The following is a 209,965-nucleotide window of genomic DNA, read 5'->3' on the forward strand; positions in this document are numbered from 1 at the left end:
CACGTTATCTTGCTAGTGATTGTTTACACGTTGTCTTGCTAGTGATTGTTTACGTTGTCTTGCTAGTGACTTTACGTCGTCTTGCTAGTGATTGTTTACGTTGTCTTGCTAGTGACTTTACACGTTGTCTTGCTAGTGATTGTTTACACGTTGTCTTGCTAGTGACTTTACGTTGTCTTGCTAGTGATTGTTTAACGTTGTCTTGCTAGTGACTTTACACGTTGTCTTGCTAGTGATTGCTTACACGTTGTCTTGCTAGTGACTTTACGTTGTCTTGTGTGATTGTTTACGTTGTCTTGCTAGTGATTGTTTACACGTTGTCTTGCTAGTGACTTTACGTCGTCTTGCTGGTGATTGTTTACGTTGTCTTTGTGACTTTACACGTTGTCTTGCTAGTGATTGTTTACATTGTCTTGCTAGTGATTGTTACGTTGTCTTGCTAGTGACTTTACACGTTGTCTTGCTAGTGATTGTTTACACGTTGTCTTGCTAGTGATTGTTTTACGTTGTCTTGCTAGTGATTGTTTACACGTTGCCTTACTGGTGAACTTGTATATCTTATTGTGATCTTTGTTTGTCTACAGAGTGTGAGAGGATCAGCAGCAGCAACACGAGGTAAGAGTCAGGAAGGGAACAGCTGTGTGAGTGTTAGTCCAGCGTCTGATTACCGGAGGAAAAAATAGATCGTATGAACATTAAACACGTAAACCTAACCTAACCTAGTGAAAATCTAGACTAACCTACCCTAACGTAACCTAACCTAACCTGACATAACCTAACGTAACCTAACCTAACCTAACCTAATCATTATATAGTACAGACGTCATAAATCACCTGTATTCTGCCTGTAATCAATTTTGGGGGCTCACTGGTCCCTCACCGCACGACCCTCACTGACCTCCACCCCACCCCTCTCACCCAACCCACCAACTCCTCTCACCCTACCCACCACCCCTCTCACCCTACCACCAACTCCTCTCGCCCCTACCCCACCCCTCTCACCTACCCCCACCCCCCCTCGACCCTTTGCAAGCTATAATCCTTTTGCTACTGCTCACAGGATGAGTGTGGGGTGCACAATAAGTAACCGCTGTAAGCGCAAAATTAAAAATCAATCACCCTACCCCCACCCCACTCCTCTCACCCTACCTCCATCCCTCTCACCCCCACCTCCACCTACCCCCACTCCTCTCACCTACCCCCCACCCCTCTCCCTACCCCACCCTCTCACTACCCCACCTCTCAACCTACCCCCACCCCTCTCAACCTACCCCCACCCCTCTCAACCTCCCCCACCCCTCTCACCTTAACCCCCACCTCTCACCCCTACCCCCACCCCTTCACCCTACCCCCACCCCTCTCACTTTACCCCCACCCCTCTCACCCCTACCCCACCACCCTCTCCCCTACCCACCTCTCCTCCCCACCCCTCCACCCCTCTCACCTTACCCCCCACTCCTCACTCTACCCCCACCCCTTCCCTACCCCCACCCCTTCACTCTCCCCCACCTCTCCCCTACCCACCACCCCTCTCACCTACCCACCACCTCTCACCCTACCCACCACCCCTCTCACCTACCACCCTCACTACACCACCACCCTCTCCACCCTACCCCACCCCTCTCACCTACTCCCCACCCCTCTCAACTTCCCCCACCCCTCTCACCTTAACCCCTCACCTACCCCCCTTCACCTACCCCCCACCTCTCACTTTACCCCACCCCTCTCACCCTACCCACCACCCCTCCTTCCCACCACCCCTCTCCCTCCCCTCTCACCTTACCCCCACTCTCCTCTACACCCCTTCACTCACACCCCATCTCCTACCCCCACCCCTCTCACCTACCACCACCCCTCTCACCCCTACCCACCACCTCTCACCCTACCCACCACCCCTCTCACCCTACCCACCACCCCCTCTCACCCTACCCACCACCCCTCTCAACCTACCCCCACCCCTCTCGCCCCTACCCCTCCCTTACCCTCCTCACCCTACCCCCACCCCTCTCTACCCCCACCCCTCTCCACCTTTACTCCTCTCACTACACTCCTCTCACCTACCCCCACCCCTCTCACTTACCCCACCCCTCACCCCACCCTCTCACCCTACCCCCACCTCTCGCCTACCCCTCCACCTACCCTCCTCCTCTCCCCCACCCCTCTCCCCTACCCCCACCCCTCTCACCCTACCCCCACCCTCTTCACCCCTACCCCCACCCCTCTCACCCTACCCCACCCCTCTCACCTACCCCACCTCTCACCCCAATCCCACCCCTCTCCAACCCCAATCCCCACCCCTCTCACCCCTACCCCTTTCACCTACCCCACCCCTCTCACCTTAACCTCCACCCTCTCACCCTACCCATCACCCCTCTCATTCTACCCCACACCACTCTCACCCTACCTCCTCACCCACCTCCTCACTCTACCCCACTCCTCTCTCTACCCCCACCCCTCTCACCTACTCCCACCCCCTTCATTCTACTCCCACTCCTTCATTTTACCCCCACTCCCTCCTACCCCACCTCACTCCTCCACCCTTCAATTCTACTACACTCTTCACTCCACCTCACCTACCCCAACTCTCTCACCTCACCCCCCTGACCTGTATCATTTCTCACCCCCACCCCTTCCTTTCATTCTCCTACCCCCACCTCTTCCACTTACCCCCACCCCTCTCACCTCTACCCCCACCTCTCACTCCCAATCCCCACCTCCACCCCAATCCCCACCTCACCCCATTTCATTTTACCCCACCCTCTCACCTAACCTCCACCCTCCTCACCTACCCATCACCCTCTCAACTCCACCCCACACCACCTCACCCCTACCTCCCACCTCCCACCTCCTCTCTACCCCCACCTCTCTCCTACCCCACCCTCCACCTCTACTCCCACCTCCACTCTACCCCCACCTCCCACCCTACCCTCTCATCTACCCCCACCCCCTCTCACCTTACTCCCCACCCCTCTCACCTCTTACCCCCACCCTCTTCTTCCCCCACCCCTTCACCTCCCCTGACCCTATCATTCCCCACCCCTCTCATCTCTACCCACCACCCTCTCTCTACCCACCACCCCTCTCACCCTACCCCCTTCACCCCTACCCTTCAGCCCGACCATTGACCAAGCATCCTAGGGAGGTAACGAGAGGTGACCTGATCAACTAGCTTGTTACTGTGTCCTGACCTGCATAGGGGCCTGTGGTTGATGGAGTCCAGTCGTCTCTTGAAGGTCTCTAATGCCGGGTAGTAGTAAAGTCTCTCTCCTCTCTTCCTTCTCTCCATCTTCTCTCTTTCTTCCCCTTTCTCCCTTCCCTCCTCCTCTCCTTCCTCCTTCTTTCCTCCATCTTTCCTCCTTTTTTCCTTTCTTCCTTTCTCCTTCTTCCTTCCTCCCTCCTTCCTTTTTCTTCTTCCTGTCTCTTCCTTCTCTCCCTCCTTCTCCTTCTCCTTCTCTCCTCCTTCTCTTCCTCTCTCCTTCTTCCCCCCTCTCTTCTTCTTCCCTCTCTTTCTCCTCCTCCTTCTCTCCCTCTGCCTTAAGTCATTAACTTGTTTGGGGGTGAAGGAGAGGGAGAGGGAGTGGAGGGGAGTGAGAGGAAGGAGAGATGAGAGGGAGGGGCGGAGTGAAGGAGAGATGAGAGGAAGGGGTGGGAGGGAGAGGTGAGAGGGAGGGGTGGGGTGGAAGGAGAGGATGAGAGGGTAGGGTGGAGTGAAGGAGATGAGAGGAGGAAGAGGTAGGAGAGGTGGAGAGGGAGGGGTGGGAGAGAAGGAGGGGAGAAAGTGATGAAGAAGGAGAGGGAGGAGAGGAAGAAGAGGATAGGGAGGGGAGGAGAGTGAAGGAGAGAGGGAGAGGAGAGTGAGGAAGAGAGGGAGGGAGGAGAGTGAAGGAGAGGGGAGGGAGGAGGGAGGGGAGAGGGAGGGGGAGGGATGAAGGGACCCGGTGCATACAAGGCCGTGCCAATGAGGTCACCAGTGGAGGAAACAATAGACCCTCCGGCTGTAAAGGTGGCCTCCTCAGGGTCCTCACCTAGCCAGGGTCCCTCACCTAGTGCCAGGGCCCCTGCCCAGTGCCAGGGGCCCCCTCACCTAGTGCCAGGGGCCCTCACACCAGGTGCCAGGGCCCCCACCTAGTGCCAGGGGGCCCCCACTTAGTGCCAGGGGCCTCCACCTAGGTGCCAGGGCCCCCACCTATGCCAGGGGCCCCTCACATAGTGCCAGGGGCCCTCACCCATGCCAGGACCCCATCCAGTGCCAGGGACCCTCATCCAGTGCCAGGGACCCTATCCAGTGCCAGGGACCCTCACCTAGAGCCAGGCCCCTCACCTATGCCAGGGACCTCATCCAGTGCCAGGGACCCTAATCCAGTGCCAGGGGCCCCCACCCAGTGCCAGGGCCCCATCCAGCAGCCAGGGACCCCATCCAGTGCCAGGAATATCACCCAGAGCCAGGCCCCACCCAGTGCCAGGACCCTCATCCAGTGGGACCCTAATCCAGTGCCAGGGGCCCTCACCCAGTGCGGGGCCCCATCCAGTGCCAGGACCCTCATCCAGTGCCAGGAACATCACCCAGAGCCAGGGGCCCCATCCAGTGCCAGGACCTCACCCAGTGCCAGGACCCTCATCCAGTGCCAGGGGCCCTCACCCAGTGCCAGGGGCCCCATCCAGTGCCAGGGCCCTCACCCAGTGCCAGCGGCCGTCACCCAGTGCCAGGAGCCCTCATCCAGTGCCAGGGAACCTCACCCAGTGCCACATTAAGAAAAGAGCTGAGGGTGAAGGGAGAATTGGGAGGTGAAGGAAATGAGGGAAGGTGAGGGAGAGTTATCCGGGAAGAAGGAGCAAGAGAGAGAGAGAGAGAGAGTGTAGGCCTAGAGAGAGAGTGTAGGCCTAGTGAGAGACAGAGAGAGAAAATGTATGTGTGTGCCAAAGCAGCTTACATGATGCAAGTGTAAGCCTACTGAGAGAGAGAGAGAGAGAGAGTAGGGGCTAATAAGATATAGAGAGCATGTGTAGGCTTATTGAGAGAGAGAGAGAGAGAGGAGAGAGAGATAGAGAGAGAGAGATAGAGAGAGAGAGGGTTAGTGAGCCAGGTCATGTAGAGAGTGAGTGAGGGAGCATATTGGGCAAAGTTGAGGGTTAGAGGTGGTGGCTGCCAGACCTGACCCTTGTCGTTAATTACTGACCAGAGAGGGGGAGAGGAGAGGGGTGGAGGGAGGGGGAGGGGGTGAAAAGGAGGACGACAGGAGGGAGGGAAGGTAGGTGGAAGGCAGTAATGAGGTAGGGAGGAAAATGGTACTGGTGGTGGTACAGTGGTAGTGGTGGTGGGTACAGTGGTGGTGGTGTGTAGTGGTGATGGTACAGGGGTGGTGGTACAGTGGTGGGCAGTGGTGTGGTGGTGGTTCAGGGTAGTGGTGGTGCTACAGTGGTAGTGGTGGTGGTACAGGGGTAGTGGTACAGTGGTAGGGCAGTGGTAGTGGTAGCAGTGGTGTGATGGTGGTACAGTGGTAGTGGTGGTGGTACAGTGGTAGTGGTGGTGGTACAGTGGTAGTGGTGGTGGTGCCAGGGGTAGTGGTGGTGGTACAGGGGTAGTGGTGGTGGTACAGGTAGTGGTGGTGGTACAGGTAGTGGTGGTGGGCAATAGGGCAGTGGGTGGTGTACAGTGGTAGTGGTGGTGGTACAGGGTAGTGGTGGTGGTACAGGGGTAGTGGTGGTGGTACAGGGTGTGTGGTGGTGGTACAGGGGTAGTGGTGGTGGTACAGGGGTAGTGGTGGTGGTACAGGTGTGTGGGCAGGGGTAGTGGTGGTGATACAGGGGAGGGTGGTAGTGTGGTACAGGGGTAGTGGTGGTACAGGGGTAGTGGTGGTGGTGACAGGGTAGTGGTGGTGGGTACAGTGGTAGTGGTGGTGGGTACAGGGGTAGTGGTGGTGGTACAGTGGTAGTGGTGGTGGTATGTGGTAGTGGTGGTGGTACAGTGGTGGTGGTGGGCAGTGGTAGTGGGTGGTGGTACAGTGGTAGTGGTGGTACAGGGGTAGTGGTGGTGGTACAGTGGTAGTGGTGGTGGTACAGGGGTAGTGGTGGTGGTACAGGGGTAGTGGTGGTGGTACAGTGGTAGTGGTGGTGGTACAGTGGTAGTGGTGGTGGTACAGGGGTAGTGGTGGTATTACAGGTAGTGGTGGTGGCATGTGTGGTGGTACAGTGGTGGTACAGGGGCAAGGTAGTGGTGGTGGTACAGGGGTGTGGTGGTGGTACAGGGGTGGTGGTGTGGGGCAGGGGGTGGGTGTGATGGGGGTAGTGGTGGGTGGGCAGTGTGGTGGTACAGTGGTGTGTGGTGGTGGCACAGGGCAGGGTGTGGTGGTACAGTGGTGTGTGGTGGGTACAGGGGTAGTGGTGGTGTGGTACAGTGTGGTAGTGGTGGTACAGGGTGGTGGTACAGGGGTAGTGGTGGTGGTACAGAGTGGTGGTGGCAGGGGTAGTGGTGGTGGTACAGGGTAGTGGTGGTGGTACAGGGTAGTGGTGGTGGTGGGTATAGGGGTAGTGGTGGGTGGGTACAGGGGTAGTGGTGGTGGTGGCATGGGGTGGTGGGTACAGGGGTAGGGCGGGTACAGGGTAGTGGTGGTGGGTACAGGGGTAGGTAGGTACAGGGGTAGTGGTGGTGGTCAGGTAGTGGTGGTGGTACAGGGGTAGTGGTGGTGGTACAGTGGGTAGTGGTACAGTGGTAGTGGTGGTGTACAGTGGTAGTGGTGGTGGGGCAGTGGTAGTGGTGGTACTGGGTGTAGTGGGTGGTGATACAGGGGTAGGGTGATACAGGTAGTGGGTGGTGGTACAGTAGTGGTGGTGGTACCAGGGGTAGTGGTGGTGGCACAGGGGTAGTGGTGGTAGGTACAGGGGTAGTGGTGTGGCAGGTACAGGGGTGTGGTGGGTGGTTACAGGGGTAGTGGTGGTGGTACAGGTAGTGGTGTGGTGTACAGGGGTAGTGGTGGTGGTGGTACAGGGTAGTGGTGGTGGTACAGGGGTAGTGGTGGTGGTACAGGGGTAGTGGTGGTGGTTCAGGGTAGTGGTGTGTACAGGGGTAGTGGTGGTGGTGGTGGGTACAGTGGTGGTGGTGGTACAGTGTGGTGGGTGGTGGTGGGTACAGTGGTAGTGGTGGTGGCACAGGGGTAGTGGTGGTGGTACAGTGGTAGTGGTGGTGGCACAGGGGTAGTGTGGTGGCACAGGGGTAGGGTGGTACAGGGGTAGGTGGTACAGGGGTAGTGGTGGTGGTACGTGGGTAGTGGTGGTGGTGTGGTGGTGGTGGTGGTACAGGGGTAGTGGTGGTGGTGGTACAGTGAGTGGTGGTGGTGGTGGTACAGTGGTAGTGGTGGTGGTGGTGCAGGTGGTGGTGGTGGTACAGGGTAGTGTGGTACAGGGGTAGTGGTGGGTGGTGGGTACAGGGGTGTGGTGGTGGGTGGGTACAGGGGTAGTGGTGGTGGTACAGGGGTAGTGGTGGTGGGTGGCTAGGGGTAGTGGTGGCAGTGGTAGTGGTGGTGGTACAGTGTGGTGGTGGTGTGGTAGTGGTGGTGTACAGTGGTGGGTGGGGTAGTGGTGGTGGGTGTGGTACAGTGTGGTAGTGGTGGTGGTACAGGGGTGTAGTGGTGGTGGTACAGTGGTAGGTGGGTGGTACAGGGTAGTGGTGGTGGTACAGTGGGTGTGGTGGTGGCACAGTAGTGGTGGTCTAGGGGTAGTGGTGGTGGTACAGTGGTAGTGGTCGGCAGGGTGTGGTACAGGGGTAGTGGTGGTGGCACAGGGTAGTGGTGGTGGCACAGGGAGTGGTGGTGGTACAGTGGTGAGTGGGTGGTGGCGGCACAGGGGCAGTGGTGGTGGCACAGGGCAGTAGTGGTGGCACAGGGCAGTGGTGGTGGCGGTGGGTGCGGGGTAGTGGTGGTGGTACAGGGCAGTGGTGGCGGCACAGGGCAGTGGTGGTGGCACAGGGGTAGTGGTGGTGGCACAGGGTAGTGGGTGGTGGTGGCACAGGGTAGTGGTGGTGGCACAGGGCAGTGGTGGTGGTGGCACAGGGGCAGTGGTGGTGGTGGCAACAGGGTAGTGGTGGTGGCAATATGGCAGTGGTGGTGGTGGCACAGGGCAGTGGTGGTGGCACAGGGCAGTGGTGGTGGTGGCACAGGGCAGTGGTGGCGGCACAGCGGCTGTGGCGGTGGCAGGGGCATTGGGGGCAGTGGTGGTGGTGGTGGCGACAGGGGTGGTGGGTGGCACAGTGGTAGTGGTGGTGGCACAGGGGTAGTGGTGGTGCCACAGTGGTAGCAGTGGTGGTGGCACAGGGCAGTGGTGGTGGTGGTCATCAGGGCAGTGGTGGTGGCACAGGGGTAGTGGTGGTGGTCCAGGGCAGTGGTGGTGGCAATGGCAGTGGTGGTGGTGCAGGGCAGTGGTGAACGTAGTGGTGGTGGTACAGGGCAGTGGTGGCGGCACAGGGGTAGTGGTGGTGGCACAGGGCAGTGGTGGTGGCACAGGGCAGTGGTGGTGGCAACAGGGCAGTGGTGGTGGCACAGGGCAGTGGTGGTGGCACAGGTAAGTGGTGGTGGCACAGGGCAGTGGTGGCGGCAGCGGCAGTGGTGGTGGTGCAACAGGGGCAGTGGTGGTGGCACAGGGCAGTGGTGGTGGCAGGGCAGTGGTGGCAGGCACAGGGCAGTGGTGGTGGCACATGGCGGTGGCACAGGGTAGTGGTGTTGGCACAGGGGTAGTGGTGGTGGCACAGCGGCAGTGGTGGTGGTGGTCCAGGGCAGTGGTGGGTGGTCCAGGGGCAGTGGTGGTGGTACAGGCAGTGGTGGTGGCACAGGGCAGTGGTGGTGGCACAGGGCAGTGGTGGTGGCACAGTGGTAGTGGTGGTACAGGGCAGTGGTGGTGGCAATGGTGGGCAGTGGCGGCACAGGGGCAGTGGTGGTGGCACAGGGTAGTGGTGGTGGCGGTAACAGTGGTAGTGGTGGTGGCAATATGGCAGTGGTGGTGGCACAGGGGCAGTGGTGGTGGCAACAGGGAGTGGTGGCGGCACAGGGGAGGTGGTGGTGGCACAGGTCAGGTGGCGGTACAGTGGCAGTGGTGGTGGTGGCAATAAGTGGGCAGTGGTGGTGGCACAGCGGCAGTGGTGGTGGTGGCACAGGGGTAGTGGTGGTGGTACAGGGTAGTGGTGGTGGCACAGTGGTAGTGGTGGTGGCACAGCGGTAGTGGTGGCGGCACAGTGGTAGTGGTGGTGGCAACAGGGTAGTGGTGGTGGACAGGGCATGGTGGTAAGTAAATATGGGCAGTGGCGGTGGGCACAGGGCAGTGGTGGTGGCACAGGGGTAGTGGTGGTGGTGGCACAGGGCAGTGGTGGTGGTGGCACAGGGCAGTGGTGGTGGCGGACAGGGGCAGTGGTGGTGGCATAGGGCAGTGGTGGCGGTCGTTTGGCAGGGTGGCGGTACAGCGGCAGTGGTGGTGGCAACAGGGGCAGTGGTGGTGGCAACAGTGGCAGTGGCGGTGGCGGCACAGGGCAGTGGTGGCGGCGCGGGCAGTGGGTGGTGGTGGCACAGGGCAGTGGTGGTGGCATAGGGGCGGGTGGCAACATGGCAGTGGTGGCGGCAACAGCAGTGGTGGCGGCACAGTGAGCGGTGGTGGCATTGCGGGGAGTGGTGGCGGCACAGGGGCAGTGGTGGTGGTACATGGGCAGTGGTGGCGGCACAGGGCAGTGGTGGTGGTGGCAGGGGCAGTGGCGGTGGCACAGGGCAGTGGTGGTGGTGGCACAGGGCAGTGGTGGTGGCACAGGGCAGTGGTGGTGGTGGCAATATGGGCAGTGCTGGTGGCACAGGGTAGTGGTGGTGGCAACAGGTAGTGGTGGTGGCGGCACATGGTAGTGGTGGTGGCACAGCGGTATGGTGGCGGCAACAGTGGTTGTGGTGGCGTACGAGCGGCAGTGGTGGCGGCAACAGGGCAGTGGTGGTGGCACAGCGGCAGTGGTGGTGGTGGCACAGGGCAGTGGTGGTGGCACAGAGGTACAGTGGCGGCACAGGGTAGTGGTGGCGCTACAGTGGCAGTGGTGTGGTGGCACAGGGTGGTGGCGGCACATGGGCAGTGGTGGTGGCACAGCGGTGGTGGTGGCACAGTGGCAGTGGTGGTATAACATGGCAGTGGTGGCGGCAAATAAGTGGCAGTGGTGGTAACAGAGTGGTAGTGGTGGCGGTACAGGCAGTGGTGGTGGCACAGGGGCAGTGGTGGTGGCGGCACAGGGCAGTGGTGGTGGCATAGGGGCAGTGGTGGTGGCACATGGCAGTGGTGGTGGCAATAAGTGGCAGTGGTGGTGGCACAGGGCAGTGGTGGTGGCACAGGGCAGTGGTGGTGGTGGCACAGGGCAGTGGTGGTGGCACAGGGGTAGTGGTGGCGGTGGCACAGGCAGTGGTGGTGGTGGCAACAGGGCAGTGGCGGGCACAGGGCAGTGGTGGTGGCGGTACAGGGGTAGTGGTGGTGGCACAGGCAGTGGTGGTGGCACAGGGCAGGTGGTGGTGGCACAGTGGTGAAGTGGGTGGTGGCAATATGGTGCAGTGGTGGTGGCAGGCAGGGCAGTGGTGGTGGCACAGGGGCAGTGGTGGTGGCACAGGGCAGTGGTGGTGGTAACAGGGCAGTGGTGGTGGCACAGGGCAGTGGTGGTGGCAATGGTTAGTGAAATAATACCGAGAGAGGTAGTGGATTGCCTGGAAACCGATGTGTGGTTGGTTCTGTCAGCAATAAATGGCGGAGTGGTGCCAGTGATAACCTGTTAGGGGTGTGCTGGGGATTCTGGGATCTGGGTTGTTTTGGAGACTGTTAGAAATTCCTGGGATCTGCTGGGTTGTTTTGGAGACTTTAGAACTTCTGGGATCTTTTGCGATGTACTGAATCTGTAGGATCTCTTGGGATGTGTTGATGGCTCTGTGACTTCTGGGACAGCTGAAGGCTTGTACTCTCTAGAATATGCTGGGATGTTGTAGAGTCATATTCCTTGAATCTGTTGAGGTGCAGGAAGCTGTAGGACCTTATGATCTGCTGGGATGTGCTAAACGTATTTATTCTGGGATCTGTTGGGATGACTGGTAACCTGACCTGTTACTTGATTCCACAAACCTGACACAAAACAGCTGGACATACAACTGACACACACCTGACACATCAATTGGATAATGCTAAATTGGACACACGTACTGACACACACACCTGGACACACCAATACCTGATACCACACACACCAGGTATAAGTAAAAGTCAGTCTACCCAACACGGGGACAATCTTTGGCAATGTAGGTAGACAGGTGGTCTTAGTTCAGGTGTGTTCTTAGATAATACAGGTGTCAGACAGGTGTGTTAAAACTTGTTCAGTACCTGTTGTACTAAGTCAAACAGAAGGATGGAACAAAATATTGTTTTTGAACTATGTAATATAGATGGATGGAAATAAATATAGCCTTGTACCAATGCAATATAGATGGATGGAACAAATAGTCCTTGTACCACGTAATATAGATGGATGGAACAAAAAATGTGCTCTTGTACCACGTAATATTGATGGATGGAACAAAATATAGCTTTGTACCACGATGCAGGTGGATGGGACAAGGTTGTAAATTAATGATACAGGCGTGTAGGGTGAGTGGTATGTGTTTGCGGTCAGTAGCGATCTCAGCCTCTATAAATCTTTTAAACTGAAATATTCCATGTTATAGTGAGTATGAACGATGGTAGGGTGCCTGGTGCCTGGCTGTGAGGGTGCCTGGCTGTGAGGGTGCCTGGTGCCTGGCTGTGAGGGTGCCTGGTGCCTGGCTGTGAGGGTGCCTGGTGCCTGGCTGTGAGGGGTGCCTGGCTGTGAGGGTGCCTGGTGCCTGGCTGTGAGGGTGCCTGGCTGTGAGGGTGCCTGGTGCCTGGCTGTGAGGGTGCCTGGCTGTGGGAGGGTGCCTAGTGCCTGGCTGTGAGTGGTGCCTAGTGCCTGGCTGTGAGGGTGCCTGGGCCTGGCTGTGAGGGTGCCTGGTGCCTGGCTGTGAGGGTGCCTGGCTGTGAGGGTGCCTGGCTGTGAGGGTGCCTGGCTGTGAGGTGCCTGGTGCCTGGCTGTGAGGGTGCCTAGTGCCTGGCTGTGAGGGTGCCTGGTGCCTGGCTGTGAGGGTGCCTGGTGCCTGGCTGTGAGGGTGCCTGGCTGTGGGGTGCCTCGTGCCTGGCTGTGAGGGTGCCTGGTGCCTGGCTGTGAGGGTGCTCTGGCTGTGAGGGTGCCTGTGCCTGGCTGTGAGGGTGCCTGGTGCCTGGCTGTGAGGGTGCCTGGCTGTGAGGGTGCCTGGCTGGAGGGTGTTTGGCTGTGAGGGTGCCTGGCTGTGAGGGTGCCTGGTGCCTGGCTGTGAGGGTGCCTGGCTGGTGAGGGTGCTCCTGGTGCCTGGCCGTGAGGGGCACCTGGTTGTGGGGAGGAGGATGCCTGGTCTGAGGAGGGGTGCCTGGCTGTGAGGTGCCACTAGTGATAGGTGGGAGTACCATGGCACTGGTGTGGGGAGTCACGGCACTACGGTGTGGGGAGTCACCATGGCACTAGGGTGTGGGGAGTCACCATGGCACTAGGGTGTGGGAGTCACCATGGCACTAGGGTGTGGAGGTCGTTACGGTATTAAGCAGCCAGCAAGTGTCGGTATTTTCCAGTAACAAGGAGAAAGTACCTGGTGCCTTCAGTGGCTCAGCGGTGATACTGGGGAGAGCGCGGGTAATGTTTCTGAGGATTGTCTGAGTTATTATTATTATATATATATTGTTGTTATATATTTATATATATATATATGTATATGGCATATATATACATGTATATGTATGATGTGTGTGTGTGTGTGTAGGTATCAGATCAAAATAAATATAATTATTTTGTACTGTCATTTTAGCTGGGTCTGATCTGGCCAATATGCACCATTTTAACCTGCCAGGTACACACACACACACACACACACACACACACACACACACACACACACAAAACTTACTGCAACAAACAAAAATTTGATAGAATGAGAAACTTGTCTAGAAAAAATCTGTTCTTTCCAAATGGCTGTTGCCGGGTCAGAGTCTCAACTCGCCAAAACACTAAAAGCATGAAACCACTATAGCCTCGTAACCCTAGGCTATGTCTCTGACTATGCACTACCAGAGGGAGGAAGGGGACGGGAGAGATGGGAGGGGAGAGAGGAAGGGGAGAGAGTGGGAGGGGAGGTAGTGGAAGACTGAGAGAGGAGAAGGGGACGGTGGGGAGGGAGGGAGGTAAAGACTGAGAGAGAGGGACGTGAGAGGGGAGGGATAAAAAGACTGAGAGAGGAGTGAAGGGGACGGGAGAGAGATGAGGAGGTAGTGGAAGACTGAGAGAGGAGGAAGGGGGATGGGAGAAGAGGGAGTTTGAAGGGTAGTTGGAGAGGAGGGCAGAGTTATGGGGGAGGATGGGATAGGAGGACAAAGGGGAGGACTTCTTTTTGGAAGGGGGTGTGGGAGGAATATGGTTGAGAGAGTGATGAGGTGGGGCTGGGAAGGGGGGAGTATGAGGGTTGGTGTTTACCTACCCCTCACCCCTCACTGCATCTCCATGGTTGTAGAAGCCAATACCCGGCCATTTCAGTGAATTTGTACCAGCCTGTGTGTGTGTGTGTGTGTGTGTGAAAGGCATGACAATATACGGTATGTATGAATGTCATAATACTAATAGTTATTTATTTTATATGCTAAAGGTCACTAACAATACCTAGGTTGGCAAAATTATGGGGTCATACCTGGACTTTACCCTGGCAGAATTCAGGTGTGTTTTGATAACTATAGATGACTAAATGTGTAGGCATAGGCAAGCGTGAGGAAGTTAGGTCTTTCTGTCAGGGGTGTAGTGTTGTCACGGTTACTGTAAGGATGTGGCATGTAGTATTGGATGTGGTAAGCAGGTATATTTGTTCAGGTTCTGCCATCTCCCATCTCACCATCTCTCCCCCTCATCTCTCTATCTCATCTCTCCCCATCTCTCACCCCATTTCATAAAGATAAGACATGCTGAACGTCTGATGGTACTGATCAGGTCTTTGTGATAACCTGATGGTGATAGTGGTGGGTGATGGTGGTAGGTGGATGGTGGTAGGTGATGATGGTGGTGGTGGGATGGTGGTGGTGTGGTGGTGGGGTGGTGGTGTGGTGGTGGTGGTGGTAGGTGGTGTGGGTGGGTGATGGTGGTAGGTGATGATGGTGGTGGTGGTGATGGTGGTGATGGTGGTGGTAGGTGGTGATGGTGGTGGGTGATGGTGGTAGGTGATGATAGGTAGGTAGGGTGGTGATGGTGGTGAGGGGTGATGGGTGAGATGGTGGTAGGTGGATTGTGGTGTGTGGTGAGATGGTGGTGGTGGTAGGTGGTGGTGGTAGGTAGTGATGGTTGTTATGTTATGGTCATGGCACAGCAGGTAGGTAGGTAGTGGTTATATGGATGGTGGTGATTAGTAGTAATAGTAGTAGTACAGTAGTTGAAGTAGTGGGGATAGTGGTAGTAATATTCCACCGTACCAAACCTAATAATATAAACCACTATGATCCATTATTTAACTTTTATAGTAAACATTAACCCAGTCCTATAAACCTTAACCTAACCTAACCTTAACCTAACCTAACCCAACCTAACCTAAACTAACTTAACCTAACCTATAAACCTTAACCTAACCTAACTTAAATATTTACTATAAACACACGCACACGCACACACGCACGCACACACACACACACACACACACACACACACACACACACACACACACACACACACACACACACACACACACACGCACACACACACACACACAACCACGCACGTATAATCCTATAACACACACTTTTTATTTCTAATTGATACCTGCTTTCCAAATTACTAAATGTTGCTATTTCATAGTAGACCGTATAAAACACACACACACACACGCTGGTCAATGCACACAGGGGGAGGCATTTTTCACCACCTGAGGCAAAACTGAACTAATTGGCGGGAACTGAAAGAGGAGACTGGGTCGCTGTGAGGATGATGGTGGCAGGTGAAGCGATACTGCCCATCCGCTCACCTGAAGTTGTGTGTGTGTGTGTGTTGAGGTGTTATGATGCTTAATGATCTCTCTCTCTTTCCCCTACACACAAACACCTCATAAAAGCAACTTCCCACACACACTCTTCCCTTCGTAAGAATTATACACCTAAAAGTCCCCCCCACGTCTTCTGCAACACATCAAGCAGAAACACATTATAGAAACACATTTATCTCCTCAGCTATACATCACACACACAGTCTCTTAGCTTGTGTTGATCTTGCAATACTTTAGGGTCGACATTTTTGCTCTCTCTTCTGGCTAATGTTGATCTTCCAAGATAAAACAAAATAATATATCATATGAAACGTTTTTTGCACGTGTTGCCGACGAGGGAGGCTCTTGTGCCCCTCGTGAGGTTCTTAGACCTCGTGAGTGTCTTGTGACCTCGTGAGTGTCTTGTGCCCTCGTGAGTGTCTTGGACCTCGTGAGTGTCTTGTGCCCTCGTGTGACTGTGAGTGTCTTGTGACCTGAGTGTCTTGTGACCGTGAGGGTCTTGACCCGTGAGTGTCTTGGATCCGTGAGTGTCTTGTGCTCCTCGTGAGTGTCTTGTGACCTCGTGAGTGTCTTTGACCTCGTGAGTGTCTTGGACCTCGTGAGTGTCTTGTGAGTGTCTTGGACCTCGTGAGTGTCTTGGACCTCGTGAGTGTCTTGTGACCTCGTGAGTGTCTTGTGCCCTCGTGAGTGTCTTGTGCCCTCGTGAGTGTGTCCAACAAAGGAATGAGAGAGTGACAAGTGGTGGTTGGGTGATGGTAATGACGGCATGAAGAGGAGTGATGACTGTCTGGGGACACGTGCGATTGCACACACACACACACACACACACACACACACACTCTCTCTCACATATACAAATACACACACTGCATACACACACATACACTCAAAGACATATACTCACAGACGTCCAGACACACATATATTCTCTCTTTTACTAATTCTTACTCACACACACACACTCACGCCTAACATGCACTCAAACACTCACTCACGCCACACACGCACTCAAACACTACTCACTCACACACACTTCATTAGCCAGTCGTCGCTCACTGTCTCAAGATGCCCCCAACCCCCGCCCCCCACCCAGCCCCCCCGCCCTCCGCCTCCCCCCCGGTCTCCTTCATTAGTCAACACCAATTTTATACCTGTTTTTGCTTGATAGAAACAACTCCACAGCTGGTCGTGGTGACAGCTGGTGGTGTAGTGTGGTGACAGGTGGTATGTGACACACACACCGCACCACACTACACCACACCCAGAGCACCACAACACTACACCACTGCACACCACCACACCACTAACTACACCACAACACCACTACACCACACCACCACTCCCACACCACACCACATACTACACCACAACACCACTACACCACACCACCACTCCCACACTACACCACACCACCAACTACACCATAACACCACTACACCACACCACTAACTACAACTACAACACCACTACACCACACCACCACCCCACACTACACCACACCATACTACACCACACACCCACACCACCACACCACCACACCCCACTCCCACACTACACCACACCACCACTACACCATAACACCACTACACCACACCACCACTCCCACACTACACCACACCACATACTACACACAACACCACATCACACCACCACCACACACCACATCACACCACTACCACCACACATACAGTAGCTGGGATCTTGGGTGTCCGGGTCGACTCTATCTGCATACCCACAACCTGAATCCCTATGTAAACACACCCTGCTCACCCCTCTCCCGCTTAACCAACAATATACCACCACCAAGACCTCTGTCTCTCACTCACTCGCTCACTCACTGCATTCCTTCCTTCCTTCCTCCCTCACTGACTCCACTCACTTAACCACTGCATTCCTTCCTTCCTCATTCCCTTCCTTCCTCCCTCCCTCACTGACTCGCTCACTCACTCACTCACTCCATTCCTTCCTCCCTCACTCCTTCGCTGGCGTCAGGGGGTGTAGTACCAGGGAGAGGAGAAAGAGGAAGAGATGAAAGAGAGAGAGAAGAGATGGGACAAGAGGAGGATAAAGAGGAAGAGGAGTAGGGGGTGAAAGAGAAAGGGGGGATAGGAATGAAGATACGAAAGAGAGAAAAGAAAAGTCGAAAGAGTAAGTAGATAGAAAGAAAGGGAAGAGAAAGAGAGTTAAGAAAGATGGATAAAGGAAGCAAAAGAGCGGAAAAGAAAGCAACGTGTACAGAAAGTTATCAAGGAGAGAGAGAGAGGAGAGAGAGGGGAGAGAGAGAGAGGAGAGAGAGAGAGAGAGAGAGACCTACTAATGAACGGTGTAATGTATTCCAGATATCATGTGATTATATCCACATCCACCACACCTTTTTTTTTTTCAACACTCATAGAAGGTTGGCCACTGTTTAAATCTGGTGGTCACTGTGTCCATGTCTCGGTGGCCACTGTGTCCATGTCTGGTGGCCACTGTGTCCATGTCCGGTATCCGAGGGCCAGGGACCAGATCTAATGAGCACAGTGCCTAACACAGGTGCCATGTGATGTATGGTAACCAGAAGGAGGGAGGGGGAGGTCGTGAAGGAGGGGAGGGGGAGGTCGTGAAGGAAGGGAGGGAGGTCGTGAAGGAGGGAGGGAGGTCGTGAAGGAAGGGGAGGGAGGTCGTGAGGAGGAGGGAGGGAGGTCGTGAAGGAAGGGAGGGAGGTCGAGGGAGGGGAGGGGGAGATCGTGAAGGAGGGAGGGAGGTCGTGAAGGAGGGAGGGAGGTCGTGAAGGAGGGAGGGAGGTCGTGAAGGAGGGAGGAGGTCGTGAAGGAGGGAGGGAGGTCGTGAAGGAGGGGAGGGAGGTCGTGAAGGAGGGAGGGAGGTCGTGAAGGAGGGAGGGAGGTCGTGAAGGAGGGAGGGGGAGGTCGTGAAGGAGGGAGCGGGGAGGTCGTGAAGGAGGGGGAGGGAGGTCGTGAAGGAGGAGGGAGGGAGGTCGTGAAGGGAGGGAGGGAGGTCGTGAAGGAAGGGAGGGAGGTCGTGAAGGAGGGAGGGAGGTCGTGAGAGGAGGGAGGGAGGTCGTGAAGGAGGGAGGGGGAGGTCGTGAAAGGGGAGGGAGGTCGTGGAAGGAAGGATGGAGGGAGGGAAGTGAGGAAGGATGGAGGGAGAGGGAAGTGAGGAAGGATGGAGGGAGAGGGAAGGATGGAGGAGAAGGAAGCGGATCACATCCTCCCGCCGTGGTTGGTTCATCAAAGACCCCGAGATAAATACTGTGAGCTTGTGAGGCCAGAGGGTTGACCGACCATATCTGTTCATGTTTAGTTACTCTCCCTCTTTTCTCCCTTCCTTCTCTCCTTCTCCCCCTTCCTTCCTTCCTGTCTCCTCTTCCCTTTCCCCTTCTCCTTTTTCCCTTTTATTTTTTCACTCTTTCTCTCTTCCTCTCCTCTCCTCTCCTCCCCCTCTTCCTTCTTCTCTCCGCTATCTCTCCTTGACCTCTCTATCCTCTTTTTCCCTCTCTTTTAGTTTCCTCCCTTCCTCTTATCACCCGTTCCCCACCCCTCCTCCTTCCCTCTCGTCTTTCTTTCTCTTCCTCTCCTTTATACCTCCTTGTCCCTTCTCCCCTCCTCTTGCCTTCTATTCTTTCTCCTCTCCTCCCTCTTCCTTCTCCTCTCCCTCCCTCTTCCCTCCTCTCTTCCTCACATCATTCTACCCTTCCTCCCTCCCCTACCAGTAGCCCCACCTCCCTACCCTTGCAGCATACCTCACCAGTAGCCACACACCTCCCTACCCTTGCAGCCATACCTCACCAGTAGCCACCTGCCTCCCTACCCTTGCAGCCATACCACTGAGTAGCCACACCAGCCCTGGTTCATGGCCGGTAGGAGGAAGGCTGGTTCATGGCCAGTAGGGAGGGAAGGTTGGTTCATGGCAGTAGGAGAAAGGTTGGTTCATGGCCGTAGGAGGAAGGCTGGTTCATAGCCCGGTAGGTGGGAAGGTTGGTTCATGGCCCGGTAGGAAGGAAGGCTGGTTCATGGCGGATAGGAGGAAGAGTTGATTCATGGCCAGTAGAGAAGGTTGGTTCATGGCGGTAGGAGAGAAGGTTGGTTCATGGCCGGTAGGGGGAAGTTTAGTTCATGGCCCGGTAGGAGAAGGTTGGTTCATGGCGGTAGGAGAGAAGGTTGGTTCTTGGCCTGTAGGAGAGAAAGGTTGGTTCATGGCCCGGTAGGAGAGAAGGTTGGTTCATGGCCAGTAGGAGAAGGTTGGTTCATGGCCGGTAGGAGAAAGGTTGGTTCATGGCCCGGTAGGAGAGAAGGTTGGTTCATGGCTCGGTAGGAGGGAAGGTTGGTTCGCGGTAGGAGAAAGGTTGGTTCATGGCCGGTAGGAGGAAGGCTGGTTCATGGCCCGGTAGGAGAGAAGGTTGGTTCATGGCCCGGTAGGAGAGAAAGGTTGGTTCATGGCGGTTGGAGGAAGGGTGGTTCATGGCCCGGTAGGAGGGAAGGGTGATGGAACCTTCTTTGTCATTGGCTCTGACGTTCAGCATGATGGACCACTCTGGCCTTGAGAAGAACTCGTCTTGAGATTTTTACCTCAGGTTCTCTCACTTGTCTCTCACTCTCTATCTCAAAGTCAACCTCTATCTCTTTATCCATCACTGAGACATGTTTTGTAGCATTATCTTCCCTCTACCTCAGCTTACCTCTGGGAATTATGTGGTGTTAGGTTAGGTCAGGTCAGGTCAGGTCAGGTCATGTGTTACTCTCAGGTTTTAGGAATTGTCTTACCTGTGGTTGGTTTTGATTGGTTCTCTTAATATGTCACCTCCAGTTCCATCCATATCTTGTCTGGTTGGGTTAGGTTAGGTTAAGTAAGGTTTCGTTGGGTTAGCTTGGGTTGGGTTAGCTTGGGTTGGGTTAGCTTGGGTTGGGTTAGCTTGGGTTGGGTTAGCTTGGGTTGGGTTAGCTTGGGTTGGGTTGGTTTGGGTTGGATTTGGATTGTAATGGCCCCTGTTTCATAAACAGAAGGATTATGTAAATGGGTTAATTACATTTGATTTATATACTGATTCATCCCCTGTAACTTTCCACTAGCTATGAGGTGACACGTTCAGTGCACGTGATAAGGTGTGCCCATGGGAAGTTGCGTCATATTATGCTGAGTTAAGGCATAAAGTAGCCGGCTCCCTGGCCACCTAAAGCGGGCAGTAGTTTGATATCCTTGACTAGAGGAAGACGTTATTTGAGAGCCATCGTGGATGGTTCCGTCTTCCCTCGAGGGAGGACGACGTACCTATTCCGTTCTCCCTCGATGGGTCACTACTCATAGATTGTTACTTACCCTCACTCAATTATCGTATCGTCAGGACGTACTTAGCAGAGCTATTTACATAGCCTCCGTCCTTCTTTTAACACTCATTTATATTGAAAGTTACGGTTGATTTACACTCTGGAATTGTATCAACAGCAGTTCCTCAATAAAGGAAAACAGACAATTGGGTTTCGCTACTAAAACCCAATATAATATAAATGTACCAGCCTAATTAACTTCTACAGAATTCTACAGTTATCCGGCTATTACAGTATTGGTTAGGTTGGGTTGGGTTAGATTACGACACGTTACGTTAGGTTGTGGTTGTGGTAACTACACCAACACAGGTACTACACCAGCACAGGTACCTACACCAACACAGGTACCTACACCAACACAGGTACCTACACCAACACAGGTACCTACACCAACACAGGTACCTACACCAACACAGGTACCTACACCAACACAGGTACCTACACCAACACAGGTACCTACACCAACACAGGTACCTACACCAGCACAGTACCTACATCACTGAGTACCTACACCAGCACAGGTGCCTACACCAGCACAGGTACCTACACCAACCTGAGTGCCTACACCAACACAGGTGCCTACACCAACACAGGTACCTACACCAACACAGGTACCTACACCAACACAGGGTACTACGCAACACAGGTGCTACACCAACACAGGTGCCTACACCAACACAGGTACCTGCACCAACACAGGTGCCCTGCACCAACACAGGTACCTACACCCATACAGGCTACACCAACACAGGTACCTACACCAACACAGGTACCTACACCAACACAGGTACCTACACCCATACAGGTACTACACCAACACAGGTACCTACACCAACACAGGTACCTACACCAACACAAGTACCTACCAACACAGGTACCTACACCAACACAGTACCTACACCAACACAGGTACCTACACCAACACAGTGCCTGCACCAACACAGGTACCTACACCAACGGTACTGCACCCAGCACGGTCTACACCAGCACAGGTGCCTACACCAGCACAAGTGCCTACACCAACACAGGTACCTACACCAGCACAGGTGCCTACACCAACACAGGTACCTACACCAACACAGGTACCTACACCGTTGATGAAGACAGTGGGAAGACAGTCCAGGTGGTGTACATCTCCTCAAACTCTCATCTCGGTGAAAGTTTTGAATTTGCAATCTCAAAGTTTATTCCCTGTTCAGGTATAAAGAACATTGGTGCAGATTATAAACTTTGAAATAGATGCAAAAGTTGAGTCTTATTATTTGCATTTCGTATTTTTCTTTAACTATAACAGGCGAAGTGAGGCAGCAGTAGAGAGCTTGTTAGTGTTGTATGAAGCCAAAGCTGCCTGGATTGGGTGTCCTTTTAGTTCTCTATTCTGTTAGTTACTCGAAACCGATTTTAACTTTTTTTTCATAACCACGCGCCACCATTCCGTCTGTGGGCGTGGGAGGATCAATGGGCGTTGGCGTAGAGATGGGCGTGGGAAGATAGACGCCCCTCTCTTAAGATGCTCCCCTCTCTCTGGGCCCATTTATGGATCATTCTATTCACGAGCTCCACAAATTGGGCGGCCTCGATAGCTGACTCCGTGTGGGGAACATAACGCGCCCCGACACCTGCTGGGGCTCAGTTCACTGTGCAGCGTCTCTCTCTCTCTCTCTCTCTCTCTCTCTCTCTCTCTCTCTCTTGCACGAGGTAATGAACTGGCTTTACCTATTAACTACCGCCTATTTTTACCCAGTAATATATTCAGTAAAGAAATAGGTCAAAATATTGTGTTATGTAAAGCTTCCATTTATCGAGGTTGAGATGGCGTGTGTAATGAAGACATATTAAGTCTGGTAATGAATATAGCACACACACACACACACACACACACACACACCTGGCAACACTACTAACGCAAGATGGTGTCGTGTTTGTTATAGTAGTCACGTAGGTTATTCTAAGCCAGACCACAGATTACCCGACCCGACCCGACCTGTCGACCCGACTCATTCGACCCGACCGACCCGAGCCGGCCCGACCTAATCCTTAATTAGTGTTAGGGTGGTTAACCTTAAGATAAAATAAGCTGGGGTGGATATTCTTCACGTGATCCTAAAATTAGTTTAAGAAAAGACTGACAGATAAACACTTAATCCTGTATCCCCAGCAGCTGTTAGATGAACGTGACGGGGATAATGACAAGAGGCTTTGATGTAGTATATGTTGTTACAGATCACATAAGCTCCTCGGTATGTCTGTCAAGCTTATTATTTTGGCAGCTGATTCACCAACCATCAAGCTTGAGGTGTAAATGCTGGACCTCAGGGTTAAGCAAGGAGGCTGACACCAATGAGTATGGTACGGTGCAGTAATAGTTGCTTAGAAGACACACATCCTACGCCCGCCAACCATCAACAGAAGTACAGACCCTTCACTAGTGCGTTTACAGGGGCTCGTCAGGTCTTGTGCAGCGTGGCAGCCTGTGTTTGTTTACATTCGACAAAAGGAAACTTGCAATAGTAAGGTATTATGGATCCAAGTAAACAATATTAAAACAAATACCTCATTATAATGATTTGTGGAATGTAAATATGACGAGTTCCTGTAAACGCACTAGTGAAGGGGACTGTTCACCGGAGAACTGCCAGTCGTCCTGTACTAAACTATCATACAGCTTTAAATGCCGGGTAAATAGTGACAATATAACAGTGAGTTAATGTAAATGAAGTTTAACTAACAACACTCCTGTTAATACGGACTATAGCAATATGGTATGTTATATATAGAGTGTCTATAACGCCCTCTGACGGTAAGAATTATATCAGCCAACATTTGAGGATATTATATGTTGTTACTTATGTTTATCCTCGGTGTTTATGATCTATTAAGTCACAACAACACCGCCTCTTATACTTTATACTATACTTGTTAATTCACTATATTATTCACTATATACATTTAGGAGTGGGTGGGCGTTTGGAGGTGGTGGGTGTTTGGGGTGGGTGGGTGTTTGGAGGTGGGTGGGTGTTTGGGAGTGGGTGGGTGTTTGGAGGTGGGTGGGCGTTTGGAGGTGGGTGGGTGTTTGGAGGTGGGTGGGTGTTTGGAGGTGGGTGGGCGTTTGGAGTGGGTGGGTGTTTGGAGGTGGGTGGGTGTTTGGAGGTGGGTGGGTGTTTGGAGGTGGGTGGGTGTTTGGAAGTGGGTGGGTGTTTGGAAGTGGGTGGGTGTTTGGAGGTGGGTGGGTGTTTGGAAGTGGGTGGGTGTTTGGAAGTGGGTGGGTGTTTGGAGGTGGGTGGGTGTTTGGAGGTGGGTGGGTGTTTGGAGGTGGGTGGGTGTTTGGAAGTGGGTGGGTGTTTGGAGGTGGGTGAGGTTTTAGGTGGTGCGGCAGACAGGGGGAGGTGAGTGGGCGGCGGAGGGGTGGAGTGGAAAGAATACATTATGAAAAAGAGACAGGTTGGAGAGTAAGTGAAAGGAAGAGAGGGAAATAAGAGAATGGGTGAGAGAGAGGTCACTGGAGTGGGGAGAGGGAAGAGCAGGGAGGGCCAGTGGGCGGGATCAGAGAGAAGGGGAGGCGGAGGTGGGAGAGGGCTAGGAAGGAGAGTCAGTGGAGCAGCTTCAGTAAAAACAAAGGGTGGAGTGTGGTGAGAGGGGCTTGGAGGAGACAGGTGGGGAGAGAGGCTGGTGGAGCAGGCTCAGTAAGAGGTGGAGTGCAGAGGAGGTGGGTCGGAGGGCAGGTGGGGAGAGAGAGGGCCGGGAGGAGAGAGAGGAATACCGGAAGGAATGGTTGATGGTCCCTGCGTCACTGCTGGCCGGGAATGTGTGTGTCGTCACGCCCGCCAGCTCACGCCTCGCCGTTGCCCCGCATGGTTGGCCTCTCAGGAGTCACTTTTACGAATATTGTTTTCTTGGTCGCTGGAATTTTATCAAAGTTTATTGTCGTCAGTGACCAGAAGGGTGTTTGGGGGTACACACTAGGTGGGGGCAACACTGTGTGTGTGGTGTGTGATGGTGCTGAGTGGTGTGTGATGGTGTGTGGTGGTGGTGTGGAGTGGTGTGTGATGGTGTACTGATGTGTGGTGGTGGTGGTGGTGTTGAGTGGTGTGTGATGGTGTGTGGTGGTGTGTGGTGATGGTGGTGTTGAATGGTGTGTGATGCTGTGCTGGTGTGTGGTGATGGTGGTGGTGATGTAGAGTGGTGTGTGGTGGTGATGATATTGAGTGATGTATGGTGGTGGTGTGGAGCGGTATGGTGGTGGTGTGGAGAGTAGTGTTTCATCATGACACTCACTGACCACTGACCCAGCTCATTCTCCTGGCTCACATAATCCTCCTCCAGGTCCAGACGCCCCGGAGAGAAAATACTTACCTGTGACTACAACGGACAATAAAAATAAATAAACCTTCTGTTATACCTCAAGTTTTCTTTCAATCAAACACTTTCTACAACATGTCTATTGTATTATTGTAGGATTTATTGTTGTATTTCAATTTTGGCTTTGACCTCAAGGCTGGATGAATCTTGGTTCGGTAGATATTAAGGGATAGTGTGCTAACTAGTCTTCCTGAATGGTGGCATATGTTGACATGGTGAGGCAGGAGGTGGGTGGGAGCAAAAGGCGACCTCCTTAACTCCCTCCCGTATGTTTCCATCAGCTGCTCCTGGACGACAGCTGGTCCCTGCAGCTGATGGAGCCAACGACACATATTGGACTTCTTTTGTTTTCATTCTTGACGGAAGTTTCGGTGACGTCATATGCTTCCACTTAGTGTGTATGACCGTACTTAAACAGTTACCCTCCCTGTGTTAGTTGATAGTTACTCTCCCTGTGTTAGGTGATACAGTTACCCTCCCTGTGTTAGTTGATAGTTACCCTCCCTGTGTTAGGTGATACAGTTACCCTCCCTGTGTTAGTTGATAGTTACCCTCCCTGTGTTAGGTGATACAGTTACCCTCCCTGTGTTAGGTGATACAGTTACCCTCCCTGTGTGTTGGGTGATAGTTACCCTCCTGTGTTGGGTGATACAGTTACTCTCCTGTATTAGGTAATAGTTACTCCCTGTGTTAGGTATTACAGTTACCCTCCCTGTGTGGTGTTCGTTACTCTCCTGTGTTAGGTAATAGTTACCATCTCTGTTTTGGGTGATAAATTACCTCCCATTGTTAGGTGTTAGTTACTCTCCCTGTGTTGGGTTTTACAGTTACCCTCCTGTGTTATCTGACAGTTACCCCTCTGTGTAGCTGATGCAGTTACCCTCCTGTGTAAGCTGATACAGTTACCCTCCCTGTGTTAGCTGATACAGTTATCCTCCCTCTGTTAGCTGATACAGTTACCCTCCCTGTGTTAGCTGAATACAGTTACCCTCCTGTGTTAGCTGATACAGTTATCTCCTCCTGTGTTAGCTGATACAGTTACCCCTCTGTGTTAGCTGATACAGTTACCCCTTCCTGTGTTAGCTGATACAGTTATCCTCCTGTGTTAGCTGATACAGTTACTCCTCTGTGTTAGCTGATACAGTTACCCTCCTGTGTTGGCGATGCAGTTACCCTTCCTGTGTTAGCTGATACAGTTACCCCTCTGTGTTGGCTGATACAGTTACCCTTCCTGTGTTAGCTGATACAGTTACTCCCTCTGTGTTAGCTGATACAGTTACCCTTCCTGTGTTAGCGTGATCAGTTACCCTTCCTGTGTTAGCTGATACAGTTATCCTCCTGTGTTAGCTGATACAGTTACCCTTCCTGTGTTAGCTGATACAGTTACCCTTCCTGTGTTAGCTGATACAGTTACCCTCCCTTGTTGGCTGATACAGTTATCCTCCTGTGTTAGCTGATGCAGTTACCCTTCCTGTGTTAGCTGATGCAGTTACCCTCCTGTGTGTTAGCTGATACAGTTACCCTTCCTGTGTTAGCTGATACAGTTACCCTTCCTGTGTTAGCTGATACAGTTACCCTCCCTGTGTTAGCTGATACAGTTACCCTCCCTGTGTAGCTGATACAGTTACCCTTCCTGTGTTAGCTGATACAGTTATCCTCCCTCTGTTAGCTGATACAGTTACCTTCCTGTGTTAGCTGATACAGTTACCCTTCCTGTGTTAGCTGATGCAGTTACCCTCCTGTGTTAGCTGATACAGTTACCCCTCCTGTGTAGCTGATGCAGTTACCCTCCTGTGTTAGCTGATACAGTTATCTCTCCTGTGTTAGCTGATACAGTTACCCTTCCTGTGTTAGCTGATACAGTTACCCTCCTGTGTTAGCTGATGCAGTTACCCTTCCTGTGTTGGCTGATACAGTTACCTTCCTGTGTTAGCTGATGCAGTTACCTCCCTGTGTTAGCTGATACAGTTACCCTTCTGTGTTAGCTGGATACAGTTACCCTTCCTGTGTTAGCTGATGCAGTTGCCTTCCTGTGTTAGCTGATACAGTTACCCTCCTGTGTTAGCTGATACAGTTATCCTCCCTGTGTTGGCTGATGCAGTTGACCTCCTGTGTGCTGATACAGTTACCCTTCTGTTGGCTGATACAGTTATCCTCCTTGTTGCTGATACAGTTGCCTTCTGTGTTGGCTGATACAGTTACCCTTCCTGTGTTGGCTGATGCGTTGCCCTCCTGTGTTGCTGGATGTTACCTCCTGTGTGCTGATACAGTTACCCTCCTGTGTTAGCTGATACAGTTATCCTCCTGTGTTAGCTAGTACAGTTACCCTTCCTGTGTTAGCTGATACAGTTACCCTCCTGTGTTAGCTGATACAGTCCCTTCCTGTGTTAGCTGATACAGTTACCCCTTCCTGGTAGCTGATACAGTTACCCTCCCTGTGTTAGCGCTGATACAGTTACCCCTTCCTGTGTTAGCTGATACAGTTACCCTTCCTGTGTTAGCTGATACAGTTACCCCTCTGTGTTAGCTGTACAGTTACCTCCCTGTGTTAGCTGATACAGTTACCCTCTCCTGTGTTGGCTGATACAGTTACCCTTCCTGTGTTAGCTGATACAGTTACCCTTCCTGTGTTAGCTGATACAGTTACCCTTCCTGTGTTGGCTGTACAGTTATCCTCCTGTGTTGGCTGATACAGTTACCCTCCCTGTGTTAGCTGATACAGTTATCCTCCTGTGTTAGCTGAGTACAGTTGCCCCTCCTGTGTTAGCTGATACAGTTACCCTCCTATGTTGCTGATACAGTTACCCTCCTGTGTTAGCTGATACAGTTATCCTCCCTGTGTTAGCTGATACAGTTGCCTCCTGTGTTGGCACAGTTACCCTCCCTGTGTTAGCTGATACAGTTGACCCTCTCCTGTGTTGGCTGATGCAGTTATCCTCCTGTGTTAGCTGATACAGTTACCCCTCTGTGTTGGCTGATACAGTTACCCTCCTGTGTTAGCTGATACAGTTACCCCTCTGTGTTGGCTGATGCGGTTACCCTCCTGTGTTAGCTGATACAGTTACCCTCCTGTGTTAGCTGATCAGTTATCCTCCTGTGTTGGCTTGTCGGTTACCCCTCTGTGTTAGCTGATACAGTTACCCCTCTGTGTTGGCTGATACAGTTATCCTCCTGTGTTGCTGATACAGTTACCCTTCCTGTGTTGCTGATACAGTTATCCTCCCTGTGTTAGCTGATACAGTTATCCTCCTCTGTGTTAGCTGATAGTTACCCCTCTGTGTTAGCTGATGCAGTTATCCTCCTGTGTTAGCTGATACAGTTCCCCTCTGTGTTGCTGATACATTTACCCTTCCTGTGTTAGCTGATACAGTTACCTTCCTGTGTTAGCTGATGCATTACCCTCCCTGTGTTAGCTGATGCAGTTACCTCCCTGTGTTGGCTGATGCAGTTACCCCCTTCCTGTGTTAGCTGATACAGTTATCCTCCTGTGTTAGCTGATACAGTTACTGTGTTAGCTGTGCAGTTACCCTCCTGTGTTGGCTGATGCAGTTACTCCTCCCTGTGTTGGCTGATACAGTTACCCTCCCTGTGTTGGCTGATGCAGTTACCCTCCTGTGTTAGCTGATACAGTTACCCCTCTGTGTTAGCTGATACAGTTATCCTCCCTGTGTTAGCTGATACAGTTACCCTCCTGTGTTAGCTGATGCAGTTCCTCCTGTGTTAGCTGATACAGTTGCCTCTGTGTTAGCTGATACAGTTATCCTCCCTGTGTTAGCTGATACAGTTACCCTTCCTGTGTTAGCTGATACAGTTACCCTTCCTGTGTTAGCTGATACAGTTATCCTCCTGTGTTAGCTGATACAGTTATCCTCCTGTGTTAGCTGATACAGTCCCTTCCTGTGTTGGCTGATCAGTTACCCTTCCTGTGTTAGCTGATACAGTTATCCTCCTGTGTTAGCTGATACAGTTACCTCCTGTGTTGCTGATACAGTTACCCTCTGTGTTAGCTGATACGTTACCCTTCCTGTGTTAGCTGATACAGTTATCCTCTGTGTTGGCTGATGCAGTTATCCTCCTGTGTTAGCTGATACAGTTACCCCTCTGTGTTAGCTGATACAGTTACCCTTCCTGTGTTAGCTGATGCAGTTATCCTCCTGTGTTAGCTGATACAGTTACCTCTCTAATGTTAGCTGATACAGTTACCCTTCCTGTGTTGGCTGATACAGTTATCCCTCCTGTGTTAGCTGATGCAGTTACCCTCTGTGTTAGCTGATACAGTTACCCTCCTGTGTTAGCTGATACAGTTCCTTCCTGTGTTAGCTGATGCAGTTACCCTTCCTGTGTTAGCTATACAGTTACCTTCCTGTGTTGGCTGATGCAGTTACCCTTCCTGTGTTAGCTGATACAGTTACCCCCTCTGTGTTGCTGATGCAGTTACCCTTCCTGTGTTAGCTGATGCAGTTACCCTTCCTGTGTTAGCTGATGCAGTTACCCTCCTGTGTTAGCTGATACAGTTACCCTCCTGTGTTGGCTGATACAGTTACCCTTCCTGTGTTAGCTGATACAGTTACCCCCTCTGTGTTGGCTGATACAGTTATCCCTCCCTGTGTTAGCTGATACAGTTACCCTCCCTGTGTTATCTGATGGTTATCCTCCTGTGTTGGCTGATACAGTTACCCTTCCTGTGTTAGCTGATACAGTTATCCTCTGTGTTAGCTGATACAGTTACCTCTGTGTTAGCTGATACAGTTACCCCCTCTGTGTTAGCTGATACAGTTACCCCTCCTGTGTTGGCTGATACAGTTATCCTCCTGTGTTGCTGATACAGTTATCCTCCTGTGTTGCTGATCAGTTCCCTCTGTGTTAGCTGATACAGTTATCCTCCTGTGTTATCTGATGCAGTTACCCTCCCTGTGTTATCTGATACAGTTATCCCTCCTGTGTTAGCTGATACAGTTACCCTTCCTGTGTTAGCTGATACAGTTATCCTCCTGTGTTGATGTACAGTTACCCCTCTGTGTTAGCTGATACAGTTACCCCTCTGTGTTAGCTGATACAGTTACCCTCCCTGTGTTGGCGATACGTTATCCTCCTGTGTTGTGATACAGTTACCCTTCCTGTGTTAGCTGATACAGTTGCCCTCCTGTGTTGGCTGATACAGTTACCTCCTGTGTTCTGATTTTCCTTCCTGTGTTAGCTGATACAGTTATCCTTCCTGTGTTAGCTGATACAGTTACCCCTCTGTGTTAGCTGATACAGTTACCCTCCTGTGTTAGCTGATACAGTTATCCTTCTGTGTTGCTGATGCAGTTATCTCCTGTGTTAGTGATCGTTCCTGTGTTGCTGACAGTTTCCTCTGTGTTAGCTGATACAGTTACCCCTCTGTGTTAGCTGATACAGTTACCCTCCCTGTGTTAGCTGATACAGTTATCCTCCCTGGGGTGAAGGTAATGATGGAGGTGGAGTTGATAATGATGATGATGATGATGATTATGATGATGATGATGGTGGTGGTGTCGTTAGAGACTAGAAGGATATATTTCTTGATAATTAAGTGTTGGGTAAGGGAGGCAGCAGAGACGGGGCTTATAATGCTGGCCCTCCTCCCCTCTGATCCACCCGCATCAAGAATTACACCCGACTATTTATCTACATAATTCCCTTCCATTAATGACGGTGGGTGGTGGTTCCTCGTGCTGGGGGATTTTGTTGATATTGTCTAATCTACCGTAACGTTCTGGCAATTAGTGCAGAGACCAGGTGGGGAGAAAGTCACCTGAGTCACTCTTAATAACACTCATTTATATCATTACTTAAGGTGATTCTGAACTCATGATGATGGTTGCTTGGGATCTGTGTTTTTGTCTCTATTCAGGGTTGTGGGGAGATGGTTGTTGGTGGTGACTTGGGGAGTTTGGTCAGGGGTTGTGGGAGGTGGTTGTTGGTGGTGACTTGGGGGGTTTGATCAGGGTTGTGGGGAGGTGGTTGTTGGTGGTGACTTGGGGAGTTTGATCAGGGTTGTGGGGAGGTGGTTGTTGGTGGTGACTTGGGGGGTTTGATCAGGGGTTGTGGGGGTGGTTGTTGGTGGTCACTTGGGGGTTTGGTCAGGGTTGTGGGGAGGTGGTTGTTGGTGGTCACTTGGGGAGTTTGGTCAGGGTTGTGTGGGAGGTGGTTGTTGGTGGTGACTTGGGGGTTTGGTCAGGGTTGTGGGGAGTGGTTGTTGGTGGTGACTTGGGAGTTTGGTCAGGGTTGTGGGGGAGGTGGTTGTTGTGGTGGTGACTTGGGAGTTTGGTCAGGGTTGTGGGGAGGTGGTTGTTGGTGGTGACTTGGGGAGTTTGGTCAGGGTTGTGGGGGAGGTGGTTGTTGGTGTGACTTGGGGGTTTGGTCAGGGTTGTGGGGAGGTGGTTGTTGGTGGTGACTTGGGGAGTTTGGTCAGGGTTGTGGGGAGGTGGTTGTTGGTGGTCACTTGGGGAGTTTGGTCAGGGTTGTGGGGAGGTGGTTGTTGGTGGTGACTTGGGGAGTTTGGTCAGGGTTGTGGGAGGTGGTTGAGGTGGTGGCTTGGGGAGTTTGGTCGGGGTTGTGGGGAGGTGGTTGAGTGGTGGTTACTTGAGTTTGGGAGAAGAGAGAGAGAGAGAGGGTGAACAGTTTCTACTTCTGTTTGTTAAGATAAAGGAAGAAAATATCCTCTTGTGGAATTCGTCATAGTTTGTCTAAAAAGAAGAATCAGAGGATGTAAATCTCTCACGCACTCACCTACCTATCGCACTCACCTTTTTTTTTAATCTGTCCTCTCACCCCTGTTCATTCACCTTCCACTCAACTGTCTACACTCCAGCCCACTCACTTGTTCATTAATCTGCACCCATTCACGTGTTCACTCACCTGCCCACTCATTTCTTGCTGAGGGTTAGGGGAAAGTGGGGACGATTTTGGTTGGGTGGTGGAAATCTCGGAGTTGGAAAATTTGGTATACAGAAAATCAAAATATGTGACAAAATCTGGGAGATGTTTGTAGGGAAAAATCTGTGACATTAAGAAGGGGAAATCAAGAAATTGGGAGGCAAAATCTGGGACATAGGTAAAATCTAGGAGACTAATTGAGAAACCCTGGGCAGCTGAGAGAGAAAATCTGAAATCCTCCCTCCACACATTCTGTACACAGCGGAAAAAAATCTGGAACAGAGAAAAGGGGGAGAAAATCTGCCATAGAAATAACTGTGAGAAAAATCTGGCTTAATTCTTAGCTCATCCTTCACACATGAGGGATTTTGTTGTGAGGAAGAGAATAGAACGTAGGGGAGAAAGAGGGAGGTGAGGGGAGAGAGATAGAGAGAGAGACTAAAGGGGAGACGTGAGAGAGATGGAGGAACAGATAAAGAGAGAGAGAGAGAGAGAGAGAGAGAGAGTTCACCTGCCAAATGATCTGGCACACCTCAGTAGCCATTGTAGGAGGTGGTGGATGAGCTTAACTAAAAAATAAAGTCTCTTAAATGAGTATTTTTTGAAATATGAGGCACCACTAGTTCCTATGTACGCTTAATGTGAGTGATGTACAGTCACTCAAAAAATATCTATACAAAATTGTGTTGAAAAAATATGACACAGTGGACGAAGGCTATTGACGACCCTACCGAGACAACAGGAGTCACAGTGTTCATTCTGAAATTCATCGATCACCCCGGGTAGAGATAGTTTTTTGTACACGTGTCTCTCTCTCTCTCACTGTACACAAGATAATGGGATTTGAGAGCATAGTGTACAGTGGTTATGAGGCAGGTGTGTGTGTGTGTGTGTGTGTGTGTGTGTGTGTGTGTGTGTGTGTGTGTGTGTGTGCTGTTGTTTAGTACAGTAAGTTGTGTTTGATGGTGAATGGTAGTACTTTTGTGAGTTTAATGGTGATTGGTGGTACTTTTGTGAGTTTAATGGTGATTGGTGGTACTTTTGTGAGTTTAATGGTGATTGGTGGTACTTTTGTGAGTTTAATGGTGATTGGTGGTACTTTTGTGAGTTTAATGGTGATTGGTGGTACTTTTGTGAGTTTAATGGTGAATGGTGGTACTTTTGTGAGTTTAATGGTGATTGGTGGTACTTTTGTGAGTTTAATGGTGAATGGTGGTACTTTTGTGAGTTTAATGGTGATTGGTGGTACTTTTGTGAGTTTAATGGTGAATGGTGGTACTTTTGTGAGTTTAATGGTGATTGGTGGTACTTTTGTGAGTTTAATTGTGATTGGTGGTACTTTTGTGAGTTTAATGCTGGTACTATTGTGAGTCGTGAGGTGGTGAAGAGTGAGATGAGAACCTTGAGTAATTAGTGAAGAGGAATGACTGTCTTTGATGATGAGGAATTAATCTTTGTGAGAGAGAGAGAGAGAGAGAGAGCATACCGGACGTTGTATTTTGTGAATAATAATAAGGAATGTTTTTGTGTGTGTGTGTGTGTGTGTGTGTGTGTGTGTGTGTGTGTGTGTGTGTGTGTGTGTGTGTGTGTGTGTGTGTGTGTGTGTGTGTGTGTGTGTGTGTGTGTGTGTGTGTGTGTGTGTGTGTGTGTGTGTGTGTCACGCTGGGGGTGATGAAGACACCAGCAGCAGTAGGTGAAGAAGGCGTCTACTACAACATCCTCCCCCGGAAACTCGTGTGTGTGTTTTGTGTGCCTCGCGTCTCGACCCCGGCACGAACAATGGACAAACAAAACGAATGAGGTTCTTTTATTTCTTGTTCCAACCAGGTATGAGTCTCCTCTTTTTCCTCTCTTTGTTTTATGGAGAAATGGCGGGTGAGAGTGAAGGCTCCTGGCGTTGATATTGTGGCAGGACCGTCGTGTGCTGACTCCAACACTCACATCACCGCCCTCCTCCAGACAACAGACCTCGCTGATGTGCTCCACTTTTGTCTCTGTGTTAGTTTACAAGAGAAAAAATATATCCGGTTTTTAGATCTACTGTACGTGTTGGAGGACCCAGAGAGGGTTATGTGTGGCGTCTCATACGTCGACCTGCGTCAGTCCGATGTTTACGCTGTAGCTACACGTTATATCAGATTTGGGTGAAGCCGTACACATATGATCCCCCGAAGGTGTGTTATACCTGCCTCCTTACTGTTAATCTGTTATTTAGTACAAGACTACCAGAGCCTCAGTCACCACACAGCCTGAGTCGAGCTGTTGTTAAGGTTCAGTGTGTTGCTGAATGGTGGTGATGGTTCGTGTTCACGAGGTCGGGCAAGGTGTGTGTTCGAGAGAGTGATGTTTCGTCTGGCTCACTGATTCACTTATGGTCACCTGAAACATCTTTGGGGTTCATTTGGCTCGCTGGTCTGGTGGTTCACTTCCGTACTTCTCTGAGACGGTGTTGTGAGTCACTGAAGCATTGGTCTGGCGGTCATGAGAGATATATGTTTATGAGACACTACAATGAGACACTATTTTATGAGAATAGAAGTACTTTAATAACTTAAGAGAGACAGCTATCCAGACAGGTCAACAAAACCATCTCGTACTTTACTGAGACATTTACCTCATACCAGAGACTCACCAGGTGGGAGCACAAATTGTTCTCCGAGTCTTGCTATACGTTTTTAAGTTTTCCTCACATTTAAAAAAATATTCCACACATTTTAAAAAATTTCCTCACAAATTTTAAAGTTTTCCTCACATTTCAAAATATCCTCACTTTTTACAAAATTTCCTCACAAATTTAAAAGTTTTTCTCACAGTTTCGGGAAATCTAAGCGTGTTCATTTTCCCCTTAAGAGGTAATTATCCCCACTGAGTTTTCCTCCTCAAATCAACCTTCATTGTTGCCAGAACGCGCCAGTACCTCACTATAATCTTCATTGTTGCCAGAACGTGTTAATACCTCACTATCCTCACCATGTATATCATCCTCACTATTAGTTTCCTCAGGTCTAAGGTGCAGTACAGGTGTTCACTGAAGGGTAAATTACCTGTGTTAATGACCTTTGAGTGAGGTGATGAAGTGTGTGGTGTTGGGGTGTGTCGTTAGTCATATTAGTGGGGTTTCGTGTGTGTGTGTGTGTGTGTGTGTGTGTGTGTGTGGTGTGTGTTTGTAACTGTGATTGTGGTGATGTTACGAGTGTTATAGCCTGGTTGTAGATGTGTGTATGTGGTAGTTGGAGAGAGGCAACCCTCAGTTACGCCTCCTGCTGAGTAACAAAGATGTACTGCAGCCGCTTGATGAGTGACGGAGGGAGGAGGCGTCGTGGTGTTGTGGGAGCGTGTAAGATGAGGGGCAGAGTGTGTGGGGGGTTGGGTGTGTGGGGGGTGTTGATGAGGGGAGAGTGTTAGATGAGGGCAAGAGTGTGTAGATGAGGGGTGGTGGGGGTGTTGGGGGGTGTTGGGGGGTGTTGGGGGCAAGAGTGTGTAGATGAGGGAGGGAATGATGGCGGGAGAGGAAGGGAGGGTAGTGTGTGTGGGAAGGAGGGTGTCTGGTCATTCCTCGAGGGTGGGGAGGAGAGGGAAATGTCGTCATCATAATCTACGGTCATTATAAACCAGATTTCACTGTCATTGTAATTTTGTCTTCATCATTCTTCCTCAGTTAATTAATCAAGTTCCTCCACCTCTCTCTCCTATTTCTTCTCCTCTTCTTCCCGTTCCTACTCTTCCTGCCTCCTCTCTTACCCCTCCTCCAATTCTTCCTCCCCTCCCCCCTCCCTCCCCACCTTCTCCCTCCTTCCCTCCCTCCCCCCCTCCCCCCCACCTTCTCTCCCCCTTCCCTCCCTCCCTCCCTCCCCTCCCCATCCCTCCCTCTCCCCCCCCTTCCCCCCTCCTCCCTCCCTCCCCCTCCCCCACCCCCCTCAACATGTATCTATCAACACAATATATTACAGTTATATCATTCCTGAGCAATATTCGGGTCCGTCAGCGTCCAGTTAGCGAGGTCGAGAAAGTGACAGTCTGCTGGCCTGTTTACCTGCTAATTGGTCTCCTGTCACATTACCTGTTGATTAGTGCTCAGGTGTGTCTTGTTGAGATTATGTTCATCTGATTTTGTACAGGTGTTCACATATGTTCACTTTATACCAATAAATTGTGTTAAGTGGGGTCTTTCAAGCGTCAGGTGTGTCAAGGCAGGTGTTTCAAACATCGGTGTGTCACGTGGCAGGTGTGTGTCAAGCATGAGGTGTGTGTCAAGCATGAGGTGTGTGTGTCAAGCATGAGGTGTGTCAAGCATCAGGTGTGTCAAGCGGCGGTGTGTGTCAAGTATCAGGCATGTCAAGCATCAGGTGTGTCAAGCGTCAGGTGTGTGCCAGAGCATCAGGTGTGTAAGCGTCAGGTGTGTCAAGCGTCTGATGGGTGTCAAGCATCAGGTGTGTAAGCATCAGGTATGTCAAGTGGCAGGGGTGTCAAGCATCAGGTGTGTCAAGTATCAGGTGTCAAGCAGCAGGTGTGTTTCAGCGGCAATGTGTCTTAAGCATCAGGTGTGTCAAGCGTCAGTTGTGTTAAGTGACAGGTGTGTCAAGCGTCAGGTGTGTCATGCATCAGGTATGTCAAGCATCAGGTGTCAAGCGTCAGGTGTGTAAAGCATCAGGTGTGTCAAGCGTCAGGTGTGTCAAGCATCAGGTGTGTCAAGCATCAGGTGTGTCAAGCATCAGGTGTGTCAAGCATGATGAAGTGTCATGCAGGTGTGTCAAGCATCAGGTGTGTCAAGCATCAGGTGTGTCAAGCATGATGAAGTGTCATTACAGCAGGTGTTGCTTTAATTAAAATACAGTGGACATGAGAGGCGCTGTGAGGGAACAGAAGAGATATTTTTACTGTGGTATCTACATAACATTATTTGTGTTCAGTAAAGTCTGAGGCATTTTACAGGTGAGGAAATTGATATATGTTGTTTTTACATGTACTGAGTGTGGTGGTGGTGGTGGTGTGGTAGTGATAGTGGTGGTGGTGATAATGGTGGTGGTGTGGTGGTGATAGTGGTGGTGATGGTATGGTGGTGTTGGTGTGGTGATAATGGTGGTGGTGTGGTAGTGATGGTGTTGGTGGTGATAATGGTTGGTGGTGTGGTGGTGATAATGGTGGTGGTGTGGTGTGGTGATGGTGTTGGGTGGTGATGTGGTTGGTGTGGTGGTGATGGTGTTGGTGTGGTGATAATGGTGGGGTGGTGTGGTGTGTGTGGTGATGTGGTGGTGGTGTGGTGGTGATGTTGGTGGTGATAATTGGTGGTGATGGTGTTGGTGGTGATAATTGGTGGTGTGGTGAGTGATGGTGTGGTGTGATAATGTGTGTGTGTGGTGTGGTGGTGATAATGGTGGTTGGGTGGTGATAGTGTTGGTGGTGATATGGTGGTGGTGTTGTGGTGTTGATGGTGGTGGTGTTGATGGTGGTGATGGTGGTGATGGTGTTGGTGGTGTGGTGGTGATGGTGTTGGTGTGATGGTGGTGGTGGTGGTTTGGTGGTGGTGATAATGGGTGGTGGTGTGTGTGATAGTGGTGGTGTGGTTGATAATGTGGGTGGTGGTGTTGTAGTGATAGTGGTGGTGGTGATGTTAGTGGCTTTGGTTGTGGTGATAATGGTGGTGGTGTGGTAGTGATGGTGGTGGTGATAGTGGCTTTGGTGGTGATAATGGTGGTGGTGTGGTGGTGATGGTGGTGGTGATGTTGAGTGGCTTTGGTGGTGATAATGGTGGTGGTGTGGTGGTTGGTGTGGTTGTGGAGGTGGTGGTGGTAGTGGTGTTGGTTGTGTGGTGTTGGTGTGGTAGTTATGGTGGTTGTTGATGATAGTATTGGTGATGGTGGTGGTTGAATTCGCTCTATTACGTCACAACGATATGGTTGGTAGTGTGTGTGTGTGTGTGTGTGTGTGTGTGTGTGTGAAATCAACCCTCACACCTCTAGTTCGTAACAGGAGGGGGGTTTATTCCATGTCTGTCAATTTGTCTGTATGCTTTTTCAATCCCTGTCTGTTTTTGGTTTAACTGTTCTTTTATGGTTGTGTTTCAGTGTCTATGTCTGTTTTCTGTTTGTGTCTGTTTTTATGTCTGTCTGTGTCTCTGTTTTTATGTCTGTTATTTATCAATCTTCCATTCTGTCCGTTTGTTTGTCCGTCTGTTTTACTATATATTTGCTTCCACGAGTTTCCTCCACCACGACTACTGTGTCAGGACCGCGCTAAAAGTTGGAGCATAAGTTAGAGAGCGGTTTGGTGACGAAGTCCAGGTAACACGATAAAACATCTAATTAAATATTTTTCACCTGTTGTGGACAATATATTTTAAATGGTTTCTTTCACCTGTTAGAATATATTGTAATTGGTTTCTTCTCACCTGTTATGGACGAAATATATTTTAAATGGTTTCTTCTCACCTGTTGTGGACGAAATATATTGTAAATGGTTTCTTCTCACTTGTTATGGACGAAATATATTGCTATGTTTGGTTGATTTGGTGAATTGTGGATCACCTGAAAGATTAGACACTAATTTTATTTCATTTGATGATTCAACATTCTTAACCTAACCTAACCTAACCTAACCTAACCTATCCTATCATAATTTAACCTAATATAATCTAGTCTAGCATAACCTATCAAAATCAACCCAACCCAGGAAGCATTAGATTGTTTCATTATCAGGTGAAACAAGTCGGATTGTGTCACCATCTGTTAATCCACAAGCTATCTATCGTGTTATAATAAACACCGTATGTGAATTATGGGAATATATTTACTTGTTTTATTTTATTTATTTTTTTGCGTAAGGTTAATTATACCACCGATAAAGATGTTTAGAGACAGATTAGCTTAAACCACAGATAAAGTGGTTTAGAGGCCGATTAGTGAGCTAAACCACCGATAAAGTGGGTTTAGAGGCCGATTAATAAGCTTAAACCATCGGTAAATATTTGAAGACCGATTAATAAGCAAAGCACCGATAAAATGGCTGAGAGACCGATTAATAAGGATAAGCTGGACTTCTGACGTGTTTAAATAAGGTATAGCTTAAATATTTCCTGGCAGAGTTTCAATAATATACATTAAACTTTTAAAAATAAGGTAATAAAAAATAATAAACCTCAAAACTGCATAAAAATTGTTCACTTTTCTAACAAAAGTCAGTCGCCATTAGGGACTATGACCTGGCAGGTGATGGTAACGTGGACATAATGTGTAACGCTGATTCTCTCTCTTGTGTCTCATAAGTGGCGCCATTAATTCCCTAAGTTAAAATTCTTCGGCCGCTGAAAAAACATGTGGACTTTTATTTTCAACAATAAACTGGAAGTACAGTAACTAGATAGAGATTGAGCAGAAAAGCAAGAGGATTCTAAAAAATTAACTAATAATAATAAACTATCAAATTTGGGTGGAGTTTTTGTGATGTAAATTTGACAAAATGTTCGGCAAAGTTATTCTTGATATTATACAATTATTGTGAGACTGTGTGCATGATAACGAGATATATATTGAATATGATCAATAATTAATGTATTTATGTAACAGGTGTGTATGTATAGTATGGTATTAATTAGGCCTTTAGCATAAAAAAAATTAGGCCTTTAGCATAAAAAAAATTAGGCCTTTACCGTTTACAGTATCATAAACCTCGCCGCTGGGCTAATATTAAAATACCATCTTATTTGACCCTCTCGGCATCTTTGGTACGGTAGTGTACGTAAAATACACAGTACTGACACCAAACACTATACGAAATGTATAAACGTGTAGTGTAACCCTTCCCACCATGGCTGGCTGGGTGTAAGTGAGGCAGAGAACCATTGATACCGACACGATAAGATGCCAGATGTGGTGAGATTAATAGTGTACGGGAACAGCCCTCGGGTAGCACGTGGTGATGTAAACAATGCCACCACTACCACTTTCTTTTTCTATTTATTTATTTTATTCAGTAAAAAAAATCGCCAAATGACGCCGTAACTTCTCTGAGGTGTTGCCAACAGTTAGCTCTATTTTTTTCTCTATTATTTATTTATTTATTATTTTGAGTGTATTTTTTTTCGACCTGGACCCGTGGAGGTCTTTTATTATTACTGTTTGTTTAACTTGAGGAATTAATTAACATCTTATATCTTGTCTGAGTTGTAAATAGTGATAGTGAATTACTGGTTGTCAGTTTATTGTGGTTGTCAGCATTTTGGTGCTGCATTTGTTTTAATATGTGTAAACAAGTCCTAATATAGATGGTCTCTCTCTCTCTCTCTCTCTCTCTTCTCTCTCTCTCTCTCAATATTTTAGTGTGTGTCCGTCCGTCCGTCCGTCCGCCCTTTTAAACATTTTTGTTGAAAATTAATTTGAATTCCTTTGTCAAGGTTTTTAGTTGTGTCGTAAAATGTGGAAGTGAGAGATAGCGGCCATGTTGTCTCTCACCCCTCCCACCTTCCTCACGCTGGAGGTGAGAGATAGCGGCCATGGTTCTCACCCTCACCTTCCTCACGCTGGAGGTGAGATGGCGCCATGTTGTCTCTCACACCTTTCCTCACGCTGGGTGAGAGATAGCAGCCATGTTGTCTCTCACCCCACCTTCCCACGCTGGAGGTGAGAGATAGCGGCCATGTTGTCTCTCACCCCACCTTCCTCCTGAGGTGGGAGTGGCGGCCATGTTGTCTCTCACCCTCCCACCTTCCTCACGCTGGAGGTGAGAGATGGCGGCCATGTTGTCTCTCACCCCACCTTCACGCTGGAGGTGAGATGGCGGCCTGCTCACCCCTTCCCACCTTTCACGCTGGAGATGAGAGATGGCGGCCATGTTGTCTCTCACCCTCCCACCTTCCTCAAGCTGGAGGTGAGAGATGGCGGCCATGTTGTCTCCACCTTTGGGTGGTGGGGCGTTCTCACCCTCCCACCTTCACGCTGGAGGTGAGAGATGGCGGCCATGTTGTCTCACCCCTCCCACCTTTCACGCTGGAGGTGAGATGTGGCCATGTTGTCTCACCCCTCCCACCTTCCTCACGCTGGAAGGTGAGATGAGGGCCATGTTGTCTCTCACCCCTCCTTCCTCAGGCTGGAGGTGAGAGATAGCGGCCATGTGTGTTCTCACCCCTCCCACCTTCCTCATGCTGAGGTGAGAGACAGGCCATGTTGTCTCTCACCCTCCCACCTTCCTCACGCTGGAGGTGAGAGATGGCGGCCATGTTGTCTCTCACCCTCCCACCTTCCTCACGCTGGAGGTGAGAGATGGCGGCCATGAGTACTTCACCCTCCCACCTTCCTCACGCTGGAATTATCTAATGTCACCTGGGGTTGTGGGTGTCACCTGGGGTTGTGGGTGTCACCTGGGGTTGAGACAAGTATCTCCTTTGTGGTGGACAGCGGAAATGCGGCGGATGTGGGCAGAAATTTTGCTCAGTGTGGTGATGGCGGTTGTGTTGTGGTGATGGTGGTTGTGTTGTGGTGATGGTGGTTGTGTTGTGGTGTGTTGTGGTGGCGGTTGTGCTGTGTTATGGTGATGGTGGTTGTGTTGTGGTGATGGCGGTTGTGGTGTGTTGTGGTGATGGTGGTTGTGTTGTGGTGATGGTGGTTGTGGTGTGTTGTGGTGATGGAGGTTGTGGTTTGTTGTGGTGATGGTGGTTGTGGTGTGGTGTGGGGATGGTTGTGGTGTGTTGTGGTGATGGCGGTAGTGATGTGTTGTGGTGATGGTGATGCGTTGTGGTGATGGAGGTTGTGGTTTGTTGTGGTGATGGTGGTTGTGGTGTGGTGTGGTGATGGAGGTTGTGGTTTGTTGTGGTGATGGTGGTTGTGGTGTGGTGTGGTGATGGTGGTTGTGGTGTGTTGTGGTGATGGCGTGTAGGATGTGTTGTGGTGATGGTGGTGTGTTGTGGTGATGGTGATGTTGTGGTGATGGTGGTTGTGGTGTGTTGTGGTGGTTGTGTTGTGTTGTGGTGATGGAGGTTGTGGTTTGTTGTGGTGATGGTGGTTGTGGTGTGGTGTGGTGATGGAGGTTGTGGTTTGTTGTGGTGATGGTGGTTGTGGTGTGGTGTGGTGATGGTGGTTGTGGTGTGTTGTGGTGATGGCGGTAGTGATGTGTTGTGGTGATGGTGATGCGTTGTGGTGATGGTGGTTGTGTTGTGGTGATGGTGGTTGTGGTGTGTTGGGTGATGGAGGTTGTGGTTTGTTGTGGTGATGGTGGTTGTGGTGTGGTGTGGTGATGGTGTTGTGGTGTGTTGTGGTGATGGCGGTAGTGATGTGTTTGTGGTGATGGTGATGCGTTGTGGTGATTGTGGTTGTGGTGTGTTGGGGTGATGCGTTGTGGTGATGGTGGTTGTGGTGATGGAGGTTGTGGTGATGGAGGTTGTGGTGTGGTGTGGTGATGGTGGTTGTGGTGTGTTGTGGTGGATGGCGGTAGTGATGTGTTGTGGTGATGGTGGTTGTGGTGATGGAGGCTTGTGGTGTGGTGTGTGGTGATGGTGGTTGTGGTGATGGAGGTTGTGGTGTGGTGTGGTGATGGTGGTTGTGGTGTGTTGTGGTGATGGCGGTAGTGATGTGTTGTGGTGATGGAGGTTGTGGTGATGGAGGTTGTGGTTTGTTGTGGTGATGGTGGTTGTGGTGATGGAGGTTGTGGTGTGGTGTGGTGATGGTGGTTGTGGTGTGTTGTGGTGATGGCGGTAGTGATGTGTTGTGGTGATGGTGATGCGTTGTGGTGATTGTGGTTGTGGTGTGTGTTGTGGTGATGGTGATGCGTTGTGGTGATGGTGGTTGTGGTGTGTTGTGGTGGTTGTGGTGTGTTTTAGTGATGGTGGTTGTAGTGTGTTGTGGTGATGTAGGCTGTGTTGTGGTGATGCAGGTCGTGTTGTGGTGATGTAGGCTGTGTTGTGGTGATGTAGGTTGTGTTGTGGTGATGTAGGCTGTGTTGTGGGTGATGTAGGGCTGTGTTGTGGTGATGTAGGCGTGTTGTGGTGATGTAGGCTGTGTTGTGGTGATGTAGGCTGTGTTGTGTGATGTAGGCTGTGTTGTGTGATGAGGCTGTGCTGTGGTGATGTAGGCTGTGTTGTGGTGATGTAGGCTGTGTTGTGGTGATGTAGGCTGTGTTGTGGTGATGTAGGCTGTGTTGTGGTGATGTAGGCTGTGTTGTGGTGATGTAGGCTGTGTTGTGGTGATGTAGGCTGTGTTGTGGTGATGTAGGCTGTGTTGTGGTGATGTAGGCTGTGTTGTGGTGATGTAGGCTGTGTTGTGGTGATGTAGGCTGTGTGGTGATGTAGGTTGTGGTGTTGTGATGGAGATAAATTGTTTTGCCACATGGTCAGGTCAGTTGATCGTAATTGCTTATTTGGCGGTAATAAATATTTTCCCTGAACCTTCCACATTTAGTGACACTATCTTAATGGCTGGCCAGGTTAAGAATACAACCTTTGATCTGATGAGAGCGTTCGGGGATATAGCGGGTGCTCGATCAATTAGCGGACACATATACGTAGTTTGTAGGTTAGTTACAAGCCTAAAGGTGTTGTTTTAATTAATTTATGAATATAACTCCATGAGGAAGCCATAGCTAACGTGATGCTTTAAGATAATAAGGGCATCTGTGCCTTGCTCACACGCGATACAGGTCACTAAGGTCACTCACCAGCACACTAACACTTCCTGGAGTACACACGAGGTATACACGTCATGTGGTAGTGGAAGTGGTGATCACCGTGTGGTGGAGTTGGTTGTGGTGGTGGATAGACCAGCGTGTGGTAGTAGTGAACACGTCTGGCCGTCACAGTATGAGGATAGTCCCAGCCACCTGGTCAGTGTTGGCCCAGCCATCACCACACACGTCAACCACGGTCCCGTCCCGGCCACACACCACTTGCCCACGCGCTCATACACAAACACGCACACACAGCACGTGACCGTCAAGGCAGGACCAATTCGTCAGCTGGTGTTGTTCGGCTGTACGACTGACCTCAACAAGGTGATGTGACACAAACGGTGATTATAAATTTATTGTGTAACTTTAAACATTGTTAACTATAAATGATCCGTTGATAGAAGCAGGTTGTAAATAACATATAATATACCTGTAATTATGTTAAAGGTTTACTAGTGTGTGGCCTTATACGCCGTCAACCACCGTGATAGTGCTTCATAAAACTCAGGACTGACTCACACCACCAGCTCCAAACATTAACCAGAAGTAAACATTGTGATTATAGGTAATGTGTGTTTATGTTGTGTTATGTGTGTTACGGGATGTGTGTGGTGTGTTACGGGATGTGTGTGGTGTGTGTTATGGGATGTGTGCGGTGTGTGTTACGGGATGTGTGTGAGTGGTGTGTGTGTTACGGGATGTGTGTGGTGTGTGTTACGGGATGTGTGTGTGGTGTGTACAGGATGTGTGTGGTGTGTGTTACGGGGGTGTGTTGTGTGTGTTGTGTGTGTGTTACGGGTGTGTGTGTGGTGTGTGTTATGGGATGTGTGCGGTGTGTGTTTACGGATGTGTGTGAGTGGTGTGTGTGTTACGGATGTGTGTTGTGTGTGTTATGGGATGTGCGGTGTGTGTTACGGATGTGTTGTGTGTGTTACGGGGTGTGTTGTGTGTGTTACGGGGTGTGTGTGTGGTGTGTGTTACGGGATGTGTTGTGTGTGTTACGGGGGTGTGTTGTGTGTGTTACGGGGTGTGTGTGTGTGGTGTGTGTTACGGGATGTGTTGTGTGTGTTACGAGGTGTGTTGCGTGTGTTACGGGGTGTGTGTGTGGTGTGTGTTACGGATGTGTTTGTTGTGTGTGTTACGGAGTGTGTGGTGTGTGTTACGGGTGTGTGTTACGGGGTGTGTGTGTGGTGTGTTACGGGTGTGTGTGGTGTCTTATGGATGTGTGGTGTGTGTTACGGATATGTGTTGTGTGTGTTATGTGGTCTGTGTGGTGTGTGTTACGGGATGTGTGTTACGGGGTGTGTGTGGTGTGTTACGAGGTGTATGCTGTGTGTGTGTTATGGGTAGTGTGCTGTGTGTGTGTTACAGGGTATGTGTAGTGTGTGTTACAGGGTGTATGCTCTATGTGTTACGTGGTGTGTGTTGTGTGTGTGTTACGGGGTGTGTGCTATGTGTGTTACGGGTATTGTGTCTGCGTGTGTTACGGGGTGTGTGCTATGTGTGTTACGGTATTGTGCTGCGCAGGGTATGCTGTTTGTGTTACGGGGTGTATGCTGTTTGTGTTACGGGGTGTGTGTTGTGTGTTACGCGGCATGTGTTGTGTGTGTTACGGGTAGTGTGTGGTGTGTGTTACGCGGCATGTGTTGTGTGTGTTACGGGCAATAATAATAATAATAATAATAATAATAATAATAATAATAATAATAATAATAATAATAATTAACGGTTTATTGAAAGAGCACAGCAGCCAGAAGGCTGAAAATATACAGTTACATAATTGGGGAATGGGTTTCGATTTACAATTAATATACAAGTAACATGAGTGATACAAATAAGATATATAATAACTAGATGGGGAAAAGCTCAAACTACAGGGCATTTCAACATAGTGACAGTGCAAGAAATGGGATTTACTGGGAGTGAACACACTGGTTTATTACAAGTTATTGATAATTTGTACAATGGTTGGGACTGGGCTGTTCTTATAGCGGTCAGTACGTGCCCGTATGGGCTGGATGCGGTTGTGGTGTCGAACAGCAATTCTCGGGCTAGGGATCTCAGGTGGTAGTAGGAGCCGGTGTCGAGGACGGTGCAGAAGCTTCTTAACAAATTTGCAGATGAGGTCGTGGTGATGGTCAGTGAGAGTTGAAAGGGTCAGTGTCTTGAGCGCTTCTTAATATGTGGAGTAGGAAGGGGAATCTTGCATGCCCTCTTTTGCACTTTTTCTAGGTGTTTACGTTGTGAATTTAGGGAGGAAGACCTGGTATGGGAGGCATAGGTGAGCTTGGGAAGTATGAATGTTGAGTAAACACTGAGGAGCTCGGGTGCAGGAACTCCGAGGAACTTGAGTCGGCGGAGGAGGTGGCGACGGAAACTGGAGGATTTGACAACTTCACTGACGTGTGGTTTCCAATTTAGTTTGTTGTCTATGGTGACGCCGAGGAGCTTAGTGGAATCTACAACCTGGAGTGTGTTGGGACCTAAAGTAATGGAAAGGGGTGGGGCAATGTCGGAGAGGCTGATGTGCATAACCATGGTCTTGGTATGGCAGATGGTGACGTGGTTGTTGGTGGCCCAGTTTTGGAGACTTCAATAAATCCTGAAGGGCGGTATAGTCGGGAGCAGAATTGTTGACGCTGATCTCAATGGTGGAGTCGTCGACATATTTCCAGCTAGCAGGGGTTTCTCTTAGGGCATTATTGATAAGCATAAGGAAGCAGAGTGGTCCCATCTTGGTGCCTTGGGGGACGCCACAGGTGAGTGACTGATAGGTGGAGACAGCCCCTCGCAAGCGTACAGCTTGGCGTCGGTCACTGAGGAAGTCTGTAAGCCATGGTATAAGACTTCTCCGAAGCCCGAGGTCAATAGCTTTGTTGATGATTAAATTGTGGTCGACTAGGTCGAATGTTTTAGTGAAATCAATGAAGGCGGCAGGTACAGACGTTTTTCGTTTCTCGAGATGGCGGTATATGTAATCGAGAAAGCTGACAAATTAGTGAGTGGTGGAGGAAGTTTTCATATTGCCAAATTGCTGAGGGTCTACGACTCCTGCAATATCAGCATAGGCCCAGTCGAACACGAAACTTTCACAGAGTAGCCTGGGTATTGGGGTGATTGCAATAGGTCGTAGCTGATTTAAGGATTGTGGGCTGGTTGACTTGGGCACTAGTGATACGTAAGAGGTCTTTCAGTCAGCTGGGCATCTGGCTTGACTGAGAGAAGCATTGATGATGGAGCATAGGGGTTTAGCAAGCTCCGGGGAGAACTCCTTGAAGAGTTTCATTGGTAAGTCAATGGGGGTGGTAGAGCGTTTTAACTTTAGTTTGTCCAGACGTTTTGCTACTTCAAATTCTTCTGCTAAGTCAGTGGGAAAGGTGGCTGGTAGGTAAGCAGGGAGAGTGGTTGTGTCAAGCCGGGGGAGCGTCTGGCATATAGTAGCGAAATGGTTATTTGATTGCTCAGCTGCGTCAACAGTAGTGAGATGGCTAAGGAAGGGGAGGGGGGTGTGTCTTATTGTTTAGTCCACAGAGTTGTTTAAGCTTACCATACCACTGACTGATGTTGGTCTGCTTCAGTTCTTGTGTGTGTTATGGGGTGTGTGTTACGGAGTGTACTGGTCCAGTTAGGTAAGTTTTTGTCCACCTGAGATATACTTTATATACTTAGCGCCGGAGTGGTTGTTCAGTGTATGTTGTGTGTGTTTCGGGGTATATGCTGTGTAATAATAATAAATAATAATAATAATACTTAACGGTTTATTGAAAGAGCATGGCAGCCGGAAGGCTGAAAATTTACAGTTACATAATTTGGGAATGGGTCTCTTGATTTACAAATAATATACAAGTAACATAAGTGATACAAATATGATATATAATAACTAGGTGGGGAGAAGCTCAAACTACAGGGCATTTCAACAGAGTGACAGTGCAAAAAGTAAGATTAAGTGGGAGTGAATACACTGGTTGATTACAAGTTATTGATAATTTTTACAGTGGTTGGGACTGGGCTATTCTTATAGCGATCAGTTCGTGCCCGTATGGGCAGGATGCGGTTGTGGTGTCGAACAGCAATTCTCGGGCGAAGGATCTTGGGTGGTAGTAGGAGCCGGTGTCGAGGATGGTGCAGAAGCTTCTAACCAAATTTGAAGATGAGGTCGTGATGATGGTCAGTGAGAGCCGAGAGGGTCAGTGTGTTGAGCGCTTCTTGATATGTGGAGTAGGAAGGGGAGAGAATAATCTTGCATGGCCCCCTTTTGCACTTTTTCTAGGTGTTTACGTTGTGTGGCATTGAGGGAGGAAGACCAGGGAGGGGAGGCTTAGGTGAGCTTGGGAAGTGTGAATGTTGAGTAAACACTGAGGAGCTCGGGGGCAGGAACTCCGAGGGACTTGAGTCGGCGGAGGAGGTGGAGACGGAAACTGGAGGATTTGACAACTTCACTGACGTGTGGTTTCCAATTTAGTTTGTTGTCTATGGTGACGCCGAGGAGCTTAGTGGAATCTACAACCTGGAGTGTGTTGGGACTTAAAGTAATGGAAGGGGGTGGGACAACGTCGGAGGAGAGGTTGATGTGCATAACCATGGTCTTGGTATGGTTGATGGTGTCGTGGTTGTTGGTGGCCTAGTTTTGGAGACTGTTCAATAAATCCTAAAGGGCGGTATAGTCGGGAGCAGAATTGTTGACGCTGATCCCAATGGTGGAGTCGTCGACATATTTCCAGCGAGCAGGGGTATCTCTTAGGGCTGTCATGGGTTGCGTTAGGTTTACCTATGCAACCAACTTCAAAGTTAGTTTTACTAGAGATAAGGCACCCAGTGAGCCATGACTGCGACATATATTTTCCATTAGTGGTATGTTAGCCAGCCTATAGGGGGAGGACAGTGTTGTACTGTTCATCGCCTCACGCCTCAAAACCACATTTTAACTAGTATCCTCTAGGCCATGGGTTAGTTAAGACATCGTCCCTATCCTCTCCCTCTTGAAGGGAACGGGACACCACACAGAGTCCTCCACTGCCACCCTGTCCTGTGACCGTCAGTGACACGAGACTATGTGTGGTAACCCAAGAGTACCTTTTTGTTGTTATTCCCCGTGGAAAGAAGTTCTTGTGCGGAAGCGTGGTTGCAACAAGAGCAATCCAGGCTGGCAGTAAATGTATCCCTTGAAGAATTAAGGCTCTGTTAAGTCATACCCATAGTAGAGTAATAAAGTTGAAAATTCCCTTTTTTAGAAGATTAATTTTATTACAGTTTGAATGTGAGTGACTCATATATCCATGCAAATTGTAAATCATTGTATGGAAGCTTGACAAATGAATGTAAGCGCAATTATCTGCCCGTATCTGTGATCCTCTCTCATTATTACTGAAGGTAATGACTGATTGGTTATGACAAAGTATAACCAATAACTTAGATGGATGTTGGAAATTAATGGAATTCATTAAATCATCATTTATCCAGTATAAATCATGGAATGTCGGGTGGTGGAGTGAATTTCTACGTAGATACACCATAATCTGTAAGTAACCAGTGTGAAGGTATCGAACTCTACGGTAAGAAACATAAGAAACACAATATAATATAACTTTATATAATATAATCCACACTTCGACCGTTACGACGAAAAACCATGACAAGGGCATCATTGATAAGCATAAGGAAGCAGAGTGGTCCCATCTTGGTGCCTTGGGGGACGCCACAGGTGAGTGACTGAAGGTGGAGACAGCCCCTCGCAAGCGTACAGCTTGGCGTCGGTTACTGAGGAAGTCTGTCAGCCATGGTATAAGACTTCTTCGAAACCCGAGGTCGATATCTTTGTTGATGATTAAATTGTGGTCGACTAGGTCGAATGCCTTAGTGAAGTCAATGAAGGCGACAGCTGCAGACGTTTTTCGTTTCTTCAGATGGCGGTATATGTAGTCGAGAAAGCTGACAAGACAGTGAGTGGAGGAGAAAGTTTTCATATTACCAAATTGCTGAGGATCTACGGCTCCCGCAATATCAGCATAAGCCCAGTCAAACACAAAACTTTCACAAATTAATCTGGGTATTGGGGTGATTGCAATGGGTCGTAGCTGATTTAAGGATTGTGGGTTGGTTGACTTGGGCACTGGTGATACATATGAAGTCTTCCAGTCAGCTGGGCATCTGGCATGACTGAGGGAAGCATTGATGATGGAGCAGAGGGGTTTTGCTAGTTCCGGGGAGAACTCCTTGTAGAGTTTCATTGGTAAGTCAATGGGGGTGGTGGAGCGTTTTAACTTCAGTATGTCCAGACGTTTTGCTACTTAAAATTTTTCTACCAAGTCAGTGGGAAAGGGGGCTGGTAGGTATGCAGGGAGATTGGTTGTGTCAAGCCTCGGTAGCGTCTGGCTTATAGTAGCGAAATGATTATTTGATTGCTCAGCTGCGTCAACAGTAGTGAGATGGCTAAGGAAGGGGAGGGGGGTGTGTCTTATTGTTTAGTCCACAGAGTTGTTTAAGCTTACCATACCATTGACTGATGTTGGTCTGCTTCAGGTGTTGCAATTTGTTTGGGTAGTGAGACTTCTTTGCAGTGCGTATTTTGCGGATGACTCGGTTGCGAAGGGACCTGTAGCGGTTGTGGTCATTGAGATAAAAGGCGCTGTCTCTCTGTTGCTTAAGTCTTTCGATCCGATGTGTGATCCAGGGCAAATCAGCTGGGTGAGATCTGATGGACTTCTCGGGGAAGAAGTGGCGGTGAGCTTCCGTGGTGTTGTTGGTATAATTTATCCATTTGGTGTCCACGAGGTGTGTTGTGCGTTACGGGGTGTGTGTGGTGTGTGTTACGGGGTGTGTGTGTGGTGTGTGTTACTGGGTGTGTTTTGTGTGTTACGAGGAGTATGTTGACTACGTGTACTGGTCTTGTTAGGTAAGTTTTTGTCCACCTGAGATATACTTTATATACTTAACGCCGGGCCTACCTATCCTTTACCACCTCCTCCTCCTCCTCTTTCGCGTTTTCACACCATTACCAAAGTCGTCAAACTTATAATGGCGTTGTTAAATTCCAAGTGTTGAATAATGTACTTACAGTAAGTAGTTAGGTGAGGAAGACGCTGACGACACCTGCCACAAGTGTCATAACCTGCCACAAGTGTCATAACCTGCCACAAGTGTCATAACCTGCCACAAGTGTCATGACCTGCCACAAGTGTCATGACCTGCCACAAGTGTCATGACCTGCCACAAGTGTCATAACCTGCCACAAGTGTCATAACCTGCCACAAGTGTCATAACCTGCCACAAGTATCATAACCTGCCACAAGTGTCATAACCTGCCACAAGTGTCATAACCTGCCAAAAGTGTCATAACCTGCTACAAGTGTCATAGTCTGCCACAAGTGTCATAACCTTCCACTAGTGTCATAACCTTCCACAAGTGTCTTAACCTTCCACTAGTGTCATAACCTGCCACAAGTATTATAACGTGCCATGAGTGTCATAACCTGACACTACACACACCTGTCACTACACACACCTGTCACTACACTCACCTAACACTACACACACCTGACACTACACGTAGGCTTCTGAGAAAAATTAAGGCTCATGGTATCGAGGGGAAAGTTTTAAATTGGATAAAATCATGGCTCACCGATAGAACGCAGAGGGTCAGCGTAGATGGTGTTAAATCTGAGTGGGGTCGTGTAACCAGTGGGGTTCCCCAGGGGTCAGTACTAGGCCCACTCTTGTTCATAATCTACATAAACGATCTAGATACTGGGATCAGCAGTGACATAAGCAAGTTTGCGGATGACACCAAAATAGGGCGGCAGATTAATTCAGGGCAGGATGCAAATGTATTACAGGAGGATCTAAATAAACTACTGGGATGGTCTGAAAAATGGCAAATGAAATTCAACACCAGCAACTGCAGCGTACTTAGTATTGGAAGAACAAATACTGTCAATGTATACAGCCTTTACAACATCAACCTAGAGAAGTCGACTTGTGAAAGAGACCTAGGGGTACTTGTAAGCCCGGACCTACGGCCTAAAAAACAGTGCGTTAATGTTCGAAATAAGGCAAACAGAGTATTGGGTTTTATATCTAGAAGTGTAAGTAAAAAGAGTGCAGAGGTCTTTTTGCAACTATATCTTGCGCTAGTCAGGCCGCACCTCGATTATGCGGTTCAGTTCTGGTGCCCTTATTATAGAATGGATATCAATTCACTAGAGTCGGTGCAGCGATGAATGACGAAAATGATTCCGGGACTTAGAAACCTTCCATATCAGGATAGGTAAAGAAACTAAACTTGCATTCCCTAGAAAGACGAAGAGTGCGGGGAGATATGATAGAAGTATTCAAGTGGGTGAAAGGAATCAATAAAGGTGATATAGATAAAGTTCTTATAATATCCGAGCAGGATAGGACTCGGAACAACGGATTCAAGTTGGATAAGTTTAGGTTTAGGAGGGAGATAGGAAGGAACTGGTTTACAAATAGGGTGGTGGACGAGTGGAACAAGCTTAGCAACTTTGTAGTAAGTGCTGGAACGCTGGAAAGTTTCAAAGGGAGGCTGGATAGATTCATGAATGATAGAGAGTGGTAGTAACTCTCGACAGGAGCTGCCATGCACAGGCCAACCGGCCTATTGCAGACTCCTTATTTTCTTATGTTCTTATGTTCACACCTGACACTACACACTACTGACACTACACACACTTGACACTACACACACCTGATACTACACACACCTGACACTACACACACCTGTCGCTACACACACACACACACCTGTCGCTACACACACACACACCTGTCGCTACACACACCTGACACTACACACACCTGACACTACACACACCTGACACTACACACACACCTGACATTACACACGCATACCTGACACTACACACCTGTCACTACACACACCTGACACTACACACACCTGACCACTACACACACACACCTGTCACTACACACACACACACACACCTGACACTACACACACACACACACACCTGTCACTACACACACACACACACACACCTGACACACACACTCCTGACACTACACACCTGACACACCACGCCTATCACTACACACACACCTGACACTACACACGCCTATCACTACACACACCTGACATTACACACACATACCTGACGCATACACACACCTGTCACTACACACATCTGATACACCACACACACCTGACACTACACACACCTGTCGCTACACACACACCTGTCGCTACACACACACACACATACACACCTGACACTACACCTCTGACACTGCACACACCTGTCACTACACACACCTGACAATACACACACACCCCTGTCACTACACACACCTGACACTACACACACACCTGACACTATACACACTTGTCGCTACACACATCTGACACTACACACAGCTGTCGCTACACACACCTGACACTACACACACCTGACACTACACACACCTGACTTTTCACCTGTCACTACACATACCTGACACTACACACACCTGTCCACTACACACACCTGTCTCATACACACACACCTGACACTACACACTCCTGACACTACACACACCTGACACTACACACCTGACACTACACACCTGACACTACACACTCCTGACACGACCCCACACCTGTTGCACCACACACACCTGACACTACACACACCTGTCGCTACACACACACCTGACTTCACACACTCCCTGACACTACACACACACCCGACACTACACACACACCTGACACACTACACACACCTGTTGCTACACACACCTGACACTACACACACCTGTCCTTTACACACACCTGTCGCTACACACACCCTGGACACTACACACTCCTGACACTACACACACCCGACACTACACACACCTGACACTACACACACATGACACGACACACATCAGTCGCTACACACACCTGACACAGCATACACTTGAATCCCCTGTTGGTTAATTAATTAAGCCTTCAACACCTGGATAACCTTCCGGCTAATTAATTAAGCCTTCAACACCTGGATAACCTTCCGGCTAATTAATTAAGCCTTCAACACCTGGATAACCTTCCGGCTAATTAATTAAACCGTCAACACCTGGATCACCTTCTGGCTAATTAAAGATCACCTGTTGGCTAATTAATTACACCTTCAACACCTGGATAACCTTCCGGCCAATTAATTAAACCGTCAACACCTGGATCACCTTCTGGCTAATTAAAGATCACCTGTTGGCTAATTAATTACACCTTCAACACCTGGATCACCTGTTGGCTAATTAATTAAGCCTTCAACACCTGGATAACCTTCTGGCTAATTAATTAAACCTCAACACCTGGATCACCTTCTGCCTAATTAAAGATCACCTGTTGGCTAATTAATTACACCTTCAACACCTGGATCACCTTCTTGCTAATTAATTAAACCGTCAACGCCTGGATCACCTGTTGGCTAATTAATTACACCTTTGCACATTATTAAACCCTAAGACACAATTCCCAATAATTCTTACGATAAACCTTGAGACAAAACAAGTGAACGTATCTAGTAGAATCTCCGTAGACTTTTGACGCCATCTTTTTTTACCTAGATTGTAATGAGTGTGGAGTGAGTCGCCTAAGAGTGTTTGTGGAATTTTTCTTAATAGGGAAAATGAGACTTATGAGTTTTTTAAAATTCATGTTTTGGGGCTCTAGATTGCGTATGGTACACATCTCTAGCGGGTTTTGTCTTAGTGGTACACATCTCTAGCGGGTTTTGTCTTAGTGGTACACATTTCTAGCGGGTTTTGTCTTAGTGGTACACATTTCTAGTGGGTTTTGTCTTAGTGGTACACATCTCTAGCGGGTTTTGTCTTAGTGGTACACATTTCTAGCGGGTTTTGTCTTAGTGGTACACATCTCTAGCGGGTTTTGTCTTAGTGGTACACATCTCTAGCGGGTTTTGTCTTAGTGGTACACATCTCTAGCGGGTTTTGTCTTAGTGGTACACATCTCTAGCGGGTTTTGTCTTAGTGGTACACATTTCTAGCGGGTTTTGTCTTAGTGGTACACATTTCTAGCGGGTTTTGTCTTAGTGGTACACATCTCTAGCGGGTTTTGTCTTAGTGGTACACATTTCTAGCGGGTTTTGTCTTAGTGGTACACATTTCTAGCAGGTTTTGTCTTAGTGGTACACATTTCTAGCGGGTTTTGTCTTAGTGGTACACATTTCTAGCGGGTTTTGTCTTAGTGGTACACATCTCTAGCTGGTTTTGTCTTAGTGGTACACATCTCTAGCGGGTTTTGTCTTAGTGGTACACATTTCTAGCGGGTTTTGTCTTAGTGGTACACATCTCTAGCTGGTTTTGTCTTAGAGGTACACATTTCTAGCGGGTTTTTTTTGTCTCGTTGGATTCTTTTCGCGGTTGGTCAGGTATGCTGTTGGATTGACTGTGTGATTAAGTAGTTGAGAGGCTGAGTAACCAGCTATCTAACTAACTTTCTGAAGGGACTAACTGTCTGGCTAACAGGTTAACTAACTGACTGAGGGGTTAAAACTGCCTGAGAGGTTAACTAACTGCTTCGGGTTAACTAACTGGCTGAGGGAACTAACTGACTGGCAAATTGGGCTAATTGACTAGGTTATAGAATAGCTGACTGAGGGCTAACCAGTTGGCTGAGGGAGCTAACTGACTGGATAACTAACTGGCTAAGGGAGCTAACTAACTGGATAACTAACTGACTGAGAGAGCTAACTGACTGGATAACTAACTGGCTAAGGGAGCTAACTAACTGTGTGTGTCCTTGGTGGAGTCTTGCCTGGACACACGGCACCGCCCCTCCTCCGGCAGTCTGCTTTTGTTGCCAGTCTTTGTTTTGTTGTCTCTGTGGCGGCGCTGTGCTTTTGTTGCCGCTGGTGTCTGGTTGCTGCTGCCGCCCCTCGCTCTCCTACACAAGCAAAAACCATCTTGAGGACGACTCTTGGAAGAAAAGAAGAACAGAGAAGATCCTCGACAACTTTCTTCTGTGATAAATTCCCGCCATTGTGTCTACCACTGTGAGAAAGGTCTTTATGTACGAAAAACTTTTACGCTTTTACAAAATTTTAGTAACGGGGATTTTTTTTATAAGATGTGAATTTTGGGGTTAAAAGAAGCAGCGTAATTTGATTACATTTGAAAAATAAAAAGAATTAATAGTAGAGTTTTAGAGAGAGTGTGTGTGTGTGTGTGTGTGTGTGTGTGTGTGTGTGTTTTAGCAGGTTTAATATGCAGTATAAATGAAAAATGGCTTTGGTAAGATTAAGTCAGTTTGGGGTAGCTTAGGTTAGGTTAATGTTAAGTTAGATTAGATTAGGTTTGGTTAGATTAAGTTAGGTTTGGTTAGATTAGATTAGGTTATATCAGGTTAGATTAGGTCGCCCCGACCCCCCGACCCCTGACCTGACCCGACCTGACCTGACCTGACCGACCTGACCCTGGACCTGACCTGACCTGACCGACCCCGACCTGACCTGACCTGACCTGACCGCCCTGACCTGCCCCCTGACCTGACCCCGACTGACCTGACCGCCCACCTCAATGTACAGTTCATCACCACCTTTGTCAACTAAGCCACTGCCGTCACACCTGCCTCACACACTAACAACTAGTGGTAGTAGTTATAGAAGTGATAGTAGTACTAGTATTAGAAGTAGGGGTGGGGGAAGTGCTGAGGCGGATCATCGGAAAATGCACAATGGAGGTGGTAAAGGATGATGTCAGGGCAGCAGCAGGGAACCTGCAAGTTTGTGCTGGCCACCAGGCTGGTGGGGAGGCCGCCATTCACGCCATGAGATTGATATTTGAGCAGCGTGATTGTGAGGCCGTTCTCCTGGTGGATGCTTCAAACGTATTCAACATACTTAACCGCAAGGCCGCACTGCACAACATCAAGATCAAGTGTCCAAGCTTTGCGATGTATGTTGAAAATTCGTATAGGAATCCATCAGACCTCTACATAGTAAACAACAAGGCTCTAAGAGGTGATACCATCATACAGTCAACCGAGGGAACAACACAGGGGGACCCTGTTGCAATGGCAATGTATGCAATTGGCCTATCCGTGCTCCAACAAGAAATAAAATTTGAAACAACTGGGGGCATATGCTGATAAACTTACAGGAGCAGGAAAAGTGGAGGGCATCAAAAAGTGGTGGGGACTTGGTAACATCGCGAGGTCCACAAATAGGGTACCACCCAAACGCCAGCAAGTCCTTCCTCATCGTGAAGCCAGAACATTATGAACGGGCAAAGGAGGTTTTTGGCGGAAGTGAGGTCAAAATAACTAAGGACGGCCAAAGACATCTAGGCGCAGTAATTGGCACTACGGACTTCAAGACCGAGTACGTAGCGGGAAAGGTGAATGAGTGGGTTAGTGAAATCCAAGCTCTGTCTGAGATTGCTAACACAGAGCCACATGCGGCCTTTGCTGCATTCACCCATGAAGTCAAGCATCGTTGGAACTACCTGATGCGTACTATCCCTGATATCGGACCCCTCCTCCACCCTCTGGAAGAAGCTATCAGTGTCAAGTTCATTCCCAAATTAGTGAAACACCCTGACTTAACCCCAGCAGAAAGAGCACTTCTTGCACTTCCACCAAGACTGGGAGGGATGAGACTAACAAATCCAGAGGAGATTGCTGCCACTGAACATCAAAATTCACTTAAGCTCACAGCAGCCCTCACGGACCACATAATAGCCCAGAATGCAACAGGGGAAGTGGATACCAGTGAAGTAAATAAGATTCGTAGGTCCATTACAACAGATCGACAGCACTGCCAAAATGATAAGTTGCAGCAACTATTGCTGCAGGTACCAGAAAATTTGAAAAAATAAGTAGCTATAGCGCAGGAGGTGGGCGCCTCGAACTGCTTAACTACGTTACCGATAAAGGCAAATGGTTTCAGTCTTAATAAACAAGAATTTACAGATGCCATTGCTCTAAGGTACGGTCGGCCAGTAGAAGGTTTGCCCTCCCAATGCGTGTGTGGCTCTTCCTATGATGGCAATCACGCCATGGTGTGCAAGAAGGGGGGCTTCATATGCATGACGCATGGCGAGGTAAGGGATCTCACAGCAAATATGTTGAAGGAAATCTGCCGGGATGTCATGGTAGAACCGACCCTCCTTCCATTGGATGGTGAGATCTTCCAACACAGGATTTCAAACACATCTAACGAAGCCCGTGTGGACGTCAGTGCTCGAGGATTCTGGATGCGGGGACAGCGAGCTTTCTTCGACATCAGGATTTTTGATCCCATGGCCGCATGTCACCGTAACCTAGCTCTCGATGCTGCACACAGGAGGAACGAGAACGACAAGCGAAGGGCATATGGGGAGAGAATTCAGAACGTTGATCAAGGCAGCTTCACTCCTCTAGTGTTCACAACCTCTGGTGGGATGGGACCAAGTGCAAGATGTTTCTACGCCAGACTCGCGGAGTTGATCTCCGAACAGAAGCAGCAGCCTAGAAGTTATGTTACAGCCTGGATGAGATGTCGACTGTCTTTCTCTCTCCTTCGGTCGGCTTTGCTTTGCCTCAGGGGAACGAGAGTTTCTGCCCCTACTCCGACAACTGCTGCAGATATTGACTATGAGGCTACAGTCACTGAATGCCGCATAGATCTGCGGCTCAACTAATTTAACACAGACAGGATAGCTTCTTATGTATTAGGATATTTAATATTAAGGTAAATAAATGGTGGCGAAGGTGTGGCTATTGGGGGAGGCTGGAGGCCACGTAAAAAAAAAAAAAAAAGTAGTAGTAGTAGTAGTAGTGGGGGTGGTGATGGTGGTAGTAGTAGTAGTAGTAATGGTAGTAGTAGTGGTGATGGTAGTAGTAGTGGTAGCAGGTGAAGAGAGCCAGCCTCCCCCCCTCCCTCCCAGTGTGTGTGGCAGGAGTGTTGACACAGACTGTTGACAGTGTGTGCATATTAGTCTTGTGTGTGTACATGTGAGTGGCGAGGCCTCACCCCTTGTCTTATTAACCTGCCTCTATTGTGTAGTCGCCGGGGGGAGGTGCTGTGATTATAATACTTACAGTATTTACCAGGGGAGGGGGGGAGGTGCTGTGATTATTATACTTATTTACCAGGGGAGGGGGGGAGGTGCTGTGATTATTATACTTATTTACCAGGGGAGGGGTAGGTGCTGTGATTATAATACTTATTTGCCAGGGGAGGGGGAGGTGCTGTGAATATTATACTCAGTCACCAGGAGGGGAAGGCACTGTGATTATAATACTTATAATTAATCAATATATTTCCAAATTTAAATGTAAGAGAGATGTTTAATATACTGTACATGACTTCTAGGTAGACTAATGAACGCCTCGTATAACAACTCTTGTCTATTTCTTAAAACAATATCGTTAAAAATATTCCGGGGAGCAGTTTTGTCGGGTGAGCGTGTGGCCTCGGGGCGTGGCCATGTATATGTGAATCTTTACGGCCGCTGGACTGTCTCTCACCGTGTTGGCTCACAGGCCTCGCTAGGGCTTGGCTCTAGCTCTACCGTGTACTGTGTGGCGGGAAAGGGGGAAGAGATAGGGGGAAGGACGGAATGTGACGTGTGGCCCTGGAATGACCTGTCACATCTCCACCACAACCATTCATACATCACCACTATCACATCACCACCACCACCATTCTCACATCATCACCACCACCACTCTCACATCACCATCACCACCACTCTCACATCACCATCACCACCATTATCACATCACCATCACCACCATTATCACATCACCACCACCACTCTCACAGCACCACCATCACCACACTCACATCACTACCACCCCTCTCACACCAACACCACTCTCACATCACTACCACCACTCTCACATCATCACCACCACTCTCACATCATCACCACCACTCTCACATCACTACCACCACTCTCACATCACTACCACCCTTCTCACATCACTACCACCACTCTCATCCCACCACCACCTCCATCACCACCACCACTCTCCCATCCTACCACCACTCTCACATCACTACCACCCTTCTCCATCCTACCACCACTCTCACATCACTACCACCACTCTCACATCACTACCACCACTCACATCACTACCACCACTCTCACATCACTACCACCCTTTCACATCACTACCACCCTTTTCACATCACTACCCCTTCCACCACCCTCACTACCACTCTCCATCACTACCACCACCTCCACATCACTACCACCACTCTCACATCACTACCACCTTCTCCACATCACTACCACCCTTCTCCATCACCACCCTTCTCCACATCACCACCCTTCTCACATCACCTACCACCCTTCTCACATCACTACCACCCTTCTCACATCACTACCACCTTCTCACATCACTACCACCCTTCTCCACATCACCACCACTCTCACATCACTACCACCACCTCTCACTACCACCACTCTGATCACTACCACCACTCTCATCCACTACCACCACTCTCCACACCACCTCACCATCACTACCACCACCACTCACCTTCTCACATCACTGCCACCCCTCTCATATCATCACCACCACTCTCACATCATCACCACCACTCTCACATCACCCCTCTCACATCACTACCACCACTCTCACATCACTACCACCCTTCTCACATCATTACCACCCCTCTCACATCACTACCACCCCTCTCACATCATTACCACCCCTCTCACATCACGCCACCACCAGTCTCACATCACCACTCTCACATCACCTCATCAGCTGTCGACGTACATAGTGTCCTTGTGGGCGTGTACGTACGGTAAGGAGTTCGGGTCGGCTTGGTGTCCATGTTGACGTCCACGTACAGGTGAGTAACAGTGTCCGTGTGCGAGGTAATGGTAGGCGGTGTGGGCTGATGTCTCATGTGTGTGAGACTTATCATCATAGTTTTATCTGCTTCAACTGTTCCTCTCCCCTCCTCTCCCTCCCCTTCCTGCAGTGCCTTCTCATTCTCTTCTTCCTCCTCCTCCCCCCTTTCCCCTTCTTTTGCTCCTCTTCCCCATTCTTCCTTCCCCTCTTCATCCTCCTCCCCCTCACACTCCACTTCCTCCTCATCCTCCTCCTCGTTTTCTTCCTGCAGTTCCTCCTCGTCTTCTTCCTTCTCCTATACTCCCTTTGTTTTCCTCATCCTCTACCCCTTTGTCTTCCTCCTCTTCTTCCTCTCCACTTCCACCAACCCCTCCTCTTCTTCCTAGACGTGTGTGAATCAATGACTCACACTTTTGGCTCCACTCAGAAAAAAATTTACATAGGTCTTCGTCGATACAAGGAAAGCGAATTAAACTTGAGTGATATTTCAACCAGTGAGAAATACAGCAAAGTTTCCCCCCCCCACCTTTTTTTTTTTTCTTTGTCGAGGATACGAATTTATTTTACTCTTGATGGCATTAGTTTGTCGAAGAGTTGAGTATTTGCATTTAGTTAGTGAAGTGATTTAGTTAGTTGATCGTGGTTAGAGTTATCAAGAGAGGAATTTGTTGACGATTGGCTTTGTAACGTTTCTTATATGTATGCAACAGTCATGTACAGTCACTCAAAAAATTATATCTACTTGGGGTGATCGATGAATTTCAAAATGAACACTACGACTCCTGCTGTCTCGGTAGGGTTGTCAAAATCCTTCATCTGCTGTGTCATATTTTTTCAACACAATTTGGTATGTATATTTTTTTACGTGACTGTACATACCTTCATCTTGTAGCATTGATGTATATTTATGTATATTTAGCGCTGTAGTTTACATAATACTTAGATACTCTGTTTAGAATTTAGAATTGTTGATGTAACTAGTACAAGTGACCAAGATGCAGCCACACCCACTTTTAACTAATGGACCAATGAAATCTGTCCTGCGCTGGCATCTTGTTTACTTTTGAACCTGACTCAGACAAATCAACTTCTGAAGGCGAATCTTAAACCTCTCCTGTGGCAAGTGCTTTTTATTATTATTAGTGTGTGTATTAGGTTTCAGGTGAATTTCAGTGCATTGTACAGGGTCTTTTTTACGAATAGGCTACATTACCGGTCACGGCAAAATAGCATGATAGGCTGTTTTGGGCTATTTTACCGGCCCATTGTTTCTGTAGTAATTTCGGTTATATATATGCAATTTCTTCACCTTTTTACTGTTACATGCACACAATCGTTCATACAAAATTTGCCAAAAAAATAAAAGCAAAAATAATAATAATAATAATAATAATAATAATAATAATATATATATATATATATATATATATATTGTAAAGTAAGAAAACATAAAAGGAATAAACATGCATGGGAGTGAAAATTGCCAAATGGCGACGCAGTATTTTCTTTTATTATTATTATTATTATTATTATTATTATTATTATTATTATTATTATTATTATTATTATTATCATTGTCATTATCATTATTATTATTATTACGAAGTGAGTATTTGCACACTTTAGAAAAAAATAATGCACGCGGTAATTGCACACTTTAAGAACACAAGAATGTAGGAAACTGCAGCGGACCTATTGACCCCTCGAGGCAGCCCCGTTTACACCCAACCCCTGTCGCTCATACTGTATATCCGTCCAATTTATATTTGAAACTACCCTCCCCTGCCTGATCCACGTACTAACGAAATTAAGGAGTAATTGATATTGAACTACAAACATCCACATACTGTCCTGCTGAGGATTTTGGAGACGAGGATAAATAAAGTCAAATGCAAGGGTCTCAATACTCGCCTATGATTCTCTCCATCAGTACCAGGGGGTATTTTTCAGGTTACAGTGGGCCTTAGGAGTCACATAAGGATTGCCCCCCCCCCCCCGTATACCACCTGAACTTTAACCATCTCGACGCTACCCGGTGATATTCTTCAGTGGCCTGTGTACCGCCTGGTGGTTGTTGTACATTTTTAACTAAAGTGTGCAAATACCGCATGCATTAGTTACACCAAAGTGTGCAAATGCCAAGAACATTATTTTAGACCATAGGTGAGCATATTCTCATAAGTCTTGTTTCTATTTACATACTACAATATATACTAATATATTAATACTTTTATTAAAAAAATGGACAGGCAAAATAGCCCAAAATAACCTTTCAGACTAGTTCGCTGTGACAGGTACTTTATCCACTGCCTTTTATGTGTTAGAGAAACCCTAAATGATTACAATATTTTAAGACGTGCAATAAACAGGAACCTAATAATCAATAGGAATAAAGTGTGATCATTGTGAAGAACAGTGATGGTCGTGTATATAGACTTGTTACTAGTGATAAACTTTATTTGGCTGTGATGTTAACTTTAGTGTAAGATATAGTCTTATAACATCCACAATGACGCTTCAGTGTTTTTATTTCAGTTTCACCTTCCTCTTTTATTATTAACTGTAATGATCATCTCTAAGCCAAATGTGCACCTAAAAGAATATAATATATAGTCACTGGAAAGAAAATGTGGTTTAATATGACAATCGGCCAACATGGCTGATGGTCGCTGAGGACAGAAGAAAGTGACAGCTTTATCGACAGGTCAGCTGGCCAATACAGACAGAAATAAACAACATATCTCACTCGCTCGCTCCAAAAAGTACCTTTACGATTTGAGACAATACGACACAACAGACGGAGGATTCTGACAACTCTACCGAGACATCAAGAGTCGTGGTGTTCAATTTGAAATTCATCGACCACCTCCATAAAGATACTCTTTGGAGAGCGTATACAGAAGTCTCCCTAGTGTATATATCATCATGTATAAGGTGATAGAGCCACATACTGTAGTAACATATACAGCGACCTTCCCTTTGAGTATAGGGGAGATAAGTATCGGCTGATTATGTTACTTACGTGATGGTGAGGTGTGTAATAATAATAATAATAATAATAATGATAATAATAATAATAATAATAATAATAATAATAATAAACGGTTTATTAATAGAGTTGCAGCCGGTGGCTGAAAATATACAGACTTACATTTGATTTAGACATAATGATATAATATGCATTGAATACATTTACAGGGCTGTACAGTACATAAATCAGGAGTTGTTTATTATTTTAACAATAGATGGGATGGTGCTGTTCTTATATCTATCAGTGCGGGCTCTTATGGGCTGAATTTTGTTGTAGTGGCGGACTGCGCGAGGTGGGTGGGGGGCTGCCGGTGGCAGGAGGTGGCGATGATGAGGGTGGTGCATTAGTTGGCTGCCAAACCTTTCCAGTGCTTGGTGGTGGAGGTCACTGAGGGATGGCATTTCCAGGGTGGAGAGAGCGTTGGTGTAGCCGGAGTATTCTGCGCCGAGCATGATTCTGCAGGCCCTTTTCTGTACCTTCTCTAGCCGATGTTGTTGGGTGGAGTTGAGAGAAGACGACCAGGCTGGTGACGCATACGTTAGTTTGGGGAGAATAAAGGCGTTGTAGATGGTCCTCAGCTCTGGCGTGGGTGTCCCAAGTGACCTAAGTCGTCGTAGCATGTAGAGACGGTACGAGGCTGCCTTGACTGTGTTATTTACATGGGCCTTCCAGTCCAGTTTGTTGTCTATAGTTACACCCAGGAGTTTGGCAGACTGCACCAGCTGGAGAGGATGGGCACCCACTGTGACTGCTGGGGCTTGCACTGGAGTGGTGGCGGTATTGATGTGCATGATATGTGTGTGTGTGTGTGTATCTATATATATATATATATATATATATATATATATATATATATATATATATATATATATATATATATATATATATATATATATATATATATATATATATATATATATATATATATATATATATATATATATATATATATATATATATATATATATATATATATATATATATATATATATATATATATATATATATATATATATATGTATAATTGATCAGGTGATGGCGACCTGTGGTGTAATGGTCAGCATTCTCGCCTCGCAAATGAGCTCACCCGTGTTCGATCCCCGGACAGGGTGAAACGACGTGCAAGTTTATTTACGCCATTTGCCTCTGTCTACCCAGCAGTAATTGGGGACCTGGACGTTAATCGATTTGCTGATCTTTTTCTGGGGTAATGGTTAGCCAGTGCAGTTGGCGAGTTGTCCGGTCTTCTCAGACTATTCCTTGACACTGGGTCATGCAGCTCATTAACTTGGGGTGTGGTTGTTGTGTTGGGGACAGCTTCTACACCTTAAACAAATTCTCGCCTAGGTGGCCCTTGGGTCGGCCATCCTCGTTACACGAGGGGCAACAATTCATTATATTAAGTGATCAGAATCAGAGAAAGAACAGTTATGTGTGAGCGGCATCTCGTGGTGTACAGGCAGTCTGACACTGGTTGAGGTGCTGTCGGGCGTACGATTATTTGTTCAACATTTTTAATTTAAAGAAGAGATTTAAACCGCCATATTAAAGAATAATTAAATTCCATAATATCACCAAGTAAATTTATCATATTTATATAGCTGTTGGTAATAACAACCATCAACTGACCAGTACGATATCTTCTGCACAAGTTCCCCGGCTTGATGCAGATAAAGGGGGTCAGTGTCGTCGGGACAGTGAGGAGGGGAGTACGTGCTCGCTTTGACGCTTCTTATAAATGGTTCTTGGTCTTCCTTGTTTACTGTCCAGGAGCAGGAGAGCTAGAAGGGTGAACCTGATACCGAGCCAAGTTAAGGATTACCTGGTTCTTACAGTTAACAGGTACAGCAATGTCTTGTTGTAACAGGTACAGTAGAACCTTGGTGTTACAGGTCTCGGGTACAGGCCACAGGTAGGGCCTCTTTATACACAAACACTGTATACAGATGTCAACATAACTTGCTCAGACGATCTAAAAACCTGGTAGTGTGTGGGGAAGTTCCTCGGCCCCAGAATATTCTCTAATACTTCATTATATGGTGGTGGTGTTGGTGATGGTGCTAATTGTGGTGGTGATGGTGCTAATGGTGTTGATAGTGGTGGTGGTGGTAGTAGTGCTGGTGATGGTGCTAATTGTGGTGGTGATGGTGTTGATACTGGTGGTGACGATGGTGATGGTGCTAATTGTGGTGGTGATGGTGGTGTTGATAGTGGTGACGGTGGTGTTGATAATGGTGATGGTGTTGATAGTGGTGGTGGTGATGGTGCTAATGGTGATGGTGTTGATAGTGGTGGTGATGATGCTAATGGTGATGGTGTTGATAGTGGTGGTGATGGTGCTAATAGTGGTGATTTTGAGTGGTGATGGTGGTAATAGTGGTGATGGTGGTATTGATAATAGTGGTGATCCTGGTGGTGGTGGTGCTAATGGTGTTGATAGTGATGGTGATGGTGATGATATTGATGGTTATGGTGGTGGTTAAGGTGCTTGTTGCTGTTATTCGCTTGCTTTAAAAGATATTCTGATACAAGTTGTTCGTGGTAGAGAGAGAGAGAGAGAGAGAGAGAGAGAGATTTTGTACTGTTATATGTCAAAGAGAGAGAGAAAAAGTGAGAAAGAAAAGCAGATTAAGAAAAAGAGAGTGAGAGAGATATAAACCTCACCTCAGGCAGGTCACATTACCTACCTCAGACACTCCTCCTCCCTCCTCCTCTCCTCCCTCCCTCCCCTCCCTCCCCTACCCCACTGAGGTGATAAGTTTAACCCAAATTAAACTGGATTGCCATAATAATGTTGAAAATTAAATTAGATTGCCGTAACGTCGGAAAATTAAGAGCATAGCCTTATCTTGCCCCGTTATGACTCCACTCAGCCAGTCTTGGGATATACACCCCTCTTCCACGGGCCAGGAGGCAGTATTTTACACCTTAAGTACACAGATAGAAAGGTCGAGTTTGATGTATCATGTCCCTAGTGTTTGGGGAGAAGAAAGTGCTATCGATTCATTGTAAATTATGGGTTTTTGGTGTTTGGTTAATGTTAATATCTGGTGTTAATGTTAGTGTGTTGGTTAATGTTAATATCTGGTGTTAATGTTAGTGTGTTGGTTAATGTTAATATGTGGTGTTAATGTTAGTGTGTTGGTTAATGTTAGTATCTGGTGTTAATGTTAGTGTGTTGGTTAATGTTATTATCTGGTGTTAATGTTAGTGTGTTGGTTAATGTTATTATCTGGTGTTAATGTTAGGGTGTTGGTTAATGTTAATATCTGGTGTTAATGTTAGTGTGTTGGTTAATGTTAATATCTGGTGTTAATGTTAGTGTGTTGGTTAATGTTAATATCTGGTGTTAATGTTAGTGTGTTGGTTAATGTTATTATCTGGTGTTAATGTTGGTGTGTTGGTTAATGTTATTATCTGGTGTTAATGTTAGGGTGTTGGTTAATGTTAATATCTGGTGTTAATGTTAGTGTGTTGGTTAATGTTAATATCTTAGTGTGTTGGTTAATGTTAATATCTGGTGTTAATGTTAGTGTGTTGGTTAATGTTAATATCTGGTGTTAATGTTAGTGTGTTGGTTAATGTTAATATCTGGTGTTAATGTTAGTGTGTTGGTTAATGTTAATATCTGGTGTTAATGTTAGTGTGTTGGTTAATGTTATTATCTGGTGTTAATGTTAGTGTGTTGGTTAATGTTATTATCTGGTGTTAATGTTAGTGTGTTGGTTAATGTTAATATCTGGTGTTAATGTTAGGGTGTTGGTTAATGTTAATATCTAGTGTTGATGTGAGGGTGTTGGTTAATGTTAATATCTGGTGTTAATGTTAGTGTGTTGGTTAACGTTAATATCTGATGTTAATTTTAGTGTGTTGGTTAATGTTAATATCTGGTGTTAATGTTAGTGTGTTGGTTAATGTTAATATCTGGTGTTAATGTTAGTGTGTTGGTTAACGTTAATATCTGATGTTAATTTTAGTGTGTTGGTTAATGTTAATATCTGGTGTTAATGTTAGTGTGTTGGTTAATGTTAATATCTGATGTTAATTTTAGTGTGTTGGTTAACGTTAATATCTGATGTTAATTTTAGTGTGTTGGTTAATGTTAATATCTGGTGTTAATGTTAGTGTGTTGGTTAATGTTAATATCTGGTGTTAATGTTAGTGTGTTGGTTAATGTTAATATCTGGTGTTAATGTTAGTGTGTTGGTTAATGTTAATATCTGGTGTTAATGTTAGTGTGTTGGTTAATGTTATTATCTGGTGTTAATGTTAGTGTGTTGGTTAATGTTATTATCTGGTGTTAATGTTAGGGTGTTGGTTAATGTTAATATCTGGTGTTAATGTTAGGGTGTTGGTTAATGTTAATATCTAGTGTTGATGTGAGGGTGTTGGTTAATGTTAATATCTGGTGTTAATGTTAGTGTGTTGGTTAACGTTAATATCTGATGTTAATTTTAGTGTGTTGGTTAATGTTAGTGTGTTGGTTAATGTTAATATCTGGTGTTAATGTTAGTGTGTTGGTTAATGTTAATATCTGGTGTTAATGTTAGTGTGTTGGTTGATGTTAGGGTGTTGGTTAATGTTAATATCTGGTGTTAATGTTAGTGTGTTGGATTAATGTTAATATCTGGTGTTAATGTTTTAGTGTGTTGGTTAATGTTATTATCTGGTGTTAATGTTAGTGTGTTGGTTAATGTTATTATCTGGTGTTAATGTTAGGGTGTTGGTTAATGTTAATATCTAGTGTTGATGTGAGGGTGTTGGTTAACGTTAATATCTGATGTTATTGTTAGGGTGTTGGTTAATATTAATATCTGGTGTTAATTTTAGTGTGTTGTTAATGTTAATATCTGGTGTGAAAGTTAATATCTGGTGTTAATGTTAGTGTGTTGGTTAATGTTAATATCTGGTGTTAATGTTAGTGTGTTGGTTGATGTTAGGGTGTTGGTTAATGTTAATATCTGGTGTTAATGTTAGTGTGTTGGATTAATGTTAATATCTGGTGTTAATGTTTTAGTGTGTTGGTTAATGTTAATATCTGGTGTTAATGTTAGGGTGTTGGTTAATGTTAATATCTGGTGTTAATGTTAGTGTGTTGGTTAAATGTTAATATCTGGTGTTAATGTTAGTGTGTTGGTAATGTTAATATCTCGTGTTAATGTGAGGGTGTTGGTTAATGTTAGGGTGTTGGTTAATGTTAATATCTGGTGTTAATATCTGGTGTTAATGTTTGTGTGTTGGTTAACGTTAATATCTGATGTTATTGTTAGGTTGTTGGTTGATGTTAATATCTGGTGTTAATGTTAGTGTGTTGGTTAATGTTAATATCTGGTGTTAATGTTAGTGTGTTGGTTAATGTTAATATCTGGTGTTAATGTTAAAATCTGGTGTTAATGTTAGTGTGTTGGTTAACGTTAATATCTGATGGTATTGTTAGGGTGTTGGTTAACTTTAATATCTGGTGTTAATGTTAGTGTGTTGGTTAATGTTAATATCTGGTGTTAATGTTAGTATGTTAGTTAATGTTAATATCTGGTGTTAATGTTAGTGTGTTGATTCATGTTAATATCTGGTGTTAATGTTAGGGTGTTGGTTAATGTTAGGGTGTTGGTTAATGTTAATATCTGGTGTTAAAACTTATACCTGGTGTTAACATAATTATTTGGTATTAATGGTATTTGGTTAATATTAACTATATCGCGTTAATTATTTTCTCAGATGTTAATACCAATGAATTGTGTTAAAGTTTGTATATTATGTTATACTAACATCTGGTAGCAGTGTATTAATATCTGTCACAGGATGATGGTGATGTTGGTTATAATGGATGATAATAATGATGATAATGGTGATAATGACAATAATGATGACAATGGTGATAATGAACGATAATGACATTGATAATAACGATGACGATAGTGATAATGATAAAAAAATGACAATGGTGGTAATGATGACGGTGATAATGAACGAGGATAATGATAATGATGGTGATGGTGATAATGAACGATAATGACGGATAACTGCAATGATAATGACAGTGATGATGGTGATAATGAACGAGGACAATGATAATGATGATGATGGTGATGGTGATAATTAACGATAATGACGGATAACTGCAATGATAATGACAATGATGATGATGATGATGGTGATAATGAACGATAATGATAATGATGATGGTGATAATGAACGATAATGATAGTGATGATGGTGATAATGAACGATAATGACGGAAAACGACAATGATAATGACAGTGATGATGATGACGATTTAATTAGATATAAATAAGCCTACCTGGTGGTAATGTTAACTTCAGGTGAAAATACATATACAATATTTAACTGTTAATCGATCTACCTGGTTGTTAATTAGTTGGTAATAATTTATATAATATAGATGGAAACAATTTATACAGATGGAAAAAAATTTATATAGGCTGAAAAATCTATGAAGATGGAAACAATTTATATAGATGGACAAAAAGTTTATATTGAAGGAAAATGTTATTATCCCGGACTGAGGAAAAGACTCTCATTAACACCGTCTCGTCTCGTCTTGGTTACTTCCTCGGCAATAACACCTGGCGTGACGTCATTAGGCACACAGGGGGGGGGGAGGAGGACTGTCTGCTGCTTGATTCCTCTCCTCTTTCTCCATACCCGCCCCCTCCATACCTCTTCCTCCGCACCTCCTCCTCCTCCGTACCTCCTCCTCCTTCACCCTCCGTCCATACCTCCTCCTCCACACCTCCCTCCTCCACACCTCCCCTCCTCCACTCCTCCCTCCTCCACACCTCCCCCTCCACACCTCCCCTCCTCCACACCCTCCCCCTCCTCCACACCTCCTCCACACCCCCTCCTCCACACCCCCTCCTCCACACCTCCCTCCATACCTCCTCCACACCTCCTCCACACCCTCCCTCCTCCACACCCTCCCCCTCCTCCACACCTCCCCCCTCCACACCTCCTCCACACCTCCCCCTCCTCCACACCTCCCCCCCTCCACACCTCCTCCCTCCATACCTCCCTCCCTCCACACCTCCTCCCTCCTCCACCCCCTCCTCCTCCACACCTCCACACCTCCCCTCCACACCTCCCCACACCTCTCCTCCATACCTCCTCCACACCTCCTCCCTCCTCACCTCCCTCCTCACCTCCACACCTCCTCCTCCACACCCCCCCCTCCTCCCACCCTCCCCCCCTCCTCCACACCTCCCTCCACACCCTCCCTCCACACCTCCCTCCCTCCACACCTCCCCTCCTCCACACCCTCCCTCCCTCCCCACACCTCCCCCTCCTCCACACCTCCCCCTCCCTCCACACCTCCCCCTCCCCTCCACACCTCCCCCTCCTCCACACCTCCTCTCTCCACACCTCCTCCCTCCTCCACACCTCCCCTCCTCCACACCTCCCCCCTCCTCCACACCTCCCCCCTCCCTCCACACCTCCCTCCTCCACACACCTCCTCCCTCCACACCTCCTCCTCCGCTCCATATATTGAGGCAAACAACTCAGTCTCCCGGCTCTGTAACTAAAATTACAATGTTTTTGCTGTCAGGTGGCGGTCCATTACTCTGGCCTTGCTTGCATCTGTGGTTTAACATACCATCTGACTGAGAGTGGTGGTCAGCCGGGTCCCACCTGTAGAGTGGTGGTCAGGGCGGCCTCACCTAGAGTGGTGGTCATGGTCCCACCTGTAGAGCAGGTCATGGGTCCTTACCCAGAGGTGGTGGTCAGTGGTCCCTACCAGAAGTGGTGGCTGTGGGCCCCATCTGGTGAGTGGACAGTGACTCACCTGCAGAGTGGTAGCAGTGGGGTCCCTACCTGTAGAAAGGTGTGGTCATGGGGTCCCCACCTGTAGAGGGGGGGTCAGTGGGGCCCTACCCAGAGTGCAGGGCTGGGTCCCTACTGCAGAAAGTGGTGGCCATGGGTCCCCACCTGTAGAGAGTGGTGTCCCTGGCCTGCAGGAAAGTGGTAGTCAGGGAGTCCTACCTGTTGAGTGGTGGTCAGTGGAGTCCCTACCAGAGTGGTGCAGGGGTCCCTACCTGAGGGGGGCTGGGCGGGGTCCTACCTGTAGAGTGGTGTCCAGTGGGGTCCCTACCTAGAGTGGTGGTCAGCGGGGTCCCTACCTGTAGAGGGTATGGCAACCCTACCAGAGCAGGGTCAGCTGGAGTCCCCACCAGAGTGGTGGTTCACAGTCCCTACCTAGAGGCGGTGTGGGGTCCCTACCATGGTTTAGTCCCACCAGAGTGGTGGTAAGGGTCCCCACCTGTAGGAGGTCATCCCACCAGAGGGGCTGGGTCCCCACCAGAGTGGTGGTCATGTCCCCACCTGTAGAGTGGTCAGGCGGGGTCCCTACCTGTAGAGGGGTCAGTGGGTCCCCACCAGAGTGGCATTGCGTCCCTCTGTAGAGTGGGGAAAGGGTCCCACCTGTAGAGTGGTGGTCATGTCCCCACCCAGAGTGGTGGTCAGGTCCCACCTGTAGAGTGGTGGTCAGTGGGTCCCCACCTGTAGAGTGGTAGTCAGTGGAGTCCCCACCAGAGTGGGTCAGTGGGGTCCCTACCTGTAAAGGGTGGTCAGTGTGGGGTCCCTACCAGAGTGGTAGTCAGGGGGTCCCTACCTGTAGAAAGGTGGTCAGCGGGGTCCCTTACCTGGTGAGGCAGGGGTCAGTGGGTCCCCACCTGTAGAGGTGGTGGTCTGGGGTCCCTACCTGTAAGTGGTGGTCAGTGGGTCTCCCACCTGTAGAGTGGTGGTCGGTGGGTCACCACCAGAGTGCAGGGTCCCTACCCAGAGTGGTGGTGGTCATTGGGGTCCCTACCTGTAGGTGGTGTCAGTGGGTCCTCTGTAGGTTGGTGGTCATGGGTCCCTACCCAGAGTGGTGGTCATGGGTCCCTACCTGTAGAGTGGTGGGTCCCTACCTGTAGAGGGGGGGGGTCATACCCACCAGAGTGGGGCCCATGGGTCCCCACCTGTAGAGTGGGGCCGCGTCCCTACCTGTAGAGTGGGGTCCACTGGGAGGTGGGTCCCTACCCTGAGTGGGGGTCAGTGTCCCAGAGTGGTGGTCAGCGGGGTCCCTACCTGTAGAGTGGTGGTCAGCAGGGCCTACCTAGAGTGGTCATGGGGTCCTACCTGTAGGGGTCAGGTCCTACCTGTAGAGTGAGGGTCAGTGGGTTCCTACCTGAGTGAGGGGTCAGGGGTCCCCACCTGTAGAGTGATGGTCAGTGTCCCTACCTGGAGTGGTGGTCAGTGGGTCCCTACCAGAGGGTAGTCAGTGGGTCCCACTTTGAGTGGTGGCTGGGGTCCACCTGTAGAATGGTGGTCAGGGGTCCCACCGAGGTGGTGGTCATGTCCCTACCAGAGTGGGCTGTGTCCCCAACTCTAGAAGTGGTGGCTGTGTGGGTCCCACCTGTAGAGGGTGGTCATGATCCCCACCTGTGTAGAGTGGTCAGTCCCTATCTGTAGAGTGGTGGTCAGGTGGGTCCCACCTGTAGAGTGGGGGTCAGTGGGTCTCACCAGAAGGTGCGGCGGGGTCCCTACCTGTAAGAGGGCCCCACCCAGAGGTGCCAATGGGTCCCTACCTGTAGAGTGGTGGTCATGGGTTCCTACCAGAGTGGTGGTCATGGGTCCCTACACAGAGTGGTAGTCAGCGGGGTCCTCACCTGTAGAGGTGGGTCAGCGGAGTCCCTACCCAGAGTGTAAAGCCAGGGGCCCTACCTGTAGAGTGGTGGTCAGGTCCCTACCTGTAGAGGGGGGTGTGGGTCCCACCCGAAGTGGGGTCAGCGTCCCTACCTGTAGAGTGGTGGTCAGCGGGTCCCCACCTGTAGAGTGGCTCAGTGGGGTCCCCTCACCTGTAGAGTGGTGGTCAGCGGGGTCCCCATCTGTAGAGAGAGTGGTGGTCAGTGGGTCCCACCTGTAGCAGCAGGGGTCCCTACCTGTAGAGTGGTAGCAGTGGGTCCCTACCTGTAGAAAGGTGGTCAGGGTCCCTACCCAGAGTGGGGTCAGGTCCCCACCTGTAGAGTGGTGGTCATGGGTCCCTACTGAGAGTGCGGTGGTCATGGGGTCCCCAACTGTAGGAGTGGTGGTCAGCGGGTCCCTACCTGTAGAGTGGTGGTCAGTCCTGGCCTGTAGAGTGGGGTCAGCGGGGTCCCTACCCAGAGGCAGCGGGGTCCCTACCTGTAGAGTGTGGTGGTCAGTGGGGTCCCACCTGCAGAGGGTGGTCTATGGGTCCCTACCTGTGAGTGGTAGTCAGTGGGGTCCCTACCTGTAGAGTGGTGGTCAGTGGGTCCCTACCCGTAGAGTGGTGTGTGACAGTGGGGTCCCTACCAGAGTGGTGGTCAGTGGGTCCCTACCTGAGAGTGGTCATGGGTCCCTACCTGTAGAGTGGTGGTCCGGTCCCTACCTGTAGAGGTGGGGTCATGGGTCCCTGCTCAGGAGTGGTGGTCAGTGGGGTCCCTACCTGTAGAGTGGTGGTCAGTGGGCCCCCACCTAGAGTGGTAGTGTGTGGTCCCTACCTGTAGAGTGGTGGTCAGCGGGGTCCCTACCTGTAGAGTGGTGGTAGTGGGTCCCTACCCAGTAAGGTGGTCAGCGGGGTCCCTATGAAGAGTGGTGGTCATGGGGTCCCTACCTGTAGAGTGGGGTCATGTCCTCACCAGAGTAGTCAGTGGGGTCCCTACCTGTAAGTGGTGGTCAGCAGGGTCTACCTGTAGAGAGTGGTGGTCAGTGGGGTTCTGGAGTGGTGGTCAGCAGGGGTCCCTACCTGTAGAGTGGTGGTCATGGGAGTCCCTACCTGAAGGTGGTGGTCAGCAGGTCCCTACCTGAAGAGTGTGGTGTGAGATTCCTGTAGAGTGGTGGTCAGTGGGGTCCTACCTGTAGAGTGGTGGGTCGTGGGGTCCCTGTAAGTGGTGGTCATGTAGGTCCCTACCTGTAGAGTGGTGGTCAGCAGGTCCCTACCTGTAGAGTGGTGGTCGCTTGGGTCCTACCTGTAGAGTGGTGGTCGCGGGGTCTTGTAGAGTGGTCATGGGGTCCTACCTGTAAGTGGGGTGTGGGGTCCCTGCAAGTGGTCGTTGATTTTACCTGTAGAGTGGTGGTCAGCGGGGTCCTGCAGCAGGTGGGGGTCGTGGGGTCCCTACCATGAGAGTGGTGGTGTGGGGTCCCTACCTGTGAAAGGTGGTCAGAGGGTCTACTGTGAAAGGTGGTCAGCAGGGGTCCCTACCTGTAGTGGTAGTCAGTGGGGTCCCTACCTGCTTGGAGTTAGGGTCATGAGGGTCCCCTACAGAGTGGTCAGCAGGGGTCCCTACCTGTGAGAGTGAGGGTCAGTGGGGTCCTACCTTTAGAGTGAGGGTCAGTGGGTTCCCTACCTGTAGAGTGGCTCAGTGGGGTCTACCTGAGAGTGAGGTCAGTGGGTTTCCTACCTGTAGAGTGAGGTCAGTGGGTTCCCTACCTGTTGAGTGAGGTCAGTGGGGTCCCTACTGTAGAGTGGTGGTCAGTGGGGTCCCTACCTGTAGAGTGGTGGTCATGGGGTCCCTACTGTAGGTGGTCAGCAGGGTCCCTACCTGTGGAGTGGGGTCATGGGGTCCCTGTAGGTGAGGTCAGTGGGGTCCCTACATGTAGAGTGGTCAGTGGGGTCCCCTACACTGTGGTGAGGGTCGTGGGTTCCTACCTGTAGAGTGAGGGGTCAGTGGGTTTACTACCTGTAGAGTGGGTCAGTGGGGTCCTACATGTAGGAGTGGTGTTGGGATGTGTTGCAGAGGTGGTGGTGTGTTGGGGTGTTGGTTGTGTGTTGGGGTGTGTAGTGATGTGGTTTGGGGTGTGTTACAGAGGTGTGTGGTGGTGTGTTCAGGTGTGTGGTGGTGTCAGATCTAAAACATCACATGGTTGTTAAAGCTTATGTGTTTATTTAAGCTTATCGTGTGTATATTTAAGGTTATCATGTGTTTTAGTTAAGCTTACAATGTCGTTGTTTGGACTTACCGTGTGTTTGTTTATCGTGTGGTTGATTAAGCTGATCGTCTGGCTGTTTAAGATACAAGGTGTGATATATATTTTAAGTTTATAATGGCGTTGTTTGTAGCATCTGGTCGCAGCTTTCCTTCGTATTTAGATGAAGTTCTTGAGACGCCACAAATATGTAATGGTGTTGTGAGGCGAGAGGCTGTGTGTTATGTGTGGTCGGCTGTCAGATTAACGAGGCGTGATGGAGCGGCCTGGCTGGAGTGTATTCTTGTGAGGTTTGGGTTCATGTCATCTTAGTCTGGTGTGCGTTAATGGTTGTCTGGTATCTGGACAGGAGGCGACGGGCAGACGTTTTATCCTTGTTATTTGCTATTCCTATCCTTGTATTTGTCGTTTCCATGCCTGTCCTTGCTATTCGGCCGTCTGCCACTTTCTACTCTTTATTCGTTCGTCTGCCGCTTCCTACTCTCATTATTCGACAGTCTGCTTCCTTCTCTCACTATTTCGGCCGTCTGCCTCCTACTCTCTCACTTTTCGGTGTCTGCCACCTACTACTCGGCTATTCGGCCGTATGCCCATTCTACACTCACTATTCTGCCGTCTGCACCTCCTACTCTACTATTTGGCCGTCTACCTCCTGTTCTCACAATTCTGCTGTCTGCCCGTCTACCTGACTATTCGGCTGTCTGCCTCGTACCTGACTATTCGGCGTCTGCCCTCTATTCTCACTATTCGGCTGTCTGCCGTCCTACCCTGACTGTTGGGGCGTCTACCAGCTCGTACCTGACTGTTCGGCCGTCTGCCATCTCCCTGCTCTGACTGTTCGGCTGTCTGTCTACTGACTGTTGGCCGTCTACCTACTACTTTCTATTCGGCCGTCTGTAACCTACTCTCTCTGTTCGGCCGTCTGCCCCTCCTGCTCTGACTGTTGGCTGTCTGCTTCATCCTACTCCTATTCGGCCGTCTGCCTACTACTTTCCTATTCGGGTATCCACCTACTTCTCTTGTTCGGCTGTCTGCACCTGTGCCCTGACTATTCGGCTGTCTGCCACCTCTTACCTGACTATTCGGCCGTCTGCCTTCGTACTCTCCTATTGGCCGTCTGCACCTCCTACTCTTACTATTCGGCCGTCTGCCACCTACTACTCTCTGTTCGTGTCTGCCACCTCCTGCTCTGACTATTCGGCTGTCTGTACCTCTACTCTTACTATTCGTGCGTCTGCCTCCTACTCTACTATTCGGCAGTCTACCATCTCCTACTCTGTTTCTTCGGCCGTCTTTTACCTACTACTCTCTGTTCGTTTGTCTACCTCTTACTCTCTCCATTCGGCCGTCTGCCTACTACTCTCTCTGTTCGGCTGTCTTCCTCTACTCTCTCCATTCGGCCGTCTCACCTACTACTCTCATATGAGGATTTAGGGTAAACGTTGGATACTATATTATATGTGGAGTGTAGGGAAGAGAGTTTGTTAACTGGCCGGTTATTCATGCTTTATAATAAGTTTCTTGGGGAAATCTTTCTCTATTACCTAACTCTAATGGTGCAGCTATTTATATTCTCAATGATACGAATACATTAATAACTTACGTATATTTACGTTACTGGATACTGTTTCTCGGACTGTATGAAATGGATCGCTTCCCTACATAAGTGGCTGACCTATGGATGGCTCTGACAAGACTCACATGTGAGCCACAGGGAGGGCCAGCGGGTGCTGGACTATGTCTCCTATGGGAGACTCTGCTAGCCGGAGATGCGGTGCTGGGGGAGAGTCTCCACCGACCTCTCGACTAGTGACAGGCTCCATCTTCTGTCTTCGTGATGTGAAAGTGAATCGCGTGGGCTGCAGGAGCTATATATTGGAAGTCTCAACCGGCAGATGTTACTATACAATTAATACTAAACTGAGTGTGCCTTGACCGGGTAACTGGCTTAGAAGTAGTGGCTGGTTAGCAGTTCCTTGAATGTCATGACGTCGAGGTTAGAGCGCTGATCTAAGGGGCGTGAGTGCGGTTCCACTTGTGAACTAGACCTCCCTGGGTCAGGTCTGGACATCTGTGTTTTAGGTGCATGGGGTGCACTGTCATGTCGCAAGTCGTAATGCTTCTAATGTTACCACCCGGGTGTGTCTTTAACAGGTATGGTTTTCTTTGCTACAGGCTCCTTATATGGTCATATCGCAGGGTTAACTTAAGTACCATGCCTGTGACCTCTCCTGCGTCAGGTCTTACTGTCCCTGTAGGATGTCAACTTATGTGGGTTACCACGAGGGCATCTACTTACTGTTACATGTGTTGTTCTTCTCCGAGGGCTGTGGCTGTGGTCTGCGATAACCATCTCTCCACGATTCTTCTGCACCTCCCCCATCACTACACTTTTCATAGGCTACCAGCAATTGCGGCATTGGTAAATATGATGATTTTGGCGTAAGAGGTACCGGTATGGCCAGCACAAAGGGCAAGAACCGGACAATAATGAAATAGTCGTGACCAGAATTAGACTAGGATACCGAACACATTTGTGGCAAGTTAATTAGCGCTGTACTTCCATACTGAACACTCAGCATGTAAACTTAGTGGTAAACCTTTAAATATACATGACACTATATTGTAGATGTGAGCTCTGTCAAAGACTTCAGGCCACTTCGATTATTTAGTATCATGAACTATGTAAATACTACAGTACATTGAATCAGGAGTGCTTGAGGACATTCTTGCTGTCTATACAAAATTTGCTAGTCCACGACTCCACACTGATGAGTCCTCAAAAATATTTATGACGCCCAATGAATATGACTTATATTGTATATGAACCTCTTTCCTGCGTGGCAGTGAGCAGTGACAGCACTCTCAGTATCAAGGCCTGAATGAACTACTCAGAGAAGACAAGTTGTACCTCAAGTTTTTGCATAAAGGTGTTAAATCTTCTCTCTGGTGATACAATAGACACCAAAGGTGTTTTCAGTGTTACTGTTGGAACATTATGAAATGACAAAATTTTTGAAGAAAAGTATTTGTTGACGAGGCAAAATGCGTAAAGAAATCTCAATATCCTAAAATAAGAGTAAATTTTTAACACTTTCTCGTTATGTATGAATATTAATTAACAACAAGTTTTTAGTTTTGATCTTCCTTCACCTTTCCTCTTGGGACGTCAAGGAGGTGAGAAATATGAGTGCTGCATAATGATCCATCAGTGTTGCCAGATAAGACAAGAGGCCAGTCACAGCATAGATAACTTGTGTAGTATGTGACACAAGAGGTAAAAATTATGAAAAAAATAAATATATGAATCGATTTGTATTAATATAGTGAATAAGTGTGTATGGGACTGTCTTTGTTAACTTGTGGAGTGTATCTGTGTGGAGGGAGGGAAGGGAGGAGGAAGGAGGAAAGTGGGAGGGTCAAATTGGATAGCGTGGAGGGATATAAGGTGAGCGGGTCTAAGGGCAGGAGAGGAGAGTTTAATAGGGAGGAGGAACACGACCACTTCCTCGATATTCTCCGCTTTCCGTCATTACTCCCCCTTCCTACCTCGTCTCTGCCTGCCTGACCCACTGTCCTGCTGTGATATCCTGCTGTGGTGTGTTGCTGGTACTGATGGTGTTGCTAGTACTAGTTCTCCTGTTTTGCTGTGGTGTTGCTTGTACTGACGGTGTTGTTGCTCGTCCTAGTACACTTGTTGGTGTTAGTGCTATTGTTTGGGGCGGGGTTGATATAATTGTGGTTGTAGTGCTAGTATTGTTGTTGTTGGTGGTGCTGCTGCTAGTAGTGGCAGAGGCGAAGTTATTGTTGGGCCTGTTATTGTTTTTATTATTATTGATGTTATTGTTGTTACGTCACCACACTGGGTAGTACTTGTTACAGCTGTTGTCTCCTTCCCCTGGTACGTCTGTCTGTCCATCCATCCGTCCAGTCAATCTCCATTTGTTTACCTCCCATTGCCCAGTGTACTCTAGCTGTAATAATAATAATAATAATAATAATAATTAACGGTTTATTGAAAGAGCTTGGCAGCCAGAAGGCTGAAAATATACAGTTACATATTTGGGGAATGGGTTACGAGTTACAAATAATATACAAGTAACATAAGTGATACAAATAAGATATATAATAACTAGATGGGAAAAAGCTCAAACTACAGTGCATTTCAACATAGTGACAGTGCAAGAAGTAGTATTTACTGGGAGTGAATACACTGGTTTATTACAAGTTATTGTTAATTTTTACAATGGTTGGGACTGGGCTGTTCTTATAGCGGTCAGTTAGTGCACGTATGGGCTGGATGCCGTTGTGTTGTCGAACAGCAATTCTCGGGCTGGGGATCTCAGGTGGTAGTAGGAGCCGGTGTCGAGGATGGTGTAGAAGCTTCTTACCAAATTTGCAAATGAGGTCGTGGTGATGGTCAGTGAGAGTCGAAAGGGTTAGTGTGTTGAGCGCTTCTTGATATGTGGAGTAGGAAGGGGAGAGAATAATCTTGCATGCCCTCTTTTGCACTTTTTCTAGGTGTTTACATTGTGTGGCATTTAGGGAGGAAGACCAGGTGGGGGAGGCATAGGTGAGCTTGGGAAGTATGAATGTTGTGTAAACGCTGAGGAGCTCGGGTGCAGGAACTCCGAGGGACTTGAGTCGGCGGAGGAGGTGGAGACGGAAACTGGAGGATTTGACAACTTCACTGACTTGTGGTTTCCAATTTAGTTTGTTGTCTATGGTGACGCCGAGGAGCTTTGTGGAATCTACAACCTGGAGTGTGTTCGGACCTAAAGTAATGGAAGGAGGTGGGACAATGTCGGAGGAGAGGTTGATGTGCATAACCATGGTCTTGGTATGGTTGATGGTGACATGGTTGTTGGTGGCCCAGGTTTGGAGACTGTTCAATAAATCCTGAAGGGCGGCATAGTTGGGAGCAGAATTGTTGACGCTGATCCCAATGGTGGAGTCGTCGACATATTTCCAGCGAGCAGGGGTTTCTCTTAGGGCATCATTGATGAGCATAAGGAAGCAGAGTGGCCCCATCTTGGTGCCTTGGGGGACGCCACAGGTGAGTGACTGAAAGGTGGAGACAGCCCCTCGGAAGCGTACAGCTTATGTCGGTCACTGAGGAAGTCTGTAAGCCGGTGTAAGATTCTCCGGAAGCCCGGAGGTCAATAGCGCTTTTAGTTGATGATTATATTGTGGTCGACCAGGTCGAATGCTTTAGTGAAATCAATGAAGGCGACAGCTACAGACGTTTTTCGTTTCTCGAGATGGCGGTATATGTAATCGAGAAAGCTGACAAGACAGTGAGTGGTGGAGGAAGTTTTCATGTTGCCAAATTGCTGAGGTGTCTACGACTCCTGCAATATCAGCATAAGCCCTGTCGAACACAAAACTTTCACAGATTAGGCTGGGTATTGGGGTGATTGCAATAGGTCGTAGCTGATTTTAGGATTGTGGGCTGGTTGACTTGGGCACTGGTGATACATAAGAGGTCTTTCAGTCAGCTGGGCATCTGGCTTGACTGAGAGAAGCATTGATGATGGAGCAGAGTGGGTTTAGCAAGCCCGGGGAGAACTCTTTGAATAGTTTCATTGGTAAGTCAATGGGGGTGGAAGAGTTTTAATTTTAGTTTGTCCAGGCGTTTTGACGTCAAACTTCTACTAAGTCAGTGGGGGGGGCTGGTAGGTAAGCAGGTGAGTGTTGTACTGCCGGGAGCGTCTGGGTATAGTAGCGAAATGGTTATTTGATTGCTCAGCTGCGTCAACATTAGTGAGATGGCTAAGGAAGGAGGGGTGTGTCATATTGTTTAGTCCACAGAGTTCTTGCTACCATACCATTGACTGATGTTGGTCTGCTTCAGGTGTCTGTCTGTTTGTCCAGTTCTCCTTCAGTCGCTTGTGTGTTCGTGTCAGCTAATGGGGGAGGAATGGAGGAACATGTCAGCATCAGTAAGGTTGTCAGGCGTCAGCATACGGTAGTTCGTGTCAGTCGTCAGCAGAAGAGAGAGAAAGAGAGGTTATGAAGGGGAGGTAATATGGACTCCCTCACCAACCCACCTGACCTTACGACCCACATGACCTCACGACTCACATGACCCACATGACTTAATGACTCCATACGACTCATACGTTCCCACGACCCACACGACCTCATGACCCACACGACCCACATATGACCCCACGACCCCTACGACCCACACGACCTTACCAACCCACACACGACCCACACGACCCACACGACCCTTCGACCCACATGACCCCACTCCACATGACCCCACCCCACACGACTCCACGACCCACACGACCCACATGACCCCACGACCCAGATGACTTTCGACCCCTACGATCCCACGACCCACACGACCAATCAGCATGAAGCTACCTCAACTCATACCCTCAAACGCGTGTTGTTGTCACCATGATAGACCCGAGGGAGGGAGGGGAGGGGAGGTCCGTAAAATGTCTCTCACGGCCGTATTTATCTGACTCGGAGTTTCAGCAACAATAAAGCGAATAGGTTTCCATTAATTGCTCTGAATATTGTGTTAACTGTTGTTGCATATATTGACCTGTGACCTGTGTCTATTGTTTTACTGTTATGACCATCCGACACACACACACTCCTTCATTACATTGCCACCGACCAGTTGCTTGTATCGTTTACTCTGGGTGTGTGTGGAGGTTTTACATGTGTACTGGCAGGTGTAGAGGTTTTTATGTGTACTGCAGGTGTGTGGAGGTTTTATATGTGTACTGCAGGTGTGTAGAGGTTTTATATGTGTACTGGCAGGTGTGGAGGTTTTATATGTGTACTGGCAGGTGTGGTGTGTTTTACATGTGTACTGGCAGGTGTGTGGAGGTTTTACATGTGTACTGGCAGGTGTGGGAGGTTTTACATGTGTACTGGCAGGTGTGTGGAGGTTTTATATGTGTACTGGCAGGTGTGTGGAGGTTTTATATGTACTGGCAGGTGTGTAGAGTGTTTTATATGTGTACTGGCAGGTGTGTGGAGGTTTTACATGTGTACTGGCAGGTGTGTAGAGGTTTTATATGTGTACTGGCAGGTGTGTGTGGAGTGTTTTACATGTTTACGTTAGGTGTGTGTAGAGTGTTTTATATGTGCACTGGCAGGTGTGTGGAGTGTTTTACATGTGTACTGGCAGGTGTGTGGAGGTTTTATATGTGTACTGGCAGGTGTGTGGAGGTTTAACATGTGTACTGGCAGGTGAGTGGTTTTATATGTGTACTGGCAGGTGTGTGTGAGTGTTTTACATGTGTACCAAGTGTGTAGAGGTTTTATATGTGTACTGGCAGGTGTGTAGAGTGTTTTATATGTGTACTGGCAGGTGTGTGGAGGTTTTACATGTGTACTGGCAGGTGTGTGAGTGTTTTATATGTACTGGCAGGTGTGAGGTTTTACATGTACTGGCAGGTGTGTAGAGTGTTTTACATGCATATGGCAGGTGTGTGGAGGTTTTACATGTGTACTGCAGGTGTGTAGAGTGTTTTGCATGGTACTGGCAGGTGTGTAGAGTGTTTTGCATGTGTACTGACAGATGGGTAGAGGTTTACATGTGCACTAGCAGGTGTGTGGAGGTTTTTCATGTGCAATGACAGGTGTGTGTAGAGGTAGAGTGCTGGGTGTAGAGTGTTTACATGTGTACTGGCAGGTGTGTAGAGTGTTTATATGTGTGTACAGTGTGTAGAGAGTTTACATGTGTACTGGGTGTGTAGAGGTTTACATGTGTACTGCAGGTGTGTAGAGTTTTTCATTGTAGGTAGAGTGTTTTACATGTGTACTGGCAGGTGTAGAGGTTTTACATGTACTGGCAGGTGTGTAGAGTGTTTTACAGGTAGAGGGTTTTACATGTGTACTGACAGGTGTAGAGAGTTTTACATGTGTACTGGCAGGTGTGTAGAGTGTTTTATATGTGTACTGGCAGGTGTGTGATGCGTTTACATGTGTACAGACAGGTGTGTAGAGAGTTCTTACATGTACGGGATAGGTGTGGAGTGTTTTGTATGTGTACTGGGATGTGTGTAGAGTGTTTTACATGTGAATGGGGTGTGTGGAGGTTTTACATGTGTACTGGCAGGTGTGTAGAGGTTTCATGTGTACTGATAGGTGTGTAGAGTGTTTTATGTGTACTGGCAGGTGTGTAGAGGTGGTTTTATGTGTACTGGCAGGTGTGTAGAGGTTTACATGTGTACTGGCAGGTGTGTAGAGTGTTTTACATGTGTACTGGCAGGTGTGTAGACTGTTTTACATGTGTACTGGCAGGTGTGTAGAGTGTTTTACATGTGTACTGGCAGGTGTGTAGAGTGTTTTACATGTGTACTGACAGGTGTGTAGAGTGTTTTACATGTGTACTAGCAGGTGTGTGGAGTGTTTTACATGTGTACTGACAGGTGTGTCTCTCTCTCCAGGTGATGGTGACCAGGTGGGCGTGACAACACTGTAGGAGGAGGAGGAGGAGGAGGGATGATGGCCTCCTGGCGACCTGACCCAAGGGCGCCGCCATTCGTGCCTCGGCGGTCCTGTGAGGGACGCCGGAGCGGCCCTAGCAGCAGCACCTACCACCACCACCTACCGCAGCTGCTGCCTCGAGGGAGACGCCTGGCAAAGCTCCTTCAGGTAAGTCCTCATAATTACCAACTAAGGTAATAAATAATGTTGCCAGAAAAAATTTACATAATTATTATGATTACGTAACGTGGTGGCAGAGAGACACGAGGTCGTGGTGGCAGAGAGACACGAGGTCGTGGTGGCAGAGAGACACGAGGGCAGTGGTGGCAGACAGACACGAGGTCGTGGTGGCAGAGAGAGACACGAGGTCGTGGTGGGCAGAGAGACACGAGGTCGGGGTGGGCTGAGAGACGAGGCAGTGGTGGGCTGAAAGACAGGTCGTGGTGGCTGAGAGACACAAGGCAGTGGTGGCAGAGAGACACGAGGCAGTGGTGATTGAGAGACACGGAGGCAGTGGTGGCTTAGGTGATAACAGAGGCAGTGGTGGCAGAGAGAGACACGGAGGCAGTGGTGGCAGAGAGAGACACGAGGCAGTGGTGGCTGAGAGACACGAGGCAGTGGTAAGAGAGACACGAGGCAGTGGTGGCAGAGAGACACGAGGCAGTGGTGGGCTGAGACACGAGGTCGTGGTGGCTTGGAGAGACACGAGGTCGTGGTGGCAGAGAGACACGAGGTCGTGGTGGCAGAGTGACACGACAGTGGTGGTAGAGAGACACGAGGTCGTGGCAAAGAGACACGAGGTGTGGTGGCAGAGAGACACGAGGCCGGTGGCAGAGAGACACGAGGCAGTGGTGGCAGAGAGACACGAGGCAGTGGTGGCAGAGAGACACGAGGCAGTGGTGGTGAGAGACAAGGGCAGTGGTGGCTGGAGAGACACGAGGTCGTGGTGGTTGAGAGACAATGAGGTCGTGGTGGCTGAGAGACACGAGGCAGTGGTGGCAGAGAGACACGACGCAGTGGTGGTTGAGAGACACGAGGTCGTGGGTGGCTGGGAGAGACACGAGGCAGTGGTGGCAGAGAGGACACGAGGCAGGGTGGCTGAGAGACACACGGGTGGTGGCTGAGAGACACGACGCAGTGGTGGTTGAGAGACACGAGGTCGTGGTGGCTGAGAGACACGAGGCAGTGTGGTGGCAGAGAGACACGGATGCAGTGGTGGCAGAGAGACACGCCGACGCAGTGGTGGTTGAGAGACACGAGGCAGTGGTGGCAGAGAGACACGAGGCAGTGGTGGCAGAGAGACACGAGGCAGTGGTGGCAGAGAGACACGGGGCAGTGGTGGTTGAGAGACACGAGGTCGTGGTGGCTGAGAGACACGAGGCTCGGGTGGCTGAGAGACACGAGGCAGTGGTGGCAGAGACACGACGCAGTGGTGGTTGAGAGACACGAGGTCGTGGTGGCTGAGAGACACGAGGCAAGTGGTGGCAGAGAGACACGAGGCAGTGGTGGCTGGAGAGACACGACGCAGTGGTGGTTGGGAGAGACACGACGCAGTGGTGGTTGAGAGACACGGTCGTGGTGGTTGGAGAGATTAATGAGGCAGTGGTGGCAGAGAGACATGCAGTGGTAGAGACACGACGCAGTGGTGGTTGAGAGACACGAGGCAGTGGTGGCAGAGAGACACGAGGCAGTGGTGGCAGAGACACGAGGTCGTGGTGGCAGAGAGACACGAGTGGTGGGCAGAGAGACATGAGACAGTGGTGGCAGAGAGACACGAGGCAGTGGTGGTTGAGAGACACGAGGCCGTGGTGGCTGAGAGACATGGGGCCGGTGGTTGAGACACGAGGTCGTGGTGGCTGAGAGACACGAGGCAGTGGTGGCAGAGGAGACACGCAGTGGTGGTTGAGAGACACGTAATGAGGTCGTGGTGGCTGGAGACACGAGGCAGTGTGGCAGAGAGACACGAGGCAGTGGTGGCTGAGAGAGACGACGAGTGGTGGCTGAGAGACACGAGGTCGTGGTGGCTGGAGAGACATGAGCTGTGGTGGTTAGAGACACGAGGCAGTGGGTGGCAGACAGACACGAGGCAGTGGTGGCTGAGAGACACGACGCAGTGGTGGTTGAGACACGAGGTCGGGTGGCGGAGACATGAGGCAGTGTGGTGGCAGAGAGACACAGAGGCAGTGGTGGCTGAGAGACACGAGGTCGTGGTGGCTGAGAGACACGAGGTCGTGGTGGCTGAGAGACACGAGGCAGTGGTGGCAGACAGATGAGGCAGTGGTGGCTGGAGAAGCACGACGCAGGTGGTTGCTGAGAGACACGAGAGGCAGGTGGCAGAGAGACCTCGAGACAGTGATGGCAGAGAGGCACGAGACAGTGGTGGCAGAGACTGACACGAGACAGTGGCAGAGAGATGCATGAGACAGTGGTGGCAGAGAGACTCTGAGACAGGGTGGCAGAGAGAGACACGAGACAGTGGTGGCAGAGAGAGACATCAGACAGTGGTGGCAGAGAGAGACACGAGACAGTGGTGGGCAGAGAGAGACACGAGACAGTGGTAGCAGAGAGAGACACGAGACAGTGGTGGGCAGAGAGACACGAGACAGTGGTGGGTAGAGAGAGAGACACGAGACAGTGGTGGCAGGAGGAGGCACTAGACAGTGGTGGGCAGAGAGACAGAGACAGTGGTGCGAGAGACATGAGGCAGGTGGCAGAGAGACACGAGACAGTGGTGTGGGTGAAGAGACAATGAGACAGTGGTGGCAGAAAGACACGAGAATGTGGTGCAGAGAGACACGAGACAGTGGTGGGTAGAGAGAGACACGAGACAGTGGTGGCAGAGAGATGCACGAGACAGTGCAGAGAGAGACACGAAACAGTGGTGGCAGAGAGACACGAGACAGTGGTGGCAGAGAGACACGAGACAGTGTGGCAGAGAGACACGAGACACTGGGTGGGCAGAGAGACACGAGACAGTGGCAGAGACACGAGACAGTGGTGGCAGAGAGAGACGAGACTGGTGGCAGAGAGAGACACGACAGTGGTGGCAGAGAGAGACAGACAGTGGTGGCAGAGAGAGACACGAGACAGTGGTGGCAGAGAGAGACATGAGACAGTGGTGGCAGAGAGACACGAGACAGTGGTGGTGAGAGAGACACGAGACAGTGGTGGGTAGAGAGGCACTAGACAGTGGTGGTAGAGAGAGACACGAGACAGTGGTAAGTAGAGAGATAGATGAGGTGCAGTGGTGGCAGAGAGACACGAGACAGTGGGTGGAGAGAGACACGAGACAGTGGTGGCAGAAAGACAATGAGAATGTGGTGGCAGAGAGACACGAGACAGTGGTGGCAGGAGATGAGACAGTGTGGTGGGTAGAGATGCACGAGACAGTGGTGGCAGAGAGAGACACGAAACAGTGGTGGCAGAGAGACACGACAGTGGTGGCAGAGAGACAAGGCAGGCAGAGAGACACGAGACACTGGTGGCAGAGAGACACGAGGACAGTGGTGGCAGAGACACGAGACAGTGGTGGCAGAGAGAGACGAGACTGGTGTTAAGAGAGAGACACGAGACAGTGGTGGCAGAGAGAGACACGAGACAGTGGTGGCAGAGAGAGACACGAGACAGTGGTGGCAGAGAGAGACACGAGACAGTGGTGGCAGAGAGAGACATGAGACAGTGGTGGCAGAGAGACACACGAGACAGTGGTGGCAGAGACACGAGACAGTGGTGGCAGAGATGCACGAGACAGTGGCAGTGGCAGAGAGAGACGAGACTGGTGGCAGAGAGAGACAGAGACAGTGGTGGCAGAGAGAGACACGAGACAGTGGTGGGCAGAGAGAGACACGAGACAATGGTGGGCAGAGCGAGACACGAGACAGTGGTGGCAGAGAGAGACACGAGACAGTGGTGGCAGAGCGAGACACGAGACAGTGGTGGCAGAGAGAGAGACACGAGACAGTGGTGGCAGAGAGAGACATCGAGACTGTTGGGCAGAGAGACACGACTTGGCATTAACTCACTAGAAGTAAGAAAATGGCACTAAGTCACTGTTACGACAGTCACTATCTAATGGTTCAGTATAAAGGGGGTGAAGACTGCCAAGGGTCGCCACACTGGATTGTCTTAATGCTTGGACCATAGTCTATATATGAAAGATAAGAAAACTCGTACGAAAGTTTTTGAAATAAACGTGCGCTGCAATGCCGGAATCAGCGTCATCTATCGGCAGAGAGACACGAGACAGTGGTGGTAGAGAGAGACACGAGACAGGGTGGGGAGAGGGAGTCAAAGTCACTCGAGAGTCACCATCTAATGGTTCAGTATAAAGGGGGTGAAGACTGCCAAGGGTCGCCACACTGGATTGTCTTAATGCTTGGACCATAGGCTATATATGAAAGATAAGAAAACTCGTAAGAAAGCTTTTGAAATAAACGTGCGCTGCAATGCCGGAATCAGCGTCATCTATCGGCAAGGCCCAACTAAAAACTCCCTCCAGGGGGGGGGGGGTCAATCTCAAACTCCACCTCTGCTTCTTCTTTTATTAATAATTATTATTTTTATTTTGTGTTTGTTATGTTCTCTTAGTTTATTAACTATTAACTTTTTTTTATCTTCTGTACAAGTAAATCGTTCAAAATGTGCTTTGTGTTGTAGTTAGTTATATAAGTTAAAGGAAGTAGAGGTAAGAGATTGATTTACGGTACTTATTAATGTACACTCGGAAACCACAATTTCTAGCGCACCCAGGTCGGGCCTGATTTGAGGACCGCGTCCTTTTTTGAGCGGCGGGCTACTAACTATCACGGGGCAACACGTGCACGAACACTAATGAACCCTTTGAGGCTTCGCTATCAGTCTGTCATGTTATACCCACTTGCGATGTATAATGGTAAGCAGTCATAGTATGGATGCATAGATGATAATATGTATTAGTATATTGCATTTTATACCCTTCAAAATATCGTCATAAACATTGGACCTGAAGGAAAAGTCTCACACACTGTAGTTAAGAAATTAAGATCCGAAGCACCGCCGTACAGGTGAGCGAATCACACAGCGATGACCGACCTGAAGTCATGTGTAGGAGAAGGCCCGCCGTTAGTGTGGACACAGTTGCTCAAAGGGTAAGTCCTATGTTTTCTTCGTTGTATTGCCTGACAAGTGCTAAATATACCGTATATAATCTAATCTATATATATTAGATATACAAAGGTGGATATATTTCGACAATATTGTTCTATATATTCTCATATTTTCTCTTTACTAATGTCACAGGAAGAGGGTCACGTGCTCACCAGGTCCCGACCAGGAGAGAAAAGAGTCACCACGCCTGAGGAGGATCAACAGATAAGAAGGGAAGCAGAGAGAGAGAGAGAGAGCACCACTCTCAACTGTCATTCGCATAACAAGGGTAACAGGAGTTCACTGTCACCCGATAACTACCAGGAGGCGAATACGGGAGACTGGCAGACAGTGTTTCATCCCAGCACGTAAGGAAACCATAACAGAGGCACACAGAGAAGCACGTGAAAGGTTTGCTGAGACGTATGCGGATGTGGGAGTCGATTTTTGAAGATCCGTCATTTTCACTGATGAAAAATGCTTTACAGCTGACGCATTAGTCGGTCGCCTGTGTTGGCGAATACGTAATACAAGATACGCTCGAAGAAACATCCATGAGACATCGACAAGCGGTCGTGTGACAACCTCCATGCATGGATGGATGTGGTGGGGAGGTGTAGGTGAACTGCAGACCAATATATTGATAGTCTAGAGACATCCTTTCTCCCAGTGGTGCGGGCAAATGCCATCCCAGAACCTCAACCTATATATATGGTGCAAGACCGCAGTCCAATTCATACAAGTCGGGCAGCCAGGCGTTAGTTTGAGGGCCACCCAGAGATTATTCTATTGGATTGGCCGTCTAAAGGGCCGACTGTAACCCAATAGAGAATCTTTGGGGGTATATGGTTGTTGAATGGGGTGTGGAGGAGAAGACTAGGGAGACAGGCAAGAATGGTGTGGGACTCTGGGAGGGAATAAGGAATAGCCCGGAGATTTGCAGCAATCTGGTAGATTCCATGCTTACCAGAGTGCATGAAGTTATAGCAACAGGTATGTGTTGCAGGACATGTAGCCGCACACCCATATCGCTTTCTAATTGTTTCACACACGTTTTAAATATTATGGTCAATTGTAATGTTTACAATGGATACATGTTTATACATAATTTGATAAAATATTTTTGTGGTTTCATTTAACCAACAGTGATGTCTACAAAACAATCTTGATGCTCTGTGTGCATGTGTGTGTGTGTGTAATAATAATAATAATAATAATAATTAACGGTTTATTGAAAAAGTTCTGCAGCCCGAAGGCTGAAAATATACATTGGACATAAATGACTTATTACATACATTGGTGGTTTAACAAAAGCCTTCATTAGAGAAAGGTAAAGGAACATACAGTGAACATACAGATTAATGTAGGATTGTACGTGTTGAACAGCAAACGCGTAGTGTAGTAACTCCATCCCAGATGGTGTTAGGAGGGACCTCACGTGATGTAGTGGTTCCCTCAGATGGTGTTATGAGGGACCTGACGTGGTGTAGTAATTCCCTCGCAGATGGTGTTATGAGGGACCACGTGGTGTAGTAATTCCCTCACAGATGGTGTTACGGGGGACCTCACGTGGTGGAATTACCTCACAGATGGTGTTATGAGGGTCCTCACGTGGTGTAGTAATTCCCTCACAGATGGTGTTATTAGGGACCTGACGTGGTGTGGTAATTCCCTCACAGATGGTGTTATGAGGGACCTGACGTGGTGTAGTAATTCCCTCACAGATGGTGTTATGAGGGGGCCTCACGTGGTGTAGCAATTCCTTCACAGATGGTGTGATGTGGGACTTGACGTGGTGTAGTAATTCCCTCACATATGGTGTTATGAGGGACATGTGGTGTAGTAATTCCCTCACAGATGGTGTTATATGAGTGAGGTTTGGTCTTAGGCCTTCCTATCGTAGACGGATTAACACATCGCTGGTTGTTGTTGTTGGGTCTCGCGGGCCGTTATCACTGGGTACCTGGGACCTCACTGTGTGAAGGTTAACTTGGGTACGACTGTTACTGTTGAGTTGTTCTCACTGACTTAAGCACTGTTCACCACTGTTCACCTCTGTTTAACACTGGTTCCATTCCTTTCCTGAATGAAATTGTAACTTCTGGCGAGAACTTGTTGATATTCCGGTGGGGAGGAGGGTTCAGGGGAAGGGGTTGGTATGGGCCAACTTAACAGTTGACCTGGCTGCTCCGAGAGGAGCGCCAGGTACGTCTTGACCCTTCGGTGGTCAAGAATGTAGTGTGTGTGTGTGTGTGTGTGTGTGTGTGTGTGTGTATAATAATAATAATAATAATAATAATAATAATAATAATAATAATTGACTGTTTATTGAAAAAGTTTGCAGCCCGAAGGCTGAAAATATACATTGGACATAAATGACTTATTACATGCATTGGTGGTTTAACAAAAGCCTTCATTAGAGAAAGGTAAAGGAACATACAGTGAACATACAGATTAATGTAGGTGTTGAACAGCAAACACGTAGTGTAGTAACTCCCTCCCAGATGGTGTTAAGGGACCTCACGTGGTGTAGTAATTCCCTCACAGATGGTGTTATGAGGGGCCTCACGTGGTGTAGTAATTCCCTCACAGATGGTGTTATGAGGGACGTGGTGTATCCCTCACAGGCCTCACGTGGTGTAGTAATTCCCTCACAGATGGTGTTATGAGGGTACGATGGTGTTAGTAAATTCCTCACAGATGGTGTTAAAAGGGGTGTTATGTGGTAATTCCCTCACAGATGGTGTTATGAGGGGCCTCACGTGGTGTAGTAATTCCCTCACAGATGGTGTTATGAGGGGCCTCACGTGGTGTAGTAATTCCCTCACAGATGGTGTTATGAGGGGCCTCACGTGGTGTAGTAACTCCTTCACATATGGTGTTATGAGGGGCCTCACGTGGTGTAGTAATTCCCTCACAGATGGTGTTATATGAGTGAGGTGTGGTTCCAGGCCTTCCTATCGTAGACGGATTAACACATCGCTGGTTGTTGTTGGGTTTCACGGGCCGTTATCACTGGGTACCTGGGACCTCACTGTGTGAAGGTTAACTTGGGTACAACTGTTACTGTTGAGTTGTTCTCACTGACTTAAGCACTGTTCACCACTGTTCACCTCTGTTTAACACTGGTTCCATTCCTTTCCAAAATGAAATAGTAACTTCTGGCGAGAACATGTTGATATTCCGGTGGGGAGGAGGGTTTAGGGGAGGGAGTTGGTATGGGCCAACATAACAGTTGACCTGGCTGCTCCGAGAGGAGCGCCAGGTACGTCTTGACCCTTCGGTGGTCAAGGATGTGTGTGTGTGTGTGTGTGAAATGACGAGTAGTTGATCCATATTCACATTTAGTTTGGGTAAATCTATGGGCGAAAAACAATCACAGGCATTTGGATATAGTTACACGGAAGAAGGGAAATAAGGTTAAAGGTTGGGTGTGGTGGAAACATTATGCTCCGGCACTATGCTCAAAACGACGTATGGGAAAGCTATCTCGGACGATAAATTGATAAATATTTTTATGAAACATCTTAAATACTAAGGATGAAGCATGATGTTACACGCACACACACACACAGCCAGAAGTCACAGTGGACCAGATCTGTAGAGTATGGAGGGTGGGGGGCCACTGGGATGCCATGCTGTTTCCGAAGTTCAAGTTGAACCTCAAGGGGAAGTAAGATCATGGACAGAATGGAGATCCAGGACACATCACAAAAGGTGTGGGAGGAGGGGATTGAGCACTGCATTGAGGCCTCTGAAGAATATTTTAAGGGTGACTAAAGTTTCACTGTAATATCTTGAAAAATAAAGATTTTACGAAGCCAGTACGGGAACTTTAGGTTCACACCTCGTATATAATTGTGAATGGTAGATTACAAAAGGAATCTCTAATCAAAACATATGAATACCACATAAAAGAAGTTTACTTAAATGCCAGTAAATTTTCCCTATTATTTTAACAATCTGTGAATAACATTAATATTGTCCAGTGAAGATTATCAAAACACGATACAATTCTACATCAAGAGATTTTGTTTTTATTGTGGAACTAATAACGATACTTTTCGTGGCTTTCAAAACTGCATTCATCCTAGCTACATTCATATAGTTTTAATTATGCATTATATATACACTCAACTGTTCCTCTTGTTTAGGGAATCGATGAAATATAAAAGTAGGGGGAGTTTCTTTGGATGTCCCGCACAGGAGCACGGGTGGGGCCAAAGTGAGGCACACCGAAGGGGACGTATTCGGTAAACAAAGAGACCATACCAACGCCATCCGCCTCAGAGGCCCGAAACTAACGCGCACACCAAAAGCTCGAGTTTTCCTGTCCTTTATATATAATCTTTGGCTTCGACTCATTCATTCGTGGTTTGGTGTTGGGTTAACCACCTGAGAACAGCCAGCCAGATTGTGGACAGTGTGGTTGCCGGCTGTGGGTCTCACCTCCTTCTCCATAGTGATGAGTACATTGTTATTTGTATTGTGTGAACTGTCTTCACTTAGGTTATAAGTGTTCCTGCTCCGGTTAGGCTAAGTACTGTATATTGTAATTGATTTAATTGTAGGTTTAATAGTTTTGCTTTGTCAAAGGCTAAATTCTCGAACTGAGCAAACTCCCTCTTTAGTTATTCTTTTATTATTGTTTCTTGTATGCATTGTAAATAGTTTAATTATATTGTTATTTTACGTGTTGGTTTTGCTTCACCGATATTTGAGATTAACCAGTCTTTGAAAACGTTACATGGTAAACAGTTGTATTAGTCGAGAACACAACACGAGTAAGAGTTAACATAACATCACACCAGAAGTAAAGAAAATAGTAATAAAATAACCATCACTACATAGATCAGTTTTAAGTTTCTGCCATACACATTCTCTGATATAACTTCACAAATATCAAACCTGAAACTCGAAATGGTCACATGTTGTCTATATTAGGTTGTAAGTTGTTGTGTGTGTTGTAGGTGGCCCAGTTATTGTGTGTGTTGTAGGTGGCCCAGTTATTGTGTGTGTGTTGTACGTGGCCCAGTTATTGTGTGTGTGTTGTAAGTGGCCCAGTTATTGTGTGTGTGTTGTAGGTGGCCCAGTTATTGTGTGTTTGTTGTAGGTGGCCCAGTTATTGTGTGTGTTGTAGGTGGCCCAGTTATTGTGTGTGTTGTAGGTGGCCCAGTTGTTGCTGAGTGTTGTAAGGGGGCCCAGTTGTTGCGTGTTGATGGCCAAGTTGTTGAGTGTATTGCAGGTGGCCTAGCTGTTGTTGGTGTGTGTATGTGTGTGTGTGTGTCGTAGGTGGTCCAGTTGTAATAATAATAATAATTAACGTTTATTAAAAGAACATGGCAGCCAAAAGAGTGAAAATATACAATAAACAGAGATGATAAAATTTACACATGGTGATATTGGGAAGTGGGTCACTTGATCGAGAAAAACTTTCAGTACAAAAAGGTAAGAAACGTGGAGTGAACATATAGTTTAAATACAGATCAGGGAGTGGGAGAGCCAGTCCATAAACTGCCTTGTGACTGATAGTGGCGCCAACCATGGTTCGGTTCGTACGTAGGAGCCAAGGACTAGTCCTGACCACTCCCTTACTTCTCTCGCCCATCACGTATTCCTGGCAGGTCCTTCGGCTCATACGGGGTGATGGAGAAAAATCTTGTTCCGCATTTGATGTTGTCGGGAATTCCCATTTATCACCTGGGGGAGGAAGGGAGTCCTCAGTTGTTGGTTGGTGGAGTTGGGAGTAGAGTGCTCTGCTATCCTTTACTAATGACATCTTAAACTCCTTTGATGACACTTAGTTCACAGTCGGTATATTCTTGGACCTCTCTAACGCCTTTGATACTGTCGACCATACCATCCTCGTGTCAAAGTTTGAATATTACAGCGTTAGGGGCCTGTCCCACAATTGGTTTACCTCATATCTGTCTAATAGGAAGCAGTATGTCTGCTATAATTGTTCAATGTTCTGGGTAATAAGTTCAATATACAGGAGCGAACACAAACACCTGTATAGATTTTGTAGGTTCGATTTACTGGATAAGAGATATGTACACAGAGGGAGTAGTGCTCTCCGACCTGTCTGCTTGTCAACTGCTCTATAGACGACGTATGGCAAGTGATACATTAGCAGCTTCCATACGTCGCCAGGCACATTAATTAAGCATGTGGGACATGGTAATAACATTGCCACACGCTGCTAGCTAGGCTGAATAAATAATATATATAAATGGAGCACATACATCATATACATACATAATATATAATACAGCATACATAATACAGAATATACATACAATAATAATTAATCATCATCTGACTCCTCACCAATTTTGTATGGCGTCCCTCAAAGTTCTATTCTCGGTCCTGTACTGTTTTTGTTGTACAGTAGCTAAAACAATTATCTGTGCATACTTTGTGGGAAACAATATGAGACCATGGACGAATAATTTTGGTATATGAGGGTTGTTACGAACCACGCCACCAATTGTCATGATCTACCTACCCAGCACTACGAACCACGCCATCTATTGTCCTGATCTACCTACCCAGCACCACGAGCAACGCCATCTAGGGACGAAACCCGAGTATGACTAGTCTTAGTTACCACTCCTGGGTTTCCCTTCTCCATATCCTGGTTGTTGCGTCACCTCAAAGTCTTCCTCATCAGCTCCAGATCGAGGAAAGTTCAGTTCACTCTGGGAAGTGACCACAGGATCACCTATCCTGGAAACCTACGGCACAGTGACTACCTACCGTCTTCTACAATACTCAGCCTTGCTCGTCAGCCATCTCAGCTCCGCACTTAAGTATTTGTAATCTTATATTGCCTCTCCACCTCCACCTTGCTTCAAATTATTGTATGTTGTATAAATATGTATATACTGTCAATGTTTAGGTTAAGTTTGGTTAAGGGTAAATTATAGAAAGCTGAATGTTTTGTTAAGGATTTTATGGTACTTTATTATACACAACATAAACTCGCATCCTTTGTTTACCCTTTTATAGTCCGATTGTCTTTGTTTTTTTATTGTTGTTGCCTGTTGGGATCTGGGTAGACTTTTAACTATATTCTAAATCCCCAACTCGTAACAGGGTTGTCACTAGTCACACGTAAAATTTCGGAGCATTTCGATCCCCACCTGCACAGATAGTTGTTTTAGCTACTGTGCATAAACAATATAGTCCACACCAGCACACTCATAAAATCCAACTTATTTGCAGACGATAATAATCTCTATGCCAGCAACCCAGATCTCCATTCCCTGATGAGAACTATGAACACTGAATTGACTAAATTCAGGACCTGGGTAATAAATAATAAACTGACCTTAAACCTTTAAAAAACCCAATACACGATCTTTCACAGAAGGAAAAACTTACCCCCAGATTTGGACCCCCTGTACCTTGGCAATATAGTCCTCAAACGCGAACAGAATAATAAATTCCTTGGAGTTATTGTTGATGAGAAACTTAACTGGAGAAACCACATACAAGCCATTCACAGTAAAGTCAATAAACAGTGCGGTATCATGTATCACACTCGACAGTCACTTACTCTCACAGCAATGAAAGAAATTTATTATGATCTTGTTTACCAACACCTGATACACTGTCACACACTATGGGTGGCCTCTGGCTCTTCAAAAACACAATCCCTGGTTACTGCACAAACGAACAATTTGCTTAAATGAAAATGTTAAAATTCGAGGATATTAACACCTACTGCTGTGCCCTGTTTGTTTACAAATCTGTCAAGCACTTGCTTGACAACAATTATTTATAGTTCCGAATAATCAGAGATGCAACTTAAGGCACCCAGGACTACTTAAACCACATCCCATGCCATCCTCTCAGTCCCAGACCTCCATAAAATATCACGGTGTGAAGGTGTGGAACAACTTACCCCCACTCATCCAAGCAAAGGCTACGCTCCCTTCCTTTAAATCATCTCTTAAAAAATATCTATTGAGTAGGTATGTATTAATATTTTCGTAATACCTACTTTATATACCTGACTTTATTGTACCCCCAAAACCGTTTTATCATAAATTATCTTGTAGATAGATAAGAAATTAACATTGCAAAGAATATGTTTGCCAACTCGACATAATCCTGACAGCTCAGTCCTCTTGTTCCACCTTAATGCAACCCATGTTGTACTGCTTCCCTCCCTTACCATATTTATGTTTTTCAATTTCCACTGTAAATTATGTATATACAGTACTTTTAATATAAATGTAACAAAAATAAAATAAATTAATAAAATAAATAAATATCGAAGTGATAACCGTGGTAACATTCTGATATGTTCTTATTACCACCATGCTATTGTACTATTCCAGATGTTACTAAATGTTACATAATACTTCCTTGAGATAAATGTATAGTATATATCAGGTGCCTAAAAGAGAGCTCAGGCCCTCAACTGGCTCAGTCATGTTAATATTATGATCCTTAATCGACTCTGTATCTGTGCTCTTCTGGCTAAATACACTGTTTTAATATCAATTAATATCAATATCCTGATGTGGCTGAGTCATCAATTGACATCTGGTGGTGATGGGTAGGCTGTGGTGGCGGATATGGATCGTGACCACTGACGCTGGGCATTAATTTATCACTGCCTTACACTTGTTTTCATTCTTTTTTAGTAGAAATTGTCACTTTTATATATCAGTTGTGAGTTGATCGTCAATCTTTGCACTATTGTTGGTGGGAGGATGTTGATAAATCCTGGTGGGGAGGAGTTGGGGAAGGCGTGGGGACAGACAGACCGGGCTGACAGCTGCATTCATGGTAAAAAATTACCACACCACATGAGCGGAGCAGCGCCTAATGTGTCGTCACTCCATTGGAGCTGAAGATGCTGTGTGTGTGTGTGTGTGTGTGTGTGTGTGTGTGTGTGTGTGTGTGTGTGTGTGTGTGTGTGCGCCTGGCGACACAGCTGAAGGGTCCTGTAGCAGTGTTGTGTGTATCACAGAAAACTGACGGTGTAGTGGTTCTCTTGCAGGGGGGACTAATGCTGGTGTTGGTGACCACTATAGCCATCAACGTCTCCTTCATCGTAGACAAGACGAGGCAACTGAGGACTGCCCCCACCTCCACAGGTTAGTATTTACCCCATTACCATCGCCACCACCTCCACCAACAACACCACGAACACCATTATCATCAGCACATCACTAGTCCAGACTCCCCCTGGTGACTCTGGCCTGCCCCCTCCACCTGTCCACAACCTTCTCGTCCCAGACACTTCCTCCTAAATCCTACACCATTTGGGTCTTCAGTGATGTTGATTGGAATGGAGTCCATGACTTCAATTCCCTGAAATCTCACGAGGGAACCATCCAGCTGAGCCAGATAGATAACTGAAATTGGTTCTTGAGAGTGAATTACTTGTTCTAATTCCGCCTCCCACTGAAGACGACTTGCATTGGGACGGAGGTAAGAGTTGTCGTGTTAGAATGTCATATAATGTGAGCCTGGCATCTACCAGTTCACAGTTCCAGGATGACAGTGTCACTTATCCTGTTAATCCCACTGTTGCAGGGAGTGAGGGTGACGTGGGCGGCGCGGGCGTGGGTCGGAGGAACAACCTGCGGCTCCAGGAGTCACCGCCAAAGACCCTCACCGTCGACGTCGTGTCCAGCCAGAACCGTGTGGCTGTGACTGTTGACGGTGCAACGGTGAGTTTCTGTTGTTACCTGGCCAGGTGTGTTACGGTGAGTGTCAGTTACCTGGCCAGGTGTGCCACGGTGAGTGTCTGTTGTTACCTGGCCAGGTGTGCAACGGTGAGTTTCTGTTGTTACCTGGCCAGGTGTGTTACGGTGAGTGTCAGTTACCTGGCCAGGTGTGTTACGGTGAGTGTCAGTTACCTGGCCAGGTGTGCAACGGTGAGTGTCTGTTGTTACCTGGCCAGGTGTGCCACGGTGAGTTTCTGTTGTTACCTGGCCAGGTGTTACGGTGAGTGTCTGTTGTTACCTGGCCAGGTGTGTTACGGTGAGTGTCAGTTACCTGGCCAGGTGTGTTACGGTGAGTGTCTGTTGTTACCTGGCCAGGTGTGCTCTGATGAGTTTCTGTTGTTACCTGGCAGGTGTTCTGATGGTGTCTGTTACCTGGCCGGTGTGTTACGGTGAGTGTCAGTTACTGGCCAGGTGTCTTCTGATGAGTTTCTGTTGTTACCTGGCCAGGTGTTACGGTGAGAGTGTCTGTTGTTACCTGGCCAGGTGTATTTACGGTGAGTGTGATTACCTGGCCAGGTGTGTTCCCTGATGAGTTTCTGTTGTTACTGGCCGGGTGTTACGGTGAGTGTCTGTTACCTGGCCAGGTGTTACGGTGGTGTCTGTTGTTACCTGGCCAGGTGTGCAGTGAGTGTCGGTTACCTGGCCGGGTGTGTTACGGTGAGTTTCTGTTGTTACCTGGCGGGTGTTACGGTGAGTGTCTGTTGCCTGGCCGGGTGTGCCTGATGAGTTTCTGTTGTTACCTGGCCAGGTGTTACGGTGAGTGTCTGTTGTTACCTGGCCGGGTGTGTTCCCCAGTGAGTGTCCAGTTACCTGGCCAGGTGTGCAACGGTGAGTTTCTGTTGTTACCTGGCCAGGTGTTACGGTGAGTGTCAGTTACATGGCCAGGTGTGTTACGGTGAGTGTCAGTTACATGGCCAGGTGTGTTACGGTGAGTGTCTGTTACCTGGCCAGGTAACAGTGAGAGAGTGTCAGTTACCTGGCCAGGTGTGTTACGGTGAGTGTCTGTTGTTACCTGGCCAGGTGTGTCACAGTGAGTGTGTGTTGTTACCTGGCCAGGTGTGTTACGGTGAGTGTCTGTTGTTACCTGGCCAGATGTGTTACGGTGAGTGCCTGTTATTACCTGGCCAGGTGTGTTACGGTGAGTGCCTGTTGTTACCTGGCCAGGTGTGTTACGGTGAGTGCCTGTTATTACCTGGCCAGGTGTGTTACGGTGAGTGCCTGTTGTTACCTGGCCAGGTGTGTTACGGTGAGTGCCTGTTGTTACCTGGCCAGGTGTGTTACGGTGAGTGCCTGTTATTACCTGGCCAGGAGCGTATTTATTGAGTGCCTGTTGTACACCTGTGGCAGGTGTGTTACGGTGAGTGCCTGTTGTTGCCTGTGGCCAGGTGTGTTGCAGTGAGTGCCTGTTATTACCTGGCCAGGTATTATTTTGTTGAGTGCCTGTTGTGCACCTGGCCAGATGTGTTGATGAGTGTCTGTTGTTTACTGGCAGGTGTGTTGCAGTGAGTGCCTGTTATTGCCTGTGGTGTGTTCTGACCAGTGCCTGTTATTACCTGGCCAGGTGTGTTACGGTGAGTGCCTGTTGTTACCTGGCCAGGTGTGTTATGGTGGGTGCCTGTTGTTACCTGGCCAGGTGTGTTATGGTGGGTGCCTGTTATTACCTGGCCAGGTGTGTTATGGTGGGTGCCTGTTGTTACCTGGCCAGGTGTGTTACGGTGAGTGCCTGTTATTACCTGGCCAGGTGTGTTATGGTGGGTGCCTGTTGTTACCTGGCCAGGTGTGTTATGGTGAGTGCCTGTTATTACCTGGCCAGGTGTGTTACGGTGAGTGCCTGTTGTTACCTGGCCAGGTGTGTTATGGTGGGTGCCTGTTGTTACCTGGCCAGGTGTGTTACGGTGAGTGCCTGTTGTTACCTGGCCAGGTGTGTTATGGTGAGTGCCTGTTGTTACCTGGCCAGGTGTGTTACGGTGAGTGCCTGTTATTACCTGGCCAGGTGTGTTACGGTGAGTGCCTGTTGTTACCTGGCCAGGTGTGTTGCAGTAATTACACCATTGTACCTGGCCCAGGTGTGTTACGGTGAGTGCCTGTATTACCTGGCCATGTATGACACGGTAAAGTGCCTGTTGTTACCTGGCCAGGTGTGTTACAGTGAGTACCTGTTTATTTACCCTGGCCAGAATGTATCCCTGACAGAGTGTTTTCCCTGGCAAGATAATATTTACAGTAGAGTGTCTGTTACATTGGCCAGGTGTGTGGTGTGGGTATTTGATACCTGACCAGGTGTGTTACAGTGGTGTGTACCTGGCTGCAGGTGTGTTGCAAATGATGTCTGTTCTGGCAGGTGTGTTATGGTGAGTGTTGTTGCCTGGCCAGGTGTATTATGGTGAGTGCCTGTTGTTACCTGGCCAGGTGTGTCACAGTGGTGAGTGTCTGTGCCTGGCCAGGTGTGTTGATGACTGTGTATTTACCTGGCCAGGTTTGTTACTGTGGTACTGTAACCTATTGGGTGTGTTATGAGCAGAGTGTGTTACTAGCTGGCCTTAGAGTGTGTTACGGTGAGTGTATGTTGTTTACCTATTGGTCCAGGTGTTTGTCACGAGTTGAAATGTTCTGTTACACCTGGCCGGAAGTGTGTTACTGTAGTGTGTTGTTATCTGGCCGTGTGTTTACTGTGTGTGTTCTGTTGTTACCTGGCCAGGTGTGTTATGGTTAGTGCCTGTTGTTACCTGACCAGGTGTGTTATGGTGTGTGTTGTTACCTGACCAGGTCTGAGGTGGGTGCCTGTTGTTACCTGACCAGGTGTGTTGTGGTGGTTGTATGTTGTTACCTGGCCAGGTTTGTTACTGTGAGTGTGTTGTTACCTGGCTAGGTGGATTACAGTGAGTGTGTTGTTACTTGGCCAGTTGTGTTACGGTGTGTGTGTTGTTACCTAGCCAGGTGTGTTATGGTGAGTTGTTGTTACCTGTCCAGGTGTGTTATGGTTAGTGCCTGTTGTTACCTGGCCAGGTGTGTTACTTTAGTGCCTGTTACCTGGCCAGGTGTGTTACGGTGAGTGCCTGTTACCTGGCCAAGTGTGTTATGGTGAGTGTCTGTTGCTACCTGGCCAGGTGTGTTACGGTAAGTGCCTGTTACCTGGCCAGGTGTGTTATGGTTAGTGCCTGTTGTTATCTGGTCAAGTGTGTTACGGTGAGTGCCTGTTAATACCTGGCCAAGTGTGTTACGGTGAGTGCCTGTTGTTACCTGGCCAGGTGTGTGACCTTACATTGACCTGTATGAATTTTTGTAATCATGACCTCATGTGACCTAATGTAACCCCTCTACCCTTTAAACCCTCGTTACTTTGTATGACCTCTCGTGACCTTGGTGTGTGTGTGTGGTACAGATCGTAGAGGAGGGGGAGGAGAAGAAGGGTCGAGGGATACACGTGGTGGTGCTACACCAGGCGAGCGGCGCCGTCATGGCTCAGCGGGTGTTCGACACTTACTCCCCCCACGAGGACGAGGCCATGACGCTCTTCCTCAACATGGTGTCCCCCGGCAGGATCCTCGTCCTCGCTATCAAGGTCAGTAACACTCACCTCATTCTTGGAGGTCATCACTTATCCCAGGTCATACTCCAAGATTTTTTAGATTTTTTTTTTTTAGATTGCCCACGAGGGGACTATGTGCAAGGTGAAGCGCAGAAGCGTTTACAGCGCCCATCGGGAAAGCATGCGGAGTTCATGCTTGCCTTTATGACTCATGCATTAAGGGCGTAAAAGCCTGAAGGGTCATGGGTTTTGTCAGCAAGTTCATAAAGTGACAGAATGATGAGTGGGTGGGGGGAAAGTTCCCGGTACAATTTATCTGTTTATGGCAAAGTGTGGCAGGTCCCTAATAATGTCAGGTGCCTGTCACTAGGAGGAGGGATATCTGGTCAGGGAGGGAAGAGGTGTTGGTAACGGCTGGGGACCTGTTGGAGGAGGTCATAGGGCAAGTGAGGATGTAGTGAGAGAGGGTGTGAGAGTCGGGTTGGCCACAAAGTTTACAAACAGTGCGGCCAGGCTCAGGGTTGCCAATGTACTAGGCGTGGCGAAGTACAGTGGGGGTGGAGGTGATATGGTGTGGTGGAACAGGTACAGTAGGGGTGGAGGGAGGCACATAGGCATTGACAATATGTAGGGACACACCTTTTAGTGTGATTGTGATGGTGTGTGCGTCGACATGCCGGTGGGGTATAGGTAGCCGGGGGTGGTGTCCTTAGGTCCAACAGGTAGCCCTGGTGGAGACAGCACAGACACAGGAGCGGGCGCGGCTTGCGGTGGGTGGAGGACAGGTTGAGGCACCACGTGTCGTGAAGATGAGGCAGGACTTCGCTCGGGGGCAGCAGGACACACCCGGGCAGGCCCGGTAGGTGCTACACCAGTAGTGAAGGCCGCCGGCGGTGAAGTAGGCCGTGAGCAGGGGGTCTCACAGGGGGACTACCAGCTTGTGTCAAACCAGAAGAGAGGAGTGACTGGGTGGCAACAGAGGGCAGGAGTAGGTGGGAGATGGTGGTACAGAGTGTAGCGAAGAGTTGTTCAATACGGTTGGTAAATTGTTGGAAGAGGGATATGATCTGCGTCACGTCACTGGAGGGTTGTGAGGGGGCACCGGTGGGAGCACAAGGCCTGACAGCGTCAGAGTACAGACGGGGAGGAGGCCCTGGCTGTGTGAGGCCAGGCAGAGGCAGGTGTTGTTGAAGAAGGCGTTGCTGGAGACAGAGGGGACACAGAGGGGTGTGGCCCGGAAGACTGTTTTACTTCAGGTCATCCTTCAGGGTCATTGTAACAATGCCATGGGTAACTCTTTCCCGCCAAGCATGAGCCAATCACAGTGGCCTGTGGGTGTGACGTCATGGGCCTAACTGTGCTGATTGGCTGGAGGCTTAGTGTAATTGTCAAACCCTAATAGAGAGTATTTTATAAATGCGGTAACCGTTAATAAGAGTCCTAATTCATCCCTCCCTTATTGAGAAAGGTTGATTTGTTATAAGTGCCTCGGTGGTATGCAGTGATACAGTAAGTCCGAAGTAATAATATAACTATTTAATTGTTCCCCTAGTGTCTCAGGTTACCCCTATTCCCCAGTTATCCTCATCAACTTCCCGTCTCTCTCTCCGTCTCCCCTCTCCCCGTTGGTGTGAGGGCGGCCTGACCACAAACCGGCCCTTACCTCCTGCCTCCTTTGCTTCTCCTTCCTCTCTCTCTCTCTCACTCCCGCCTCACCACCCCTTCATATCACGAGTATAAAGAACAGAGAAAAATTAAGTATTAGAAAAGATAATTAGAGAATACAGAAAGCGTAAAAGTAAGTAAATAAATGAAAATAAGAATACAAGGTAAAATATAACCTATTATTATTACACCATCCTCCAGAACCACTCTCATTTCAGTGATGTAACTGATGCTTCAAGTCATCCTTCAATGTTATACTCCAGGTCCACTCTTACCTCAGGTCACCCTTCAGGCCCATCTTTCATCTCAGGTCACCCTTCAGGTTCATCTTTCATCTCAGGTCACCCTTCAGGTCAAACTTTCATCTCAGGTCACCCTTCAGGTCCACTCTTACCTCAGGTCATCCTTCAGGCCCATCTTTCATCTTAGGTCACTCTTCAGGTCAACTCTTGCCTCAGGTCATCCTTCAAGTCCACTCTTACCTCAGGTCATTCTTCAGGTCCATCTTTCATCTCAGGTCACCCTTCAGGTCCTCTTACCTCAGGTCATCCTTCAGGCCCATCTTTCATCTCAGGTCACCCTTCAGGTCCATCTTTCATCTCAGGTCACCCTTCAGGTCCTCTTACCTCAGGTCAATCTTCAGGTCCATCTTTCATCTCAGGTCACCCTTCAGGTCAAACTTTCATCTCAGGTCACCCTTCAGGTCCACTCTTACCTCAGGTCATCCTTCAGGCCCATCTTTCATCTCAGGTCACCCTTCAGGTCCATCTTTCATCTCAGGTCACCCTTCAGGTCAAACTTTCATCTCAGGTCACCCTTCAGGTCCACTCTTTCCTCAGGTCATCCTTCAGGTCCACTCTTACCTCAGGTCATTCTTCAGGTCCATCTTTCATCTCAGGTCACCCTTTAGGTCCACTCTTGCCTGAGGTCATCCTTCAGGTCCACTCTTGCCTCAGGTCACCCTTTAGGTCCACTCTTACCCCAGGTCATCCTTCACGTCCCAGGTCAAACTTTCATCTCAGGTTAACTCCAGCTCTTCTTACCCCAGGTCATGCAGGTCGTGGAGGAATGGCTGCAATACAGGTGAAGTTACAGGCTGTTAATAGGAAGGTTGCCGTGCAGGCTATAGCTGAAGGTCAGGGAGCAGGATGCAGCTACAGGTCTTTGCTTACTAATCGATTTCTGTGGTGATAGGAAAGTTAAATACGGGTTACAATATATGATATCCGTTTATGTTGTCGTACAGCCTGTGATGAAGGGAAGGGGGTAGGATGAGAGGCAGGCAGAAAGGTAGGTCAAGCAGGCCGAAAGGCAGGTCAGGCAGGCCGGACATGCAGGCAGGAAGATCAGACAGGCAATAATACAGACAGAAAAGTAGGTCAGACAGACAGAAGGGCAGAAAGGTACTTGGGTCAGCTACGCAGAAAGAAAGGCAGATCAGGCAGTCAGAAAGCAGGTCAGGCAGGTAGAAAGGCAGGTCAAGCAGGCAGAAAGGCAGGTCAGGTAGAACGGCTGATCAGTCAAGTATAAAGGCAGATCAAGCAGGCAAAAAAGCAGGTCAGGCAGGTAGAAAGGCAGGCCAAGCAGATAGAAAGTCAGGTCAAGCAGGCAGAAAGGCAGGTCAAGCAGAAAGGCAGATCAGGCAAGTATAAAGGCAGATCAGGTAGGTCAGGAAGGCAGGTAGGGCAGGCAGGGAAGGACAAGGACACTACAGGATGATGTTAGTGCAGGCAATCACCTCCTAGTTACTGGAGGCAGGAAATTAACTCCGGGTTATATTGGTGACTTTGGTTCAGGCGTGGTTTATTTTCTCTCTCTCTCTCTCTCTCTCTCTCTCTCTCTCTCTCTCACACACACACACACACACACACACACCTTCACTCTTTCTTTCTCAGCAAACGAATCGAGTCATCAGAGTCATTTCGACTTGTTTCCGTTCGCACAGAAAGAGCAAGAAGAGTCACGTTTGTCAGTATCCTGTCAGATGTGAAGCAGTATGGACACACATCCTCTCGCAGCCTTGCATATTCTGTTGTGGATTCGGCGGCGTAGGAGAAAGAGGAACCTAGTATGGGTGCGTGGACTCAACACCAAAAGACCAGATTTTGGTGTTTTTAGTCATTTGTTTCCGAACTTAATGAATCACCCAGACATATTCTACAGTTTCTTCAGAAAGGCATTGGTAAACTACAAGAAGCTGGTTAATATGACAGGAATATCTATAGAGAAAATGGACACAAAGTACAGACGTGCAATTGGTTAATATAAAGTGAGCACATGTGAATTATTTCACTATTATTTACAAAAAAATATCATAGGCTATTGTATGTAACTACCGGAATAGCCTCTTACCTGTAGAATTATATTCAGTAGCTTATGTCATTATTTGTTACTGATAAGGATATCGACGTCTGATTTTGTTTGATTTTGTGTATGGTAATGTATGATTAGTAAAGAGAACAAACGCACATGAATTATTTGGCTATTGTTTACTGATGACATCCTAGGCTATTTTTTCAATATATAATCTTACCTGTTGAATTCAGTTCAGTAGTAACCTCTTTCCACAGAGCTGAGATCACGTCACGATCTCGGTGTCTTTTATCATAGAGAGCAGGACGCTCCCGAACAAGATTTATCAAATCCTCCAGCTGCCTGACGAGGTTTCCACCACAACAGACTCACGATGACTGACGAAAAAGTGGATCTAGCCATATTCATGAATCGACTCGACTCGACTCCCTTGGTGTGAACGGTTTTTGCAAAATTACAAACAAAATAATGCCCCCTTGAATGGCGAGTCACGTAGAGTCAAGACTCGGTGTGACTCAACACGACTCGACTCGACTCGTTTGATGTGAATGCAGTGAAAACTAGAGTCAGTTAGAGTAGAGTTAGTTAGAGTCAGCTAGGGTCAGTAAGAGCTATTCAGAGTCATTCAGTATCAGCTAGATTCAGGAAGAGTCAATCAGTGAAAGTTAGATAAAAAAAAGAGTCAGCCAGAATCAGTAAGATTTGGAGAGAAAAGGTGATTCGTTTAGAGTCGGTTCATTAAGTTAACGAGGATCAAAACATGTCAAGAATCAGGAAAAGTCATTAAAGAATCACAAAGAGTCGGTGAGAGTCAGATAGAGTCAGTGAGAGTCATTATGAATCAGCGGAGGAAGGGAGGGGAGGGAGACACTTATATGGCCTACTAGCAGAATCGCCGCCCTCCGGGCGGCTCATCCGCTAGGCAACGATGTTATTTACTTTTACGATGTTATTTACTTAGACTTTAGCAAAGCATTTGACAGAGTACCGCATCAGAGGCTTCTGAGAAAAATTAAGGCTCATGGTATCGAGGGGAAAGTTTTAAATTGGATAAAATCATGGCTCACCGATAGAACGCAGAGGGTCAGCGTAGATGGTGTTAAATCTGACTGGGGCCGTGTAACCAGTGGGGTTCCCCAGGGGTCAGTACTAGGCCCACTCTTGTTCATAATCTACATAAACGATCTAGATACTGGGATCAGCAGTGACATAAGCAAGTTTGCGGATGACACCAAAATAGGGCGGCAGATTAATTCAGGGCAGGATGCAAATGCATTACAGGAGGATCTAAATAAACTGCAGGGGTGGTCTGAAAAATGGCAAATGAAATTCAACACCAGCAAGTGCAGCGTACTTAATATTGGAAGAACAAATACTGATAATGTATACAGCCTTAACAACATCAACCTAGAGAAGTCGACTTGTGAAAGAGACCTAGGGGTACTTGTAAGCCCGGACCTACGGCCTAGAAAACAGTGCGTTAATGTTCGAAATAAGGCAAACAGAGTATTGGGTTTTATATCCAGAAGTGTAAGTAACAAGAGTGCAGAGGTCTTATTGCAACTATATCTTGCGCTAGTCAGGCCGCACCTCGATTATGCGGTTCAGTTCTGGTGCCCCTATTATAGAATGGATATAAATTCACTAGAGTCGGTGCAGCGAAGAATGACAAAAATGATTCCGGGACTTAGAAACCTTCCATATCAGGATAGGTTAAAGAAACTTAACTTGCATTCCCTAGAAAGACGAAGAGTGCGGGAGATATGATAGAAGTATTTAAGTGGGTGAAAGGAATCAATAAAGGGGATATAGATAAAGTTCTTATAATATCCGAGCAGGATAGGACTCGGAGCAACGGATTCAAGTTGGATAAGTTTAGGTTTAGGAGGGAGATAGGAAGAAACTGGTTCACAAATAGGGTGGTGGACGAGTGGAACAAGCTTAGCAACTTTGTAGTAAGTGCGGGAACTCTGGAAAGTTTCAAAAGGAGGCTAGATAGATTCATGGATGATAGAGAGTGGTAGTAACTCTCGACAGGAGCTGCCATGCACAGGCCAACCGGCCTATTGCAGACTCCTTATTTTCTTATGTTCTTACGATCTTATGCAACATAGGACGCCACCCTCCGGGAGGCTCCACATTGTCTCACTGTTCAGCCCCCAAAACTTCTTCCATCAATAGTTCATTAACAGTGTATGTAAGTTCCACCATGTTTTTCACTACAACGGTACAGCAAAGTACATTTTTATAGCATTAAACTGTTATTATTTTATGGTCTAATCATCACTACATATAACACCACCATCATCACTACATATAACATCATCCATCATCACTACATATAACACCATCCATCATCACCATATAACACCACCATCATCACTACATATAACCATCCATCATCACTCACTCACACATATAACACCATCCACCATCACTACATATAACACCATCCATCATCACTACATATAACACCATCCATCATCACTACATATAACACCATCCACCATCACTACATATAACACCATCCATCATCACTTCATATAACACCATCCACCATCACTACATATAACACCATCCATCATCACTACATATAACACCATCCATCATCACTACAGATCGGTAAAGTAGTTTCCGAGATTCTCGTGCGGACACACACACACAAACACACACACACACACAGACACACACAGACATACTTCTTTGTTTTATATAGATAGATAGATTGACCTGGTCGCCCTCCACCATGGAGGTATAATAGGGTGGAGGCATCTGCTCAGAAAAGTGAGGTCACTCTGAGCTGCTGGCGGCCATATTGTGGTTGGCAAAAGAGGGTAGGTCGCTGCCGTGTCCCACCAGCTCATAGGTACACATGTTTCTTTTTGTGTGTATAACATATAAAAATGCCAGTATCGTGTGCTGCTTATGGGTGTACTGCTAGGTTCGACAAGACCTTAGATCCTCATCTTACATTTCATCGGTAAGTAATTTCTTCAATGATAAAGAACTAAGCATAAAGTGAGAAAAAATGGCGATCATGTGGCCAGCGTGTGTGACCAGTTACAGTGCATACATCTCCCTCAACCCTTCTCGTTTTAAGGGCTACTTTAAGTATACAGTAGACAATCTGTGCGTGCACTGCATATAAGTGAGATATAAATCATGTGACAAGAGGGATTATATTAAACTGTTCATTGATAAATTAGGAGTGTTGTTCACTGATAGAGATGTCAGTTTTGATTGAAAAAAATATGTTTATATTTCTTAGATTTTAATTTCTTTGAGCTTTAAAAACCACCTGCTTCATAGCACATCAGCCATATAGCATTAGTATTAATACATACAGTGGAAATTGATATTGTGTCTTAACATGAAAAATTAAGCTTATGCATATCGCCAGTCATGTGCGGTATGTCGCAGTAAAGATCATTGTGTCTCAGGATACTATAATTTTTTCTTAATAGCTTTCATTCTAGAAGTAGTTTTCTCTCTTAATTTACAGTTTTCCTAAAGATGAGGCCTTAAGACAGGAATGGGTTCGGGCAACAAGACGTGAAAATTTGTTGCATCTAAGCATACACGTCTGTGGTCAATGCACTTCAGAGACGAGGACATAGACGTATTGTCTGAGTTATCTTTAGCTGATAAGGAAGAGCATGGTTATACTTATGTTCCTAGCAGTTTCCATATGTCCCAATGTTCCAACAAAATTGTTGCATATATAGCTGGCTTCGTTGTGCTTCGGTTAAAGAAATCTCTACACTGTGAAGCTTGTGTTGATGTCTTAACAAGCACTAATGTTGGCCAGATGCATTCTCTGATTATGTTGAAATCTAAAGGGAGCCAAATGTATCCTTCAGATGATGTTATGGATATCTGTGTTAATTGTGAAAAAGTTTAGAGTAACCATGTCAGGCAGACAAAATACAGATCTAACTTTAGGAAGAGTAGATTTTCACAGACTTGTTCATTCAGTGTTATCAAGTTACACTAACTGAGAAGTATTTCCTAAACTATCTCACCACGTGTTTGATGCAGAACCTATGGAAAATCACATACATTTATTGATTAAAGCAATTGCCGAAAGTTATTTGCAAGGGAGATATGCATGTGCTGCAAAACAGTGCACTACTAAGTTACAAACTCGGGTTAAGGTAAAGAGTCGTCAGATATACACAAAGCTAATTCATGTTAGTGGCCAGTAGGATTATGTACTATACACATAGACATCGTATTTACACACGTTTATTGTATTATTTGTATATATTTTTGTGAATAATAAAGGTTAATGAATTTCCTCACTTGTTTACATATTAGCAAATGTATTTATTGAATGAACAGTAGGACAATAATTCCTGTAGACCAGCAGTACGCACGTCGTTGACTGGTAAGGTGTGGAGGGGGCAGCGGGCTCTTGCCAACCACAGTATAGCGGCAACGCGGCTGGCTGGCTTCACTCCCGACAGCGCTGTACACCCCTCACGTCGCCTCCACCCTATCATACCTCCATGCCCTCCACCCACACTCCATCCACTCTCTACTGTACATGCTCCACCTCCTCAAACCCACCCCCCCTCCCTCTGCCAACCCACCTTTCACCCACCCTCAACACTCTCAACCCCTCTTCCTCCCACCTTTACCAGCTCAACCCACCTTCTAACCACCCTCCACCCCTCAACCCACCCTCCATCACCCTCAACCCACCCTCCATCACCTCTCACCCTCAACCCACCTCCATCACCCTCAACCCACCCCCCTCCATCCCTCAACCCCATCCATCCCTCAACCCACCCTCCACTCTTCAACCCACCCTTCACCCCTCAACCCACCCTCCACTCTTCAATCCATCCTACATCACCCTCAGCCCACCTTCATCCCACCCTCCACCCACCAACCCACCTTCAATCCACCCTCCACCACAGTTCACTAATGCGTGAAAATGTTTATAATGAAGAAATTAAACGGTAATTGGATTGTGTGCGGCAGTCAGTGGTGTACTGTACGTGGGAGGGCCCCTGGTAGTGGAAGGTGTACGTGGGAGGGCCCCTGGTAGTGGGTGGTGTACGTGGGAGGGCCCCTAGTGGTGGTGTGCGTCAGGCCCTGTGTGGTGGTGTACGTGGAGGGCCCCTGGTGGTGTGTGCGTGGGAAGGCCCCTGGTAGTGGGTGGTGTGCGTGGGGGCCCTGGTAGTGGGTGGTGTACGTGGGAGGGCCCCTGGTAGTGGGTGGTGTACGTGGGAGGGCCCCTGGTAGTGAGTGGTGTTGTGGGTGGTGTGTACGTGGAAGGGCCCCTGGTAGTGAGTGGTGTACGTGGGAGGGCCCCTGGTAGTGGATGGTGTATGTGGGAGGGCCCCTGGTAGTGAGTGGTGTACGTGGGAGGGCCCCTGGTAGTGAGTGGTCTACAATCAAAGTCAAAAGGAGGGTGAAAGAAGATTAGAGGTGGGGGAAGGAAGTTATAGTTCGGAAATTGAAGAAATTTAGGAGGAGGTAAGAGAGGGCAGACTGACCGCCTAGCTAAGCTAATAGTGTGTTTGGGTTGTGTCATGGGTTAGTTATTGTCTGTCGGTACAGGCACTAGACATCCTACCCTGTCCCATATATGGGTGTTTTTAGGGCCTTATTTCATATTCCACCGACCCTACTGGCGGATGCTGGTCTAGGGAGGTTGTCTATTGCCTGGCCGTGTAGATCGGGGGTGGTAATGGACCTTTTGAGATTTGATAACTTTTTGGGAACCATGTATGGTTATTGTCGTTATCTGGTGGGAGTCTTTGAAGGAGTTCTTGCTCTGATCGTTCTATCTTTTGCCAGATTCTGCTGGCCAGGGTGTGCAGCTGCTGGTTGATGGGTTTTATTCTCAGGTCTCTATGTATCTCGGCTATGGTTCTGGTGAACGGGTATCTTTCACATGTGACGAATCTTAGGGCTTCATTTTGGACCATCTGTAATTTTAATATTAAAGTGGTGCTCATAGTATGACCTGCCTTACGGGGACTTCCACAGACTCCTATCATACCACCACCCAACCTACATCATTGGAGACACGAACGCCAGACATCCTCTACTAGATGGTAAGAGGACAACTAACAATGTTGGAAGAGGCCTCGCTGGCTTCATAAGACTCTCTAATGAGCTGGGCTAGACCTCCCTCCCTCTAAACACACCTCCAACTCTACTTCCTCATCATGTGTGTTGTGGTCCTGCTTCTCCTGCTCGCCTCTCTAAGCTCCTCACTTAAGGATGGAGGAGGAAGTAGGATTGCGCGATGGTTAATGGAAGGATTTTAGGATTGTGGATTGATGAAGGAGGTGTAGCTTGAGGAAGGATGATGGGGGAGTGTGTGAGGGAGTTAGTGGTGGGGGAGTGTGTGAGGGAGTTAGTGGTGGGGGAGTGTGTGGGGGAGTGTGTGAGGGAGTTAGTGGTGGGGGAATTAGTGGTGGGGGAGTGTGTGAGGGAGTTAGTGGTGGGGGAGTGTATGAGGGAGTATATTAGCGCCTGTTTAACAGATAGTAATACTTATATAAATGTGGGTTACAAACATTAGGTTTATATAATTATATCACCCTGGTAACTTTGGTAGATTAGTCTCCTCCCCCGACTCTAGGACAACAATGACTGTAGACCACAAGGGATCTAGTCGTTGTTCATCCCGTAATTCCGAGAGAGTGAACGAAGTTACAGGCATCACTGGTGCTATGCTTCTGGACATGCCTCGGTGACCACATTTGCTCGTTCCATTGAGTAAATGAACACGCGGGTGAATTCTTGAATGGTTAGATACCAGCGTGCTAGTCTGCTTGAAAGTTTTTATTGTTGTTATTATAAGTGATTTTATACATCTGATCGTTTAATACGTCGCAGCACTGTACAACGCATCACTACACCTTGAACTCTGTCTTCAAGACGTTCTCAAGGCTGTTTCAGCTACTAAGCATAACAGTCTCAGCAAGCTTTCTCTCCCAACGTGCGGAAACACCCCATCCTCAGGCCCCCCCAGGGTGAGCCTACTCAGTCTTCAGTTGTTTTGATTGGTCGACGTCTGGCTCAGCGCTCTCAGACACCGGGCTCAACACTCCTGGTGGATAATAGAAACTTGTACATCTAACTGGGACGTTACAATTGTCTAATTAAATTTACCACCTCTCAGAAAGGTAAATATCAGGTGCAACAAAAAAAAATGGAGAATGTTAAACTTTAGTCCAAAATCGTCAGTTTTTTTTTTTTATAAAACATTGGTTTTTGTTCATAGATTTGTAAAACTTTGCTGCCACCTTTGTTGCAGTTTCCAGTTACCTGTGGTAGCACTAATTAGAGGTGAATTGGAAGCAACATTCATAAATGTTTAATGGTTAAGTTATCAAACCCAAAATAAACTATTGCACAATAACTGGGATATCACCGTAATTAACGCTATGAGCTGTGAGCGTTAATAATGGACGAAACTTGAGTATATGTTGCTTCTTAGAGCACACGTGTGAGTGGCTCAGAGACGGGAGTTGAACTGGCGATAGCTGGCTACTTAATTAATGACTCTGCGGTCAAGGTGTGAGGGAACAGTATAAATACACTGTCACATGTCCACTTGGTGACTACTCACGGTTCATAGGAAAGTTACCGTTGACGATGTAATTATAGAAACCTAATGTATGTGTTACCGCCACAGTAGGATAAACTAGAAGAGAGAGAGAAAGAGAGGGATAGAGAGAGAGAAAGGGAGACAGGAGAGATACAGAGTGTTGACAACGAGCTTTGCTGAGGTGTTAAATGTGAAACAGATGGCTCTCGCCTCGGGCTGACTCTCTCCCTGTGGGGTTCAGAAGAGAGTCTCTAGCCGTCCAGTGAGCTAACAAGTCAGGGAGCTAATAAGTCCTACATTAGACCAGAAACACTAAGTCTTATATGGTTTAACACCCCACTACTCAAATATATCATATGTAGTTGTTAATAGTGAAGGAACGTACGAATTAATTAATTATCTCGTACGTAACACATGTAATTTGTACTCTGCAGGTTTTGACCGAATAAAGAACAATCGAGTCCTACGTACAAGGGTCTCACAGTCGCTCATTGGACGGTTACAGTCTGTAACCGACATTTATATAAGTATTACTGTCTGTTAGACAGGGGCTAATACAGGAGTTAGCGGTGGGGGAGTGTGTGAGGGAGTTTAGGGGCCGTAGACTTAGAATACTCTGGCACTGACGGCCTTGCAGGAACACTGTTGTCTATACTTGCGGTATGGCGGGAACTGAATTTTCACACAATTTTACTCTAAACACATGGCATTATTAAACGACCACCATCACCAGCACCACCATCAACACCACGCAATACAGTCCAGTGCTGGGTCACCTCACTCACCTGTCCCAGTACTACCCGAATCTCAAGTGTCACCAGACCATGGGTATGTTGGTGTCTTGTTTTAGTATGTCACTTGTTTACCTGTGTGAGTGTTTAACTATAACCACACATATATAAGACTTAGTTCCCAGTTATATAAGACATGTTCCGGGTCCTGAAGGTGGAATAAAACAACATCTAAACATATTATAATTACCGTGAGATTTCACCTTAACTACTTTCCCTCAATACCAAAGCATTAAGGTATAGAATGTTGTTCTAAGCATCTTACTGTGATTGTTTTGGTATTTTATATAATATTGTATTTTAAGTTATGTCAACAAGTAATTTGTAATCTTAAATCTTAAGTTACGAGGAATATTTATCTTACAAAATTTTGTGATTCTTGTTGTTTATTTAAAGGTTCTTGGGTCATAATATCTAAACAGTATTTATTTATGAATGGGTTTTTCTCCGTATTCTTCTGTTAAGTGACTCTACGGTGACTCATCATCTCCACAACCTCCCCCTCAGCCATTAGCTCTACAAAGGTCAAACTAATTCTATAACTCTTCCAGTGGTGTCAGAGGTTAGTACAGTACAGTGTTCCCCGCCACACTCATCTTCCTCACTCTCCTGGGAACACTCTGGAGACAACACCTAAGTCTCTAGTTGTGTTTTTCAGAGGAAACATAAAATTCAGAACGGTGAACAATATATTAGTGTGCCTGCTGTGTGTGTTGCAAGATGATAACACGTTCATTGCTTATGTTGCAGGACGAGGGGACGTTCCAGATGAAGGGCGGAGGGCGTGACGCTCTACGCCGTCTGGGCAGCAGTCACGCCCGCGAGCTGGGGTGGAGGGACATGTGGGCGCTGGTGAGTGCTAAGGGTGGGCGGGTGTTCGCTGAGCACCTCTCTCGCAGCCCTGACTTCAACACCTGGGGTGTCCCCGTCATGCTCCGTGCAGAGGTGCCCCTGGTGCCCCTCGAGGGTGAGTCTCTGTTGTGTGTGTTGACTAAGACATGTCAACAGTGCTCTATGTCTCAACACAGCTTAAGTGTATTTAAAACACTACAGCAGAAATATAGTTTAATTCAACTCTAATTCATTCATATTAATAATTATTAGTCTTATATTATCGCGTTGCGCAAGTTTACACTCGTTTAACATGTACTGTACTGTACAGTCGGCTACATTGCAGGTATACACACAAGGTGCAGTACGTTGTGCTGGTATATACACAGGTACAATAGTAACTAATATGTAGATTTAAACAAGTATAGCCCAAGATTATCATTATTAGCTTATTTCCATTGGGATTCTTTGTGAGGCTGGAAACTAACACTTAACAAAGCAGACATACAAGTTTGTGACCAACAATATGACACAACACTGTACCTAGACAAATGGTCACCTCATAATACAACATTTTAGGGTCAGTTATGTATATTTTTCCAGTCTTTTATAACTGTATAAAATGTTTCTTGCTTCGCTTCTGACACCAGGACTCAGTCCAAAAAGTATCAATACGATTTTGTGAGGTACAGTATAATATATATATATATATATATATATATATATATATATATATATATATATATATATATATATATATATATATATATATATATATATATATATATATATATATATATATATAACCTCACCAGCCAGGATTCGAACCCTCGACCTACTGTGTGGGACCAGGGAACGTTACTGACCATGCCACATGAACAGGCTTTGTGTGAAATATAACATAGTCTAGAACTGCTTTTAGTGTCCTTGTGGCATGGTCGGTAACGTTCCCTGGTCCCACACAGTAGTTCGAGGGTTCGAGTCCTGGCTGGTGAGGTTGTTGATTATATGTTCAAAGTCCGCGTGTTATATGGACTAAAAATGAAGTATATATATATATATATATATATATATATATATATATATATATATATATATATATATCATTAGCCCAATAAAGCACGCGGACTTCTACAGGATTCGAACCCACGCCACGACTGTGACCGGGGAACGCTACCTCTAGACCACCAGGATACTAAAAGCAGTCCTAGACTCTGTTATATTTCACACAAAGCCTGTTCAACGAGTTTATGGCGCCGTGAACCTCTAATGGGGACTACCCGTATCACTTAGGTGGTCAGAGTAACGTTTTACCAAATCTGGCTTCGAAACACGAGGATCCATATATATTTCATTAGCCCAATAAAGCACGCGGACTTCTACATATACTCAACACCTCACCCCGCCAGGATTCGAACCCATGGCCCTTGACTGTGACCGGGGAACGCTACCTCTAACTAATGAAATATATATGGATCCTCGTGTTTCGAAGCCGGATTTGATAAAACGTTACTCTGACCACTTAAGTGATACGGGTAGTCCCCATTAGAGGTTCAGGGCGCCATAAGCTCGTTGAACAGGCTTTGTGTGAAATATAAGAGTCTAGGACTGCTTTTAGTATCCTGGTGGTCTAGAGGTAGCGTTCCCCAGTCACAGTCGTGGGCCGTGGGTTCGAATCCTGGCGGGGTGTGTTGAATATATATATATATATATATATATATATATATATATATATATATATATATATATATAATAAATCACTGTAGGTGCGCGTGATCTAGGTATATGCTGATAACCACAAGGAAAGAAGAAAACAGCATATATATATATATTGATAAAATCACACAGGGTAAAGGGAAACAGTGGAGCACCTGAGCTTTCGTCTTTATTCAAGACATCTTCAGAGGCAACTGGTTTACATGGACAGAGAGAGGTTTAAATATACAGGGTGACCTTATTAAACATGAGGTCAGGTCATAATCATGACATCCACTAACCCGCACACCAACACACACGTAGAGGAGTTTAACATAAAAACATAAGAAAATAAGGAGTCTGTAATAGGCCGGTTGGCCTGTGCATGGCAGCTCCTGTCGAGAGTTACTACCACTCTCTATCATCCATGAATCTATCCAGCCTCCTTTTGAAACTTTCCAGCGTTCCAGCACTTACTACAAAGTTGTTAAGCTTGTTCCACTCGTCCACCACCCTATTTGTGAACCAGTTTCTTCCTATCTCCCTCCTAAACCTAAACTTATCCAACTTAAATCCGTTGCTCCGAGTCCTATCCTGCTCGTATATTATAAGAACTTTATCTATATCCCCTTTATTGATTCCTTTCACCCACTTAAATACTTCTATCTTATCTCCCCGCACTCAGTCAGGTAAAAAATAAGGGACCCACTAAATATCTATCCTACATCTAGCTCCAAGGTTTTCAAAGCATTTTTAACCTTGGGCCACTGACAAATAAATTTATGTAACATATAATCAGTTTTGTACTGACCATCACTATGGTTTATTGAATTTAATTCCCTAATCAAACTAGCTTCAACCAGAAGTCTTTCTGTAACACATGGTGTCACACTTCTAGGCTTCTAGGCTTTTTTCCCAATCAATGGGGTGATTATTATTCCTAACATGAATGAACAGGGCACTGCTTTCAGATGCTATTCTGATATTGTACTTATGCTGTTTGATTCTGAGTTGCAATGCTTTCCCAGTCTGTCCTACATAATTTCCCTTACATTTGCTACATGGAATACAATAAACACTTCCATTTACATTCAAAGTTGAGCTGTTCTTGATTAATATATTGGTATTGGTTGAGTCATACTTAAAACGACATTAATACTTAATAGTTTAAGGGACTGAACTAACGGGACAAATTCATTGCGATAAGGCAGAGTCAAAATATTCTTAAGTGTAGGAATTTGCCTGGTTTGAGTAGAATGAAAGGATTTTTTTAGCACTTTTAAAACAATGATCAACACTGAAGGGTACCCAAGTTTTTGTGCAATGGAAAGAATGTGTTTCAATTCTTCATCAATAAATTCAGAGTCACAAATATGCAAACATCTCAAAAACATAGCAGAAAAAACTGACATTTTGGTAGACTTCAGGTGACTCGATAAAAAATGTATGAAACTGTCTACCTGTGTAAGCTTTCTGTACACCTTAAATTTATAGTTATGGTTATTTCTAATGATAAGCATATCAAGGAATGGAAGGGATCCATTTATTTCTCTTTCAAATTTGAATGTAAACCTTGGGACAAGATCATTAAGCTTGTCTAAAATTCCAGTGGGTCACTGTTTCTAGGCCAAAGACAAAGAACATCATCTACATATCTATACCATCTAGCCTTAAAAAACTCCATATAAATACAGAGGTGGAACTGATATTTAGGGGAAATGAAGAAGAGAAACTAAAGGACATCGCTATGAGAAAGAGGATGTTCTTACGAAGATAAATAAATTAAAGAAGACAAAATTCCTAGGGCCGGATGAAATTTTCCCACAAGTTTTGAAAGAGTGTAAGGAACAGATTAGTGGACCCCTCTTAAATTTATTAACAAAATCATTAGACACGGGAGTTGTGCCATATTAAAAAAGGAAGACAGAGCGTCAGCGTCAAATTAGTGGCCGATTAGTTTGACATCAGTAGTGGGGAAATTTCTTGAATCGATTATAGCAAATAGCATGCGATCGCATTTAGAGAAAAACTTGGATTTACAAAGGGAAAATCTTGTCCAACAAATCTGCTGACGTTTTTTTAGGAAAGTCTATGAGGAAGTAGATTATGACGAAAATTATGATGTTATTTACATAGGCTTTAGCAAAGCATTTGACAGAGTATTGCATCAGAGGCTTCTGCGAAAAGTTAAGGTTCATGGTATCGAGGGGAAAATTTTAAATTGGATAAAATCATGGCTCACCAATAGAACACAGAGGGTCAGCGTAGATGGTCTTAAATCGGAGTGGGGCTGTGTAACTAGTGGGGTTCCGAGGGGTCAGTACTGGGCCCACCCTTGTTCATAATATACATAAACGATCTCGATACTGGGATCAGCAGTGACATAAGCAAGTTTGCGGATGACACCAAAATAGGGCAGCAGATTAATTCAGGGCAGGATGCAAATGCATTACGGGAGGATTTAAATAAACTGCAGGAGTGGTCTGAAATGGCAAATGGAATTCAACATCAGCAACTGCAGCGTACTTTAATATTGGAAGAACAAATACTCTCAATGTATACAGCTTAAACTACATCAACCTAGAGAAGTCAACTTGTGAAAGAGACTTAGGGGTACTTTTAAGCCTGGACCTTCGGCCTAGAAAACAGTGCGTTAATGTTCGAAATAAGGCAAACAGAGTATTGGGTTTTATATCTAGAAGTGTAAGTATTAAAAGTGCGGAGGAAATATTGCAATTATATCTTGCGCTAGTCAGGCCGCACCTCGATTATGCTGTTCAGTTCTGGTGCCCTTATTATAGAATGGATATCAATTCACTGGAATCGGTGCAGCGAAGAATGATGAAAATGATTCCGGGACTTAGAAACCTTCCATATCAAGATAGGTTAAAGAAACTAAACTTGCATAGAAAGACGAAGAGTGCGGGGAGATATGGTAGAAGTATTCAAGTGGGTGAAAGGAATCAATAAAGGTGATATAGATAAAGTTCTTATAATATCCGAGCAGGATAGGACTCGGAACAACGGATATAAGTTGGATAAGTTTAGGTTCAGGAGGGAGATAGGAAGGAACTGTTTCACAAATGGGGTGGTAGACGAGTGGAACAAGCTTATCAACTTTGTAGTAAGTACTGGGGCGCTTGAAAGTCTTAAAGGGAGGCTAGTTGGATTCATGAACAATAGAGAGTGGTTGTAACTCTCGACAGGAGCTGCCAAGTACAGGCAGACCGGCCTATTGCAGACTCCCTATTTTCTTATGTTCTTAAGTCTGGCCTTCAATGAGCTTACACTCGGTGCCGTCACAACGTTCCCTGGCAGATTGTTCCAAGAGTTCACAACTCTCACTTCGAAAAAGATTTCCTTCAGTTTTCTGAACTTGTGGCTTCTTCATCCTTGAGCCGTGACCCCTTGTGGGGCGGACGTCCGCCAACTCCAGGTATTTACTAAGTAGTATTATGCCATAACTTATCAACTTAAATTCCATTAAAAATTAATACACTAATGAGGGAACATATGGCACAACAAAAAACAATCAAAAACAAATTGGCAACTCAACAATCTTAGTCCTGGGTTCAATCACAGCCCTTTTTATCCCAACAGTTCGGGAGTGAAGGTTTGGAATTATACACATTACAAAAGGTTTAAATAAAATTTAATGACAAGAAAATTACCATAATAAGTGTGTAGGTTCCATAAGATAAATTAAATCAAGAGAATACTGAATAAACATGATCCTGAATGAACAACTACAATTGGCACTGTGTATAAACAAAAATCCACCTACACAACACAATAATTGATTGCACTTTACACATCATGAATAATAATAGAGCAGCACTGAATATAGTACTCAACTAAACCCAATTTGAAAAGGTATCCACCACTGACAAACTCAAACCGTCAAATGTCCTTCCTCCTCCAAGGCCAGCCAATGACTGACATGTCTCTATACTCCAAGGGACTACAAACTTAATACTAATAAGAATCAACTCCCACAGTAAGCTGCAAAAATACCTACATACAATCAGAAAAAAAATTAATGTATCAAGTACCAGCCCCGCTCACACACAATTAAACAAAATACCTCATTTACACTTCTTGAGGGGAACATGCCTACATTTTTTTTTTTACTATGCACAGCGCACCATTATACATTACGCCATGCATAACAGTAGTGCCCCCTGGGATGTTTATTCATTTCGATTAGGCCGCTCCTCGCCCGTCTATAGTATATGCTAGGTAGTTGCAGGCATTCTAATCTCTCTGGGTAACTGAGGTTTTGTAGAGCAAGCACCGGTCTGGTTACCCCCCTTTGAACATTTTTCATCACTTGACAGTATCGAGCATACCTCGAGGATCAGACAAGAAGCACCTCACTCCTGAAGATCGTGACGAGCAATGAACCATTCAGATATGTAAACGACCTTCTATAATACCTAGTTTTGTTGCCTGATTCGCATTTTTCTTGCAATGGCCCGAGAACTTAAGTTCATTGTCAACACACCCAGCTTCCTTTTTCACTTCTGTCTCAATTACTGCAGTTTCGTCGCCCTGTTGGGACATGTGATACACCTCCTTACTGTTGGTGCGACCCAGGTGCATCCTTTTGCGTCGCCCTGTTGGGACATGTGATACACATCCTTACTGTTGGTGCGACCCAGGTGCATCCTTTTGCACTTTGTGACACTGAATCTTAGCAGCCATTTTTTCGATCATTCTCGAAGCTCGTAGAGATCTTTCTGTAGCTCTTCACATTGTGTTTGCTTCTTAATTTCACTAAATAACTTAGCATCGTCTGCAAACATTTGTATGGAGGAGTGAAAAGCTTCTGGTATATCATTTATGAAGCAAACAAACAACAGCGGGCCCTGTGGTACCCCGCTTGTCACAGGTACACTCACGCGCCATAGTTTTGACTCACCCTCCCCCCCTACTCCTGACTCGATGGAAGTCGTAGCCTTGGCTTCATACCGAACGTCCCCCGCCCACTCACCCGCCGTTCAGTGGTGCAATGTGGTAGCTCGAAGCTTCGCTGGATTGTACAAATAACAGTTCATGATATAATATTTGAGAGAATATATGCACGATATAGGTTTTTTTAGTGACTTCACAACACTTTATTTACCATCACTACGACTTCCCTGGAACCAGGCGTAGGGGTAGAGGGTGCATCGAAACTGGCGCGAGTGTGCACATGACGATTTCGTACCATTTATCACCTTTATATAACCCTGACTTCCATTTATACACCTCAGTCATGTTGCCCCTCACTCTACGTCTCTCAAGGGAGTGCAAATTCAGATGCTTTAACCTGTTTCTATACTCAAAGTTTCTTATGTCCGGGATTTGTCTTGACCTCCTTCTCTGTATGCTTTCTAGGGGTTCGATATCCATTCTGTAGTACGGTGACCAGAACTGAATTGCATAACCCAAATGGGGTATCACAAGTGTACAGTTTTAGGATGACCTCCCTAGTCTTGTAATTAACGCTCCTTTGTATGAACCCAAGTACTTTGTTAGCCTTGCTTCGAGCAAATACTCATTGTTATCTTCGTTTAAGATTCCTACTTATCATTGCCCCTAAATCTTTCTCACAGTCGAATTTCTCTATTCAAAATTTTTTCATCTGATATCTGGTTTCTCTGTTTACACCTCCATTTTTCTGATCATGTGAAAATGGTTAGATCTTCCTGTAGTTCTGCCGCGTCCTCCTTAGATTTAATTACACGCCATACTTCAGTGTCGTGAGCAAATTTACTTATGATGCTGTCTACGCCTATATCTATGTCGTTTATGTTTATAGTAAATAGTAATGGTCCAAGTACTGAGTTTAGGGATATCCCACTAGTGACGTTACCCCAATCTGATTTAGTGCCATTAATGCTTACTTGCTGTTTCTTGTCCTGTAACCACGCTCAAATCCAGTTTAGAACACCGCCTCCAATTCCATGTGCCTCCACTTCACGGATTAGTCTTTCGCGAGGGACCCTGGCAAAAGTTTTGCTTAAGTTGAGATAAACCACATCAAAATATTGTTCGTCATCCACTGATTCGAAAAGATTGATAGTAGACTTGTCAAGCATGAACGCTCACTTATGAAGCCATGCTGGGAAGCTTTTGATCAATTTCTGTTTGTCGAGGTGATTTCGAATTGACTTTGAAATTATTGTTTCCAGTAGTTTGTCTACAGTTGATGCTAAACTAATTGGATCTATCTCCCCTCTCGAAAATCGATATCACATTCGCTGTCCTCCAGGATTCTGGTGCTACACCGGGTTTCAATGACAAGTTAAACAGGTTTGCTTTGGACATACTCATTTCTTCCTTACATTTCTTTAATACTCTGGAAAACATCTCGTCGGGACCTGGCGACTTATTAGGTTTTAGTGTATCTATTTGCCTACTAACATCATTACTAGTCATTAGTATTTCGCTTAATCTATTTCTTCACGATCTCTGTAGACAATCGGTGCTTCGGGTATCATGTTTAAATTTTCGGTGGTGAATATTGAAGCAAAATATCTGTTCAGATTATCGCTCATTCCTCCGCTATTATCCTTTAGCTCGCCGGTATCTGACTGTATTGGTCCAATCTTTTCTCGAGTTTTAGTTTGATACATTTGAAAAAATCCCTTTGAGTTTGTCTTTGCCTCCCTTGCTACCTCCAGTTCATTATTTCTCTTTGTTTTTCTTATCTCGGTCTTAACCCTACTGGCCAAAACTTTATAATAATCTCTGAGGTAAACTTCACCACGATTTATTCTCCTAACTATAATCATCCTTTGTCCAATAATTTGCTTTAAATAATTATTTATCCCTTTGGCGGCATGTTATTATTATTATTATTATTATTATTATTATTATTATTATTTTTTTTTTTTTTTTTTTACGGGATTAGCCCACCAGGGCACAGGTCAATGACCCACACCAGGGTCTGGGGAGTGAAAATATAATAATAATAATAATAATAATAATAATAATAATAATAATAATAATAATAATAATAATAATAATAATTAAAAGACTAAATATGAAAAAAAAATATAAAAATAAATCTCAATAGTGAGAAACGTTATATGAATGCTGTGTTGTCAAAGTAAGAGAAACAATTGAAACCTGCAATTGTGTGTAAATGAGCTTTCTGTATGGTATACTCTCCATTTGGGTATTAAGTAGCTCATTACTTAAATTACTAAGGAACTACTCACGCTCTCATCTCGTGGTCAGGTCACCCTCAGTGGTTATATTTTGTGAGGTTATTGTTGCCAGATAACCAAGTAAAGTGAGGTCGCCCTCTGTGGGTACATTGTGTGAGTTCATGTTATTTACCACCTCATGTTGGGTCATGTAATCTCCAAAGCATTTGACAGAGTATGGCGCAAGTCTTTGCTTTCTAAACATCCATCTTATGGTTTCTCCCCCCCCCCCTTTTTTAATCTTTAGCTTCCTTGAGAACCGACGCATGGCAGTTGTTGTTGAGGGATCGATCTCTCGCTCTTAATCTACCAATAGTGGTGTCCCACAGGGTTCTGCTCTTTCACCTACTGTCTTCCATCTTTTTGTCAATGATTTACTTCACACTGCAACTAATTCTATCCATTCTTACGCTGATGATTCTACTCTTCACTCTTCTTCACATTTTCCCCTTCCCCCTAACTCTCAAACTAGATCTGTTTCTACAGCTGATATCATTACTCCTATCAATGCGGATCTGTGCAGCATCTCTGAATGGGGAGATACAAACTTGGTTAAATTCAATAGTAATAAAACTCAGTATTTACCAACTACACGTTCTAAATTTGGTGATCTCCCACCAATTATATTTCAGGATGCTATCATTCTGCCAAATTCTGAAATAAATATGCTAGGCCTCACCATTTCCTCCAATATGTCCTGAAAATCACACATCCTTAATATAGTTAAAGCTGCCTCCCGAAAGTTGGGAATGCTGTACAGATGCTTAGCTACTTCACTCCTGAGCAGTTGCTTCAAGTATATAAGGGATTCAGTTGTCCTAACTTGGAATACTGCTCTCTTATCTGGGGTGGCTCTTCTTCTGTCCAACTGTTAGATAGGGTGGAATCAAAGGCAATGTTGCTTCACTCTCTCTCTTTTACAGGTACTTTAACGGGTAATGTTCGGTGGATTTGGCATCCTGTGTACCGCCGACAAGGCCGTGGGCTCGTAACACACGTCTTGTCCGCGGTGCCCACCGTTTCTCTGTGGATTTTGGTCCCACGAGAATAACTCGTTATAGTACCTCCTTCTTTTGTCTCACAGCCAAACTGTGGAATGCTATGCCTTCTTCTGTGTTTCTATACTTATACAATCTGTCTCACTTTAAAAGGCTGGTTTTCCCGCATCTTCTTGGTGTAGATTAACACAGTATGACCCTTTTCTTCTATTTTTTAATTTCTTTCTGTTCTTATTTTTTCGCCCCCTAGGTCCCGTTGTGGGTCGTTGGACTTGCGCACGGGTGGGCTAATTCCCTTAAAAAAAAAATGTCGATGATAAACTTGCTGCCTTATCTCGCTGGCACGACAACCCTCAGTCTCGATCCAAAGCTGATACCTTTCGCAAGAAGAAAGCATGTAAAACGCAAAAACTTGCAGATCAACACAAGATGCTTGATGTTTTCAATTCCACTAAAACATTTTATGGGCCAATCACTTATGACACAGTCCCTCTCTGCTTATCCGAGCGTAACTCCCTAATTAAAGACAAAGAAGGCATCCTTCAGTGCTGGAAAGAGCACTGCTATACGCTTCTCAACCGAAACACCGATGTAGAAGTCCTGACTACCCAGCAGGTCCCTCAGCATCCAGAGCTGACCCACCTCAGTTATCCTCCATCCCTAGATGAGGTAGCAACTGCCATCAAACAGATGAAGAATAACAAAGCCTTTGGGCCTGAAGGAATCCCAGCCGAGGTGTATAAAGCAGGAGGATCTCTGCTTCTTTTTTTTTTACGGGGATTAGCTCATCCAGGCACAAGTAATCGACCCACAATTGGGCCTTGGGGGCGAAAAAATAAGAATAGAAAAACAAATAAAAATAGAAAAGGAAAAGGTTATGTTAATGTACACCACGAAGATGGCGGAAAACTCCTATTAATTACAATTAATAAAAATTATAATAAATAATATAACAGTAATAATAATAAACCAAGAGTGAGAATCGACCCTGCAATGAGGCAGAAAGTCAGGTCAGCAACATGGTCACAATTTTCGTGATGCCATATAGCAGCAGCGTCTACCATTAGACAGCACATTATGCTTCCAATATCTTCCCAGGCGGTAGTACCTCCCTGTTTGGTAAATTCCTACTACCTTATATCAAAATGTTTTCTTACATGTGATGAACTTCTTTACCCTCTCACAAATTGTCTTTGATTCATGTACTATGATTGCTTCCTTGACAATTACATGAAGTTTCCAGGCAGTTGGAGAAAATTCTATTTGATGCATCAACACCTCATCAACCTTTTTCATTTTTCCCGCGCCATCATATATGAGGGTGCGTAGTTCATGAAAGTTATCCTTAATACTCTCGGGTGTGCACAATTCATCCTTCATACAAACCTTTTCCGATGAAGTCCCCACCACATTTAATTTATCAGGGATGTAAACAAAGTTTTGTCCCTGTTAATCATGTGCTACATATATATTGTTCTCCCAATCCTCATTAAATGTTATTTTACGGTCTTGGGCTTACGAGACAAATAGGGCCACAAGACAAAGCACTTTTAAAATTAAATCATCAGATGGGTCGCTTTCTAAAAACTATTTTAAGGTGACTGGGGTCTGAATTTCTGGATTGAAAACTTTTATGTTAAGTTCTTTCCGCCGACTCCCGATAAAAGCTATACGCTGATCCCCGAACAAAATAACTTAAGACAGCCTACCTTCAGGCAGATTGTCCTCAGACAAACTACATTAAAGCACGCCCTTGCATGATCTATTCCGAAATATTATCAATTCATACAATTCTCGAATCCCCAAGAAAACGAGCATCGAAATGATAACCGTAAATAGTATCAGCAAAAGAGAATCGATGGGGAAGGATTCGCTCTTGGCTTATTTTATTAAATACCTAAGTTGCGCCACCTCGCGTAGAGCACACTTATATTAAACGTATTGGCCTACGACTGGTACTTTTCTCCAGGGGGAATCACAAGTAACAGGCCGGGGCTCGGGCTCAGGTGGGCCTTCAATAAAGCTATACAAAAAGGTCTTACCCCTATGTAATAAAGTATTGGTACGAGACCGTAACACTTTTAGATCTAATTCTAATTTTAGTTTTTCTTTCTCAAGTCTTTGTTGGACGCAAAACAAAAACAACCAAAACCCGATTAGTTACACACTAAACACCAAAAGTAGATTGATATTAACCATATTTTATATGCTTTACAGTTTTATGGTTTTAAAGCGTTTAAATTAATTGCGTTCAACTGTATATTAGAATCAGGTTGGAACAGCTACCTTCGACAACATACTGTACATGCTACACGGACAGTATAAGTGGAGGTTAGGTCTTTATCATTAAAAAAGTTCAGAACCTGTAGTACAGTACTAGTGTTGTAGTGAATATGTAGAACTAATGTTGTAGTGAATATGTGGTAATAGTGTTGTAGTGAATATGTAGAACTAATGTTGTAGAGATTATGTGGTAATAGTGTTGAGGGGAATATGTAGTATTAGTGTTGTAGTGAATATGTGGTAATAGTGTTGTAGTGAATATGTAGAACTAATGTTGTAGAGATTATGTGGTAATAGTGTTGAGGGGAATATGTGGTAATAGTGTTGTAGTGAATATGTGGTAATAGTGTTGTAGTGAATATGTAGTACTAGTGTTGTAGTGAATATGTGGTAATAGTGTTGTAGTGAATATGTGGTAATAGTGTTGTAGTGAATATGTAGTACTAGGGTTGTAGTGAATATGTAGAACTAATGTTGTAGTGAATATGTGGTAATAGTGTTGTAGTGAATATGTAGTACTAGGGTTGTAGTGAATATGTAGAACTAATGTTGTAGTGAATATGTGGTAATAGTGTTGTAGTGAATATGTAGTACTAGTGTTGTAGTGAATATATAGAACTAATGTTGTAGTGAATATGTAGTACTAGTGTTGTAGTGAATATGTAGTACTAGTGATGTAGTGAATATGTAGTACTAGTGTTGTAGTGAATATGTAGTACTAGTGTTGTAGTGAATATATAGAACTAATGTTGTAGTGAATATGTAGTACTAGTGTTGTAGTGAATATATAGAACTAATTTTGTAGTGAATATGTGGTAATAGTGTTGTAGTGAATATGTAGAACTAATGTTGTAGAGATTATGTGGTAATAGTGTTGAGGGGAATATGTAGTATTAGTGTTGTAGTGAATATGTGGTAATAGTGTTGTAGTGAATATGTAGAACTAATGTTGTAGAGATTATGTGGTAATAGTGTTGAGGGGAATATGTAGTATTAGTGTTGTAGTGAATATGTGGTAATAGTGTTGAGGGGAATATGTGGTAATAGTGTTGTAGTGAATATGTAGTACTAGTGTTGTAGTGAATATATAGAACTAATGTTGTAGTGAATATGTGGTAATAGTGTTGTAGTGAATATATAGAACTAATGTTGTAGAGAATATGTGGTAATAGTGTTGTAGTGAATATGTAGTACTAGTGTTGTAGTGAATATGTGGTAATAGTGTTGTAGTGAATATGTAGTACTAGTGTTGTAGTGAATATGTAGAACTAATGTTGAAGTGAATATGTGGTGAATATATAGAACTAATGTTGTAGAGAATATGTGGTAATAGTGTTGTAGTGATTATGTAGTACTAGTGTTGTAGTGAATATGTAGTACTAGTGTTGTAGTGAATATTTAGTACTAGTGTTGTAGTGTGTTTGTAGTACTAGTGTTGTAGTGATTATGTAGTACTAGTGTTGTAGTGAATATATAGAACTAATGTTGTAGTGAATATGTGGTAATAGTGTTGTAGTGAATATGTGGTAATAGTGTTGTAGTGAATATATAGAACTAATGTTGTAGAGAATATGTGGTAATAGTGTTGTAGTGAATATGTAGTACTAGTGTTGTAGTGAATATGTAGAACTAATGTTGTAGTGAATATGTGGTAATAGTGTTGTAGTGAATATGTGGTAATAGTGTTGTAGTGAATATGTAGTACTAGTGTTGTAGTGAATATGTAGAACTAATGTTGTAGTGAATATGTGGTAATAGTGTTGTGGTGAATATATAGAACTAATGTTGTAGAGAATATGTGGTAATAGTGTTGTAGTGAATATGTAGTAGTAGTGCTGTAGTGAATATGTAGTACTAGTGTTGTAGTGAATATTTAGTACTAGTGTTGTAGTGAATATATAGTACTAGTGTTGTAGTGAATATGTAGTACTAGTGTTGTAGTGAATATGTAGTACTAGTGTTGTAGTGAATATGTAGTACTAGTGTTGTAGTGAATATTTAGTACTAGTGTTGTAGTGAATATATAGTACTAGTGTTGTAGTGAATATGTAGTATTAGTGTTGTAGTGAATATTTAGTACTAGTGTTGTAGTGAATATATAGTACTAGTGTTGTAGTGAATATGTAGTACTAGTGTTGTAGTGAATATGTAGTACTAGTGTTGTAGTGAATATTTAGTACTAGTGTTGTAGTGAGTATGTAGTACTAGTGTTGTAGTGTGTTTGTAGTACTAGTGTTGTAGTGATTATGTAGTACTAGTGTTGTAGTGAATATGTAGTACTAGTGTTGTAGTGAATATGTAGTACTAGTGTTGTAGTGTGTTTGTAGTACTAGTGTTGTAGTGATTATGTAGTACTAGTGTTGTAGTGAATATGTAGTACTAGTGTTGTAGTGAATATGTAGTACTAGTGTTGTAGTGTGTTTGTAGTACTAGTGTTGTAGTGATTATGTAGTACTAGTGTTGTAGTGAATATGTAGTACTAGTGTTGTAGTGAATATGTAGTACTAGTGTTGTAGTGTGTTTGTAGTACTAGTGTTGTAGTGATTATGTAGTACTAGTGTTGTAGTGAATATGTAGTACTAGTGTTGTAGTGTTTATGTAGTACTAGTGTTGTAGTGTTTATGTAGTACAAGTGTGTAGTGAATATGTAGTACAGTAATTGTAAATGGGCTCAAAAATGTTTAGTCATAATCACCAGTCGACCATGGCACGCAATATCTTCCAAACTGCCGTCCTACCACTGTTAAGTGATGATTCCTCTAAGGTTATTCGGTGGCTTCAGCAAAACAGACTTTTAAAGCTTGAAGTGAAGTGTGATACTTGTGATAACTGGAGAAATTGGACAAAATTCTAATTAAACATATTATATTCACTGTGGGCTGGGGCGACGATTCTTCAGGTGGAGCAGGCTGGGGTGACAATTCTTGAGGTGGGATATCCCGGGGTGACAATTCCTCAGGTGGACATTCTGGGGCGACGATTCTTCAGGTGATCCTGTAATTGTAAAATCAATCTAGTCATTGTCAACTAAAGTAACCATTGTGCACTCATCCTAAATCCTAGGTTAGCTTAGCTAGCCAACAAACTCTGTAATATGTAAAACAAGGGGTGTCGTCCCCCTCTGTTTAACTCATTAAACTTCTTTTCCAACCTTTACCCCCACGACTGTCGTGACTTCTCTATCCTTCATGTCTGGCTGTGCGTTGAGCCCCAGCATTTTTTTTTACGGGAATTAGCCCACCCGGCCACAGGTCAAACGACCCACAACGGAGCCTGGGGGGCGAAAAAAAAAGAACGGAAAGAAATTGAAAATATAGAAGAAAAAGGTTATACTGTATTAATCTACACCAAGAAGATGCCGGAAAACCAGCATTTTAAAGTGAGACAGATTGTAAGAGCATGGAAACACAGAAGAAGGCAGAGCATTCCACAGTTTGGCTGTGTGAGGAAAGAAGAAGGTACTATAACGGGTTATTCTCGTGTGACCGACATCCACAGAGAAATGGTGGGCACCGCGGGTAAGACGTGTGTTACGAACTCACGGCCTTGCCGGCGGTACACAGGATGCCAAATCCACTGAACATTGCCCGTTAAAGTACCTGTAAAAGAGAGAGAGTGAAGCAACATTGCGGCGAAGAGAAAGGGAAGAGAGATTGTCGACTAAAGGAGGAGAGTTAATAAGACGAAATGCCTTTGATTCCACCCTATCTAATAGTTGGACAGAAGAAGAGCCACCCCAGATATGAGAGCAGTACTCCAAGTTAGGACGAATGAATCCCTTATATACTTGGAGCAACTGCTCAGGAGTGAAGTAGCTGCGGCATCTGTACAGCATTCCCAACTTTCGGGAGGCAGCTTTAGTTATACTAAGGATGTGTGATTTCCAGGACATATTGGAGGAAATGGTGAGGCCTAACATATTTATTTCAGAATTTGGGAGGATGATAGAGTCCTGAAATGTAATTGGTGGCAGATCGTTTAATTTACAAAGTGTAATTGGTAAATATTGAGTTTTGTTACTATTGAAATTAACCAAGTTTGTATCTCCCCATTCAGAGATGCTGCACAGATCCGCGTTGATAGAAGTAATGACATCAGTTCTAGAAACAGATCTAGTTTGAGAGTTAGGGGGGAAGGGGAAAATGTGAAGAAGAGTGAAGAGTAGAATCATCGGCATAAGAATGGATAGAATTAGTTGTAGTGTGAAGTAAATCATTGATAAAAAGAAGGAAGAGAGTTGGTGAAAGAACAGAACCCTGTGGGACGCCACTATTGGCATGCCTTCCATCCTTTCCCCACCTTAACCTTAAAAATAATAATCATTATATACAGTATGCTGTATTTAGAGTAGATCCACAATGGAGACGTGGATAAGATAAATCTTGATAAAATCACACAGGGAAAAGGGAAACAATGGAACACCTTAGCTTTCGTCTTTATTCAAGACATCTTCAGAGGCAACTGGATTACAAAGACAGGGAAATAGCTTATGTACACAGGGTGACCTTCCAAATATAAGGTCAGGTCAAAAATCATGACATCCACTAATCCACACACCAATTACCACAGCAAACATAAGAAGAAATTATAAGAACGGGCGACATAACTAGTCATGTCAGGTCAGGTAAAAAATATGAAACCCACTAATCATCTATCCTACATCTACCTCAAATACTTTCAACATTTTTAACCTTGGGCCACTGACAAATAAATTTGTGTAATATATTATCAGTTCTGTACTGACCATCACTAAGGTTTAAAGAATTCATTTCTCTAATCAAACTTGCTTCAACCAGAAGTCTTTCTGTGACACATGATGATTTATACACTTCTTAACTGTTTTCCTAATCTATGGGATGATTATTGTTCCTTTAGTTGCCTCTAAACGTGTCTTGAATAAAGACGAAAGCTAAGGTTCTCCATTGTTTCCCTTTTCCCTGTGTGATTTTATCATGTATGGTGTATATATGAAGATCCTTAGAGTAAATAAGGAAAATGTATTACAAACTGAGAAGTCTAAAAGTAAACACTGGCTACAACTGTCATGTTTAATATGTGACATTATATGATCATTTAACGTTCTATACCTGGGGATATAATTACATGGTTAAACAACACAACATACTGTTTCTTAGTTACATCTCTGTCATACTGCACGTATTCCATATGTGACTTGTGTGTATCATCATATAATTAATTTTCATTACAAGTTACATCTGTCATAATTCATATGTAACGTGTGTGCATTATCATTTAATAAATTTTCTGTTAACTGGGAGTATAATTATGTAATTAAACAACATAGCACACAATTATCTAAGTTTGATATACGGTTACGGTGATAATTTTTTTATAAACACCATTGACGAGAAAGTTGCCTCACAGACTTCCAAAATATATCAGAACCTTGAAAGCTCGATTTTTAACCACCGAATGTCAATTTGATAACTACCCCCAAAACATTGACATGCCATCATAGTTGGCAAAAAGCACCCTTGCCTCGTTGTCAGCCTGTAATTCTGCCATTTCGAGAACAAAAGAGCCACACTGTTTTACATCTGATCTTGGACAGAAACTGAACAAAATCCAAAGATTCTGTAAGGAGTCTATCATTAAAATTTTTTGCCATTTTTTCTCTGCATCCATGGGAAGTACAGAGTGCATTGAGCTGAGAACAATTCAAAGGTATAGGCGTGTAAATTTTCTACTGTATAACGTGTCATTAGCGTTCGCCTTCCCCGGACTGACCTGACTTGACACAAGGAGAGTAACTGCAGTATTCCCTTTACCATAATTTATGGTCCCGACTGAACGAGACAGTACCGCTACGTCCTTCAGTCCTTGACAACTGAACTATGAGCATTATGGGACCACATTGACCCCATGACCTCTATGTGACCCCGTGTTTGGGAACCACCGCGAGTGTTAATGTTAGTGTTTTAAGTAATCTTTGTCCTCTTACCAGTGTGGTGTGTCCCGGCAGAGAGTGAGTGTGGGTGGCCGGACACTGATGAACACCGCCGTCGGGGTGAGTTCTGTGGCCACATCGAGGGTTACGGCTCCGTGTGTTCCTGTAGCGACCCAGCACCCCTGACCTTCACCACCGAGCCTGTGAGTGACCTACCCTAGCCTACCTTCACCACTCTAGTGACCTACCCTTACCACCCAGTCTGTGAGTGACCTACCCTAGCCTACCTTCACCACCATAGTGACCTACCCTAGCCTACCTTCACCACCCTAGTGACCTACCCTAGCCTACCTTCACCACCCTAGTGACCTACCCTAGCCTACCTTCACCACCCTAGTGACCTACCCTAGCCTACCTTCACCACCCTAGTGTCTAACTTATCTATTAACATTCTTTTCATCAGTTTTCGAATCGGTGGACGAAGGGCACAATTATGATGTGGTATATCTCGACTTTAGCAAAGCCTTCGACAGAGTCCCCCACGAAAGACTAATTAGAAAGGTAGAAGCACATGGCATCAAAGGTAATATCCTTAAATGGATTAGGGCGTGGTTACAGGACAGGAAACAGCGAATGAGCATTAACGGCACTAAATCCCATTGGAGCAACGTCACTAGTGGAGTTCCCCAAGGCTCAGTCCTTGGACCATTATTATTTATTATATACATAAACGACATAGATATCGGCATAGACAGCAACATAAGTAAATTTGCTGATGACACTGAAATAGGACGTGTTATTAAATCTGACGAGGACTCTGCAAAACTACAGGAAGATCTAAACAAATTTTTCGAATGGTCTGAAAAATGGCAGATGAAATTCAACGTGGACAAATGTAAAGTACTCAGTATAGATGTAAACAGGGAAACCAGATACCAGATGAACAACAATGCCATAGAGAAATCCGACTGCGAGAGAGATTTAGGAGTAATGATAAGTAGGAACCTTAAGCCAAGTAAACAATGTGTTTTTGCTCGTAACAAGGCTAATAAAGTACTTGGGTTCATACAAAGGAGTGTTAGTTACAAGACTACCGAGGTCATCCTAAAACTGTATCTTGCGCTTGTGACACCACACCTGGATTACGCAGTTCAGTTCTGGTCACCGTATTACAGAATGGATATAGAACCCTTGGAAAGAATTCAGAGGAGAATGACAAGACTAATCCCGGGCATTAGGAACCTTGAGTATAGAGACAGGTTAAAGCATCTTAATTTGCACTCCCTCGAGAGACGTAGAGCGAGAGGCGACCTGATAGAGGTGTATAAGTCGAAGGCAGGGCTAAACAAAGGGCACATTACAAAGGTACTCAAACTATCCAACCAGGAGCGAACTCGTAACAATGGTTTTAAATTAGACAAATTTAGATTTAGGCGCGAAATAGGTAAACACTGGTTTGGAAACAGAGTAGTGGATGAATGGAACAAGTTACCAAATATCATCATTAACTCGAATACGCTGAATAGCTTCAAACATAGGTTGGGTGCTTATATGAGCAATAGGGGTTGGGTGTAAATGGGACTGCCCAGTATAGGCCAAAAGGCCCGCTGCAGTTTCCTCCATTCTTATGTTCTTATGTACCCTAGCCTACCCTTACCACCCAGTCTGTGAGTGACCTACCCTAGCCTACCCGCATCACCTAACCTTTGAGAGTGTGTGTGTGTGTGTGTGTGTGTGTGCTTAAGTTCAAAACACTGAGATGTGGCGACAGTGTTATGGGTGTATCAGAGGCTCTGGTGAAAGGGATAACTGCAATGGCTCGTCATGGGTGTGGATGAGAAAGGAAGCTAAGTGAGGGTGTGGTTGGGTTTGGGTGTGGTCGTGGGCATAAGAGGGTAGCTTGGTTTGGGCGTGGTCGTGGGTGTAAGAGGGGTAGCTTGGCGTGGTCGTGGGTGTAAGAGGGGTAGCTGGGTGTTGTCGTGAATAAGGAGGGTGGCTAAGGTGTGGTCGTGGGCGTAGAGGGGTAGCTGGACGTGGTCGTAGGCGTAGAGGGTAACATGGCGTGGTCGTGGGCGTAGAGGGGTAGCTGGGTGTGGTCGTGGGCATGGAGGGTAGCTGGTTGTGGTCGTGGGCGTAGAGGGGTGGCTGGGTGTGAAGACAACGGGCGTAAGAGGGTATGTGGTTGTGGTCGGCGGGCGTAGAGGGTAGCTGGGTGTGGTCGTGGGCGTAAGAGGGGTAGCTGGGTGTGGTCGTGGGCGTAGAGGGGTAGCCAGTATCAGCAGCACTACCGGCCACCAGGACCAGAGGGTTCCCCAATTTCCTGGACAGTCAGAGACCTTGAGACTCAATGATAATTATGGAGGGCGCACTGACCTAAGCCACCACCCCGGCCACAAACCACCACCCCGGCCACAAGCCACCCCCCCGGCCTGACCACCCACCCCGTACAAGCCACCCACCCCCCGGCCACAAGCCACCCACCCCCCGACCTGAAGCCACCCCACCCCCGACCTGAGCTACCCCGCCCTGTGTATGTGTCCCCCAAATCAAAGTACCTACCCCCGACCTGCACCACCCCCGGCCACAAGCTACCCACCCCGCCCACAGCCCACCCCCCGGCCAAAAAGTGCCTACCCCCCCGGCCACAAGCAGCCCACCCCCCGGCCTGGGCTGCCAGCCTGGCTCCCACCCACAACCCACCCGGCCACAACAACCCACCCCTCTCATACTACCCCACCCCTGAAAGCCACCCCACCTACCCCCTAAACCCTCCACCCCGCCCATACCCACTAGCCCCGCCCATGCCACCCATCTCAGCCTAAGGTACTCACCCCGCCCACTGCTTACCCCACCCCGCCCACATACCCACCCACCTACCCCACAAGCCACCCATCCCCTCCCACATACTAGCCACCCCGCCCACAACCCCACCCCCCTAAACCCACCCACCCCCGCCCACAAGCTACCCACCATACTTCCCTTGTGACTCCTCCTGTGTCTGTCTACTGTAGCTGTCTGCCTGTGCATGTTTGTCTGACTATATGTCTTTCTGTGTGTGTATCTGTCTATCTGTTTCTTGTCTGTGTGCGCGAACTCCGACACACCCCTCAGGCCACCCTCCTTGTACCACAGTGACCACGATAACAGTACTGCATCTCTCGCAGCTAACACAGTGGAACACTTCCAACCACTAAACTTATAAAATGGATCACCTGATGATTTTACACCTCGGCTTATTTCACCACATGCTTAAACTCCCTATCGTTGGGTTAGGTTAGGTTAGGTTAGGTTAGCGTATGTTTGGTGAAATAAATTGGGAGCTAATCTCCAAGTGATCTAAGGTGTATGCTACTGTGCTGTGTTCTGCTGGTTGGTTCCTCTGTAGACAAGATGTTAACTTGATAACTCTCTTGTTCATTGTTCACCATTATAACTCAGGTACACTGTTTTTAGTTAGGGAAAGAACTTAAGATAATATTGAGGTCAGAGGTTCAAGTCAAGATGATAACAAGAGAGGTCAAAGGTCAAGATGATATTAACTAGAGAGTTCCAGTTAATTGTTTTAATGCTTATGTATTTGACGTCATTGTACATTTCCTTACAGCTGCTAAACAACCAAGTACACGATGTGCCTGTTACCATCATCGCCAGCAACCGTCCTCACTACTTGTACAGGTCAGCCAGAGCTGATGAACTAATTGTTAAGGTCTTTGATGATAATAGAGGCTTTTTGTCTGATATTTTTATTAAGATTATAGAAAAAATCTTGTGTGTTTCCAGCCAAAATTATCAGTGTATTTCTTGCCAGGTCCCTACGATCACTGTTGGCAGCTCCCGGTGTCAACCCCGACATGATCACAGTCTTCATCGATGGTTACTATGAAGAACCTCTCGCTGTGACCAAGCTGTTTGGGTTGAGAGGGATACAACACACACCACTTGGGGTGAGCTGTCCTGGTAGTTAGATTTAGTTCTTTACTCTAATTTATTTATTTCTATACCTGTACTGTACTTGATTTTAGGAATTAGCATGATCAACTATATAGCTGCAACGGTAACTTGGTCATCTAGTAAAGTTTATGATATTTGTGCCACAGTTTGAGTTTAGTTGTGGTGCCCAACGAACCAGTCAGGGCACTCCAACGTTGACTGATGCTGCGCCGCTCGAATGCGCATCTCTCCTGCACAGTTAGCACATTAGTCAGTCGGCTTTTGGGGAATTAAGCCTTTTCCCTATTGGCCAGTGCAGTATCTGAGGAGGCAGGATATACGTTCCAGTCAAGTTACATCTGTCAGCGTAGATTGGCTGCCACCTGACGATCCCTTGAAGTGCCTTGATTGGCAATTGGTCTCTTTATAGTACTGTTACGAGTGTCCGCCATAATTTTCTGTTCTGGCTATGAAATACGTTGGTTCGGATGATGTGTGGTTGGCTCGAGCAGTTTCGCTCATTACTCGTCCACACTGACTGAGCCAACTGTTACGTATTAAATTTATTTTATTACTTTGTGAATTTATTGTGTTATTTTTTATTGTATGATGTTTTTTTTTCTTCTACGGGGAATAGCCCACCGGGCACAGGTCATCGACCAACAATGGGGCCTGGGGAACGAAAGTATAAGAGTAAAAAGATATTAAAAATAGAAAAGGAAAAGGTTATACTGTATTAATCTACACCACGAAGATGCCGGAAAACCAGCTTATTAAAGTGAGACAGATTGTATAAGTGTGGAAACACAGAAGAAGGCAGAGCATTCCACAGTTTGGCTGTGTGAGGAAAGAAGGATGTACTTTAACGGGTTATTCTCGTGTGACTAACATCCACAGAGAAACGGTGGGCACCGCGGGCAAGACGTGTGTTACGAGCCCACGGCCTTGCCGGCGGTACACAGGATGCCAAATCCACCGAACATTACCCGTTAAAGTACCTGTAAAATAGAGAGAGTGAAGCAACATTGTGGCGAAGAGAAAGGGAAGAGAGATTGTCAACTATGGAAGGAGAGTTTTTTTTTTTTTTTTTTGTGCCCCTCCCCACATCCTTGTGTAAGGTGAAGCGCAGAATCGTTTACAGTGCCCAACAGGGAAGCATGCTAAGTTCATGCTTGCCTTTATGTCTCACGAGTTAAGGGCGTAGAAGCCTGAAGAGTCAAGGGCGTAGAAGCCTGAAGAGTCAGTGGTTTATGTCATCAAGTTATTGGAAGCTCCAACAACTTGTCCCTGAATACGAATTCGCAACTTTCGACTTACACCAGGTACCTACTTTACTGCTAGGTAAACTGGGACTCATGGGGGCTAGGAAGTAAGTCCAAACAACTTCCACCGGCCCGGGAATCGAACCCGTGACATCTCGCTTGCTAGGCAAGAACGGTACCGCTTCTACCACCGAAACCCCAGGAGGAGAGTTAATAAGACGAAATGCCTTTGACTCCACCCTATCTAACAGTTGGACAGAAGAAAAGCCACCCCAGATATGAGAGCAGTACTCCAAGTTAGGACGAATGAATCCCTTATATACTTGGAGCAACTGCTCAGGAGTGAAGTAGCTGCGGCATCTGTACAGCATTCCTAGCTTTCGGGAGGCAGCTTTAGCAATGTCAAAGATGTGTGGCTTCCATGACATATGATAGGAAATGGTGAGGCCTAGCATATCTATTTAAGAATTTGGCAGAATGATAGCGTCCTGAAATGCGGGAGATCATCTAATTTGAAAAGTGTAATTGGTAAATGCTGAGTTTTATTACTATTGAATTTAACCAATTTTTTACCTCCCCATTCCAAGGTGCTGCACAGATCAGCATTGATAGATGTAAAGATATCAGCTCTAGAAACATCTTGTTTGAGAGTTAGGGGGAAGGGGAAATGTAAAGAAGAGTGAAGAGTAGAATCATCAGCGTAAGGATGGGTAGAATTAGTTGTAGTGTGAAGTAAATCATTGATACAAAGAAGGAAGACAGTAGGTGAAAGAACAGAACCCTGTGGGACATCACTATTGGCAGAGCGAAAGATCGATCCCTCGACAACAAGTGTCATGGGTCGGTTCTCAAGGAAGCTAGAGATTAGAGAACAAAGTGGGGGAGAGAAAACATAAGAGGGAAGTTTAGAAAGCAAAGACTTGTGCCATACCCTGTCAAATGCTTTGGAGATGTCGAGGGCCACGACGAAAGTTTCCCCATAATCCCTAAGAGAGGATGACCAAAGATGGGTGCAATAGGAGAGCAGATCACCAGTAGATCTCGCCTGGCGAAAGCCATACTGGTGATCCGACAAAAGAGAATGGCGTTCAAGGTGACGGAGAAAATGGGAGTTCAAGATAGTTTCGAAAATCTTAGAGAGGGATGAAGTTAGGGCAATGGGGCGATAGTTAGAGGGATTAGAATGGTCACCCTTCTTCGGGATGGGCTGAACCAAGGCATGCTTCCAAGAAGAAGGAAAAGTTTTGGTTTTGAGGCAAAGGCGAAAGAGGCGAGCAAGCACAGGGGCCAGGGCTTCAGCACACTCCCTCAGAACACGAGGGGGTATTCCGTCCGGTCCATGCGCCTTACTCACATCCAACCTGGATAACACACCGGCAACCCTGCGAGTGGAGATTATAGGAAAGTGCATAGGTTCAGTAGGAGGTGCAGGGGTAGGAGGGATAGAGTGGGAATCGTCTAAGGTGGAATTAGAGGAGAATATGGCGCCAAAGAGGTTGGCTTTGTCAGGGGGAGAGTTGGCTATAGAGTTATTGGGACGGAAGAGGGGAGGAAAAGAAGGCGTGCAGAAGTTGTTACAGATGTTTTTAGTTAAGGACCAGAAGGATTTACTAGAGGAAGAATAGCCTTACAACGATTCCTAGAAGTAATGAAAGAGGTGTGGGTAATAGGAGGAGATAGTTTCATAGTTCGATATGCCCTATCTCTCACCCTGCAAGCAAGAGAGCAGGAGCGATCAAATCATGATTGTAATGTGAAAGTTTTGGTAGAAGATGGGATAAATGCACTCATACCACCCTGTATAACCCCAGCAATGCTGTCAGCACATACTGAGGCATCCCGAGTGGAAAAGCAACATTCATCCCAAGGAAAGTCGGTGAAGAATTCTCGCAAGGATTGCCAGCTTGCCCTCCGACAGTGCCAAAGTTGACGTTTAGAGGGGGGTGGGGGAGGTGGTCGTGCCCAGTTTGATTTAATAGAAATAAGGTTGTGATCAGAAGACCCTAAGGGGGGCAAAAATTGAGTATGAATAGTGTGAGGGATTAGAGGTAAAACAAAGATCAAGAATGTTAGCAAGTTGATCGTGTCGATCAGGAAAGAGTGTAGGGTGTTTGATTATTTGTTCCAAATCATTAAGTAAGGAAAAAGAGAGTGCCTCAGCTCCACCTGGGTCATCCCTTGCAGAGCCAAGCCACTCTCTGTGATGTACATTGAAATCCCCTAGGTAGAGAATCTCGGTGTTGGGGTGTGTGGATAGCAACGACTCATGGCAAGAAGTGAAATAGTCAAAGAGTTCGAAATAGTTGGTAGAGTTGGGAGAACAGTATAGGAAACAAAGAAATATAGTCACAGTAGGTAGAGATATTTTGAGCCAGATGACATCATAAAGAGGAGATTCAAGATCCGTGAGTCGGGCTATAGGTGTACGTGTATTGCAGTAGGCGCATACACCTCCCTTAGAACAGAAGTAGGTATAAAGGTTGTAGTTAGAGACTTGAAAAGGTTTGGGTGAAGCTGCTTTGGTCAGTTGAAGTTCGGAGAGTAGTAAGAGGTCGGAGGAAGAGGTTGATAGATGGTGCTCCACAGAAGAAAAATTGGATCTCAGTCCGCGAATGTTGGAAAAATGAAGTGTGAAAAAAGCTGATCCTCCAGCAACCACGGTGGCGTCAGTTGAGGCCCCAGTAGCTTGATGATGATCAGGTCGGCCCTGGGGTCCACAACCTTCCCGACCAGTGGGACCCATCCGAGAAGGCCCCGCTTCAGTATTAATTTCAACTGACATAGGAGAATAAAATAGAATGAATAAAACGGATCAAGAATGAGTACGGTTTTATTTTTGGTGTTGTCAGTAATAAGAGAGACAGTTGAGACCCTGCAATTGTGTGTAAATGAGGCAGAAAGATAGATCAGCAACCTGGGACTTGGTCACAATTTTCGTGATGCCATATAGCAGCAGGGTCTACCGTTAGACAACACATTATGATTCCAATATCTTCCCAGGCGATAGTACCTCCCTGTTTGGAAGCTGCCGACTACTGTGTGTATGTATGTATGTATGTATGTATGTATGTATGTATGTATGTATGTATGTATATATATATATATATATATATATATATATATATATATATATATATATATATATATATATATATATATATATATATATATATATATATATATATATATATATATTATACCACGCAGCAGCACACTTCTTCACTCTAGAGCAGCGGTTCTTAACCTGGGGGGCGCAAGCCATAGGGAAAACGTAGGAATTTCTCTAATTATAATTATAGTTTTATTCTCTTAACAGGAGCGTGGGCTAATATTGAGAAGTTTATGAAAAAATGCAAAAGTATCGCCTTATAACTTTAGTTTTCTATAGGCTACTTTTTTTACTTAGGGCTTACCATTTTCTGTGCTTATTGACCCCCCTCCCTATCCCTCGAAACCCATGGGGGGGGGGAGTTAACTCGTCCTGGACCTGTATACTGCTCGTTGGTGACTGGTGAGCCCCGTTCTCTCCCAGTCTTCTGCACACGTCCGTGGCAATAATTCCTCTTCTCTCACATTTATTCAGTTAAGGCTGTTGAGGTATGTTTTATCCCAGTTGCTATATTTACCTAAAAATAGTAAGCAGCCATAAGTTTATTGGTGAATTGTGAACACGCATGTGTTGCTCTGTTGGTTATTCTCAAGTTTTGAATTCCGTTTGCATTTTATCAGAAGTTGGTGGTGCTTAAAATCATGTGGTGGTAACAGGTGGTTATGGTAAAGTTGTATTTATGATGATATTGATTTGTTTCTTAATAATCATGTGTTTATAATCATGATGTGTTTACTATAATGTTGTGGTGTTTGTTAATATTTACTTAATAATTATGTGGTGGTGTTTATGATCATGTAGTGGTGCTTATGATCATGTTGTGATCATTGATGTTTGTTAATAATCATGTGGTGTTTATGATCATGTAGTGGTGCTTATGATCATGTTGTGATCATTGATGTTTGTTAATAATCATGTGGTGTTTATGATCATGTGATGTTTGTTAATGATATGGTGGTGTTTATGATCATGTATGATTGTAGTCACTTGTAGTGTTTACGAACTTTACGATCATATGTGTGTTATTGATCATGTGGTTGTGATTATCATGATGTTGTGGTGTTCATGAGCACGTGGTGATGTTTATCTTACCTTACACGTGCCTTATGTTTTGTTCACACATTTGTGTTGTCCACTGCACATCAAATAATTCGCTATGAGTGCCAAGAAGCGGAAGTATCTTGACGAATATATTCGATTTGGATTCGTGTCTCTCCAAAAGGGTGACACAGAGGTCCCTCAGTGTGTGATATGTTACAAGACTCTGAGCAATGATGGAATGCGGCCCTCACGCTTGGAACGCCACTTGAGGACAACACATCCTGCTCTAGCTGACAAGCCCAAGGCATTCTTTGAAACAAAAAGACACTCCTTGAAGCAAGTTAAGTTGGACGGCAGTGGGGCATTTCGGCAACAAACTTCAAAGGTTGTTGAGGCTTCCTATGAGATCGCCATGTTGATTGCAAAGAGCAAGAAGAGCCATAACATCGGAGAGTTTCTCATAAGACCAAGCATACTCCGTGCAGCAGAACTCGTTCTGGGGAAAGATAGTGCAAACAAGCTTTCCCAAATTTCACTATCAAACGATACAGTCAAGGGAAGGATCGATGAATTGTCTCAAGACACCAAAGATCAAATTCTCGACCAAGTAAGAGATTCTCCTGTTTTTGCCATCCAGTGCGACGAAACGACTGACATCGCTCAGTGTTCTCAGCTACTGATGTATGCTCGTTTCGTGTCAGGCAACAGTGTAAAAGAGGAAATGCTGTTCTGTCACCCCATGGAAAGTTGTACAACAGCAGCAGCTATTTTTCATGATGTATCAAACTTCTTTCAGGAAAACCAACTTTCGTGGGACTCGCTGGTAGGGGTGTTTAGGTACACACCGCATACTTCATCATGAATCCTTAGTATCCAGAACTTTACCTGCTGAAATGAGGGATGTCCTGAACGTGGCTATCAAGGTAGTCAACTTTATCAAAGCTGGAGCCTTAAACAGTCGTCTCTTCAAACTGCTGTGTAAGGATATGGAATCTGAACATGAAACCTTGCTTTTTCACACGAACGTACGATGGCTATCAAAGGGGAACATGCTTGGACGGCTTTATGAACTACGAGAAGAAGTAGCAATATTTCTTGATTCGAAGCAGAAGGCAGATCTCCATGACAAGTTCCAGTCTGAAGGCTTTCAGCTATCTCTAGCTTACCTGGTGGACATCTTCGAAGCGTTGAATGCTCTCAACCTTAAACTACAAGGGAAAAACATCAACATCATCATGCACCACGACACCATTCGAACCTTCATGGCCAAACTCGACCTCTGGAAGTGTCGAATTCAGCAGGGAAATACAGCCAGTTTTAGTAACTTGGATTCTGCTCTCATTCACGGTAACCTTGATTCTGAGTTAAAGAAACAAATAATCACTCATCTAACTGACTTGAAAACAGAATTCATCAGATACTTCCCAGAGATAGATGAGAAGCGTGAAGCCTGGAAATTCATCAGGAACCCATTTCAATGTGAAGTAGCTGATGTTTCGGATGAAGTGCAAGAGGAGTTTCTTGAGTTGAAGTTCAACTCCACAGCTAAGGAAGACTTCAAAGAACTGGATCTTGAGACGTTCTGGGTCAAGTACCTTCCTGTTTACCCTCTGATCTCACATCAGGCTCTTCGGATTCTAACTATGTTCGGATCCACGTATCTTTGTGAAGCTGCATTTTCCACTCTCGTTGCTGTCAAGACCAAGTACAGAAACAGGCTGAATGTTGAAGGGGATTTACGTTGTGCTCTCTCTGGCATTCAACCACGCATTCAAGATCTAGTAGCTAAGAAGCAGTGTCAAGTATCTCACTAATTTATACTCAATGAAAAGACTAAAAACACAATATTTTTCATTTTTCTTTAAAATCTGGGAGGGAATTTTATTCATAGATGCAAGGGGGGCGTGGAGGGAAGGACCAATTCCTAGAGGGGGCGTGGAGGGAAGGACCAATTCCTAGAGGGGGCATAGTAGTAAAAAGCTTAAGAACCACTGGACTAGAGTGTACCAGTAGGTCACCAACGTCACCTCTCTACCGCCAAATACTGACTTATCATATCCGGATTGCCCAAAACGTAAGCTTTATCTAAATTACCCTACTGACATTTGTTCCACTATCTAACCTATATACAAACATAATACAATAAATACACAAAGTAATAAAATAAATTTAATACGTAACAGTTGGCTCAGTCAGTGTGGACGAGTAATGAGCGAAACTGCTCGAGCCAACCACACACCATCCGAACCAACGTATTTCATAGCCAGAACAGAAACTTCTGGCGGACACTCGTAACAGTACTATAAAGACATTGTCCTTACCTTTATCCGTTGATGATGTAAATGTCACTTATAGATACAGTGTCCTGGTTCAGTAATTATACATTTACAGGTATTAATTCGAAACTGTTAACCAGGTTACATGAGTGACGTTCTCCAATCCTTCAGGTGAGGAACGCTCGTATCGCCCAGCACTACAAGGCGTCACTGACAGCCACCTTCAACATCTTCCCAGCTGCTCACTATGCTATTGTGCTAGAGGAAGACTTAGATGTTTCTCCTGACTTCTTTAGGTAAGTTGTACTAGTTGTACTTGGTCGTGGGGGAATATCTTAAACAAATTCTACCAGGAATGTGTCTTTTTTTTTAATAGAGTACTATCTTTGACGTGTGGGGTGATGAGGTGTGGGTAAGGATGTGATAGTGAGGTGTGGAAATATGTGAGTGAGGTATGGGAGTGAGTGTGAGGATGTGGGATAAGCGTTGCAGGGTGTCTACTGGTCTGGAAATCCATCAAAAGGCAGGAAATTTTATTTGAGGCTAAAAAACCTGGAAAAGCCGGGGAATTTTGTTTTGTCCGGCCAGTAGACACCCTGAGTGGGGATGTATGGGTGAGGTGTAGGGGGTAGAGGTGGGGGTGTATGGCAGGGTGGGGACCATGGGTGGGTGTAGGGGTAGAGGTGGGGTGTATGGGTGAGGTGTGGGGGGTAGAGGTGGGGATGTATGGGTGAGGTGTGGGGGGTAGAGGTGGGGGGTGTATGGGTGAAGTGTAGGGGTAGAGGTGGGGTGTATGGGTATGGGTGAGGTGGGGGTGTGGGTGGTAGGGGTAGAGGTGGGGATGTATGGGTGAGGTGTAGGGGTAGAGGTGGGGGTGTATGGGTGAGGTGTAGGGGTAGAGGTGGGGATGTATGGGTGAAGTGTGGGGTAGAGGTGGGGTGTATGGGTGAAGTGTGGGGGTAGAGGTGGGGATGTGGGTGAAGTGTAGGGGGTAGAGGTGGGGATGTATGGGTGAGGTGTGGGGTAGAGGTGGGGGTGTATGGGTGAGGTGTGGGGGTAGAGGTGGGGATGTATGGGTGGTGTAGGTGGGGTGGGGTGGGTGAGGGGTGGGGTGTATGGGTGAGGTGTAGGGGTGGGTGGGGGGTGTATGGGTGAGGTGTGGGGGTAGAGGTGGGGGGTGTATGGGTGAGGTGTGGGGGTAGGGTGGGGGGTGTATGGGTGAGGTGTAGGGGTAGAGGTGGGGGTGTATGGGTGAGGTGTAGGGGGTAGAGGTGGGGTGTGGGTGAGGTGTAGGGGGTAGAGGTGGGGGGTGTGTGGGGAGGTGGGGGTAGAGGTGGGGGTGTATGGGTGGGTGTAGGGGTAGAGGTGGGGGTGTATGGGTGAGGTGTGGGGTAGAGGTGGGGGTGTATGGGTGAGGTGTGAGGTGGGGGTGTATGGGTGAGGTGTAGGGGGTAGGGTGGGGTGTATGGGTGAGGTGTAGGGGTAGAGGTGGGGTGTGTATGGGTGAGGTGTAGGGGTAGAGGTGGGGGTGTATGGGTGAGGTGTAGGGGGTAGAGGTGGGGGTGTATGGGTGAGGTGTAGGGGGTAGAGGTGGGGGTGTATGGGTGAGGTGTAGGGGGTAGAGGTGGGGGTGTATGGGTGAGGTGTAGGGGGTAGAGGTGGGGGTGTATGGGTGAACTAGGTGGCTGTGGTTGGATGGAGGGAACCAGAACATACACAAGACGGATAGATAATATGTTAAGTGATAATTAACATGGCGGCGATGAAAACAGATGAACATTTAAAACTATCTTGCAGTATTTGTGTGTATATTCTCGTACAATAACACAGCTTACATGTTAGGTGGAAGGTTGGAGTGAGTGAAGGACTAGAGATGAGAGAGTTAGACACCTAGGAAGCCTCAGTGTGCATAAATGAGCTGAAACTGAGTCACTGGGTGGGTCTTGGGGAAGGGGTCACCACTGTTGGCTGTATCTGGGAAATGTGAGGTGACAGTGATAAATTGTATGGAAATCACAAGGCTTTGTTGTGCTAGAGGAACGCCATGGTAGAGCACACGTGTTACTGCAGCCAGAAAATGTATATGTATGTGTGTGTGTTCGCACAAAGGGTGGTGAACTGCGTCTAGTGTGGCAGCTTTAGGTTAGTGTTAAGGTGCAAACACTACTTGCTTCCTTTCGCTTTCAGCTACCGCCGCTGGCTAGCCCTCGTGGCGAACAGGGTAGCTGCTGGCTACCTTATACTGTATTAAAGAGTTTGCAAGAGTGAAAAGAAAAACCTGTATTTTAGTTATTTTCATGATAGCTGCCACCTTCAAGACACACTTTCTGAGCACATATTTTTATTGTGATTCTTATCCTCATTTATGTTCAAGGTTTCGCGTCAGGAACTAATTAACACGGAAATAGAAGCAGTGGTGTAATAAAATGGGGCTGTAGAAGTAACTATTAACTTGAAGTATCTGCTGTTCATTATACTGTTATGTCGAGGCATAATTTGGCATATTGTTTGTAAACTAGGAGCTTTGATTATGTTCGGTCCCAAGTAATAGTTATTTTGGCAAGTTTAGGGAGATTTTCTTGTATATATTGATGTATTACTTATGTAAAAATATTCTGGAATGTATTGCATCATTTTTGTTATGATTTATTTCTTATTGTAAGCCTAGATCATTCTAGAATTCTCCAGGCGTGTCTCGAGCAAACCCCCAGCATCTGGACGTCGCTAGAATGCTCTAGAGCAGTGGTTCTCAACCTTGTTTGCCCCATGCACCCCTTTCACCATATGTCAGAATGTCATTCCCCCCTCCTTTCCAAGATTGTCTGCCTCAAAAAGTGCATTCCAAATAATATGCATATAATACTGAAAATCCTTTATTTTTTCCATATTAGTACATATACATTTACAATTTTACATGGATTATTTTTATAGTGGAGTTTTACAAATTAAATGCCAATTGAAAATGTTGATGGATTTATAAAACTTGAATAAAAATAAAATAGTTTTTTTTATTTATAATGAATTACTTAACAGAACAAACTGAAGCATAATGCAATAAACAAAAAGTTCAATAGAATACCAGGATATTGTAAATTTGTAATTAATTTTATTCAAATGAAGATTACAGTCAATGAGAAACCTGTGATTGTTTTTTCTTCGCCAATTCTGGGATACGCGGAGGAGTGCTTGAAAGGGCACAACGCAGGTCATTTTCTACCTCTAATCTACTACGTTGCTTCGTTTTAATTTGCAACAGAGTTGAAAAGCCTGACTCACAAAGATATGTCGACACAAACGGAAGCAATGCACGGATAGCTCTTTCTGCCACTTTTGGGTAGGAATCGCACATCAAGGGCCAAAATTCTGTGATTGATTTCTCATCGAACATATCTCTTGCTCCCGAATCAGTTTCCCCCCCCCCCTGAAAACCTGAATTCCCCCCTGGTTGAGAACCCCTGCTCTAGGGGTCTGACGAAACATGTATAAGCGGCAGCGAGCGGCCATGAGTCAATCTATCATTTCTGCTCAGAGTGTCAAGTACAGTCACCCAAAAAAGTCCTGTCGCCTCTCATCCTGAACTACGAACCCCGAGATTCAGACTCGCGAACCCGAAGCAGTAGACACTGTTACATTATTCTGTCCATAAATGCTTCGGATTCAAGAGTCTGAATCTCGGGTTCATGGATCAGGATGAGAGGCGACAGGACTTTTTTAGGTGACTGTACAAGCCTAGTAGTGACAACTGAAGATAATTGCTGTGCAAGTATTGTGGAATTGTAGTAAACAATTTAAAGTGAAAACACTAAAGATTTGTACACTGGTAGTGTGCTGACTGTATACATATTCGAAGTGAGAAGCCCAGTTGTGAAAACGGACCCTGTGAACAGTTGTGTGACTTTTTAGTGACTATTAAAGCAGACAACAGTGCACAAGTGTGTTTCTGTGACCTGGTGGAAATCTACCGGCCTGTTGTTTGTCTGTACAATGATACCGATCGTCGAAGAATTACCGGAGACTGGCGGGACAGCCAGTGGCAATTCGACGACACTGTGAGATATCTACTGCTTCTGTATATACGACCCTGGCCGTTGGTAACCAGTGGTGCAAGCTGGTTAAGCAGTGAAAGGAGGGTCGTAACAATACAAACATATACCCATAGATTTTTTTAAACCCTTTGACTGCTGATGATTTCCCTAAGGTGTATAAAGTCATCTGGCGGTAACCAGGATAAAGTTATTAAATGTGGGACTCACACCTAAAGGGTTAATGAGATATAATACAATATTTCTTTAATGAGTTAAGCATTCTATTGATTATTGTACCCCTTTGTTGTTTCTTCATTTAGCTTTTCATAACATTGAGTCAGTGTGATGGAAATGTGTTTGCTGTAGTATTGTGTGAGGTCTTGTCTGTAGCTACATGTTACTCCCTCCTCTCTGCCCTTTGTAATAATGTAGAAACAATAACTCCTGTATTTTTTATCATTTTTTTTTATTTGTTTGTTTTTTGGTTTGTAGATGTTTGGGTACAGTAACTTGTAACTTACCGATGCTGTAAGAAAACTTTTTTTTCACTTCTAAGTTTAGTCATTTATATCAAGTTGAACTCTGTTGTATTTTGTGGAGTTGATAATTACTCTTAGATATTTACCATAACTCTTACAGCTACTTCAGCCAGACCTTACGACTGCTAGAGGAAGACCCCACTGTGTACTGTGTAAGTGCGTGGAACGACCAGGGTTATGAACACACCAGCACAGACCCAACTCTCCTCTACCGTGTGGAGACCATGCCAGGCCTGGGCTGGATTCTTAAACGCTCCCTCTATAAGGATGAGCTCGAACCTAAATGGCCAACACCAGAAAAGGTAAGTTTAACGTGTGAAAATAATTATGTTTTGGTTGGTTTATTTCTACTTGTCTACTCCTGTGGTTTTTGTGTTACCTTTCACTCTCTGTCTACTGTGTAAAGGATTCTGTACTGTATAGTCACACTAGGAAAACAAAACATAACTTTTAGAAATAAGGTGAAAAATTTTATCCACACTTAATACATGTACAGTATTATGTATCCACACATAATACATGTAGTATGCACGTACAGTATTATGTATCGGGGGTGCTGGTGGTAGAGTGGTAACGCTCTTGCCTTCGCAAGCGAGATGTCACGGGTTCGATTCCCGGGCCGGTGGAAGTTGTTTGGACACACTTCCTTGCCCCCATTAGTCCCTGTTCACCTAGCAGTAAAGTAGGTACCTGGTGTAAGTCGAAAGTTGCGAATTCGTATTCAGGGACAAGTTGCTGGAGCTTCCAATAACTTGATGACATAAACCATTGACTCTTCAGGCTTCTATGCCCTTGACGCTTCAGGCTTCTACGCCCTTAACTCATGAGACATAAAGGCAAGCATGAACTTAGCATGCTTCCCTGTTGGGCGCTGTAAACGCTTCTGCGCTTCGCCTTACACAAGGATGTAGGGGAGTGCCCAATAAATAATAATAAAAAAAAAAAAAGTATTATGTATCCACACATAATACATGTAATATGCACGTACAGTATTATGTATCCACACATAATACATGTAGTATGCACATACAGTATTATGTATCCACACATAATACATGCATAGCTCCGAGAAGAACGTAAACCACCCGTTTAGATCCAAGGGATTTGCTTCACTGTTTGAATAAGTCAATGTCATAATGATAGTCATTATATAGACTTGGAGATTTCGTGTAACAATTTAGCTCCAAGATTACTTCATGCAGTGTTTACACCACAGGAGAGATGTACAGTTGCATCACCTGTAAGACTCGCAAATTGATAAAAGAGGAATAAAGTTGTGTGACTCATGTCTTAGTAGGTGTGTGGTTACTTTTCGTATCACCATATGAGAGTTACTGATCAACATGCCCTGACAACAACTTGGGTTAAAATACTTTTGTACTTTTTGTTATGAGAAAGGTTCTGACATACGGGTGTGAGGAGTTATTTACGGTGCTTTTTTTACTTCATACTTCATCAGTAAATATAAACTAACTGGTAAGGTTATGAAAGAAATGTTATACATTATCTCCTATTATCATTTTACTTCAGATGTGGGACTGGGACATGTGGATGCGTTTAGGTGAGGTACGGCGAGGCAGAGAGTGTATTGTGCCTGATGTGTCTCGCACCTACCACTTTGGCTCGTCAGGACTCAACATGAACTCCTACTTCCAAGACACATATTTTAAAAAGCATTCCTTCAACACTCTTCCTTACGTTGAGCTGAGAGACTTAGACAGGTTTGTAAAGAAACAGTTAAGCTGAGGGGGGGGGGGTTCTAAGCTGTGAATATTTTTCCAGTGCAAGTAACAGCAATTGTCACTCTGGTTGTCACAAAAGTGAGTGTTAGAGACTGGGCAGCACAAATACAGTACCAGTATTCTCCAGTTACCTCCCTCCTAAATGGCACTATAATGGCATTATAACATGAAATAAGAACTATTGATAAATACTTTTCTATGTTTGTCTTTGATGCCCCCAAAATGTTCTACACTACGGAGGGTATACGCAAACGCTTGTTATCTTGAAAATAGGTTCTTATTCTCGTACGGGAGATAAATACAGAGGAAACAAATAGACAGTGGGCTTCCACACCAGAAGGACTAGCGATCTCCACTCTCTGTATCACTCTGCGCTGGCATGTACATACATAACATGGTGCATAATAAATGGAAATATTACATTGGATTAATACATGTTCTGTAATACTTTACTATACATAATTAATAGAGTAATATAAGAATACACAGCTTAAGGTACTACTTCGTGTCCATATTATACACCTCCCTCCCCCCTATACGCTCATAGTTTCATCTTGAGCGGACCTTTTGTTTCTGAGTCGCTCGGACCTGCGGAGTACCGGGGCAGAAACACAAGGTGGGGATGGATTTACTATAAAGACATCAGCATTAGGGGACTCTACTGGGGAAGGGTCAACACTAGGCAGCTCCACAGGTCGGAGGAAACGACGGTTCCTCCACCATACTCTACCACTAGGAAGACGCACTTGGTAGTCCCTGGACCGGCCAATACCCATGACAACCCCAACCTTGTCCCAGCGGTGAGATATCGGATCTTGAATCCTGACCTGCTGGCCGATACTCAACCTGGGAAGGGGGCGGGCATGACAGTCGTACCGAGCAGCGACATCTGCGGCTCGTTCTGCTGCACGGCAGTCACATTCTTCAGTCTTGGCTTGCCATTCTTGAGAAAAAGACTTCGGGTGGGCAGCAACACAAGACCTGAGATGATGTCCATATAGAACCTGGGCTGGGGAGCGTCCGGTGAAGTTCGGGGTGTTGCGTAACTCTAGCAAACCTCGATCGAAATCCTCGCAGTCGATATTTCCTGAGGGTGACACCTTAAGGATCAGGTGTTTAACAGTCTTGACTGCGGCTTCAGCGTGTCCATTCGCCTGGGGGTAGTGGAGCGAGGTCACGACATGACGGACTCCCCAACGGTCCATGAAGTCCCGGAACTCGTGGCTGGTGAACTGGGGTCCTCCATCAGTCCTGCGACGGAGGGGAACACCAACTTCACTGAAGTAATGTCTGAAATTCCGGATGGTAGCAGTAGCCGTTGTATCACTACCACAGGGGACGACAACAGGCCATCCAGACAATCGGTCGGCAATGACGAGGAAGGACTTCCCTGCCACTGCAAAGAAGTCGGCCGACACAGACTCGAAGGGTCTTGAAGGGTTATCGTCGCACATTAAAGGTTCCTGTTGCTGGCTGGGTTGCAAAATCTGGCACGGCTCACAGGCACGGACGGTACTTGCAATGTCCGCGTCGATTCCGGGCCAAAATACAGTCTGCTTCGCCCGTCGCTTGGTGGCCTCCACTCCTCGATGGCTGTCGTGAAGGCGGGTCAAGGTACGGCGGCGTAGGGCAGCAGGAATGACTACTCGTGGACCATACAAGACGAGGTCTCCGTCACAATAGAGGTCCTCGCGTATCTTCCAGTACGGGAGTAGCGATTCATGAAGGTCGTATCGGTTAGATGGAAATCCCTGGGACACACAGTCGACGAGCCGGATATAGGAAGGGTCGGCCCGGGCTGCGGTGCGGAGATCTTCAAGGGTCTTGTCTGCATCCGGTGCTGTAGACTCTTCTGATGTGAAGACGGCCTTCAATGAGACTACTGACTTGAGGGATGCAGCAGCTGTAGAACACAACATCTCGTTCTCTGGGGTGGGGCGACTGTCAGGGGCGCGGGACAGAGCATCCGGAATGCACAGCATCTTACCCGCACGCCACACAGCCGTGAAGAGATAAGGCGAGAGCTTCTCTTTCAAACGTTGAAGGCGAGGGTTCTCTACTGCATCCAAAGAGTAGTGATTGATAATAGGTACAAGAGGGCGATGATCCGTGAAGAGGGTGAAGTGCTGAAGTCCTATCAGGTAGAAGCGGCACTTCGCCATCGCCCAGACAACAGCCAACATCTCCAGCTCAATCATGGCATATCGGGTCTCGGCGTCCGTCAGGAACCGGGATCCACACTGAATTAAGCGGAGTTGTCCACCGCCATGGTTCTGCAGAAGGGCGTAACCAACGCCGTAGAGTCTGGAGGCGTCAGTCTGGAGGACGGTGGGTAGGGCTGGGTCGTAACAGGCGAGGACAGGTGGACTTAAGAGGGCCTGCTTGACTCGCTGGAAGGCCTCTTGATGATCTGGGGTCCACAGGAATATCCTCCTGGGGCTCAGCAGGGGGTGTAATGGCTGTGCTGCGGCGGAGATGTCAGGTGAGAATTCAGCCAGCTGATTGACCAGACCCAAAAAAGAACGGAGGTCTGTCAGGTTGGCAGGGGTTGGAAAATCCCTGATTCCACTTAATTTCTCCGGGTCAGCTGCGATACCTGATGCTGAGAGAGTGTACCCACAGAAGTTCACTGATGGTGCGGCGACTACAAACCTGTCAGCGTTGAGGGTAATCCCGTACTTTCGACATCTGGTGAGAACTTCATATATTCGGGAGAGGTGGGCACAGTAGTCTTCGTCATGGAGTAAAATATCATTAACCACCTTGACACAATTCGTGACTCCATGAAGGGCCGCGTCACCACGTTGACAGAATGCATCGCCCGTAGCGGCAAATCCCATGGGGCCTCTGCAATACTGATATCTTCCATATGGTGTGATGAATGTAGTCAAATGCTGGTCTTCTTCGGCCAACTCGATCTGCCAATAACCACATAAGGCGTCCATCGTTGTAAAAAAACTTCGCCTTCGGGTCCACATTTCGAACAGCTGTGAAGGGTGTGGGTGAAGGGTGGGCTGGACGAGAAACTTGCTGGTTAAGTTTTGATAGATCGGTGGTGATTCGTACTCCACCACGAGGTTTGGCGACGGGGACGAGAGGGTGGCACCAAGGTGAAGGTTCGTCTCCGGCCGGCTTGATGATTCCCTGAGCAACCATGGAGTCAAGCTCTTGTCTAACTAGCTCCTTGTAGGCGTGAGGAATCAAAGGAGGGGTGTGGATGGCAAAAGGTGTGGCACCATCCTTAAGATGAATCTTCATAGGTGGACCCACCATCGGCTTGAGTGGTGTGGATCCTAAAGATTTCTTCGTAACCAACATGTCAGCAAACTCCTTGAGAAGGTAAGCTCTTGCATCGGAAGGGGACGTGTTAGTAGAGATAGGGAGTTCCTTCAACCTGTTGACATGGGTGACCTTTAAAATAGGTTTGGGGAATTTCTTGGAAATAATGGCCAACTCTTGACAATGGCCATATGATAAAAGCGGAGTCGGGATCCCATCATGAACATTAATCCGGGCTGAGCAAGACTGCTTACCAAAGGAAAGAGTAGCCCAGAAAGATCCCAAAGCTGGAGCCATCTTGGAACCATCAGCTATCAGTTTCGTTGTCTGAGGAGGGGGCTGTAGGTTGTTCCGGGGTATTCCCAAACTTGCTAAGTGTTGTGGACCAATTACTGAGACGTCAGCACCGGTGTCGGGTAACATCTGAAGGCTGGATGACAAGTTACCGTGAGAAATGACGACACTGATGTGCTGGGGCGTCATGTCTGTGGAACAATGTACACGACGGCAGGAACGACTGGACACAGCGTCTTGATGCTTGCCAGAAGGAGGGGGCGTGCCAGCACTACCTGAGGATGACTTCCTGGATCCTTGGTGGTGTCCTTTCTGTGTCTTCTTACGACAACATTTGTCATAATAGCCCACACGACCACAAAGTCTGCACTGAACTTTGCTAGCAGGGCACTTGACTGTGTAAGCCCAGTGACCCTGGCGGTCGCAACTTCTGCACACGTTTTGAGCAGCTGGGCACTGGGAGGCATCATGCTGTCTCGTGCAGCTGTTACACAAAGCTGCTGCTGAAGGTGTAGCTGGAGGTTGAGGGGTGGGGTTACCTTGCTGCTTCTTACCCTTTCTGTAGGAAGACACCGCCCTCACCTGGTCAGGTTGTGAACGTAAAGCTGAAGTCGCACACCTGGCGGCCTCGTACGCTCGACATTTTTTAACTACATCTTGAAGGGAGGAAGTGGGGTCAAGTGAAATGAGACGCTGAACTAGCTCTTCATCTCGAATACCCATTAAAATGATTGTCTTGAGTTGTGTCTCTTCACAAACTTGAGAATTTCCAGGACAAACATCAACTTCATCTGAACATCTTTTCTGTCTTACAAAAAATGCATCAAAAGATATTCTCCATCAAGCTGCTTACATTGGAGGAGTTCTCTTCTTCTGAGTGCTTCGTTGCGCTGTCCCTTAACATGTTCCTGTAACTTGTCAAGCACGGCCTCTACAGTCAGGGTTGTCATAGGAGGCACTTGAAGTGTGTGCTCGAGAGTACTTTGTGTCTCTAAGGACAAGCACATACGAAGCTATATCATCTGTTTAGGCTGTGGTAAACTTGACAGGTCAACCATTGTTGCATAGTCTTGCCAACGTTGACGCCATTCCCGAAATATCTGATAAGAACCGTCAGACTTCAGAGAGGGAGGCGTTTGTGCTGCAGCCTTTTGAGGAATTGTTGAACCGACTCTGGGAAATGAGGTACCAGTACCTCTAGTCGTATCAGCATTAGTAGTAGTAGAAGAATCTTGTAGAGTAGATCGTTGTGGGGAGGCTAACAGGGAAATCAAGGCTTCAAATCTGGCTTGATCCTCTCTTCTCAGGTCATCCTCACTTCTACGTATATCTTCTAGTTCTCTGCGTCTTTGTTCATCTTCGTGGCGTCGTCTTTCAGACTCTCTGTACCGAATTTCTTCCTCTTCTCTCCTTGCAACATAGTCCTGGCGTCGAGAAGTTTCCATCCACTTAATCAGTTGAAGGAGATCTTTGGACGCAGGCACCGCAGGAGAGCTTGCTCGCGACGAACGAGGAGATTCTGTGGGTGATTGGGTGTTGTCACTGTGGGGAGCGTGGGGCCTGAGTGTGAGTGGAGAGAGGTCTCCCAAGCTTAAACTCATAACCCCATCGTCCAGGGTATCATTTTGATTCCTGTGAGACATGCTGACAGCTTCTGCACTTTATCTGTGCAAGAGACCGGGTCATCCCCTCGTAATCTATGCACAGAATTACAGAAGTCTAAAGTAATACACAAGAATTTAATATAAAGTGGGCCTGTGAGTGCACGTGTGTGTGTATGGCTCGTTGCCGGGAGGCTTGGCGCGCTGCCAGACGTAGAGGCAGCTGGGCGCAAGTCGCAACTGAACCGAAGTTGTCTTAATGCGCGCTGCTCAGTTACCCAATGACCGTAGGCGGGAGGGGTTGTACTGCTGGGCAGCTCCCTCAGTCATCTGACTGCAGTTTGCACAGACAATTCTGATTAAAATACACAACACAGCACTTCACAGAACACTTCACTTCACAGCACAGCACTGTACACAGCATAGCACTTCACAACATTGTAAGTCCTGAGGCTTGTAGTCTGGCTGTAAATCCTTGGCGAAGCTGAAGACGAGACGCCATTAACACAGTCCGGCGGGAAGGCTGAATTCACTCTGAATCTCACTGAGAAATCTCACTGCGCCATCTATGTTTGTCTTTGATGCCCCCAAAATGTTCTATACTATGGAGGGTATACGCAAACACTTGTTATCTTGAAATTAGGTTCTTATTCTCGTATGGGAGATATACAGAGGAAACAAATAGACAGTGGCCTTCCACACCATAAGGACTAGCGATCTCAACTCTCTGTATCACTCCGCGCTGGCATGTACAGATGCCAGCATTCACAAGCTGAATACTTATTATGTAAATATGATAATTCACATACATAACATGGTGCATAATAAATGGAAATATTACATAGGATTAATACATGTTCTGTAATACTTTACTATACATAATTAATAGAGTAATATAAGAATACACAGCTTAAGATACTACTTCGTGTCCATATTATACAACTTTTCCTTCCTCAAAATCTTTCTCTGTGAACACTGTGTACGGTAACTTCCATTATTGTCAAGCTTGGGTTGTACACTCAGAACAGCTTCACCATAAAATTTATAACCCCTTGGGTCTTTTTTGCAAAAAACAACATAGCCACTCGACTCACTACATTCTGAACTGAAACAGTTCACCACACATACAGTGCTCTAATGCGTGACCTTGCCTATAACAGTGCATCAGCTGCTCCGGTGAGCTGTGACTGCTGAGATAGTAGTGGCCATCTGATTCTCACTGGTTACTGGCATAACTTGCTCTGTTTTTTGTTTTTGATCTTTTGATAAATATAAATCTGAGTTGGGAACTGTTGAAATATCATAAGATAATACGTCACAAAGGAAGTTCACAATTTTGTGTAGTTTATTGCCATATTATTACTTTGCATAATTAGTTATGTACACATGTTGTTTTTCTTTGATATATACTGAAGGACCTTTGCATATGATACATGTTGATATTAATACATTGTATTGTCATTATTAATTTCAATGTAAGTTTTTACAAGATTCTATATTCATATAATATATTTCAGTTTGAAAAAGGAGCCATATGAAGAGTTGATAACAGAGCTGCTACGTCGGGGGACAATGCTGGACCACTCACAGAACCCTTGTGAGGAAACCTTCGTGCCAGACACCACCGGCCACACATACCTTCTCTTCATCCAAATGAACCACCACAAAGACTACACTACATGGCTGCAAGTCGCCAAGGTCCCTCAAACTGATAGTTCATGTTCTGATGTTGATTTGGTGGTTCTTTTCATATTAGATTTGCATAAAATTTCATATCAACAGTATTGATATGTACACGCGCTCCAAAAAGGATCTTTAAAATTTTGTGTCAGACAATATGACGCAACAGACGAAGGATTCTGACAACCCCACCGAGACAACAGGAGTCAGTGTTACTTTACGTACTTTACTTTATTCTCTTCGTCACTGATCAGCCTGTTAGCAACTTGGGCGGTTGGTTACGTCACCGGTATACACTGTTGGCAAGTACTGGGCATGTACTGGTTCCAGAATGTATCTGTACATTGTTCCAGTGGTGGTCAAGTCCGGTCTTAAATGAGCTCACACTCAGTGCCTTCATAGCGCTTTTTGGAAGATTGCTCCAAGAGTTCACAGCTCTCACTCACAAAAAGTTTGTCTTGACAATTTTATGAACTTGTGGCTTCTTCAACCTTAAAGTAGGAAGCAGGCAGCTACCAAACAGGGAGGTACTACCGCCTGGGAAGATATTGGAAGCATAATGTGTTGTCTAATGGTAGACCCTGCTGCCATATGGCATCACAAAAATTGTGACCAAGTCCCAGGTTGCTAATCTGTCTTTCTGCCTCATTTACACACACAATTGCAGGGTCTCAATTGTTTCTCTTACTATTGACAACACAACAAATATAACTGTACTCACTCTTGATCTGTTCTATTCCTTCTATTCTTTATTCTCCTATGGTGTCAGTTGACAAAAATATTGAAGTGGGGCCTTCTTGGATGGGTCCCACTGGTCGGGAAGGTTGTGGACCCCAGGGCCGACCTGATCATCATCAAACTACTGGGGCCTCAAACGACGGCACCGCGGTTGCTGGAGGATCAGCTTTTTTCACACTGCATTTTTCCAAAATTCGTGGCCTGAAATCCAATTTTCCTCCTGTGGAGCACCATCTATTGACCTCTTGACCACTTCCTACTATCTGAACTTCAACTGACCAAAGCAGCTTCACCCAAACCTTTTCAAATCTCCAACTACAACCTTTATAAGTTTATACCCTGTACCTCTTTCCGTTCTAAGGGAGGTGTATGCGCCTACTGCAACACACGTACACCTTTAGCTCGACTCACTGATCTTGAACCTTCTCTTTATTATGTCATCTGGCTCAAAATATCTCTACCAACTGTGACTATTTTTCTTTGTTTCCTATACTGTACTGTTCTCTCAACTCTACCAACTATTTAGAACTCTTTGTGTATCTCACTTCTTGCCATGCGTCGTTGCTACCCACACACCCCAACACCGTGATCCACTACCTTGAGGATTTCAATGTACATCACAGAGAGTGGCTTGGCTCTGCGAGGGTTGACCCAGGTGGAGCTGAGGCACTCTATTTTTCCTGACTTAATGATCTGGAACAAATAATTAAACACCCAACACATGTTCCTGATCGACACGATCAATTTTCTAACATTCATGATCTTTGTTTTACCTCTAACCCCTCACACTATTCATACTCAATTCCTGGCCCCTTAGGGTCTTCTGATCACAATTTTGTTTCTATTAAATCAAACTGGGCACGACCACCTCCCCCACCCCCCCTCTACACGCAGACTATGGCAATATCGGAGGGCAAACTAGCAATCCTTGCGGGAATTCTTCACCGACTTTCCTTGGGATAAATGTTGCTTTTCCACTCGGGACGCCTTGATATGTGCTGACAGCATTGCTTGGGTTATACAGGGTGGTATGAGTGCATTTATCCCATCATCTGCCAAAACTATCACTTTACAATCATGGTTTGATCGCTCCTGTTCTCTTGCATGCATGGAGAGAGGTAGGGCAGGTCAAGTTATGAAGCTATCTCCTTCCCCTATTACCAATTCCTCTTTCATTACTTCTAGGAATCTTTGTAAGGCTATTCGTAGGGCCAGTCGGAATTTTATAAAAAGAAAGACCGCCGTCCTGACTAACTCTTCTTCTAGTAAATCCTTCTGGTCCTTAACCAAAAACATTATAATAATAATAATAATAATAATAATAATAATAATAATAATAATAATAATAATAATAATAGTAATAGTAGTAATAATAATAATAATAATAATAATAATAATAATAATAATAATAATAATAATTATTAACATTTATTGAAAGAGCATGGTAGCCTGAAGGCTGAAAATACACAATTTCACAATTGGAGAATGGGTCTCTTGATTCAGAAATGATATACAAGTAACATAAGTGATACAAATATGATATATAATAATTAGGTGCAGAGAAGCTCAAACTACAGGGCATTTCAACATAGTGACAGTGCGAAAAGTAAGATTGACTAGGAGTGAATACACTGGTTGATTACAAGTTAGTGATAATTCTTACAATGGTTGGGACTGGGGCCGTTTTTATAGCGATCAGTTTGTGCTCGTATGGGCTGCATGCTGTTGTGGTGTCGAACAGCAATTTTTGGACGAGGGATCTCGGGTGGTAGTAGGAGCCGGTGTTGAGGATGGTGCAGTAGCTTCTCACCAAATTTGCAGATGAGGTCGTGGTGATGGTCAGAAAGAGCCGAGAGGGTCAGTATGTTGAGCGCTTCTTGATATGTGGAGTAGGAAGGGGAGAGAATAATCTTGCATGCCCTCTTTTGCACTTTTTCTAGGCGTTTACATTGTGTGGCATTAAGGGAGGAAGACCAGGTAGGGGAGGCATAGGTGAGTTTGGGAAGTACTCGGGCGCAGGAACTCTGAGGGACTTGAGTCAGCGGAGGAGGTGGAGACGGAAACTGGAGGATTTGACATCTTCACTGACGTGTGGTTTCCAATTTAGTTTGTTGTCTATGGTAACGCCGAGGAGCTTCGTGGAATCTACAACCTGGAGTGTGTTGGAACCTAAAGAAATGGAAGGGGGTGGGGCAACGTCGGAGGAGAGGTTGATGTGCATAACCATGGTCTTGGTATGGTTGATGGTGACATGGTTGTTGGTGGCCCAGTTTTGGAGACTGTCCAATAAATCCTGAAGAGCGGTATAGTCGGAGCAGGGTTCTTGACACTGATCCTAATGGTGGAGTTGTCGACATATTTCCAGTGAGCAGGGGTTTATCTTAGGGCTGAAAGGTGGAGACAGCCCCTCGGAAGCGTACAGCTTGGCGTCGGTTACTGAGTAAGTCTGTAAGCCATGGTATAAGACTTCTTCGAAACCCGAGGTCGATAGCTTTGTTGATGATTAAATTGTGGTCGACTAGGTCAAATGCCTTGGTGAAGTCAATGAAGGCGACAGCTACAGACGTTTTTCGTTTTTCCAGATGGCGGTATATATAGTCGAGAAAGCTGACAAGACAGTGAGTGGTGGAGGAAGTTTTCATATTAACAAATTGCTGAGAATCTACGGCGCCTGTAATATCAGCATAAGCCCAGTCAAACACAAAGCTTTCACAGATTAAGTTGGGTATTGGGGTGATTGCAATGGGTCTTAGCTGAATTAAGGATTGTTGGCTGGTTGACTTGGGCACTGGTGACACAGATGAAGTCTTCCAGCCAACTGGGCATCTTGCTTGACTGAGGGAAACATTGATGATGGAGAACTCCTTGAAGAGTTTCATTGGTAAGTCAATGGGGGTGGTAGAGCGTTTTAATTTCAGTTTGTCCAGACGTTTTGCTACTTCAAATTCTTCTACTAAGTCAGCGGGAAAGGGGCTGGTAGGTAAGCAGGGAGATTGGTTGTGTCAAGCCGGGGGAGCGTCTGGCATATAGTAGCGAAATGGTTATTTGATTGCTCAGCTGCGTCAACATTAGTGAGATGGCTAAGGAAGCGGAGGGGGTGTGTCTTATTGTTTAGTGCACAGAGTTCTTTAAGCTTACCATACCACTGACTGATGTTGGTCTGCTTCAGGCGTTGCAATTTGGTTGGGTAGTGAGACTTCTTTGCAGTGTGTGTTTCGCGGATGACTCGGTTGCGCAGGGACCTGTAGCAGTTGTGGTCATTGAGATAAAAGGCTCTGTCTCTCTGTTGCATAAGTCTTTTGATAAGAGGTGTGATCCAGGGCAAGTCAGCTGGGTGAGCTCTGAAGGATTTCTCGGGGAAGAACTGGTGGTGAGCTTCCGTGGTGGTGTTGGTATAATTTATCCATTTGGTGTCCACGTCATCCACACTAAGTACTTCAGTCCAGGGATGGTGAACTATCCACTGCCCAAAGAGACGCACTGCAGAGTCAGTAATCGGCCTGTAGGTCCTGATGTAGGGTCTCTGTACTTGAGTGGGAGTGGCAGCTGGGGACCAGAGCACTGATAGGTGTGTGCTACACCCGATAGGAAGCAGTGGTTGAGGTGGTTGGTACTGGTCCGCTAAGTCGGTTAAGATAAGGTCAAGGGTATTTTGACTGCGTGTGGGAAAGTTCACAACTTATGATAGTGACAGCTGGTCCTGGATATCAGTGGTGCCAATTTCATTATAATCCCCGCATAATACTGTAATATCTTCTGCACTCCCTCTTTTCCTCCTCTCTTCAGACCTGATAACTCTATAGCCAACTCTCCCCCTGATAAAGCCAATCTCTTTGGCACCTTATTCTCCTCTAACTCCATCTTAGACAATTTCAACTCTATCCCTCCTACCCATGCTCCTCCGATTGAACCTATGCACTTTCCTATAATCTCCACTCGTAGGGTTGCTGGTGTGATATCCAGGTTGGACGTGAGTAAGGCGCATGGACCGGACAGAGTACCCCTTCGTGTTCTGGGGGGTGTGCTGAAATTATAGCCCCTGTGCTTGCTCAATTCTTTCACCTTTGCCTCAAAATCCAAACTTTTCCTTCTTCTTGGAAGCTTGCCCCGGTTCAGCCCATCCCGAAGAAGGGTGACCATTCAAATCCCTCTAACTATACCCCCATTGCCCTAACTTCATCCCTCTTTAAGATTTTCGAACTATCTTGAACTCCCATTTTCCCCGTCACCTTGAACGCCATTACCTTTTGTCGGATCACCAGTATGGCTTTTGCCAGGCGAGATCTACTGGTGATCTGCTCTCCTATTGCACCCATCTTTGGTCATCCTCTCTTAGGGATTATGGGGAAACATTCCGTCGTGGCCCTCGACATCTCCAAAGCATTTGACAGGGTATGGCACAAGTCTTTGCTTCCTAAACTTCCCTCTTATAGTTTCTCTCCCCCACTTTGTTATCTAATTTCTAGCTGCCTTGAAAACCGATCTATGGCAGTTGTTGTCGAGGGATCTATCTCTCGCTCTTTCTCTACCAATAGTGGTGTCCCATAGGGTTCTGCTCTATCACCTACTGTCTTCCTTCTTTTTATCAATGATTCACTTCACACTACGACTTATTCTATCCATTCTTACGCTGATGATTCTACTCTTTACTCTTCTTCACATTTTTCCCTTCCTCCTAATTCTCAAACTAGATCTGTTTCTAGAGCTGATATCATCTCATCTATCAATGTGCATCTGTACAGCATCTCCGAATGGGGAGGTAGAAACTCGATTAAATTCAATTGTAATAAAACTCAGTATTTACCAATTACACTTTCCAAATTACTTGATCTCCTACCAATCACTTTTCAGGGAGCAATCATTCTGCCAAATTCTAAAATAGATATGCTAGGCCTCGCCATTTCCTCTAATATGTCGTGGAAGCCACACATCCACAAGCTAAAGCTGCCTCCCGAAAGCTGGGAATGCTGTACAGATGCCGTAGCTACTTCACTCCTGAGCAGTTGCTTCAAGTATATCAGGATTTATTCGTCCTAACTTGGAGTACTGCTCTCATATCTGGGGTGGCTCTTCTGTCCAACTGTTCGACAGGCTGGAATCAAAGGCATTTCGTCTTATTGAATCTCCTCCTTTAGTTGATCATCTCTCTTCCTTTTCTCTTCACCGCAATGTTGCTTCACACTCTCTCTTTTACAGGTACTTTAACGGACAATGTTTGGTGGATTTGGTATCCTGTGTATCGCCGGCAAGGCCGTGGGCTCGCATCATTCGTCTTGCCCGAGGTGCCCACCGTTTCTCTGTGGATGTCGGTCACACTAGAATAACCCATTGTAGTACATCCTTCTTTCCTCACACAGCCAAACGGTGGAATGCTCTGCCTTCTTCTATGTTTCCATACTCATACAATCTGTCTCACTTCAAAAAAATGGTTTTCTGGCAGCTTCGTGATGTAGATTTATATAATCTCTTATTTTCTATTTTTTTTTATTTTTTTTTTTCGCCCCCCCCTAGGCCCCATTGTAGGTATGAACACTGGACTGAGTAATGTCCTCCAAGATGTTTATAGACTTCTATTAAGTCACCACTTGCCTACCTATAGTGTAAGCTAGGCAGTTGCAGGTGTTCTAATCTCATTGCACTATGGCAGTCTGGTGGCCCTCCTTTGGACGTTTTCAATCTCTAGCGTATCTCGGGAACCAGATGGAGTGACAGCACTCCAGACGGGGAAGCACCTCACTTTTGAAGAGCGTTATGAGGGAAGGACCGTCAAGATATCTGAACGCTCCTTTTTATAAGACCCACGAGCTTAGTTGCTTGATTCACCCTCTTACACTTCGTGACATTCAATCTTAGCAGTCATATCTTCGACCACTCTTGAAGCTGACAGATATCTTTTTGTAGCTCTTCACAGTCCATCTGGCTCTTAATTTCCTTGAATAACTTGGTATCGTCCACAAACATTTGCATGGAGGAGTGTATAGCTTCTGGGATGTCGTGTATGAAACAAACAAACAACAACAAGCCTAGTACACTACAGTACTCTCTCATACTCCACTTGTCTCGGGGATGTATGACTATTTCACAGCGTTAATCACTTCGCATATTACTTGCAGTCACGAAGAAATTCTTCGATCTACGCTAGGACACTCCCCTTATTCCGTACCTTTCCAGTTTAATTTATAGTCTTCCTTGCGGTACGCTGTTGCAAGCCTTAGCAAAGTCCAGATACTGTATACTATATGTTGTTGATATTACCATCATGCTTCAGGATCTTGGTCCAAACTTCCAGTACCTTAAGTAATTGCGTCTAGCAGGAGCATCACTGCATAAAACTAGGTTGTTTCGTAGCATATGTTCCAGCATCGCATCTATTATAATGCTAAAATGCTCTAGAACCTTTAATTATTTTTGGAGTGGTGATCCCCCTGTTTGAATATAGGACTCACATATGCTATTCTCCAGTTATTGTGGATCTTTTCATCATCCATGTGTCTGCATAACAAGATTTAAAGGGGTACAGCAAGCTCGTTGCTCAACTCTCTTAGCGTTCTGGGATGCATGCTCTCCGGGCCTTGACTCTTATGAACTTATACAGTAGCTTTGACACTTTATTCATAATGCTCTCTTTTGAGAACACAATGTGTGTTAGCCATCTTTCCTCAAACGCAGCGAGATTGTTCGCATTTTCTCTTGTGAACACCGAAGAAAAGAAATTATTTAATGCCTTGACCCATCTGTTGAATTTCTGAGATTTCTTCTTAACTTTGTCATCTGCCGCATGATTCACATGTAAAGATTTCCTTGTTTTCCTGGAGCCAGTGGTTTTGGTCTTGCGAATATATTTATCGATCAAATAGTTAACTTTACTGATTGTTATGTACAGGGTTGTATCTGCATTCTTGTTTACCAGTGAGTCAGACCAGTGAATGCCCCTTATCTCCTCCCTCATCCTGTAGCAATCACCACTGTAATATTTGAACCTTAGCCTGTTCTTATCATTAATCAGGTAACAGTTAAATCTGAAGGACAATGTCACATGATGACTGGTGCCAACGGGGACTAGATTTTCCAGCTTAGCCACCATACCCTCCTCGTTGGCTATGATGACGTCCCTCAGTTTGGGTGTTTGTTCCCCTCTATATTGAGTCAGATCGTTAACATGCTGGAATAGAATATTGTTTCTCAAGAGTTTCTACAAAAAGAGTAGCGGGGCTATTGAAGTCACTTGGTGTAATTCCATTTCTCCAGTCGATGCCACCATAGTTGAAATCCTCCATGACAAGGAGGTAACTAGAGTTGAACGCTGTTACGTTGTCTATTACGGTTCTCAATTTTTCATAGTTTAATAAGCTTACATTGAAAAACAGACTGATTGTGTTATAGGTACAGTATCTGTAAAACTTTCCTTGTCTAAAGTGACGGCGCCGAGTATGAGCTCATTCGGGATCAGACTTGACCATCACATCACTGGTGCAGGCACAGATTCATTCTGGAACCTGTACATGCCCAGTACTTGTGAACAATCCATAACAGAGATGTGACCAACCATCCAAGAGGCTGACAAGTCGATCAGTGGTGTAGAGGATAAAGTAAAGTATAGAGTATTATATTTATACATATATTTTTTATGGAACTTCACATACATATATACTGTACTATCCTCAGATGAAGTGCAGGATATGATATTCACGTCTACACCACCACAGGTTAGGGCAAGTTACACTCCTTTTGTTCACTGAAGTTTTGAAAACATTTCTACTGTCATCTAATTCTAGCGATACTTGCAGTGCTTACGTATATGGGACCTTGATGGCCGGGGCTACCACCATGGCATGTGGAGACTTAACATCAAGTCCAACCCTGTCCTCATAGTAGGCGTCCCCTTCTCACAGTATTCGTAAGTATTCATGTCAAGGTGCAGTACAATGAATTACCCGGTATTCGTGTTTTCAAATAAAGATTAAAACATAATTTCTCTTGAAAGGAAATGCCATTATCACAGGTCATCAGTCAGTGTTTTATTTTCTATATGTAATGTACTACAGTATGTATACAAAGCTATAATTATCAAAGATTAAAGTTTGCCTCCAATATATTTAGTATGTGCAGGTACTGTGTTATTAACAAAATAGAAGAGTTTAATAGTCAATATGTGAAATTACAATGTATGTTACAGGCAGTGTTGAAGATTGTGATAAAGGTGAATGTAGGAAATAATGGCACAACTGTTAATGTAGGAATAAAATAACACAAAAATATGTCACTAGCAGTTAAGAATAATCGGTACAAGAAATTAGCACTGATCCACTTCCAACCGTTAAGGTCCAACATTCCACCACTATTGAAGAAAACTATAGTTGGACAAAACCTCTCTGATCTGGGTTCCCCACTAGAGCTTAGAACCTCATCAGTGCCGTAGGGGTGAACTATGGTGCATTGTAAATAACAGGGTTCCAGGTAGACCAAGAATGAAGAATAAAGTTGGTTCACTGAAGTCGGGAGTTGATGCAGAAGAGTAGTGTGGCTTGACTGAATTGACGGAACCAGGTGGTAGCTAATCAGGTCGGTTGGAATGGACATCTCCTGTAGTTTGGTCCTTAACTCAGGTAGATTCCTGGTAAAGGAACACACCAGAAATAATACAAAATAAACTTCAAAGTGTCCAACTATAATGGACCCAGCAACCAAAACTTTTTTCACTATTAAAACAGGAATGGACACCACAAAGAATTGGGAACGAAGCGTACCTGTGCCGTCAGTGGCTGATGGGAGTCAAGCGACTGCCCAGGTGCTTCCCTGAATCCTTTCACCAAACAAACCTTTAAATGAGGACTTAAAACAGCAAGAAAAAGGGTAGTTAAAACATCTCTCAACAGATGGTGCTGTTAGATTGCCTCACAGAACATGTAACATGAATAACTAATCAAAAATTAAACTAATGTATTCACAATTGGTGATATGCCCTTTCCATTTGCAGATTTTGCAGAAAGGTACGTTTTTGGTTTTTGTTCCTGTGTTATTTTGAGGTGAGTCCTTGGCACTGGTTACTGGTGCTACTGGCATAGTCCAGGGAGTAGTTTCCACCACATCAGAAATTTCTTCCAATTAGTTTACAAGATTGGTCATGGGTTTACATTCTTTCTTTCTGGCTGCTTTGCATTCAGCTGGTTGCATCACCATAATAAATTGTTGGAACTCATTTTTCTTACAGAAATTGGCCATAGTAGTGTTCCCTTGGTCCTTAACCCATAAAATTCATCAATGTGTCTGGCAATGGCTTGTGTCTCCTGTGCATCATGAACAAATGCATTGACAACTGTATGCTCTGCCATCTTGAAGATCCAAGTGAGCGCATCTGCCTTTGTACTCGACCTGAAAAAGGATATAAAATTACCCTTAGACATTTGGTACTAAAGGTTTTTATTGTCAAAGGCCATGGCGTACATCTTTCTATGCGTCTTACTATCAGTTGTGACGTTACTTCAGGTATATACGATTTTATCCTCATCTTTGCACGCTTGCAGGAATGTCATGACATTATAATCGTCATCGTCACCTGTAAATTCCTAAACTTTAATGTTATTTTGAAGTATTTCCACAGATTGAAAGACCTGGGGGGTCTGTAAAAGCCTGTATGAGCAAAAGGTCCCCAGGGACTGGAAAATAGTTTATGTGAGTCCTAAATCTAAGAAGGATGATCGTCACTCCACGAATAATTAATTATACACCAGTAAGTTTGACCAGCATAGTGTGTAAAGTACTAGAGAGCATCAAAAGAGATACCATGACGGAACATCTACTCCGAAACAACCTTGTAAAGGACTGCCAATGTGGTGTTGTTGTTGTTGTTGAGATTGTACATGGGCCTTTGCCTGTAGGCGGTCCATTTGGTGGTTCCAGCTGGAGCTCTTGGGACAGCCAGACTGGATTTGGGATTGGAGGTTGTCCTACCTGCAGATATGAAAGGATACTGCAGGTTTGCAAGTGTGAGCGGACCCTCGGTCAGTGAGCGCTTACCACCAACCCCCACTCTTGGACGTGGTCAGTTTCGGAGTGGCGCGCCCCCCGAACTGGGGTCCGCACTTGCTGGGGGAGGATACTTCCTAAGCTATCTGGGTGGTGGGTATCGTGTGATGACCCGTAGAAGGTGGTGAATGTGGTTTGTTTGGGCCTTTCGGGTTAGAGTGGCCACTGGTGTTGTGTGTTCTTGGAAGTTTCGAATTCTGTTTTGGAGACTATGTGTGACTTCGCAGTCGAGGAGATAGTGTTCCAGTGGGTTGGCCGCTGGCTCCTGACAGTAGGTGCATTCCTTGACGACATTTCCGATCGTCTGCCAGGTGCACTTGTACTCTAGCCGTAGTCGATGAAGGCTAACTTGGGTTTGTCTTGGTGTTTTCTTGTCCGCGAAAGGTGGTTCCCCTTTTGTAGCCACCAGATACCATTTGGCTGATTGGGAATCAGCGTTGAATGCGTGAAGGAAGCTCTTTTGGATGTGGAGCTTGGTAGTCTTTCTGAGGTGGTTCTTGATCTGTTGCACGCTTGCTGGAACTTGAATGTGTATGCTTTTAGAACGTGTGGCTGCCTTGGCTGCTTCGTCTGCCATGTCATTTCCCCCAATCCCTACCTGACTGGGAATCCAGTGTAAGACGACTGGGCGATTTTGTCTTTGGAAGTCCTGTAGCTGTGCGAGGATCGAGGTTATGATGTGGACGTTGTCTCTTGGTTGACTGTGTTGCAGCGCCTGCATGGCCGACATTATATACCTAGATTTTGCCTAGGCTTTTGACAGCCTACCCTATGAAAGGTTGATAATTAAATTGGAAGGATAGGGGATTTGGGGGAAGTGTCCTGGTGTGGACCGGAGACTTTCTTCATGATTGCAAGCAGAGTGTGGTGATTAATGGCACGAAATTGTCATGTGTACCCGTGACAAGCGGGATTCCACATGGTAGTGTTTGCAGATGATGCGAAGTGATTCTGGGAAAGAGCTACAGAACGATCTCTGTCAGCTTCAAAAGTGGTCGAAGAAATGGCTGCTAAGATTCCATGTCATGAAGTGTAGGAGGATGCACCTAGGTCGTACTAACAGTACAGTACAGAGGCATATCACATGTCTCAACGGGACAAAGAAATTTAATTAATAGAGACCGAATGTGAAAAGAACCTGGGTGTGTTTGTTGACAATGAACTGAAGTTCTTGGGCCATTGTGAAAAGAAGGTGAATCGAGTAACTAAACTAGTAGGTTTTTTAAGAAGGTCGTTCAGATATCTAGACAGTCCATCCCTCGTAGCTTTCTTCAAGAGTGAGGTGTTTCCCCATCTGGAGTACTGTCACTCCGTCTGGTCCCCAAGATAAGCTAGAGATTGTCAGTTGATTGAAAATGTCCAAGTGAGGGCCATCAGACTGGTCCCTGCACGACAATACCTCAGTTACCCAGAGAGCTTAGAACGCCTGCACCTGCCTAGCATATACTATAGACGGATAAGGGGTGACCTAATTGTGTTGTATAAACATCTCAGAGGACACTAATTAGTCAAGTGTCCATACCTGGAGCTGGTGGACACCTGCCCAACAGTGGGTCACAGCTCAAGTCCAGAAAACTATCTGGACAAACGTTTTTGGAGTGAGAATTGTGAACACTTGGAACAATCTGCCAGAGAGTGTGGTGATGGCACCAAGTGAGAGCTCATTCCAGACCAGACTTGACCAACAGTGGCGTAGATAGTCACATTCATGAGCCAGTACATGCCCTGTACTTGCCAACAGTGTGTAACAGAGACGTGACCTACCGCCCAAGTGACTAACGAGCTGAAGTGTGTTAGTAGAACCATCTGAAGACATGCTATCATTGCAGTGTTAGTTAAAGCTTTAGCTTTGATGACAAGTAAAGGTAATGGGTAAGTGGTACCAGACCTAAGTTGCCTACTGCTTAATTCCTCAGACTGAGAATTTGATTAATTTTTCACAGTTATTTACTGAATCCGTAAGAGTTAACTCTATTTGGTAGTTCCTTGCTAGTTGCTTCCAGCTCTGATGAGTCCATGAATAAGATTATGTATCATTAAATGTCAACATAACACACACTCGCTTACCTACTCAAAAGTATTTATAATGAGTTATGGGAATAACAAGAGAAAAGAGACTTACAGTACAGGTACTTTGTGATGGTTCTCTTACTTTATAAATGTGTTATCAGATGTCTTTATTTAGTTTAAATTTTAGGCATTTAGATATATGGTTTAATTTATATTGACTACCTAGTGAAGACTACTGAAAGAACTTTTGTGTTTGTGTAGTCTGTAAAAATAATGAATGTTTGTAGTCTACCGGAAGACAGGACGGTATAATCTGTAGTTTCAATGACGGCTGGGACCTCGATATCTCATGGTGATGTCGAAAGTCGATGACATCCTACTCTTGAAGTCAATGACATTGTGTCTGGCAGTTGATTGAAATCGAACTCTGACCTTTCTTGCAATGATAAACATGGGATTGACCTTTCTACTACACCATCGCAACGTTTGCTGGAACCTGGAACAGCTTCTCTAGGAAGGATGGTTCCGATGTCGTAACACTCAGCTGGTCTCAGGAGGTGTCGATTCCACTGGGTGCTGGTGGAGTTCACTGCTGGGTACTTAGGACTTGGCTGTTTAAAATCAGCAAGTCTTTATCTTTCCACCACTGAATTTCTTGGAAATATAAAAAAATGTTTGATGATTCACTTAGTGTCACTTGTGTAGGCTACACTATTCATAATACACTGGAACTTGTAGTTATTTCACTGATTTTTATGTTTGTCTTTCCGCTTGCCACCATGTGGTATGGTGTGTTTCTAACGCCACAAATTATTGTAGTTAAGTTCTGGAAATCATTAGTGGCAGGTTGTTGAGGTAAACACTTCTTGGCGTTTTCTGTATTTATTGTTTATACACATTATGTATACAGACAAGATCTGAAAGGATATTAAGTGAATCCTCTCCAAGGAAGTACTGTTAATAACACTTGGAGGCTACTCTTAGTTAAGTATCTGACTTCCCTGCCAGTGGTTATTATTCATTGTCGTCACCTTGGGTTGCTGCTGGAACCTATAGGGAGGGAGCTGGCAGAACCCCAGTTTGTTTACATTGATCTCAATTAATTCTGGCCTTACCTTTGAGGAAGATGCCAGCTCAGGTAACCTCTGGCAGTCTTTGGAGAAAAGTGCAAGCTTGTGACAATATTGTCAAGCATTTGAATATTTATTATGCCTGTATATATGTGTATAGCTATAGTGCAGTTTTTATATAATACTAATGAATACTAACGGTACAAGTTAAACCTAAGCTATCCTATCCTTATTGACGGAGACTGTACAGCACTATATTTACAGATATTTGAAGCTCTGTCACAATATACAGTAATTTTCGTCTTATTTACAGGAAATTCAAGCCCACAGACCTGAGGCCACTGTATATAGAGGCACTAGAAAAGGAAAGAGACAGAACTAAAGTCAAGGAGAAGACTTTAGCTCATAGATAACAGTTGGCTATGATGGTGGTAGAGCCAGTGGTGTACTCCTGGAGGCCCTGCTGTCTCTTGTGGCAGTGTATAAGACATGAACACGAGTGCACAAAAATTTGGGAGTGTGTTCCCATGAAAAAATAATATAAAAGGAGACCATACATAGAAAATAGATAATGAGACTAGAAAATAATATGTTTGGAGTGGGTAACATTATGGAAGAAGAGAGAGTATGTTGTATTGTGTAGCCCCAACTAGTGTGATAATATTCAATGGAATTTAATTTTGTTTTTCGATGTTATCCATTTAGTAATACTGAACACCGATTTGGAATATGTGATTAACATAGTATAGTATATGTCAGAGATTATTACTTTCATGAACTGAGTTGTCATCAAAATACGAAAGAATATTTTTGAAAAGGTTCATGAAGATAATACTGAACCTGAAATATCTAGACGATTTGATGTGGTTTATGTCCAGACAGTTACACTTGGTTTATGATTTGACAGTTACACTTGGTTTATGTTCTGACAATTAGTCATGGAATTCATGTCTGGACAGTTACTCTTGGGGTTATGTCCGGACAGTTGCCATACTAGTTAATAAAGGCCATAATTACATGAAGTGTGAATATTATCAGAATACATTGTGTGAACTGTGAGGTTTATTTAATCTCCAATTGGATGTAAATTCAGTGTTTTTTCTCAACTTCTATAATATAATTATTTCAGTACATGTAACAGTGCAGTACATGATGCAGATGTTGTCGAAGTGTTTGTGTATATTTATATTTATTTTTATACTGTTCAGTTATGGGAGTGACAGAGGGAAACCAGGCTGGAGTATAATTTAAATCTGTGTAGATTGTATATACAGTAGTATGATTCAAAGCCGTTTCAAATATGTATAGTATGATTTAAATTTGTTTTGAATATTATTAGTGTAATTTAAATCTTTTAAGTATGTATAATAGGATTTAAATTTGTTTTAAATATGTATATAGTAATTGTATGATTTAAATTTGTATAAAATATGTATACTACTTGTAGTATGATTTAAAGCTGTATAAAATATGTTAAGTATGATTTGAATGTAAAAATTGAAAAGTATGAGTTATGGCTGTATAGAATATTGTAAAGTACGAACTATAGTTGCACGGAAGGCATTGAGGCAGAGTTAGGAGCCTTGGGTCAGTTTATGAAGAATTTAAATATTTCGGGCAGCTGAGGGAGGAGAATTAACATGTAGATATAAAAGATTTTCCAGTATGAGGCTTTGTCAATAAGTAAGGAATGTTGGAGTGGACACACACACACACACACACACACACACACACACACACACACACACTACTACTACTACTACTACTACTACTACTACTACTACTTTTTTAAATGGCCTCCAGCCTCCCCCAATAGCCACACCTTCGCCACCATTTAATTACCTTAATATTAAATATCCTAATACATAAGTAGCTATCCTATCTGTGTTGAATTAGTTGAGCTGCAGATCTATGCGGCATTCAGTGACTGTTGCCTCATAGTCAATATCTGCAGCAGTTGTCGGGATTGGGGCAGAAGCTCTCGTTCCCCTGAGGCAGAGCAAAGCCGACCGAAGGAGAGAGAAAGACAGTCGACATCTCATCCAGGCTGTAATGTAACTTCTGGGCTGCTGCTTCTGTTCGGAGATCACCTCTGCGAGTCTGGCGTAGAAACATCTTGCACTTGGTCCCATCCCACCAGAGGTTGTGAGCACTAGAGGAGTGAAGCTGCCTTGATCAACATTTTGAATTCTCTCCCCATATGCCCTTCTCTTGTCGTTCTCGTTCCTCCTATGTGCAGCATCGAGAACTAGGTTACGGTGACATGCGGCCATGGGATCAAAAATCCTGATGTCGAAGAAAGCTCGCTGTCCCCGCGTACAGAATCCTCGAGCACTGACGTCCACACGGGCTTCGTTAGATGTGTTTGAAGTCCTGTGTTGGAAGATCTCACCATCCAATGGAAGGAGGGTCGGTTCTACCATGACATCCCGGCAGATTTCCTTCAACATATTTGCTGTTACTACTACTACTACTACTATTACTATTTTGCTGTCACTCAGAATCGCGTATGACGATCATCCAGCTATGAGACAATGATATGAGTTATTAAGGATGTCACCTTCGTTGGTGAGTTCTGGTGTTACTAAAGAGGCCGATACAGGACCGGCAGAGCCATTCACAGATGTTGCACATTTGGAGGGCTCCATCTAGTGCCGGAGCGTCTTTCCGGTGTTGGCGCTTGTCTGCCTCGGTTTGCAGTCAGACTAATTCGAAAGTATTGACACCTTCTTGTGTGGCTGATTTGGCACATTTTCAGGTTTGTCTGAAGACTATCCATACAGTGGTCCCTCGGTTAACGAGCACAATCCGTTCTAGAAGGTTGCTTGTTAACCGAAAAACTCGTTAACCGAAACCATTGTTTCAATGGGTTTTTGGGTAATTGGTTCCAGCTCACCAAAAATTGCCTAAATTCAACAAAAAAGGTAGAAAAGTACACTTACTTTGAGGTGTGTATGTAGAAGGCTCCTGGATGATGATGATGGGAATTAGAATGGGGGTGGAGAAGGGAGAAGAGAAGGCATTGATGTGGAAGAGAAGTCACCCCATGGCGCCATTTCACCCATGAAATTTTAGTTCTCTTGGTGCAATTCAAGATTATTTTCTTTAAATGAACACTGCACTACATTATATATTGTCAATATGTAAAATAAATTTCAAAATGACCAAAAATTTGCTTGCAAAAACAGAAAAAAGGCATTTAGTTGAAGAGAGTCTCAAGCAAGATGTTACCTCCACTGAAAAGACACAAAGACTGACGCCTGTATGCTGTGTTGAGAGGCTGGATGGCACGCATAAAACTAATTTCATTACCTTCAATTATGTTCAATAATTGTTAAAATGAGTAAAAAATTTAATATTAAACTTTTAAAATTATTGAATAGTATAAACTTCTTGATATTTGCTAAAATGGTAAGGAATTTAAGCCCTAGAACCGATTACTGTATTGGCGGACTAATACTACAGCTGGTGGACCGCCAAATGCAAGCGAAATCATGTTCAGGTTGGCTCGTAAGAAACTCGTTAATCGAGGGATTGCTCGTTAACCGAAGTTAAGAATCTTATGGAAGGCAACTCGTTAACCGAAATCTCGTTAACCGAGGTACCACTGTATACTTTTCAGTTGCCCACCAGCATTATGTTTACTATTCGTTAGGGGACTGTAAAGTAGCTGCTTGGGCAGTCTACTGTCTTCCATGCGGGTAACATGGTCAGTCCAAAGTAGTTGTTCATGGATAATGGTTGCATCGATCCTTCTACAATTGGTGTCAGTAAGAATACTGGCAATTGTTCTCTTGTCTTCCCAACGAGCTTGGAGGATGGAACGTAGACTACGTTGGTGAAAGTTTTCAAGTGCCTTGAGGTGCCTCCTGTATGTGACCCATTTCTTGCTGCCATATAGCAGGGTGGGGAGGACCACTGCTCGATATACTTGCACCTTTGTAGATAATTTCAGCTCCCTACAGCTGAAGATGCTGGTACGGAGTCTGCCAAAGTCTTGTGATGCACATCTGATCCGATGTTGAATCTTCATTGATGTTTGCCGTGGTGGACAGGTGGAAACCGAGTAACTGGAAGTGGGTAACCTTTAAGCTGGATGGATGATGGAGGTGTGGCTGAACCAGGGGCAGGCTGAAAGAGAATCTGAGTCTTACGTACATTCACCTCGAGGCCGAAGTGTGCTTATGCATCTGCGTAGATGTTCAGGATCTTCTATAGCTTGCATTTAGTGTGATCGACAATGATGAGGTCGTCTGCATACTAAAGCTCAGTAATGAAAGCTGCTGACACCTTTGTTCCTACTTGGAGTCGTATTATATTGAAAAGAACCTTCATCTCGTACTGGATGTCCACCCTGTTGGCTAAATTGGCGCTGGCACCAGTAAGGAAGGCAGCCAAGAAAATGGAAACAGAGTTGGTGCCAGTACACGTCCTTGTTTTACCTCCATTTAGATGTGGAAGAATTCAGACTGGGTGTCATTGTGCAGGACTGTCATTCATGCCATCGTGGAGTTGCCTCACAATGGCGATGAATTTTGGTGGGCAGCCAAAACGGTTGATGTCCACCAGAGGGCTTCCCTGTTGACCGAGTTGAAGGCCTTGGTTAGGTCGATGAAGATTATGTACAGGTCACAACAAAGTTCTCTGCACTTTTCCTGTATATTGACGGGCAAAAAAAGATCATGTCAATGGTGCCATGTGATGGTCTAATGTCACATGGAGATTCTGGGAGGAAGTTTTCCGCCCCAGGAAGACGTCTGTTTGGGAGGACTCGGGCAATAATCTTGCCAGCTATGGACAGCAGCGAAGTCCCACGGTAGTTGCCACAGTCTGATCGGTCTCTCTTGTTCTTACAAATATTGAGCTTGGGGGATGTCCTCCTTCTCTCATATATTCTCCAGGGGGGAGTGGAGACGGTTGGTAATCAAAGGTCCTCCTGCTTTATACACCTCGGTTGGTATTCCATCAGACCCTGAGGCTTTGTTATTTTTCATCTGTTTGGTGGCAGTAGCCACCTCATCCAGGGAAGGAGGATAGCTGGGGTGGGTCAGCTCTGGGTGCTGAGGGACCTGCTGGGTATTCAGGACATCCACATTAGTGTTTTGGTTGAGCAACAAATGGTAGTGCTCTTTCCAGCGCGGAAGGATGCCTTCTTCATCTTTAATTATGGAATTACTGTCGAATGAGCGGAAGGGGTCTGCGGCAAAAGTGATTGGCCCATAAAATGCTTTTGTGGAAATGAAAATTTGCACATCTTCTGTTGATCTGCAAGTTTTTGCATTTCACATACAGGCACTTTATTTTTAAACCAGTCGTTCTTTAGATTGCAAAGTTTGCGCTGGACCGCCACTTTCTTATTGTTGAAGGTATCAGCTTTGGTCTGAGACTGAGGGTTGTTCAACCAGTTAATTAGAGTAGCACTTTTATCATCAACGAGTACTGTACATTGATTTCCTGGTGATTTTCATCAAACCAGTCCTGGTGTATTCTTTCTATCTGGCCGAGGGTGTCTCTGCAGGTTTTTGTCATGACACTGTTGAGAAGCCCCATTCGGGTTGTTTATCAGCCCATGTCAAGGTTGGCGTAAAAGGCCTCCTTGATGTCTTCCTCTGCATTCAGTGTAGGAGCGTATGCACTGATGAAGAAGACATGACATGAGTGATTCAGTGGGACTCTGAGCGTCATGAGGCGCTCGTTGATCCCAACAGGCATTTCAGTTAGCCTGTGTATGATGTATTGGTGAATAACAAAGCCAACTCCATAAATGCGGTTTCTCTCTGCAGTAGGCTTACCCTTCCAGAAAAAGGTTTAGCCAGATCCCGGTTCTGTGAGTCGACCTTCATCTGGGAGCCTGGACTCTTTAATGGCTGTTATGTCGATGTTATACCTAGCCAGCTCTTTTTGCCACAAGGGCAGATATTCTTTCAGGATGTTCATTTGTGCCAGTATCCAGAAGGTTCCTGATATTCCATGCAGCGACCATAAGAGGTTGTATAGTTTGTTTTTGTTTGGATCTGTGATTATGATTGTGTTTTCGACTGCATAAGGATGACCTTACTGGGTGCAGTTGCCCAGTCAGGTTGGTTTTTAGGCAGGCTATGTTTAGCTCACCTTTTCTAGCCCCATTCCTCTGTGGGGTGAACAATTTGACTCCTCAAAAGGGCTGCTCAGTCACACAGACAAGACTAGATTGCACCACTGCCTAGATCCCAGTGCATAAATCTTATCTATGCCGCCCACGTGCACAGATATGACTAGAGACTTCCGGCAGTCATCTCTGCCGGTCACCATCACCATTCGCCCGTCGCCATAAGACTTTTGGGATTATAGGGATTTTGATGATGATGAGAAGTATGATGAGCTGGATGGTGGCGGCGTGTGAGTTTATTTATGAGGTGAGGCAGGAGCAGGCTGCATCCACACATCTTGGCTCTCACTTTTCCTGATCCAGTGGTGCAAGTGTTGCAATGATTGGGGAGAGGGAGAGTTGCAATGGACTACCAATAGCCCTGTTTGTTGAGTTTTGCCTTAGTAGCCTGTCCATCATGCATTGCCTTCATCCTCCGGTGTAGTCGTTGGGTTCTTATGTTGGTCACCTCTATCGCCAATACCGCTGTTGGTGCCTTGTTGGAGCTCTGTAAGCATGTTTGCCTAATGCTGGGCTCCACCGCAGATATTTCGTTCAGGGTTTACTCCCGTAGCCTTATACCTACCAAGGTTAATCCACAAGGAAGCGGGACCGTGGTTGGTAGGTACCAGGACAATCTCCACATGACAGGTGGGCCTATACGCCTTCCTTCTGGGGCCCATTGCTGCTCCGAGTTCCCCTGCTGGTCTAGCCTGGGCCCACGAGGCACCCAGTTATTTTAAGTTGCCACGAGGTGGCACAGCAAGAGTCTTGGTGGTGAAGAGGCTGTGTACTGGCAGGAGAGGATTTTATGTAAGCTGCTTCCGTGTTCACCACGAGGGCTAACCAGCGGCGGTACCTGAAAGTGAGAGGAAGCAAGCAGTGCTTGTACCTTAACCTTAACATAATGCTGCCACATTTGATGCATTACACTACCCTGTGCACACACACACACACACACACACAGAGACACACAGAATGGTCCCATATATTAAGTGATACACATTCCCAACAAAGTAGTCATTATGTGAATTCTCGTCAAAGAATGAGATGCAATCCTTGCCAAAATTTTCAACCCTTTAATCGGCTGCTGGTGTAGTAAATGGATGTAAATGTCACTATAAATGGCTTTATATTATATGTGGTGCTGGAAATATCTTTAAGTAGCAGCCACAGTGACAAGAACCTATCACTTATTTTACTCTTATCCTTTCGCAACTGATCGCCTTGTTAGCCACTTGGGCGGACTGTCACGTCTCTGTTATGCACTGTTGGCAAGTACTGAGCATGCACTGGTTCCTGAATGTATCTGAACCCACTCCAGTGTTGGTCAAGTCTGGTCTTGAAACAGCTCACTCTCGGAGCCACAGGTTGTTTCATGAGTTCAAAATTCTCACTTCGAAAAAGTTTGTCTTCACAGTTTTCTGGACTTACTGCTTCTTTAACCTTGAGCTGTGACCCCTTGTGGGGTGGACGTCCGCCAACTCAGGTATAGACACTCGACAGATTAGTCCCCTTTGAGATGTTTATACACCTCAACTAGGTCAACGCCTTGCCCGCCTGTATTATAAACTAGGCAGTTGCAGGTGCTGTAATATCCATGGATTGCTGAAGTGCAGGCATCAGTCTGGTGGCCCTCCATTTGACACTTTCAATCATTAAACTTTGCCTTCACGTCGGGGAATCGAACCCCGGTCTCTCACAAACCATATATTTACCAAAAAATATAACTTTGTCAGTGCATTCATTAGAGCAATCGTAATATTTCTTGGTCAGGAAGCTGCATTAGAGAACATTGTCTTGTGGCTGAGCATCTACCTAGCTTACAGTGCACTGTGGGTATGACATCAATATCAGATGTTTACTGGAAATCATTATACAAAGGCTGTAGCTATTTAGAGGTGGTTAAATTTGATTAATCTGTTGTATTTCTAATCAAAATATTAACCAAGTACTGTACAGTACAGTAATTACAATGAACCTTCAAGCATTAGTCAATATAAACACTTTTAGGTGGCCCACTCCACCATGTACTGCCAGTTAGTCAATTTTTTTCTTATGTTCTCTTAACTTTTATACGGAAAGAAAATGGAAGAGTATTAATTTATCTTCATATTATTTATTCATTTTTGCCAAATATTGTAGACAATATGACATTTGATAATAAACATTTTTGTTTTATTTTTGTACTACTGCACTCACGACCATCACCATCATTATCACCATCATCTCATTAACATAGTCATCATAACTTAAACATGCTTCTAGTGCTAAGTGACCTTATGTTATCAACTCCAGTCTTCCAAACATTTAACATTAGCCATATTTATGTATTTTGTGGAAACCTCATTCTTTGTACTCTCGTTGCTTCGTATATTTAGGCAACTTCAGTGTTGTAGCACAAGTACAATGCATTTGTTCTCTTATTTGATAGCCAAACCAACGTGAAAAAAATCCACGGGAAATGCTAATGAATGTCTGAGTCTTGGCCTTACTGAGTTGAGGATCAATGTCTGTGTGTATTTTGCACAAGTATGGGAAAATTCATTTCATATACAGCCAGTATAAGAAATTTGAAATAGTTTGTTTGGATATTTGAAAACACGAAGTGCTTCATAAATATTCTTTACAGTGTGTGATGACCTTTGATTATAAATCTCTCTCTCTCTCTAAAAAGTGAACCTGTATGTGCATTAGATAGACCAAGTGTGATGATGATGATGCACTTCCAATGTGATACTTTAATAAGCTTTCAATAATCTTGGCCGTTTGGTTCTTTTGTTAAATTCGTTGTATTTATGGAAACAGTAATAATGTGATTTGTAATTTACTTATTTTAGTGAAAATATATTTAAAAAAAATTATGATCTTGTTCACTGAATCAAGGAGGGAGGAGATAAGATACTCTGTGTTCAGTGATACTTCTAAACAGTGTAGGAATTCTGCTTTATCACCGTCCCCACACACCACCTCACTAGCCACTCGGATGGTTGGTCAGTTTACTTTATACTAGCTAGTCAGGTATTGGTCAGTTTATTTTACACTAGCCAGTCAAGTGGTTGGTCAGTTTATTTTGCACTAGCCAGACAGGTGGTTGGTCAGTTTATTTTGTACTAGCCAGTCAGGTATTGGTCAGTTTATTTTACACTAGCCAGTCAGGTGGTTGGTCAGTTTATTTTGTACTAGCCAGTCAGGTATTGGTCAGTTTATTTTACACTAGCCAGTCAGGTGGTTGGTCAGTTTATTTTGCACTATCCAGTCAGGTGGTTGGTCAGTTTATTTTGTACTAGCCAGTCAGGTGGTTGGTCAGTTTATTTTGTACTAGCCAGTTAGGTGGTTGGTCAGTTTATTTTGTACTAGCTAGTTAGATTACATTTTTAATTTTTCTTTTATCCTCTTCACCACTGATCGGCTCGTTAGCTTCTTGGGCCATCGGTCACGTCTCTGTTACACACTGTTAGCAAATACTGGACATGCACCGGCTCCTCAATGTACCTGAACCCGCTCCAGTGTTGGTCAAGTCTGGTCTTGAAAGAATTCACACTCGGTTCCATCACACAAATCTCACGCCGAAAAAGTTTGCCCTCATAGTTTTCTGGAATTGCGGCTTCTTCAACCTTGAGACCCTTTGTGGGGCAAGCGTCCGGCAGCTCTAAGTAAGGACACTCGACTGAGATGTTTATACCTCAATTAGGTCCCTCTTTGCCCATCTGTAGTATAAGCTAGGCAATTTCAGGGGCTCTAGTTTCTCAGGGTAGCTGAGGTGTCGAAGTGCTGGCACCAGCCTGGTGGCCCTCCTTTGAACATTTTCAATCAAATGACAGTCCCTAGCTTATCTTGGGAACCAGACGGGGTTCCAGTACGCCAGAAAGGAAAGCACCTCATTCTTAATGATCGCTACGAGGGACGGACCATCTAGATATCTGAACGACCTTCTTATAAGATCTAATAATTTAGTTGCCCGATTCGCCTTCTTCTCACAATGGCCCGAGAACTTCAGTTCATTGTCAACATACACACCTAGGTTCTTTTCACATTCAGCCTCATCCAGGCATTTACAGAACAGGATCTTCAGGGGCTCAGTAAGCTCATTGCACAACTCTCTTAGCACTCTGGGATGCACCATGGCAGGGCTGGAAGTCTTATGAACCTTTAGCTATGACATTTTATTTCTTATAATGTCTGCTTTGAACACAATGTGGGTCAGTGCTGTGTCAAACCATCTGTCTTCAAACGTAAGAAGATTGTTCGCATCCTCTCTTGTGAACACCGCGGAAAAGAAACTGTTCAATGCCCCAGCTTTGTCCTGGTCAGAATCTGCGTAACTACTCGCGTTTTCATTTTTTACTTTGCGTAACGGTAAATTTCCTTTGAGTTTGAATTGACCTCGCTTGCAACCAGCCTCTGGAACTCCTTTTCAGTCCTTCTACACTCTGACTTTGCTTGGTTCCTGGATCTTGGATACATCTTCCTGTCCTGCTCATTGTTTGACCTAACCCATGCTTTGAATTTCTGGGATTTCTTCTTAACTTTGTCCACCGCCGCATGGTTCATGCGTAGTGGTCTCCTTGTATTCCTAGAGGCACTGGGTTTGATCTTGGGTATATATTTATCAATCAAATGGTTCACTTTACTGGCTATGATATTCATCGTAGTGTCTGCGTTCTTATACCTTAGTGAGTCAGGCCAATGGATACCCCTCATCTCCTCCCTCATCCCGTCATAATTTCCATTGCAATATTTGCACCTTGGCCTGGTTTTGTCGTGAACCAAGTAACAGTTAAATCTGAAGGACAACATTACATGGTGGCTGGTGCCAACAGGGGCTAGGTGTTCCAGCTTGGTCACCATACCCTCCTCATTTGTTATGATGAAGTCCACTGGCTTGGGTATTTGCTCCACTCTGTAATGTGTCGGGTCCTTAACATGTTAACAGAAAATTATCTCTCAGAACTTCTACAAAAAGAGTAGCGGGGTTATTTATGTCATTTGGCGTGGACTCATTTCTCCAGTCGATGTCGCCTTAGTTAAAGTCCCAGATGATAAGGAGTTGGCTAGGGTTGAGCATCGTTGAGTTGTCTATTAAGGCTCTTAAGTTCCTTTGGTTTAGTAAGTTACAGTTTGAGGATCTGTAGATACACCCGACAATAATTAAGTCTCTCCCCTTTAATTTAATTTTACACCACTTGGATTTTTCAAAAACATCCTCTCCCTGTACCCTCACCTGGCTGGGTCTTAGGTCTTGCCTGGCATAGATAACCACACCCCTCTTGCAAGTTTCTTGAGAAAGGTTCGAAAATGAGTCATATCTGTCAATATTGAACTCACATTCCTCTGGGTCGATTATCCTGTTTTTGTGCAACAGTTCTACAACTCCTACTATATCGGGTTGATGTACCTTCAGTAGTGTTTCAAACTCATGTCTCTTATCAAGTTATGTGTCATTATTAGTATACATGACTTTCAAGCCGGATTTTTTTCTCGGTAACGTCTCTGCTCTTGGTAGTGAACCCGGTCCCCCTCCTTTCTCAGTAACTGCAGCATTTGCTAAATACATTGTAATTTGCGGGGTGTAGTCAGAGATGCCATTGCTTACATGGCGCTCGCCTCCTCCTGAGTGGGAAGTGCTTCCTCTACCCTCCTCTGGATATAACCCATGTACATCCATCCTGGTTCCTCCTCGAATCCTCCCTCCTCTGCTTCAAGCCCCGTAGGAGTTTCTTGTGCTGTTCCCTTTGTATTACCGTGTGATCTGGATGAATGAATATATTCTGAAACGCCTCGCTCCATGCCAAGTTTTTTTGCCTGCCGAATAACTTCCCATTTCTTATCCTCACTCACTAGTGTGATCCTGAGGGGGCGAGGCTTGCCCTCCAGCTTTTGACCAAGCCTCCTCACGTCCTGAGGTGGGGCTGACATATTCAGAGCCTCTGTACAAATATTCTCAAACTGCAACTTATAGTGTGTTTTCCTACTCTCAGCTTCCTCCGACTGGCTTTCTGGGACTCCAAAAACTGTTACGTTGTTCCTACGCTGGAAAAGTTTCCGTAGTTCCTCCTCTCCCCTAACAGTAAGTCTGCTAGTTGCCATCTCTTTGACACACTTCTTCACAGTCCCGAGCTGCTGTATGACCTGTTCGGATCCTGTATTACATTCCATTACCTCCCGTGGTCCTGTTAAGGCCTGAGCATAACTCTTCTTCACTACTCCCTCCAGTCTATCAGCTACTTCCTCAGTCTTAGTGAGGATCTCTTTCCCAACTTGTTCTAGCTTGGCAACCAGCAAGGCTCCAGCTTCATCTATTTTCGTCCCTAGGAAACTCGTTCCCCTATGGTTTGTAATCGCCTCTTTCACTTTAACTATGCAGTCAGGACAATACGAGCAACAGCCTTCATGCTTTACTGCATTATGTATCACCTTAAACGCTGAATTACCTAGACCCGCACAATGTACAGTCGAGGTTAAAAGTCTTGAACACTTAACAATATCTGGCATCTACTTCTGAGTTATACATGTATGATTGGGATATACTAATAACACTACTTGTCATTTCATATTATGCCTGAACCACAAAATGGGATAAAACTCTCCTTAATACCTAAGATCTTCGGGTACTTACATGCCAAATACTGTCAAGTGACCCCGACTGTACATTCAACGTTGCCCTGGAGTAATTGCCTGTCAACAGACTTCCTGGTGATGCTTCAGCCCATGATTCCCTACGTCTCATGGCTGTCGCTGTTGGGAAGGAGGAGGGTGTGCAGAATCTGTAAGGTTCTACCCAGCTTTAAGCCCACCAGTTTACAATGTGATAATTCTAATCGTCTGATTCATAATAATAGTTTTAATCTTTATTATTACTATGATAATTGCTTCTAATCTGTGTCTTGGTAGCAGATCTTTAGCGTCAAGGTCCCTTTAACAGCCCCGCTCCCCTGCCTGCTTATCTGGGCCACTTTGACTAGTGCCAACCACCGGACTCTAGCAATTAATTTCTGCTGACAAGAAATTTACCCCTTGCTGGGATGACTTCCTTTATAATCACATCTATTAATTGAAATCTACGTGAACTGAGATGTAGGAGTGATCATGCCCTTGTGACAGACTAATGTTATTTAAAAAAAATCACTTAGCTGCCCTCTGCTGGTCTTGACCTCCCTGGCACTCTAGTTCGTCCAGTCTTACCATCCAAGACAGTTTGAGTTGTCTTCTGTTTTTTTTTTTCAGTTCTCCTTGAAGAGTTTTTGTTATCTGTGTGTGCTATCCCTATGTACACTATATTTCACTATGAATGGTGGATCAGATACACACTCACAGTCCTTTAGTAAGCACAGAAAAAAATAATATATAACTTTCTTTGTGGCGGCAATAATGCCGTTCGAGACAGGCTGGTTTTTTTAACTATTTTTACGAATATATCTCTCTGTGCTATCACTGTGGATGGTGGATCGTAGGCACACTTTCAGTCCTTGAGAAAGCACAGACAAAGAAGAAAAAAATCTTTGTGACACCAATAGTACGACTTGGTTACTGCCGGCAGTGGTGCCTGATTGCTTGCCCCAATTTGTTTTTCACTTCAATTTATATACAACCTCCCCCGCAGCCACTGTTGTCACTATGGACTGTCTTGGCTAAAGGCACAATACTGCTCTTTAATCGGCCTTTGGTTGATCAATTGCAGGTGGTTGGTCAGTTCATTTTATACTAGCCGGTCAGGTGGTTGTCATGTTCATTTAATAAGAGCAAGTCAGGTGGTTGGTCAGTTCATTTTATACGAGCCAGTCAGGTGGTTGGCATGTTCATTTTATACTAGCCAGCCAGGTGGTTGGTCAGTTCATTTTATACTAGCCAGTCAGGTGGTTGGCATGTTCATTTTATACTAGCCAGTCAGGTGGTTAGTCAGTTCATTTTATACTAGCCAGTCAGGTGGTTGGCATGTTCATTTAATAAGAACAAGTCAGGTGGTTGGTCAGTTCATTTTATACTAGCCAGTCAGGTGGTTGGTCAGTTCATTTTACACTAGCCAGTCAGGTGGTTGGTCAGTTCATTTTACATTAGCCAGTCAGATGGTTGGTCAGCTCATTTTATACTAGCCAGTCAGATGGTTGGTCAGTTCATTTTATACTAGCTGGTGAGACGGTTGGTCAGTTCATTTTATACTAGCCAGTCAGATGGTTGGTCAGTTCATTTTATACTAGCTGGTGAGACGGTTGGTCAGTTCATTATGTACTAGCCAGTAAGGTGGTTGGTCAATTCATTGTTGTACATCTCTGGCAAGTGAAATATTGAAGTCAATAACACTTTTCTTCAGCAAGTTCCCCTGAAATTTACAATGAGTTACTGAAGGATTGTAGGTTTTGATAATCTCTTAAGCTACAGTGTGTATTGCAGAATATATTGTTATACCTGCGATTCAGTAGTCACCACACCTGATGGTACTGTATATACAGAACTGATGGAGTGAGATATTCCCCATTAACTCGTTATCCTACGAGTTAAGTGTTCAAGTGTATTGTTTCAATTACCTGTACAGATGGTAAATATGTATAACTGAAGTATGAATGTTTACACACTGAGATACTAATTATATTTATTGTTTTTCTTTATTTCTATTGATGTGATCTTGTGTCATCTCTGCTTTTATTCAGTCACATTTATACTGATTTCAAACTTACCTGATGTAAATACTTTTTATTTCTAATTTTGATTTTTTTTCTAGTTAACAGAAACTGTTTTAGTCAGTGAAATTTGAATGATTTCAACTAAAATACAGAGTCACATTGCCATCTTACCGCTTAACTGATATCCTTAAAATTTGTGTTTAGTCGTGAAGGTTGTGGAAAGTTAATGTGCTTCTGTTGTAAATTCTTAAAACAATCTACCAAAGTGTTGTGATGGCACCGAGTGTGAGCTCATTGGAGACCATACTTGACCAACACTGGTGGAGGTACAGATACATTCTGGAGCCAGTACAGTGTAGCGTGTGTGTGTGTGTGGTGCAGTTTAGTATATATTCCCTATTTTAAGTCCATACACACACGTAATTTAAAGGAGATCTCGCACTCATGATGGGGGTGTGAAAGGAAACTCAAAATTGCTTTAACTTAACGTATATTGTATATACAATGCTATAGGTTACTGGAGAGTTGTTGTGTGGTTGAGGAGCTTCAGGAGAGTTGGTGTTGTCAGGTGGAGAATGCCGAGTCGACTGATTCCTCGAGTCGAACCGAATCGACGGGTGAAGTAAAGTGTGAAGAGATCTTGATCCGCTGATGCGTAGATTGGTGGTGCGGGAACTGGACTTGAAGAATGATGGTGGACTTTGGAGGGACTTGGGGTTGGTGGATAGTGCAAGAAGAAAGGCGAGGAAATTGGAAAATAGTAGTAGGGTGCTAGGTCTTGGGGCTCAACCCAAGTGCTTCTGTTGTCTCATGTTTGTGTTTTGGCTAATTTTCGTCCTAGGTTTTAGATTTGTGTTAGGTGTTTGTATGTTTAACAAGTGTTGCAGCTCATGCCTTACATTTTAGTGTCTTGCCTCTCGGCGAGGCAAGGGGTATTTATCCATTCCTGCCTATGGTGAGGACGGCAGGATGCTTGTTGTAAGCAGAATCGCATCCCACGTGCGAGACATAGCGGGCAGGGGTGTGAACCACTCGGCCGCTACGAGAGACGACTCAGTTGAATGGCACATAATCTGTGGGAGAAGCAGGAGGAAAAGCATCGGGAGAGGAAGGGTTGTAGATATGAGAAGGGTGAGCGGCGGGAGGAACAGGCGAGGAACATGATGCTTCTCTCGAAGCAGGTACGAAGTCCTCGGGGGCACTGGGTGGGATGTCTGGGTCCACAGGGCCAGGTGCAGGATCCTCATCAGGAGCAGTAGGTACCTGAGGATGAAAAGAGGGCACTCAGAATTGTTGTGGACGAGGTGGTGCTGCAAGCAGCAACGGAGGGCAGACTGGTTCAGGCGTGGTTTGCTAGGGGTAATGCTGGGCTGGAGCACCATCGGGTAAGGTGGCCGACTTCACTCGATCGATTCTAACGGTGTCGTGTCTGCTTTGAAGTGAGAATGCTGGCGTGGGGCAGTAGCCTTGAATGCAGAAACTGCCTGTCGTAGTGTTTGCAGTAAGTCGTGACGGGCAGCAGGAGTGAAGTGGTGGAGGTCAGGAGTAGGTGAGACGTCCCCGGGTAGGCGAAGGGGCTCACCTAGGGTAAGATCTGCTGGGCTGCAGTCCATGTCTTCTTTGTGTGATGCTTGGATGCCAAAGAGCACTAAAGGTAAAGCATCTGTCCAGCTGTAGGGGTCGTGCTGTGCCTTGCTGGCGTCCTTCAGCTGATGATGAAACCGCTCTACCATGTCATTGGACTGAGGGTGATAAGCAGTAATGCGGTGCCTGGTAGTGCCGAGGAACTGCAGGAGATTATGCCAGAGTTGTGACTCGAACTGGACTACTCGGTCAGTGATGACAGTTGTGGGAGGACCGAAACGGGAAACCCAACCAGACAGGAAAGCGCAGGCGGCTAACTCTGCTGGAGCATTAGGCATGGGAATGGTTTCTGTCCACCTGGTGAAACGGTCAATGCAGGTGAAGATGTAGGTGTTGCTGCAGGATGCTGGAAGAGGTCCCACGATGTCGAGGTGCACTACCTGGAAGCGTCCTTTGGGCACAGGAAAGGTTTCTAAAGGAGCCCCTGTGTGTCGATGTATCTTAAAGGACTGGCAGACCAGGCACTGGGCAGCCCATTTCTGAAAGCCAGCCTTGATGTCGGGCTAGACGACACGTTGCGTGAGAAGGCGGTGGGAGGCCCGTACAACTGGGTGGCGCGGCGCGGTGGTGGGTGTGGGTGTGAGGCACGAATGGTCTAAGCTACCTGCAGGACATGTCGCACCACAAATTGATGTTCATGCCAGGAGGGCGACACCTGAGGGAGATGTCTTGTATGCTGCAAGGTCTTCATCGTTTTGTTGAGCCGCGGCGAGCTATCTGTAATCCATGGGTGGAGATGAGGGAAGAATGCTAGATATACAACGAAAGAGAGTGTCGGCGATCTTGTTGTGGCTGCCCTTGACGTGTTGGTTGTCACTGGTGAATTCCGAGATGTAAGCCAAGTGACGAAGAACACGAAATGTATGTGTCTCGGAGGCTGAAGTGAAGGCATGGACGAGGGGCTTGCTATCAGTGAAGATGGTGAACTGACGGGCCTCGGGGAAGTGCTGGAAATGCTTGACAGCAAGATATATAGCCAGGAGCTCTCAATCGAAGGTGCTGTACTGGAGTTGAGGTGGTTGAAGCCGCTGTGAGAAGAAGGCAATGGACATGAGACTTCCATTGATCTCCTGTTGCAAAATGGCACCCACGGCAGTAGAGGAAGCGTCTGTTGTGAAAGTGGTCCAGGCGTTGGGGTCAGGGTGCGCCAGCAGGGTAAGGTGTGTGATGTGCTGCTTGATAGTGGTGAATGCTGTAAAAGCCTCTTGAGTCCATATGAGAGGCTTTTGAGATGTCTTGGGGAGTCCCTTGAGAAGATCGTGGAGAGGAGCGAGGATGTTAGCAGCCTGGACAATGAAGCGGTGGTAGTAGTTGACTGAACCCAGGAATTCTCGGAGCTTCTTCGCTGTTTTAGTTTTGGGGAACTCCTTGATGGCAGTTACCTTCTGTGGTAGGGGTTGGATGCCGTTCGACGAGACTCTGTGATCGAGGCAGTCGATGGAGGAGGCTCTGAAGACGCACTTGGCGGGATGAACTTTCATGTTGTTGTTCTGCAGGCATTGGAGAAGGAGCTGTAGGTGGTGTTGATGCTCGGCAGGCGTCGGAGATGCGACGAGAATGTCGTCTATGTAGACACAGTGACAAAGTCGAGGTCGCGAAGCATGTGGTCCATGTACCTCTGGAAGGTCTGAGCTGCATTGCATAATCCAAAACTCATGTAGGCATACTCGCAGAGACCGAACGGAATGGTGATGGCAGTCTTCTGGATGTCTGCAGGTGCCACTTGAATCTGGTGGAAGGCACGCTCCAAGTCAATCCTCGAGAAGATGGTCTTCCTGTGGAGTTTGCGGGGTAGGGTACCTGTCACGTTTGGTGACAAGGTTCAGGGCTCTGTAGTTACCACATTTCCTCCTGTCGTTGGATGATGGCTTTGGAACCATGTGAAGAGATGCCCAGGGATTCTTTGAAGGTCGAATGATGCCGTCTTGCAGGAGTCTGTTGAATTCCTCCTTGGCTGCGTTCAGGAGCTCATGGCGAAGGTGGCGAGGGCGTGAGAAGCCTGGAGGCCCTGTAGTCTCGATGTGGTGGAAGATTCCCGACGTAGGTGGTGGTAGAGAAACTCGGTGTGAGAAAAGTTCATTGAACTCCTTGAGCTTGGATGAGAACTCGTTTGACAGCAAAAGGGCATGGTGTCGGTGACCGCAGCACGTGTATCCCGGATCGTGTGTGCTGTAGGCTCGTGGATGAGGCAGAGGTTGTTTGGGTCGATGACGAAATTGTGGAAGGTAAGGAAGTCGAAGCCAAGGATGGGTTGAGAGATGTCTGCCACCACGAAGGACCAGCGCAAAGTCTTGGGAAGCCCAAGATCTAAGGCGAGGATGTGTGCGCCGTAGGAGGTGATGGGGTACTGTTGGCGACGAACAGGTCATATGGGGGTTGCTTCGATGTGTCTCGCGGTGAGGAAGGGATTATGCTGACTGATGCCCCTGTGTCAACGAGAAATTTCCTTATGGAAATGCGGTCGGTGATATGCAGCAGTGAGACGCCTGAAGTGACGGAGGTTGTGGTATCTACCAATCCCCGTTGACGTCGTTTCCCGGGTAGCTGCAGGGAGCCTCACAACGTCTAGCGTTGGCACCGAAGCGTTGATGGTACCAGCAGAGGGTAGGTGCACTGTGCTGGGAGCTGGCAGCGGCGTCTGAGGCAGGACGGAGGCATCGGGGTCGGTAGGACACAGTGCGTGGGGCAGGAACAGTAGCTTGGAGGAGCAGGCTTGGAGGAGCAGAGCTGCTCGAGGGTGTTCATCCTGCGATGTAGAGATTGTAACAGGTCCCTCATGTATTGTTTTTCTGGTGAGATGCTGCCTGTCTGAGGGGCATTGATGCGGTTGGCGAGACCGGAGCTAGGTGATGGCGTGGCCACTCAGCTGTCCGCGGCAGCATGGCTCACAGCAGTGAATTCGTTGAAGACTCTGTGTGCCGTGGCTGCATAGGTCGCCGAGGTTGTTGAGTAACCCGGTGCTGACAGGTCGAGGTAAACTTCTGCAGGGAACTTCTGAGCATGAAGCTGGCGCAGGACAGTGTCGGGAAGCCTGTCCGTGTGGCAGGAGTTCAATCTCCGCATCTCATCCCAGAGACGTGAAGGCGTTGAGTTGCCGAGAGAGTGATTTGATAGGTCTTGAAGGAGACTGATGCCATGCCACTGGTATCGCCTCTTGAGAGCGTCTCGGAAAGCTGCGAATTTGTTGTCATCTGGAGGCTTAGTGATGACTTCTGAGATTTGCGTGGCGACTTCTGTGGGCAAGGAACAGACCAGGGCGACGTACTTCTGTTCGACTGTAGCTGTAGAGCCAGTGAGAGCTGCCTCTACATGGATAGGCCAGTCCCCGATGTTGTGATTAAAGACTGGGAGAGATCCGTTGCTCATTATTCCTTTGTGAGTGCGTCACTCCGGGGTCAACAATTATAGCGGGTGTGTGTGGTGCAGTTTAGTCTATATCCTCTATTTTAGGTCCACACACACGTAATTTAAGGAGATCTCGCACTCAGGATGGGGTGAGAAGGGAAACTCAAAATTGCCTTAATTGAACGTATATTGTATATACAATGCTATAGGTTGCTGGAGAGTTTTTGTGCGGTTGAGGAGCTTTAGGAGAGATTGTTTTTTATTTTGCCGCTTACAGCGGCTACTTTATTGTGCACCCCACACCCATCCTGTGAGCGATAGCGCCAAAGGATTACAGAGTAGAGTTCACAACGGGTCATAATAATTAACCCCCGTTGTCAGGATATTATGGCACTGAATGTTACACAGTATTTCAATTACATTATTTGTTTAGTTCTATACATAAAGGGTAACTCATTCACAAATGCGTGAGTACAGGCGTGTGAGGCAGTATGTCTGGCCGCACACTTTGTTATTCACATTGGCGTGAGAAGTATTCAAGCACATTGTGTATTTTGGTTCTATACATGAGAACTGATATAGTTACTAAGTGCAAAAAAGTGGATACAATCTTAATATGTCAGCTATTTTTCCATTAGAGATGAAGTGTTGTGCCATTTCACACACAGTGTGCTTGGACCTGCTCCTAAAAGGTTCTATCTTCACACAGTCGAGGACGTAGTGTTCAAATGTGTGGCTGTATGTATGGCCACACACTTTACATTCATTCTTGTTTACATCTGCTTGAGGATGTAATCTAGTGATCTTGTTAATTGTTCCTTACACATGTTTCACTTGATACATCTCATCATGGAAAACTATGGATCGACTAGTGTTGGTGTTAGGTGGAGAACGCAGAGTTGACTGACTCCTCTCTCTCGATGATGATGATGATGATAATGAAGTAATGTGGCAAATGACTTTGCCAGGGGATAGGAGAGGAGAGAGAGAGAGAAGGAAAGCATAGAAACGGGAAGTAAAGTAGTAGGGAGTGATAGCAGATGGGCTGTCCACCTAGTTGAGTCGAGGTGATTGGTTGGGGTGGTGGCCATACACAGCAGACGCCCGCCCGCTCAGGGGAGGCCGGGGGGAGGGAGCTAAGCTAGCTAAACATTCATTAGTGTTAATTTATGTTTGTTAAATGGTGGTGTTATTTGTTCAAATATATGTGTAAAGTGGGTCTTGTTCTTCTATGCTAGCATGGAGGCTCTTGGGCCAAACTCTCTGAGCTAGGCTGTGTGTACGTGTGTTGAGTGGTTCGATATTGTATAGTTTGTGAAGTTCTTGTATTTTGGCGGTGTATGGGGGGAGTTGCTTTGATGCTCTACGGAAGCTTTGTTTAGTACTGATTGAAGTTTAAGTTGGCTGGTTCTGCTGATCGTACTGAGTGGTATTGGTGGGTACTCCAGGTGGGGGCGGACAAGTACTTTGAATAGGTGTAGTTAAATGTTTGTGTCCATTTTGCTGAATCTTCATAGTTTTGTGAGCTGTGACTGGGCAAGCGTTTTGCGTTGTGGTATGTGTTTTGCTATGCCTGATCTTGTTATTCTGAGTCCCGGTATTTTGCCTTCGTTGGAGTAGTGTATAGGTACGTTGTTGACTGTGATTGATGCTGGGTTTGCTTTGGCAATATGAATGATCTTTAGTTTCTGTGTATTGGTTATGATTTTCCACTTTTTTCATGATTGTTAATTAGCTCGATGGCGTGGGGTGTTTTTCGTGCCATCATCTATTTGCCCTTGCCTGGATGTCGGATGATTTGGGTGACGTCATCGACATAGGCTATGAATTCTCCGTGGATAGGAGGTGGCATGTCCACCGTGTATATTGTGTAGTGTGTTGGCGAGAGGTTACTTCCCTGTGTACCCCGCTGTATAACTTAATGCTTGAGCCTGTGTAGTTACCAAAGGTGATTTTGCCTCTCTGTTATCAAGTAAGTTACAAAGAAAAGAAGTGAAGTTGTTGGGGAGTTCTTGGTTGGTTATTTTGTATTTGAACCTTAAGTGCCTGACCTTGTCGAATGTTTTTGCTACGTCCCTTAATACTACGTTACATTGATTTCTATTGTGCATTGCGTTGGCTATGTTTTCATAAATTAGGGCTATGGCTGTATGGGTTCCTCTACGTTTTCTAAATCTGTGCTGCCTGGGGTTGTATTTCCCTTCAAGATCGAGGTGTGTGGGGATTTCCCTTGTTTTGGTATGAGCCTGATGCTCGCTGGTTGTAATTTCCTTGGGAAGTAACCAGATGCGAGAGATGTATTAAAAATGTTTATGAGTAGGTGTATCATGTTGTCTGGTAGGTGCATCTATTGGCTGATGGCAAGGACGGCAGCTGGCCAATCAGCGAGCGAGGGTGGCGTGAGTAGGCAGATCATTGTAGGGAGAGTCAGTTACTATTATAGTATAACTAGTACGTGTCAACAGTGAGTATACCAGACACTCTCTCTCCCTCACCATGAACGGATACGAGTTTGTTAACGTGGCGCGGATACGTCCGGACACGCCGACCTGCCCCAAGAAACTAAACCTCCTAGTTCTCCAGAAGTTTTTCGAAGCTAATGGGATCGTGGGGGTCACCAAGGTAGAACGCCTAAAGCTCCATGGTGACATCAAGATCACCTTCGCCGAGATGGGCATGCCCGCTCAACTCGCGGAGATCCCAGACATCAACGGCATTCCTTTTAAAATGTTTGCCTTCATGTGGGACAACTTGAAGCTGGGTGTAATCTCCCACGCCGAAATTGCCCACATGGACAAAGCAGAGCTGAGTGAGCTCCTCAAGGAGCAGCAGCTCCAAGTTGTGAAGAAGCTGTCCGACACCACTGCCCTCATCGGACACCACTCCACCCTACCCAAGGAAGCTCAACTGGCGTGGGTAACTATGCCAGTCAAGCCCTACTGCAGACCGAAACGGTGTTACAAATGCCAGCACTATGGACACACTGTAAACAAGTGTGAGGCGCAGGAAGACACCTGCTCCATGTGTGGCAGCCCTGGACACCGCTACACGGCCTGCCCCAACACAGAGAAAAAATGCGTTGCCTGTGGTGGCCCACACTCCTCCGCCGACCGGACCTGCCCCAGATGGAAGGAGGAATGCAGGGTAGCCAAGGCTCGTCTTGAGAAAAAACTGAGCTACAAAGAGGCCCTCCTTGCTGTACGCTCCCAAGAAAAGAAAAAACCAGCAGTAAAGAAAAACCAAGAAAAGAAAACTCAACAGAAGCAGCCCACCACACAGAACCAAGAACACCACGTGGCCCGTGGTGCTGAAGCCCACGCGGCCAGTGGTGCTGAAGCCCACGTGGTCAACCTCTCCCTCTCTGAATTCTTCCACACCTATGAGGACTTAAAATACGAGGAAGACGAACAAGAAGACCCAAACACAAACGAATGGACAATTCAAGAGAGCAAGAAGAGAAGGAGAGAGAGAAGAAAATCGACATCAAGCTAAGAAGACCAAGACATCCCCTCCACACAAGAAACCAAAACACAATCAAGCCGACCAAGCACTGAACATCCATTGCCCAACCCAACACGCACCTGACGCCTGACCTGACGCTTGACCTGACGCTTGACCTGACGCTAGCCTGGCCTTGTCTTGTCGCCTCCCTGCCGCGTCCAGCCGGGTTGTTGCTGCTGCCCCCATCTTATAATCCCTCACGCAAGCGGTGTTTAGCCACTGCATCTGTTCTCTCCTCCTAAAATTCACTTCAATCCTCCCTTTATTCTTCTCCTGAACCTCCTTCCCCCCTGTCACTAGCATTTTCGATTCGATTCGTGTGTAATAGTCGTGACCGACCGCTAGCATGTTGGTGAGTGGCGGAGGATAATACAAAACAAAATAAACGATGGTTGATAGGAAACTTAATCTAACTTACTTGAGGTATACTTTGGCTTTCCTGTGGTAGTAGACGACGTAATAAATGAAAGAATACCGGTAAATTTTACCATTTAGTCTGGTATTAATTTCCAATAAATTTTGACAATTTATATATCTGTACAAGAAAAATAACTCAATATGGCAAAACTCAGTTGTTTTTTTATATACGATACAGTACTGTATGTATGTACTGTTATTAAGCTTAAAGGAAAGACACATTAATTGTACAGTTTTATGAATAGTTAATATTTTGTTTCTTTGAAGAATTGCAATTTTGATACCCAATTTGTCTTTTTTTTTTTTAGAATTATTTTTTATACAGTCAGTGAAGACGGAGTCCTTATGGCGTTTAATTTTTCATGGTTAGATCTGTAAAGTGGGAGTACAGTGTTCACAGCCAAAGGTCGCATGAGAAGGTGTAAGGTAACTGTAGAGTGATACTTGTCATCCATGTCTTAGGATATTTTACACCGATGTATTTTTAAGGCATTACAGAAGTTACATGAAAATGGTTGCAACTCAGTAAATAGTATGCCTTCACATTATTTTCTACAATATACTGTATAAATGTATGTCTACTATTGTGATGTTGTTTGATGTTATTATGGCTATTTATCTATATTTTTGACAGCTTATTGGAGGTTATATTAATCTCTCTTACCCACAATGATAAAACTTGATGTTTGTTATCAGATCTAATATACAATTAATACTTTTCACTTTCTTATTGGGAGTTCACTAAAATTGACGTGGATGTAATGTGTACTGTACATTGCTTTTAAGTGTGAGAAAGTACTTTTACAAATGTTGTGATGCAGGTGTGAATATCCGAAGATACAGTAGCTGCTTTTTCTGTTGTACTGTACCCATATTACTGTACCATAACACTTGTATCTCCCAGCCAGCAGCGAGGTCTGGGTGGTTGTGTAGCCAGTAGTAGCAGTGGTAGTAATAAAGTTGAACTACTATAATATGTGTTTTGTTTAGTTCTTGATTGCTGATACAGAGTTTAGTTTGATGAAATATACACTAGAATGCAATTGACATAAAGAATTTAATTTTCATTTACTTTTAAAAGGTAGAAATAAGAATGGGGAAATATGTTTACCCCTTAAAGTAGTTACCACTTGTATGGTTCACTGTGTCTGTCCCTGCCTAAAGTCACCAAAGTGTCATCCATCCTGAATTATTGAGTCAAGGTTTAGATGTTTTTATATTGATACTGAAACAGTTTATTAAGCCAGAAAAATACAGATACAGAGTCGATAATAATAGCAATATTACCATGGCTGAGCCAGTTGAGAACCTGAGCTTTCTTGAAGTAATGATCTGGAGGTGTGTTCTGGGCCAAGGTTCCATTAGTAAGAGTGTCACAGGGAATGGGTCTGTGACGTCACAAACAAAACACATGTCTGCTTTATATTTTAATATTACATATAACACCATAATTGAGACACTTTGTGAACATACTAGAGAGTCCCACAATATTGGACGTGTTTAAATCAACTGTAAACAAATTAGAATCTATGTTCTTCTGTGTGACCACACAAACTCAAGTATCAGTTCAATACATAGAAAATTAATTCTTGAAAACAAAATATTTTCTTTAGCTGATGTTAACTATTATGGTCCAGCAGCTTCAACAGTAATGGATGTTAGCCAAACCACTTGGAAAATTTGTTACTGGAAAATATCTCATGGTGGTTCTTTTATGTGGACAACAACAGTGGACCTGTCCTTCAGTGGGGAGGATGAACACAACAGAGACTGTTAATAGCAAGTTTGACTGAAGTTTGGAATAAAGTGTTTGATGTGCTGCCAACAGGATCAAATACGATGTTGTTATTAACTTTAAGTTAGTGACAGCACACAGTGCCAACTCAGACTATCTGGGGCTGCGGGCACTCTTCCACAGAAAGGTTCCCAGACCTAACCCGACCTGAGCTCCATACACAACTTGATATCTTTTGTTTCACGTGAAATTACTAACAGGTTTCTTGATCTATTTTTGTTTTGTTTTAGTATCTCCATGGCGACAATATTTAGAACAGTATTTCTTCACTCACTTTTCCACCTTTGTTTCAGGTAACAGTTTTTTTTGGAGTATGCTACAGAACTGAAGTGCTACAAAAAGATCTGTCAGCTTCAGGAGTGGTTAAAAGAATCGCTGGTAAGATTCAATGTCACAAAATGCAAAAGAATGCACCAATGTCGCACCGACAGTAAAGAGGCATACTGTATCACATTTTCCAACAGGATGAAGAAACAGCATTAACTGAGACCAAATGTAAGAAAAACCAACGTGAGTTTTATAAGAAGAGCGTCCATCATAATGCAAGAGTGAGGTGTTTCTCTGTTTGGAGTACTGGACTGTCATCCCAATGGCAGATCCAGTAGGGGGGGGGGGGGTGGTCCGGACCCCCTTTTCACCAGAAAATTCCATTAATTTTTCTTTTATAGTATTGTACTTCAGAATATCTCCCAATATCAAGCGCACATGGCTTCAAAATGGCCTCAAAATACCCATGTTCCTCAGCCCACAACTTCTTGGACCCCTCTTTTGATATTCCAGGATCCGCCCCAATGCAGTATGTATAATTATAGGCAATGCAAGTATACAGTTCCACCTGTACAGGTATAATTATAGACAATGTAGGTATACAGATCAGCATGTACAGGTATAATTATAGACAATGCAGGTACAAACAGACTATTTGTTTCCTATTGTTAAGTTAAGAGTAAACCCAGACAACAGATGTACAGTAATTCTAAGAACCTTCAGTTTTTCACATAGTATATCACAATTGATCGCCGGCCCTTCGTGCCCGGTGAAAGTTTGAATGCTCGTGACAGCGTACAACGAATGAGGGTACGCCAAGTCCGTAGACTTGCATCGTTTTCCTTCTTAAATAAAATGGATAATTATTGCCTTCCTAAAGAAACCATCGACATGGGACCAGGTTTGTTGCACTCTACGAATTTTTTGCGATTTTTCCACCAAGTTTGATGAAAACCGATTGCGCCATTTCGGCTGCCCAGAACAGACACACACACAGATACGCGGCTATTCCTTTAGTATATGAGATAATCATGGTCGTGGTTATGATCATAGTCGTAGGTGTTATAATCATGAGCGTGGGTGTTATAATCATGGTCGTGGTTGTTATAATCATGGTCGTGGTTGTTAAAATCATGGTCGTGTTTGTTATAATCATGGTCGTGGTTGTTATAATCATGGTCGTGGTTGTTATAATCATGGTCGTGGTTATTATAATCATGGTCGTGGTTGTTAAAATCATGGTCGTGGTTGTTATGATCATGGTCGTGGTTATTTATAATCATGGTCGTGGTTGTTATTATCATAATTGGGTGTTATAATCATGGTCGTGGTTGTTAAAATCATGGTCGTGGTTGTTATGATCATGGTACGTGGTTGTTATAATCATGGTCGTGGTTGTTATGATCCTCGTCATGGAATGTTTATAATCTGGTCGTGGGTGTTATAATCATGGTCGTGGTTATTTAAAATCATGGTCGTGGTTTATTTATGCTCATAGTCGTGGATTTGTTATAATCATGGTCGTGGTTGTTATAATCATGGTCGTGGTTGTTATAATCATGGTCGTGGGTGTTATAATCATGGTCGTGGATGTTATAATCATAGTCGTGGTTGTTATAATCATGATCGTTGTTGTTATAATTATGGTCGTGGTTGTTTTAATCAAGGTCGTGGTTGCTATAATCATGGTCGTGGGTGTTATAATCATGGTCGTGGATGTTATAATCTTAGTCGTGGTTATATTAATCATAGTCGTGGTTGTTATAATCATAGTCATGGTTGTTATATAATCATGGTCGTGGTTGTTATAATCTTAGTCGTGGTTGTTATAATCATGGTCGTGATTATTTATAATCATGGTCGTGGTTATTATAATCATGGTCGTGTTATAATCATAGTCGTGGATTTGTTATAATCATGGTCGTGGTTGTTATAATCATAGTCGTGATTGTTATAATCATGGTCGTGGTTGTTATAATCATAGTCGTAGTTATTTATAATCATGGTCGTGGTTGATTAAAATCATAATTAAGTGGTTGTTATGATCATGGTCGTGGTTGTTGTGTAGTGATGGGTTGTCAGACCACAGCTTACATCTCAGAAACAGTCCTCTTGACCCGACATTAGGGAGGTCAAGTGTAGGGTAACTCTCACGGCTGACCAAGGGTTATAAATCAGCCAGGCTCCCCTCCCATGTCACACATGTAAGGGGGCACCGGCCGGCTCTCTCCCAATATACACACGGCCCCACCTGATGACTTCTCCAGAAGATACAACTTATAGTCTCTGAAAAAGTCCAGACCTGACCCTACATTAGCGAGGGCAAATGTAAGGAGATCCTTCGCCGCCCCCCCAATCAGCTCAACCTGACGGCTCGCCTCCCAATATATAGGACGTGCTAGTCCTCCCTCTGCAGACAGAGAGCGAGAGAGAGACAGAGAGAGAGAGTGTGTCTTGTAAGGAGGAAGGGCCAGCTACTACACCACCAGGCCTGCTCGAGAGAAGTCAGGGGCCGGAGGCAAGCCGCCTCCGGTCGCCTCCAGTCGCCTCCGGTCAGGACCGAGACTTCCCTCCGGCGCCCAGCTAAGCAGTCTCCCATAGAGACAACCCAGGACTACCTGCTAGGCCTCCCCTAGGTCACGTGAGTGTTTGTCAGAGCTTTCCGTGGGATGAGTTACTTACGTGGGAAGTGTATTCATTTCATGTTCGTGTCCGAGAATCAGAGTGTCTAGTAACGTAATATGATGTCCTAGTAACGTAAATATAATGTCCTAGTAACGTCAATAGAAGGTGTTATTAATGTGTCCATGTCATGTTCGTAATTAATAAAGAGTTGTAACGAAGCGGTGTTTGAGAAGTCGCCCTTAAGACGTAATAGATGTGTATTGACATATAAGATAAGATAAGTGTGGACAGTGTAAATAACTATCACGGCCACGCTACCAAAATCTTCCTCTCTCTTTTACTCTCTTACTAAATTTTCTACCTATATATATAAATATTCTTCATGTCTCATTATGTCTCATTACATTATAATCATGGTCGTGGTTGTTATGATCATAGTCGGTGTTATAATCATGGTCGTGGTTGTTAAAATCATGGTCGTGGTTGTTCTGATCATGGTCGTGGTTGTTCTAATCATGGTCGTGGTTGTTATGATCATAGTCGTAGGTGTTATAATCTTGGTCGTGGGTGTTAAAATCATGGTCGTGGTTGTTATGCTCATGGTCGTGGTTGTTATAATCATGGTCGTGGGTGTTATAATCATGGTCGTGGTTGTTATAATCATAGTCGTGGTTGTGATAATCATAGTTTGTGGTTATGATAAATAGTCGTGGTGTTATAATCATGGTCGTGGTTGTTATAATCATGGTCTGGTTTCTACAATCATGGTCGTGGTTGTTATAATCATTGTCGTGGTTGTTATAATCATGGTCGTGGTTGTTAGAATCATGGTCGTGGTTATGCTCATAGTCGTGGTAGATATAATCATGGTCGTGGTTGTTATAATCATAGTCGTGGTTTTTATAATCGTGGTCGTTGTTGTTATAATTATGGTCGTGGCTATGATCATAGTCGTGGTTGTTATAATCATGGTCGTGGTTATTTTAATCATGGTCGTGGTTGTTATAATCATGGTCGTGGTTTCTATAATCATGGTCGTGGGTGTTATAATTATGGTCGTGGTTGTTATAATCATGGTCGTGGTTGTTATAATCATGGTCGTGGTTGTTATAATCGTGGTCATGGTTGTTATAATCATGGTCGTGGTTGTTATAATCATGGTCGTGGCTGTTATAATCATGGTCGTGGTTGTTATAATAATGGTCGTGGTTGTTATAATAAGTTTCTCTTTCTTCTTTATGTTTTATCTCATTATTCTTACTCTTTTTACCTACATTTAACCGACTAATTTCTACATGTTATCATCCAAATACTTGTTCTGATTTTTGTTTTAGTTATCGCTGTCCTTCCTTTGTCTCCTTCTCTACTATCCTTCTATACCATTCTTATTCTGTCCTTCCATCTCTCCATTCATACCTCCACCTCTCACTATCCCTCTCTCCCATCCCCTTTCCTCGCCTCTTAAGGATAATAATGCTTCAGTTTCTCTTCTTCTCCACCCGTCATGTTCCTCTGGTATACAGTGTAGCCAAAAATTTTAAGCTTACTTTCGTCCTTTATGCCAGTGATGTTTAACAGAATGATGTCTGGGTCTAATTGATAGTATAAGTTAGACAGTTCGTTACGTCTATTAAGGGACCAGTGTAGGACATTATGTTGGACAATTTTCATCCTGGTAACGACTGCCATTTCGGAGACTGTAGCTGGCGTCGCTTGGAGGGTTTGCTCGGCCTCCCATTTCTAGGGGGAAGGAACTTCAGCAAAGCCTTCGGACATCTGCTTGTCATAAATGGCGGGCCCTCGAACTTCGTCACCCTGTACAGGAAGGTGCTCAGGTCCTGGGCCTGTATTCGGTAATCAACTGACGCTGCAGCTAGAGGGTCTTGTTCCTCTGTGAGTAAGTCGCCATCATCTGGTCGCAACCATTGACTGTGGTTGCAGTCCGATGGTCACTGTCGTCGCTGGGAGTGCATGTATTGGGGTAGCGGGCATTTACGGTGTCGTTAGAGCTGTGATCCCAGGGGACTGACTCGACACGTTATACTGTTATACGGTTATACTGACTTTTGCCTAAGTCAGGAAGGTCATGGTCTATTTCTGGCGTGGGTTAAGGTCGTCGATAAGTCGTTGAGGTTACTGCCTATTTTTTTTGAAGGAACTTTGTCGCTTATTTCAACAGGTACAATGTTGTTCCTGGTTAGTGTCTCGTTAAGGTGTTTCGAGAATGAACCTGGATGAACCATGTTCATGTGATGGGCATGCAGGTAAGACAAGTATATAGTGGTGGCTTTGGAGTCGTATATTGACCCATACTGGGCAGTCCCGTTTACACCCAACCCCTGTTGCTCATATATCCGTCCAACCTATGTTTGAAGCTATCCAGCGTATTTGAGTTGATGATGATGTTTGGTAACTTGTTGCACTCATCCACTACTGTATTTCCAAAACAGTGCTTACCTATCTCAGTCACATCCTCAGATTGGTCCCCTCTCCTGTCACATACAATTCCGCAAAGAGGGAACAGTACTCCTTGTCGAGGGTTTAGATGTTAACGCCCTCTGGTTCTATTAAAGATTCCTGTCAGGTGGAACTCTTCCGCTTTCACCAAGGATATTGAACAAGATTATGGATATTTGTAACCAAAAATGTCTATTTACAAGTATTTACACTAATAATCGGCATGAAGGCAGTACAGAGCAACATAAACATATGTGATATGGAAGTGCCTGACTGCCGGCCAGAACAAATGTCGGGAGTGTAGACACTGGATGTCAAGCGTGGGGTCTTGTATATACACACGGCACAGCTGGTAAATTGGCGTCTTCTCAACAACTTCACAGGAGATCAAGCACAGAGGCTAGGGCTGACAGTGTCCTAGCTGGCGTGTTGACGTACAAGGCTGGGAGTGCATCAGTTCACACCAACGTGACCCTGAACAAAAAAGCTGTAACAATACAGTCCATTTATAATAGTGGCTAATTATTTTAGTAGTAACTGTCAACATGCTATTATATTTGTACAATTTATACACACTAAATTTTAGATACATTGTAATTAGCAAACTTTACACAAGGTCCCCTTAAAACGCAAATTACACCATAGGAACCATAAACCAAAAACGATAATAGACAATATGGAATACTCATGAGTAGCAGATGACCAACTGGGTCAGAGGAAGGGAGCCAAGTGACCTGCCATAAGGTAACATTCTGCACTATGACTCGGTTCGAACTACCCAGGAGCAACACCTTCAGATGCAGAGAACAAACCCGACACTGAACAACACTGTACCAACAATCATTGGACTGGAATACAAACCCCTTACACACCTCTTCCGGGTTCATGGTTGGGTTCCCTGGTTCGGTACGGCCCTGAGTTCTTCCAGGATCTCTGGTCTGGTCCTCGTCGGTGGTAGATGACTGTTCCCCAGAGTCTTCCCAGATGTACCGCCCTGGCCCATGATACTGCCACAGACGATTGACGTGGACTCCCTTCGGCTGAGCCTTCCTTCTTCCCCTGATCTGGGATGTTACACCTGAAAGGCGTTCCACTACAGTGTATGGTCTTTCTCATGGACTCTGCAACTTAGGTGACTGACCCTTCTTCTACAGAGGGTTATACAGCCAGACCATATCACCTTCCTTGTAACAGACCTGGCTTGCTTTGACATCATGGCTGCGATTCATCACTTCACCCGAGAACTGCAGAGCTCCTCGAACTTGATGGTGGACCTCCGCCAACCTTTCTTGGAGGCTTTTAACGTAACTGGTGGTTTCTTCAGGAAGTTCTTCATAAGGTGGTCTTCCTCTTAGCAGGTCCATTGGCAACCACAGTTCGTGACCCAGCATCAGTTTTGCCGGTGTGTATCCTGATGATTCGTGGGCAGCCGACCGATATGCCATCAGCAGAGTAGGCAGCTTCTGGTCCCATTCTGTCTGCCCCTCAACACAGTACTTGGCCAGTACTTGTCCCAAGGTCCAATTGAACTTTTCTACTATTCCGTCTGACTGTGGCCGAAGTGGAGTGGTCCTAGTCTTCTTAATGCCCAATAGTTTACAGCACTCGCTGAATACAGCTACCTTAAAATTTCTACCCTGGTCAGAGTGCAACTCGTGGGGCACACCAAACCAGTAGAAGAACTGGTCCACCAGCACCCTGGCAACAGTCGCGGCTTCCTGATTTGGGATGGCATATGCTTCTGGCCACTTAATGAAGTAATCCATGGCCACACAGATGTACCCATTCCCATCAACAGCGAGTGGCAGAGGCAATCTCCACCGCGACCCTGTCCATTGGTGCTCCTGCATAGAACAACTGCAGTGGAGCACGCATGTGTAGCTTTGGTCCCTTCATGGCGCAGCAGATATCGCATGAATGGTACCGTTCTTCCACATCCTTATGCATGCCAACCCAGTAAAACCTTTGCTGCAGGCAACTCAGGGTCTTCTTTACTCCCAGATGTTCACTGACTGGATTGTTGTGCATCTTTCTCGGGATCTCTGACCTCATCTTCCGGGGAAGTACTGTCTGCCAGTACCTGTTGAGGCTATCGGTAGTCACCCACTGGCGCTGTAGCAGACCATCCTTCAGCTGAAGAGCATCCCACTGCACCCAGTTGTTTTTAATCGTCGGATTAGTCCCAGAGATCGTCTCCCATGCTGGCAGCACTGAGCTTTGGTTCATCCACTCGACCACTGGTTGTAGGTCTTGGTCTTCCAGCAGCAGCTTCTCAAGGCTTTTCCCAACAACGGCAGGATCCTCCTTCACTGTAGTGTGACTACACTTCTTGGGAAGCGCCTCTCTCCGGCAACACTGCTGACAATCAGGCTCCACCACTCCCAGACGGGTATGCAAGGCACTGTTCACTCTGCGTGGCAACCGCACCCCCGATTTTGGGGGAATAACTACTGTCCGCCTAGCTATAACCTTGGCACTTGCATGCTTCACAGTCTTCAGCGGTACCAACTTTCCTTTGATTTTCAGCTGCATCGAGCCAAGATGTAGTTGACACTTGCGAGGTAGGAGGTAGTCTAGACCCAGGATGAAAGGGTCTGCTATATCCGCTACATAAACCTACAGGCCTTCTTCTTCCCCTCCCAGATTGATGCTGATATCCACTGGTCCCTTTAGTACTGCGCATTGTCCAGTTATCCCACACAGCGACTGCGACGTCTCAGGTAGTTTTCGATAACTAACCACGTCCGGCCTAACAAAACTCCACTCCAAGGCTTGCCAATCACCAACGGACATCTTATGCCATCGATCTCACCTTCAACCTGGACACTGCTTACAATGGTTCGGTTGCATTTTGTCAGTAATGGGGTTCTGGTGAGACAGGCTGGTCGTTGCCCCTCAGCACCAGCCATCTCTAGTTTCTCCGTCTTAGTGGGCTGCTCTGCTTTCCCTCTATTGGAATTCTGTGGGCACTTAGTCTGGAAGTGTCCATCTTCTCCACACGTTCAACATCCTCTCTTTTCCACGTTCTTCTCTGTATTGCCCTGCTCTCACTCTCGTTTCTGCTTATAACAGTCCTCCTGTTTGTGCCTAATCTTCTCACAATACCAGCAAGCTCCTTTAAATCTCTCTGTCTCTTGTACTTGACCCTTTCATTCTTTAAACGCAGAGCTAGACTCCGCCCTGAACCCTGGTAAACTTGACCTCACGTAAGATTCAAACTCCAGGGCTCTAGCCAAAACTTCCTGTAGTTACAGGTTGGGACTGCTTTACCTGAATCTTGAGCTGCGTGCTGTCCAATACGTCCACAAACTGATCCCAGGTCTTGAGCAAGCTGTTGCAGTGTTTCACCTCGATTACGGGTATGAGTACGGAATCTGGTTCTGTAAACCTCATTTTGGTGCTTGGTCCCATACCTTGGTTCCGGTACCTTTACCAGTGACATGTAACTGCTTCGCTCTTCTCCTGTCAACTGGCTGAGAACCTCCATAGCCGTGCCCTTAACACTCGTAGCTAAATGCACTGCACACTACTTGTCATCCCACCCGTTTTTTTTTCAGCTAGTAACTAAAACTGTGTTTGGTATGCTTCCCATGAGACCTTGCCATCGAATACCTGTGGTTTCTTCTTCATTGACTCTCTTGGATAGTTCACCACTTCAGTTGACGTAGCTCTGGGTCTGAACTCAGGTGCTCTGTAATTCAGCTCAACACTTCCCTTTTTCAACACTATTCACTCTACTCTGAGTGTGCATAAACGATGTTTCATGCACACCATCACAATTATAGGAGTCACTAGATCTTGGCTGACATCCTGTTGTTAGACAATTCTCCAGAACTTCCATCCTGCTACTGACTTTCTTTAGCTCTTCATGCACCTCTGTCATCTCACCACTCACTGTTTGTTTGTGCTGTTTCAATTTTTCACCCGCTTCAACTTGCAACTCATAAAACGCATCATTCCACCTGTTACACATCATTTGCAGAGCCTCATCCCGTTCGTGAATTTTCTTGTCAATCTCTGTTCTTGCAGGAGTTGTTTATGTTCTTCTCTGTTCGTGCAGTTGTTCCTGAATTTACCCTTGCAGTTGCACATTTTCATGTTTCTGCTCTTCTCGTTCTCGCAGTAATTGTTTCTATTGTTCTTGTTGTTCTTGTAGCTTTCGTGTAACCTTGTTTCTTGCTCCTTCTGTTCTTCCAATAGTTGTTTCTGTTCTCGTTGTGATTGTAGGCATTTCATTATATCAGCCATGGAAATCTCCCCTTGCCTGGCCTTGCCTCTGGTCTGGACACCGTCACCTTCCATCTTGCTTATTATATCACGGCTAGGCTATCCCACTCCTGAGAGTGTTACAACCCTCCTTTCACCGATTACCCAGCTTCCATTACTGGTTAACAGAGGCTAAGGTCGTATGTACAGAAGCAGTAGATATAACAAGTGTAGTTGAATTACCACTGGCTGTCCCGCCAATGTACGGTAATTTCCCGACGATCGGTCTCAGTGTACAGACAAGCAACAGGCAGGTAAATTTCCACCAGGTCACATAAACACACTTGTGTACTGTAGTCAATTTTAATAGTGACTAATTCTTCACAACACTGGACTTATCACCAGTGTACAATTCCTAAGTCTTTTCACTTTATATTAATCACAACAATTCCACAATACTTGCACAACAATTATCTTCAGTTGTCTTACTAGGCTTGTTATACTTTACACTCTGAGCAGCAACAGTTGACTTACTTTTATGCCGTTCGCGGGTGTTTATATACGCCTCGTCAGACGCCCAGACTCCTCAAGCATTTTATCGATATACAGGTAACGACTGGAGCGTTCTAGAATGATCTAGGCTTACAATACCTAAGTATATCATAAAAAAAGATGCAATATATTCTAGAATAATCTTACATAAGTAATACATCAATATATACAAGAAAATCTCCCTAAATTTGCCAAAATAACTGCTGCTTGGGACAGAAAATAATTATAACAACTAGTTTACAAACATTATTCAGTAATACCAAATTATCCCTCGGCATGACAGTACCATGAATACTCTAATTATACATATTATACATACAATATTCATGGGGTTCATTTATTACTTTGATACTGCTTGGGCTGTTTTATTCATTCATTGTACTCCAAGTGACAACAAGGATGAGGGTCACTTTAATCTGACAATTTAGACTAAAGTTGCCGATATTAAATTAATGACTTAAGGTAAAATTTTAAAACAATTTACTTTAGATGTTTTTAGTATGTGTTTTAATTTAGTGATAACAGTATTAAGGTAAAGTACCTTGGTCTTTCCACAGCCTTGATGAAGAAATACGAAGAAATACGGCCCTTCAACAAAGTCTACTCTTCAGACAATTTATCAATGAATTTGTCCGAAAGCAAAATTTGATTGTAAAGGCCTGGGAATTAGGGAGAGAACTCCCTTACCAGACCAATCAGGTTCTTAATAAAGGAAAGTCAAGGACCATGGTTTTCTGAGGAATAGCAAACAACCGTTTGAGATTGACATCTCTTTACTACAAAAATATAACTCAAAACTCTGACACTACTCAACAAACAACAACGGGAGTCAAACAATTAATGCAGTCAATAGTTAATGGAGTTAATCAATTAAGGGAAGCAAACAATTAAAGGAATCAAACAATTAATGGGAGTCAGCAATTAATGGATTCAAACAATTAAATGGAGTCAACAATTGATAGAATAGAACAATAAAGGGGAGTCAGCAATTAATGGAATCAAACAACCCTAGAATCAAACAATGAACAGATATTTCCTACGGCAGTGGCCCTGGAGGAACGTTCTGGAACACTGTGATGCACACTCAGGGTAGGGAAGCGTCCATTCAACTCCACACTCGAGCGACTTCTTGAAATGGCAGGAGAACACCGGTGCACAGACGGAATGAGATGAATTGACGGTCGTGGTAGTGGTAGATGACCAGAGAATTGACAGTCGATAGGTGAAGGTCTGAGGACACAGCCCACGAGTCCAGGACCTATGATGAGATCACAGCCAGAATTTGACGAACAGCCGGGTAGCTAGATAGTGACTGTATGGCGGCTGGGTTGAATCTGCCGGTGACCCAGATAGTCTCTGCCTTTCTCACCTCTGTCCAACCACCCCAAGTGTCGTCCCCACCAGCAAACGAGAGAGTTAGCAGCGTTAACGAGCAGGAAGATCTTTCCGCCCTTACATTGATTTTAGAGCTTTTTGACTCAATTATACTAAACAATTTTATAAAATTGTTAAAAGATAATTTCAGTAAAATATATTTACTTAAAAGTAAAATTACTTTTTCATGTTTACAAAAGGTACTCTTTTTTTTTAACGTTGCTGGTTAGTGTATTACTAACCTTGTTACGCTCTTTAAGACCTTCGTTTTTGAAGTGCAGTAAAAAAATTATAACCACAAAAAGTTTGTTTAAACCAGTATCATAATACAGTATAATTAAAAATTTTACTTGTATCCTCTTCGCCAATGATCGGCTCATTAGCCGCTTGGACGGTTGGCCACGTCTCTATTACGCGCTGTTGGTAAGTTCTGTATTGGGCATGCACTAGTTCCTGAATGTATCTGTACCTGCGCACAGTCTTGGTAAAGTCTGGTCTTGAATGAGCTCACACTTGGTGCCGTCACAACACTCTCCGCAAGATCATTCAAAGAGTTCACAATTCTCACTCCTAAAAAGTTTGCCCTCACAGTTTTCTGGGCTTGTGGCTTTTTCAACATTGAGCTGTGACCCCTGGTGGGGCGGGAATCCGCCAGCTCCAGGCATGGACACTCGACTGAATAATAATAATAATAATAATAATAATAATTGACGGTTTATTGAAAAAGTTCTGCAGCCCGAAGGCTGAAAATATACATTGGACATAAATGACTTATTACATACATTGGTGGTTTAACAAAAGCCTTCATTAGAGAAAGGTAAAGGAACATACAGTGAACATACAGATTAATGTAGGTGTTGAACAGCAAAAACGTAGTGTAGTAACTCCCTCCCAGATGGTGTTAGGAGGGACCTCACGTGGTGTAGTAGTTCCCTCACAGATGGTGTTATGAGGGACCTCACGTGTGTAGTAATTCCTCACAGATGGTGTTATGAGGGGCCTGACGTGGTGTAGTAATTCCCTCACAGATGGTGTTATGGGGGCCTCACCTCACAGATGGTGTTATGAGGGGTCACGTGGTGTAAATCCCTCACAGATGGTGTTATGAGGGGCCTCACGTGGTGTAGTAATTCCCTCACACGTGGTGTAGTAATTCTCACAGATGGTGTTATGAGGGGCCTCA

The 209,965-nt window shown here is 45.7% G+C and overlaps 1 protein-coding gene across 2 annotated transcripts; it reads left to right on the forward strand.

Moving 5' to 3' along the window:
* Positions 1-582: 582 nt before the first annotated feature.
* On the forward strand, positions 583-173,573 carry LOC121857219 (protein O-linked-mannose beta-1,2-N-acetylglucosaminyltransferase 1-like). 2 transcript variants are annotated; one of them, XM_042353173.1, is made up of 15 exons: positions 583-615; positions 83,535-83,742; positions 97,715-97,811; positions 98,254-98,390; positions 101,830-102,009; positions 115,069-115,285; positions 133,287-133,432; positions 136,834-136,904; positions 137,038-137,173; positions 145,019-145,143; positions 149,512-149,713; positions 150,942-151,132; positions 157,845-158,025; positions 166,533-166,642; positions 172,165-173,573. In XM_042353173.1, the coding sequence occupies exons 2-15, from the start codon at positions 83,590-83,592 to the stop codon at positions 172,262-172,264; spliced, it is 2,046 nt and encodes a 681-aa protein (XP_042209107.1). In that variant the 5' UTR covers positions 583-615; positions 83,535-83,589; the 3' UTR covers positions 172,265-173,573. The 2 variants fall into 2 exon arrangements, with proteins under 2 accessions (XP_042209107.1, XP_042209108.1); XM_042353174.1 differs by having other exon boundaries at positions 133,305-133,432.
* The last annotated feature ends 36,392 nt before the right edge of the window (positions 173,574-209,965 follow it).

This window comes from Homarus americanus, unplaced genomic scaffold (genome assembly GCF_018991925.1).
Source record: "Homarus americanus isolate GMGI-L3 unplaced genomic scaffold, GMGI_Hamer_2.0 scaffold20465, whole genome shotgun sequence".
NCBI classification, from domain to species: Eukaryota; Metazoa; Arthropoda; class Malacostraca; order Decapoda; family Nephropidae; genus Homarus; species Homarus americanus.

Bases quoted from the DNA above. Each gene is read 5' to 3' on its own strand.
- LOC121857219 (XM_042353173.1), top strand. From the start codon at position 83,590: ATGATGGCCTCCTGGCGACCTGACCCAAGGGCGCCGCCATTCGTGCCT. The intron at 83,743-97,714 runs GTAAGTCCTCAT...GTTCTCTTGCAG, and splicing joins GCCTGGCAAAGCTCCTTCAG to GGGGGACTAATGCTGGTGTT. The intron at 151,133-157,844 runs GTTTGTAAAGAA...AATATATTTCAG, and splicing joins GAGCTGAGAGACTTAGACAG to TTTGAAAAAGGAGCCATATG.